This window comes from Gobio gobio (genome assembly GCF_949357685.1).
Source record: "Gobio gobio genome assembly, chromosome: 10".
In the NCBI taxonomy this organism is placed as follows: Eukaryota; Metazoa; Chordata; class Actinopteri; order Cypriniformes; family Gobionidae; genus Gobio; species Gobio gobio.
In genome coordinates this window covers 36,342,476-36,630,833 of record NC_137116.1, presented here as the reverse complement: position 1 = coordinate 36,630,833, position 288,358 = coordinate 36,342,476, and the positions used below count along the sequence as shown (strand labels likewise).

General features: G+C 39.6%; 11 protein-coding genes across 15 annotated transcripts in view; 9 read left to right on the top strand and 2 right to left on the bottom strand.

The window, feature by feature from the left end:
* cbwd (COBW domain containing) overlaps positions 1-2,682 on the top strand; it is a 17,197-nt gene extending 14,515 nt beyond the window's left edge. The window contains exons 13-16 of the mRNA XM_079827005.1: positions 828-896; positions 988-1,053; positions 1,237-1,366; positions 2,069-2,682. Coding sequence (XP_079683131.1) covers positions 828-896; positions 988-1,053; positions 1,237-1,366; positions 2,069-2,142 — 339 coding nt within the window. The 3' untranslated portion in view covers positions 2,143-2,682. The remainder of the gene's footprint in view (positions 1-827; positions 897-987; positions 1,054-1,236; positions 1,367-2,068) is intronic.
* A 1,804-nt stretch (positions 2,683-4,486) lies between these two features.
* On the top strand, positions 4,487-5,455 carry foxd5 (forkhead box D5; the record flags this gene model as incomplete). Its single annotated transcript, XM_079827004.1, has 1 exon — positions 4,487-5,455. The coding sequence occupies one exon, from the start codon at positions 4,487-4,489 to the stop codon at positions 5,453-5,455; it is 969 nt and encodes a 322-aa protein (XP_079683130.1).
* Positions 5,456-6,523: 1,068 nt separating this feature from the next.
* On the top strand, positions 6,524-44,494 carry pgm5 (phosphoglucomutase 5). Of its 2 annotated transcripts, none has more exons than XM_079826530.1 (11): positions 6,524-7,852; positions 10,886-11,048; positions 11,826-11,972; positions 12,065-12,190; positions 12,274-12,464; positions 13,134-13,288; positions 25,935-26,050; positions 32,421-32,556; positions 32,940-33,123; positions 37,744-37,881; positions 43,052-44,494. In XM_079826530.1, exons 1-11 carry the CDS (start codon positions 7,595-7,597, stop codon positions 43,139-43,141), a joined length of 1,704 nt encoding a protein of 567 aa, XP_079682656.1. In that variant the 5' UTR covers positions 6,524-7,594; the 3' UTR covers positions 43,142-44,494. The 2 variants fall into 2 exon arrangements, 1 of the variants encoding a protein (XP_079682656.1); XR_013817277.1 differs by lacking the exon at positions 43,052-44,494 and adding an exon at positions 41,295-42,146 and having other exon boundaries at positions 7,264-7,852; positions 37,744-41,052.
* A 2,696-nt stretch (positions 44,495-47,190) lies between these two features.
* On the top strand, positions 47,191-107,111 carry LOC307132781 (breakpoint cluster region protein). 2 transcript variants are annotated; one of them, XM_079827330.1, is made up of 24 exons: positions 47,191-47,357; positions 47,743-49,120; positions 75,174-75,352; positions 77,227-77,331; positions 77,504-77,689; positions 85,490-85,597; positions 85,696-85,756; positions 85,854-85,906; positions 86,613-86,753; positions 89,915-90,036; positions 90,170-90,335; positions 90,438-90,557; positions 90,843-90,918; positions 91,062-91,166; positions 91,262-91,336; positions 92,785-92,882; positions 93,502-93,621; positions 98,583-98,642; positions 100,767-100,876; positions 102,092-102,231; positions 102,327-102,461; positions 102,554-102,659; positions 104,785-104,947; positions 105,085-107,111. In XM_079827330.1, exons 2-24 carry the CDS (start codon positions 47,755-47,757, stop codon positions 105,172-105,174), a joined length of 3,885 nt encoding a protein of 1,294 aa, XP_079683456.1. In that variant the 5' UTR covers positions 47,191-47,357; positions 47,743-47,754; the 3' UTR covers positions 105,175-107,111. The 2 variants fall into 2 exon arrangements, with proteins under 2 accessions (XP_079683456.1, XP_079683457.1); XM_079827331.1 differs by having other exon boundaries at positions 47,241-47,582.
* Positions 107,112-108,344: 1,233 nt separating this feature from the next.
* specc1la (sperm antigen with calponin homology and coiled-coil domains 1-like a) lies at positions 108,345-167,996 on the top strand. Of its 2 annotated transcripts, XM_079826963.1 has the most exons (17): positions 108,345-108,531; positions 138,613-138,775; positions 138,889-139,042; positions 140,400-140,731; positions 141,617-142,915; positions 143,004-143,211; positions 144,323-144,396; positions 144,823-144,998; positions 146,513-146,676; positions 146,776-146,933; positions 149,037-149,127; positions 150,759-150,848; positions 151,649-151,811; positions 152,020-152,122; positions 162,850-162,966; positions 163,200-163,259; positions 166,639-167,996. In XM_079826963.1, the coding sequence occupies exons 2-17, from the start codon at positions 138,650-138,652 to the stop codon at positions 166,726-166,728; spliced, it is 3,405 nt and encodes a 1,134-aa protein (XP_079683089.1). In that variant the 5' UTR covers positions 108,345-108,531; positions 138,613-138,649; the 3' UTR covers positions 166,729-167,996. The 2 variants fall into 2 exon arrangements, with proteins under 2 accessions (XP_079683089.1, XP_079683090.1); XM_079826964.1 differs by lacking the exons at positions 108,345-108,531; positions 138,613-138,775; positions 138,889-139,042; ... (1 more) ...; positions 141,617-142,915; positions 143,004-143,211 and adding an exon at positions 145,845-145,860.
* Positions 167,997-169,427: 1,431 nt separating this feature from the next.
* On the top strand, positions 169,428-183,108 carry adora2aa (adenosine A2a receptor a). Of its 2 annotated transcripts, none has more exons than XM_079826961.1 (4): positions 169,428-169,657; positions 176,193-176,305; positions 176,412-176,884; positions 181,495-183,108. In XM_079826961.1, exons 3-4 carry the CDS (start codon positions 176,550-176,552, stop codon positions 182,486-182,488), a joined length of 1,329 nt encoding a protein of 442 aa, XP_079683087.1. In that variant the 5' UTR covers positions 169,428-169,657; positions 176,193-176,305; positions 176,412-176,549; the 3' UTR covers positions 182,489-183,108. The 2 variants fall into 2 exon arrangements, with proteins under 2 accessions (XP_079683087.1, XP_079683088.1); XM_079826962.1 differs by having other exon boundaries at positions 176,540-176,884; positions 181,495-182,691.
* Positions 183,109-190,139: 7,031 nt separating this feature from the next.
* Positions 190,140-194,795, top strand: c8h22orf15 (chromosome 8 C22orf15 homolog). Its single transcript, XM_079826944.1, has 5 exons — positions 190,140-190,520; positions 190,948-191,034; positions 193,737-193,859; positions 193,950-194,021; positions 194,313-194,795. Exons 1-5 carry the CDS (start codon positions 190,496-190,498, stop codon positions 194,447-194,449), a joined length of 444 nt encoding a protein of 147 aa, XP_079683070.1. The 5' UTR covers positions 190,140-190,495; the 3' UTR covers positions 194,450-194,795.
* Positions 194,796-196,905: 2,110 nt separating this feature from the next.
* upb1 (ureidopropionase, beta) lies at positions 196,906-211,901 on the top strand. Its single transcript, XM_079826280.1, has 10 exons — positions 196,906-197,139; positions 197,945-198,116; positions 198,243-198,330; positions 200,381-200,475; positions 201,840-202,001; positions 206,757-206,926; positions 207,009-207,090; positions 207,660-207,702; positions 211,096-211,250; positions 211,416-211,901. The coding sequence occupies exons 1-10, from the start codon at positions 197,036-197,038 to the stop codon at positions 211,497-211,499; spliced, it is 1,155 nt and encodes a 384-aa protein (XP_079682406.1). The 5' UTR covers positions 196,906-197,035; the 3' UTR covers positions 211,500-211,901.
* On the bottom strand, positions 211,691-217,942 carry gucd1 (guanylyl cyclase domain containing 1). Its single transcript, XM_079826281.1, has 6 exons — positions 217,597-217,942; positions 217,177-217,258; positions 216,922-217,087; positions 216,593-216,684; positions 215,619-215,860; positions 211,691-213,018 (listed from the first exon to the last, which is right to left on the bottom strand). Exons 1-6 carry the CDS (start codon positions 217,601-217,603, stop codon positions 212,927-212,929), a joined length of 681 nt encoding a protein of 226 aa, XP_079682407.1. The 5' UTR covers positions 217,604-217,942; the 3' UTR covers positions 211,691-212,926.
* Positions 217,943-218,423: 481 nt separating this feature from the next.
* Positions 218,424-220,823, top strand: LOC307132546 (small nuclear ribonucleoprotein Sm D3-like). The gene is made up of 4 exons (XM_079826939.1): positions 218,424-218,478; positions 218,755-218,900; positions 219,144-219,336; positions 219,459-220,823. The coding sequence occupies exons 2-4, from the start codon at positions 218,775-218,777 to the stop codon at positions 219,521-219,523; spliced, it is 384 nt and encodes a 127-aa protein (XP_079683065.1). The 5' UTR covers positions 218,424-218,478; positions 218,755-218,774; the 3' UTR covers positions 219,524-220,823.
* Positions 220,824-228,022: 7,199 nt separating this feature from the next.
* Positions 228,023-250,537, bottom strand: LOC307132348 (P2X purinoceptor 4-like). The gene is made up of 13 exons (XM_079826596.1): positions 250,414-250,537; positions 245,665-245,812; positions 245,460-245,531; positions 245,250-245,322; positions 244,950-245,043; positions 244,639-244,719; positions 244,309-244,450; positions 234,327-234,463; positions 234,159-234,249; positions 234,010-234,075; positions 233,828-233,932; positions 233,634-233,741; positions 228,023-231,469 (listed from the first exon to the last, which is right to left on the bottom strand). Exons 1-13 carry the CDS (start codon positions 250,530-250,532, stop codon positions 230,918-230,920), a joined length of 1,788 nt encoding a protein of 595 aa, XP_079682722.1. The 5' UTR covers positions 250,533-250,537; the 3' UTR covers positions 228,023-230,917.
* Between the last annotated feature and the right edge of the window lie 37,821 nt (positions 250,538-288,358).

The following is a 288,358-nucleotide window of genomic DNA, read 5'->3' as shown; positions in this document are numbered from 1 at the left end:
CTGTTTTCTCTTGTTATTCCAAAGGAAAAAAGGAAGTGTGTAACTTTTAGCACAGACAAACAATGGTTTAAGTATCTGCAAAGGGCCCATGTAACGCCTCGGAGAACTACAGCAGAATGGGTGCAAAAGCAGTGCAAGTGTTTAACACAAGGGGAAATTCATTCAAGTGTTGTACTGACACTTTATTAGAAATGTTTAGGTGTACAAACAGAAATGATTAAAATCCCTTATAAATTTCTGCTGCGGATTTTGCTGCCTTTCGTGGCATAAAATCCACATGCTAGCACAACAAATGCAGCATTCTTTCTTACACTACCGTTCAAACTTTAAAAAAAAAAAGAAATTAATACTTTTATTTATTAAGGATGCATTAAATTAATCAAAAGTTACTGTAAAGACATGTATAATGTTACAAAAGATTTCAATTTCTAATAATTGCTGTTCTTTTAAACTTTCTATTCATTAAAAAATCCTTTAAAAAAAAGGCATCACGCCACAACTGTTTTTAGCATTGATGATAATAATTAGCAGATCAGCATATTAGAATGATTTCTGAAGGATCGTGTGACTGAAGACTGGAGTAATGATGCTAAAAATGTAGCTTTGCATCACAGAAATAAATTACATTTTTAAAATGCATTCAAATAGAAAACAGTTGTTTTAAATTGTAATAATCTCTTACCAACTCCACATTTTTGAATGAAAGTGTACAGTGCATTTGTCATTTCACTTGACTTGTTTGAAAATGTTTCTGATGCTCCCTTCATATTTGGTCATGAAATTGCAGACAAATTTGTATTGTTTGGGATACATTTGCTTTATTTCAGAGTATGCTGACTATAACATTTGAAGTGCCTGGCAGTGTGTCAGAAGACCTGTTAAATATATTCATTCAGGTACAAATACAGCATATGGAAGCATATAAATTAAATATATTTTTTAATTAAATATTTACACCTTTACAAAATGTCAAATTTTTCTCTGTAGAATCTCTTATGGGAGAAAATATTTAAGAACAAAGCAGGATTGGCCATGACAGTTATCCGGTTAAAGGTGAGGATACAGTCATCTGTATATTCTTTCATTATTTCACCCACTAAAATGCCAAATAATCACTAATAATAGACAAATAATAGACTTCTAAGAAGCATTGCCTTTGTATATAAACAACACAATACAAGCACTATTAATATTAATCAAATCTATTCTCAGTGTAAATGATGTGTGTTGTGGCAGGGGATCTTCTCCATCCAGCAAAAACAGAAGAAGGTCATGTTGCAGGGGGTCCATGAGCTTTATGAGCTGGAAGAGACTCCAGAGTTCTGGGCAGATGACGAGCCGAGACTCAACCGACTCGTCTTCATAGGTGAGATCAGACCGTCTGCATGTGCTTCCAGATATTAAAGGGATAGTTCACCCAAAAATTAAAATTATCCCATGATTTACTCACCCTCAAGTCATCCTAGGTGTATATGACATTCTTTTTTCAGACGAACATAGAGTTATATAAAAAAGTCCTGTCTCTTCCAAGCTTTATAATGGCAGTGAATGGCTATTTCTGTTTTGAAGTCTATAAAAGTGCATGTATCCATCATAAAAGTGATCCACGCGGCTTTGGGGGGTTAATAAAGTCCTTCTGAAGCGAAGTGATGCGTTTGTGTAAGAAAAATATCCATATTTAAAAATGTACAAACTGTAATTTTTAACTTCCGCTAACTATCGTACGCACGTTCACGAGTGTGGATAGCTTTTATGATGGATAGATGCACTTTTATGGACTTCAAAACAGAAACTGCCATTATAAAGCTTGGAAGAGCCAGGACATTTTTTAATATAACTGTTCATCTGAAAGAAGAAAGTCATATACACCTAGGATAACTTGAGGGTGAGTAAATCATGGGCTAATTTTTATTTTTGAGTGAAGTATCCCTTTAAGATACAATACCTTTGTAGAAATCTTTGTAAAATGCCAAATGATTAATCTGCTTGGTTTTTTTTTCATTGTTTATTACGTTTTTTTTTTTTAAATCATTAAAAAAAAGTAACATTTACTCTCTTCTTACTTCAGGTCGAAACCTTGATGGCGAGATTCTTAAGGAAGAGTTCATTTCAGCCGTGTCAAGTAAAGACAGCGTGGAGTAGATGATGCCTGACTGAAATTGTACACAATCGACCAGGCCACGTATACAAACCATACAACACCAACAACCTCTATCTCATAAGACATCTGTGAAATCACTGAAAATGGAGCTATTTCTGTTTGCAACCCACAGGGACTTTGCAAATCCTGCAACAGCTTAATAGGTGCTTATCATGCTCCATAATGTTTTAAATGAGAAAAGTGTTCAAATCTGACACTTATTTCTCTGAAACGTGAAGAACGTGTACTAAAAATCCTTTAAGCATCTCTATGCCGCATTTCAAACCAGTAAAAATCACTGACATGTCTTAAACACATTGTAATTGATTTCACATTTACATGATCATTTTGTCTGAAAATGCGTTATATTTTGGAGCTAGAGAAAAACCCATAGTCTTTTAATTGAAGACTGTCGTTATTTAAACAATTCAGTTGGGTGATCAATTACTAATCATTTTACCTAGGCTTTTTCACAGTGTAAAGTGTAAAATAACAGTAACCAGTAAAATAAATGTAGTCTTGAGTTACTTGGCTTACGTGTTAAATTTGTGTCCTTTTTTTTTAAACGTGAGAACCATCTCTATAAGCACCCACTTAACACTTTCTGTGACGAGGCGAAAAATGGCTATTTAAAAAACATTGGGAAATTGGTTGGCAGGGTTTACTTTTTGCCGAGTGTCTCCAGTGGAACATACATTATGATAACTAAGCAAAAGAAAGCTTATAAATGAACTTTTAATGTATACATTGAATGTAGTGTTAGATGAAACATGTTCACAAAACATGCCATAAATACATTGCTTCACTAATGTATGTTGCTCTAATATGTTATATATCATAACATAGCAACTGCGGTAAGAATATTTGAATTTATCACACTATTTTTCACGCTTTGTGTTATTAGAAACCTTAACGTTCAATACAAACACTATAAGATCAGTCTATTATTAATGAGTGCTGTAAATAGTTAGTTTACACAACTTTCAAGTGCTCTTACATTTACATGCATCCACTTCCACACCATCCACAGCTGAGGAAGTGGACGGTGGGCTCCAGCCCTTTCATTTGCAATTGAGATGACTGTGAACAGTTTTAACACATATCCGCGCACAAGAAGGTTTGCTTTGAGGATTGCTGCGTTCATTCATGCCCTCCAATAAAACTCGCTCCTGGCCTGTAGCCTAAAGCTGCGCCGTTTCCTTTTTGATTCTGATGTTGATAGGCTCGTTTACCGGCATTCTTCTTGCAATGCGGGGAGCCGGGCCACGGCCATTTTCATGGTCACACCACCTGCGGGTATCTTGAGGTGACAAACCAAACGAAACCCAGGGGGTATCGGGAAAAAATCAGTCTTTTAAACCGGTAGTTAGGCGTGGTGTGAAAATTCACCATCACACATCCCAGCTCCCACTGCGCAAACCTGCTTCTGAATTAAAGAGGAACCCTAAAAGACCGAATTACGTGTAGTTGCCGTAATAAAAGGTTCAATGACGTGACGCTTTTTAGGGGGAATAAAAAACCACGTTGAAAACACTATCTGTAGCCTATTAAAAAAAAAAAAAACAGTTAATTTTGCTTGTATTTATTTTTGATATTTGAAATGGGCTTAAAGAGTCAGTGTGGTTCTCTCTGTATATTAACATTAGGCCTATGTAGCCTATTAAAATAAAAACGGAATTATTTTAAACATTATCAAAGTTTAAACACAAAGCCAGCGTGCCATAACTAAAAAAATAATTGTTGTTGTCATGTAAAATTGACCCAGAACGTAACAAATAACGTCCCAAAAATAGGCCTATTAGCTATTGCGTTATTTTCTATTTTCATAGTTTATTTTTTACACGTGACATTTTAGAAAATAATAGGCTTTTGTTTGTTTGTTTGTTTGTTTCTTTGTATGCGTTTTAAACATCCATTATTTTTAAGTGCATTTATCGATTTAATATTGCATACTGAAGGATAAACGGGTTTTAATATTATATGGATAAAAATGTCTCATTAAAAACTCATAAAAGTTGAACCTATCAAAGTTATTAATATGATCAAATATGGCTAATGCACTTTTGCTGTATAGGCTACAGCGCCCATACAGATGCTCTAATGGGACGTTTAGGCTCCACATCTCGTATGCGAATTGTTTAAGCAGGTCAAAGCCCCCCACACCTGCCTGCCTGTCCTGAATCCCTGTGGTGACACTCCACTCCTATTGGTCTGACCATCGGCGGACCAAAGACCGAATCCATGTGGCCTCTCATAAATAGCCCTCATTTCCATGACTCCTGCAAACCGACCACAACCTTCACTAACCACAAGTCGCGTCCGGCACATGATTTGGGGTCTCCAACCATGACCCTTACACAGGATTACGAAGAAGTGCAGCGTGCCCCTGTCTCGTTTGAAGACGATGAAATAAACATCGTTGGAGGGGACCACAGTGACAGCGACCGAGAGTATTTCATCATGCCTTGCAGGGACCCCGCGGAGGTGGATCACTCCGGGTCCGAGTCTTCAGGAGAGAGCGAGAGCAGCTTCTCCACCGCGTCCGCTCCAAAGCAAACCTCCGCCGTCAAGCCTCCGTATTCATACATCGCCCTCATAACCATGGCCATCCTCCAGAGCCCGATGAAGAAGCTCACCCTCAGCGGCATCTGCGACTTCATCAGCAACAAGTTTCCCTACTACAAGGAGAAGTTCCCTGCGTGGCAGAACTCCATTAGACACAACTTGTCCCTCAACGACTGCTTCATCAAGATCCCGCGAGAACCTGGAAACCCAGGGAAAGGGAACTACTGGTCCTTGGACCCTGCGTCTGAGGACATGTTTGACAACGGCAGCTTTCTGCGCAGAAGAAAGCGATTCAAGAGGAACCAGCCCGAGTTCGCCAAAGACAACCTGGTGCTCTACCACCCGACGTTAAGTTATCGAGCATATGGGCGACCTTACTGCGTTTCTGGGCCGGTGCCAGCCCAGGCTAATCCTATTGGATATTTGCCAGTGCCGGATGGCATCATGGTGCCCCCTCCATATTTCCAGTACCAGACTCTCAACATTAAAGTCCACGAAGCTCCAGAAATCCAGCAAAGGCCCGAGCCCAAGACCCAGAAGTGTTCGTTCAGCATCGACAGCATCATGGCTAAATCAACAGCGTCTCCTCACAAAAACTCTCCTCCTCATCTCGCACCTGACTACAGTTATGTATTTCCCAGGCCAACTTCATGCGTGACTCCAAGTTTGCTACCGGTGCCAACAAGGACTCCTCTGCTCAAGACTGTTCCTTTCACAGAAACTCTGCGGATGGTGTATCCTCACTGTTGAACTGTCTTGGGGGGATCTGTCTTGTCATTTTAAATAAGCTTGTAACATAAGATATTGCTGTCATTGCTCTTATATGATAGTTTTAATGTAAATAAATAAATGGTAATATATTTGCTAGTCCTTGAAAGTGGATGTATTAAAATGCCTGTTTAAATAAACCATTATTGTCAAATTTCGATTATGTGCTCTCGTTATTCGTTCGTCTTCGATTGCAATTATCTTGTATCAAAGTTTTCAGTAATGAAATGAAATGGCAAGTACGTTTTGCTCATTCAATTATAGGCTACTTGTCCGATCCAATATATTTTTGGGTCGCGTTTGGGAAAAGGTTCGAACTTTGAGTAGCTGCAATTCTTATATTATTGCGTTAATAGAATTCATAATAGCCTACAGATTTCCCTCTGTCTATAATTTGATGTCCACTAGATGGAGACTGAAGCTCGTGAAATCAGTCGCACTCAAATGTATTGATTTCAAGAGCATTCCAGTTTAGACGCACGTCTATTTGATCGATTATTTCGATTAATTTTCTTTACTTGATATAGTTATCACTTTGTCAATTAATGCATTTTAACAGCCAATTATGCATCATAAGCAAATAGTTGTCACACTTTTCACTTTCACTTTTCACACTCTAAAAAAAAAGGTTCTAGGTTATATGGCACCATAAATGGTTCTTGGCTCGTAATCATAGGGGAACCTTTTTTAGTGCTATATAGCACCAATGTTGGTGCTTCAGTGGTTCTTCAGCGGTTCTTCAGAGGTGCTATTAGTAAAAGAACCGGTGAAGAACATCTGAAGAACCACTGAAGCACCAAAATTGGTGCTATATAGCACTAATAAGGTTCCCCTATGATTACGAGCCAATAATTATTTTTGGTGCCATATAGAACCTTTTCTTTTAGAGTGTAGCCTATCCTATTTATCACGGTTTATTTTTATTATTATCATTACATTGTTACAATATTACAAAATAGTTCAACGATAATGCAAAAGGTAGAACACAAAAATATCAAACCATTGTTTTGGCCAACAACAAAAAAAAATTAATTAAAAAGGCAACATGAAACACATGTGACAACTTGCCCCAACCTGACGTTTCTGAAAAATATCATTGTTCCCAGGCCAGAACACAGTTCAACCTTTCAGTTACATTTCTAGTTGACTGTTGTTTGAATAGCCCATATCTCAGTGGGGTAGAATTTTGATTTGTCTCATACAAGTGTTTTTGTATGACTCTGTAGGCTATTCCCAACTTGTTATTTAATAGGCCCATATCTCAGTGGGGAGCTATTACTAAAATATGATACAGAATTTTAGTCTGAAGGACAGATTTCACTAAATTATTGTAATTTAAGAGGGCTTTGAATTAGATGTTTGAAACAAACCCACAAACCCTATAAACACAGAACGTTCCCCTAACGTTCCCATATGGTTCCCGTTGGTTATTTTTGTGGGGAGCCAAATAAGAACGTTCTGGGAACCAAAAAATTGTTATCTGGGTATAGAAAACACACAACACTGGACTTTTGACTCAAACCCTATAGAACTGAGAAACAGCCCTTGTGCCTTATCTGTTTTTGGCATTGGAAACGTTGGTCAGTTTATTATTTCTCTAATGTTATTACATTTTATGCATTTTGGGGACACATTTCTGTGTGTGATCCAGGTGAGAGCTGCTGGTGCAGCACGGACAGTAGAGGCGTCCGATTACACAGTAACACACTGTCACTATTGCTCCCCCACATCATGGGCTATTTTTGGCCAGTGCGTTAGCTCATTATATTGAGTTTTCTTCTACCCTCCCTGCCTTTTGGCAAGCAAACGTGCGCGTGACAGTTCGAGAGAAGAGTCTCGGTGAGCGCAATACCTTGTCTTGCAATCTTTCTTTGCCCTTTCACCCATTTATTCTGTATTTTGCGCCACTACACCACGGTTTGTCCCGGTGCGATGAGAAGACAGCTGTCGTACACTAGTTTTCCAAAGAAGCGTCACGGGACGCGTCTCAAATAATCCACTCCGACTGAAGCGCACCGCTCGCTGCCTCCGTGAACTTCTTCTGTTGCTTTTGACGAGATTTAGAACATTTGATCACACCTCATACATTTTTTTACTATCCCCAAAGCTTTGCAGAAGATCATGGAGACTAATCCTATACCCATTTTGACTATCCAAACGACCCCCTTTGACGACCAGAGGCCAGGGACAAATGGACTGCGAAAGAAGACCGCTGTTTTCGAAAGTAAAAAGAACTATCTTCAAAATTACATCCAAAGTGTGCTGTCCTCCATCGACTTGAGGGACCGTCAGGGATGCACTATGGTGGTGGGCAGCGATGGAAGATACTTCAGCCGGACTGCAACTGAAGTCATCGTTCAGATGGCCGCTGCCAACGGGGTAAGGTGGTGTTTATATTTTATTTATTTTATGTAGGCCTATATATCATGGAGTTTATAAAGTCAAATAAAACTCTCATGTATGCTATGTGTTTTTAGTTCACTATTATGATTATGATCAGCCCATTTATTTATTTATCTGATAAATATTATAGTTGTTCTTTTTTGTTTATTTATTTGTTTCCTAATAAACTTTATAGATTTTGTAGTCTTATCTAATTAAAAAATATATATATTTATTCATATAGGTTTTCTGATCTATATCATCAAAAACATCAGCTAAATTAATTAAAGCCCCTTTATTGATTTATTGATAAATATAGATTTTCTAGTCTAGAAAATAAATGCATTTGTTTATTTATTTCCTAATAAACAACATTATTTTGTCTAATGAAAATTTAGTTATTTATTTATTTAATAGATTTTCTGATCTATACAATCAAAAGGGCAACATAGGCCTATTAGTTAAATGAATGAAAACCCATTTATTTATTTATAGATTATCTGATTTTTATAGCGGCAATCAAAATGTATTTACTTATTTATTTACCAATTAGAATATTCATTATTATTAATGTTGTTATAATATTTGATTGTTATAATTTCAAGTGTCTATGAAAAATGCTCAAGTTTTATATCATGATTTGTTGTATGTCTGGTGAACATGTTTAGTTTCATGATTCAGTATAACATGGATTTATACTTCACATGGTTACATTATATCATGTTTAAGAGTTAAACTCAACAAACTGAGCATATCATGGTGAAAGTTTTAAAGCTAAATCTCTTTCGCTGGCCTGGTCAAATCCTGTCTTATCTGTTGTGCCATCCCTCCCCTGCACACTCTTCCCGGAGAGCCGCTGTTTCCCTTGTTTTGACCTCTCATTTTCATGTCCGAACTACAGGGAAACCCAGAACATATGGCCATGAGCCAAGATGCTTCATCAACTCTGTTCATCTACCTTTATAGCATATTTTATTGTATTGCTTCTAAGATACAATGTTTTTCAGTCGGTGCATAAAGCCTGAAGTCATTGTTTTGATGCTCTAAATACTGTTATTCCCTTTATATTATACAATACAGCCACATTATTCCTCCCTCCTTAATTCTCTTTCTCTGAATCAGTGACATTCTTCATACAAACTCGGTAGCTCTCAGAGACATGATATACAGACGTTGTGTATCCAAAAGCATGCAGCACCTTATATGGATAAGCTGTTCAAAGAGTGCTGGGAATACAGTTCACACTCACAGAGCTTCAACTAAGAGATGCATGTAAAAGCGACAGGATAAGCAAAGCATCAGTGAGGTATTTAATTAGCATATTGCACACAAAAAAGACTAGGGTCAGTGCACTTACTCATCATTATAAATGCTTGAGTGAGAGATGCCAAATAACTCACTATTAATAGAAAGTGGCTGCTCTTGTAAAGCTTAATGAGTCACAAAGTTGCTGAGATGTCTGAGCTGCTGTCTTGTGAGCTAGATAGACGGAAACAAGCAGTATCTGTCAATATTCAGAGCGCTTGACAAATGAGGTTGCAATTTATGGAAACAGGATTGTATGTCAGGTCTGCTTTGAGGCATTGTATTGCAAGTAAAGAGCCCTGCACACGTCTGTTTAGTTTTGTCCCTGTTTCAGCTCATCAATCCCACAGGAATGAGCTACCAGACAGATGTAGTTGTTGATCTGGTATTTAGCAGTAGCCGTGACTGGCGCCTCTGAAGGGGGCAGGTTTAAAGCCCACCGCATAATGTTATGATGACCCCTGCTGAAGGTCTGGACGTAAAGAGGCCGTTCAGGATCTAAAGTACACTTTTACACTTTTCATTTAAAAAATGTATGACTTTCGTTATTCTGTGGGACATATTTGTACCTTATTTACCCCTAGAAGATTCATTTATACACAGACCAGGCATAACATTATGACCACCTTTCTAATATTGTGTTGGTCATCCTTTTGCTGCCAAAACAGCCCTGACACGTCGAGGCATGGACTCCCCTGAAGGTGTGCTGTGTTATCTGGCACCAAGATGTTAGCAGCAGATCCTTTAAGTCCTGTTAGTTGTGAGGTGGATTGGACTTGTTTGTTGAGCACATCAAACAGATGCTCGATTGGATAGAGATCTGGGGAATTTGGAGGCCAAATCAACACCTCAAACTCGTGCTCCTCAAAAACCATTCCTGAACCGTTTTGGCTTTGTGGCAGGGTGCATTATCCTGCTGAAGGAGGCCACTGTTTCTATGAAAGGGTGTACATGGTCTGTAACAATGCTTATAGGTAGGTGGTACATGTCAAAGTAACATCCACATGGATGGCAGGACCCAAGGTTTCCCAGCAGAACATTGCCCAAAGCATCACACTACCTCCGCCGGCTTGCCTTCTTCCCATAGTGCATCCTGGTGCCATGTGTTCCCCAGGTAAGCGACGCACACGCACCCGGCCATCCACGTGATGTAAAAGAAAATATGATTCAGCAGACCAGGTCACCTTCTTCCATTGCTCTGTGGTCCAGTTCTGATGCTCACCTGCCCACTGTTGGCGCTTTTGGAAATGCTCTGACCCAGTCGTATAGCAATCACAATTTGGCCCTTGTCAAACTCGCTCAAATCCTTACGCTTGCCCATTTTTCCTGCTTGTAACACATCAACTTTGAGGACAAAATGTTCACTTGCTGCCTAATATATCCCACCCACTAACGGGTGCCATGATGAAGAGATAATCAGTGTTATTCACTTCAGTGTTATTCATAATGTTTTGCCTGATCGGTGTATATTACTACTCAAAGTAATATGCACATTTTAGAGCTTGTATCTAAAGTATAAATTTGCACTTTAACATTTTTACACTTTCCATTTCAAACCCGTATGACCTTATTTCTTCTCTAAACCCAAAAGTGTTGAAAAATATATATTTTTTCTTTTTCTACAGTGAGAGTCAATGAAGTCCAAAACATCATTGGATTCCATTGACTTTCAATGTATGGGAAAAATCAAACTTCACACCAATGAAATTAAAACTTCGTTTTCAGATAGGACGTCTCGTCATTGGACACAATGGGATCCTGTCCACCCCAGCAGTCTCCTGCATCATCAGGAAGATAAAAGCCAGTGGTGGGATCATTCTCACCGCAAGCCACAGTCCAGGAGGCCCAGGAGGAGACTTTGGAATCAAATTCAGTGTCGCTAATGGAGGTGAGAACATTACAGAGACACCCTGCATGAAAGCACCTTCAGAATGATAACGGTGACTGTACTTTCAATATGTAATATTATAATATCAGCCTTTAAGGGAATCGCTATGCCAATGATGTCATGACCTCAGCTTAACATGACCTTTTTGTAAGCTGTCATGAACAACTATTTACAGAAAACAGAGTGAAACCCAAGAGGAAATATCTTCTCTGGACATATTGTCATATCTATGGACCTAAATAAATATGTGGGTCTGTAAGATTTTGTTTAATGTTTTTGGAAGAAGTCTCTTTTGCTCACGTCAGTCTTCAGTGTCACATGATCCTCCAGAAATCATTCTTATATGCTGATTTGGTCCTCAAGAAACATTTCTTATTATTAGCAATGTTGTGGTGCTTAATATTTTTGTGGAAAATTATAGTTTTAAAGGATTATTTGATAAAAAGAAAGTTCAAAAGAACACTATTTATTTGAAATACATTTTCTATAATGATGTAAAGGTCATTCTGTCACTTTTGATCGATTGAATACATTCTTGCTGAATAAAAGTATAAATAAAAAATTACTGACCCCAAACCTTTGAATGGTAGTGTCTGTTATCATCATATTCAAGATGTCGTATCCAGCTATCACAAATATGTGAATATGCATCATGATGCAGCCTATTTTAGATATATCCATCCATCCATCCATCCATCTTATTGTCATCCAACATGTTGTTGTTGTTTTAATATTTTAGGTGTTTTGTTGAAATCTGCCACTGTTTCTTGTTCCCAGGGCCTTCTCCAGACACAGTAATGGAGAGGATCCATCAGGTCAGTCGCACACTAGAGGAATACGCCATCTGCCCTGACCTCCACATAGACCTGTCCCGCCTTGGCCGTCATGACTTTGACTTGGAGAACAAGTTCAAGCCTTTCAGAGGTGAGCGGTATAAACACACTCCAATGCTTGCATTTACTGTTATCACAAACTTTATGTACTGAACATAAACATGTTCTTCCTCTGCTTTCCAGTTGAGATTGTGGATTCAGTCGAGATCTATCTAAACATGCTGAGGGGAATTTTTGACTTCGGTGCCATCAAGAACTCGCTGACAGGTCCAAAACAGCTGAAGATCCGAATAGATGCCATGAATGGAGGTAAACTCTTGTGGACAGTTGCTAATACCTATATGCAGATTTATATATGTATGTAGCGTCAATCTTCATGTCATCTGTTTCAGTTATGGGACCATATGTCAGAAGAATCCTATGTGATGAGCTCGGGGCTCCAGCTAATTCTGCTGTTAACTGTGTCCCTCTGGAGGACTTTGGAGGCCAACACCCCAACCCTAACCCTGCTTTCGCTGCAACTCTGGTGGACTCCATGAAGGGGGGAGAGTTTGGCTTCGGGGCTGCTTTTGATGCAGATGGGGTGCTTATCTCTTACCATCTGACAATCCTTTGCAAATCACTTACAAATTACACAAACAGAAACTTTATCAGAATTATAATCAAGAAAAAAGAATCAAGGCTGTTGAACAAAATTATTGCTGGATTATTTCCAGCATCTTTGTCAGGGTCTTGTTTTGATTGCTGTTCTTTATTAATATTTATCTGTTTTCATTCTGTTTTATTTTTTGCTATCACTATTTCTTCATATTGCAAAGAAGTGAGAAACTGGAAATGCTGTTCATAATTTTTTTATTTTTTTTGAAAGAAGTCTCTTATGCTCACCAAGGCTACATTTATTTATTTGGTGCTTGTTCAAGAAACATTTTTTATTATTATCAATGTTGAAAAAAGTTTTTTTTTTTTCCCTCAAAACCATGATATTATTTTCTCACGATTCTTTGATAAATTGAAAGTTCAAATTTACAGCCTTAAGTCTCTACTGTGAAACAAATCTTACTGTCCCAAACTTATGTATTCTTCATCCGTTTTAAATGATACAGCAGCTGGTTATTTAATACAACAGATCAGTGAACAATAAATGAATATCAAGTAACCTACTTTTTAGATAAAAATAGCATGTTGCTTGTTCAGTCAAATTAGGACAGAACTAACTGTTGTATAATGTTGGCTATGTTTGTCTTATGTACAGGATCGTTACATGATTATGGGTCAGGACGGGTTCTTTGTGAGCCCGTCAGATTCACTGGCAGTGATGGCTGCAAACCTCTCCTGCATCCCTTACTTCAGTCAGAGAGGAATCAGAGGATTTGCCCGCAGTATGCCAACCAGCACGGCCATTGACAGGTAAGAAAACCGTGCTAATTTACAGACTGTGAAAAATTAACCTATTTTTATCTAAAGAACATTCACAGAAATGTAGATGTTAAATGTTTTTGATAGGACTCTTTTAACATGCTCTCATATGATACTGCTGAAATGCCATTATTCACAGACATGCTGCAGACTTCTGAAATGTAACAAGTCATCAGCAAAAGTTGCTCAAACCACTCTTGTCTGATAAGAACGTACTATTAAACCTCTCACAGAATTACCACATGTTGAGCTTTAATTTTTACTTTTAAATTCAACATGACTGTTGTGCAGAATCTTGAATATTAATTATTAGGGGTGTAACAATATATTGTGTCACAATAAATCGCAATACAAAAATGCAACAATATGCATCATGGATATTGACAATCTGTATTGTATATATTTCACCCAAAATGAAAATTACTGTGTGAGAAAAAAATGCAAGTTTACAGAGTTTTAGTGTCAGTACTACATTAAACTATACACCGATCAGACATAACATTATGACCACTGAAAGGTGAAGTGAATAACACTGATTATCCCTTCATCACAGCACCTGTTAGTGGGTGGGATATATCAAGCAGCAAGTGAATATTTTGTCCTCAAAGTTGATGGAAAAATGGCCAAGCGTAAGGATTTGAGCGAGTTTGACAAGGGCCAAATTGTGATGGCTGGACGATTGGGTTAGAGCATCTCCAAAACTGCAGTTCTTGTGGGGTGTTCCCGGTCTGCAGTGGTCAGTATCTATCAAAAGTGGCTCAAGGAAGGAACAGTGGTGAACTGGCGAAAGGGTCATGGCCAGCCAAGTTTCATTGATGCATGTGGGGAGCGAAGGCTGGCCCGTGTGGTCCAATTAAACAGACGAGCTACTGTAGCTCAAATTGCTCAAGAAGTTAAGGCTGGTTCTGATAGAAAGGTGTCAGAATACACAGCATTGCAGTTTGTTGCTATGGGGCTGCATTGTCGCTGACCAGTCAGGGTGCCCATGCTGACCCCTGTCCACTGCCGAAAGCGCCAACAGTGGGCATGTGAGCATCAGAACTGGACCACGGAGCCCCACCACACAACTTACAGGACTTAAAGGATCTGCTGCTAACATCCTGGTGCCAGATACCACAGCACACCTTCAGGGGTCTAGTGGAGTCCATGCCTCAACGGGGCAGCAAAAGGGGGACCAACACAATATTAGATCATAATGTTATGCCTGATCAGTGTATAATGTTGAATATAATGTATAATAATGTAATGGGGGAATATGTGTGGTTCCTGATAATGCCAAATGTCTTATTTTACCAATAAAAAGGGGCCTACATTATTTTAAATATATCTAGTCAGTGACTGAGTGCAAGCATATTCATCTAAAATAATAGTTTTTTCAGCTTTGGAATCATTTTATTTATTTATTCTGGTGTCACCATTAGGACAATGCATTGGGTTACCAGCACTAAGTCCAAGCCTATTCATTTCCAGCCCCATTGTAATACCAAATGTAGCATTTTTATCAACAGTATATTTTTTGTTAGCCTTTTACCATATGTCTTGGAGTATCATAATAATATTGTATCGTAAATTCAGTATCGAATCGTGACATGAGGGTATAGTTATACCCCTATTAATCATGTGCCTACAACCTATTTGCTTGCACATGTAGTTCACTGCCAAAGAAACTGGTTGGTTCTACTTAGTTTTAAAATCATTTCACACTGCTTTCAACCATTACTTTTCTTGACTTTCACATTTGTTTGTCATATTAAGAGACAGTGACATTATCCCTTAATATGCTGCGCGAGATCGGAGCTGTTTAAAGAATAGCCAGTCAACTCTCAAAATAATTTATAAGCTGATGATCAGGGAGGAAATCATCCATCACTATTTTGGTTCATTTTCTTGTGCAAGACACTGAACGGTAAAAGCATTAGTGATGGGGCCAGAGGTTACAGTGTGGAGACTCACTCCCTAAGAATAACAGTGTTAGCTCAACCCTGCTCTCCTGTGGACACCATTCACCCCACTAAAAATAACTTTCAGGGGGCATCATGCTAAAGACTCGCCTGTTTTGAGACAGGATCTTGTGCTTTGAGAAATTAATAGCGATTTCATACAATTAGATGACATTGGTTAAATGTAAAGTATAATTTTGCGGGTATTACAATACTTTTTCTTATCCTATGTAGTTTGTAGCTTATTTTGTGGCTCTGTGGTGCTAACAAAACATTACCCAGTCAGATACAGCAAAAGCTCAACCAATGGTGTCAGTTGGGGGCGGGGTTACCTGTTTTGCTGATCGATGTGGAACAGAGAGGTTTTTTTTTCTGTTTGAGTTCTTTTTGACATTTAGCCTACACACTTCAGCTTTCAAATGTTTAAAAAAATAACAAAAACCATCTTTACTGGTCCACTTCTCTTCTATACATTAAGTTTGCAACTTTCAGCAATAACGTGAACCTGATTGATATGAAATGGCCTTATTGAAGGGATAGTTCACTTAAAAAGGAAAATTCTGTCATCATTAACTCACCTTCATGTCGTTCCAAACCTGTATGACTTCCTTCTTTGAAACTCAAAAGAAGATATTTCGAGAATTTTATTTTATTTTTTTCTTTCTTGTCCATATAATGGAAGTCAATGGTAACCTTAACGGTTTGGTTACCAACATTCTTCAAAATATATTATTTTGTGTGTTTCACAGAAGAGAGAAAGACATACCAGTTTGTAATGACATAAGTATGAATAAATTATGATGGATTTTCATTTTTGAGTGAACTATCCCTGTAATGCTGGCAGTCAAATAGAAAGTGAGGTTATTTAGCGCTACCCAATCGGTCATTAAAAACAGCCATAAAGTGCTTATTATTTCATAACACCAGAATTAAGTCTGATTTCCTTCCATCAATATTGTTTTTGTTCTGTGACTCATTATTCACTTCCTGGAGGCTTTGCAAGGTTGATTCAATGTCATTAACAGACTGTCAATGAGACTTTAACTACCGGTGTGGCTAAGATAAAGAAAGCGAGGTTGAGTCTACATTTGGCCTGAGTTTGTACCTTATGAAGTATAGTTACAGCTAAGCAGAGTGTCATATTTTCCATTCTGTAAATGATAGTTAAGTAAGAATGGGTGCTCCCAGCCTAGAAACAGTTCTAGATTGTTTCCTTTTTCATTCTCTCTTACGTTGAAGTCACCCTCCAAATTTAAACTGCTGCCTTCCAGGCTAAAGGTGCGGTCACTTCATGTTACATTCACTTCCTTTTGATCGCATGTGAACGTGGCATCATGGAGACGGCAGGATATGTGCAGTAATTTTGGTTTTTGCAGCATACTGAAGTTCAGGTTTGGTGCACCTGGGTCCCAGATAAGTGGTGGATAATGGATGGATGATAGATGGATGGGTGGATGATGGATGGATGGGTGGATGGATGGAGGACCTACAAGGACTTCTAACCAATAATGGAGTAGTCACCGACTTTTTGGCTCAATAAAATACAGAATTTTGTCTTTATACTGACATCTAATTTTATGCAAATGTTTTCAGTTGCAATGCCATTGAAGAAATGTGATTTGTACTTGAAAATTACAAACCAATCAGTAATTTTTTGCCATGTATGCCATCACCATATCATTCTACATGTGTTTATTGCTTGTAAAAGTTTTTTTTAATAAATTATACATATTTTTTAAATATTAAAAAAATAAAAAGTAAAGTATATATATATTTAATTAAAATTCATGTGTTTTAATTATTTTATTTTTATGTTGGAGCCAGTCAAAAATTAGCAGGACAACTAAAAAATGAAATGGAAATGGCCAAAAATATGCAATGTTGAGCCCTGTTATATTAGGCTACACTGTAAAAACAAACAAACAGTTGAGCTAACTTAAAATAATAAGGCAACTTATCGCATTCGACTATTTGAGTTAACTCAACTAATCCACTACACACTGTAAATTTAAATAAAAAAAGTAAGTTACCTGGTTGCCTTAAAATTTTGAATTCATTGAAATAAGAGTTAATACAATGAACATTTGAGAATCGACATCACCCTTTATTCAAATATTATTAAAAGATTTTGTAAGCATATTGCATAATTGTGTGTTTTATTTGTAATAAAGGAGTGAAACAGGCCACATTGTGATATTTTCATGATTTATCACAAAATTATTATTTTTATTTATGTGGTTCAGATACAATAATATTTTGAGTTTCTATTTATTAAACCAATTTCCTTCATTGTATTAACTCAATTTTTTTATTTCAATGAACTTAAGAGAGTTTTAAGGCAACCAGGTTACTTACTTTTTCAAGTTAAACCAACAATATTTTTTTACAGTTTTTTACAATATGACTGTCTTCATCTCATGTACATGAACATATATTTGCACAATATATACTTTTTAAATGTCCACACACCATACATTTTAATTCACAACACCATTAGGAAAGAGAATCGAGTCAGAAAAGGAACTGACCTTATTTAATTAGCCATTGAAATGAACCATAAAGTAAACATTTTTATATTGTAGTCCTTAAAAGTCAGATTTTATAGTGCTGGATCTGGTGATAGAGAATAACATGAATCTTTATCATTCTGTCCAACTAATCTGAACTGTTTTTCTAAGCCATGAATGTCTCCTGGGGTGTGAGTTGTTGAAGCGAGGCATCTCTGCTGCTGTAAACCTTTTTAGGCGACGAGCGAGCTCTAGGCTGTGGCTGTGTTTATACTGTGGACCTCTCAGGAGTGTGTGTTTGTTAAGTGGCAGTGGAGATAATCTACTGGAGCATGTGTGTGCTGTAGGTCTGGTGTGTGTTTGCAGCTCTCTGTCTTTATATGTGCGTGTATGACTGTGTTTAAGGATGTACGGATGGAAAGGAAACATCTGCCGTGCTCCCTACACGTGGGAAAGGGAAGAGAGAATGTGTGCTATCAATGTGACCATGCACTGAGGATGAACTGCTGAAATATGGGGAAATTACACACAAGAAAATCCAGTCAAACTGTAACTGCAGTCCAGTGTGTTTGCTGTAACCATATTCTAAACCCATTTAATGATATAAATACATCTTTATATTACATCCTGGGACTTTTTACTGTTTGTATAACTCTGCTACCCTGTGTTTGCACATTCAGACAAGCTGTCAGTCTGTGCGTTAAGGGTGGGGATTTTAAGTGACTCTTTGGGCAGGTAATCGTTACATCAGTAGGTGGCAAAAAGGGACGGTTTTTAAGAGTGAGTCATTGAGTAATTCACTGAACTAATTTGTTCAAAGGCATTGATGCATCCAGGAACAAAATAAGCAACTGTCTTTATGAACAAATCATTGAATCATTCACTTATGCCGAGTTCTCATTGCTCGATTTTCTCTGTCAGGTGCGCAAACTCCGTTTCACAACCAAATGCATGCGAGAAGTGATAAGGAAAAAACAGAAGATCACGCATGTGTGAGACTGGAATTGTTATTAAAAATGATAGCCCGCAAGAAGCTTGAGGTCCAAATCGTCTGTGCGCTGATTTGCAGCGAAAAGGAAAAAAAGATTATGGAGGAGGAAATGGTTGGGGAGACGCAGGCAGTTCTGCATTGTGTGTTCTGCGAAGAGAGTTGGAGGTAAATAAATAATTTTCCAATGTGCTGCTGTTGTGGCTGGTCAAGCAAACGTTTGTGCTCTGTTTCTGCTTGATATAATTCTAAATATATCTATTAAAATACTGATATTCTGGTTCCTTGATATTCCCGCTGCCCTGTATCTTGCTCTCTCATTGGCTGTAAGTCATCACTGTTGACGTCATTTTCAGTCAGAACACATTTCGCACAGCAGGACTTTGAATCGCTGACAGGTCCAGATATTTAGCATGCCAAATATCTCATAATATTATTGCAGATTCTCTCAGATCGCAGCTTTGATAATTCACACTGAGTGATTGTCATTCGCGTGAATGAGCACCGATCTGCCTCCGATTTGTGGCATTTGTCTGCGATTTCGCCTGTCGGCGAATGAAAATCGGGGCTATAATCGTGCAGTGTGAACTCAGCATTAACCGATTTGTTCAGCAACACTGATTTATTCAGGAATTCCAATATAAGCGACGGTCTTTTATAAGTCACTTAGTCATTCAACAACGCTGAGGCATTCAGGAACAAAACTCTTTATGAAAGAGTTATTAAATATGCACTGAACTGATTCTGTAACAAAATAAGTCATTCGGTGCGTCCGAAAATCACGTACTGTCTGAGTAGGTATTATATTTGAATTTGAACTCACTTCATTTATGACCATTAAAAAATTGGTTATATATATTTTGAATGCGTGTAGTATGAATGTAATCCGGATTTACTACATCTGCCATTATCATGTGGCCTACCAGCACCTCCATTTCATAAATCCTCTCAGGAAAGTAAGGCCCTGTCCCAAATGGCAACCTAAACCCTCACTCTCTTTCTCTGAGTCCGCACTTTCACTACGTAATGCCGCTTTGACTGCCGGGAAGAAGTCCGCTGCATAACCCACACCAGTGCGGGCTCGGCAGAAGTGCGCATCGAGGGCGCATATCGACCTCAAAGGGGCGCTCGCGAGCACCCTTCTGAGACCTAAAATGACAAATGGGACACCCTGCGGTCTCGTGGACTTAACGGACACGCGCACGCAGCGGCCAGTGTAAGTCCACAAGACCGAAAGTGCACATGAAGTGTGCCATTTGGGACAGGGCCTAAAGTACTATTAATGCACACTTCAGAATCTCGCCGGAAGTAGTAGGTCATCCAGGGACTTTTCGCCTACTTTTTTGCGAGTACTATGGCCCTGTACCAAATGGCACCCTAAACCCTCACGGTCTTCTTCTGAGTCCGCACTTTTACGACGTAATGCCGCTTTGACTGCTGGGAAGAAGTCCGCTGCGTAACCCACAGCAGTGCGGGCTCGGCTGAAGTGCGCATCGAGGGCACATATCGACCTCAAAGGGGGGAGCTCGCGAGCACCCTTCTGAGACCTAAAATGACAAATGGGACACCCTGCGGTCTCGTGGACTTAACGGACACGCGCATGCAGCGGCCAGTGTAAGTCCACAAGACCGAAAGTGCACATAACGTGTGCCATTTGGGACAGGGCCTATGAATTCAGACATTCTACTCTGTTGACGTACTGTTTTTCGTACTGTTTGAATTATTCACTGAACCAATTCGTTCAACGCCACTGATTAATTCAGGAACAAAACAGTGACTTGTGACTCGTTTTTGGCCTTGCCAATTTTGCAATTCCATTGGGTGATGCTAGTGAAGCAAAAATGACACACTTGATATGAAATTATATGAATTTTTGAACTGAAATATACATAAACAGCGCATTATTTGTATAAGCTTAATATCAAAGCATTCTTTCAGTATTTGTTGTTTAACTCTTTTGGTTATTATCTGTGTGTAATGCTACTCACAAGATTAGACTTTATAAGGTGGACAAGTCCTTAAACTATTTGTTTATATTGTAATAAAGCAATTTCAAGCTCTATTGGTGTTCGAAGGTTCACTTTCAAAAATGTTTTAATAATGAATGTAAGGAATGTAAATGGAAATCATTTTAATACAACTGGGGTAGTTTACCATCTTAATTAGACTGCCTGTCAACTCATGCTAACATTATGCCTGTTGATAATTGGGTTTTATTGCCAGATTGTGGTTAGGAACAGCTGCTAACTTTAAAACTCAGCTGAGCATGTTATTTTTCCGTTTTCCGTTCTTTAATAGACAGAATTGTTAAAATCCAGTCACACCCTCATGAACACATATGCATGCAAAATATTTCCGATGCAAGGATAGAGATAGCGCTGCTTGTGTTGGCCACAAATATGAGAATAAATCATCGAAAACAAGTCAACAGGTCAAAGATTTCAGTTTGCTGTCCGTGTGCCAGGCTTTCCATTCTACTCCGTGTCCCTTGAGTCAATAACACTTGTTTTCCCATATTTAGTAATTCCACCCATGAGTAAACAGCTGCATCCTAACTCTCCTCATTTACATCGGTTCCCTGTCATCTGTCCCTTCATCTGATGGGATCTCAGCAACTCATTACCCATAATGCCAGATTGCAGTGTCTGAAAATAGTTATGAATCTAGATCAACTAAGATCAACAAACAGAGAAGGAGACTTGTAATTGCGTTCCTCCTCTTGTTTTCTCGATCTCTTTCATTTTCATAGTCATGAATGATTACAGTTCCCAAATAGAAAACTTGCCGTCTTAACAATAATTCAGAATTACAATATTTGTTCAGAAGTAGGTCTATATTTTTCGGTTTCTGTGACAGCTTGCAGGAGTTTGACAGAATAAGCAAGTTAAACAGGTGTAGACTACACACCGATGATTAAAGTTATGTTTGCTCCTTCAGGCACATGGCTAAATCTCAAAATAAATGTCTGCCAAAATGTCAGCATGGCTTCGTTCTGCTTTTTGCCTTATAAAGACACTGGATTGAGAAGACGAAATATGATACTAAATGTACTACCAATGAATGTGTAGAAAGCTGAATGGCAATTACATAGTTTATCAAAGGATCATTACCTCGACATCCATCTTCTTTCACATCATTTATATATATTAATTAAAAATATATAATACTGTATTATTAGGATTCCTAAAATATGTTCCATGTGGTAACATAACAAAATCCGGCCCCAAAAAATGGCCCTCAAATGACTTAAAGCCACAATATGTAATATTTTCGCTAAGCTTTTATTATGCCGCAGACTAACGCACGTTTCGCACATATTCCGTCTGCGGTGCGTGTTGCGGTGCGGAAAATGGGATGCAGGATATTGTGCTTTCACATATGCTGTGTTTGCAGTGCGCAACTTATCCGGCGGTTGTATACCACAAACACAGCCTTTATTCATTATTTTTACTTCAAACCCAAATGTTGTTACTGAAAATGGCTAGTCATCATTGCAATTTTCTTTGTATAGCCATACACTCTTTCATAGATGTCACGTTTATAAACGCACTACATTTAAACAGCGTTTTATTCAATTCATTACTTGTTAGGAGTGTTTATATAGCCTAATGTACATTTAGCTTGCTCACGCCAGTGGCAAAACATTTAGGTTATAGCCTAAAATCACAAACATTTTAAATTAAAACGTACAACAGGCTAGACAAAAACAGCCGACTCTCGTCTTTTTTTTTTTTTTTTTATCTTTTTTTAAAAGAAATCCTGCAGGTCATAACGAAATTAGTTTTTCCACTTCCAAGAAAGGACGAGTGCTCTCCATTATGTCACCTTTTTTACCTAAATGACAGGTAAAGGGGTCGTTTTCCTTGCTTTACCCGAGGAAAAAAGCCATGCGTTGACTTTGAAACAGAGTAGACTTTAAATTATATCCATCTGTGGTGGAATTACAAAATTTTTGCGTCAATGTTTATTTTAATGCGAACAATATGCGATCGCCGCACTGCTGCAGATGCACCACTCCTGGAACGGATTGACGGACAGCATCCGCATGCAGTGTGAAAGCTGTAATCTGTTAACATGGGTACGGGAAAAGATACGCACTGCATACGCACTGCAAACAGAGTATGTGTGAAACGTCCGTAATGCTTCCGCTTCTTCCGGTCATGCGTATGTGGGGCAACACAGCGCTGTTTTATCATATTACATACATTTGAGTGTGTTGAAAGTTATGTTATAATGCTACTCTGTGCGTTTGCTCTGTGGCTACTATGAGACACTTGCTGCACACTGCAGTAAGATAGATCGATATTAGGCATGGTAAATCATGGTACTCGTGGTAAATCAAGAAAACGAGATTTAAACAATAAGACTAAGGGCCCTATCTTGCACCCAGCGCAATTGACTTTGTACACCGACGCATGTGTCATTCCTATTTTGCACCCGCGCAAATCGCGCTTTTCCCTCCACAGAAGCACGTCGCTAAACTAGTGAATGAACTTGCGCTACCTGGGCGGTTCAGCGCAAAAAAGGAGGCGTGTTCCGGCGCAAACAATCCCTGGTGCTATTTTGCTGTTCCATTAAACAATTGCGCCACTGACCAGAAAAAACCTTGTCTAAAGTAAGTGGCGCGTTGCGCGTTGTTCATTATGCTATTTTAAGGGCGCATGCTTGACCATAATGTATAGCGTGCACAACGCGCATACACTTTGCTCATGTAATCTACACAGATGCAACAGTTATTTTTGCAAATCATAAATTGTTACACTAAAAAATATTAACACATGAGATGACGGAAATCATTGTGGTGTGCCACGAAGATGTGAAAAAATAGGCATAAATCTAGCTTACAAATTATTCAGGCTAATTGTAGTCTAATAATTAAGGAGACCTGTTTGTCCAATAGTGGCAACTTCTGGCAAGACATATATGTATATAAGGACATCTAACAAATTGGTTTGTCCGTCAAGAACCAGAAAAAAAAATCGGTGAGGGTGGACGCAGCGATGTCCTCTGCTGGCGTCAGGTCCTGAGTAGAGGCAGATCCACCTCCCGTTACACGGCGTGCCCGATTGATGCTGGCAAGCTTGGACTTTCCCCGTCTTCTGATGTCATTGTAGCGCTTGCGGCACTGGTGCGACGTCCTGGGGATGCCAGCTGATGAAACAATTGTGGCTATTTCCTCCCACGCCTGTTTAACCGACGCTATTTTGGGTGGGTTTCTCCCATCCCCATACAACACAACTTCTCTGTCTTTCACTGCTCTTACAAGAACATCAGTCTCCTCGGCTGTTCAAGATTCAAGATTCAAGATTCAAGAGTTTTATTTGTCACATACACAGTTATATACACAATATACAACTGGCAGTGAAATGTAAACAGGTCCGCTCCATGGACAGTGCAAATAACAGTTACAAGAAATTAAAATAGAAATAGAATAAAATTAGAATAAAAAGTATTAACATAAGTAGAATTATAAATAAATCAAGTAAAAGATAAAAATAGGAAATAAGATAAAAATAAAAATATAAAGATTAAAATATAAAAATATAAAAAAATAAGTGGATATGATAAGTGAGATAAACTGTAGACTTAGAAATAAGTGGTTAACATAAATATATATATATGTATATATAAAGAAGTATAATGTGCAAGGTTTATTACAGGTTGTTACATAGTAACAATAGGAACGTAAAGTGCAGTGCAATGGCAGTATGTGGATGTTAATGTTTAAACTGGATGTTTATGCGTGTGCGGGGTGAAGTGAAGTCACGTGACTGAGTTCAGGAGTCTGATGGCCTGGGGGAAGAAACTCCTCCTGAGTCTTTCAGTCTTTGCCATCAGGCTACGGAAGCGCTTACCAGATGGCAGCAGGGTGAAGTGAGAGTTTGCAGGGTGATTAATGTCTCTGATGATTTTGGTAGCTCTACCTCTGCAGCGTTTGGTGTAGATGTCCTGCAGAGACGGGAGAGCTGAGCCTGAGATGCGCTCGGATAAGCGCACCACTCTTTGCAGGGCTTTGCAATCGTGACTGGTGCTGTTCCCGTACCACGCTGTGAACCGCTCCTGGCGTGCGCCTGGTAAATACGCCATAATAATAGCAATCCATAATGGAACTTGCGCACCTGCTTTTACTGGGAATGTTGGATGACGCTCTGATTGGTTTATTCACGTTACGCCCAAACCACACCTATGAATAATGAAGCTACTTCAGACCAACCCATTTTAGATTTGCGCCGGGCGCAAGAGCCATTTATCCCGCCGGGAAAATAGCAACAGCGCCGAGACCCGCCCACAAAGTTACTTGCGCTTCGCGCTTTGACACTTGCGTTTCAGATCGTTAAAATAGGGCCCTAACTGTGTTGAGCTATATAACAATGGTTAGTTTTCTGTAGATTAATGTATGCAAACAGTTGCTCACCTGTCTAATAAAACACATAATATATTAAAGCGTCTTTGGTTTTTCCATGGTTTCTACAAAATAAAACCGGAAATCGAGGGTAACGTGGGTATGATGTCATTGATAGGCGACGCACGGACACGATCCGTGTCCTGGTTAAAATAGCTTATTTCTCTGGATTTAAACATTCTTGGCAACATTTGGGATAATGTAAGTACACAAGTCAACAAAACTGTTCTAGTGGTTTTTGGATATTTTAATATAAAAAAAATCGATTTTGTGCCTTTAATGATTGACAATCTTATTACATTAAATCACAACAACAAAAGAATGATCAAAAATCAGGTCAAATATAAACTGTTCCCGAACAATGGCACATTTTCACTTTTTATAGTGTAAAGGCCTGTTTACACCAGCTGCAATAACTTTAAAGATATAGTTTAAAAAATCATTCTAAATTATCGATAACGATAATGACACAGAGGAATAATATGATTGGAATCACTTTCAGAATTATTTTTTTCTTAGATGATGAATGATAAAATCAATGACAGTAAATCAGAATCCATACTGTTTTAAAGAGCCTGAGAATTTAAAGTGGAAGTTGACATAACTGAAGTGTGCACTGTGGACGGCACTATCGTTATAGTTATCTTTATAGTTGACGTTCTTGGTGTGTACAGGTCTTAACATTGCAGTGCCATGTAGATGGCCAGTGAGATACAATCTTACTTTCAAATTGGATCTTGTCCAAATAAACTCGGAGTAGGATTGCAATGGAGTTCTCATGCTTCCTGTTTGTTTGCAGGGTTGCTAAGGCTATGAAGGTGGCGCTTTATGAAACTCCCACAGGCTGGAGATTCTTTGGAAACCTGATGGATTCTGGGCGGTGTTCGTTCTGTGGAGAGGAGAGCTTTGGAACAGGTGGGTGCAGTCAGAGTCTGTGTACTTCTCTAAGAGCATATAAAAGCCCTTCTCAAGCTCTTAGATTTGAAAAGTCATTATGAATGTTTTGTCATTATTTACTTCTCCTTATGTTGTTCCAAACATCAAACTAGGATGTTATTTTTCTGTCAATCACAAAAGAAAGCATTTTTTTAAAGGATCGTTTTATGTTATTGACATTTTTGGAGGTCGCTTTTTGTTGGTACATGCCTTCTGGCATTTTGACCACGTCCAAACTGGAGATCTTTATCAGTGTTCTGCTATAAAAGGAAGACAGGCTGGTGAATCATCTGAGATGGTGAGAAAGTGAGAGTGGTCTCTGCTGGCAAAAGCACACTACTCCTCCTCTGCTTTTCTCATAAAAGCACACAGGGTGGGGCACAGAAGAAGAAGGTAAAAGAGTGAAAGGAAAAGAGATTTATTGGATTGTAGTGGTTTTAGTTCTCTAGACACACATAAGAGCTGTTGAGTGATAAACAAAATCAAAACCTTCATCTGGTCAATTGCATTTAGTTTTTGCAACAAAGCACTGCATGTCAAATAACATATTCACCGATCAGGCATAATATTATGACACATCCAAATATTGTGGTGGTCCCCCTTTTGCTGCCAAAACAGCCCTGACCGGTCGAGGCATGGACTCCACTAGACCCCTGAAGGTGTGCTGTGTTATCTGGCACCAAGATGTTAGCAGCAGATCCTTTAAGTCCTGTAAGTTGTGAGGTGGGGCCTCCATGGATCGGACTTGTTTGTTCAGCACATCCCAAAGATGCTCAATTGGATTTGGAGGTCAAGTCAACACCTCAAACTCGTTGTGCTCCTCAAACCATTTGCTTTGTGGCAGGACGCATTATCCTGCTGAAAGAGGCCACAGCCGCCAGGGAATACTGTTTCTATGGAATTGGTGTACATGGTCTGCAACAATGCTTAGGTAGGTGGTACGTGTCAAAGTAACATCCACGTGGATGGCAGGTCCCAAGGATTCCCAGCAGAACATTGCCCAAAGCATCTCACTGCTTCCACCAGCTTGCCTTCTTCCCATAGTGCATCCTGGTGCCATGTGTTCCCCAGGTAAGTGACGCCCACGCACTCGGCCATCCACATGATGTAAAAGAAAACGTGATTCATCAGACCAGGCAACCTTCTTCCATTGCTCCGTGGTCCAGTTCTGATGCTCACTTGCCCACTGTTGGCGCTTTCGGCGGTGGACAGGGGTCAGCATGGGCACCCTGACTGGTCTGTGGCTAGGCAGCCCTATACGCAGCAAACTGCGATGCACTGTGTATTCTGACACCTTTCTATCAGAACCAGCATTCAATTCTTGAGCAATTTGAGCTACAGTAGCTCGTCTGTTTGATCGGTCCACACAGGCCAGCCTTCTTTTACTTAGCCTTACTTTTAATAAAATCAAACTTCATTGAAATCAAGGCTCATTGATGCATGTGGGGAGCACATGCATCAATGAGCCTTGATTTCAATGAAGTTTGATTTTATTAAAAGTAACAGAAACTAACAGTTAACTAACAGCCTTTTCTATAAAGGTGACATTGAAACTGTTTTGGAAATGTTTTAATGTGCATTCATAATTTTATATTTCCTTTTTTTTTTCTTACAAAGCATGTACATGGTTTTCAAATGAGTGTATATATATATATATATATATATATATATACACTCATTTGAAAACCATGTACATGCTTTGTAAGAAAAAAAAAAGGAAATATAAAATTCTATATATAGATAGATATATATATAGATAATTTTATTTTTATTTTTTTAACTGTCATCTCAGAACAATGCATTCAATCTTAAAATATGAAAATCTGCCATAGAAATATTATTTTAAAACTATAATAATCCAACCATATTTGCTGCTTTTCAAATTGTACTTTTATTTATAATTTTTAGTTTTTACTCTAGTCTCTGAACCATACTTTCAGTATTAAAATGAAACTTTGTCATAAAAATTGTTATAACACTATGCTAATCCAAACAGACAGAAAATCTAAAATTTTATTTTCATTTTAATTTCATTAAATATGAGACATGATGTATCAAGAAAAATCAAGGTAAATAAATTGTTGTTGGCCATTTAGAAAAAAATCACCACAGAATGTTATCAGAAAAAAAAAAGAAATCAGAAAATGAAAAAACATTTCAGTGACATATACACTGTATATTCCCAAATTAAATGAACTAGTAAGAATGTGAAAAGGTTTTTTAAACAATTTTATTTTCTTAAAGAGATAGTTCACCTAAAAATGTGGTCATTTACTCACCCTCATGTTATTTCAAACCCCTTCTTTTATGTTTCAACATTTTTTCCCTATGTTTTTTGGTTATTATTTAATTTAAGTAATCTTTAACTCCACTAGGCCAAAAGCCTATAGTTGTAGAAACTCCCATATGTGAAGGTGAGCCCCTGTCTGGTATTGAATGGTTGTGTTTTGGTTGGCAGCTGAATGTGGAATAAGCAACTGGCACTGAATGATGTTGTGAATGATGTTGCTGGGCAGACAGACGCTTGGCCCTGTAGGCGGCAGGGTCGATCTGTAAAGCCTTTGGGGTTTTACACCGTCACGAAGACCTTGAGTGAGACACGAGGCATTGTCTGGAGGTGTCAAAAGAGCAGCCCGCTCATTATTCACCATGTTTCTGACTACGGGATTGTAGTGCTGTCATGGGTCACTTGTCTGTAGCGTTTTCTTTTTTCCTTCCTGTCAGTTGAATTTTCACGAAACACTCTCTACTATGTTAGACATGCATCATTTTATCTGTTGGGGCAGGTATCTGGTTCAAATTGAGTGTGTTTATGGAATATTGGCATTAAGCAAGTTTCCCTTTTGGCTGTGAACCAGGTCATTTCTGCGTCACACTTATTGTTTTGTGAGCTGAGGGAAAGTTAACAGATAATAGTCGGACAAGCTGATAGATGTTGAAATCTGCTTTTTGAACTTTATTGTATTTTGTTGATTTGAGGGGTCAACTAATTGTACAACAATGTTACATTGGCTTACAAGCATCTTTGGCTGCTGGTGGGATATGCGGTAGGCCTGAGCATTTTTTAGTACTACAGCATTAGTCACACACAGAGAACAGCTGTCGGATACACTTCTTCTGACATATGATTACATGAAATAAACCAGATCAAAGACCAAAAGTCATAGAGAAGATGTCAACCATAAATCAAGCAGATGAAGAGTTGACCAGGGGAGTGAGAGCTTTCATTATCATCTCCTGAATTAAAGCAATCTCAGTATATCCCTTCTGGCAGTGTTTCCGTAGTGGGAGGAGGGTGCACTGACAAGAACCACAGCTTCTAGTGCACCTCTTGAGGCCAGGGGAATGAGGTTTACCTGCACAGATCTTTACTAGCTGGCCTCCATTACACTCACCCCCATCCGGGTCACGACACCAATGTAGCCTCTCCAGTTCCACTCACACCACTCTGATCGGGACTCGAACCACCGTGCATGAGAGGCAAGTGCGCAAACAAGGACGCTAAAGACCACAGCCACTAGCGTCAGTCTCTGTGCACCTCTTGAAGGCAGGGGATTGAGGTTTACCTGCACAGCTCCTTAGTTGGCCTCTGTTACACTCACCCCCCTAAACCTCACTCCCATCTGTGTCATAGCACCAATGTAACCCCTCCAGATCTACTCACATCGCTCGGAGCAGGATTAGAACTGGCGTTTCTAGCATGGGAGGCGGGTAAGCTAACAAGGACAGTAAAGACCGCAGCCACTACCATCAGTCACTAGTGCACCTCTTGAAGCCAGGGGAGTGAGGTTCACCTTCACAGCTCTTTACTAGCTGGTCTCCTTAACACTCACCCCCCTTAAACATAACTCCCATCTTGGTCATGGCACCAATGTAGCCCCTCCAGTTCTCACACTGCTCCAATCAGGATTCAAACCGCCGTTTCCAGCATGGCATGCGCAAGGCATGCGCGGCAACAAGGACGCTAAAGACCACAGCCACTAGCGTCAGTCTCTGGTGCACTTCTTGAAGCCAGTGGAGTGAGATATACCTGCACAGCTCTTAGTTGGTCTCTGTTAGACTCACCCCCCTAAACCTCACTCCCATCCGTGTCATGGCACCAATGTAGCCCCTCCAGTTCTACTCACACCACTCGAACCATCGTGCATGAGAAGCAGGTGCGCAAACAAGGACGCTAAAGACCGCAGCCACTAGCATCAGTCACTAGTGCACCTCTTGAAGTCAGGGGAGTGAGGTTTACCTTCAGAGCTCTTTACTAACTGGCCTCCGTAACACTCACCCCCCTTAAACCTCACTCCCATCTGGGTCATGGCACCAATGTAGCCCCTCCAGTTCTACTCTGTTCTACACTGCTACGATCAGGATTCAAACTGCCGTTTCCTGCATGGGAGGCATGCGCGCCAACAAGGACGCTAAAGACCACAACCACTGGCGTAAGTCTCTGGTGCACCTCTTGAAGCCAGTGGAGTGAGTTTTACCTGCACAGCTCTTAGTTGGCCTCTGTTACACTCACTCCCTAAACCTCACTCCCATCCGTGTCATGGCACCAATGTAACCCCTCCAGATTTACTCACATCGCTTGGAGCAGGATTAGAACCGGCGTTTCTAGCATGGGAGATGGGTACGCTAACAAGGACAGTAAAGACCGAAGCCACTAGCATCAGTCGCTAGTGCACCTCTTGAAGCCAAGGGAGTAAGGTTTACCTTCACAGCTCTTTATTAGCTGGCCTCCGTAACCGTAGCACTCACCCCCTAAACCTCACTTCCATCCGTGTCATGGCACCAATGTAACCCCTCCAGATTTACTCACATCGCTTGGAGCAGGATTAGAACCGGCGTTTCTAGCATGGGAGGTTGGTACGCTAACAAGGACAGTAAAGACCGCAGCCACTAGCATCAGTCGCTAGTGCACCTCTTGAAGCCAGGGGAGTGAAGTTTACTTTGACTACTCTTTACTAGCTGGCCTCTGTTACACTCACCCCCTAAACTTCACTCCCATCTGGTTCATAGCGCCAATGTAACCCCTCCAGCTCTACTCACATCGCTCCGAATGGGATTTGAACCAGCATGGGAGGTGGGTGCGCTAACAAGGACGCTAAAGACCAGAGCTATTAGCGTCAATCACTAGTGCACCTCTTGAGGCTAGATGAAGCCAGGGGAGTGAGGTTTACCTGCACAACTCTTAGTTGGACTCTGTAAAGCTTGGTACATACTCTGCAAGAACAAAGACATTTGTTCGTTTTCTCGAGGTGGCAAGAACAAGAACAAAATTCGTTCTGGCCAGTACATTCCATAATTCACGAGAAAAGCAGGTGCCGAACATCTCCGTTTCTCCGCACGCCCACTTAAAAATTCTGACCAATCACACAATAGTTCTTGAACACCCACAAGAAAAAAGTTCTGCTCAGACAATGTGTCGAGAACGAGCTGCGAGAACTCCCAAACCAGGGCTCTGAGAACAAAATTACCTCAGCCCTGGGAGCGAGAACTTTTTTCTCTGTTCCTGCGGAGTATGTAGCGGCCTTAACACTCACCCCCCTTAAACCTCACTCCCATCTGTCTCATGGCACCAATGTAACCCCTCCAGCTCTACTCACATCACTCGGATTGGGATTCGAACCGGCGTTTCCAGCATGGGAGGCGGGTGTGCTAACAAGGACAGTAAAGACCACAGCCACTAGCATCAGTTGCTAGTGCGCCTCTTCAAGCCAGGGGAGTGAGGTTTACCTTCACAACTCTTTTTACCCTCACAGCTCAATTTAAAATGATTTTCAGGCTGATGCAACAGAGGCCAGTAAAGCTGGCCTCTGTTGCATCAGCCGGAAAATCATAGAAAAAATAAAATACTTTTATTCAGCAAGGACACATTAAATTGTTCAAAAGAGACAGTAAATACATGTTACAAAATATTTCTATTTCAAATAAATGCTGTTCTTTTGAAATATCTGTTCAAGAATAAAAAAAATTGTGGTTTCCACAAAAAATATTAAGCAGCACAACTGTTTTCAACATGTTTCTTGAGCACCAAATCAGTTATGATTTCTGAAGGATCATTTGACATTAGTGATGTGATGGCTACTGAAAATTCAGCTTTGCCATCACAGAAATAAATTACGTATTCAAATATTTTCAAAAATGTATCAAATATAAAAGTTATTTTAAATTGTAATATTTCACAAGATTACTGTTTTACTGTATTTTTATTAAGTAAATGCAGCCTTGGTGAGCAAGATTCTTCTTTCAAAAGCAGACCCCAAGATACTTCTTTCTGTTCTTACAGACCCCAAACTTTTGAACAGTAGTGTAGATGGAATATCAAAATATGAACCTCTTTATCTGTCTCTTTCAGGTTCAGACCACATCCGAGATAAAGACGGCCTGTGGTCAGTTCTGGTATGGTTGTCCATAATGGCAGTGCGTAATCAGGGCGTGGAGGAAATAATGAGAGATCACTGGGCCAAAATGGGACGCAACTACTTTTGCAGGTGAGCAGAACCCGAATAAGAATGTTCCCAAGCAGCAGTTCCCTCCCAAGCTTCATTTCTAACATCAATCTCCAGGTCTCTCGGGACTTTTCAGGATATTTCTTTGTGTACACATACAGTAACCACCCTCTCAATGGCTTTTCCTTTGAGAATGAGTAGGCAGCATCTCTTTAATGTGTGCCTGAATTGTTTTTCCCTTTCCCATACATGTTTCCCACATTCACCATATTTAGCTCTACTTGTAGATGTCATGTGAAAATCCTGGGAGCTCTCCAAATAGTCATGAAACAATTATTCATTACTGTAGGTATTATTAGGTTACATTTGTAGTCTTTCTTTAACATTGATAGTGTTTGTTGGATTTATTTCTTTATATCTGCCAGGTTTGACTATGAAGGGGTGGATGGCAGGGCAGCATATTGCCTCATGAGAGATTTGGAGGCTGTTATCACTGATAAAGCTTTTACCACTCAGAAGTTTTCTGTGGGCAATAACGTCTACAGTGTGGAGAAGGCTGATAATTTTGAGTACATCGACCCGGTGGACGGCAGTGTGTCAAGGAAACAGGTCAGTTCAACACCTTGAGATAACATGAGAGATGTCCTGTCGAGTTACAGTCACACTAAACTTTGCGTTTTATTTACTTCCAGTTATACACATGCAAACACAGGAGATTGGAATCACGTTTTTATTTATGTTGAGGTGAAAAAAAGGTTTTTTTTGGCAAAATACTGTGCTGCTAAATAGGTTTACAGTGCATTTTCAACATTCAGCATGCATCGTTTTTTGAAAGAAGTATCTTATGCTCACCAAGGCTGTATTTATTTGAAACAAATACAGTAAAAACAGTAATGTTGTGAAATATTATTAGAATTTAAAATAACTGTTTTCTATTTCAATATATTGTAATTTATTCCTGTTATGACAAATTTTCACTATCATTACTCCAGTCTTCAGTGTCACATGATCCATTCTAATATGCTGATTTGGAGCTCAAGAAAAACTTATTATTATAAATGTTAAAAAACAGTTGTGCTTCTGAATATTTCGGCTTTTTTTCAGGATTCTTTGATGGATAGAAAGTTAGAAACACTATAAATGTCTTTACTGTCAATTTTGATTCATTTCATGCATTATTGCTAAATAAAAGTATTAATGTCTTAAAAAAATTCCCCAAACTTTTGAACGGTAATGTAAATGTTAAACACACACACAAAAACTAAAATCAATGGTTTTAAATGTTGCAAGTGAATTTGCGCATCACAATTTTATAATGTACAGCATGAGAAATTGATGTTTTACATTTAACAATGTTATTAAATTATTAATATAAAAAAGGCAAGTTTAATTATATAGCACATTTCATACATTCAAAGTGCTTAACATTGAAGGAATTAAAATAATCAAAATAAATAAAAAATAACAATAAAAAGTGAGTTTAGAATAAAAAAAGGACGTGTTTCATGATGGCAAAGGTAATCTAAATGAGAAAAAAGAAAAGAAAATGTATTACAGTGAAGAGATCCAAACTAAACAAAAGTAAATTAATCTTTACAACATGTGTGTTTAATTAATTTGAATTCAAGCATTATAAATACTTGTGATTTGGAGATAAAAACAAATGTGCGCATCGGTCCCATAGTGCACCTTATTCTTCTGAGATAATGGGGAAATGTCCGAGATTTTGCAGTTTAGTCGCTCGTATAAAGAGCTGCCAGGGGTTTGTTGAGCATTAAGGTTTTATGTTCAGCAATTATATGCTATTTAGTGCGGCACGCGCCCTGTTACGCACACCGACCACCCAATGAACACAGGCTCGAGTGGGATTCCTTGTTTGGGCATCTATATTCACACTTAGCTGCTTATGTGTGTACGGTGTACATGGCCTGGTTGAAAAGAACAATACACACGTGCCGAGAAATTTTCATTCAGCTGCTCTCTCCCTCACTCCTTTTTTGGAGGATGTGCTAAAGCACACGGAGGCGCACATGTGCTTGATAGTAACAGGAGAAGGATGTTTCAGTAGATGCTTTATCTTTATCTGGCCTGGATTTGCTGTACCAAGATGCATAGCCCTTTAGTGGTCTGTGTCACACACACGTGTAAACACTTGTGTAGCCTTGTGTTTGAAGTTTACTCAGCTGACTCACACTGTTCTGACCAGGAATGTGTGGAAACCACCTTCTCCCTCTCCAAAACAACCTCTTCAAACACAAAAAGGATGTAGTTACGGCATCTACCAGCAGGGGCTAACTGCATGCCAAACCTTGACCTCTTGACATTAGCATTCCACCTTTGCCTTTCGACACCTCATCGAGTTAACATCTCATGTATATCATTGGTATACTTTACTACTACAAAAGTTTGCGGTCAGTAAGATTTTTTACTTTTATTAAATTGCATTAAATTGCTTAAAAGTGACTGTAAAGACATGTATAATTATAAAAAATATATATTTCTATTTCAAATAAATGCTGTTCTCTTGAACTTTCTATTCATCAATGAAATTTTTTTTTAGCAGCAAATCAGCATATTAGAAGGATCATGTGACATTGAAAACTGAAAGTTCAGCTTTGTCATCACAGGAATAAATTACATTTTAAAATATATTCAAATAGAAATTTGAATAATGCTTCACAATATTACAGAATTTTTGAGAAAATCAGAATTTAACACTTCTGATCTAACCGTATGATTTGGTGGGATTTCACACCGGTGACATCGGGTCACGGCCTGTCGTTCATTCAGTGGTCTCCCGTTGACCGCGGCGGGCACAGTCACTTCAGTCATCCGGCCGGCGTCTCCACAGCTGAGTGTGTATTATTACAACAGACATTCCTCACAGCACCGGATTGTGTCAGCTGTCCAGGTCCTCTTCTCTGCTGCTCTGTGGGGGGCCACCGAAGAGAAACTCAGCTGTCGGAGGCCATGACATACACAGATACACACATCAACATAGATATTACATCTATAATAGTGGTTCTGTTTTTGATTCGGGAACCCGATTTTTAAATGGGCATCAACATTGGATGCCCTTTAATTAAGTAAGTAAGTAAGTAAGTAAGTAAGTCAGTCAGTAAGTCAGTCAGTCAGTCAGTCAGTCTGTCTGTCTGTCTGTACACAGAGAAAAAAGGTGTCAAAATTTTACCTTTAAGGGTACAACAAATTGTCACTGGGGCAGTACCCTTAAAAGGACATATTTGTCCCTTTTTACAACAAAAAGGTTCATGTTAGTACCTTAAAGCTACACTGTGTGATATTTTATCCCATCTAGCGGTGAAAAGGTATATGACCATCCAGTGAATATTAGTTTCTGTTCCTCTCAATTCTGATTTCGTTTTAACTCCTACGGTGGCCGATTTAGTCCAAGATTAACATGGCTTCCAGTTCGACCTCGTCCACATTCGGCACGGTGCCATCGAGTGTTAAAATTTGCTTGAATTTACGGGTATGTCCCTCTTTAGCTAATGTACTTTCAAGATGGAGGGGCAACATGGCGACCCGTTTTCGAACCCCTCACCCGTATGTATTTTCAATGGCATATTATAAACTTACGAGAATACTTTATTACTTGAAAGAAGTAAATATACATTAATGAGCACATATATTTTTGAAAGAACTAAGTGTTTTTAGCTAAGAATAAACTAAAAAAGTTACACAGTGTAGTTTTAAAGGGATTGTTCACCCAAAAATTTTAAGTCCTTCATAATTTACTCACCCTCAAGTTGTTCCAAACCTGTATGAATTTCTTTGTTTTGCTGAACACAAAGGAAGATATTTGGAAGAATATTTGTAACCAAGCAGATCTTGGTAGCCATTGACTACCATAGTATTTTCCCCCCTCTAGTATGTTTGTCAATGGCTGCCGAGATCTGCTTGGTTACAAATATTCTTCCAAATATCTTCTTTTGTGTTCAGCAGAACAAAGAAATTCATACAGGTTTGGGGCAACTTGACCTTGATTAAATAATGACAGAATTTTCATTTTTGGAACATAATATGCACCTTTTAGGAGTAAAAAAGCTACAAAAATGTAATCTTAAAGGGTTAGTTCACCCAAAAATGAAAATTCTGTCATTAATTACTTACCCTCATGTCGTTCGACACCCGTAAGACCTCCGTTCATCTTCGGAACAGAAATGAAGATATTTTAGTTTAAATCTGATGGCTCTGTACACTCTCAAGACCCTTAAAAGGTACTAAAGACGTCGTTACAAAGTCCATCTCACTACAGTGGTTCTAAAATAACTTTATAAATCGGCGAGAATAGTTTTTGTGCGCAAAAAAAACCCTAAATAACGACTTGCATAGTGATGACGATTTCAAAACAAGGCATCATGAAGCTTCGAAGCGTTATGAATCAGCGAGTCGAATCAGCGGTTTGAATCACCAAATTTCAGCAGTTTGGCGGTTTGACACGCGATCCGAATCATGATTCGGCTCATTGATTCATAACGCTTCGAAGCTTCATGATGCCTTGTTTTGAAATCGTCATCACTATGTAAGTCGTTATTTAGGGTTTTTTTGCGCACAAAAACTATCTATCTATCTCTGTCTGTCTGTCTGTCTGTCTGTCTGTCTGTCTGTCTGTCTGTCTGTCTGTCTGTCTGTCTGTCTGTCTGTCTATCTATCTATCTATCTATCTATCTATCTATCTATCTATCTATCTATCTATCTATCTTCAGTCAGTCAGTCAGTAATTTTTCCCCATCTAATATGAACTAAACTTCTCATTTAATCTTCATCTAGTCTCACATAGCCAGATCTTCAGACTGACTCTTCATCTCATTTGCTGTCTATGTAGTTATTGTCACATGTCACTCCTCAATTTTCCAATTGGATCTGGCTCGGAAAAGAGTTTTTCCTGCCATCTAGTGGACATTATTATGACCTACAAGTGTTTATGTTTGGGAAATCCAAGTAGTTGAGCTTATACTTTCATAAAATGTAATTTTACATTTTAGAGCTGACAAGGAATGTGAATGCGCCATGTTGAAAATTTGAAGTTTTCACAAACAGTTTTATTTGTGCTTCACAATGCTTTTTGAAATGGCATTGTGGTGTCGCGTACTTGACTAGTTAATGGTTCTGGCTGGTAAATCTAGGTTGTAGGTTCAGACTTTATGTTTAATCAGAACTGTTAGCACTAAAATGATCTGCATTTCTTTTTCTGCACTTGTCCTGCAGGGCCTAAGGATCATCTTCACAGACTCGTCCCGAATCATCTTCCGGCTCAGTGGTTCTGGGGCTGGAACGGGGGCCACCATCCGCATCTACGCTGAGAGCTACGAGAGAGACCCGGAGAGACACAACAGAGAGACTCAGGTGAAACTTCACTCTAGTTTACCTGCTCTTTCAACACAGCATCACTGGTGTAAATGATCAGCAGTAGTGATTTGTGCTTATGAACCAGTGCACTGCCAAAGTGCAATGGAAGAAATAAAAAAGCTTAATTAAGAGACACCTTCCGTGTGTGTCAATATTTATTCATCTTAATGTGCATTATTGCTGCCATAACATCATACAAATCTGTTATTGGCCAATTTTGCACATATCAGTTATTGATAAGTTACTGGGTTTTTGTTTTGCTTGTATACAAGTGATATGTCATCTACTGTATGTGGAAAAGGTCATTTATTATCACCATTTGACCAATCAGAGCAGAATAGGCTGTTGGAAAGGAGGGGTTAGAGAGATTGATTCATTTACCAAACTGTTTCAGACACTGTGAGAAAAGATGTGATGCTGCAATGTATATTATGAGAATATTAAAGTGTTTTTTGACCCTGGATGCATGTAAACCTATTGTAGGTTACATCCCAAACAAAATTAAGAAACATAATAGGGACACTTTAAAGGAACATTCCAAGTTCAGTACAAGTTCAGTTCAGTCGACAGCATTTTTGGCAAAAAAAAAACGTTTTCTTAAAGCAGAAATCAAGGTTACAACGAGGCACTTACAATGGAAGTGAATGAGGCCAAATTTAGTTGTTTTTTTTAAAAGCATAAATGTGAAGCTTATACATTTATAAAAGCAGTTACATGTATTCTTCTGTTAAAACCTGTGTATTGTTTGAGCTGTAACACTGTATAAATAATTTTAACAGTAGTTTTAGTGTTTTAGGTGTTATGTTGTCAGTAGAAATTTAATGTAACTTTACAGAGAAGTTATTAAAGGGATAGTTCACCCAAAAAATGTAACTCTGTCATCATTTACAAAAGAAGATATTTTGTAGAATGTTGGTAACCAGACATTGACTTTAGTTGTATTTTTTTATAGTCAATGCAGTCCTAAGCACATCAACTGTCTGGTTACCGACATTCTTCAAAATATCTTCTTTTGTGATGAACAGAGGAAAGAAACTTATACAGACTTTGAAACAACTTGAGGGTTGTTAAATGATGACAAAATTTAAATTTTGGGGTGAACTAGTCCTTTAAAGGTGCACTATGTAACATGTTTTCAGTAAAATATCCAAAAACCACTAGGCCAGTGTTATATATTTTGTTCAGTTGAGTACTTACAATATACGAAATGTTCCCAACTATTTGTAAATCGTGAGAAAATTGCTATTTTACCCAAGGAACCGGGACGTGTGAGGGAGTCGCCTGTCTTGTGTTCCCTTGGTTTCCGGTTTTATTCTGCAGAAACGCTTTACTCTCACTGCAGTGTGAACAAGTGTCATAGCAGCCGCCGAGCGAATGCACAGAGTAACGTCATAACTTCATTTTCAACACACTCAGATGTATCTAATATGATAATCAGAGCTGCTTTACCTCATCCTCCTGACCGGAAAAGCGGAAGTGGCGCCGGCGACTGTGTCATAATAATAGTCCCGCTGCTCGCGAGGCGTGTGTTGCCTTCATCTTATTTACAATCGCTTCTGCTTCATACTACAGTAACGTTAAAGGGTTACTTCAGTGATTTAGCATTACGCTTTGTATTTAAACTGGGTCATTTATGCAGTAGAAATGTGAAATTATTTTTGAAATTGGTGCCTTCTAGACTGAGAAAATACAGAAAATGTATTTTTGTCTCATGTGGATGAAAGACAACAACTCCCAGAATGCAGTTGCTTCGTTGCCCTACAAAGCCACTCCGTACACCGTCGTTTTGATCTTCATAGTAATACAATCATTTCGTTCAGTTAGAGAATAAACACTACAATTAAAAACTGAACGTGTCTTTTCAATAAAGTGTGAGTGAGCCGAATGAAAGTCAAGGCCCATGCGCAGCAGTGTCAGATTTCATTCGAGCTGAGCAGAGCTGAGGTAACGTTAAGCGCCAGTCTGGCACATTTTCAGATCGCATATGAAAGCTAAACTATCACAGGAATTCATTGAAAAGTTGAAACACTCACTTTACTCTGCACCGCGCTCCGTTATTATTGTCCGTGCGGCCGTCTGTGTCTTACATTCTGAGCGCGAGATCTCTCCCCTATGGGCGGGTTGATAACATGTGGAACAGCTCCGTCTACTGGCTGTAGTCTTTAGCCTCTGGCCAAAAAATCCTCAGATGACGCAAAATGGCGATATTTGCGTCAGCGGAGGATTTTTTCCAGAAATAAAATGCATAATTCTCTTGTCTCAGGGGAATATGAGGGGGGAAAGTACCATAATTTGAATATACTACCGGTTTCTACTGATACAAAGCCTATTAAGCCGCGTTTCCACCGCAGGAACTTTACCCCGGAACCAGGAACTTTGGGGGGGGAACTCGGTGTGTTTCGACCGCAGGAACCAGGGTCTAAATTAAGTTCCGGGTAAATATTTCCCCCTCCAAACGGCCCTGCTTGCGAGGTGGGACTTTTGAAAAGTTCCCGAACTTTCGGGGGTGGGACTTGGGCGCTGAACATGCTGATTGGTTGAGCTCTCGCTGCTATTTTTTTTTCCACCGCCATATTTACAAGTCTTTTGCGAGGTGAGTTCTGTGGGTTTTGCGTTCAGTAAATATTTTTTTTGCAACAATGGAGTTCAACAATAAATTCGACCGATGGACCGACGACGAGGTTCAGGCTTTATTGAGCATATATGCGGCAGAGGACATCCAGCGGGAACTGGAAACGGCGACCCGCAATGAAAAGGTATAACGTTACCTGAAGATATCGACTCGGTTCCAGTCACACTGGAAAACAGTGCAGAGAGAAGTTGAAGAAATTAAGACAAGATTACAAGAAATTAAAGGATCATAACAACCGGAGCGGTTCCGACCGGCGTATCAACAAGTGGTATGACCGCCTGGACGCGTTGCTGGGACACAGACCGTCCTTTTCTGGCGCAGCGGTAACGAAAGACTCGGCTAGTGCGTTGTTGGAAACCATCCAGGAATCCGAGTGGGTTGAAGGTAAATATATCATCTTGGTATCATCTATTAAACTCGTTGCAGTGTTTAAACACGTTGCAGTAACTTTTTTCAACGTGCTTTTCCAGACATAACGAGTGGCCCTGATGAATCGCAGGCAACGGAGACCAGCGTGTTTTCCCCCGCGGTCACCAGTACGTTATAAAGCTGACAAAAATGTGTATATATTTAAAAACTGATGTGTAATCCTTAATGGTTTTGTTGTTTTTAATTGTAAACTTAAATTGCCCATGATAAAATTTGCACACTGGGCATTGTTCAAGCTGGCCAAACAATTGTTCATTATTTGTAGTGAAAACACTTTAAATAATTAATTGATGGTTTCTATTGTTTCATGGTTGCCTTGTGTATTAATTTCCATGTGTTTCTGTGCAAGTTTTCTACTTAGGGAAAAGGAAAAAGGACTGTGACTTTTTTGATGCACTGAGGGACATGGGCCGGGCCGTCCTGCAGCATGGACAAGAACAGCCTGAATATTCAGCTGTTACTGGATAGCCAGGCCGAGGAGAGATGAGGAGGCAAGAGCTGGCATTCCACCAGTCAGAAGCGGAAGAAAGCAGAGGGACTTTCAGACCGGGTTTCTGTCTGTTCTTGGACAGTTTGTCCAGTCGTTCAAGAAGTAGCCACAATGACCAGCCGCTTGAATGAAGCATTTGCACTACCACACTTGTACTTTATATATTGTACATGTTGGCACAGCTCTTGGAAAGGTTACTGAAAAATACACTTTTTTTTTTATATTGTTGTTTTCACATTTTATATTTTCATTTTATTGTTCTAGTAATTTATTTGTCTTTGCACACTTTTATTTTAATTTTGTAAGAACTAATCTGTCTAAAATAAAGTAAAATGTGTAAAATGTCACTGTGTCTTTAATTTCCACTTTCTAACTATATAACCACATTCTAATTGTATTCATATAGTGTAGGAAGCAAATAAAAGGGCTGCTGCTCGCAAGTCTTTCTGAATATGCACATAAACATATCTAGAAAACCCAAATATTATATTTTTAAATGTATAACTATGTGAATGTAGTATAATAACTTATAACCACAACTTAAGTGAAGCCATAAGTGTGGTCCTGCTTCATTTCAAATTTGAGGAAGAAGTCTCTAAAATTATGCATTTAATGAAGCATATTGTAATACTAGTCATGTGAAATTTTTTTTTTGTGAATGTTAAGAGATGTTATTGTGATAAAAAATAAAATACTTGCAGTCTAGTACCTAATCTTTCAACTGCTTAATTCAGTCTATTGTTTTCATTCAATTAACTTTTCACACATCTGTCATGACTGAAACCTCTTATAGAAAATGTTTTGTTTTGGAATTGAGCTATTACAACACATTCAGATTTTGGATTGCCCATCATCCCATTTTGCATTAAAATGGTCAAACCAGGTGAAAGTGCACGTTTAAATAAACAGTGTTGGTAATGTGTGTACATAATCAGCAAAAGCAGCGCTGCTTGCATCTCCTCCACTTGTTATTGTTGCAGACAGTATCGCGCAAAAGTGATTACTGTCCGTCGGTGACTGGGAGAAGCAGTCGCGCGCATTCCCACGTCACCGGACTAATTTGCCTAATCTCCCCGGTACTTAAGACCGCGGTGGAAACGCAGATTGTAGCAGGTCTGGGGGAGAAAAAGTTCCTGGGAAAAAAGTTCCTGGTACAAATAGTTCCGGGTAATTTCGGTGGAAACGCGGCTTTACTAAATCACTGAAGTTACCCTTTAATAATCACATCCATGAACATGATTTCTGTGCCTTTGTTTCGAATAGGCGACCTCTAGTGGACGGAAAAGTTACATATTGCAGCTTTAAGTATCTCTTTCACACCAAAATCATGTTCACATGCATAATGTTTATGTCTTCTGACTATATTATTGAAACAGTGAATATGGATTGGTCCTTTCACTTTCATTGTAAGTGACTCACTGTAATGTTTTTTTTTGTTTTTTTTTAAATAAGTACAAGTATAAATTCATTGTTGTGGTAATCAGCGTGGATGCCACTATTGCTATCGATTCAGCTTAACCCAGAATGTTTTTCTTTTAATGCAGTTTGACATTGCATTAAATTTGTCTCATGAGACTGGCAGCCTGTTTAACATGCCATTCCTTTGACTATTCTAGGTTGTGCTGGGTCCTCTCATTGCCATTGCTCTAAAAATCTCCAACATCCACGAACGAACTGGAAGCAGAGGCCCCACTGTGATCACCTGAGACCAATCCAGCAGCACACACCAGGGGCCAAATTCACTTTCCTCACTCACCGTCTGATCCGTTTTCATTTGTGCCTTTTACCCTTAACACCACAAAGAATGTGCCAACTATTCGTTTCGCTGCTCTTTTATCATTGCTCTCCTTTTCCATTTGTCTTTACAAGGGCCCCTGTTTGTTTTCTTTTGCACATTTATAAACTCACGTAAACCACTAAAAAACCCAAAGGAAGCAAAGCTTTTTCTTCATGCTCATGCTCCTTTACTGTGTTTAATTCAACAAGAATGAAGTTAGAAACAGAACATATGTTGACCACTTTGTGTTTTGAATCAGCTGCATGGGGTCTAAAACTTAAAACCTGTTTGCCTGTATGCCTTTGTTTACAATGTAGCTGTTACAAAGAAATGTAGGCCTATTCAATGCAAACAATGAAACGAGGGAGCAATGCTGTTCATTATTTACTTATTTCTGTGGAATTCACATTAGAAACGCATCATAATCTGAGCTAGAGGCTGAGGCCTCATTTATAAAATGTTGCATACATTTGATCAAATTAATTTCTGAAATGTGGGTACGTGTGATTCAGAGAATGAACATATGCACAAAAAAAAAAAAAAAATCTTCCAGATGTGAAATCTATAAATCGTACTCTGACTCCACCACATTTTTATAAATCTGAACGTTGATGTGAATTTTAGCAGATTAAATGGGCATATGCAAGTTTTATAAATGAGGCCCCTGATGTCCAACAATGAACCACTAAAATAATAATCATAAAGCTTGTCTTGAGAATGGTTGTGCTATACAGTAATTCTACGTCCAATCTTGTAATCTGCTCACACTGGTTTTTATTTGCAATTTTCTGACCACTTTCTGAAATGTCCGAATGAACTTTGTGGCGTAAATCAAAGTATGAAATGTTTTTGGAACGTTTGGCTATGAATTGGTCAGCTTAAATTATGCTTAGTAGTTACTGTTATTTTATTGATCTTTCATTTTTAAAATCCTGCATGAACCAGTTGTTTGTGTCTAGTGTCAGATGGATTATGTGCATTCCATTGTGATGAGAAACATGCCTCTAAGTTTATTATTATTTGTATTATTATTATTATATAACACTTATGGCATTTAAAATACATTTTTTTGAGCCATGACATTTATCAGAGAATTTTAAATAACTATTTAATGAGTCCCTTAAAAACCCACAATATCACAATGACTCCAAGGTGAAAACAAACGCTCCCTTTTAAATGCTATTTTGATGGAAGATAGGACAAAATAAATAAATGCAATGGCCTTAGCTGTAATTAATTTTGTATCCTAAAACATGCATAAATAAATGTTGTCTTTTGTGTGTCCTGGCTTCTTGTTATTGTCATACAATCAGTGAGGTCATAACCAAAATGTTATTGCTGTCCATCTTCTGTATTGTTAGTTTCATTTCAGAGTATTCAAAGATAAATGAATCCTGGATTAATAATTAGATTTAACAATATAATTTAAACTGGCTAAAACATCATTTAAAACTGATGCGTCTCTAGGCGTAGATGTGTTGTACTTTTCTTGTTCTTATTTAGGTTTAAACATAAAAATACTATATACATTGCCATACAGAAGATGTTTTTTTAAGAAGTCTCTTTTTGTAAGAATGCTCAGCATTTATTTGATTAAAACAGTAATATTGTGAAATATTACATTTTAATGGAAGGGTTCGAAGGAAGTTAAAGGTTCCTCATGGGTATGCCAATAAAGAACCTTTATTTTTGAGTGTAGGACAAGCTATTTTAAGAAGAGATGGATGGATTTTTTTTTTTTTTTTTATTATTTTCAATCAAGTGAGGTTTAGGCTTAAGACAAGAAATTTACCAACAAACGAGATAAATAAAATAACTGTAAAAAGTGTAAAGAGAGCGACTTACCAGTTGTTGTTTTATTACAAAAAAGAACAATATTCAACAACAAAAATCAGCTATTCATTTCTTATTCATTGTTAACATTTTTATATTAACATATATTTACGTATTACATTTATATAAAATAAACTGCAGCAAAAAAACTTTTTCAGTCAATTTCTTAACGCATAAATATTTGTATGAACATAACAAGATTCAACAAACAAGACACAAATGGAACACATTTCATAGACATTTGATGAACAGAAATGGAATAATGAGTCCCTGAAAGGATCAATGTCAAAAGTAACAGTCAGTATCTTGTTTGGCCACCAGCTGCTTTAAGTACAGTGAATTTCATCCTCATGGACCGAATCAGATTGGCCAGTTCTCACTGTGAGATGTTATTCCACTCTTCCTCCAAGGCACTTGCAAGTTCTCAAACACCCCTGGAACGGCCCTATGGTTACATGTGGTTTGGCAGTGGAATTACATATCAGCTCTCCTTTCTGTCTCCCATATAGCCCTATCTTAGGTGTCTTACATTACGGACATTAATGTTTATTGCTTACTCTGGCCACATCTCCAGTCCTCATGTCTCCCTATGGCATGTTCACACAGGTCAGCAGGGACCATCTTTCTTCTGGTGTTTTTTGGTCTTTAGTGTCATTCTTTTAGTGTTATTGTCTGAGACCATAACTGTCTACTGTCTGTGTTTTTCCGCTTTTAAATAATGGCATAATAAAAATAGCTACATATGATATTAGTGATATTAGCCTTTGGTTTATGTGTGGAAAAAAGCATTTTCTATGCTTTTGTCAATGTTTGAATTAATTCGTCAGCCTTAAAATGTGAAACCTGTAAGACTTTTGTTCATCTTTGAAACACAAATGAAGATTTTTTGATTTTATCTTTTTGATAAAATTTTAAAGCTTTCTGTCCCTCCGTTGGTAGCATATGCAACTACTTGATGCTTTAACAATTAATTGAGCGGTTTAGTCCAAATTTTCTGAAGAGACACGATCGCTTTATGAACAAATAATTTAGGCTTACACATATAAACATTAGCATTTGCGGAAGCTCAAACGTGATGCGTAACACTGAACCTCATGGTTCTCATATGTCAAGCGAACATGCCTGAGCTTCCGTTTACCACAACTGACGTGTGGTGGGAGTTGATGAATGTTTATGTGAATAAAAAACAAAAGGCGAAATTCAATCTGTTCATCATATAAAGTGATCTTGTCTCTTCAGAAAATGTGGACTAATCTGCTCAATTCATATTAGTTTTACGATCTCTTTATGAATCTTTTGAAGCGTCAAAGTGGGAGGCCTATAGTTGTGCTGTCAATGGGGACAGAAATCTCTCAGATTTCATTAAAAATATATTTATTTGTGTTCCGAAGAAGAACGAAAGTCTTACAGTTTTGGAACGACATGAGTGAGTAATAATGACAGCATTTTACTATCCCTTTACTAGGATAAATAGACAAAATATTTATAGGGAGAACAAAATATAGCCTAATACAATAGCCTATATTTCACCTCCAAAGTCAAACAAGTTTCAGTTATGAAATATAATCCATCTAATAAAACACTGACAGACAGTTCATTATCTTTTTTGAAAGGTGAGATGGGGAATATAGGGACCAAGGCGAAGAAAATTTGTGGATACAATCAAAACGATCAACTGCTGTTCCATACAGAAACGCTAGATGGTGACAAGTTCCCATGAATCCAACATAAGTTTACTGTCAGGTGTATTAGAATAAGTTTAAACATTTTTCAGAAATGTTTTATATATATTGACCGTGTCTTGATAATGTGAGGTATCAAATATCTGGTTTACAATTAAAAGGATAACACAATCATTTGCGATAAATCCTACACGATGACGAATTTTCGTTTGGCGGTTGCAGTAACGAGTAAGTAAGTGGAAAATAGACCGCTAGTTAAGCGTCGCAAACAGTTTTTTGCACGTTTTCTTTTTCTTTGTTGAGCTGAATAGCCGAGTCTGTGTCTTTAAACTGAGACTGTCTGTGGCTGTGCAGTCACTATTAATCATGTACTCGTCTAGTCCCACCTCTTCCTGCAGCAGCACTGAGTGCGAGCGAGAGAGAGAGAGAGAGAGAGAGAGAGAGAGAGAGAGAGAGAGAGAGAGAGAGAGAGAGAGAGAGAGAGAGAGAGAGAGAGAGAGAGAGAGAGAGAGCGCAGATACAGTCTGATCATATGGAGTGACGGACAGCGATGCCAGCGGTAACCCTGCAAGAGCACAGCGCATCTCTGAGAAAAATCGACGTTTGAGAGAATAACAACACAATTTCCCGGTAACTTCTTTGGATACATCATTGAAATGAAATTTCAGCTACTAACATCATGACAGAGAAGTGAATTTTGCACGCGAAACTGTGTTTATAAAGGATTTTCAGTCATCGTTTACCATTTAAATGGCATGAAACGCGGATGTCAATAGATGTTTGAAGTGCACATGGATGTTACGTCTCTGCTTGTTGTTTATGGAGAAAAGTGTGCGTCTGTCCAAGATCAGCTGAGTAAGTGTTTATCAGATGTTGAGATGATGCTATGCATGTACGCAGGACAAGTTATAATTCAGCTCTAGGATATAAAGTTATAAATCACCATGGGTGTATTCTTACAAACAAGAGGATTGTAATGTGTAATTTTTTCCCCCACTAAAAAAAAATAAACCAGCAGTAAGCAATCATGGTAGAACCTGTTGGCTTTGTGGAAGCGTGGAAAGCTCAGTTTCCTGACTCAGATCCTCCTGAGATGTCTTTGAACTCTGTTGGAGACATTGAGCAGGAGCTGGAGAAATGCCGAAACTCAATTAGGCGACTGGAGATGGAAGTGAACAAGGAGCGCTTTCGAATGATCTACCTGCAAACACTTCTGGCCAAAGAGCGGAGAAGCCATGACTCTCAGCGTTGGGGCTTCAGTAGGGTCTCGCAAGGTGAGCGTAAGCCAGCATCCACAGATGTCCATCATCAGAAAGCCGATGGAAGCAGGTGTCTCCCGGCCAAACTGAAGCACACCACCGCAGCAGAGGAGTGTGAGTCTCAGTCGTGTGTTGAGGTGGTAGGATGTGATATCTCAGACCTGGACAGGCAGAAAAACAGAGATGGAGAGACTGACTGGATGTCTTTATACAAAAAAAGGAGTGTTGAAGCTCCACTCAAACCCATTGCTGGACGTGGACCTGCACACCATGAGGCAGATGGTGTTCCAGAGTCTCCACCGAAGGAAAAAGTCAACACGGGGTTGGGAGTCGCTGCACTTCGGTCAAACTTTGAACGCATCAGACGAGCCAATTCGCAAACATCTAGCGAGGGGAAAAGCGAGAGGCCTTACTACGTCAATATGGAGTACCACCAAGAAAAGGGTCTTGTTAGGGTCAATGATAGAGAAGTCTCTGAGAAGATAAGTAGTTTGGGCACTCAAGCTATGCAGATGGAGCGCAAGAGGTCTTTGCCTTCTGTCCCGGGTAATCTGTCCACTGCTTTTGGGGACATCCATAAACCAGAGCGATCACATGAAAGAGCAACGGAGAGCGGCTACAACTGTGAGTACGAGGAGGTTGACCTGAACCCTGGGTTCCTCAAGGACAATTTAATAAGACTTAATGGAAGAAGAGCAACTCAGCAGAGCTGGCACCAGTCGGACTGTCAGCCCTATACGACCGTTTATGTAGGGGGCATTATGGGAGATGGAGAGGACCTGCACTTGACGTGGCCCAGGCGGTCTTACTCACCTGGGAGTTTTGAGGATGGATACACGCCAGATTGCAGCTCCAATGAAAACCTGACATCTAGCGAAGAAGACTTCTCCTCTGGGCAGTCCAGCCATGTGTCCCCGAGCCCCACCGCCTACCGAATGTACAGAGAGAAGAGCCGCTCTCCATCCCAGCACTCCCAGCAGTCGTTTGAGAGCGGCAGCCCGCCTACCCCACAGTCCCAAAAGCGTCTCAAGCAACAGCTAGCGCTCTCCGAGGCCAATGTTGTTGGTGTCCGCAAGAACTGGCCCACTGACGGAAGCTCCAACCACTTCAGCAACAGTTTCCATGGAGATTTGGGTAAGGCAACATTCTTGCAGTGTTTACTTTTGTATGTCCTGTCTGTTTGTCAGGCCTTTCATAGGATTTCACTTTCCCACAGTGGGAACGTATGAAGAAGAAAAGGCAAAGTTCCATTTTAATGAGATTTTATGCTTGATATTTGTCTTTTAAGAGGTCTTTACTCTGTGTTGTGCAACCCTTCTAACATGTATCGGATTTTGTTGTCATGTGTTGAGCATCACAAGGGTTTCAAACTTTTTGATGCCAATTATGATGACCCCCTTGTGAGTATTCCCTTCCTAACATATACATATATATACGTTTTCATTCATAAAGACCCATTGTATTGTGTTTTGATTTTGGCCAGCCTGTAGAAAGCAGAATGAGAACGTAATATCAGATTTAGTAAATGTGTCAAACTTTAGATACAACATTTATTACATTTAAAAATATATAATTAATATCTTCAGATATTCAGAGAAGAAAATGTTGACCTAAAAAATTACATTTTAATTTCTCTCTCAAATTTCCCCACTGTCCTCTGGCACCCCTTAAGTTTCAAACCCCCTGGACCATCAGGCAGATAATGAGGCTAATCCTTTTTTGTTTCTAGTTTTCTAACAACAGTACCAACCCTCTACTATATTTCTTCTTTGTGTAAGCTCTCCATGTGGTTTCTCCCTTTCCTTATCTTGCTGTCATGATACGACTGGCCTGATCTGAAGTGTTTGAGGCCAAGAATGGCCCGAGGCATTGCAGTCGCTCGCTCTCTGTCCACCCAGAGTGTTTATGCATCAGTTCACATTAGTGTTGTTGTCCTGCCGAGGGCTAATTAACCTAAAGGGGTCATCTAGCATGGTGAATTTAGCATGGCTTTTTTTTGTTGGGGGAAGGGTGAAAGACTAATGACAAGAAACAAATTAAGAGAAGGACTGAAGATACAGAATGTCATTTGGACAAAACGAGCAGACATCTGTGGTTTTATTGGTTTGAATGGAAACATTCAATGAATGGTTTTTCATTGTGAACGTGAGCTGTAATGCATTTGAATGGGCACCATTAGCTAATAGTCTTGTTTTCCTCATGAATTGAGGGTCACTGCAATGCAAAGAAGGTTATTTGAAAACTGTCAGTGTGAAGCAATCCTGCGTTTAGAAATAGTTTTGCTTTTAATAGTTTAATTTTCACATTCATTTGCACTCTTTTGTTGTACATGCAACAACTGGTCTGGTGTAACGCTCATGTTGTGTTCAGATTGCATGTATGTTTGTGATGTACACTAATGTTCAAAATTTTGGGGTCAGCAGGGATGTATTAAATTGATCAAAAGTTACAGTAAATGACATTGCATTGTTGCAAAAGATTTCTGTTCCTTTTTTTATTTTATTCATCAAAGAATCCTTAAATTGTAACAGTTTGCACAAAATATTAAGCAGTTCAACTGTTTTTAACATTGATTATAATAAACACCAAATCAGCATATTAGAATGATGTCAAGGACCATGTGACATTAAAGACTGGAGTAATGGCTACTGAAAAGCCATTGTCATCACATATATTTAAATAGAAAAGAGTTATTTTAAATTGTATTAATATGTGACCCTGGACCACAAAACCAGTCATAAGTTGCACGGGTATATTTGTGGGTCAAAATTTGTGATTTTTCTTTTATGCCAAAAATCATTAGGATATTAAGTAAATCTCATGTTCCATGACGATTTTTTTGTAAATTTCCTACTGTACATATATTTAAAAAAATAATTATAGGTAGTATGCCTTGCTAAGGAATTCACTTGGACAACTTTAAAGGCAATTTTCTCAATATTTAGATTTATTTTGCAGATGCCAGATTTTCAAATAGTTGTATCTTAGCCACATATTGTCCTATCCTAACAAACCATACACCAATGGAAAGCGTATTTATTCAGCTTTCATATGATGTATACATCTCAATTTCCAGAAATTGACCCTTATGACTGGTTTTGTGGTCCAGGGTCACATACGTGTTTCTTTTTGTTGTTGCTGCTGTATTTCAAATAAATGGAGCCTTGGTGAGCTTTCAAAAACTTCAAATCTTGCCACCCCACAGTTTTGAACGCAAGTGTATGTAACACTTTCTCAGAGAGAACATTTGAAGCATGTTTTTCAAATTGAAATGTTTTTTAAATTATCAAAAATCGTATAGATGTGTCATAGCAAGACACATGAACTGAGCCTTAGACTCTCAAACCTTAAACAGAACATAATTGTTAAATGATTAAGCAAGAGCACAATCTAGATCAAGCATAATATATAATTGTTTCATTGTTCATGCTAGTTCACCCCACTTTGCCTACAATTGTAGACTTATTGTCTAATAATATGTGATGATATATAATATAGATTAGGCAGTAACTCTTTAAAGTTACATTTTATAACCATGACAAATTTGACTGAAATGACAGAAACCGATAGAAGACTTCATAGCCATGAGCAGATTTCTCTCCTTTCAAGCAGAAAAGAGCTCTGATCAGCTCAGTCCAAGCTAGTTATGTAAGCAGGCAGAGAGAGCGCAGAGCTGCAAACTCAGCATGCCACAAACAAATAGCAAATGATCAGTGTTAAGTTGTTTTAATGGCAGGATCGTGATTTACACCAGTGGGAAGTGTAGGCACTCTTCTGTGTGTCTTCTAAACCTTCTCCAAATTCTTTTCTGCAATCTTATCTTAATCTAATTCCCTCAAGCTGTTCATAAACTGCACTGTCGAGTCTTGCAAGGTAGCTTAAACTGCTTCTGTTAGATCCGTTACTCTGAGAGCGAGATCAGAGAGCATAATGCTCAGATTTTAGTCCTCGAAAATCTCAGTCACGCTCACCTAGTGCCCCTCCCTCGTGTAAACATCAGCGGACAGTGCAGCCACGTGCGTTTGTCAAACAAGCACACGCTGTGCCACAGTATGTGGTGACTGCCCTGACATGTTTGAAAATCCTCAAGGATTTAATACGAACGAATTTACTATGAAATTAAAGGTACTTATATAAGAGGCATGCATTGTATATAGTCAATAAAGCAGCAGTTGCATGCCAGAGGTTATTTCGCAACAAGGAAAATATATTTTCATGGAAACCCCTTGACGTAAAACCAATTAAAATGTTTCCTCAGACCTCTTCTGTGGTAAAATAGTTGCTTTTCAGTCATGTTTCATAATCCACCTCGTTTTACACAGTATTGAAAAGGCGATGGCTGATCGTGATTCCAGAGCTGGACTGTAACTAAGTACATTTACTTGAGTACTGTACTTAAGTACACTTTTTGAGTATCTGTACTTTCCTTGAGTAGTACTTTTTCTGGAAACTTATGACTTTTACTTCACTATATTTGAAAGACAAATATCGTACTTTTTACTCCACTACATTTCTATCAAGGCCCTCGAAGTAGAAAGTCGTAGCCGCTTTGAAAGTCAGTGGATGATTCGTTTTTTTGTTTTTTTTTGCAGACAGCCTATCCGTAATCACTCTTGTAGGATCACATGAAGTTCAATGATTTCCAAGTATTTTTCGAACACTAATCAATTGATGGCAAAATAGAAGGCAGCAATTCCCAAATGCAGTGCGCGCAACCATAGTCATACTTAAAAGTTAAAATTCAGAAGAGCAGACGTAGATAAGTCTGAAAAAGTGCGACGCCACGAAAGTGCACACAGAAAGCTGCCTCTCAGACACCAGACCACAAGTACTGAATTTTAGTCCTACTAATTCTACAAAAATCTTATTATACACTAAAACTAAAACAATTCAGGGGCCGGTTGTACAAACCGTTAAGACTAGTCTTACAAGTTAGACATCCATTTTTTTCTTTAAAACTGTTCATAATTTTTTTTTAAATCAGTTACATAAAAACATATACTGGCCTTATTTGATATGAAAAGTAAGACCGAATGCCACTTGCCTACTGCTAGGGACTAGTCCCCAGGGGGCCAGTTGCATAAACTAAGCCATTATGTTAAGACAGTGTCTTAAGATCTAATATGAGCCACTAGCAGTTAGTCTTACTTTTCGTATCAAATAAGGCCAGTCTATATTTTTATGTAACTGATTAAAAAAAATTATGAACAGTCTTAAAGAAAAAAATGTATGTCTAACTTGTAAGACTAGTCTTAACTGTTTATGCAACCGGCCCCAGGGGCCTAAAATGTTATAGTCAAAAGACTATAACTAAATCAAAATTTGCTGTCAAAATTAACACTTGTATGAAATATGGTTGGTCAAATGATTTTTATAGATTTACCCGCCAAGTTGCCATAGCCTTGTGGATACAACGCTAACGCATAGGTAACGTTCGACAATGGTGTTAGTTAGCATGCAATGTAGTTGGGCTAATAATGTTAACTGAAGTCCTTTCAGAAATTTACATAATCCTATCAAATAAACACAATGTAGAAACCTTTCTTTTCTAGTATGATTTTGACTTTGATAAGAGCTTTGTAACTTTTAAACAAGTATTTAAATGAGTTCAAGGTACGCTAGCATGTCGGATGGAGCATGACTGACTGGCTTAAACCACCATGATGGAACAGTGTGCAGTCATACAATAATCAAGTCAATGCAACAATAATAAAATAATGCGTTTACTTTTACTTTTGATACTTAAGTACTTTTAAAAGCAAGTCCTTCTGTACTTTTACTTAAGAAAAAATCTATCTTTACAACTTTCACTTGTAATGGAGTAAAATTTAACCAATAGTACTTTTGCTTTTACTCAAGTAATAGAGTTGTGTACTTTGTCCACCTCTGATCGTGATCAGTCAAAAGTGTTGTGCTTGGTGGGCTCGGAATGGATTGAGTTTGACTTTGCTGACAGAACCAGCCAGTGAAGGAGATCAGGTGGTTCTTACAGTTTTGCTGTGTGCCATTTTTCTTGGGAAGCTGAATCTGGCAGGTTTCCCTTCCGTCAACTGGGTGTTAAAAGTCACCTCTTAGGAACATACCGACCCTGGCAGACAACCTAATCCTGCCTGTATTATTAAAATAAACAGTCCTTTCTTAAAGTACTCCTCACAGATTCATGAGTTCCACCATGTATGCTGGCTGGTGCAAAAAAAAGGTTGGGTAGATAATTTTTTAGCCTAGCTATCTGTCTCTCCGACTGTCTATCTATCTGCCTGTCTGTCTGTCTGTCTGAATGGCGCACAACTCTTCTGCATGGAAAGGGTAGCAGGTGGTGGTAGTGCATTTGTTTCTTTGGTTTAACATTATTTTGTAGATTTTTTTTAAATTATTATTTTGAAAACATTTTAACTTTGCAGAGAGAATCTGTGGTCTGCATTCAGTAAGGCTTTGGGAATGGCGAGAGGTATTTGATGGCTCTTATCCCTCTTGTTGTTTTTCCGTTTTATCATCTGCCAGAGCCCATAAATCCAACGAAAAGCCTCAACATCAGAAATACCGCTCATACAACATCAAACGTGCACCATGTGCGCATAAAGCCTGACAGCAGTAGCGACCGCTGCATGTAATTTGCTTCTTTTCAAACAGTCTACTTATGTGGTCGGTTAAGCTGTAATTTTGCACTACCGATGCCCTAAGACACGCTAACTGGCTCTTTTTGTTTGTGTGACTGCTTGTGTGTCACCTGTTGTCCTGGGGGTTGGACTGTGTAAACGGGGGCAGGGCTGAGGCCAGGCTGGCGTGGGTCCAGCTGGCATGGGTCTCAGAGAGCCCTACACCACCATCACCAGCTGCAGGGGAAAGAGCAGATCATTTTCACTGTTGTTTAATGGGAGGAGCATTTCTCTCACAGAATCACAAACACAATCATGTGTTATTTTATATAGCACATTTATAGGATATGTTTGGGAAGGAAATATTAATTGTTTAATTTATTTTGAGTGTCAACTTTACAACAACAGTTTGTACTGTTAAAGGGATAGTTCACCCAAAAATGAAAATTAGCCCATAATTTACTCACCCTCAAGTCATCCTAGGTGTATATGACATTCTTCTTTCAGACGAATAAAATCTGAGTTATATTACAAAAGTCCAGGCTAATCCAAGCATTAGAATTGGATTTATAGTTGTTCTGTTTTTTAAGTCCATAAAAAGTGCATCTGCCCGTCAAATAACATGCTCCACGTGGCTCTGGGGTGTTAATAAAGGCCTTCTGAAGCGAATTGATGCGTTTGTGTAAGAAAAATAACCATATTTAAAACTTTATAAAGTAAACTTTCGGCCGACCGCCTTCCCTGTTCAATATATGGAAAAATTGCTGAAAGTTCCTCTTCCAATCGAAAGACGGCCAGGTAGGCTTGTCATGACGTCACGTACGCATCTTGAGTTTCACTTTCAACATTCAACACTTTTCCACAGAAGGCGGTCGGCCGAAAGTTTACTTGATAAAGTTTTAAATATGGATGTTTTTCTTACACAAACGCATCGATTCGCTTCAGAAGGCCTTTATTAACACCCCAGAGCCACGTGGAGCATGTTATTTGACGGACAGATGCACTTTTTATGGACTTAAAAAACAGAGCAACTATGAATCCAATTCTAATGCTTGGATTAGCCTGGACTTTTGTAATTAGGGTTGCCACCCGTCCCGTAAAATACGGAATCGTCCCGTATTTACAAGGAAAATGACGCGTTCCGTATTAAACCAATACGGGACGCGATTTGTTCCGTATTTTACATAGGTCCACACATAGTTCAATAAACACACAAGGATTTTGCAGTGTGGAGAATACTGATAGCAAATATAAACAAATCAATTTCACAATAAGTAGTACAGGAGCTCATTTGTGCGTGATTGCGTTGTCATAGCGGCGGAGTCTCGAGAACATATGCGCTGTGCCGTGTGCCTGTAATTGCGCGTTTTTAAAAAAAACATGTCGAGCTCGCGTCGCGTTCACCGTTTGAACGCAAGATCTCCAGATATAGAGCTGAATATCAAAAAGGTATTAATGGGTCTGTCCAGTAACTCATGATGAACCTCAGGCCAGCTGCACACTTTGTGAGAAGCATTTCAGTGTCTCATACTGACTGACTTAAAGCAACAGCGGTGAAAGACACATCTGTGCTTCTAAAGGTATAGCCTAGTTTTTTTTTAATGGATAATATATTAATATAATATTCCATACATTATCAGAGCTTGGCAAACAGAATTATAATTTTTTATACAGGTTAATTAATAGATTATAGCCTAATATATGTAATTATTAATTTATAATTTAGCTAATTATACATAACCAATAATCCTGTCATATAAAGTTTATGACATTTAAAAAAAAATTTAGATAAAAATGGGACAAATAATTACATGATAATATAGTCATAATTTAAGTAAATTAATTTTAAAAAATTACATTTTTGAAATTCAAAAAAGTGATAACTGGTTCAGAATGGCTGCTTAAAGGGACAGTTCACCCAAAAATGAAAATTCTGTCATCATTTTCTCACCCTCAAGTTGTTCCAAACATGTATACATTTCTTTGTTATGTTGAACACACAGGAAGATTACTATGGAAGTCAATGGTGCCCCCAAAGAAGCCTGGTTACAAACATTCTTCAAAATATCTTCTTTTGTGTTCAGCAGAACAAAGAAACTCATACAGGTTTGGAACATCATGAGGGCGAGTAAATTATGACAGAATTTTCATTTTGGGCTGAACTGTCCCTTTAAAGTGCACCAAATATGCTACTAAAGAGTTCTTTAGAAATAAATAAAATAATCAAATGTAAAATAATATAAAATGTGTTCTGTTGCAAGTTCACATACTTGATCTCATGTTTTCTTATGGTTTATTATTGAGATGTCAAGTTGTCAATGTAGAAATAATCATTTCATGACGTGTTTTTTTTTTTTTTTGGGGGGGGGGGGGGGGGGTCGTGAATGGGTGTCCCTTATTTTGCCACACCAAAGGTGGCAACCCTATTTGTAATATAACTCAGATTTTATTCGTCTGAAAGAAGAATGTCATATGCACCTGGGATGACTTGAGGGTGAGTAAATCATGGGCTAATTTTCTTTTTTGGGTGAACTATCCCTTTAAGAGGAATACCTGAGAAAAGGATCTCAAATCTCAACGATTCTCAACAAACAGATGTGACAGATACCCATCTGAAAATTGCAGTTGGTGTGCCACCAAAAATGCTTCTTCCTTTTCACCCAATGTTTGTTTATGTCACAAAGGCAGAATAGTCTCTTGATTACAGAGTACGATGTCAATGACGGAAATAGTTGCAATGGGGCCCTGTTGGCAAGAGTAAACAGCATCATCATGAAACTATTCCAGTGGTGTTGTTACTTCAAATGGACACTGAAGAACTGGCTTTTCTGGGGTTTGCAGTCAGTGTTTTTCTGGCTTCCTGTGGATTCTGTTGACGTTTTAATGGGTTTTAAAGTTGTTCTCTACCCTTTCCAATTTCATAATGTCAGATATTTCATATGAACAAACTACTGTTCAAGAATTTGGGGTCAGTATTTAAAAACAAAGAAATTAATACTTTTATTCAGCAAGGACCCATTGGGCCCTATTTTAACGATCTGAGTGCATGGTCTGAAGCGCAGGTGCATTTAGGGCATGTCCGAATCCACTTTTGCTAGTTTAATGACAGAAAAAATGGTCACCGCGCCAGGCGCATGATCCTAAAGGATTGTACATAGTCTCTTAATGAGTCATGGGTGTGTTTCGGGCGTAACATGCAATAAACCAATCAAAGTCTCATCTCCCATTCCCTTTAAAAGCCAGTTGCGCTTGCACCATGGCGGATTTGCTATTTACATGGCGGACTGAGTTTGCAAGCGGAAAGACTGAATGCTTCTCCAGAGCTGCTGCACATCCCTGTGTGTGTAATAAGCAGAGTGTACACGCGTGGTGCACCCGCCTATGCGCACATTACTAACGCGCCCTTTAAATAACACAAAAAATACTGCGCTTTTGACTTTAGACCAGGTTTTTGTTGGTCAATGGCACAGTCGTTTTCAGTTGCCTCAAAATAACAAGACCCATGGGCGAGCAGATGGGCGTGAGTGCATTTGCTATTTAAACAACGTGGCGCCATGCTGGACGTGAAAACGATAACTGCGTCGGGCCGAAACAAGCAAAAAACACTCGTCGCGCCTGGCATCGCATTGCGCCGGGTGTATTTTAGGGCCCATTAAATTGATCAAAAGTGATAAAGACATTTACCTATTAAAATACAAAAGACTTCTGTTTTAAATAAATGCTGTTCTTTTGAACTTTTTGTTCATAAAAGAATCCTGAAAAACTGTATCACTGTTTCCACAAAAATATTAGGCAGCTATTCTCAACATTAGCTATGTTTCCATCCACCTATTTTTATGTGTATTTTGGGATATTCCTTAAAAAACGCTGGATGGAAACACCAAGATGTGCATAAATTAAAAAAAAAAGTGCATAAAAAGCATATGCGCTCAATTGAGGTGGATACATTTTTTTCCGATAAGAAAAACTACAGTGGAAACGCATTTACTGAATAAATCCCTCGATGCTCAACAAAAAGCTCACTTTGACTTTGCCTCAACAGAGGATGTGATTGGGTGAACTGGACTACAGCGGACCAGTTTCATTGTACAGCATCTCAAATGTTGGTTTGGTCATTCTGAAATGCCATGAAAATGATTTGGTTTTATTCCCTCCCAGAACCGATTGCGTTCCCAAACACCAGCATCTGAACGCAAGAAAACATGACAGTTTATTGCATTTCATCTACATGCTCTGAGACGCAAGAACTCCAGATCAGTTTTCTGAACTATGAAGTTTTCCATTCCTGCGTTTCTTTATTCATGACATTTAGCACAATCACTGAATCGTGACAGTGTTGTGCGTTTCCCCTGAGATCTTCGGTACAGTGCAGGCTTGTTATTTTAACACAACTGTATATTGTGTTGTTCTCCTCTTGCTCAGCCATGTCACCTCCCGCCCTAATTTTGCACCAGTCCCTCTCGTTTGCTACAGGACCACCCCCTCCCCTACATTTCCCCCAGCAGCGTAACCTATCCGACCTCATTTTTCTGTTCTGTCGGATCCCCTGTGATTCACAGTAACATCATAACCCTCGACTGCCTCCCTGAACTACCACAAAGGGTTTGTCCTTTTGCCTATATAAAGCCTGCTGTATCATATTTGATACGCACATTTCTAAGGCCTCTAAATTATCAACATGATCAAAACTTTGCTGAAAAACCTGTTGTACACAATCTACAGGACATGCTTTCTGTCCTATGATTGATAGTTTATACTTTTTTAGTAACTAAAATACCTTTTTGTATAACTCTAAAAATCATTACTGGCTTTTATAAAGTAAATGTCAGAACAACTTTCATTGTTAGTAATATTTTAAGATGAACACTTAGTGGACTGAAGCTACTTGATTTTACTAAAAACGATGGATAATCAAGCAAACCTATGTTAAAATGTGTGTATCAAATATGGTACAACAGACTTTGAGGAATCATTGTATTTTGTTGCATTATGTTTTGCCCCCTATATATAGTCTGCTATACTGTTATAAAGATCTGATTGATTTGTATTACAAACTCAGAATTTAATTTTCCTTTTTTGGCCATATAAATATTAGCAACTGGTGTTTTTTTTTCTTCCTCCTTGAGTATTAACTCAATATTCTCCTATATAAAACTATATGAGCCATAAAAGCCTGATGTATTGAATGTGATGCATCAACAAAAAACACATGCAAACTTAAAAAAAAATATATATATATTTATATTAATATTTTGTGTTAACATACAGAATAAGCTTTAGTTTAGTAGTAGTAGTAGTAGGCTACAGTTTTTGTTGAGCATGCAAGGGTACGAATATTAGACTTTATATTTATTAGGCTATAAGTTTAATGGTAGCACTTTATTTTAATGTGTCCTTGTTGCACGTTACATGTAATAACTATAAATTAGGCATAATTACATGCAACTAACCCTAAACCAAACCCTAATCCTACACTAACCCTATAGTAAGTACATGTACTCAATTAATATTACTCAGTACTTAAATGTAAAATTACACTGTAACAGGAACACATTCAAATAACATGTAACCAGTTTAATAAAACAAGCAAACTCAAAGTGTCATTTTTTTATTATTATTTAAAAAACAACAACAAATGAACTTTACAGCCAGTGCTAATATCGAGTAGACAAGACTGTAAAAATACAAAGTTTAACTTATTTTTCAACTGCTTTGTTCCCTGAACCCCCTCTGGGGCTTACCCAGCTTCCCTGGTGGGACTGAAAGGGCCTTCTGTGCTCGTTCCCTAAAGTGTTTATGGAATGTCTCAGCTGCTTTAGAAGTGTGGTAAATACATGGCTAATGAAAAGTAAAGTGGCCCACGAGCACAAGCACTGACCCATGGGGGCTGTTGCGCAGTCATGTGTGTGGAAAGTGGTTGGTGTAAAGTGCAGCCTGGAGGTCAGACACATCACCTATATAAAATTTAGGATATTCTTCTGCAGTGTTATGGTAAAAGTTTCACATGTTAAATCTCAGTATGTGATTTACCACCTTTTAGAGGTTACTGTTGATACCCTCTGTGTATGTACTATATGGATGTGCAGGGCTCCAGACAAAAAAAGAAAATCATATCATGAAACTTTTAGGAGCCAGAATACTTTTTAGATGACAAATTACCATATCACTTGATACCGTATCAGCTGGTTGTTCAGCAGCACTTCAGTTCATTGAGTGCATAGCTTCTTAAGTTCTTAAGCTTTTAAATGCTGTGTGTAGATATGAAGGTATTCCTCTGTTGCACACACAAATGAAGATCTGCTGCAAGGAGACGTGGTTCCGTCTCCCAACTGTAATGGGCAACGTATAGCTCCTAGAAAAACCAGGTACGCTTGAGCATGTGCTTTTTAGGGTTGCATCTTGTGACATCACATTCTGTTTTTGGTTCATTTAGATGTCTTTGGTCCGTTTTACGTTCACATAAAGTGCTGCAGGTATGACGTCAAAACCCAGAAGACTAATTTGCCCCCTGCTTTCCTGTGGGGTTTTATAATGGGTTTGTTCAATTTATGATAAAAAATAAGGTCTATGGTAAATGTAACTTGACAATTCTTGAACGTTTTGTTCTACACATCATCTGCACATAAACTGCACATCATCCCTGCAGCACTCCATTTCAGTCGAGCCACACCATAGTCAATTGTTTGGTGTGCACCAAGATTCGGATGGCAGCGTCACACTAATGAACCAAATCGCAGTTTCGATTGAGTTAATTTTAATCTAACCAAACCTGCCAAGTGTGAACACCCTAAAGTTCAGTCAGGTCCATTTAAGTCAAAAACACCATAGACAAACTTTTAGTCAACTTTTTATTGGCATATTTTGCAAAAAAAATTTGTGATATGGTTCTGTTCTAAATTCCCCATCCTTTTCATGAGCTCCTTGAAGAGCCAAGACAGGGAACAGCAGCAGATTCTGGGGACAACCTTCCATTTTTTAAACTGGGAGGGCAGTGAAATCCCCCATTTAGAACAGAGTATGCATCAATGACAACAGAAGGACCTTGATTAAGTTAAACACAGTTAAATGAGGAGCTGGGGTGGAGGTGGGTTGCAAAGCAGCGTGCAGCAGAAGCAGCCAAGCAGGCAGATTTAACTGAATCTACGCTTAAGTAAGGCGTCCTGTTTGAGAGTTGCCAATTGAGTGCATAGGAATCGGATCAGCTGATATGGACGGGGTTGGGATTTTTTCCAATCAGCTGATAGCGGTGCTTGACTACGTGTCCTGCCTGAACTAACGCAGAATGCTTGATTTTTGAAAGAACATTTCTGCTTCTTTGGGAATAAAAGTAAAATGTGTTGATTAGGGTTGGGCATCAAGAACCGGTTCCAACTTGGAACCGTTTAAAAAATAACGATGCCATTGGAATCGTTTTGAAAATTTGTTTTCGATTCCAAACGCGCAAGTTTTGGTTTCATAGTGGCCACCGGATTTACGGAAGTGCTTGCCGCGCCCGTTTGAGCCCTTGACCAAATTGCTAATTGTGGTAAGTAACAACGTTACTGAAATTTTTTTCCCCTCGTAGATAAATGTAGCTTTACACAAATTGCCCACGCTAGTAGCAGTCCTAATATGACTGCTGCTAATGCTAATGCTATTGCTAAACCGGTGGAGACTCGGTGTGAAACTCCATTCACCATTGCAGCAAAGCAGGGGAAAAGGCCAGTGGAGAAGGTACCAAAACTAAAACTCATTATTGAATCAAAATAAAAAATTTTCTCTGTGAAATGAGCCTGACATGTTTTGACTCCACCCCTCAAAGAATCGGAATCGAGAATCGAAAAGAACCAAAATCGAATCAGAGAATCAGAATCGTTAGTGTTGATTATGGCTCCAAAATGTCATGGAAACAAAGGTACCTTTACAGTCGGTTGAAACCTTTCAGATTTAAATAACCAATAATATTTTTTGTAAAATATTTAAATGCATTTAAAATATTTTGACATATTTAGAATACCATTCACAATAAATTTATTTAAACAAAACTGTGCTTGAAACATGTTTCTTGTCAGTAAATGGACAGATGTATCTCACTAACCCATAAAGAACATCATCACAATAACAGCTTCATTGCTGTGTTAAGGAAAAACTGTCATGCACTCTGCACTAGGTTTTAAATGGTCGCATATATTATCTTGACCGTTTTTGGAGCCTTGACCTGTGTCTGTGTTACTCAAGCATTTATTAAGCTTTGATATACCCTGTTCCCACTCAGATCTATTTAAGCACCTTTAATGAGCATGTTTGGTAGTCCCACCCTGATTCTCATTAGCTCTTCTCAACCTATCTGATAAATAAAGAGGATTTAATGACTGTGGTGTGGTCACTTTGATTCATCCTCCTTCATAATTAAAGCAGACGATGGACGATGGAAGTGTTTTGATGAAGCATGAGGGAACTGGCCATCAGCCAAACCAGCAGGCGGTGTGTGGTTTAACACATGGACTCCTTCGGTCCAGCAGTAGTGCCACCCTTTCCCAGGCCCTGAGTTTTTATTTTGATTCAGTATGTGGATGGGATTTGCTTATAAAGTCTGTTTGGGAACTCCAAAACAATCGAGTAAATTTGGCCTGTACACTATCCCTTTCCACAGTGCGAAATAAGCAGAAACGTTTCACTGCTGATTTATTGAAGGCTTAAGCTTGAATACCGCAGAGTCTTTAGTTGCCATGCCAACCCCTGGTTTTATGGTCTTACCAATGCTTAATTGCTTAGATGGTCGGTTTAGATATTAAAATGTTGGTCAGACTAATTGTTTTCTTCTATTGTGATGACGTCATTGCACTGAAAAACGTTTTGAAGTAACTATAAGATGTGATGTAGAGTTAAACGTTGCCAACAGGCTACGTTTGTTAGGACTACAAATATTGGAATACTATTTCAGTCTTTCTACTTAAAAGATTCACATTTCATTCAATGTGTACTTGCTGTTTCTTCCTAACCGTGCTTCTGAGGGATAGAGAGATAGAGCGTATTAATAGTGTTGCAGAAAGCCATTGCTATTTTAATTCCTTTTTATGAATATTAGGCCCAGCTATGCTTTTCCACTCTCTAAATTGTCTCAAGCCAGACATTAGGGTGACACAGAATTACTAATAGCTTTTTATGCTAGGAAAAAGCAAACAGGATTGGCCATTGTCCTATGTTGGTACTATATTCAGTAAATAAGGCATCCCATTTATCGACCAGCTGCTATTTTTCCTCCAGAATAAATCTAAACAAATCTCGTATTGACTCCTCAACTGGCTGTCCTAAGTGAATTGCCTTTGACGGAGGCTATTTTTTAGTTGCCTCTTGTAGCCATGCAAATGTGTCTGCGTGACTTTCTGGTGAAATCCATTTCCACTCTCACCCGCATGACCGCCCGCCTCCCCAGTGACCGTGCTGTCGAGAGCTCCATTGATTTACTGAAGAAGCAAATCCTTTTAACACCACGCCACTTTTCTCCTTACTCTCAGAGGCATCTCCTGAAATCGATGTGTGTGTGGAGCGAAGGCCAGTAGCCCCATCATTAACCCGTCCCGATCAGGTGCTGTATGTCTGAATATAGATGACGCACTCGTTTTATATGCCTCAAGTGTTTGTGCCATTAGGATATTTTGAAATCCCAGAAAAGTTTCAAGTGGCAGTAAAAGTGAAGATGAGGTCTTTTGGATTTAAAGGGGTCATATTAGGCTTTTTCACTTTTTCAGCTTTAGTTAGTGTGTAATGTTGCTGTTTGAGCATAAAAAAAGATCTGCAAGGTTACAAAGCTCAAGTCCACTCCAAAGGGAGATATTTTATTTAACAGAATCCACGTTTTTTCTAGACTTTATGAAGTCAAAATGTTAACCATTTAAAGCTGCAGTCCGTAACTTTTTGCGCTCTAGCGGTTAATAAACAGAACTGCATGCGTCTTGCGGAAGAACATTGCAGCCGGAGCTACTTCTCTCTGTTTATGTCTATGGCGAGTCACGCAGGGACTGTACTTCTCTGCAGCAGTTCCTACCAGACCGGTCTGAAATAGTCCCAATATAAACACTTATTATAAGTGTACCATAATGATTCAGGGTAAGACAAAAACACGGTTTGGAAAATGGATTCATGTTGTACATTCTCATTGAATAATTTGTGTAAATCTTGAACACAAAAAAAGTTACGGATAGCAGCTTTAAATAATCCTCGCCCATGGAATACACAAAAAAAGGGGACGAGTCCTGGATGAGCTTCTATCAAAGAGACGCTGTTTTTTCCACCCGTTTTGTTTGACCTTCCTAAGGCTGACGAACTTAGCGTGGTCCTGAACATTGTAACCCCAATGTTTATCTGTGCTGCCCATTTTACGGAGAACAGCTTCCAGAAACCTCGAGAGTACAATGCAGGCTACGCACAAAAGCTTCTCCTGAAATGGAGCAGTTCCCATTTTGTCTTGCTGTTTGTGGAAGTATGTACTTCCAACTTGGAAGTATGTCTTATTATTTGTAGTTGCATTTTTCTATTCCAATTCCAATTATAGGTTTTATGTTGGTGTTACGATGTAAACAAAGGGCAAAGCTTTTCCTCTGCTCGCCTGCTAGCCAACATTAGTGTTGATCTAGTGTTTGCTGTAGCTTTTGTAAGCTCTCACTTTTGTAACGCTGTTCACCGCCCCTTAGGAAAATTAACTATAGTTTTGTGATCGATTCACAGTTTGTATTACCATAGTTTTCTGACAAACATCACGATTAAATGGTGTATAACATTGTATCTAAAATATATAAGAAAATTACAATGGACTTGTTTGTTAACCCTTTAAGACCAAAGGGTATTTTTACAATTAATTTTCCGCCTGGTGTTATTTACTAAAAAAGCTTGTAAAACATCAACCCTGTTGTGCACAGACAATTGACACACCTCTTTTTTTTCAAGACAAGTTGCTCTGTCAGTATATTTGTGTTGCATTGATGTCACCTGAATGTAAAATAAGTTATGGGACCATAAAGACAAATTAAAACATAAAACGGAAATTGAATCACTCAAATATTTATTGAAAACACACACAAATAAATAAAAGATAAGCATATTTCCTCTGGAAAACAGTTTGTTCAAGTCTTTGGAGTCCTGGAACTCAGGAATAAACATGATAACTTATACAGAACCAAAACTATTTACATTTTTCCAAAAAAAGTCCAGGCGCTTTTGGCCTCTTTGGATTTTGGATATAAGTTTACTGGTGCCAAGCCTCAAAACAGTTCCTATCAGGAACTTCTCCTCAAACTTTCTCCTCAAACTTTTTCCTCAAACTTTCTCCACAAAACTACTAAAAACTGCAGCGCGTCTCTCTCTCTCTATCCTCAACACTAGCCGTGCGTCTCTCTCTCTTCACAATAAAAGAGCTGTGGTTCATGCGTAATGACGCACACCAACGTGGATGACGGATCAGCCTGTCATTGGTCAAACCCTCATCCAAAATGGCAGCTAGCATCGCGCTAGCGGCAAAAATGACGGAAAATTTATAAATTATGGACATCAAGTGGATATATCTTGGATGTAAGCGTTTTGATTTATTGCTGAACAACTCCAAAAAGATGCACATGTTCCAGGCTGGATAGAAAACCTTCTGTAAAGGCTACAAAGACACCAAAGACACCCCCGTGATGGCTAGCTCGTTAGCTTTCTGCTGGAAAAACGGTAAGAAAATCGATAAAAGTTTCATGAAATAATATAGATATTTATCGGAGGTGCCGTGTGACGTCGTGGGCGATGCCGTCGGGCTCTGAGGGTTAACATTCTTAATTCTGAATTGGTTTGAAATTGACACCATCCTTAATATTTACACCTGAGAACTCGTGGTTATGGTAAGGGGTGTGACATTTCACCAACATGCGCTAAGTGGTGCCAATCACAACACACTGGTCCAGCTAACCAATCACGGCACATTTCGTATTTCAGAAGGAGGGGCTTCATCGAGTCAGACTGGGGAGAGAGTTAATGTAATAATGTTAAATATGTGAAAAAATAATGTGTTTTTGAACAATCAAGCATGAAAGCATATTCTAGTACACCCCAAAAACAAAATCAAGACTTCGTAAAAGGGCATAATAGGACCCCTTTAATGGATTCACAGATGAGTTAAGGGCATTCAACATGAAAATTGAGAGTACTAGATTGGTTCATAGTTTGATTTGGTAATAAATAACTTTAAAATATCCATCACTCAGGTCTTTAGTAGGGCCAATACGGATCGATAGATGAATTTTTTAAAACAAGTTCTTCAAAAGAAGACCTCTGCTTGGATCTTGCACTCCAATTAAAAGTACATTAAACATAAAAGCGAGTGTTCACATATACAATATTATGCTGATTATGCCTAATAACCTGACAAAGGGCATGCAAATGCCTTAAACTGTGTTCTTTTATTGGGTACAAGTCATAAGCAGTTAAAGCAAAACCTGAGCGGCACACCTTCACTAATCATTACCATGATTACACTTTGCATGTAAACACCTTTGCTTCATTTTAAGCGGCTTATGCAAACTTTTTTTTTTTTCTAGAACATTTCCCATCATCCATCTGAGAAATATACTTATTGTTTCATTCCAGCACTGCTACCATATGCTACCTACCTTCCACCATTGTCATTCAATTCTTACACCAGTTATGAAAACAACTACATGGAGCAAGTCCAGACTTTTCTGAGTCAGTGTGTGACGTGTGGAGATGTTTACAATTCCAGCTTACAAAGAAAGACATGAAGGGGGGCCGTTCCCAGTGGCCTGTCATCATGGAATCTGACTGAGGGGTTAAAGCGATCCGAATAAAGGCATTCTGTCCTCCCACATTTACCTGGTACTGCCTTTTATATCGTAATGTGAAAAATGAAGATTGAGAGTGTCCAGGAATGTAAAGGTCATATTAAAATGAACGAGCTGTCTTCATTCCTTCATGCCTTTTTAATAGACCTTGTGAAATATATTAAGAAATACCGATTTGTCATTGATGCCTTCACTTCCCATTGTGCCAGTTCTGTGTTTGTTGAGGGGAGGCTGGACACGTTAAAATGAAAGGATAGTAAGCTGAACTGGATATACTGTAGTGCCAGTAAATGTAATGAAATACTGTTAGTTAAAATAGGTAATAACTAAACAAACATCTCCCTGAGCTTAGAGAAGTTTGTTTTCTACTGACTGTGGATACTGTCACTAACTTGAATAGGGGATTATTTTTTCATTTAGGGGAACTTATTTTATAGGTTCCCACTGACATTATTGATTTGGGTCCACACTTCAGACTAGGGAGGAAGAAGAGTAACATATATATGACATTATTTGACCTGCTTCCACTGTGTATACATCTTGTTCCTTTTCTATTGTTACTTTTGCAGGATGTTAAAGTGTTTTATCGACTTCAGGAACCCTAGAAATAATAAAATAGTAAAACCTAAATTTAGACTTGAAAAAGTACTTGATTTTATCTAGTGGTATAATATTTGTAATGTTGCTTTGGTGTTGATGTGACGTTGTAGACGGTGTGTTATAAACAGGAAGTTGTTTTATCCAAAATAGTAACAGTTGAATGGCTGTCAGTGCACTGAAGAGCTTTTTCCTGCCAGGCTATATTTACATCGTCTCCCTTCTGAGGGGAAAACAGTCCACCGGTTTGTCTTTGAGGTGTTACGGAAATTTGAGATACAATAACCACGTTCCAGATAAAACAACTATCAACATGCTTTTAATACACATACATAGGCCACATCCTTTGTTTCATGTGGTGAATTTACATCTAAACCTGCCAAAAATGATATTTTCACATAACAAAAATGTCCTGTTGACCTTCTGCTTCCTCTAAGGGGCCCATATGCACACATATAGAGGTTCAACACGTCATATTTTTATCTGTGTCCATCTGCATGTTCGTCACACTGCTGACATCATAATTGTGAAATCTTTGTCTGTGATATTAGGGGATTTTTAAAAAAAGAACAAAGAAAACATTACCAAGACGTTTAATACTTATAAATGCTTAATTGTTTGGAGCACAGTTGATTTAATTCCATCGCATGATGAATATAAAACAAGTTATTTATAGTTGTATTTTTTTAGTGTGTATACAATATATACATAAAATAAATTGAGTAATCATTTGAAACAATTCTAAATGTGAAAAATGTATATAAATATTATTAGCAATAAATAAAATATAATAAAACAACTACATATATACAGTGTACTGTATGTGTATATATATATATATATATTGCTGGGCAATCAATTAATCGCGATTAATCGCATCCAAAATAACAGTTTGTGTTTACATAATATATGCGTTTGTACTGTGTATAATTATTATGTATGATATATAAATACACACTCCTTCATGTATATATTTAAGAAATATTTGCTTGTATATACTGTGTATATATATTTATATAATTTATCTTGTATATAAATATACATATTTTATATATAAATATAAAATTTTTCTTAAATATACTGTATACATAATTTCTGTATATGTGTATATTTACATAATAATTATACACAGTACACACATATATTATGTAAACACAAACTTTTATTTTGGATGTGATTAATTGCAATGAATTGATTGCCCAGCATTAATATATATATAATACACGCATACACACACAAAATCTAATGCGATCTTGGATAAACTTTGATCCTCGATTTAAAAAAAATAGTTATGAGCAGCTGGTTATGTTAGAGTAGATCAGTGAATCTGATCCTGAGATGGATAGTTCCTGGCCTTACACATCTGGTGCTTTCCACCCCCTTTGGGATCATTTTCAAACACACGGATTATGATGATCTGTGTGTGGTTTTGTGAGAGTGTGTGTATGCATATATTGGTGCAAGAAAAAAAAGACTAAGAGTGAGGCGATTTTTTTTTTTTTTTTTTTGGTATTATCGCAGAATAGAAATGCTGATCTTGCGTCATGAGAGTTTAATCTGCCTCATGTTGAACCGTGTGACGCGTTTGTATTCTCTGCCAGCAGACCGAACCAGCTGTGCTCAGTTGCCCTGTTCATTGCTAACCAAAGGGTTGTGATTTTTAAGTTCAGGAGCAAATCTTTGCCCTCTCATATGTGGATATAAATAGAATTATATAATAGCTTTCAGTCTTTGTCGTTTCAGAGACAAATTGTCAGTTAGTACAGTTTCCTTCCAAGGAAATGTAGGTCGTTTTTTTATCACTTTGTTCTACAGAAGACCTTTTTAAGACTTCCTGATTGAATCTGTGAAGCTGTTCGACAGTGCGACATGAGAACTGTTGTAGATGGACAAGTGCAGACATGAAATGGCTCCAAGGAATTCTTCACTTTCTAAGCTTTTGACTGATGAACTGTGCCTTTGTGTTGACAGTTTATTTAGGTTAATTAATTAATGGCATTTTGCATAATCACATATTTGCGAATAGACACCGTTAGCACTGAATAGACATCCAAGTATTGTTTTTTTTATTTCCATATTATTACATTAGTCTGTCATTGACCTACAATGCACAGCCATCCATTTTGCAATCAAGTTTTTCAATATTTCACACATTTCCTTTATTCCATCTTGATTTTTTTTTCTATTTTTTTATCTAAAAACACAAATATTACACAGTTCTTGTCATTTATTATAATCATTTGACTTTTCCTTTGGATGTTGTTGTGAATGTGTGTTTTTGTTGGAAAGATGACCTTGCTTCAAACGTGTGTTTCCTGTGGAAAGTCGAGTGTCATGGTCAAACATCCCTGCACACTTCCTTAATGGCTGATTCACAGACACAGTGACCAGTGGGTCTGTTCCACACACACTAATTCCATCGGAAGATTGCTGTTTTTGGACGCCCAATTTTAAGACAATGTGTTTTTGAGGCGATTGTTTAAACAAGAGATTCTCAACTTTGGCCTCGAGGTCCACTTTCCAACTGAGTTTTGCTTCCACTTCAACATCAAACGCAGCTAAACTAGCTAATCGAGAGCTCTTTCTCAATATGCGTTCTTGTCTGTACTTGTGGACTTGTGAAACAACATCATCAGTCGCTGCCTAAGTATTGTTCCAATTCAAAGTTCACATATAGCCAAGTACAATTCAAATCCCTAGATATGATGCATCAGGACATTTATGGATTGCCCCGTATGAAACATTTTCATAGTCCATGTGGCCTTGGTGTTAGCCACAGGAATTGTTTTGCTCATAAGCTCAATGCTAGTTGCTAATCACACAGTAACACACACTGCCCTTTGGCATGGCTCTTCCTCTTCTAGGTTCAGACAGCAAAGACATCTCTCTCGCTATCTCTCTCAGTAATCCTCTACCTCTTTTCTTCTGCTCTCTATTTGCTCAGGCTCTGTCTATTATTCTCTCCTTTTAAGCCGGCTACATGCCAGGCCACTCAGCAGGGCTGCCTGCGTGTTTCCGGAGTCCTCTCTTTCCTGTTTCTCTCACAGTGAGGTGATTTAACTCCCAGTTGCTCCCATTTTTGCCCACTCTTAATGTCGTTATGCTCCAAGTAAGCCTGTAGACTGAATGAATCGAGATACGGGACACTTGTTGTTATACTGTGGCGCTCTGACTTAAACGGCAATGCTGCTGATGTTTCATTTTTCCATCTAAAACCCCTTTCCCTGCTGTTTATTACAAAGCCAACACCCATCTTCCACAGTCTTTTTGGCTTTTTATGTAAATCGCACTGTTTGTGTATATTGTAGATGTTGTGCTTGATGGCTATGAGTGAACAGGCTTGTCCTGTAGGTGTCAGGGATTGGAAACTAGGGTCCAGATTTACTAAACAGGGTAAATTAGCGTGAGAGCGCAATTCCAAAAAAGCGCAGATGGGAGTTCAGCGTGTGATCTACTGATGACACACAAATTAAATAATAATAATTTCCATAATGACCAACACAATCCACCAAGAGCAGCGTAAATGGGCAGCGGTTATGGGGGGATTGGTTGTCTCCCTCGGTTGCAACGCCGTAGTTTTGGTTTGAACATTGGGGGGGTTTAAGTGTGAACCGCTTAACAGGGTCCTGGGGCATATGCTCCCTTGTGAGGTGTAGGCCTATTTATCTGTTTTTGCAAAATGGTCCAAAAATGCAAATTGGTTGATAACATAACCAATTGTTTAGTCAATAATTCAAGAAGGTCCATATTTTAAAGCTCTTTCTAACTTGTAATCGGTTCAAGTAATTGTTTAACTATAGCATTTGTTACCATAAGCCATAAGGATTTAATTACAAGTAAGACCATTGATGGCTCTTCATTACCATGCTTAGGCCAATGTTAACATTTTTTCTTTCTTTTTTATGCATAGCATTTGTTATGAAAAATAGCAACACAGTTAGACTATAGCTACAACATACCACAGTTGTAATATACATCTTTAGTCTATCCCTTAACAGATTATCTATTATAAATTCTACTGATCAAAATTTACTACAATAAATATAATACATCATGATAAATTCTAGTAAATGTGGTCATCATGAATTTAAAAAGCTTGCAGGATGATGTCATTTTAGTGGCTGTTTTAGATCATGTTCTCCGTAGCGTTTTACTATCTCAATAGAATTCAAATGGGTTGTACATTTTATCATCAGCGTCGCATAGGAACCACTCGTGCAAGTCTTAACAGTTTTGGAGCGCGCTGATGAATGCGCCTACTGTGATTCGCGCACCACAGTCACTGTCATTTTGTGCAGACAATTGATCCGTTCAGTTCGTACAGCTCCGAACAAAGCTGCAAACGTGCAATGTATAAAACGTATTATTAATCTGCCTCTATGTTTTGGTGTGGGCGCTCAGAGTACCGGCAACATGTGAGAACTCCCGGTGCGCAAGAAAAAGTGAGGGTACGCTACTGATTAAAATAGTGCTGATGCATACTGGCCCATTTCAAGCACTGACTTGCGCAAACCTTAGTAAAGCACCTTGCATGATTCATTTAAATACTCTCCTGCCATAAATGTTGCGTCTGAAAGGGAAACTCCTACAAATGCATGCATTAAGGTCAGCCAAAAATAACCCTGTCCACGCCTTTTCATCACTAATTTTTCACTGCATGTCTTTAGTAAATCATGACAGTAGATTTTTAAAGCCAAAAGAAGGTTTGCGCTGGCGCAAGCTGTTAGTAAATCTGGCCCTATAGGTTGTGTAAAATTCAAGGCCTCATCTTTTCTCCCTCTTTACAACTGTATTCAGCATTGAGTGTGACTGTTACATTGAGCCTGTGCTTTATTTAAACCTTATCTGAAAAATATAATGAGAATAATAACAGTGTGAGTGATAAAGATCTAAAGAAAAATAAATTTTTAACTTTATTATTAATTATAATAATATTGTATGTTACATTTATGTTATTAATAATACTAATAAATAACTTGGTAACACTTTACAAAAAGGTTTGATTCATTAATACTTTTACAGCATTTTATTTATCTGTTAATGTTAATTTCGAAAAATGCTAATAAATGATATTGTTTATTTAATATTATATATAATTTACATTAAAATATTATAAATTAACTTAAGCTAACAATAAACAACAGTGTATGTATAAATTAACATGAACCAAATTATAAAATATTAAAAAATATTGTTCATCGTTTGTTCCTGATACCTAATGCAGTAACTAATGTTAACTTATTGAGCCTTACTTAAAGATGTTGCCAAGATAATTAATAATATAATATATTAAAATTTTAAATAACATTTTTAAAGGCTAACATATGAAATGATTGTGTTCAATAACAGTTGTTTTGCTGTGGTATCGAAATTGTTGTAGTTGGTATTGCTTCTGGCTACTGAAGTTTTAGCATCGTGACAACTCTAGATTAAACACACTATGTACAGAGCGAAAGCTGTGAGCGATCAATAAGAGTGGATTCCACTATTGATATCCTGACTGTGTGTGTGTGTGCGCGTGTGTGTGTTTTGTGTACATTAACAGAGCTCTTGACTGTATTGTCAGACTTTGTCTTATTTGAGCTGATCAGGACACCAGATAAGATGGACACATAGTCGATATGCTTACGTCTGGATGTCTCACAGGTGCTGAGCTGTTCACAGACTGCAGGAAATGAATGACTGCTTTTAGACAACTTGCTCTACAAATACAGACAGAGGGATAACTCACAATTGTCAGGACAGTCTATGAGGAGGATTCATCATGTCTCAAGTCATCGCAGTCTATGAATCACAGCTGATGTGAATGATAGCTGCCGTATATATATTACACATTATATATACATGATATTGTAAAATGTCCTGGTTAATTTTGCTATGTGCGTTTCTTGTATGGAAAAGCTTGTAGGGAAATGTTCCTTTAAGCACAGTTGTGCTGTATATTTAGGCAGTATGAAGTGCATTTGTTTGGTTTCCTCATTTTTAAATCTAAACATGCTCAGTATATTAAAAATGGCATCACTAATGCAGCTATTCATCCATGTAGCCCTTAATCCTCATCAATGGTAATTAAAACAAGAACAATGGTGTTGAATTATTCATTGCTATTTGAGTGATTAAGAGGTTTTAGTTCCCGCTCAATGGGGTTTTGTCAGTCTTCTCCTAAATGGACTGCATTGACTTCAGTTTCACATTTCCGACAGTGAGTTGGCGTGTTTCTAGCTTGCATTTCTTCCTTTCAGTGGTAGTAAAAGGGTCTCCGTCAGGACAGAGGCATGCATGAAGTCCTCTAGTCTTTCATTGTTCATTAGTTGTGTCAGGCTTGAGGAATAACAAAGAACTGACTCGACTTGTCGCTCTTTCTCTTGGTTAGTATCAGTGGTATTCCCTGAAGGTGTGGAACAAATACTCAGTCTGTCACGGCAGCAACCAGATCTTATGAAGAACATTTTTGCTCAAACTTACTGAAGAGTCCTCTTAAACAAAGGCAATTAATTCTGTTTTATTACATTAAACAGTGCATTATGGTGGACTTTTAGTAGAATAATATCAATAAGAATGAAAAAAAAAAAGATAAGTAAATATGCTTTTTGTAAGTAAAACATCCAATTCATCTTCATATTGTCAGAGGAAAGAATTACAATTCAATCGCCGCATTTTACTACACACATTTTTAATTATTCAGTTGCAGCGTCATGCATTATTGATGAACAGGAGGCTTAATTGAAGCTGTGATTTAGTGAGATGGTGGATAATGTTTCCAAGAATAAATGTGAAATGGGTGATGAATTCCTAACGGCTTTTGGTTGTCTTCGCTTGGCAGACTTTATCTGTTGCTTTCAATTATATGTGAAGGTCTTTATTGCAAAGAGGAAAAAGCTCAGGCGGTAAGTCTTTTTGGCTAAGGTTTCAGTCCTCTGTGTGGATTACATTAAGAGATAAGAGATGTATGAGACACTCTCCGCCTGGTGAAGGATGTATCGATTATTTCTGGCACTCAAAAATGAAGATGGAAAGCCTACCTTGAGAACCCATTTTTGGGTGCTTGCCACTTATTGGCAATGGATATTAAATTATGTACTAACATTATATTGTTGTTGTGATTTTAAAAGTGAATAAAATCAGATGTTACACTTTGTAGTCAAGTATGACACCCTGACCTGACCTCTCCTCTATTTGCAGACATCCCATTTAGCGGGACTCCGCCTCCAGCATACGTTTATGATGGCGATCGAGGGGAGGACCAGCGTATGCAGCCTGATGTTGCATCTTACACGGATGACTCCCTCCCCTCTCCGCGCCTTCACCTGAAGGGTCGAAGCATTAGAGAGACCTCAGGGTCTCTGGAGTCAACTAAATCAGTAAGGGACATTGATATACAGTGAAACTAGCCTTTGCCTTAAAGGGTTAGTTCACCCAAAAATGAAAATTCTGTCATTAATTACTTCCCTCATGTCGTTCGACACCCGTAAGACCTCAGTTCGTCTTCGGAACACAAATGAAGATATTTTAGTTGAAATCTGATGGCTCTGAAAGGCCTCCATTGGCACAATGCACGGTTCACTCTCAAGACCATTAAAAGGTTCTAAAGACGTCGTTACAAAGTCCATCTCACTACAGTGGTTCTACAATAACTTTATGAATCGGCGAGAATAGTTTTTGTGCGCAAAAAAACCCTAAATAACGACTTATATAGTGATGACGATTTCAAAACACGGCCTCATGAAGCTTCGAAGCGTTATGAATCAGTGAGTCGAATCATGATTCGGATCGCGTGTCAAACCGCCAAACTGCTGATATTTGGCGATCCAAACTGCTCATTCGACTCACTGATTCATAACGCTTCGAAGCTTCATGAGGCCGTGTTTGAAATCGTCATCACTATATAAGTCATTATTTAGGGTTTTTTTGCGCACAAAAACTATTCTCGCCGATTCATAAAGTTATTTTAGAACCACTGTAGTGAGATGGACTTTGTAACGATGTCTTTAGTACCTTTTAATGGTCTTGAGAGTGAACCGTGCATTGTGCCAATGGAGGCCTTTCAGAGCCATCAGATTTCAACTAAAGTATCTTCATTTGTGTTCCGAAGACGAACGGAGGTCTTACGGGTGTCGAACGACATGAGGGTAAGTAATTAATGACAGAATTTTCATTTTTGGGTGAACTAACCCTTTAATGATATCATGGTGTTTAAACACCTCTCCCAAGTGATATATTGTTACATTATAGGTTATTGGCCAATATTAGCCACTTTTTTTTAAACGTATCAATATCGGGCGATATTGTATATGTAACACATGTATACACGTAGATTACATTTGCTGTCATCTAATGCTCACTTAAAGTTAAAATGTAATAACACAAAAAAATGTGTAACACTGTTGAATGTAATCTTTATTAAATCTCAAAATGAATATCCATTTTTCATACTGTATTATAAAGCCTAAATTCACCAATAGCATTTAACACCACAATATGTAATTTTTCACAGTTAGAGGTCGCTTATTCAAAACAAAGGCGAAGCTTGATGGCGCCTTGATTTCGCGGAGCTTTTATAATGCCGCAGACGAACGCTTTTTCTGGTCTTGCGCATGTGTGGTAACGCAGCGCTGTTTTACCATATTAGATACGTTTCTACAAAATAAAATGGAAATCGAGGGTAACGCGGGAATGATGTCATTGATAGGCGACGCACGGACACGGTCTGTGTCCTGGTTAAAGTTGCTTATTTCTCTGGATTTAAACATTCTTGTAAACATTTGGAATAATGTAAGTACACAAGTCAACAAAATATATATAATATGTTTTTGAGGTATTTGGATATTTTACTCCAAAAATCTTACATATCGTGCCTTTAAAACAATTGATGTTAGTTTTTAAGACAAAATACTGAAAGTTTACATTTTAATATCATCCATTTATCAACTGTTAGCAAAAACATGAAAATAATTATCAGCCTAAATTTTAATCTTTTAAACATCTGTGGTTATGCAAATGTGTGTATGTGCTGAACTTTTGACCTCTGCGTTCTTTATCTTTATTCTTTGGGATGTTTCATATCAGTATATGGGATTTTGTGACTGTTGATCGCTGTAAATCTGTATGGGATAGGATTTAGGTTTTTTATCCCTAGGGCCTTTAGACTGGAATGTGTGTTTTTTTGCTGAACCCAAAATGGTTTTGTAATGGGCACTTTCTTCATTCTTTCCACTCTCACCCTGGACATTCTCAGTCGGAGCTGGATGTCGAAAAAGGGCTGGAGATGAGGAAATGGGTTTTATCAGGGATTCTGGCCAGTGAGGAGGCCTATCTCAACCACTTGGAGGCGCTCTTACTGGTGAGTAATACAATCTTGTTAGGACTGATTTACTGCATGCTTACTCACTAAAGAGGGTCAAAGATCACCGTTATAGTGGTGCTGAGCTTTGCACATTGCATTGCACCCAGATGGTTACAAATGGGAGTTCATGAACCCCCTTTTGACCCCCTTTTTTTTTTTTAAATCACAGCCTATGAAGCCCCTGAAGGCTGCTGCCACCACTTCGCAGCCCATGTTAACCCTCCAACAGATAGAAACCATTTTCTTCAAAGTGCCTGAGCTCCATGAGATCCATAAAGACTTTTATGATGGCCTGTTACCCAGAGTGCAACAGTGGAGCCATCATCAATGTGTAGGTGACCTCTTCCAGAAACTGGTGAGCAGTGCTTCATTATATTGTTTAATATAAAACATACGGCATCTTTTGGTTTGCATTCACTAAGTTTCAAACATGTACACGCATATATATATATATATATATATATATATATATATATATATATATATATATATATATATATATATATATATATATATATATATATATATATATATATATAATGTATTTTATATGTATGTGTATTAGGGATATTCAAATTCTGACTGATAGTGATAAACCAGTAATTATTTAATGTAATAACGTATAATTATATTACAATTCTGTACTATTTTGTCTAAATAAATAAAAAGAAATGTTACAAGTGTAACTTAGGCATCACAACATTGTACAGTATGAAAACTTGCCGTATGAGTTATAGTCTATAGTACAGTTGCTAAAGATTATATTTAACAATGTACCTAATTTTGTTGTGTTATTTAAGATGAACATGGTGAACGTTAGAACAGCCGATAACACATTTGATACTAATAAACTGTGAATAATTTTTTTGAATTTGAAAATTAATTTAGCATTCATTTGACTTTCCACTAAAACAAGTATGTAATGATAAAAACTGTTATATTATATAAAATTGTATCCTAATATAAGATTTTGGTCATACTGCCCTCTATTATTGAAATCACTGGTTCATAATGCACTATCATCTAATAATATGCCAGTGTTATTGTTACTCATTATAACAACTGAATTGTGGCGTAACTTGATGCCACATGCACGCGTCTAAATTATGTAATCCATACATTATGTTTCTGTCAGACCACCCGAGAGAGATCTTTTGAGACGTTTTATAAAACGCAGTCATCATCAAAGCATGTCTCTCCGGTCCTCCCTAAGGAAAATTTCCTTTGATAACTGGTTTAGCGAGCTTCACGAGCAACAGCCACATCATTCCACTCGGCACAATTAGCTGTGGAAACTGAAACTTTACCCCCATCTTTATAGACGCCTGCAGGACTTAACGTTTGTGCAGATGAAAGCTTTTCTGAGCCACATGACTGCGTGTAAAGCAGCTAGGGGGTCTTGCTCTTAGATCGGTGGAGCTGCGGTCAAAAATGCTGGGGTTGAAAGGTATTAGGGTGTTGTAGCCGGGGGTGCAGATCTCACAACAAACTAGAACGTTTCTTTGCAGAATTAAAGGGGTTGTGACATGTTCTATGAGGTTCACTTGTAAAGTGTTTTGAACAAAAACAAAAACAAATCAGACACTGAACATGCGTCTGTATACTGTATCCAGTGTAGACAGTGTCAGTGATTGATTGTAATGGGTTCTCACTTTTGAAATGACACTCACATCCAGTATAGGCAAATGTCAGCCATTAAGTGATGATGTATAACTATTCATGATGTCTTGCTCTGAAGGCAGTCATATGCAAATATATTTGCCTGTGTGACATCACAGATCCCGCAATATCAAAACGATCCGTTTTTGGAGCTTGAATAAATAAATGCTTTGTTTATAATGATGAGGAGGACCTTTTAAGCTATGAACGGTTGTTTCATGGGTTGGATGTTTTGATGGTACAAAGATCTCTTATATGTCAAAAGATCAGGGCAAATTTAATTTCTCATGTCATGACCCCTTTAATTGTTATGTGAGTTACATGTTTTTGCCTGGAACAAGGAGCTTTTAAAAAAAAAGTGTGTCACCCTCTTTTTGCTTTTCACATTATATCTCTGAATTGTGACTTTGTTTCTTGTATTTTACGACTTTATACACTGCCGTTCAAAAGTTTAGAGTCAGTTAGATAAAAAAAATAATAATAATAAGTAAATAATACTTTTATTAGCAAAGTATGAATTTCTGTTTGAAATAAATATTTTTATTTTGAATTTAATGAATTTCGAACAAAATCACTGTTTCCACAATGTATTAAGCAGCAAAACTATTTTCAACATTAATAATAAGAAATATTTCTTGAGCACCAAATCAGCATATTAGAATGATTTCTGAAGGATCATGTGACACTGGAGTAATGATATTGAAAATTCACAGGAATACATTACATTTTAAAATATATAAAAATTTTAAGTTATTTTAAATTGTAATAATATTTTACTGTATTTTAACAAATAAATGCAGTATTGGTGAGCATAAGAGACTTCTTTCAAAAACATTTAAAAAAATATTTTCAACCCCAAAGTTAGTGCGTGTAACCATATGACTTTTATGCTGCAATATGGATTTATGTCTCATAATTGTGAATTTATTCCCTTTTTTAATTGTTTTATCTTTCATGCGAAATGTGCTTCCATATATCACCTTTGCAACTATATGAAAAAGTTTAAATAAAGTGATGTAGTGAAACTAAATCTTGTGCCCAAACATTCATGATATTACAACAAAACATACAGCATTGAAAGCCATAAATGAATGCTATTAAGTGAACTGTTGCAGGGTGTTGATTGGCTCCGCTCATAAATTCTGACGTTTCTACAGTTGGGGTTTGGGTTAGAAACTTTTCACCATCCCCTCTGGCATCCATGGCCAGGGTTGTAGCTGTGAATTTAGCTGTTTTTTGACATAAATCTCTTCTTTGAAATCTAAAGGCATTGGGGTTGAGGAAGTGTGGCCGAAGGCTGAATTCATTCAGTTTTTATTTTGATTGTTAATCCCACAGGGATTATATTGTTAGCTGCAAATACCTGTGGTTATTATTTGGGGCATTAGTGACGTGTAGAGCTGAGCATTTTTGTAGCGTGTTCCTTTATCTTTGTGCATTTAGATACGTTTGCATAGAGGTGTATTTCTAAAGCACTTGGGGTAATATGCCATGTTCCATACCTTGGGTGTGTGTGTTTGTCTGTGTTTAAAATGACATAGTTCTCTTCCAGGGTGTGTGTGTTTTACACAGAGAGGGGTAAATAAACAGGAAATTCCACAGGGAGACATGGTCAGAGTTTTCAGTGGACAGCGAGTCCAGTGTCTGCTCCGTTTCCCAGAAAGCATGATGTCATAGTGCAGGAGTGCATGTGTCTGCCCTGGAAATTCACTCACTGCTAGGCATCCCCTTGCCCTCTCTCTCTGTCCCTGTGGACCGCCAACTCTCACGGCATGGGATTTACTTACCTCTGACTCCTTAGACAAGTTAAGTCCAAAAATGGGCTCATATGTTGTTTTCATACAGTAATGGATAAGTTCAGGACAGTGTTTCCTATAGAATTCAGTCCACCCTTCACTACATTTATGTACTTATACTAACAACTTGCAGTAAGTGAGTCAGATGTTGATACATTAACTGCTCTGTTCAGTTAAGGATTTGTCAGACTGCTTCAAACATGTCTTTTTAAAGAATTCGTAAATAAAAACAGCTTGTAGGAGACTTCTTATTTTGTGAATCGGAATGTAAGGCCCGCACAATCGTCCCAACAACGGTTTCCGATAAGCGGGTGAAGGTTTCTGCGCGTTCGGTCTTTTCAGCGTGGCAAAGTTATTTAATTCCAATTTACTTTTATCAGAGTTCATTTTATCATGATCTCGAATTTTGTATAATAGTTTAACTACACATTTGATTATTCTGTTTAACTCTTTATTGAAATGACACCTGTTCATCCAGATCCCAATAACACTTTGAGTCTCGCACCAGCCGGGTTACGATCTCTTTATCACAAACTCATCAGTCTTGGTCATTAGACAGATGCGATTGACTGATATTCTAGACGCCCGTACTCCACTTTGCTCATTCTAGAATATTTTATTTAGTCCCCATAGATCTGAACTTACTTAATTAAGACAAGACTATATCTAACCAGAGGCCATGACTATTACCATAGAACCAAGCTGACCAACTTAACTTCCTCTAATTGTAATTTTGCATAATCATGCAGTGGTTTCCCATGTATACGTAGTTAGAATAATATTACAATAATCAGATGTTGAGGCTACCCTTTTTAGATTGGTCTAACTACACTCTGTTGCTCTAAACGGAAAAACCCATTAGGCCTATTAGCCTCTCCAGTCAAAGTATACATAAATTGAGCGTCAGCGTCAGTTCTGGCAGACCAAGTAGTCAAGACGCCGCTAACGTGATTGACAACACCACGGTCTCATCAGCTGATTTGCATCACCTGTTTCCACTCCCCTAGCTGCTAATGGCTACGCTAAAAACAGGGCACCTATTTAAAGCAGATCAGTTCGCTCTTACTACTTGCTGCTCGCTGCTTTGCAACCCACCACCTCCCCACCTCCTCCTGTCGTGTATAACGTGGCATTTATGTCATTGTTGCTGCTCTGTTCATAGGGGGAATAGTTAACCTCTCCCAGTCCTAAACTGTGTGAGCGTTCCCTAATGCTGCTGCTGTCCTCTGACTCTCTGCTATTTCATGGTGCTCATGAAAGGTCAGAGGACTCCCTGAACAGAGCCATACCCCCAAAAACAAAATTTAATTCAGAATTCATCAACCGATTGCAATTCAATAAAAATTTCTAAATAATTTTTATTGTCATTTGTGTTCTTGACTTAATGGATCTGACAGAACTAATGCCAATGTGTTAGTCGGAGCTCTAAAACATCAGTCTGGTGCGCCCCTCTGCTTCACCTAAACTGTGCTTTAGTCCGTTACTAACCTGAGCGTAGATTAACTTAGAGTGTTATTGACTTAATGTAATCTACTAGAGTGAATAATTCCAGAGTAAATCAGAACAAATCAAATATAACAATTTATTATTAGTCAGGTAAATGTATCATGCCAATTACATAATCAATTCAAACATAATCAATACATAACATCAAATGCTCTGAAGTAAAGAGTAAAAGATGCATTCCTGACAGTCTGCTATGTATTTTCTACTGCACATTTTCTACTAGTCCTTCAACCAATCAGACCACAAGAGGCGTGATAAATGAGCATAAATCAAATGACTCTGTATGCAATTGGATAGTCCTTCAACCAATCAGACCACAAGAGGCGTGATCAACGGGCAACGACCCATCGCTTCTCTATCCGTCATTGTGTTAAACCCACCAATGGCGCGCCAGGTGAATAAGCCAGTCTGTGATTGGTTCCCGCAAAAGTGTAACAGAAGCAGTAGAAATGAATGTAAAGGTTTACAGACTGAGCTGCAGGGCGAAATAAAATCGCCGGCAGATCAGGCTGGGTTTACCCAGTCTACAGGTGAGGGAGATGAAATGTAAATTAAGGTGATTGACTTGTGTCTTGGGTGGGGATGCTACTTTCCCAAGAGAGAGTTCAGATGTTAATTTCCTTTGTTTTCTCAGAGAGTCACCCTCTTTTCCAGTTTCGCTAGTCTTACAGGAATACACAGGTCAAGTTTTTTTTGCCTCACTAAAATGAACTGGCTCATAAGAGTCATTTTTTGGGTACATTGGTCATGCTCATAGACTGTAAAAAATGTGGACGTTGTGTCCGTGACGTCACCCGTAGGTTTCTGAAGAGCAATTTTGAAGCCTAAAGTCGGCCGTTGCCATCTTGGCAGCTTGTCACCGTGTGTCACTCCCGGATGAAATGAAAATGAAAATGGGCAAAGAGGCGGGACATGGATGGAGCTGAGGTGCCTGGTTGCTGAAACCACGCCCGCCTAGCTCGACCATAGTGGCAATCCACCTGTCACTCAAATGACCACGCCCTTAATTATGCAAAACGATATAAGGCTTGATATAATTTAAACAGATGAGTTCTAAAAAAAATTCCACCCCCCTCACAGTTGTCATGAAGGGCAAAATTAGCTATATAGACCAAAACCACTTTTTGTGCCAGACTGTAAACATATTTTTTTTCTGCTGTAAATTTGGCCAATTTAACATGAGGGAAATAAAGATTTGACTCCCTTTTGGAGCCTGTCTCTAGTGGCCAATCGATGAATTGCAGTTTAAGTCACTTCCGTGTTGGCTTCTTTTGTAAGTTTAAAAAGAATCGGCTCATAAGAGTCATTTGATAATGAATTCGGGATGCACTGGTCAAGTTGTAAGTTTCAGACTCACTAAAAAGAACCGGCTCATGATAATGAATCAGGATGCACTGGTCAAACTGTACGTTTTTGACTCACTAAAAAGAACCGGCTCATAAGAGTCATTTGATAATGAATCGGGATGCACTGGTCAAGATGTAAGTTTTGGACTCAGTAAAATGAACCGGCTCATAAGAGTCATTTGTTCATGAATCAGGATACACTAGTCAGGGTGTACGTTTTTGACTCACTAAAATTAACTGGCTCATAAAAGTCATTTGTTTGTAAATCAGGATACACTGGACGTCAAGTAAGTTTCAGACTCACTAAAATGAACCGGCTCATGAGACTCATTTGTTCGTGAATGAGGAGACACTGGTCATGCAGTATGTTTTTGACTCACTAAAATGAACCGGCTCATAAGAGTCATTTATTTCCTGAATCAGGAGATACTGGTCATGCAGTATGTTTTTGACTTATTAAAATGAACCGGCTCATGAGAATCATTTGTTCGTGAATAGGGATACACTGGTCAAACTGTAAGCTTCTGACTCACTAAAAAGAACCAGCTCATAAGAGTCATTTGATAATGAATCGGGATGCACTGGTCAAGATGTATGTTTCAGACTCATTAAAATGAACCGGCTCATAAGAGTCATTTGTTCGTGAAAAAGGATACACTGGTCAAACTGTACGTTTTTGACTCACTAAAAAGAACCTGCTCATAAGAGTTATTTGATAATGAATCGGGATGCACTGGTCAAGATGTACATTTCGGATTCACTTAAATGAACTGGCTCATAAGAGTCATTTGTTCGTGAATAGGGATACTCTGATAATGCTGTATGTTTTTAACTCGCTAAAATGAACCGGCTCATATTTGTTTGTGAACTGGTAAACACTGGTAGTGTTGTATGTTTGTTTTTGCATGCACCCCACAATGACAACTCAATCAAAAAGACATTATTCTGACATTATTTCTTGGTATTACATTATTTAAATTGTTTATCACATTCAACAACGAACTGAGATCTCGCATTCACAGCTCAAACAAAACATAACACTTTTTGCCATGGTGCTGAAGATGTGTCCTCAGAACACTTCACTCGAGGAGAGTCTTTAGAAAGTGCTTCTTTTCATTTTATTGGTTCTTTTCACTCTTTTAATGAGTATTCATCTTTTATCAGTGAGCGGAGTTAACAGCACGATGTAATCCGTCTTTTTTCTGATCTCTGGGTAATGATGCTCATATTCTGGATCGCTCACAAGTTTCCCCAGTTGCAGTATAATGGCTGTGTTGAAGGAAGTGCTTAACCTCTCTGTCTCATGACAAGCCCCATCACAAGTCCTTCTCTTATTTACCCCAGTGTTGGCAGCACTCGAGACGTTGCCATGGAAAATCTGTCCATTTCACAGTTGTTGTCTTTTGAATGGTGTTTTTTCTTCATGACACAAATGCTCATTCACCACAACATTTTGGCTTCGTTTACCCCAAGTCACTTCTTCTTTGTTTCAGTATGCCTTCACTCTGTTAATATGGTCTTTTTAGACACTCTCTGGAAAAAGTTAGCTTTTTACATAATAATACTTTTCAACTTGTAATAATTCTTTTCTTTTTATAGTTCAACCAATTACGTCATAATGTGTCTGTTATGTTGAATGCTGGGTCAGTATTTGCTTGTCTTTAAATATCAGAAGCATGTCAACCATGCCAAAATACCAGGCCACGTAAAACTGCCTGCTCTACCTTAGTAAGCAGAATTAAGCCGATGTAACATGCATGAGTAATCTGCCTCTAGCACTGACTTTTATCTTTAAACCACCTTCTTTTTCACTCTCACTCTCTCCTGTCATTTTATCTTCCCACACAGGCCAGCCAGCTCGGCGTGTACAGGGCTTTTGTGGACAACTATAAGGTTGCCGTGGAAACTGCCGAAAAGTGTTGCCAAGCCAATTCTCAGTTTGCCGAGATTTCAGAGGTCAGTTTTAAGGGCGCTAACATTACACTGTCAAAACAAGAGCTGATATCGTTGCCTCTTCGTATGTTTTATGTATTTGTTTCCCTTTTTACCTTCAGAATCTGAAAGTCAAGAGTGCTAAAGAGGGTAAAGATCAGAATGCCAAGAACTCTTTGGAAAGTAAGAGATCATGATTCATTCACTAATTCCTCCACATTTACTCTCTTTTTTTCACTACTTAGAATTCTGATCACTTTTTTGCCGCTCTCTTTCTCAGCCCTGCTGTATAAACCGGTGGATCGCGTCACTCGGAGCACCCTAGTCCTCCACGTGAGTGAAACTGAAAGGGCATACACCTTATCATGAGGTTTTTTGTGAAAACATTTAGGGCTTAGTGGCGCAACATGTTTTACTTGGAAGTGCATGGGCTGTATTGATTTCAAACAGAGTGTTTTGCACTATTAGGCTCTGTTTACACCTGGTATTAAGATGTGTTTTGGTCAATCGGATCACAAGTAGACAAGGGAGACACATTCCCGTTTACGCCTGGTGGCGGTCAAATGCGTTTTCGACTACCTCTGGAAGTGGTGAACAAGCTCAAAAGGTTTTAGACCCTGTTTACACCTGTATTTCACCTTTATTTAATCAAGTCACCTTTATTTATATAGTGCGTTTTACAATACAGATTGCTTCAAGACAGCTTTACAGTGATAACAGGTTTTGATAACAAAGTTTTGGCTGTACAGCAGCTCTAGAAGAAAATAGTGTCATTGTCCAGCTTAAGTCAGTTGAGTGTTGATTCATTTCTGTTGTAAAAGTCATTAGTTATTAATTTAGTTCATTTATCTATACAGCAGTTATGTCATCATCCAGCTCAGTTCAGTTCTCATACAATGGTGTCAATGCAGGCAGATCAGTAATATAGTTGAATATAAAGTGTATTTAATGTCATCCACTTGTGATCCGATCTACCAAAATACATCTTAATACCATGAGTAAATGGGCCTTAGATTACTCTGTGTTTCTTTAAATTTAGGACCTGTTGAAGCACACCCCATCCAGTCATCCAGATCGCCCTCTCCTGCAGGACGCCCTCCGCATTTCCCAGAACTTCCTGTCCAGCATTAATGAGGAGATCACACCCCGTCGTCAGTCTATGACAGTGAAGAAAGGAGAGGTCAGTGCTGCCCAACTGTAATATGGCCAGTTTGTATTAAGGGTCAATAACGTGACTTTTTTGTGTCTGCATCTAGCAATTTATAAAAAAAATGGATAAATGCAATGAATACACGTTTATTACATGAACACACTTCTTCGTGTCATAAATATGGGGGGTGATAATATCATCAGTATAATTAATTAAATTATATTTTAATCGAAAATGCTTTACTAATATTTGAAAAGCTTTTGTCCATCTAAGTGTGACCAACATGCTTAAAAAAAAAAAACATAAAACAAAAAATGATATCATATGAGGACCCTAATGACTGTGTCAAGGTCCTTAAGTCTGATAAAATATCAGATAAATATAAGATAAACCGATAAAATCAGGCCTGTAAGGCCTTTTTTTTTTGACAATGCAAGGTTTGAGAAATCATGTAGTGCAACTCCTCAAAAACTTGTTAAATGATAATATCATCAGTATGATATTTGTAAAAAATACTTTTTACCTTAAAGATGTGTACACTCACATGTGTTCAAAGTGACCAGGCAAGAAGGAAAAATCGTACTGTTATTCTCTTGTACTGTAATTCTTTGGAATACTATCACAAGTGTACAAATATTCATTAGTAAGCTCGGGTTGCGTAACGCTGCTAGGGTCCCGTCAACAATATAATCATCTCCCGCCTTCCTGTTCCCCTTCCTCATTTATCAAAGGTCATTTTTGCGAAACGAGAAGTGTCTCAACACCCTTCCCAGCTTCAGAATGAACACAAACACACACTCTTGCATGCAGTCCTGTCCCGCCTGAACTGTGAGTCAGTTGACTTTGTACTAGACTTCCTCGCAGATTACTGGAAAACTGTGTGGGAAGTCACTTTCTGATTGTAGGCTTGTGGACATGCCAGGCATTTTTATTACAGACAATACAGAGATTCAATTCAAAGATGGATATCATTATTATTTTTTGAATGATTAAAAGAATGTCTGACAGATAAGCTGGAGAACAATACAACTCAATTAATCATTCTTCCAGTAAAGATTTGTATTAAAATCTGCAAGAAAATTATAATAAAAACATCATTAAACAATCCTACAAGAAAGTATTCATCATAAAATATTCTTTCTCAACATTAATCATTACTGTGACTCAGCGCCAGAGAACTAAAATATCTTGTTGCAACTCCACTGGGATCGAACTAACATTTTTGTATAAAGGAATATAACTTTCACGTTTCAACAATGTGAAATGCACAAAAGTGCCATAAAAGTAGCTTATATCTTTTGTGCACTATATACCAAGTCTAATTTAATTGATTTTGTGGTAAAACATCAACAAAAACATATGATCCATTTAATTTCATGTTTACATTTTCATTCAGAGCTCTGATAATGCCTGCTCAGAAAGAAAATATTGCATTTTCCAGCATTATCGTTTCTTTATGACTGGACATCTTGGTCCATGTCCTGTGTAATTATTGTCTGCGAGATGATGGATTTCCAGTTCATGGCCATGTGTTGCTTCTCATCTTAGGCTGTTTTAGCAGATGTCTCCTGAATACGTCCAACGTCAATACTGTACTCGTAGATCATGTGGGCCAAATTCTGTTGTAAAAAAATGCAGGTTTAAACATAAGAGATAAACACACACTCGATGAAGCTAGGGCCACAGATCAGAGCCAATGTTTTGAATGCATCTACACACACACACACACACACACACACACACACACACACACACACACGTCTGGTTCGCTATATTTGTTGGGACTCTCCATGGACATAATGGTTTTTATACTGTACAAACTGTATATTCTAACCCCTTACACTAATCCTAACCCTAAACCTACCCATCGCACAATACTTATGCATTTTTACATTTTCAAAAAAACTCATTCTGTATGATTTATAAGCTTGTTTCCTCATGGGGACCTCAATTTAGGTTCCCACGGTGACACGAGTCCCCTTGAGTCAGTGTGTCAGTGTCAGTGTTGAAGTCCCCACCAGAATAGAAAAAAAAATATGAACACACATACATACACACACACACACACACACACACACACACACACACACACACACACACACACACACACACACACACACACACACACACACACACACACACACACACACACACACACACACACACACACACACACACACACACACACACACACACACACACACACACACACACACACACACACACACACACACACACACACACACAGACATTTAGGCCATGAAAAGAGCAGATGTCTTTCACATATGTCACACACCCTTCAATTAGGGAGGTTTCGGTCACTCAAGAGTGCAAATGCACACCCATTTATAAAGAATGACCTGAGATGGGCATCTTTGGGAATATCTCGTAAGGCACTTTTTCAATTTGGTATCATTGTTATTTTAAGGAAAAAATGAGCTACTTATGATTTGTTTGTTTTTTTCCCTCTCTAATGTGGTTTACAGTAGGTATTTACCATCATATCTGCCTTTTGTGAATCATCTCATCCTGCACACTTTTTTTTTAATCCCATCTAGACATGCTTGTCCAAGGTTGAAACCCCCTCAGGCTGCCATCATTATCATGAAAATAGCTCCCGTGACTCACCCACAATAGCGCAATTTCTTAAGTGTGTCATGCCTCCATTTGAGTGAATGAGTATGAGCCTCTCATTGGCTGCTTTTCCTCCTCACCTACTTTAAATGACCTCCTGCCTAAGGAAAAATAGTGACTGCCACTGATTCATGGGGCAGTAAACAATACACGAGCGCCCCCTATTGGTGAACAGTTAAAACTAAGTGTGTCAAGGTTGTTTGGTTAGCAAAGAACACAAAGACACTTTTCACATTTCCAGAGTTCTCAAAAGCAGTCATAGTTGGGTAAACTTTTATAGTACAGAATCTCAAATTTGAAGAGTTCCACAATAGCATTTCTGAGACTTTACAAAAGAGGGGAAAAAATAGAGAGATTGATTACATTGGTCAGAAGAGAAACATCTCACAAAACTGGAAAACAATTTATTTACAATGTGGAAACACGTCAACACAGTCTATGAAAAAGTACTTGTGATGATTATATCTGCAATTTCCTAGAGATATAACAGAAAAAGGCATAGTTTTTGTTTTAAATGTATTGTCCTGCATATTAAAGTCTTCCTAATGTCTTTAAAGAATCGACAGCTTCTCAGAGACCAGTTTATGGTGGAGTTAGTAGAAGGGGCACGAAAACTTCGGCATGTCTTCCTCTTTACCGACCTGCTGCTTTGCGCCAAATTGAAGAAACAAACCGGAGGGCAAGTCAATCTTTATTAAACTTTTTTTCTTCTGTGAAAACATTCCACATTTCAAAGTTGTCGTGTTTTTTTTTAAATCTCATCTTCTTTGTCACATATGTGACCCCTGGTTTCTGTGTCTCCCCATGTTTAGGAAGGGGCAGCAGTATGACTGTAAGTGGTATATCCCGCTAGCTGATGTCACCTTTCAGACCATTGATGAATCAGAGTCCTCACCGTTCCCTCAGATACCAGAGGAAGAGATAGATTGTATGAAGTTTAAGATCTCCCAGATCAAGAACGAGATCCAGAAAGAAAAGGTAGATGAAGGCATTCATCAGAAATGCTTTTCTACAGCAAACAATCAGCTTTGTGTTAATTGTGTCCCATCTGTTCTTGCATTCATTCTCCCATGTGTTCAGAGAGTGTGTAAAGGAAGTAAAGTCCTCGATCGCCTCAGGAAGAAACTGTGCGAACAGGAATCGCTGCTGCTGCTCATGTCTCCATGCATGGCCTTCCGAGTCAGTAATAGGAATGGCAAGGTGAATCAATACCAAAAATCTGCTGTCTGTGTTTGTTTTTGCTTTGAAGTTCTTTAAGACTTTTGAAAACTTAAATGGGATAGTTTTCCCCCAAAAGTAAAAAATTCAGACATCAGTTACTACTCACGCTAATATAATTTCTATTTTCATGTTATGGCAGATAGCTGAAAAATAACAAAGATTGGAATTCTATAATATTCTATAATATTCTATTATAGTTTAAAACTGAAAATTTAAACAAGCCTTTCGCAACAGTTCTTAATTCATTTTATTTCTTTATTTTAGGGCTATACATTCCTTATTTCGTCTGATTACGAGCGAGAAGAATGGAGGGAGATCATTCGGGAGCAGCAGAAAAAGTGTAAGCTCTGCTGTTCCTCACAGAAACGTTCCTTTCTTCCAAGAAAATCACAACAGGACTCCGTAAACTGCTCTTTTCCTTCAGAAAGATGAAAGTAGCTCCACTGACCAAGTCTCTCTTGATTTTTGAATGATCTCTCTCAGGTTTCAAGAGTTTTTCTTTGACTTCGCTGGAGTTGCAGATGCTCACCAACTCCTGCGTGAAGCTACAGACGGTTCACAATGTTCCTCTGACAATCAATAAAGAAGGTGAGTGCCTATTTTTCTTTCATTAAGAATTGTTTTGCTTTTCTTTCTTTCTATCTGAAACTTGTCATAACTTAAGTTGATTTCCCCCCTAATAGATGATGAATCCACTGGGCTGTATGGCTTTCTGAATGTGATTGTCCATTCTGCAACAGGGCTGAAACAGAGCTCGAGTAAGTTGTCTGGCACACAATGTCTCACCTAGTTTATGAGACTGCAGCAGTGTGTTTTTTGGCTGGTTGAAATTAGATGGAGTGAAATCCGGCTCACAGTAATCATTAAATTATTGAATGCTTCTCTAATATGTGCGCACATGCATGAAAACACCTGACATGCTCCCTGCTGTTGTTGGGCAGAGTTCTCTCTGTGAACAGCTGTGGAACGGGTGGATTAACAGGGAACACTGCGTTCTTTCTTAAATCGAACTCTCCGTCGTTAATTTCCATCTCTCTTTGTTCTCGCTCATTCATTGTTTCTGCTTTCTTATAGCCTTTGTCCCCAATAGAATCTTCCTTAATGCAGAGTAGGGTTGAGCGGCATGACTGTATAAAGCATCGCGACAATATAAACATGTTATAAGATCCTCAAGAGCATGAACACTGTTCTTAGGCACTATTTGAAACCAATGTTTATTAAATAATATTGTGTATTAATGATTATAATGAAAAGTACATTGATCAAAAGGGACAAAACAAAGTACATATATAAGTGACAAATTAAAGACATTTATGTTATTTCTATGAAAGATTTGTACTATTCTTTTAAGGTGTCTATTCCTCAATGAAAACAGATAATAATAAGATTTTCTTTTTTCCTTGAGCACCAAATCAGCATATTAGATTGATTTCTGAAGGATCATGTGACACTGAAGAAAATTCAGCTTTGCCATCACAGGAATTGCATTACATTAAAAAAATATATTTTTTATTTTTAATTATATTTCACTATTACTGTTTTTACTGCATTTTTGATCAAACAAATGCAGTCTTGGTGAGGTATAAGGGACTTCCAGAGGTCACATAAAAAATCTTACCAAACTTTGGAAAAGTAGAGTAAATGTATATAAAATATTTTATGTTTTATAGTGTTCATTTCAGTGTTTCACTGTTGTTTTTACTGTTTCTTTTGTAACTAAAGTGTTATACAAGACAGCTGCTTTTGATGTAGCTTTTTGATGACTTATTCATTTCCGTGGTCTTATTTTTTTGGTATTATATTTTTCTGATTTTATTTATTTTTGTATAAAGCGTTTTATTCCATAAATTATACTATATACATTATATATTATTAAAAAAAAAAAATAATAATAAATTATATATATATATATATATATATATATTTATTTATTTATTTTATTATTTTATTATTATTATTATTATTATTATTATTAATTTTTTTTTTTTTTTTTTTTTTTTTTATAACTATCATGGAATATACTTGACGTCTTAGTTATAGATATTGTGATTTTAGTCATACTGCCCTCTCCTAATACTTTTACCTTTAACAATAATTGGAAAAGATACTGTGTGGAAAATAACTCTCAGTTTCAGGTTGTTTTTTTTATATTTGAAAATGGTTTTATATGTAACTAGCTTGTTGTCTGTTCTCTCCCTCACCCCAGATCTGTACTGTACGTTAGAGGTGGACTCTTTCGGCTACTTTGTGAACAAAGCAAAGACTCGTGTGTACAGAGACACCACAGAGCCAAACTGGAATGAGGTCAGAACTGCAGCCCATCGTCAGTCACCTTCACAAACATTAAATGATAAAGAAACCTATATAGTGTTAGAAAGACTGATATATTTTTTGTAATTATGTTGCAGTTACTTTTAGTTGAGAATAAATTGCACCCTGCATCTTTAAAGGCCCCCTGAAATCAAATTGGAAGTTTTTTTTGCTTTAGTGTGTTCCAAAACAATGACAAAATTCGCATTTAGGAGATATAAGCATTCAAAACTTGCAGTCTCTCACTTCCGTTAAAACGAATCAGAGATTTTGATGTCATCATCACAGACTTCATCTTCTCATCACATCTTCTGTCCAATCAAATGCTCTCTAGAATCTGAAGCGTCCCACCCCCTACATTATAAATAGACGCTGAAGCTGTGTCTGAAATTGGTCAGTTGTTCACACATTTACTCATTTCTACGTGAAACGCTATTGGCTGTTTCAAAAAAGGGGAGGAGCTACTAACAGCTGGAGCCATTTCAGGGGAAATTACGTCAACACATTGAATAATGCTGCGCGTTTCAAAGCACTTCAGTTGGCCTTTACATATTTAAAGACATTATAATGCAAGTTGAATGGTTTAAGTGAAGGTTGGACTCTCTTTTCACAGGAGTTTGAGATTGAGCTGGAGGGCTCTCAGACCCTCAGACTGCTGTGTTACAGTAAGGTCAAACAGTGCAGGGAAGATGGGGAGAACACGGATCGCATCATGGCCAAGGGACAGATTCAGGTATGCTTGCTCAGTATGTCCACTCATCACATGCAGGGATACCTTTTATATGATACTTGAATATTTTAGGGAGCTTTGAGATTATGAACTGCTCATATAATTTCAGCAGCGGTTCCTCACAGTGATTACAGAGCCCAGGGATGATCTCACCAACAAACACCAGACCGTTAACGGCATATTGTTTTGAACAATGCACTTACAGTATATTTTAAGTCGTTGTTTAAATTTTGGAATTTCTCTGATTTTCTTTCATAGTACTTTTTTTGTAAAAGTAGTACCGGTACATTTTAGTAGGTCTGCAACTTTTATTAATCGATTAATCTGTTGGCAGTATCTTTTGATTCATTATTTAATCAGATAAAAGTTTTGTCATTGTATTTAATGTCCAGTTTACACTCACCTAAATGATTATTAGGAACACCTGTTCAATTTCTCATTAATGCAATTATCTAATCAACCAATCACATGGCGGTTGCTTCAATGCATTTAGGGGTGTGGTCCTGGTCAAGACAATCTCCTGAACTCCAAACTGAATGTCAGAATGGGAAAGAAAGCTGATTGAAGCAATTTTGAGCGTGGCTTGGTTGTTGGTGCCAGACGGGCCGGTCTGATTATTTCACAATCTGCTCAGTTACTGGGATTTTCACGCACAACCATTTCTAGGGTTTACAAAGAATGGTGTGAAAAGGGAAAAACATCCAGTATGCGGCAGTCCTGTGGGCGAAAATGCCTTGTTGATGCTAGAGGTCAGAGGAGAATGGGCCGACTGATTCAAGCTGATAGAAGAGCAACTTTGACTGAAATAACCACTCGTTACAACCGAGGTATGCAGCAAAGCATTTGTGAAGCCACAACATGCACAACCTTGAGGCGGATGGGCTACAACAGCAGAAGACCCCACCGGGTACCACTCATCTCCACTACAAATAGGAAAAAGAGGCTACAATTTGCACGAGCTCACCAAAATTGGACAGTTGAAGACTGGAAAAATGTTGCCTGGTCTGATGAGTCTCGATTTCTGTTGAGACATTCAGATGGTAGAGTCAGAATTTGGCGTAAACAGAATGAGAACATGGATCCATCATGCCTTGTTACCACTGTGCAGGCTGGTGGTGGTGGTGTAATGGTGTGGGGAATGTTTTCTTGGCACACTTTAGGCCCCTTAGTGCCAATTGGGCATCGTTTAAATGCCACGGCCTACCTGAGCATTTTTTCTGACCATGTCCATCCCTTTATGACCACCATGTACCCATCCTCTGATGGCTACTTCCAGCAGGATAATGCACCATGTTACAAAGCTCGAGTCATTTCAAATTGGTTTCTTGAACATGACAATGAGTTCACTGTACTAAAATGGCCCCCACAGTCACCAGATCTCAACCCAATAGAGCATCTTGGGGATGTGGTGGAACGGGAGCTTCGTGCCCTGGATGTGCATCCCACAAATCTCCATCAACTGCAAGATGCTATCCTATCAATATGGGCCAACATTTCTAAAGAATGCTTTCAGCACCTTGTTGAATCAATGCCATGTAGAATTAAGGCAGTTCTGAAGGCGAAAGGGGGTCAAACACAGTTTTAGTATGGTGTTCCTAATAATCCTTTAGGTGAGTGTATATCCAGTTTAAATAAGAAGTTAAATTAAATTAAATTAAACCAACATGAAACTAAGCTTTGGGGCCTCAAATGCCTTTCCCCCCCCATATAACTGTTTTCTCTTCTGTAAAGTGTTGTAACTGATGTAATTTTTTCTCTGTGCACAAATCCAAGTAATCAGCAATGAAATTGTGTCGATTATTTTCATTGGCGATTTTATCGATTAGTCATACATCCCAGGATAAAACAAGGCAGTGTATAATCTGCTTACACATAGTGACTAAGCATTTACATTTTTATTGCCTAATGCAATGAACAGAACAAAGCCGGTAAGTTGTTCAGGTAGATAATCCTGCCATATGCGGTGGTGTGGTCGTGTCACCAGGGAAAACAGCAGAGGGGCGGCCTTGGGGAAATGCTTAGGTGTTATGAAGGATTAGAGGGACTGTGCTATGGATTGTCGTCAAAGTTCTTTGGAAGCACTCCAGAGAGAAAGTGGGACATGACACGCTGACAGAGTCCCGAAGGGGAAGGTGCGACATTACGGATGGGAGGAGTGAGAGTCTGCATCAGCAAATGAAAGCTTTTGTCTTAATCACATGATCCTTTGTTGCCACAGCAACCATATGCATTTCCTTTGTGGCAACAGACTGTATAGTCCTCAGTTGTTTACTTCAAACACTCCCAGCAAGATCCTTTATGCCTGTTTGTATAGAGATAAAAGCTTCAGTTTCTTCTCAAATGATTGTTACAACTGGATACATAATATTGTCCTAAACTTTGGAAATGCCACATTTCAGTGCTGTAACCAAAAAAACACCAAGCAGAACACTTGAAATTGTCTTGAAAACATTGTCGGTTGGTCAGCTGTTACACTGGGCCATAATCATCAGGGTGGGTGGAGATTCAGTAGTTAATCCCAGCGCTCCATCTGTGGAACAGCTCTGTCAGGGGAGCTCTGTGTGTGTGTGCGCGTGTGTGCTCAAGAATATATCAGACAAGACATTCACAACAACAGGTTCATCCAGACCAGCATGAGAACAGTTATACCAAAGCACGCACTGCTTCAGGATGACATGGAAGATCTGAATTTGACTGAGCTTCTGTGAGCGGGGAGGGATTCGTTATCCTATATCCTGCTGCTTCTTGTCAATAACAGCAGCTTCCTCTGAGGAACCTGAGCAAGATGGGCAATAAGGACCAGATGGAGAATGGTGAAGAGCATTATGGTAGAATGAAGGCTGTGAGCAGTAAACTGATGAAGGAAGAGTTGATTAGCAGCTCTGCAGAGGAGGAAGAGGAGAAACAGGAGGAGGACGACGAGGTGGATACTGGCCTCAGGAGAGGTCCCAGCACCGGGGCTCGACTCTGGGGTAGAGTTCGCAGCACGCTCCTCAGGCAGAAGGTAACGAGAGCCTCACCTCCTTGTGTGAGGAATTCTGGAAATGAGAGACTCTGTTCATTAACTTGCTTTGCGATGGATATTATTAAGAATGCTGGTTAGGAATTGAGATGGTGAAGTGTTTGATGTGGATTTTACCATCAGTCTGTATTTCGTGGTATCCGTAAAACAGACGACCATGCATTGTTTTGGTTAAACTATGCAACAGAAATTGTGATTTGAAAAAATTAAGGCTTGAGAATGAGTACATAATACACCCTGGTGTACTGCGGGACTTTCATACCTCCAGGGGGCAGCAAGAGGCTGCTGGGGGTCAAAATGTATTTTTTGGACTGTCATAGTTAACATAAGATAACATATTAAATCTGCATTTAGTTATCGGGGTATTCAATGAAAGTTCCAAGAGATCCAGTCTCTATATTTCCTTCCTAGCGGAGGTCCGGACAATACTTTTTTTTTTAACAGTTATACATTTTAATGGGGGCAGCTGTTGTACTTTGTAAAAGAAAAAAGAAAAAGCAGTGATGTATAAGACATTTTACCAATATTTATCCCACCCCCCACCACCAAAAGAAAACAAACAAACAAACAAACAAAAAACATTTTCTCCCAACTGGATAGGAATATAAAAAAGTTAGATCCGATGTTTTATCAAGCTATTTTTATTTACATTTTTTTTATATTTAGACACTTATGTGTGTGGCACATTGAAGGCCTTGGAACTGAGAAAACCTACTCGGGGTGCAGGGTTTACCTCTTAAGAAAAGAATGGACCATTTTTATATTTTGCACAAAGTAATAAACTACTAAAAATAAACAACGTACATAATCATGAGGACAAAACAAAGTTAACTAGTAATTCCATGATCTTCCCTTGACATCTCTAAATAATGTTCCAAATAATATAATTGTTTATTATGAAATACTTATACTTAAATATACTTAAGTATGGACAAAAAAACGAAAGGCGCCATGCATTAACTTGTCACAAACCTGGTTTAGTTAAACGGTCAGAGTCAGTAGCAAATAATTGTTATTGCTGCATTCTTATTTTTGGCAAAAAGTATATATTTTGCTGCTCATCGTGTTTCTGCTACTGTTGTTAAAATAACAGCGTCTTCTGCAGCTCAAGTCACGGCTGAAGGCATGGAGCATGATGGTTCATTTTTTCAGAAGACTCTAGTCTTCAGTGTCACATGATCCTTCAGAAATCGTTCTAATATGCTGATATGCTGCTCACGAAACATTTCTTCTTATTATTAATAATGGAATCTGTATGGACTCATGTACGATGTATGACTCAGTGTGTACTCCTGTATGATGATAAAAAAAAAAAAAGAGTCCTGTCTGAACACACTGGATGGATGTTCCCTGAACATCTGTGTACAGAATATGACATTGATTGTTGCTGTCATTTCACCATGTTCTAATGCATCAGTCGCCTTTCATATTAGATAAATCAGATTTGTTGGCATGAGTAAAACCAACCAATCAATACAGGCCTTTTCTTTGGCTGCAAGCTGGTAAATTATGCTGTCACATCAGCTATAGCAGACCACAATAAATACAAACTGACATCCTGGTATTAGAGACACTGGATTGACAACTGACTATGTGAACATTATGGAATACTGGGTATAAGACCTAGGGAAGATGGACATATCATAAAGAAGGGAAACCGCTTGGATTATAATATTCTTTTGGTTGTGCATTTCTGTTTAAGTGACTTTGCCTGTAAGTTGAAAGAGTATTGTGCATTGACATGTATGATTTGCATACATTGTGTCTCAGCAGCTATCTTCTTTGTCCTGGCTCAGCTGACTTGTTTATTTATTTGTGCAAAATGTAGTTGCTTTCCAGTATCGTCTTCACTGAGCTGCCATTTTTAGCAGGTGACTCTGCGTGTGGGTCACACTCAGATAAGGATTATCCTCTTGATTGACATTTGTCCCTATTTTCACAGCTGGATCCTCAATCACTGCAGGGTAAAGACTGGCAGAGGACAGTAATCAGCATGAATGGGGTCAGTGTGGCTCATCCTGCACAATAATAACACCTTTACTAATAATAGGAGCAATCACTTTATTAAATGTTCAATAGTCCATTTACATTTAAATAGGCCAGCACACTTTAAGATCATCTATATATATCTGGGATATATATAGATGATATATAATTGATGTTGCTGTGCCATTGCAGAAAACTGAAATATATGATGATATAACCATATGCATATGGTGTGTATTACTTGTCTCTTTTGCAGATTTTGTAAGATATTTAAATTAGATTGTGTATAAATTGTTTTTGTATTTATTATTCCCTAAAGCTGTATAACAGATACATTTCGGTAGATTTAATTTGCCAAAATAAACTCTATTGAAATACACTACTGTTCAAAAGTTGGTTCTGAAAGATATGTGTTTTTTAAATTAATCTCACATGCTTGCATTTTTTTTTATACAAATACAGAAAAAAGTAATATTGTGAAATATTATTGCAATTAAAAATTAAAAAGCTGAATTTTCAGCATCATTACTCCAGTCTTCAGTGTCACATGATCCTTCAGAAATCAGTCAAATATGCTGATTTGCTGCTCAAATATTTCATATTATTATTAATCTTGAACAGTTGTGCTGCTTAATATTTTTGTGGAAACTGTGATACATTTGGTCAAGTTTCTTTGATGAATAGAAAGTTTAAATGCACAGCATTTATTTGATATAGAAATCACTTTCACTTTTGATCAACTTAATGCATCCTTGCTGAATAAAAGTATTAATATCTTAAGCTTTTGAACAGTTGTGTGTGTGAGTGTGTGAGTGTGTGAGTGTGTGAGTGTGTGAGTGTGTGAGTGTGTGAGTGTGTGAGTGTGTGAGTGTGTGAGTGTGTGAGTGTGCGAGTGTGCGACTGTGCGACTGTGTGACTGTGTGAGTGAGTGTGTGTGTGTGTGTGTGAGTGTGTGTGTGAGTGTGTGTGTGAGTGTGTGTGTGAGTGTGTGTGTGAGTGTGTGTGTGTGTGTGAGTGTGTGAGTGTGTGAGTGTGCGAGTGTGCGAGTGTGCGACTGTGTGACTGTGTGAGTGAGTGTGTGTGTGTGTGTGTGTGAGTGTGTGTGTGAGTGTGTGTGTGAGTGTGTGTGTGAGTGTGTGTGTGTGTGTGTGTGTGTGTGTGTGTGTGTGTGTGTGTGTGTGTGTGTGTGAGTGTGTGTGTGAGTGTGTGACTGAGTGTGTGACTGACTGAGTGTGTGACTGAGTGTGTGACTGAGTGTGTGACTGTGAGTGTGAGTGTGAGTGTGGTGAGTGTGAGTGTGAGAGTGTGTGTGAGAGTGTGTGTGAGAGTGTGTGTGTGAGTGGTGTGTATATATATATATATGGACACATACTCAGTATATATATTATATATATACCGTGTATGTGTCCATATATACAGTCAAACCAAAAATAAATCAGACACCAGATATAATTTTTTGCTAGTGGGTGCAGTACACTATAGTTCACTTAAGTAAGTGAGGAAATCAAAATAAATTATTCTGTGACATATTATACCCAAAAACTCTTCATACAGCAGACTACCAGTAAAATATATAAACATTTGTGATCAAAATTATTCAGAATCTTTGACCTGACCATGTTTTGCTTAACTGTTTTTTATTTAATTGCTAATGCGACCTTTTACACCACAGGCCAAACTAAATTAAGCTTGCTTGGTAATTGGTTGACCTAAATTGGTATTATCTAATTGTGTACTTAAATTTAACAGCTGATTGGTTGATTGTAATCAATTACATACTTTTCTATCAAAGTTATCTGACATTATCAAGATGAATTTGTTCTGACACCGTTTAACTCGGGGTTCTTGTCATATTTTATTACCATTTTCTAAACTATAGCGAATAAACTGTGATAATGTGAGAAAAGGTGTCAGAATACATTTTGGTTTGACTGTATATCTTCAGTCCATATATATTTTTAGCAGTATAAAGCAATGATGGATTATCTTGGCCACGTGGCTTGATATTAAGCGGATGGCTACAGCTTACAGTGATTTAATTCTTGATTATTTGATAGGTGAGATTGAGCACAGAGCTCTTTTGTTCTCATCAGTGAGATGTTTTTGTAAAAAAGTTGTGCACATTCATCACTCTTTCCAGATTGAGGTCAAGCTGTCTATGCGGTTTACCAGCAGAGAGTTCAGTCTGAAGAGGATGCCCTCCAGGAAACAGTCCGGAGTGTTTGGGGTCAAAATCGGGGCTGTCACTAAGTGAGTCAACCTACAGATCAATCTATGACTGATATAAATACATTATAGAATACACAGGATTAATATAATGGATATAACATTGTTTTCCCCTCATTAAAAAAAGTTATTTTCAATCGTTTTTTAAATTGTCCACTCACATTAGACTATTCCAGTCATATCAGTAGCCTAAAAAAGGGTTTTCTTTACATGGAATGGGTCTCCTCATAGGGCCTGCCATGTTGTGATCACATGACCAGAAAAATAATACTACTTACCCCCCTCTTTTTGTGTAATTCCATAACTGTTTTTGAGTAATGCTGCATCCACACCACAATATGTCAGTTTAAGACCAAGCTGACTGCCAAAAAGGCTAGCGAGTGCACCTTTAAGGATTAATAAATTTATATTGTATTGTAAAAGTCAATCATGATTCAATAATAAAAGCAGTCACGTTTCACTCACACATCTCTCACTCCAGGAGCAACACCAGTCAGATGTCAGCCATGTTTCCCATAATTTAGAGGACACAGGGTCTCTTCTCAGAGTGTTTTCATAGACCCACCTGACTCAAATGAGGGCTCATAAAAAATAAGGAGGGGGAACACTTCCTTTTAATAAAGCTGAGGAAAGGTGGTCTTCGTCAGAAGGATTTTTAAAAGCAGCAAGGAAAACAGAAAGCAACCCCATTATGGACTTCCTGAGAAACAGGAAGAAATTATTATTAAAGGCAAGGGTTTGCCAAGGGCTTCCCTCAGAGGACTGCAATAAAAACAGGACTGTGGATTTAGGAATTAGACTCTCAGATATGCATTTTTCATAGTTTAACACTAATACATAAGGGTGAAATATTGCCCTTTAATAATAGTTGTTTTAAAAATAAAAAAAAAATGACAGTTTTGGGAGGGATTTATGCCGGACAAAATGTTCATTTTCCCAGGTGGTCTCATTATGATGTTGATTTTGGGATATTGGAATGCTTTGTCAGGATAATGCAGATGTAGGTTTAAATATAGGCTGTGAGAACGTTGATACCACAAAGTAACTTTTCCTTTCACAGTGAACAAATAAACAAGCTCTGTTTTTTTTACATCCCATGAATGTGCCAAAAGATTTCCCATAATTTCCTGTGGTCATAGAATTTACAGCTTTAATACTGAAAAAAAAAAAAAGTGCAGATCAACTGAAATATATTTTCCAGACGCTCATTGTTGACTTGTGTGTGTTTGTTCCTCTCAGACGGGAGCACTCCAAAGTGCCTCTCATTGTGAGACAGTGTTTAGAGGAGATTGAGCGCAGAGGGATGGAGGAAGTGGGCATCTATCGTGTCTCTGGTGTGGCCACAGACATCCAGGCCCTGAAAGCTGCGTTTGATGCCAGTGAGTACAGTAGTACTTCTTGCAGGAATGAACCTACAAATTAAAATATATTATATATTTAATATTATATACATTTGTATGTTTTGTGACAACAGACAATAAAGACGTTTCAGTTATGATGAGTGAGATGGACGTGAATGCCATTGCTGGAACTCTGAAGCTTTACTTCAGAGAGCTTCCTGAGCCCCTCTTCACCGATGAACTCTATGCAAATTTCACTGAAGGAATTGGTAAGTTGAGAGTTTTTTTTAAGTTATAATGATTCATAACTTGTATAAAACAGTTCACAAAAATGTATTCTTGCTTTTTGAATTTCCTTCAGCGTTGTCAGACAGTGTGGCAAAGGAAAGCTGTATGCTGAACTTGTTACTCTCACTACCCGAACCTAACCTGCTGACCTTCCTGTTTCTGCTGGACCATCTCAAGAGGTGAAGATTGTCTCATCAGTCATATTTCAATAATATGATTCCTAAGTGAAAATATACAGATTTGTACTGGTGCTTGTGAAATCCTGATCTCAATCTAGGAACGAAAATATCATAGAAACCACCTAAAACACCCTTTTTAGGGCTGTCAAATCGATTATTGCGATTAATCACATCTAACAAATGTTTTGTTGTGTGTGTGTGTGTATATACATATATATTTATTAGGGCTGTCAAAAGATTAATCGCGATTAATCGCACCCAAAATAAAAGTTTGTGTTTACATAATATATGTGTGTGTACTCTGTTAATTATTATTTATATATAAATACACACACAAGCATGTATATGTTTAAGAAAAAAATATTTTTTTATATATAAAACATTTATATTTATATATATTATAGATTATATAAATGTATTTACAGTATATACATGCCAATATTTCTTAAATATATACATGAATGTGTGTGTATTTATATATAAATAATAATTAACAGAGTACACACACATATATTATGTAAACACAAATTTTTATTTTGGATGCGATTAATCGCGATTAATCTTTTGACAGCCCTAATATTTATATGTCTGTATGTGTTTGTACACACAAACACACACACACACACACACACACACACACACACACACACACACACACACACACACACACACACACACACACACACACACACACACACACACACAGGAAACACACTTATATTATTTAAACACAAACTTTTGTTTTGGATGCAATTAATTGTGATTAATAGTTTGACAGCCCTAAATGTGTATACACACACACACACACACACACACACACACACACACACACACACACACACACACACACACACACACACACACACACACACACACACACACACACACACACACACACACACACACACACACACACATATATATATATACACAGAATATGTAAACAAAAACTTTGATGTTAGATGCAATGAATCACGATTAATCGATTTTACAACACTACCTTTTTTTAAACAAAACCATGCAAATTAGGGCTGTCAACAGCATAGAATAATCACAATTGATCTCATAATTTATACGAGTCTTTAATAAGCAGAAGGACATATTAAGCTGTGTGAATAAATTAAATACATTTATTTTTGTCTTAAAGTCCTTTACAACTGTTGCCTGTCAGACTTTACAAATATGCACCGCCATGTCACACTGTAGGATCTCAGTTGTCATTAATATCAGACTGTACAGCAGTTAAAAATGGAAGCACGCAAGAAAACTCGTCTGGGGTTTTACATCATCAATCCGTGACACGTTGATTGACAGGCTGATTAACTCATTTGGTAGCGATCAAATTGTCATCTATACAGTGCAGCTGATTGGTTGCTGTTGCACCAGCGGCCAATTAACTGCGGCTCAACATTCAAACAAATACCAGTAGTGTTGCTTTTAGCAGTCTGCAGCGTGCTTCAGAAACCCCCCACCTTCCCCAGCTCCACCTGTATAGATCTACTACGGGGGGTTAATTCATATTTAATTCATATATGTTACATGTGCAGCAGCATGTCTTACATGCTTACAGCAATGCCTGTGAATGTATTGGCAGTTGCAAGTCTGTGTACTTGCTCTGCAGCAGCAGCAGTGTAGTAGATCTATTCCGCCAACAACAAAATACACAACAACACGAAAAAAATGACAATGTGTATGTGTGGAGCATGTGGTAGTTTGCTGTGGTCTCACTAATTGTGTCATCGGGTTCTGCGCTCCTATTGGTTTTTGATTTGATGGTTGTCGTAGGTAGGAGAATGCCATAATTTCATTTTAGGTAAAATGTGATCACAATGGTGATTAATCGGCTGTCAGCGAACATGTCAAACTAGCAATCAAAGACTTCAGATTTTGGCCTAGTATCAGAGGAATCTTTGTGGATTCACAAAATTTGTCTCAGACGGCCAAATCGTTGCCAAAATCGTACAGTGTGAACCCGGCTTAAGTTGATTTGCCAACTTTTTTGTGGGCAGGCAAGCACCCTTCACATTTTCTTCAGATCTAGTATTAGATCTGTGAATAATTTCCAAGAGTCATATTTGTTTTAGACCTACATGTTGACTTCAAGGTTCTTCCTTGTTTCCCTCAGGGTGGCTGAGAATGAGATCTTCAACAAGATGTCCTTCCACAATCTCGCCACAGTTTTCGGCCCAACCCTCCTTCGCCCTTCTGAGAAGGACAGTAAAATTCCAGCCAATCCCACACAGCCCATCTCTATGAGTGACAGCTGGTCTCTTGAGGTTATGTCTCAGGTAACACATGTACACTGAACTCTGGTTTGAACTGTCCTGAGGTCTGAAAGCACATAAATGAGTCGTGTATAAAATAATAGTTCTGTTGATGTATTGGTTGGATCTGTTGGTCAGGTTGTTCCTCTTCATCTCTATAGGTCCAGGTATTACTGTACTTCCTGCAGTTGGAGACGATCCCTACTCCAGATAGTAAACGTCAGAGTATGCTCTTCTCCACAGAGGTTTGAAGAGAAGCTCAGGTGCGTTATGCTGTGAAATGCCCTGGGAATGAAGTGATTCAGCATATGACCAATGGAGGGCACCAACAACCTACTGAAATCTTTCAAGCGGCGTGAACTCCCAACTGCATAAATAGCATTCTCTTGATATTTCTGGAGAATTTACAGTGAAGAATGACAAGCCAGTCTGATATCTTCTCACAGACTCACTGTTACAAGCACTTAAAGTTACATTCAACATGCAGGTGATGTTGTTTATTTTCACTGTCATCCATTGTAACTTTTCTGACTGAATGGTGAGTGCCAAGCTTCTCGTAGTCATTGGATGTTATTCTTGCGTTTTGTCTCGTTCCTTTCAGCACTGTGGGTTTATAAAGAATGACAAATTCCAGTTTTCCATGACCGTTTTATTTGATCTGACATTTTGCTCACCTATAATTTATGTCTTCCCGTGGCGAGGGCTACGGAACATCTGAACACGCAAATCACGAGCAGGAACACATTTAAATGGCCCTTTTCTGATGGATAAAACACAACGCAGAGAATTCCAATGTGAGATTCTTTAACCAATGTATGACTTTGGTCAACATAGCAGCGGTCTTAATGGTTCATGACCAAACAGAAACTATACAGTATGGCACAATTCTACCATTCCCTAGATTCCCAAGAAAATACATTACATTTGTTTTATGAAAACATTTTTCTGTTTTATGTCACATAAATCCACTTAATATGTGATTACTGAGCCTATATTAAAACAATGCAGTACACATGGGTAATATCACATGATATTATAGGACTAGAACACTGAATTTTTCAGTGCTTTTCTAAATGGAAACCTCACATAACTTACAAAACAAAACAAAACAGTAAAACTAGTTTTAAACCTTTATATCATATAAGGCGTTGCATGTTATGCATACATTCTTAACCGTGACTGATGGACTTAATACTGTATATTAAAATGGATATAGGAGTTCTCCATTAGAACAATATCACTTATTGAGCAAAAATGAACTTAATTCAAACACTGTAAATCTTTCTTGTTTAATGGTTTAGGATCTTTTTTTTTCTTCTATTTTTTCTTTTTTTTTTGCTGTTCACAAAACTTGCAAGCACTTTGCGATCCTGAACAGTGCCAATACCTTGCCATGTTATGTGTGTATGTAAATTGTTTAGTTTATCTTGGCTAATATGCATATATCTGTATTGTTGTTCAGAACAAAATGTCATGTAACATGCAGGCATGTTGATTTGTTTATGACTTATTTTTCCTTTATAGATTACCTTTTAGTTATTGTACGACACAGAGTCTTTACGCTTGTGTATTTCCTTTAGAGTAAGGAAAACCGAGACATTCCTGTAATTGTGTTGAAGATCATTGCCTTTCTTTGTTCTTATTCCATTGTATGTTCTGGAATCTGCACTTCCTTTATCAAAGTCCTACTGGAATTACAACTATAGCCATTCCTCGTTTTTCTCTCTTTTATTTGGTCCATTACACACTGTACTGATGAAGATATTCCTGGCTGCCATTTTACAACCCAGCCTCCATGATGAGGAAATGTTCTGTATATGGATAAGTATTGCACAGTGTGTGGATTAAGGAGATGGATCACAATAAACTCCTTCATCCTCTTGTTTCCACAGAGCCGTTGACTGCTCTGTGTGTTTATCTGACCGATGGCCAAGTACATTAAACGTTCCTCAAAAAGAGATAGCATTACTCCCCAGAAGACGTTAGGACACAGTGGTTTGCGTTCAGCATTCCTTCCTCTTCTGGAGCACTATTGTGAAACGATAGTCTTCGTTTATTATTTTTACTGGACAATACTCAAACTGCACAATGCTACACTTGTATGGCAGACCTGTTCAAGTGTGGTCATAATGTGATTCTGTACAAAGTAGATGAATAATAAACATGAAGTTGGTTGAAATGATAATTGCAAATCGCATGTTTTTGTTTATTTTTAAGTTTTATTTTTGTACATTTAGTGCTAGCAAATGGCTAAATCATACAAATCAGGGTTTAAAATTGTATTTAGACAATATAAATGCATATATATGTTATTTGAACAAATTATAACAAATAATTTAAGTCATTCTTGTGATGGCAAAGCGTCATTACTCCAGTCTTGAGTGTCACATGATCAGAAATCATTCCAGTATGGTGATTTTGAAACATTATTGTTGTGCTGCTCAATATTTTTTTATCAAAAATACCATGATATTTTTTTCAGGATTCTTTGATGAATAGAAAATTCAAAAGAACAGCATTTATTTGAAATATTAATAAATTAATTAAAATATAAATTATATAAATGTCTTTACGGACACTTTTGATCAATTTCTGCATCCTTGCTGAATAAAACTATTCATTTATTTTAAGAAATTACGTTTATTTAATAATATTCATTTATTGTAAAAAAAAAAAAAAAAAATCCTGACTCCAAACTTTTGAACCTCCTTTTAGTGGCTATTGTTGAAACAGAAAAAGAAAATTCAATATTTTGAAGAGTTGTATGTTTTATACTTAATTTTCTATCTTATTTTTTATTAATTAACCTTAACTTAACCTTATTAATTGAAAGACTCGATTATCATATCAATTTCACTTTCAGACTGAGCCTATAACCCAGAAAGACTTTGTCTGACTTTTTTGGTCTGACTTAAACACCGTTTTGTGTGCTTTGGACTGCACAAAAAGGATAAAACAAGTGTATGCTTTCTTTCAATTATGTCAAAGTGTATTATGGCTAATGCTGCTGTATCTTGTAGGAATGATTGATGCTTGACTGCAAATACAAAGTAAATGATTGGCAAATTAAGAAGCATTAAGTCTTATTAGTACAGATGAAAGATTCAAGATAGAAGGGATTGGAACAGCACATATCTAACATATCTGTGTACATAACTCATACTTTTAGGCTACTACTGTAGATTTATAGATGTATGAATTAGTATGACACGTCAATACAGGTAGTTTTAAAAGATTATTTAATTATATCAGTACAAATTTGTTGTAAACACATTTTATTTAAAATTTTAAAACAAAACTTAGTTGTTTTATGCTAACAAAATGAATATTTCATGCTGCACAGCTGTGATATTGAAACACATGTGGTAGGCGGGCGCAGAGTGAGTGTGTGGTGATCTGATGATCTAGTGTGTGTTTGTCTACTGTCTGTCAGTCGCGCTGTGCTTGCAGTGGGCAGCCGTCAGTGTAGCATGAAACGGCTATCTACCTCTCAGAAACGATGTCACTACTAAAACTCCGGAATACCCTTTGTTATCTACCCTCGAACACTACCAAGAAGATCATCTACCCTGACGGGCGCTTATACAGACCTAAAGTAGGGAGCAAAGGTAATAAATGAGACATTTATTTCACCTCGCATCCTGTTCAAGTAGCACATCCTGTTAGCATTAGCGGTTAGCCTGTAAACTCACACCCATGCCGTGACAAACGCGGGACTGCAGTGATAAAAGTGGATGTCAAATTGGTCATATTTTTGTGTTTATCCGGATTTTGTTGCTCCGGCTGATGTGAAACATGTCACGTTTGTAGGGGCGGTTATTTCGCGAAGTGTACAGTCAAACCCTGTTGGGTCATGGCAATCGATAAATGTATTTGTCAGATTTAATTTATCTGAGAAAAAAAAATGACGTTACTGTTTCTAGCTAACGGTTCACTGAAATGTTTGTACTGTACAATAGTAGATTGATTCCTTCTGAATTTAATCTAAATTATAACATTCATTAAATGTAATGAGTAAGTTAAACATACAGGCACTGTATCAAAACCTAGTAAGAGAAGCCTATCTAGTAGGGGTGTAACGATGCCCTCATGCCACGATTCGATACATATCACGATACGATATTATTGCGATATTCAAGGACATGGTAAAAGTTTAACAAACTGTGCTGTTGATTAAAATGCTAAATTTGGTATTACATTGGGGATGGAAATGAATAGGCTTGGGCTTCATTGGTAACCAAATGCACAGGACAATAATAACACCAGAATAAAAATCTTCATGACTCTGAAGCTGAAAATACAGAATTATTTTAGACGAATATGCTTGCACTCGGTCACTAACTAGATATATTTCAAATAATGTAGGCCACTTTTTACTGGAAACATAAGACATTTAGCATTATCAAGACCAACAAACATTCCCAATTACATTATTCGCTATATTCAACATATATATATATTAGGGGTGTAACGGTTCGCGTATTCGTACCGAACGGTTCACGGGGTGAGTTCCAAATGGAATCAGTATTCCCTATTTGATCATCCCTATGTGAGCAGGACACGGGAATCAGTATTCCCTATTTGATCATCCCTATGTGAACAGGACACACGTGTACCGTATGTAGCAGTTTGGAATGCACTTGGCAAAGGGAGCGGCGTAATTTCCTCATTATCTTCAGCTGGGATGTTCCCGTGACAATGCAGCGCCAGCATAAATAAATATACAATTCATATTTTTAAGAGTTATATTACTTTTTATATACAGTATTACAAAGCATATTTTTATAAACATTTTAAAATAAAAAATGTTTATTTTTATTTGCAACAGTTAGGCTAAAAAAAAGAAAATGATGCTGATAAAACTGCGACATCTGCTGCAGTGTTGCCAAGTTCATACATGTCCGCAGGTTGAAGCGACCCCAATTGTGTGATATTTAGCACCGGGAATGCGTATTTCAGCAGGAAACCCTGCCAAAAAGACATATATTTTACCCCCCCATAAGAGATTTTTACCAAAAAACCCTACTGAAATGAGACTGGGCTTGTTTTGGGCTAGTTTTGAGTAGCGATTGGGCGGGTTTTGTTGTGAATATCTGGCAACCCTGATCTGCTGACGGACACTGTGCTGCGTTGTCACCGGAACATCCCAGCTGAAGATAATGAGGAATTTACGCCGCTCCCTTTGCCAAGTGCATTCCAAACTGCTACATACGGTACACGTGTGTCCTGCTCACATAGGGATGATCAAATAGGGAATACTGATTCCATTTGGAACTCACCCCGTGAACCGTTCGGTACGAATACACGAACCGTTACACCCCTAATATATATATATATATATATATATATATATATATATATATATATATATATATATATATGTTGAATATAGCGAATAATAATAGTAGTATAGTACATGTACTACTACATAACTACTAGTATAGTAGTTATGTAGTACTGACACAAAATTTACACTGTAAACTTGAATTTTTTTCTCACAGTAATTTTCATTTTGTGTGAACAATACACAATATACACTCACCTAAAGGATTATTAGGAACACCTGTTCAATTTCTCATTAATGCAATTATCTAATCAACCAATGACATGGCAGTTGCTTCAATGCATTTAGGGGTGTGGTCCTGGTCAAGACAATCTCCTGAACTCCAAACTGAATGTCAGAATGAGAAAGAAATGTGATTTATGCAATTTTGAGCGTGGCATGGTTGTTGGTGCCAGACGGGCCGGTCTGGGTATTTCACAATTCCTGTCAGTTACTGGGATTTTCACGCACAACCATTTCTAGGGTTTACAAAGAATGGTGTGAAAAGGGAAAAGCATCCAGTATGCGGCTGTGGGCGAAAATGCCTTTTTGATGCTAGAGGTCAGAGGAGAATGGGCCGACTGATTCAAGCTGATAGAAGAGCAACTTTGACTGAAATAACCACTCGTTACAACCGAGGTATGCAGCAAAGCATTTGTGAAGTAGAGCTGCAACTAACGATTATTTTTTCTGTCGACTAATCTAACGATTATTTTTTCGATTAGTCGACTAATCTAACGATTATTTTTCCAGATTAGTCTTATTCTTTTTTTACTGATTATTGTATTTCAATAGGGTAGTGAATTTGTATATTATTTTAACATGAAATCAATGAATGATGACAATATTAATTGTATTTCAGGAAGGGTAGTGTACATAGTATGCCATTTTATAATGAAATATATGAACACAAGAAGCTTTTTAAACATAATATATAATGATACTATTCATCATAAAATGTATACAGAGTAGGCCTAATTAGGAAAAGTTGTTTACTATAGTAGTTGAGTATGATTTACTTATTGATTTGTGTCAATAGTAAACGAAAATGCACTTGTATTTATCTGCAAAAGGTTCACATACAGGAGCTTTCAGCATAGTGTTAATGTATAACTAGTCGTCTATTTTGAAGATACATGTGCATAAACAACGACTAAAGCTGCCAGAAGTTTTTGCCCAAACTTCAAAGACATATTTAAATGATTAAAGCTAGAGGCATATCTTAACTTTAATGTTACTTTAATCATGCAAACTACCTATACACAGCATGTTATTATGCATATGTGTTTGGGACAGAGCGGAACCAGGTCGCATTAACAGCAGATATATACAGCCCATAATAAATAAAAGCACGAGACGTCCTGGGGTCGGAGAAGAACCCCGGAAAATGTGACCGTCTGTTGCAATACACGCGCCACGGTTCAGCTGCGCGAGAGAACTCTGGCAGCAGGGTTGCCAGGTTTACACAACAAAACCCACCCATTCGTTACTCAAAACTAGCCCAAAACAAGCCCAATCGCGTTTCGGGGAGGTTCTCTGGTAAACATCGCGTTCGGGGGGTTAAATATGTGTGTTTTTTTGCTTCAACCCGCGGACATGAGACACAGCCCGCGGCAACAGTGTAGAAGTAGCCCAATTCCGTGGGAAAAAAAGCGGACTTGGCAACACTGACTGGCAGTGTGAAAGCTCCCGCTCTCCACGCGCACAGCTTCTGCTCTGCCACCGCGTGCAGTGTGAAACCGACGTTACAGAGCGAACAAAGCACAGTTTTACTCGGCTTCTGTTTAAAGTACTCCCACACTTTTGAATGTCGCGGTCCGGCTTTATATGATAAATGATCATTTTCACTATGCCCGGGAACAGAAGCTGCCATTATTCTAGATCTTCTGTTCCATTCTAGAATGTAAATAATGTGCCGCCGACGCGTCGACGCATTTCACGCACGACGTATTTTCGTAGTCGACGTCATCGACGACGTCGACGCGTCGTTGCAGCCCTATTGTGAAGCCACAACACGCACAACCTTGAGGCGGATGGGCTACAACAGCAGAAGACCCCACCGGGTACCACTCATCTCCACTACAATAGGAAAAAGAGTTTGCACGAGCTCACCAAAATTGGGACAGTTGAAGACAGGAAAAATGTTGCCTGGTCTGATGAGTCTCGATTTCTGTTGAGACATTCCATCATGCCTTGTTACCACTGTGCAGGCTGGTGGTGGTGGTGTAATGGTGTGGGGGATGTTTTCTTGGCACACTTTAGGCTCCTTAGTGCCAATTGAGCTTCATTTAAATGCCACGGCCTACCTGAGCATTGTTTCTGACCATGTCCATCCCTTTATGACCACCATGTACCCATCCTCTGATGGCTACTTCCAGCAGGATAATGCACCATGTCACAAAGCTCGAATCATTTCAAATTGGTTTCTTGAACATGATAATGAGTTCACTGTACTAAAATGGCCCCCACAGTCACCAGATCTCAACCCAATAGAGCATCTTTGGGATGTGGTGGAACGGGAGCTTCGTGCCCTGGATGTGCATCCCACAAATCTCCATCAACTGCAAGATGCTATTCTATCAATATGGGCCAACATTTCTAAAGAATGCTTTCAGCACCTTGTTGAATCAATTACACGTAGAATTAAGGCAGTTCTGAAGGCGAAACGGGGTCAAACGCAGTATTAGTATGGTGTTCCTAATAATCCTTTAGGTGAGTGTATGTTAGGGCTGTACGATTAATCGAAAAATAACCGAAACCGACATTCAGAACCTCTAACCGACGTATTTTTCCCATGTCGATTATTCCGGTTTTTACGTGACTCCGCTCCCTCAGTCACATCAAGTGCAGTTTTCAGGCACACAGAGAGAAGCAGGAGCAGTTATCTGTGTTTATAGATGCCCAGAATCACTATAGTAACTGCATGTTTTACACAGTTTATATACAGGTCAGTTAATCACCGTTCTTATAGCCTATACGCGCTGCCGCCGACACACACACGGCGCGCACAAGCCCCGAAGCCAGATCGCTTTCACTTTCGTGCTCATAAAGTTTGTCAAGTAAATGCGTTTAAAGGCGTGTCAGTTTCAACATTTAAACGCGTGCGCGTCCTCAACTGTGTCCTCACAAAGCTTTGTCATTTGTATGTTTTAAGCCCTGCCAGTTTGAAAATTAAAGCGAGTTTAGAACATCAGATGTGTATTATGTTGAACTAATGCCTGATATATTGTGACAAACGAACACTCAGACAGAAGCTCGCACATCACGTGAAGATCGCGCGCAAAGCAGCGCAGAAACGCAGTGTAAACACTGTCCTGTGACTAAAGTAAAGTCCCTAAAGTAGCTTAGAAACTCAACCGTTATAGCATATATTTTAATACCTTTGAAGTAGGCTAAGTACAAACCGCAGCTTCATAATGAATAGAGACGGTAATGAGTAATTCACACACAATCACTCTCTCATTAATGCATTCAAATAAATGTAATGTAGGCCTACTGTGTTAATGTATCTGTATCTGATGTACAAGCAGAAATCTGCTCCATAGACAATAACTGCTGAAAGTGAACCGTTTCCTTCAAGTGTTTTAAAATCACAAAGAAATGCACTTTTTCATTAGAAAAAAAAAATCCACCTTTAATAGTAGAAAATATTTACAGTAAAAACCTTATCAGGAAATTACTGAACCTTACGAGGCAAAAAAAGAAAAGAAAAGCAAAATAATCGTTCATTAATCGTAATCGAGGTAAAATGTTCAATTAATCAAGGTTTTTATTTTTGGTCAAATCGTTACAGCCCTAGTGTATGTTGTCACTATCCACGATACATATCATTGTATTTTTTATAGCGATATATTGTGACACAATAGGGGTGTAATGGTGCACAAAACTGACGGTTCGGTATGTACCTCGGTTTTGAAGTAACCGTTTGGTATGGGTTCGGTATAGCAGTTTGACAAAATTACTTTTTATTTATTTTTTTTAAAATGGTTTACTGAAGAAAAAAAAAGTGTCTGTCCTTAAATGAATTAAATTATAACTAAAAGTTTGTGTTCTGCACCATTGGCTTCAGTTGGATGCTGTCTGGGTTTTTGTGGCCGATTTAACATGTAGAATCGTTGTTGAGCCGTCGGGAGGGGGGGCGGGGGGGGGGTACACACATGCACACACACACACACACACACACACACACACACACACACACACACACACACATATATATAATTAAAACATTTTAAATTACATTTTGAAAATAAAAAAATATAAATGAGGCTCAACCATTTAAGCATGTGTTTATTTTAGTACTTCCGTCACAACACTACAGCCTGTAAAACATAAATATCAGTAAATAATTGTAATATAAATAATATAAGAAAGTTAGTTACAACAAAAAATATTTGTTTTATATTTCCCCACAGAGGTATGCCGCTTTGCGCTGAAAGGGATGTGGGACACGAGCAGGAAAGAGAGCATTGCTTTTCTAATATCTTCATGTTTTCTCCTGATGTTCCAAAACTGATAACTTACTTGTAGTAAAAGGTGTGAAGAATGAATTTATCTTCCGCAAGGTCAAGACCTTTAGGCTTTGTTTGATTATGCGCTGCGAGAGAAAGCAAAACTAAAAATCTCCGGCGTGTATGAAATGCGCTATACACATAAACTAATGCACCTTAACTCTAATAACAAGCACAAACTGTGTTAAATAGAATTTGAAGTAAAATGTATCTGTCCTACACCGTTTTCTACTTTACCACAGTAAATGATGCCAATATACTCCTAATTAAAAGCATACAAAAGGAAGAAACATTTATAATCCCCTGTGAGAGACGTAAATGAAGATTTGGGAAAATAAATAAGAGATGTCCAGTAGAATAAAATGGAGTAAGCCTATTGTTCAATTTGTGGAAAATCGGGTTACCAGATCGCGAAATGCAGGCAAAGCTTAAATTTGTCTCACCTCACAAACAAAGCTCTCTCGTTCGGCATGAATCCATATGTTTCCATGGTTGCGATGTAACGTTTAATTGCGAACCTATAATTTATTTTGTAAATAAAGCTTTGTGCTTCACTCGTGTCATAATATTCATGTAAAACAGCATTCACACACCAAAAAAAAAAGTGTTCCGGCCGACCACCGCCAGTGCTACTCAGCCACCACGGTGGCGCTCTTCTATAAAAACTAGAGACAGTTGACACACTTGTGTTCTTAGCTAAAAACGTGTAAAAAATACTTATCCCAGTTTAATTTCCCCCAGTTGCACAATGTAAATTGTGAATTGCATGCACTAAAAAAGTTGACAGAATGCATTTTCTGTACTTGTTTAGCTCTACTTCAGTTACATTTACATGTGTTCATTTAATAAAAAGCAGTAAGTGATCACTTGTTCTAGATTTTTTTTTTAACTGCTTAAATTTGCTCTAAACGTAATTTTTTTAAAATTTAATTTAGTTCTATCTAAATTGTTTTTGTTGTTTTTAATGGGGGCAAAAGAAAATATATATTTTTGTGTTATTTAAAAGCAATTGCAAACTCATCGAGATCAGGGTGGGAAATTAGCACCCACCACCAGCCAATGGCGGGTACTTTTTCAAAGTGGCGGGTGGTTTGAATTTAAAAACATATTTTTATTGGTTACTACTTAAAACTAGCCTGGATGCCAGGCGAACTTAGCCCCGCCCACAACATTTTTACCCGGGCAGTTCGGTCTGGACTTGATCGGTAGAGAAGTAACTATGCCCGAACAGAAACTGTTCGGACCAATGAAATCATCAGGGCGGGCTTTAGACGATGATGGACAGATGATAAACAGTAACGTAATCATCCACGTCAAAGGCGCTTGGGTTGAGTTTGTTCTAATCCTAAACGGAGAACTTGTTCGTATATGCATTCACCTTTACTATTTCTCTCAGAAATGATGATCGTGTTGGTAAGTACTCTGTGTATCCTTAAATTATTTTATTACAACACCGGCAAATCTTGTTTACGCTTATCTTTTTCTTCTAACGTTAGGCTACTTATTCCAGCGTGCGTGCAGACAGGGTTGCCAAGTTTTTACAACGAAACCCGCACAATTGCTAACGTTCCTCAAAACTAGCCAAAAACAAGCCCAATAGCTTTCCAGAGGGGGTTCTCCGGGAAAAAAAGGCATTTGGAGGGTAAAATATGTGTTATTTTGGCAGGGCTGGCAGCTAAAAATCGCATTCCTGGGTCTATATATCACATAATTGGGGTCGCTTCAACCCGCGGACATGGCAACACAGTGCAGTTGAGTTCTGTTGACATTTGACAACTAACGTTATGCGTCGCTCTGTTGCTCTGATTGGTTGTAGGTCTATCCAATTGAGGTCTTTCCTGGTTCGGTTGAAACACGCCCCATAATCACAGCCCAACGGAGCAGTTTCAGACTCATATTCTGACTAGAATTGAGTATGACGACGTCAGGCTAACTTAAAACATTCCTTGTAACGGATTGGACCGCTTTTGTCAAAGAATGCTGTTGCTAGTAACAATAATGGACTTTTGTCGAGTAACTCATCATTTGATTGGTTTTCAGTGCTGAGCTGATACAGATGAAAGGAAAATGATCGGTTAAAAAAATGTGCCGACATATCCCCGGTATTAAGAGGCCCGCCGCGGAGTCAGCATCTTACTCTTGCTGCTCACTTTTCATAGGCCTAATCAACATATGAAATTAAAATAATAATATTATAGGCTAAAATTTAAACAGCCTAACTATGAAACTAAATAGGCTATGGTTTATTTAACCCTCTGTCTGACGGAGGTGCCAGCGCGTTCTGATGGATTTTTTCCTTTATGACAGCGGAATATTACAGATAAGTGTCCCCATCAACCTGAATTCACCCCATACTATGCTAGTGCACTTTCTTTTATAAATTTGGGTTCTGGAAAAGTGTCTGGTAAAATTGGGCATCCACCAGCCACTGTGGCTCATTTCCCACCCTGATCGAGATATATATTGAATATCGTAAAAAGTTTGAGATATAAAATTGTTTTAGATATCGGCCAGCCCTACCTCACGGTGATTTTGATTCATAGCAAGACATTTTCCTTCACTTTCTCTCCTTTCCGTTTGTGGAAAAATGTCGTCTTCTCAAACTATTTATCACAACTGCAAAGGTCCAGGGAAAGAGACTTATGCAATAAGAATTACAGCCTGTTTGGGCCGCTCTCGATCCTTGGCTTCCGCAGGACAGTCATCCCAAGTGAAAAAGTTGGAGTTCTTGGAGGCCATCCTCTTAAGATCTAATAAACCTCCAAAAAGGCCTCCAAACAAAACACATTCCTGGAGCTGAAGCAGTGGGAGGGTTTATGTTGCAATGCGTGTATAGGTTTGCATATAGGAAAACTGAAGGCCTGCTGAGATGTTTCAAAGTGTGTGTGGGAAAAAGATACCCCTCATGTTTCCTCTATCAGTACGTTCTCGCTGAGCATCATAAACCTTTCTGTATTTGTCAAGTTCAGTGGCGGTTTATGTTTGTAGGCAAATATGTTTCTTAAATATCTGTGAATATGAATTTAAAATGATTGGTGTTTTGGGAGATGTGTGTTGGATGCTTCCACAGCTAAAGGAAGGGCTCACTAATTTTATTGCGTTTGAAGATTGTCAACAGATGTGTTTTGATGGAGCAAGATGTTGTTCAGACATTTCACAGCGTTTGAAGTTCTTGTGCAATGGGTAGCTTTTCAGATAAAAGATGAAGTGGAATATAGGGATTTCAGGAGCTTTTTTTACCTACTCCGAAGGTTTTTGGGCTGGTTTTTTGTAATTCAGCAAGAACATATTCAATTGAAATAAAAAGTTACTGTTAACATTTATAATGTTACAAAATATTTCTGTTTTAAATAAATGCTTTTCTTTTGAACTTTCTATTCTTAAAAAAAATGTTTCTCTGTTTCCACAGAAATATAAAGCAGCACAACTGTGTTTTCCAAGCCATAATGAGAAACGATTTTAATTAAAACATAGGCCTAGGGCTGTGCAATTAATTGAATTTCGATTTCGATTTTGGCTCCCAACGATCACCAAAATAGTACAATCGAGAAAAAACTATTATTTTGCCATGTTCAGTTTTGCAAGAACACTTATTTTGTCTTGCGTTCTGAATGAAAGCGCACGCGCACATCCGCCCCTCCCGAAGCCACAAACTTTCTTAGGTCGTGACTCGTGTGCATATCATCCGCTGGAATTTAAAAACTCAGCACGAGTAAAGATGGCAGAAGGAGGGCAGTTACAGCAGCGTTTGGTGAGCAAAAAAGGCAAAACCAACTCCGTTGTCTGGGAACAGTTTGGCTTCGAGGAATCAGACGACGAGCAGAAACATGCTACGTGCAAGATTTGCTACATGGTAGTGGCTGCAACGCAAGGGAACACCACGAATTTGTTCAACCACTTGAAAATTAAACACAGAGTGGCCTATAACCATCTAATAAAGAAACAAAAACTGACGAGAGCAGGGGTGCCGTGTAAAAGGCCTTTAAATAAATTTTTTTCCTTAAAATTTTTCAAAAATTTCTCTCTTTGTAAACGTTGTTTAATGCATGCGAGTGCTGCCGTATGTCCGAATATGACCAGTCATGTTCGCCGTCATCACCTGGGTGTAGAGCCAGAAGACTCGAATGAGAAGTCGCGCGCGCTGTGAGAAAATGTGTCTCTGTGCACTCATCCGAAAGCGCGCACACGTCTCACAGCGCGCAAATATTGAGTTCTCTTTCAAGTCTTGCTCTTGAACGGACAAACTCACACAAAACGTATGTCAACATGTCCATCTTGATGAGTATCCTAGCAGACATAGTCTGAATATGCCTTAAGTAAACTTTATACAGTCGAGAAAGACGACGCATATCCGAGCATTAGGTCTTAAAGGGGCAGTAGCCTTTACTGCTGTCTGTTTCATGTCAAACAACAAAAGACAAGGACATCACTCACTGCTCTTGATTGACTAGCTTTTGTAAGTTTAATAGGATTAATCTTTAATTTATGCACTCAAATATGCAATGTTATTTTACATTTGATACATTTCTGTACCTGAAAACTAATGTTAGACGTACCTGAAAAACCTGAAAAGCATATCTAGCCGAACCATATTGTTGATCTTATTTATTTGTGGTTATCATTTTTACTTGAATACTTTTATACTTTGATTTGAATATATGTTATATTATTTATTTTAATAGTTCAAAAAGTACAACAAATGTTACAATTTCAATTGAATTGTTGAAAGGTGTCTTTTTAATAAATGCAACACATTCCCAAAGTCATGTGAAATAATCGTGTTACATAATCGTGATTTCAATATTGACCAAAATAATCGTGATTATGATTTTTTCCATAATCGAGCAGCCCTACATAGGCCTATTGTTGAAAAAAATATGCAGAGAATTTATTATTAATAATCAATAATGTTAGGCATTGCCGTTTGAGCTGATGCTGAACTGAAGCACTTTGCTAGTGGGTTAAACCAAACGTTTATATTCAGTTTATACAGTTATATTCAGGGTTTTCCTGGGTCAAAAATTGTCTTTGGTGGTGGCTGACAGACACACAGTAAAAAGTACCCTACCCACATGATCAAGGTGATGATCAAGGTGATTCCAAGCATCTCTATGAGATGGCAGAGATAGAGACATGCGGCCGTCATGCGCGATTAATTGTGCATGTGAGAGAGGTAAATTAAACCGTGCGTCTGCGCCATTCATTCACACCGAGACACGCAGGATTCATATTTAAATAGTGTTTTTTTGCAGTTTAATATTCACAGACACTAGTCTATATCACCAGATGCAATTGATTTAATGTGAATCGGTACTCTGTAGTACCGACGTAATTCGGTCGGTGCCCTTAAAAGTACAAGTACGGTACCCAACCCTAGCCCTTAAGCCCCTGGGTATACTTCAGTCTCACAGCTTTCAAAGTATACTCAAGCGCGGATGGCAGAGTTCGACACTTGTTGTGACTTCTGACTTTCAGGCGCATGTGCTGTTGCGCGCGGATGTGCGGACGCCCGCGAACCCTCCTGATGACGAAAATTACGTCACATGGATGGTGCAGGGACACTGATGGCCAAAGTATATTTTGGCCTTAACACTAATCGATCAGACCTCAGGCACCCAAAGTACCAGTAAGGTGCCCAAAATGCCACATTAACCAATCGGAAAAAAATGTAATGTATTTTTTAAAGTTACAACTATCGTGATCATCGTTTTCAAGTCACTGTTACATCCGGGTACTCGAGTACTCATGCACAACCCTACTACAAAACGTAACAAAGTTGCAGCTAGGGCTGAAACGATTCATTGAGTTAATCGATTAACTCGATTACAAAAATTCCTCGAGGCAAAAACTCTGCCTCATTAAATTCCTATGACGCGCACTATATCATTACATTTGGGATCATTACATTCTTAAAAAAGAAGAGAACAAGGTGCAATGTGTCTACTGCAAAGTAGACCTGGCATTCCACAGCAGTACGACTTCAATGGTAACGTAGCCTAAGCCTATACATTGATGTTCGCTGATTTTAATCCCATACTGTATTTGTAGCGATGTCGTGATGCGGTTTGATATGATGTTTAGCTTTGATGTTTTTAAGTAGTAAACGTATTCACGTTCAATTGCAAGAGAGCTGGGCGATTTGGAGCAAAAAATATATCTCGATATATTTTGCTATATCTCGATATACAATATATATCTCGATATCTTTACAGGAAAAATAACCCCCCAAAAACTACTGCAAAAACAAATATGCCAAATACCACAAAGTCAATTTTTTTATTGAAGTGCAAAGAGGTAGGCAGTTCATGTAGGAACAAAGTAGGGATGCAACAATACAGTAAGTCCACAGTTCAATACATACCTCGGTTTTTTTTACCACGGTTTTCGGTTCGGTTCTGATGGCTAGTCGCATCAGATTTTTGCTATTCTATTCTTAGCCGAACAGCAAGAGCTTGAGGAGGAAAAAATACTTTTTTTTATTGCAATACTCTTTCTTTATTTTACTTTAAAAGACTTGAAAAACCTTACTTAAACTTAAAACTTTACTTTTAAAAAACCTTGTACACATTCCTAGTGTACTGTATAATATAAAATAAATATATATTTATGAAGATTTACACTGGCAGCTCAGAGCTGTACAGCAGCATTTAAGTATGAAATTGAATTAATAAATAGACTTGCCTATAAAATATACATTGATTCTTATTAAAGCTACTGTATTAGTTTTTCAGTCAAGAGCCGTGAATGATTTTGTCTTTGTCTTTTGTTATTTTATTAACCACTAAAGGAATAGTTCACTCAAAAACGAAAATGCTGTCATTGATTCCTCGAGCTCAAGTTGTTTTAAACCTGAATAAAGTTCTTTCTTCTGTTGGACATAACATATATTTTTAAGAATATTGGAAACCAAACAGTTGCTGGTCCCCATTGTAGGAAATAATAATATGAATGTCAATCGCTACCATCAGCTGTCTGTGTTCAACAGAAGAAATTAATACAGGTTTGGAACAACATTAGAGTGAGTAAATAATGACATCATTTTAGAGTGAACTGTCCCTTTAAGGACAAGCGGCAGCGTGTTCACTAGGCTGCCCTGCTGTCAATTTAAGACTTTCACGCATCTAATATACAGACACACGCTGATTTTACTTTCACTTTAGACATAACCGACTGTGTTTATGTTAACCTTGTGTGTATTTGACAGTATTAGCGAAGTAAGATTTAGTCCAGTAATCACTTGTTTGACAGGCTTTTAGTGCGCGCACTCGGGAAAGCGCATGGTGCCCTACGCGCAGGGCTTTAAAACGCATGCAAATAATGAATTTTCATTCAAAAATAAAGCTACTCAAATCAAGGGCATAGTAAGTAACCTTCTCCAGCAAGCAAGCCGCTCTCTCTCCGTAGTGTACAGTCGCGGGAGTTCTTGTCTCGCAAAGTAATGCTGCCTAGGTAAACTGTATCTTGGATCAAGTGTTTGAGAACCAACTGTCGGCATTCATGGCAGTAGACATCTGTCTGCTGTTCGTCCGACGCCTTAAAACCGAAGTATCTCAATATAATGGAGCCAGTTGTTTTTAAGACGAGTTCTGTAGCCTCCGAGCTGGTTGCGGACGCCGCCATGACAACACGCGAGGGGAGGGGGAACAAAAGCAAGGAGGCGGGGGGCGAGTGAGCGGGGGCGAGCACAGCACAGAGAAGACAAACAAGCTAAGTGGCGGAATTAGAATTAAATATAAACAATATATCGATATATACGATATGTCAAAATCCATATCGTGTTTAAAAAATATCTCGATATATTTTAAATATCGAGATATCGCCCACCCCTACAAGAGAGTATAGCCTAAAAAGAACCCCTTCACACACACACACGCATGCACCCTCGTCTCTCTCATGCGCCAGTCAGACCAATCGCGTCAATGCATCTCACATATGCTTAAACTTTTATGTAGCCACGCAACTATAATTTCAGCATGCATTCACGAGATACACCGGGACGTGATGTTGTGACGCGATATTTCGAACGGATGTTTCACCTAAAATGCACCGCAATGCAAGTGATGCAAGCCAAATGCGGCATTCTATTGAAAATGAATGTATGTATTTCTGCCGTACCAAACTGCAATGAAGCAACTGGTCTGACTGGGGCTCACTCTTCCTCACGCACGGCACGCGTGCGCATATACACACACACACACACACACACACACACACACACACACACACACAGGTTGCTAGGTTACCATAGCAAATAGGCTCACCCCAGAAATTATATATTATTTGTTAGTAGCCTAATGGTATATGCTGCAGGTGTAGAAATCTACATAAAACAGATATTTACTTTGATGTCAGGGCTAGATTACAGCATGAAACCTGTTGTGCATATTAATAAATTAAACTGCTTTTCCTCTTCATTTTCGTTATGCATTATTTGTTTTGGTTGTTTAAAAACACGCAAAAAAGTTTTTATCCGATTAATCGATCGATTAAGTGCTAGATTAATCGATTACAAAAAGAATTGATAGCTGCAGCCTTAGTCGCAGCCAATCAGAACAGTGGAGACAATACTTGTTGTTGTACTGTACAGTCATGTTTTGGACCAATCCGTTTTCACAGCTTCATAGGCTGAATAGAAACCAATTGATTTGCAAAATGCACTGGTATATCGATGAGAGAGCTATCATTCACCGCTTTATCACCTCACAAAGTAAAAGTAAAGTAAAAGTGCTGCAGAATTACAGCTAATCAGAAAAATAAAGACAAGTTCTCCCTGAAAACTAAAACTAAGAACAAATAGTTTGTAATTTCTGTATTTTTCCAGACAGTTGCGAAACTTAAGGGATTTTTCATATAATGCCCAATGAACCTCTCCTCATCCATGTTTGGTATTTAATATTCATGAGGAGCATGATTTTGATCCAGTACGTTTTCGGGGGGCTTTTTACGCACCGGAAGTGACTGTGCTGTGTTGTTCTTTTGAAATACTAGCTTCACTGACTCAAAATAATAAACAATATATTTATTCTGTAAGTTTATTACAGTAAACACCACAGCGTATTCCCACTCTGTTTCCACAAGGCTACCCAAACACAAACGGCCTGACCGCACTGGGCAGCACTCCAAGACACCCATCACGCTCTGATGAAGAGGACTACACAAATAGTGCCATCCCAGTGCTCCCATAACTAACTCCACTGAGACACATTTCCAAAGAGAGAAACAAATATAGACACAGGAGTCAATTCTCAGCACATTGACACCTTTTTGTGGCCATTTTGGCTGTGATTGCCTAGTTACTGAAAGGCCGAAACCATTATTATTGTGAATCGGAGCAAATGCCGTTATCCAAGTTAGGAATCAAGAACCAGTTATTATTCAGAAGAGCGAGGAGCCTCAGTTCATGTCACGTGTGTCTTTTTAATAGGCAGGGTCCACAGTGTTATGATGACCTCATTGTAGTAATAAATCATGTGTGAGCGTTACACATGCTGCGCACACCTCATAATGTGACCTCATCCTGCACGGTCCTGACAGCAAACAATGTCACGGTCAAGAGGTAAAGAGAGCATATAAAAAAAAAACTCCATATGCTTTCCACATATAGCCCAACATATGCTTCCTTTTACTTCGTTCAGGCCTTGAAACCTTGGCCTACTAGGTAATGGATGTATTTAGCTATCAGTATGCGATACACTCTGCAGAGGAGTTTTAAACCATTCATCTGTTTCTCTGTATGTGCGCAAACGTCTCTGCTATGACTCATATTTGAGGGATTGGCGGGTTGTGTTAGTGTTGAGTCTCTGTCAGCACCTCTTAATGCTCACTCTATAGCAGGGGTCAGCTTGAAGTCAAATCTGGGAGCCGCACTGTACTTATTCATAGCGCTGATTTCTGCCATTGTTTTTTGCTTTACGTTTATGCTTACAGTAAATCATTTAGCTGACCGTATTATCTTGGGATGGGGTTCAAGTATGAAATGTAACATTTTTGCCCACCAGTAACGGTGGCTGGCGTATGACCAATTTTACCAGTCACTTAAGGTGCATTCACACTACTAGCACCACGACCCCATTCATTTCGTTGGAGAGCGTGTGATTTTTGGCGACATGAGCGACAGTGACCTTTGGTGAATGGCTGGGGTGTGTCCAACGATTCGACAAAGTTGAGATCTTTTCAAATGAAGAGCGACTTTCGGGAGCGACAACCAATAGGACTGAAGTCAGTGGAGCTCGCATTATTCGTCACTCTTCAGTGCCAAGGCAAGATGAAGGAGAAGCTCATTTTAGCAGTCAGCAACTGTCCTACACAATACAGTTAGTCCACGGTTCAATACATACCTCGGTTTTTAACCACGGTTTTCGGTTCGGTTCGGTTTTTTGCTATTCTATTCTTAGGCGACAGGAACAGCAAGAGGTTAAGGAGAAAAAAGACTATTTTTTTTATTGCAATACTTTCTTTTTTTACTTAAAATAATTGAAAAACCTTACTTAAACTTTACTTTAAAAAAAAAAAAACCTTGTACACATTCCTAGTGTATTGTATAATATAAAACAAATATATATAAAGATTTACACTGGCAGCTCAGAGCTGTACAGCAGCATTTAAGTATGAAATTGAATGAATAAATGTAAAAATAAAACACTACATAGACTTCACTATAAAATATACATTGATTCTTATTAAAACTACTGTTTTAGTTTTTCAGTCAAGAGCAGTGAGTGATTTTCTCTTTGTCTTTTGTTGTTGTATTAACATTAAAGGGATAGTTCATTCAAAAATGAAAATTCTGTCATCGAGAAATGAATACAGGTTTGGAACAATATTAGAGTGAGTAAATAATGACATAATTTTAGAGGTGAACGGTCCCTTTAAGGACAGCATGTTCACTAGGCTGCTGCTGTCAATGTAAGACCTCCGTGCATCTAATAGACACGCGATTTTACTTTCACTTTAGACAAAACCGACTGTGTTTTATGTTAACCTTGTGTGTATTTGACAGTATTAGTGCAGTTAGACGACTACTTAGTTCAGTAATCACATGTTTGACAGGCGTTTAGTGCACGCGCTCGGAAAAGCGCATGTTAAAATATAATTAATTCAATGCAAATTCATTAATTCATTAATTCAATGAATAATTAATTCAATGCAAAACCGCAATTCACAAGCGCGTATTGAACGGTGAATGCCGTACCGAACGGTTCAATATTATATTGAGAATTGTGGCATCCTATATATATATATATATATATATATATATATATATATATATATTACAATGGTTGTTTTTATGAATAAAATTAATTAGGTAGCTAGTAGCCTACCATTTACTGGTAAACAATAAACAAACATCACAGTAGGGATGCACGATATTGGGTTTTTGCCGATATCCGATATGCCGATATTTTTCAACTAATTTTGGCCGATGCCGATTTCGATACCGATATATGTTTATTTTTTCCATTTGTTTGGAAACCACCATTTTGAGAAAAAAAAAGGTTTTTTTTCATTCTGGTTTCAGATATCCGAGGTCTCCTTACTAAAAGGATACTTGTTAAAAATAAATTAATGTTAATAAAGTTCTTTTTTAAAATAACAGTATATTAAAAGCGCTGAAAATAACAATAATAAAGTCAGTAATTTTTCACCCCAGACAGATGCAGTTGTAACCTAAATGCTTTGGCCATCCGTGTCCCTGCACCATCCATGTGACATAATTTTCGTCATCAGGAGGGTTCGCGGGCATCCGCACTCCCTATCCGTGTGCGGTTTGAGACCGCGCGGACATTCCGCGCGCAACAGCACATGCGCCTGAAAGTATACTTTGAAACAGTTATTTTAGAGCTCCTTGAATTATTTTTCAACATTCATTTCATAAAATTTAATTACAGATTAATAAACTGTATGTAAAAGTATTTAATTTACAAGTGCCATGCTTGTGCTTTGACATCATTACTGCTTTATTTATTCAGAAAAAGAAGTAACTTCTATTCATTTGTGTATTCTACTTTTCATTTTATTACTGTAACAACAGCGCCTCCACTAAATAAGCTATATATAACATTCTACCGGTCGGGCACTAGGACCTGGAGGAGCTTCAGCTGCTGTAGAGGCTGCTGCGTGCGCTATAGAGTGGTGAGACGCGATTGTGCTTGTTTTGGGCTAGTTTTGTTGTGAAAACCTGGCAATCCTGCGTTGATTCACAAATTCAAGGCAGCATTTAAAAACTGTAAATATAAATCCCCATACATGCAATGCATTTGCTTGTTTTCACTAGAAGAATGAGCACACGGCTGACGTGATCTTATCGCTATAGCAGTCCTTGCACACGTGAGTTATTGCAGGCGCATATCAACACATTATCATATCGGCAAGGCATATCGGCATAATTTTTTCATATTCCGATGTCGTGCCGATAATATCGTGCATCCCCACATCACAGACAATGGCAGACAGGGACCAAGGCAGCTCTGGCATAATTAACAGTTAAGGCCTTTGCACACTGAGTCCGAAATTTTCGCATGCGTTTTTTTCGTATTCGTGAACCGAAAAATTCGTCACGCACAGAGACCTTGCACACTGAGTCCGATGCGTATTAATAAATGCGTTACGGAAAAAAAACGCAAAACAACACAAAATGCCGTCTTCCACCCCCTTATCAAGGAGCTGCGGATTATCCAGACCGATTGAAAGTTGAATGTCAGTGGCTCCGTTTGATGCTTTGCTAGCGATACTGGAGCCACATATTAAAAAGAAGACCACCAATTTCCAATCCTGAACAGAGACTGGCAGTATGTCTAGGATCCGCGCACACACACACACACACACGGTTTACAGGGAGTTGGTGTGCTATAATTATAGCTGTGATATTGTAGTATTTTTGATACAATAATATTTGTATATAATTGTAGATATCTGAGGAGCACTGGCGATTCATTCACCAGCATTGCCAGCAGTTTTAGGTTGGGCATCAGCACTGTAGATGGGAAAAACGGATGCGAAAAACGCAGAAAACCGAACCCGTTACGTTTATTTTTTTTTGACGGACGAAAATTTCGGAGGCAGTGTGCAAGCGTGATTGACATAACGTGAGGTCGAATTTATTTTTTGACGTGTGAAAATTTCGCATGCGAATTTCGGACTCAGTGTGCAAAGGCCTTTATTGTAAAGTACCGAAAAATGGTACCGTTGGGTACTGGCACCGGATTTCAGGCACCGGTACCGGTACCAGTTAAAATGTGAACGGTAGGGCTGTAACGATTTGACCAAAAATAAAAACCTTGATTAATTGAACATTTTTTTTTTTTTAACTTTTTTTTTGTTTTTGTTTTTTGCTTTACATTTTTTGCCCTCATAAGTTTTTTTTAGTAAGTTCCTGATAAGGTTTTTACTGTAAATATTTTCTACTATTAAAGGTGGAATTTTTTTTTCTAATGAAAAAGTGTATTTCTTTGTGATTGTAAAATACTTGAAGGAAACGGTTCACTTTCAGCAGCTATTGCCTATGGGGCAGATTTCTGCTTGTTGTACATCAGATAGGCCTACACATAAATTAACACAGTAGGCCTACATTTAATTTATTTGAATGCATTAATTTGAGAGTGATTGTGTGTGTGAATTACTCATACCGTCTCTATTCATTATGAAGCTGTGGTTTTGTACTTACTTCAAAGGTATTAAAATACATGCATATAACGGTTGAGTTTCTAAGCTACTTTAGTGACTTTACTTTAGTCACAGGACAGCGTTGACACTGCGTTTCTGCGCTTCTCTCTGCACGCGATCTAAGAACGGCAATTAACTTACCTGTATAAACTGTGTAAAACATGCAGTTACTATAGTGATTCTGGGCATCTATAAACACAGATAACTGCTCCTGCATCTCTCTGTGTGCCTGCAAACTGCACTTGATGTGACTGACGGGGCGGAGTCACGTGACTAAAACGAAATAACCAACATGGGAAAAAACGTCGGTTAGAGGTTCTGAATTTCGGTTTCGATTATTTTTTGATTAATCGTACAGCCCTAGTGAACGGTACCCAACCCTATCGATAAGAGGAATCAAAATGTACATTTTATGACAAGTTTCCGATTCCAGAATTGGAATTGATTTTCGTTTCCCAAACCTGCCCGTAAGAGCTGTATTTGTAATGTTTGAGTTGGGAGAGGCACAACACGTGAAAGGGGCGTGTAGTTTTATTTTACATGTGAGACAGCCATCATGGTCAACAGATGGCAAGCATGAAATTCAGGAAGTTATCTGCCTGGGAAAAGAAGGACAAGCTAATACAAATAAACAAGCCAACACAACTTTTTCCTTAGTCATGATTAATCCAGGTTAAAAGAAGTGAGTCTTGAGTCAGTGCCTGAATATTGGGTGGGATTCTGCTGTTCTGTAGTGGAAGATGGGTGTGAGAACAGTTGAGTGCTTAGTCTTGTTGTCATGTTATGGGTGTGACTGGCCACATGTGTTATGGTTCGTCTAAGGGGTGAGTCATTATTCTTGAAGTCACCAGATGTAGATGATGATTGTCTGTTAATTGGTTTGTATGCCAGGACAAGTGTTTTAACTTGATCCCAGCAGGGATGTACAATGTCATGACTAAATTTCATATATTAAAATCCTGTTAACATTAGTTAATGCACTGTGGACTAACATGAACAAACCATGAACATAACGTTAGTTAACTAACGTTAACAAAGATTAACTAATGCTGAACAGAGGTGTTGTTCATGGTTAATTCATGTTAACTAATGCATTAACTAGGGATGAAACGGTATGGAAATTTAACATCACGATTATAGTGACCCAAATTATCACGGTTATCAATATTATCACGGTTTTGTTCAAATGAGATGAAAGTGTTCAAAAAGAACAGATGCACACACTTAAAACATTTAAACAAGTTTTATATTTGAAATCAACAAACAACAAATAAATCAAGCAGCTCTATGCACTTATTTAAGATAGATTATATTCTGTGGGATTTCCTTCCTTATAATGGCCGTCGTCAATAGCAACACATAACGCATAAATAATAATCATTTTTCGTAAATATAATCTCTAATATTATCTCTGTAAATATATTCAAGCAATATTCTCATCAGTGTTCAGCAATGATGCATTTTAATCTAGTATATTTTTGTGTAAGAGCCCAAACAGTATCCTAGTGAAATGATGCATATCCATATTTCCATATGATTTGACAGTTTATTTTATTAAATATCAAAAGGTGTGTATCATACCTGTCACCTAGATGAACACTGTACAGTCAGTTTTATGACTGTCATTCCCTTCAAATGCTGTTGAAGTCAGAAACGTGTATAACGTTACCAATGTTGTTTGTAACTTTAGAGACGGTCCCTAAATTCGCCAGCATTAAGCCAGTCATATCAGATGCGCTGTGGTTCTGCTGTGTTTGTTTGAAACCATTTTCGCTGCTGAAATAGAACCAAAACAGTCAACCACGGTATGATGAGTGAATCTCCTGCATACATCGCATGTTTATCTCCGCTTTGAGAGATTTCAGCGAGTGAGAGCGGCGCGCGCTCTGAAAAAATATATGTTATAACTCTGGCTAATCTGAACGCCTCTGATTATGAGACGACGTCGCTTTCATAAACTCAATAGAAACACGTGTAAGTGGTTATAATGCGCAACGCGATTATAACATTATAGTCTTCTCAAAAGCCATCTAAGTTAAACCGCCAGAGTGGCTAGTGTGCAGCCGAAATAACGTTACACCCGGTTGTTAATGTCAAGGTTGTTAATCATTATCAATGGATAAGGACTTTTGTAAAAGCCAAAATATGACCACACCTCAGATTTGGTCCTTTTAGAAGTCTGAAAAATCTCCAGGCGCTGTCACTGCCATCTGCCATCTGCCATTTATTCTCATTCAAAAAACAGCCGTGCGCTGCGCCAGACTGACACTGACTGGACAAGATTTACCGCGAGTTTTCACAATCGTGATAATCACACGCGGTTTTAATGATAATTAAATTTTATACGATATTACTAACCGTCACTAAATTTTATCGTGGTTTATCGTGAAACCGGTAATCGTTTCATCCCTAGCATTAACTAATGTTAACTAATACAACCTTATTGTAAAGTGTTACCATTTTTTTTATCGAATGTACTGTAATCGATTTCTATCTAAAATAACATATATATATATATATAAATATATTATACTGTTAATTAGTGTTACATTTTGTCAGCTATTTTTTTTATTTAGTCAGTCCTGTGTCAAATGTACTTTTTAGATTTTATCACATTTATTATCCTGATTATATTATAAGTTTTAGTTTATTTAAATGTCAATGCATAATGGTTAAATTGATCATCACAATTATTTAGCTAAAAATTATAATCACAACGATTGTTGTCATTTGAGAAATTTATTTTTTACATTTTCATCAGAATTATTGCACTTTTCACTTATAAGCACAAATCACAAGAATGCCAGAACATGGTTTATTTTACCTGATCTAGTTACCTGGTTTATTATAGGCTATTATATAAATGAACACTTTCTGTATGTATTATAAAAACTGATAAAATAATAAACTTGAAATTCCTAATAGTAAGTCCAATAATTCCAAATAACTTTAATGTATTTATTTACAATAAGTGCAAATAGCGTGCCTTTCTATTCACACTAGCTCTGCCCAACAATGCCTGGTTGGGCCACACAAGATTAAAATAAAATGAGCATATATCAACGTCTTCAGTGGCGTAGTCGGTAGAGACAGATAATTTACAGCATTCTATTTCCATCGTGTTCTCATTATAATGCTATGTAGGCTATGACAGATTGGCGCTGCACATCTTGCAATAACCATTTAATGACCAGTGATTCCAGACATCACTGCAGTGCACGCCTCAGTTTCACTTTATTTCGCCGCGGTCTGGAGGTGTGCTGTATAACGCTAACCAATCAGACCTCCGGTACCGCGCAAAGCAACGCAATAACCAATAAAAAAGAGACAAATATTTTTTTTTCAGGGCGATCATCGTTCTCATGATCGATGATCGCTGTCACGTTCGAGTACTCGATTACTCGACCACTGTTGCCCATCCCTAATCGGAGCACCCTTACAAAAAGCACAACCAGTTTTATTAATAATGTTACCCTGAGTTAAAAGTGTTACCAGAATTTGTTGTAATTAAGGTGAAAAATAAAAGGTTTTGTGTTTAATGTATTTTTGTTGATGTTGAAATGGATTTTAAAACATATTGTATCAAAAAAAGTATCGTTAGGAACCGGTATCGAAACTGAGGGATCGAAATTGGCACCGGATCGAAAGATTTTGAACAATACCCAGCCCTAAGTATTTATTGGGTAGGGGTAGGCGTAGGGAGGGCTTTTAGTGTCGTATTAAGGCAGCATCCATAGAGTTAGTTCACACAAAAATGAAAATTAGCCCATGATTTACTCACCCTCAAGTCATCCGAAGTGTATATGACATTCTTCTTTCAGACAAATAAAATCAGAGTATATATATGTGTCCTGGCTCTTCCAAGCTTTATAATGGCAGTGAATTGTTGGCTCATTTTTTAAGTCAATAAAAGTTGATCAATCCATCCTATAACTGCTCCACATGGCTCCGGGGGGTTAATAAAGGCCTTCTGAAGCAAAGTGATGCGTTTGTGTAAGAAACATATCCATATTTAAAACTTTATAGACTAAAATAACTAGCTTCCGGCGGTCAGCGGTACACAAGTGAAAGAGTAAAAAATGTTACGGTGAAAGAGTAACCCGGCCTTGACCCTTGAACTCTTGACGCATGCGTATTGACGAACGCAGAAGCACAGAGGATAGAGCAAAACATAACACTGGTCATGAATTAGACTCTAAAACCAGAATTTTTAAAGAGAAATGGCGGAGGATTTCGATATAAGAGAAGAGGGGCTTGAGTTTGTTGCCCAGCACTATCCACGAGAGGTGTCAAAGCTTGCGATGCTCCTGAACACCGCGTGAAGCGTTACTCTTTTAATGCAAGTCTATTGGCGTACCGCTGACTGCTGGAAGCTAGTTATTTTAGTCTATAAAGTTTTAAATATGGATCTTTTTCTCAGAGCTCTCGTACTGTGTAATGACAGTGCACCCTTCTCAGCCGCTTCAGCAATGGACACAACCCGGAAAAACTATCGTATTGATTTTTGCAGATAACCGATTATTCCAGCAATCAGTGCCGATCATTAGCAAAACTCTAATGAAAAAAGCTAGAAAAAAGCCCCCCAAGAATTGGCGAAGTCACAGTCAGTGAGGAACCAGGGTCCTTGTGGTAATAACAGTATGTTGGGTAGGAAATCCAAACGTTCATCCATCGATCTTAAATATGGCTTATCATTTTGAAAAAGTAGTAGCAAGCAACTTTACTTAGCTGCTTGCTCTAACGTTAGGTAAATGTGCTCATTCCAAGTGTTCATTCAGAGTGTGAAAGGGAGTTAAAGTATAGTGCACTTAACTGCATTGCTTTACAGCAAAATGTTGTGCTGTGTAAAATAAAGAAAACAAACAGGATGTGCTTTCTGCCGTCTCGGTCTCCCTGGACTGCTGCGTGTCACATGAACCAAAACTCAGATTATAGGCTACTTGCCTCACAGACATGAGAAATATATCTATAGAATGCTTGAAATGTCTACTTTCAAACTAACTAATTTGAATTGAAAACAAATACGATTACATTATTATATAATCCGGACCGTGTGAAAGGTGCATTTCTCTCTAAAGGCACGTTCACTATACTGCGTGTGGAGATGACGAGTCGGCATCGACAGAAAAAACGAGTTCTTTAATAAACAATTAAAATGTCTCCTTGCTATTTTTTCTGAGTCCGACACATTAATAATCACTACTTTTTCCAGTACCTTGCAGCAAGCTTTATGTGTGCGCTTGAACATGGAATATGCATATATTCCGCCCCCAGTATATTTAAGTAATTAAATTAATATAAATGTGCGAGTTGTCGACTGATGGCTTAAATGAACGAATACTAGTCAACTAGAAAAATCCGGAGCAGCCCTATTTACCAGTAACAATTTACACCTAGTTTTTTTATCATTGTATAGTCTACATAGTTTATAAATTGATGAATAAATATTTGAGAGTTCAGTTTTCATTTCTGGAAGACTGACGCAGCATTTCTTTCAGGGTAGTTCTGACTAAATCTCGCCAGAAGTTGTGCTCCAAACCTCTCCCTTTAAGGGAATGTGTGCTCAAGCCTTTTTCCATTGGGGGGTCTGTAAATTGGAAATGAGCAAACGTTCTCCCACATCCCCCCACCCCCTGCCTCGCAACAGCTGTAAGATATTAGGCCTTATTTTCTCTTCCATTGAGAGACAGGAGGAACAGGCTCTTTGCCTTGCTATGATCAGGCTCGAGAGGACAGTAGGGATCCATTAAATGAACGATCTGGAAAGATCTGCACCGTCCAAAAACAAGTGCAGAGGACTGGGTTGGAAAATCAAAGTTGTGATTTATCTTTCCAAAACATTTCCGAAACTACTGGCTAAGTTGCTGAACAAAACCAATTTTCACTTTTTAGTGGTCTCTCATAATGACAAAAATGTTGGGTAATTTTTGCATTTATTATTATATTCTGAAGACTTTTTAATGCAATAAATAACAGTAAATGAGGACTGGATCTTTCAAGCATCATAAAGGATGAAAAAGCATCATAAAAGTGCACTATTATATTCCAAATCATATGACGTCAATGTGTGATAAACAGACAACTATTCACTGATTTACTGAATTTCTGTTTCATGTTTCATTGTTTTAGGCTACTTTTTTTTTTTATTGTTGTAGCCTTTCTAAAATCTCAAATATCACACTATTATTAAACATTTTGATTGATGATATCACAGTATCCACTATTTAATGGAAAGCACCCATGCACATTGCAACACCTTAAAGGTGCCCTAGAATGAGTTGAAACAATATTTTATAAAGGGTATGTGACTTATTTAAGGGCAAAAATTGTCCAGATACAGTTTTACAGGTCAATTTACTACCTGTATTTGTTGTAATTGTCCCTAGAATGAATTGGTCTGTTTTTGCCTTATTTGGAGTTCTGCCCTGTTTGGCTGTTTTACTGCGCGGCTAATTTCAGTAGCTTTAGAGACAGAAACACATCTATAATGTCCGTCATGACAATGGAGATATTATGAATCCAACCTTATATGTTTGATCCGGTTTCTGACGAAGATGCAGATTTTGAGGAACAACCAATTGTTTTGAGATTGGAAATGGACGCTTCTGAGTGGTAAGTTTAGTCTTTATTTTTAGTAAGAACCTGCAAAACATAATGTCAGTACTATAACTTCAGCCTTCATGTGAACTAGCAAATTTGTTGTTTGTACAGTACAGTAAAGTTTTTTTTTTTAACAAATTGACTAGATGCCTTGTCAAATGACTATCGTTTCAACTTAAGTGGTGGAGAAGGTGACGTTAGCTAGAAGGATCGAGTGAGCTATAAGCATCTAAACTAACGTAGTTCCTGAGTTATGTGTTGTTGATGAAATGTAGGCTAAATTATAATTCTATCCGACAAAAGGGATTGCCATATGCATCTACCGTTGTATTTTGTAGATTTATATGACAACACTGGCAGGAAATAATATTAACCTTTGTCATTTGACATTTGTCATACTGTTATGTATGCTACTTGGGGTTTCCTATTGTTACTGTACTAGCATCTTGCGTTGGATCTAGACAACACGGGGGACATTATCATTAATGTTGTCTCACTAAGAAACTTTCAATTCTATCAGAAATTGTTTAGACAGTCAATAAGTGGATAAAATCACTACTTACTGCTTGAGGGAATATAGTTTGAATTGCCGCTTCTCCAGTATCAGACGCTGAGCGAAGCCTGTTTGATATTGTCCCAGCCAGGTTAGAAAAACTGTCCGTGCTGAAATGGGCAGAGCAAACGAACAACTTTGAAATAAATTGTTGCGGTATCCGGTTATAGATAAACATCAACCATGCCTGTTGACAGTTTTGTTCTGTGGGAAGGGTATGAAAAGTCCTCACGTCCCCTGCACAGCCTGGAACATAACATTTATTTCCATGATCTGCCATTTTCGCTATCCTCGCTTGACGCTTGTTTCTTCACAATACCTGCAGAACTTCCGTTGATTGGGCTGTGCAGTTCCGCCTGGCCTTGAACATGTGCTGGCATATGCAAATTTTGGGAGCGTACATATTAATGATCCCGACTGTTGCGTAACAGTCTGTGTTATGTTGAGATTCGCCTATTTTTCCGTGGTGTTTTTCACGCACAAGATGTTCATATGAAGGAGGAAGCAATGGTGTTTGAGACTCACTGTATGTGATGTCCATGTTCTGAACTCTTGTTATTCAACTATGACAAGGTTAATTCAATGTTTCATTCTAGGGCACCTTTAATTGAAAAATAATAAAAAAATATATATGATGTATTTTTTATGCTTTGTTCTGAAGCAAGCACACTCGCCCAATTATGAATAAACATAGCATTTGCACTCAATGAATTCACTGAATTTCCACCTACAGTAAAATTTTAAATGCTTCGACTGAACCATTGATCAGTGATTTGAACTCGACAATCAAATCAACTGGTTCATTGAAAATGTCTGACTCATACGAATGATTAATTCATAGTTATCTTATGGCTTTAGACGAATATAGCTATATTATAGTTATATGGACCACTTTTATGGTACTGTTGTCTGTGTGTGGTTTTTAAAACTCAATGATAATTGATTGGAAAAGAGCCATGAGTACAGTCTTCAGAGTTTCTCATTTTTGTGCTCATAGTTTTGGATCTACATTAGGGTTATTAAATAACAGAATTTATGGTTGGACTTTTACTTTTTATTATTTTGTTGTGATGTGACTAGGCATGTGCCGGTATCAAATTTTCATGTTGCGATTAATTGCTGAAGCTTTTATCACGGTATACGGTATTATCACGATATTTTAAAAAAAGTTGCAAAAAAAGTGTTGTCATACTATAACAGGTTTAAAAACTTTATTATAACAAAAGAACCAAACATTTAAATACAATAAAGCAATACACAAAAATGTATAAAGTAAACAAATATTTGAAACAGATTAAAGTGCTAAAGAATTATAAAGAACAATAGGTAACACTTTACAATAATGTCTCGCCAGTTAATGCATTAACATTAACAAAGAGCGAATAGCTACATTTTTACAGAAGTTATTCTTCTTTGATAATGTTAGTTTAAAAAAGCAACTGTTAGTGTAAGCTCAGGTCCATTAAATAATAGTTACAACTTTTGATTTTAATAATGTGTTATTAAATGCTGAAATGTACATTTAACTAAGATTAATACATGCTTTAGAAGTATTTTTCATTGTCAGTTTGTTAATGAATGAACTAATGTTAAATAATGGAGCCATATTGTAAAGTGTGTGATTGAACAACAGTCAGAACATATTCAAACAATATCTAGGGCATGTAATTTAAAACTTAAAAAAAAAAAAAAAATTTGAAAATGACTTTAAGTCTTTAAGTATTAGGTTATGTGATGACGAGCACCGGATTGTGATTACTGGGGAAACGGCTGTATTTCTGCTGTTCCATCAGCGCCCTCTGCTGTCTGAAAGTGAATGTGCACTTCAGTGCGTCTTCACGCCTTCCGCCATGTGCTCGGCTCATGAACGGTCTGTTTACATCAGTGCTCGTTCCTCTTTGACGCGTTGTTCATATTAAACGGTTGACGGGTAAAGTATTCTTAAAATACATTCTAAAAATCTGAATAATTCGTAATAAATAATTATTCACGGTATTTTGAAGTGCCCACGATAACAATATTGTGCATGTTCATTATTGCGGTATATCGTATTACCGTTTACCGGCACATGTCTAGATGTGACCTATATGAGCGGTTTGTTTGTGGTATGGTTAGCTTTGAAGCTAAATAGTGATCTAATGAGGCTCCATTAATGCTCTTCAGATGTTCTTTCCGCGATAGAATCTAACAGCTCTGATCTCCAGGCACTGTTAGTGTGGGATGCCCAGAATAATTACCTAGCTTGTTGCCCTCTCATTATTTGAAATCTGTTTCTTTGAACTGCATTGGTCTGAGATCATGCTTTCACTCTTCAGTTGGAATTTGTCTATAAAAATAAAGTGATTGTGTTGAAGGTTTTCCCGTTGTGCAGATGGGCAGCTCTGGTATTATGTTGATCTGAGCACTTCCAGGATTTTGCTGCCTTTTAAGGCACTGTTTTTCAGCAGCATATACAGTAGAGAGCAACACCCCAGCAGAGAGACAGCAGTCTCTTCTATGAACTCATGGTGAAGCCTCAAGCACAGCTGATGACAAGCTGTGCTTATACGCCTAGTTTGCCTTGGTGCTTTACCACACAAGGAACACATGTGAGCCCGACCATGTCATCAGAACTTCAGGAACAGTCAGCTTCATGCTAAATTTGCCAAAAGGCTGTTTCTGATAAACTTGCTTTTGGAAAGATGTGATCTATGCCTTTAGCTTTCAACCCAGTGGTGCAAGTGCTCTTCAGCTGATATTTTAGTCCCTTCTGCCCCCTGGTGGAAGTAAACAAGTATCGACTGTTTCCTTCTGAAAACTTTCAGACTATCCAACAAAGACAAGTCTTTTAAAACTGAACTGTTTCTTATTCATTCACTTTCAATAATATTATTTCTAGTTCTTTTTTTGTTATGATTTCAGAATGGTGACCCAACCAGTTTTTGACATTTTTGTATGTCATTACTCTTTTACCAGGCCCGAGGAAGAGTATAGCCATTCAGTAAGCTTGGTCACAATAAATCTATAAATTCTAACTTATATATTCTCTCCTTTTGCATAGACTGAGGGGTAGATGCATCTCCAGGAGCGAGCACAGTATGAAGAAAGCAGGCAGGCCAGTGGGGAATAAGGCAGCAAGCGGAGGAGGTAAAGGTGACGCAGTGACCGGAACCTCTGCTGGCAAAAACGCTGTTAAGAGCCCTACCACAGCTCCGCTCTCCAAGGTAACATCACTCTCTTGTTCAAATCAACATGTTGTATTTCAGACCTAAACTTAATATTTGAGTCACTCTGTTATTGTTACTTTTTTGGTGATTCATTAATCTTTGATCAACAGGTCAAAAGCGACGATGATCTTCTAGCTGCTATGGCTGGGAGCAGTGCAGGGACAAACAGCAGTGTTGCCAAGGGCAAGAAATCAAACACTACTCACTCAACATCCTGTGGAACAAATACTAATAACCCTGACACCAAGACCAAGACCAACTCAGGTATTTTACCCTCTAGGATTTAACCCTCCTTCATCACACAATTCCCCCAATTTCACATTTCACAAACAAGTCTTTGCGTACAGCATATATTTTGCCGTATGTATTAGGGGTGTAACGGTTCAATTTACTCACGATTCGGTTTGAATCACCGTTTTAGGGTCACTGTACAGTTTGGTATGTGCTGTGTTCAGGGAAATTAATTATTAGTTATATTCAACTGTCAAATAAAAATAAAGAAAATAAGAACATATAATCAAACTACAAGCAACAACACAAATACATACAATAGATAATAGATGCATATAAACTAAACAGTGCTTTTCAGGTTTTTCAGGAATCTAACAGTAGTTTTCAGATACAGAAACTGAATAAAGTAATAAAATATAAATTAACATTGCATATTATAATCTTCACTGTATAAGTTAAATAAAGATTAATCATTATTGAAGTTACAAAAGCTATTAAGTCAAAAGCAGTGAGTGAATTCTTCGTCATTTGTTGTTTGATTAACATTAAAAAACACAGACAGCAGGAAAGGCTTCTTTCCCTTTAAGACATGTTACATATGAGCACGTATTTCTCGACTCTTTACGTTTTACTTAAGACATAACCTACTATGTTTGCTAGGACACTCACCAAGACTGGCATGTTGACATAATTTTTGTGTGAATTTGTCCGTTCAAGTGCAAGACTTGAAAGAGAACTGTTTGCTCTTAAATGTTTGCAAGGTTTAAATGAGTTAAGTTAAACACAAATAACAACGTGTGGTGTTCTGGTCTCACCTGCGCTCGCACGCTATAAACACCCGGTTGATGATGTATGACTGAGTCACATTTGAGCATACGGCACTCGCATACAAGAGAGACCATTTTGTCCATGCTTTTGTAATATTTTGGGAAGCCAGAATGTGTATCCATCGACAAAAGCATACATTAGCCTAACTGTCTGTTTTACACGTTATTTTTATTTACATTTATGCATTTTGGCAGCCGCTTTTATCCAAAGCGACTTACATTGCATTCAAGGTACACATTTTACATCTTGTCAGTTCTTGCTTTCCCTGGGAATCGAACCCATGACCGTGGCATTGCTAGTGCCATGCTCTACTGTTTGAGCTACAGGAAAGCCTGTAGCCTGTATTTTTAACAAACCATATTATAGATGCGTCGTCAGATTTGAGATGAACCGCAGTGCAAGTGCATGCCAAGAACGGTATGGTTTTTAAAGTTTTTTTTTTTAATACAGAGAACTGTTACACCCCTAGTATGTATGTTAATATGGTTCAAATTTTTGAGTGCTGTTCAAAGTTTCAGCATTGTGAGGTGGGGTTTTATTAATTTGTCATTGTCTTCACAAGGCCCCTCTGGAAAACGGGCATCATCCACAGCCTCCAAGGAGTCAAACTCCTCACGAGACCGTTTACGAAACCCCAGAAACTCCAGCAGTAAGAAGCAGTCATTCACTAGTGCTTCCGATCGAGTCCAGCCTAGACATTCCCGTGGACTGGCCCAAACCTCGGACTCAGAGACCCGCATGAGCAAATCAAAGTCTGACGGTCAGCTAAGCGATAAAGTGGCCCTGGAGGCCAAAGTGAAAAATCTGTTAGGTCTGGCCAAGAGCAAAGACGTGGAAATCCTACAGCTACGGGGTGAGCTAAAGGACATGAGGGTTCAGCTGGGACTGCCTGAGGTTAGATCAACTTATTATTATAAAATTGCTGCATGATCATTTAGATTTTTGGTCCTAACTATATACTAAACAAATCAAGACTGTTTATAACATTAGTTTAATTTTCCATTTGAATGCAACAAAACTCTTTTGTGAATGTAAAGATCCAGCGAGTCAGATGCATGTAGCTGGCAAAGACAGCTCAGTAAACTAGTATATGTATTGTCTATGAATTATTTTGTGGTACCCAATCTTTTTATTTTATCACATTAAATTCAGACTGCAGTCTCACAACCCAGGTAAAATATCATTTATTTTCATAATGTTCTGTGGCACTGTAGATTCATCAGCAGCATAGCAATAAATGAAAAACTGCTCCATCCTAAATGCAGTACTACTGTAGTAATACTGTAATAATCAGAGAAAAATATGCTGTTTTGGACAAGCCGAAGCACGTTGCATTCCACTTTCTACCCGTTTCCGCCTCAGAGAAAGAATTAAAAATGTAATTGCGAGTTAAAGTCTAAAATAAGACGCAATTATGAGATATAAAGCCATGCTATGAGAGAAACTGTTGCAATTACAAGACATCATTGCGTATTAAGTCTCGCATTGCAAGACATATGAGATTGTGAGATATAAAGTCAGCTACCTTTTTATATTTGTTTGTTACTCAGAGGTGGAAAGATGCTTCCATATTGACTTGATTAAAAGATATCTCTGATTTTAACAAATATGGCTAATGTTTGGTCAGCTGTATAATCGTAATAGGATATAGATAGTGAGTTTAAGTATTTATGTGGTGATGCAAGTACCAGTGAGTAGTGTTGGTGCGTCTGTAATGTGACAGAACTGATTAAGACTTTAGACAAAAAAGCCCTCACTATGGTGTTTTTATACTCCTAGGAAGATGAGGAGGACGAAAGGCCACCCGAGAGGGAGGTAGCTGCAGTGATCACAGCTGCAGATGTGGAATCAACATTGCTGCTCTTGCAGGAACAGAACCAGGCCATTCGTGGAGAGCTCAACCTGCTTAAGAATGAGAATCGTATGCTGAAGGACCGCCTCAATGCTTTGGGATTTTCCCTGGAGCAGAGACTGGATGGGGCTGAGAAGACTTTTGGCTTTCCCTCCACCAGTCCTGAACTTTCCTCCTCTGGAGGTGGTGGAGGTCAAGGAGACTGTGCCACTGTGGCCTCCTCTGTGGAGGGATCAGCACCAGGCTCCATGGAGGACCTCCTTACTGGAGGCCAGCGAAGTGGCTCAACAGACAACCTAGACAGCGAGTCCAGTGAGGTGTATCAAGCAGTGACCTCCAGCGATGATGCCTTGGATGCTCCCTCAGGCTGCGGTTCCTCGTCGTCCTCCGAGTCTGAAGGTGGTGCCCCAGCATGTCGCAATTCCTCTCGTAAGGGGAGCAGTGGCAACACCAGCGATGTGTCCGTGGCGTGCCTGACGGAGCGCATTCACCAGATGGAGGAGAACCAACACAGCACGGCAGAGGAGCTCCAAGCCACTCTACAGGAACTGGCTGACCTGCAACAGATCACGCAGGAGCTAAACGGCGAAAATGAACGCCTGGGAGAGGAAAAGGTTCTACTTATGGATTCACTCTGCCAACAGAGCGACAAACTGGAGCACTGTGGCCGTCAGATCGAGTACTTCCGCTCACTCCTGGACGATCATGGTGTGGCCTACTCGGTAGACGAAGACATCAAGAGTGGGCGATACCTGGAGCTGGAGCAGCGTTATGTGGAGCTTGCGGAAAATGCTCGGTTTGAGCGCGAGCAGCTCTTGGGGGTTCAGCAACATCTGAGCAATACTCTAAAAATGGCTGAGCAGGATAACGCCGATGCTCAGAGTGTGATTGCAGCACTGAAGGAACGCAACCATCACATGGAGCGACTTCTAGAGGTGGAAAGGCAGGAGCGGTCCGGCATGGCGGTGGTGCTAGAGGATTGTAAAGCTGCAGTCAACAACGACCAGGCTGAGCTGAGCCGCTGTCGGGCATTACTGGAGCAGGAGAGGGAAAAGGTCGCTGAGCTCTACTCCATCCACAATGCCGGAGATAAGAGCGACATCCACCAGCTCCTGGAGGGGGTTCGGCTGGACAAGGAGGAAGCTGAAGCCAAAGCCGCCAAACTACAGGACGATTTGGGCCATGCTCGCACTGAGGTGGCATGTCTGCAGGACACTCTCAACAAGGTGAGCACAAGCACTGGTACAGTTGATTTAAGAACTCTTAGGAGCCTGTTTGAGTACTTAGTCCATCTCTTCTCTTGTGGTGGTCCAGCTGGACGCTGAGTACAGGGACTTCCAGAGCGAGGTGCAGAAAGAGTTGGCTGAGCAAAAAAGGGTTTTAGAGAAGCAACGTGAGGACATGCAGGAGAAAGAGACGGAGATTGGAGACATGAAGGAGACAATCTTTGAGCTGGAGGATGAAGTGGAGCAGCACAGAGCCGTCAAACTTCATGACAACCTCATCATCAGTGACCTGGAGAGTAAGTTTAACAGATTTTGGTTTACACATGCTGATTTTGATCTTTCCCTGACCTAAACAAATGCATTGCATGCTGAACTGTTCAGCATAGTCGTGTAGTATAAGGTCTGGTCCGTTTGGCAGCTTATTCTAACCGAGAGCCAGCCACTTTCACAAGAAGAGACTTGTCTAAATCAGTGTTTCCCAACCCTGTTCCTGGAGGCACCCCAACAGTACACTCCCTTATCTGACCCATCCATTTTAGGTCTTGAAGTCTCAACTAATGAGCTGTTGAGTTGATTCAAGTGTGTTTGATTAAGAAGAGTTAGGGTGCCTCCAGGAACAGGGTTTGGAATCTCATTACATGAAAAGCAAGCAACCAGTTTGGTTTTTTACATGCTATGTAGGGGCAAGTAAATCTTAAATGGATGATATCAGACTTGCAGCACCAGAAAAAAATGAAATAAAGTGTTCGTGTCCATGAGCAGAAAACAGAAGAAATTGATCAGAATTTGAATCTATTCAAGAGTAAGACGTACCTGATTATTTCACTGAGATAAAACAAATTTTGCTTGTGAATATCTAGTTTCCTGCTAAAACACTGGTACCTTTTAAACATGAGTTTGTTTCCCTGCGGACTGATTAAAAACCTGCGCATTCTGACTAAAAGAAGCTTCTTTGCTGTCAGGTAGTCTTTTCGCATGTGCTTTTTAGTTTTGTGTGCAAGATGCATCAGATAATATGATTATGATTGTGGAAAGTTCCGGTGCATGCTGTCTATAGACTAGGAGAGGCTGTAATTGGTGTATCTTCCTCATATCACCACATGGTGGTGCCAGACATTTAAGAACATGGTTCACTTATTGTGTTAGTAGTATGAAACAACAGTAAATGAATAATGTTTTTCTAACATCACTTGACTGCTACAATTCACAAATATCAGTGGAAATTACAAGGAGAGATTTATATATTTAATTTAATTGACCTTTTATCTTTTGTGGTGACATTTAGAATGCATAATGCTTTTATTACATAATCACTGTTGCTACAATGCAGAAATTGTTCCCCCCCATATGAACCCTGTAAACCCTTAGTTCACATGCTCACTCGCTCTCCTTCCGGTTTCCTGGCAGATTCGATGAAAAAGCTCCAGGATCAGAAGCATGACATGGAGAGAGAGATAAAGATACTGCACCGCAGACTCAGGGTGAGTGTGGGCAGGGGCGGCAGTTCATGCGGTCATCTGAGGACCTGGCTTTCGAGGACAGGCATCATTTGAAAGGGTGTCCTCAGCTCCTGAGTGTTATGTTAGGATAAAACCACAGCAACATCTTAATTCCTTACTAGTGAAAATTCATCATACATTCTTGGTGGACACTCATGAGCCCACTTTTATTTGTTTGGTAATTAATGTTTGACTTAACCCATTTATGTCCAGATATTTCATATGAATGTACTGTGCAGTTATTTAGCTTTTTTTCTTTCCTTTATTTTACGTTTACATAAATTAACTTTTGTTTTTTTGTTACAAAAAACATGAATTAAATGTCTGTGCATGTCTATGTCTCACTTAAGTCTAAAATTATTCTTACTAATCTTATGCCTCTATGCTTGTGCATTTATGTATGTTCAGGAAGAGTCGGCAGAGTGGCGTCAGTTCCAAGCGGATCTGCAGACTGCTGTGGTCATTGCTAACGACATCAAGTCAGAAGCTCAGGAGGAGATTGGTGACTTACGGCGCCGGCTGCAAGAAGCCCAAGAGAAGAACGAGAAGTTGGGCAAAGAACTAGATGAAGTTAAAAACCGCAAGTAAGTGTTAAAAGCTAAGGCATAGTGTTATGCTGGTTATGCAATATTCTAGAATTTTAGCATTCTAGGATTACCTTCTGGGGTTATATTAGAAGGCAGCATATTTTTACATCCTGCTGTGGTGTTGTCACGATAAAAAATTATGACTTTGATACGATACCTGACTGAAATATTCCAATACTACTAATTAACTGAGACCACGACAAAAACCTAAAACAACAGGAAAAGGAATTCAATAATAATGACCCACATGGAACTTAGAATTCATTATTTTATTTATTAAATAACCCCAAGAAATCTCTTACTTGACCAGTGTGTGCCTGCCGTGCTATTTGAGCATTTCCTCCCCTTTAAAACAAAACATTGCATGCCGGTGCCACCACACAGGCCTATGGTGAGCAACTAACAACCTATGATACAGCTGAGACTACAGGGTCACCATGATTTTTCCAAGTAAGACATGTTCCTGGATCAACATATTACATTGATCCTGGAAAGACATTCCTGTCTGAAAATTTTGTCCTAACCCTACCCTACTTTTTATTATTTTACCTACTTATTTTGTTTTATCTGTTTTTAATGAGACAAAGATGCAAGTAACAAACAATAGGACAAATACAATACAATAGACACAAATTAACAGTGCTTTGAAGATTTTCAGGTAAAGCAGGTCTATTTAACAGCATTTAACAGAAGCATTCAAGTAAAAAATGAAAAATGTAAAAATAAAACCTTCATTGTATGAATGTAATATACATTGGTTCTTATTAAAGCTACTAAAGTTATTCAGTGAAGAGCAGTGAGTGATTTTTTGTTTTTTTTTGTTTTGTTTGATTAACATTATAGATACAGACAGCAGCAGGTAAGTACAGTATATTAGGCTGCTGTCACTTTAAGACCTAATGCACTGATCCTATTGGCACACATCCGATTTTCTCCCAACTGTTTACATTCACTTAAGTCATAACCAGTGAGTGCTCGCCCAGATGGGCATTTTGACATAATTGTGTGTATTTCAAGGACAATAAGTCGTGAAAGAGAACTGAATTTGAGATTGCATGCTGAGCGACGGCTTTCTGAGTGAGTTCTTTTTTTTTTTTTGAGGCTTATTGCACGTAATTCTTTTTAACATGAAGCGCATCCTGCGCCTTTTCTTATCCATGCATGTTTCTTTATCGCTATAACTTGTCAGTAACTTTAGGTAGTACTGCGCTGCGCTGATATATAACGATTTGCTTGGCCAGTGTGCCTGCAGGGAGTGGAAGCCGAGCGTTCTTATTAAAATGTCGTTCTTAAAGTAATGTTTCTAGCAAATGGTATCGCGATGCCTTTTTAGTACCGGTATATAGTGCTGTTTAGAACAGCCTTGGTTTAATTATCTGTGAGCACATGTGTCTGGGTTAATTATATATGGCCTACATGTAGCGGATGAGGGTCAAATTTAATAAAGAGTTTCCTGTCTGCGAGGAGACAGATTATCCATGTTAAAAATGTGACTATGTGCTGTGTCAAAGGCAAGACGAGGAACGTGGACGTGTGTATAACTACATGAATGCCGTTGAGAGGGACCTGGCTGCACTCCGGCAGGGCATGGGACTGAGTCGACGCCCTTCCACGTCTTCCGAGCCATCTCCCACCGTCAAAACTCTCATCAAAAGCTTTGACAGTGCCTCACAAGGTATCACACCATTGTTAATTATTGCTACGAGTTTCATGTCGATGTGGCATCTTTACTTTCCTCAGAAGGTTTATTTAGTCTGTTCTGGTATGGCCACAGGTCCTGGAGCTAATGCTACTGCAGTTGCTGCCGCTGCCGCAGCCGCAGCCGTAGCTGTCACTGCCACAAGCACAACCACGACTGCCCCCTTACCCCGCACACCTCTCAGTCCCAGCCCTATGAAGACCCCGCCTGCTGCTGCTGTCTCACCGATACAGGTAGCTTAGACTTGCCACACAATGCCACATAATATATAATGCAGCAGAGAGAGAGTTATTTTCAGTGTAAAGGTCAAACAGTAGCAGTCTGACTCTTTTCCTGCTTGTTGAACCTCGGAAACCTCTGAGATAGCAGCACTTCCTCCTCCTCTGGGCCTCTTGACAGTTCTCACAGCATCGACTCATTCATGAGAACTATGGAATTTCCATTGTGGGATAGTTTGTTTTCCTTTATGTTTTATTTCTAGTGCAGCCGTCACTTCTGATGCTGTCTGGATGTCAAACATCCAACGTTTTTGGGTTCCAGTAATGCAAGACCCTTTGAAGAGTCTTCCGTTCGTCAATGCTTGATACATTTTTGTTTGCACTTTTCTTATGCAGTTAGTGTTATGCCAAGCTAGTAAGCTATGCAGTTAACTTACTAACTAAAGATTAACTGAAAACCCATATAAAGTGAAATACTCTCCCAATTTAGCACTATATGAAGTTGTTAACTGAAAAGTGCGAAGAACAGGAAATGTTTAATTTTGTTTTGACACATTTTTTTCTAGCTTGTCAAAAGAGCTTTCATAATAGTTTAGCGCTATGCTAAGTCGGTAAGTTAAGTTGTTAGCATGTTAACTGACAGCTAAATGAAAACAAAAAGGACATGATTAATTTGTCATGATATTTTGTTCTTGCTAATCAAAGGGGCTTTTATTAAGCAGTTATCACTATGCCAAGTTAGTAAGCTGAACTATGAAAACACAATGGAAGGTTCGTTTAATTTGTCATAATGTCTTGTTCTGGTTAATCATCGAACGTTGCGTTACTATTGATGCACATGGCTTTACGATCCCACATCGGCCTCATAACACAGCGAATCCAACACATTCGTGCAGCTCACCCCTAAATTGTATAGACGGAGATTACAATCGAGCAGCTATTTGTTCGATTAGCTGCTATTTAAAAAATGGCGGTCACAAGTTTGTTTGTGTTCGTCTTGTTGTTCACGATAACCCCGCCCCCAGACCCTGACGAAAGCGGTTCTGACTTCTAGACCAGCAATGTTTTGGTGCTACTTAAGATCCACTTTTCCTGGTTCAGAGCTGGTGCTTTGGGTGTGGAAAGACAAAGAACCGATTTGAAACTAGGCTCTGGCTCCGAACCAGCACCAACACTGCCTTGGTGGAAAAGGGGTATTTGTTTTTAGCTTGCTTACCAAAGGCTAACAGAAAACAAAGGGAAATATTTTTGTTGTATCTTATACTAGCTAGTATCTTATACTGAAAGGTAAATAAAAGCTCAAAGCAGTAAAAAGAAGGTAAATTGACCATTTTAGCTTTAGTTATATAATGTGATATGTAATTTAAAAGTAGGATTCCGTGGGGGGACATGATCTTTGCTTGACAAAGGTTCTACTATTATCAAAACAACCAAAGTTCGCATTGCAAACCATGCAGTGTATGCAACCAATCCCAACCTAATTTTTCACTTCAGTGTAACGCTTGGTGAACGTAAGTGGTTTTTGATATTGACCGCGTATATCAAAGTGACACTCTTAAAAGTGTTCAGCACTGAAGTTATATAAGGATGATTGTCAGGGCATTATTGAGGTAGTGAGAGGTGAGGTAAGGGCAGCAGACAAAGAGGAAATAGATCTAAAGTCATATCCTCCTGAGATGCTAGCTACAGTCTGCAGCCACTTTTGATTGATGTAGAAATTGAGTAGCGTTCTAGGGGAAAACGGATTTAACTGGAGCTGGCCACAATCCAGCTGTGAATGTGTAACCTGTCTAGCAGAAGTCATGAAGGGAAAGAGACCTTTTATGAGGATCAGATGCTAAGGCTTATAGCAGCTACCATTATTTTTTCAAGTGCAGAAAAGCGCATGTGGAGCTCTTAAATGAAATGGAGACATGAATCTATCTCAGTAGTGGTGTAGATTATTTGAGATATTTTATCTTTTTATGACTTCCTTTCATAATCCTGCCTTACTTGAAGTGACTCTGCTGTCATTCAGTCACACTGTTATCTTTGTTTCAGATCAGACCAGTTGATGAAAAATATGTTCGCTGAATATATTGAAGATGATTTAATACTGTTTATGTTAATCACTTACAGAGACACTCCATCACTGGCTCTATGTCCACTGCTAAGCCCCTCTCCTCGCTTGCAGACAAAAGACCCAGCTACACAGACATCAGTATGCCAGGTAACAAACACTATTAAAGTTTTTCTTTCTGTCGTTTCAAGTGGTCAGTTATAGTTTCAGTTTCTTTCAGTACACTGATTTATTACCTTTTTGATTTATTGATTCAAGTCATGGCAGGTTTTTCTTTCAGTAGCCAATGTCGGTCAGCTCTAATGTTCTAACATCTAATTTATTGAATAAGAGTACAACATTTTTGTCATGGAAGTGATGAAATGGTAATAAGAATATTCATTGTGGTGCTAATGTGCTGTATAAAATTATGACAGTGCAAAAAAATCAGTCACAAATGATCAAAGTCAAAGTATATTATGTTGGCCCTAAGAGGAAATTTTGTGTATACGTCATGTTGCTACATAAACAAAATAATACAAACATTTTCACCAAGTATGTGCTTTACAACAAAAAATGTATGCAAATTAAGAAATAACTTATTTATAGATTACCTTTTATTTGAATGAATCTTTTGTAAGGTTATATGGTAAATAAAATATAATAATTATACCATTAATAATGAATTGTCTCTCACAAATGTCTCCATGGTTACAAGGCTCTCTGTGCAAGCAGGTTGTGACGCTTGACGGAAGTTAGCCTTTTTCAGGCGCTCGGTAATATCATTGCGCCGCTGCACCCATGGTACGGCACAAAGTTCCGTGATTATTACGCAGAAATGAGAGAATCTAGAAAATCGCAACTTTTCATTTTCTGTCGGTCTTAGTACACAATGTTTTAAATAGGAAACATATTGAAAGTCTTTGCTCATTTTTGAGCGCGATGCTAATGGTCTAATCCGATTCAATGATCTATGCTAAGCTATGCTAAAAGTGCTACCGCCAGATACAGAGATTAGCTGAATGAATTCAAAAACGGTAAAACTCAACTGTTTAACTCTAAGGGACTTGGAAAATGAGCCTATTTTCAAAAAAAGTGGAGTGTTCCTTTAATGGGGTGGATGTCCTGGGATTTAGATCTGGGAGGTAGTTTCTGTCGCTTTCCCAACACCAGAAGTTTATGACCCCGCAAAAGCAGCACTGAACTCATAATGACCTCAGATGTGATAACTCGTGCGAAAATACATGAAGTATGAACAAATACTCAGGTTTCAATGCCCCCTCCCCACTCATTTTCACCATTATTATGCTGGAAAAAGCGGCAGTGTGTGTTTGTGAACGTGCAGGAGAGGGCATAGAGCCCTTTTTGTCATGCTTGTTTTTGAGACGTTCCGCTGCTTTCCAGGAACACTTATCATCCTCTGGGGAAATTACAGGGGTGGGATGACTTTCATGTGGGGGTGATCGGTTGCCTCTCTGACCCTTTACAGCTATTGAGATTTGTTGGCTGTCAACTTTAGTTTTTTTTTTTTTCGCTGTAATGTTCTTTCAATTTTATAGATTGATTTTTTTGGATTATACTTGTAATAGCATTTGATTGTCATTGATTCAATGTGCAATAACATTTTATTGTGAATATGTCAAGTTAGCATTGTGTGTTTGAAGACTGCACCATTTATTATTTTCTTTCATTGTGTTTTTCCCCCTAGAATTTCCAGAGTTCCACTTAACTCCCTGATGAACTGATAATAGATATTACAATCATGATTATTACATAATATATCTGTCTTTGTCTGTCTGCAGCTGAGCATCTACTCAGAGCAGCCAATGGCAGTCGTCCCACTTCAGCTCTTCAGAGAGTCTCAAACATGGACTCATCAAAGACCATCACAGGTGAAGCTCAGAGCCATTTAAAATCAAACACAAACATTTAATAAAAACACAATGCATTCATGTGCTGCAATGTCTTATTCATAAATTCAGAATTGTTTGAGGTCAGTAGTTTTGAAACATTAATCAGCAAGGATGCATTCAATGGATCAAACAATACAAAAGCTTTCCATTTCAAATAAATACTGTTCTTTTTAACTTTCTATTCATTAAAGAATCCTGGAAACAATTATGATTATACGAAATGTTTATTAAGCACACAATCAGCATATTAGAATCATTTCTGAAGGGTCATGTAACTGAAGTCTGGAGTAATGATCATTAAATGTAATTTATTGCCATCACGGGAATAAATTACATTTGAAAAAAATAGTAGAGTTATTTTAAATTGTAAGAATATATGACACTATTTTTGTTTTTACTGTATTTCTAACCGAATAAGTGCAGCCTTGGTGAACATAAGAGAGTTCTTTCAAAAACATTTTTAAAAAATCATGAAAAATCACTATTCATAATTATTTTCATATTCTGAAGACACTGATGTAAAATGAAGGACAATTAAATGAATGCATCCAAACAGGGAGTGGATGGGATTTTTAATTAAAAAGAGCAGATAAACACATACATTGTTATAGTACATATAATCTATTATTTTTATATATGTTATTAAATTCCATAATTATTGTATATGACTTTCAACGTCAGATTAATACAGCAATGAATTATATACTGGTATAAACCCAAAGAGTAGGGACTACTATTACCTAATTGATGATCAAACTTTCCCCCTCTCTACTGTTTAGTGTCTCGGAGAAGCAGTGAAGAGGTGAAGAGGGATATCAGTACTCCTGATGGAGGCCCAGCTTCCTCTCTGATAGCCATGGGCTCTGCTGCACCTCCTCTCTCCCTGTCATCTTCCTCCTCCCCCACGGCCTCCGTCAATCCCACAGCACGCAGCCGCATTCGGTACGCACCTGCCGAGAACTTACACACATGCTGTTTCGTACTCTCTTTTGTTTCGCTTCTCATTTAAATGTAACGGCCGTCAATGGCCATGCATTTTGACCTGTTCTTTGAATCTGTGCTATGAATCTAAAGTGCTGGAATGTTTCTTCTGAGTTGAATAATATCAAGGTTACTAAAACAGTCATTGTTGCTTTGTTTATCCACGTAGAGAGGAGCGAAAAGACCCTCTGTCTGCTTTGGCTCGTGAATATGGTGGTTCTAAAAGAAATGCACTGCTGAGATGGTGTCAGAAGAAAACCGAGGGCTATCAGGTTGGTTCCCTGACATGTAAAATAGAAGCCTCTTACTATATTGTAGATACTGTCAGTTGCATGTCACTGTAGATTTTTGGATAGCTTCATTGTCTTGGAAGTAGGGATGCTCATTTTGGGGGTTTTACTGAGTGACAACCAACGCTTGTTAACCAATCATTTACCGTTAAATGACAAGATTATGTAAAATTAGAATTAAATTAAATTAGAACGTGACCCATTAAATGTACCAAAAATTTATTTCCAGAGGTTTAGTTTTACATGCACAAATAGCAGCATAAACAAAAGAACATGAGGGTTCAAACATCAATCCACCACGCACCTGCAGAGCTTCTGTGAACAGAGAAAAACAATAATATTATATATATAAATAGGCCTGTATGCGAAATATATTACACTTAAATAATTAACAGATTAACAAAACGAAAGAAAAAACTGCACATGCTGAGTTTCGGTTTATTTTTGTCATTTTGTGACGTGTTCCACAAACAAGTGTACGGAAAGGACACAGAGATGGCAGAAAGTGCATTCTGTTTTTTTTTTTTTGTATACAAATATTTGTACAATATTTGTTTAATTAATAACACGTGACTTATACGCAACATGTTTTTTATCTCGCAAAAACGCAATTTTATATTTTTATATGCGTTTTAACTATGCAGCAAACGGTTTAAAAAGTCATTTTTTAAAATATTTTGAACGTTTAAATGTGGGTGTACACTGTGAAAGTTCGGACACTCGAGAGGTTGTGAGATATTGCACATGTTACGAGTCAATTAACCTGATAATCGCATCAAAGCAGCTGGTACAGCTGTACTGCACGGCGAGCTGGCGGCAATCACATGAGCTTTCGTGCTAGTAAACACACACTACGTTTACATGGACAGCAGTAATCTAATTATTGACCTTATTCTGAATGACTACGTTTACATGCTCCCTTATAATGCGATTATAATAGGATTTTGACAATATTGCGATTAAACTTTACCTCATGCAAACGCAATACTTCAATCAAACTAATGCGATTTAGCTCATAATTGTAGTAACCCTAGTCGCATTAAACTAGGTGGCGTACGCCGATTTTAATCGCAATAAACAGGCATGTAAACACCTTAATCGCATTATACCATTCTGACCAAAGTGCGCGGACGTACACGGATACCGCGTGTTGTTCACACAACTTCATAAATGCACTTTGTGACATTATTCTGAAGTTTTCTCTTCTCCAAATCACTAAACTCTGTCAACACAACTCGCTGTGCAGTCTATGCTCCGTATCTTCATCTAGACGGCACAAAGAACACGATGGCAGCAGGCAAACACGGCATAATATCCAGTAAGCTACGTCCATAAAAATGTATTATGAATTTGAAGTGAGTAGATTAAAACAATGGCCGGTAACATGCATAATGTGTGCCTATCTGAGTGTTGTACAACCATACTTCTTATAATCAGAATAATGAAAATTGCATATAAACTGGAGTGAAGAGTTCTGCTCATGTCATGTAAACATCTTAATGCGATTAAGACCTTACTCGTGTATAAATAGTCGCATTATTGGTGCACATATAAACGTAGTCAATGTTACTGCTATAGCTTCGGATAGAAAAAAGAAAGAAAGAAAAATTATTTGTGTGCAAATGATTTGTTGAAAAGCAGAGAACAGCAGCCATTCCTTTCAACAAAAATTACTAGAGAGAGAGAGAGAGAGAGAGAGAGAGAGAGAGAGAGAGCGAGTGTGTTTGTGTGAGTGACCGTGTATGCACACGCTGTAGGGTTGCTGCCACTGAGCTATAGCCTAATAATACTCATCGATCTATCCTATGTGACGTGGTTGTGTATGATTTGGCAGTAGGGGACAGCCTATGAAAAATTATCATGTTTAAAAACTATTGGAAGGTGCTCATAACGTACTCGGCTAGGCTTGAAATTTCTCTCACACACTGCGAGCCGCAATCATACAACCATCAACGATTTCCACAAGATCCTGCGAGCTTGTGCGACACCGACAACAATAATTGCACCGTGTACGCCCAGCTTTACTGATAGTAATAATCGATCCAAATTCTTACTCTGTTAATGGTTAACCAATTAATTATGAGCATCCTTAGTTGGAAGTTTAAATCTTGCCAAATCTCAGATGTCATCTTTGTCCACAGAATAATGGACCTAAAGCCGGTCCATGCCATACCTGTTATATACATTATTTTTATTTTATTTTATAGTCAGATTTCTGTGAAATGCTGTTTCCTACTTAAACAAGGTCTTTCTCTTCCACAAAAGCTTGTGCGGTTGTCGTAGTCAGTGTTTATCAAGATCCTCACCAGGAAGTCCGCTAGATTTCTCTGCCATTTTAAATGTTACTTGACTCAAAACAGGGCCGTCAGCAGCACTTTTGAAAACAAACTCGTCGAATGTTTATCATCTGGACATGCTGCAGAAGGAAAATGTACTCATTTAAAAACCAAAAAAGTCTTCAATAAATATTTTATTGGTTTGTGAACAGATTTTTTTTTTTCTTCTGTATATCCTACGACACATTACTAAGTGTGAAAAGTCACAAACATCACAAACAAATGAAGTTCACTGTCACCTCGCTTGTTTGCACATATTTTAGAGAAGTAGAGTAAACATAAGCTTTTTTTTTTCTTTCTGGTTTTGATAGTCAGTGTTCACCACCAAGACTTTAACCACATGTGAAACTACAGGACATGATCACAACTGATGATTATCAAAGTGGAACGGAAGAGGGATGGCATGAAGATTTTGTATTAGATATAAGCATAAAGTTCTGTAGAAACCTCCCGAAACTACTAGTGTCGCAGAGCGGGAGTGTTACGGATACGTGGTGTTGCCATAGACAATAAACTAATTAATTTGGTAAATAAATATAAACAATATATATATTTCAGGGCTCAATGCTAAGGATTTTTTTCAGGGGTTCAAATTTTTACTTGCCCTGTCAGAATTTTCACTGACCCCACCACAAAAAAAAGAGACAAATAAAATAAAATAGGCCTAGTATTGTTTTTGAGCCATATAAGCTTAATAAATAAGGTTATGACTCTAAAAACTAATATCCTAACTCATATATTTTTTTTATATTGTTAAAGACTGTCAGTAATAAAATAAGAACAAATAATCAAATTATGAGCAAAAGCACAAATAAATAAAGCAGAACAAACATATACAAATGAAATAAACAGTTATTTTCATGTAGGTCTAAACTAGATTGTCAGGTACAAAAATAGTAATCAAATGTAAAATATAACTGCATAGTCTGCATAAAATGATATGCCACTGCATATAAATACAGATTAACCCTTATTAAAAGTTATTCAGTCAAGAGCAGTGAGTGATTTTTTTTTTTTTTTTTTGTCTTTTGTCTTTTGTTATCTCAATATTTATATAGCCAATGACGATATTTTCCGGCTTTCCATGTTTTCACTGTTATACGGTAGGGGGTGCTGTAGCGCATCTCCTGCACGAGGACAGAATCTCCTGATCAAAACACAGCCGAAGAAGCAACGTGCGATATCATGTGTAAGCAGATGCATATGTAAAATAACGCGATCATCACCATTAAACAGCATATAAATCAAAACTGCCTAATGTTATTGAATGAAATGTCAACCCAGGACGAGTTATAGGACTGTCAAGCTTTGGGGTGTTGATGGACTCCATCTACAACATCTGTGTTTTGGTCATCGTTCGGACGTAACGTAGTCTTTTACAAAAACGTGATTTTTTTTTTCAGCTTTATGCTCAAAATGTTGCTTTTTCATGAAACTTGCAACATTCAAGTGTTGATTAAAAAAATAATATATGAAGCTGGAATAAAACAGTGGGTCTGTTCTTTCTTTTGATATATTGCATGTTTAGATATTCTGTGGACCATTAAAACTTGTGAAAATGACCATAAATGCTGGCGGTGACTGGCAAATTTCATGTTTACGTTCATTTAAAAGACCTAACCAACTATGTTTACGATGATACTCAACAAGACAGTCATTTTGATATAATTTTGTGTGAATATTCGCGCGCTGTGAGACGCGTGGTCGTGCGTGTGTGTGTGGTGTGTTGCTGCCCTTCGCAACGAGCAAACACACTTTGTCGTCTATGAGCGCTTGAATATTTAAATTGGCAAGGCTTAAAAATGCGCAAATGATCAGTTTCCGTGAAGATGCAGCATTGGCCCGAGTGTCTTTCACGCTGGCACTGAACCATCAGGCAATTCTTATTGTCGACCGTAATGACAAATATTTTTTGTCATTCATTCAGGGGGGGCGGGGGGGCGTTTTGGGAGGGCGGGGCGCCCCCCCAAAACAATGGTAGGGGAAACACTGCTGTCGTAACCCCGGTTCTCTGAAACATCGAGTGGAGAGATCCACCTATGGGAAGGGCATCCGTACCTGACCTCTGCAGAAGCATCCAATTGCACCAAGTCTGGCAAGACAGACAGGAGCGTGCAGCCAATGCCCGGTAAGGCCCCGCCCCTTACCTGCGGGCATATATAGCCTGCACGCGCTACTGTACTCCAGTAAGAATATTCGCTTCTCGTGCAGCAAGCGGGGCAAGGCTGGTGGATCTCTCCACTCAATGTTTCAGAGAACCGGGGTTACAACAGTAACCTATTGTTCTCTTTCATCATCTCGTGTTCGAGATCCACCTATGGGAGAGACATGGACAGCTCCCCGATTGCCCAATATACTCACAGTGAGGTTCTGTTAGCCAGAAAAAGATACACGTCTCATACTCATGAACCTGCCACACCGATGCACACACGTAACTGCGGTGTACAAGCAGGGCATGAACCATGTGTGTGGCACACACAAGAGAAGGCGGGGTTAGGAAGACCCCACCTCCAAAACCGAATGTGCTACCGGAGTTTTGGTAACATCCAGCCATAGTAACATAGTAACGCACAAACGTATGGGGAGAAGCCCAACTGGCAGCAGAGCAGATATCCTGCAGTGATACTCCCCTGAATAGAGCCCAAGAGGCGGCTAAGCCCCTCGTGGAATGAGCTCTGATGTCCCCTGGAGGTTGCACTCCCTTTGATTCGTAAGCCAAAATGATAGCGTCCACAAGCCAATGCGAAAGGCGTTGTTTAGACAGGGGACCCCCTTTGTGGGGAGGAGCCCATGAAACAAAGAGTTGATCACTCTTCCGGAATGCACTGGTCCTAGCCAAATACATCTGTAACGCACGGACCGGAAAAGGGCGGAGGGTGAAAAGCAGACAGCTCCAATACCCCCGATGTGAACGCAGGAAAACATTTCGGCATGAAGGCTGGATTAAGTTTAAGGAAAACCTTATTTCCGCCCAGAGAGAATTTAGTGCACGAGGGGTGAACCGAGAGTGCATGTAACTCACTGACACGTTTGGCTGACGCCAAGGCCAAGAGCAAAGCTGTCTTAAAAGACAGCAACTTTAGGGAAATATCCCCCAGTGGCTCAAAAGGGAATTGAGACAGAGCTTCCAGCACCAAAGAGAGGTCCCATTCAGGGATCGTTCCCTTAATGACTGGCAACAAGCGGCGGGCACCCTTCATAAATCTGCGGATTAGAGGATGCTGCCCAACCGTTGAGCCCTCAAAGCCCACATGACAAGCAGAGATAGCTGCCAGATAGACCTTAATAGTGGAAAAGGACCTGCCTTTATCCATAAGGTCTTGGAGGAAACACAAAACATCAGAGACTGAGCACTGATATGAAGTGAGACCCCACCCATCACACCACTCATCGAACACTTGCCACTTACAGCCATATAAGGACGGCATAGAAACGGCCCTGGCATTCTGTATAGTAGCCACCACGCGCGGGGGAAGCCCTAACGCGCTCAGGTTCGTCCTTTCACGGGCCAGGCCCAGAGAGCTACCCTGTCCGGGTGTGGGTGATAAATCTCCCCGTTCACTTGAGACAATAGGTCCGTGCGGAGGGGGAGGCGCCACGGCTGAGCATATAACAGAGGAATTATCTCCGCTTTGGGCCACCTGGGTGCTATCAGGATGAGAGACAGGCCCCCCTCTCTCACCCTGGCCATTGTAGGAATTATCAAGCACAGGGGAGGAAAGGCATACAGCAGCACTTTGGGCCACGGGTGGGCCAGTGCATCCACCCCGAGGGGCGCGTCCAAGTCCTTTAGCGAGAAGAACATAGGACAATGGCTGTTTTCGCGCGAGGCGAATAGATCCGCCTGTCCGAATCTCATCCATATCATGCTCACTATCTGAGGGTGAATGCGGCAATCTCCGAAGAGCGGGTTCCCCCTCGATAGAAGATCCGTGCCTCTGTTCAGGATTCCTGGAACATGAGTCACGCGTAGCGACAGGAAAAAACGTCTGCCCCATACCAGCAGCTTGTAAGCTAGGGCATGAAGTTTCGACGAGCGCACGCCGCCTTGACGATTGATATAAGCCACTGCCGTGGTATTGTCGCAGCGTACAAGCACATAATGTCCCTGCAGACGAGGCAGAAAATGATTCAGAGCCTTCCAAATGGTCAGAAGCTCTAAATAATTGATGTGCTCTGAACGTAGTTTGTTCGGCCACAAATGTAGTTCACAGTTCTGCCCTCTTGGGTGGCACCCCAGCCTGTTAAGGACGCATCCGTCGTCACAACTTTCTGCAACATTACCATCCCCAGGACGGTGCCTTGTGCGTAAAAATCTGCGCTCCTCCAGTGGCACAGAGCTGTGGCGCAGGTGCTGTTACCGAGCGGCAGAGATCGTGTAACGGACTGAAATGTAGTGACGAAACCCATTTCATGAACGCCCTCATCCTCAGGAGTCCTAGTGGCAAAACCTGGATAGATGAAGCCATAAGACCCTGTAGTCTGAGGCATGTGCGATATTGCTCCTTCGCCCCCTCCCTGAACTGCGATAGACAGTTCATCAGAGAGAGAACGCGCTCCTGAGAGAGACGCGCTCGCATGGAGACTGAGTTCAGCTCCAGGCCCAAGAAGATCACATTCTGGCTGGGTGCAAAATTGCTTTTGTTCACATTCACCCTGAAGCCCAGGGATGTGATGTGCGCGAGCACACGGCAGGTGTCCTGCAACACCTTTTCCTTCGAGTCGGCTATGATGAGCCAATCGTCTATGTATGTCAAAATCCGTAGACCAGACATTCTCAGGGGAGTCAACCCTGCTTCCGCGCACAGACAGAAGGACCGAGGGCTTAGACTCAAACCAAATGGCAGGACCGTGAATTCGTAACAAACGCCTTGATAGGCGAAACGAAGAAACTTCCTGTGTGGTGGATAAATGCTTATGTGGAAAAAAGCATCTTTCAGGTCGACCGATGTGAACCAGTCGTTCTGTTTTATGGCGCGGGCGAGCGAACCATGAGTTAACATTGTGAAATTGTATTTCCTTTAATGTTTGTTCAACACTCTGAGGTCCAGAATGGGACGGAGAGAACTGTCCTTCTTTGGGACCAGGAAACAACGAGAATAAAAACCCTGGTTTATCAGATTGGGGGGTACCACCTGAATCGCACCTTTGCTCAGAAGGGAGGAGATTTCCTCCTTCAGAACGTGGGCAGTGCTCTCTTCTGTGTGTGAAAAGAGACCGCTGCTGAACCGCGGGGGTTTCATAGCAAACTGCAGACGATAGCCCTGCACTATTGTGCGCATCACCCATTCGGGTGCCGCTGCAGTTCGCCAAACTGACGCACGGCTCGCGAGCGTACCCACCCAAGCGATGCCGGCTTCGTGTGTGCCCAGCTGGCTTATTTGTGATGCAATGGAAACTAGGAACTGCATGCGTGGGTTCAGAGAGCTGTCCGCCCTTTGCAGAGAAAAGTGATTTCCCTGCAGAGGGAGGACATCCCTCTGTAACGAATTCATTTGATTCGTTTGATTTAATGTTTTTGTGTTTTTTGTGTGTTTTGTTTTCGGGGAAACAATGGGGCCGAAGCCTTTATTAGCTGAGTGAGGGGAACACAACATGTGCGGTGTGGTGATACTGCTTTTGAACACGTCCTCACAACAGACCCCTTGAACGGGGGAGAACACACAACGTCCACTGAACACATGGGCTGGGCAGCCATGGGAGGGGGGCACCCTCCAGAAGTGACCCTCGGTCTTTTGGACCGGGGCTCTAGGGCGGGAAGCGAGTCCAGAGAGCTTGTCGCTCGAGAACATGGACCCCAAACGCTCATCGGCCAAACATCAGGCAGGCCGCTTGCGTTTAGAGTTGCTGGGGGTAGAGCTTGGGGGTTTTCCCGCGGCGGCAGCAGTAGGTTTCCCCCAGGGCTTGGCCAAGGGTGGGTTGCTCTGCTGTTGCGGGCCGGGCTTGTTGCGGGGCCTTTCCTTGCCCTGATGAAAGTGACGCGCCGGGGGGTTAGGCAAACGCGCAGGGGGCGCCTGGCGTGGAGCCGCCTTCCTAGGAAGACATAACTTAAAAAGCCTCGTCCTCCTTCTTTTTGCCGTCGCACCGCTGTTGCATTAGTGCGACGGCGGGTCCAAAGAGAGCACGGCTGGGCTCTACCGGGGCGCCTGCAATGCGTCTCTTCTCGCTGTCTGGGAGGCCTGACAGATTGAGCCAGAGCGCGCGCTCCCCTACAACAGAAAGCGCCATGGAGCGCCCGCAGGCTTGGGCGGCCTGACAAGCGTTGCGGAGGACGAGATCGTTCACCGTGATGATCTCCTTCCATAGTGAAGGGGAGGGAGATCCCTTGTCGAGCTGTTAGCCCAGGTCTTCCAGGATTTCCGCCTGGTAAGCAGAAAAGAGCGAAGAGACGTTAAGGGCTCTAACAGCCAAAGCCGACGATTTGTAGGCGGCCTGGTGCACCAAGGCAGAAAAACGGTCCATCTTATTAGGAAGAACCGGTTTAGGGGGGGGCAAGAAGCCCTCCCTGGGCTGGAATGAGGTGCCTGGCGATAGAGGGCTCTATAGCGGGTGGCTCACCCATGCCAAAAGCTGCCATGTCCTTAACCTCCAGGTCCACGAGACCGTGTTTGAAGTCGAGCGGATCCTTCCAGTAATGTTTCATGTGCTTAGCACACGCTGGAACGACGGGAAAGAGTTGTTTCCTTGGGCCGGGAGGCGCTCCCAACACTTTCCCATCATAAATGTGTCTCTCCTGGTCGGTGGTGCTCTGTGGAGCCGGCCACTCAATATTGAGACGAGTGGCCGCTCGCTCACAAACATCCAGGAGAATAGACTGGGAGGCCGCGGGGACGCTGGCCTGGGGAATACCAGAGGGCGGGATGGCTTCCTCGTCCTCGGAGACCCCGAGAAGGCCTGCGTCGTTGTCGAGCGGGAGGTTGCCCACGAAGATGTCCTCTTCGGGGAACTCAGAGTTAGGCTGGTCAGCCCAAACAAGAGAAGTCGCGTCCCGGGAGGCCCCCGGTGGCGCGCTGTCGTCATCGTGTCCCACGTCCGAATCCGAAAAGTCGAGCTCGCTGCACTGGGTAGCAGCAACTTTAAGGCGGCGTCGCAGGAGTTTCCTAGGCAGCACGAGGCAGTAGCTGCAGTTCTCCGGATTCTCCAAGGCCTCTTCCGCGTGCTTGAGGCCCAAGCAAACCACGCAGAACGGGTGAAGGTCCTTAGTGGCGATAAGCGCACCACACGCGGCCGGGCAGGCCCATGACAAGCTGGTGGCAGAGGAAGCAGGGATAAAGAGCGACATACCGGCGAAAAACGTAGAGAAATCCGTGGCGGGCAGCCGTGGGACAGGAAAACGCGAGAGAGCGTGGGCGGCTCCGAGAGCAGACACAGAAAACCTGGCGGAATAGAAACTGTCACACCTGGCGGAGGCTGATCGAAAAGATATTTCCTCCTGCAGACAATAAGCGAGCCGCGTCAATTCAACCGAGCTGTGTATACGCAGAGATCGCGAGAAGCGAATGTCAACTGGAGTACAGTAGCGCGTGCAGGCTATAGATGCCCGCAGGTAAGGGGCGGGGCCTTACCGGGCATTGGCTGTGCGCTCCTGTCTGTCTTGCCAGACTTGGTGCAATTGGATGCTTCTGCAGAGGTCAGGTACGGATGCCCTTCCCATAGGTGGATCTCGAACACGAGATGATGAAAGAGAACTGTTGCCGTTATTTTGTCACTTATTGAGCAGAAGGCTAGCTTGTCTTTGTGCTAAGCTAGGCTAGCTGTGGGTGCGTCAGACAGAGTTATGGAACGCACGGAGATGAGAATGGTATGTATGGACTTATCTAACTCTGGGGGATACGGTGAATAAGCTAAAGTCCTAAAAAGTCAGCGTGTTTCTTTAAGTAATTCTGCATTAATTGTCTGTTTGACTATGAAGGCACAAGAACTGATGTTCCTGATGCTTCCGCAGTAGTTCTTACAGTACATGTGTGAATAGATGAGCTGGAGAGGATGAAGGCTCTCTGCTCTTATGCCCCACATTACAGGTAAAAAATGTGGACATCAAGACAGTGTAGAAGACGTTTATAGAAACGGATCTGAAGTGTTATTTTGCTCTTTCGAGCACAAATGAGGTTGTGGGAGAAGCTATGAACAGGAAATCTGCTTTACACCACAGGAAGATGAGATTTTTGCAATGTGGTGGGGAAATGTTCCATTAAATGTGTTCCACTGAATTTCTTGCATTTTATGACTTAAACCTGGCGTATCATATTTAACTCTCTTTAATCTGGTTTTAAATGAACTGCATTTTAAATTGTATAATCCCACATTTTTAGTTCATGCTAATGCAAAGTCCAGGGGCTTTTATGAAGTCCGTCATGTCTGTTTGTTCCACAGAACATCGACATTACCAACTTCAGCAGCAGCTGGAACGATGGACTGGCCTTCTGCGCCGTCCTTCACACATACCTGCCTGCTCATATTCCCTATCAAGAGCTCAACAGTCAGGACAAGGTAAGTACACTACTGAGTTCTGCATCATGTCTTTGCCTTATAACACTAATGGGAGTATAATTCATATTCGGTGTCCCCAGTATTTGGACAGTTAAAACGCACTTTAAAGTAACAAATATCAAACCAAGTGCCATTTATTTGAAAGATTTTTCAAGCCTATGAGAACAGATCTTTGTTATTTTTTAGGTTAATCTTGGTTTATTATTTGTCGCTAATCTCACAACTTATTTCAGAGACGAAATTTCACCCTGGCCTTCCAAGCAGCAGAAAGTGTGGGCATCAAGTCCACTCTGGTAAGTAGGTATTTTCCATTAGCTCTATTACAACAGAGAACAATTTGCTGTATTTTCATTCAGGCCAGCTGATGAAGCAAGTCTGTAGTTTGCACACAAATGGGCATGTTCAATAGTCAGAGAGTTTGTGCTGGAGCAACGTGCAGAAATACATAATGCAGATCTAAGGCGCACTATTAATTATCATTTCTGTCACCCACTCCCATCCTGTAAGCTGACAGCAGGTGAAAAGCTGGAAACACTTAATTATCATCCAGAGCTGTTTACTTATAGCACACAATATAGAATTGTTTCCTTATTGTGAACTATTGTAACAATATGTTCAGCATGTCCATACTGAAAACAGCACTGAAGCTCTTAAAGCAAGTCCTACAGAGAAGTCATACACATGTATATACTAACATAGACTACTATTCAGAAGTTTTTTTTTAAGAAATACTTTTATTCAGCAAGGACACACAATTGATCAAAAATGACAGCAAATACATTTATAATGTTTACAAATATGTCCTAATAAATGTTGTTCTTTTAAATGTTCAAAGAGTCCTGAAAAAAAGTGCACAAGTTTTCACAAAAATATTAAGCAGCACTTTACTAGATGATGTAATTTGTTAACATTAGTTAACTACATTTAGTTAACATACACTATAAATGAAAAATACTTCTAAATCATTTAGTAATCTTAATGTTACTTTCAACATTTGCTAATTTACATTTATGCATTTGGCAGACGCTTTTATCCAAAGCGACTTGCATTGCATTCAAGGTACAAATTTTTTACATTTTTGTCAGTTATTGCTTTCCCTGGGAATCAAACCCATGACCTTGGCGTTGCTAGCACCACGCTCTATTGTTTGAGCTACAGGAAATGCGTTAAAACCATAAAAGCAAATACATTATTAAAATCAAAAGTTGTACAGTATATGTTAATATACTGCTGCATATAAACATAAAACTAGTGCTGTCAAAAGCGCTTAAACGCATGCGATTTCATTTTTTCTATTTAATGCGTAAAAAATATTGAACGCATCAATTTATTTTTTCTGTCAGTTTTTGGATGGCGTTACGTTATATGATCACGCTCTTATTCGTATAAATGCTTTTAAACCATTCAAGCACAACGAGACGAAAGAGAATGCGCTGTCTATGAATGTCCTGTCTATGTGACACACACAAAATGCACAGAAAGATGCGAGCCAGTATCGCACTCACAGTTCTCTTTAGCGCCAGAATCGAGTTCTTTCACGTGCCAGAATAGAGTTCTCTTTCGCGCGCCGGAATCTAGTTCTCTTTCGCACACCAGAATAGAGTTCTTTCGCGCGCCAGAATCAAGTTCTCTTTCATGCACCAGAATCAAGTTCTCTCACGCACCAGAATCGAGTTCTCTTTCGCACGCCAGAATCAAGTTCTCTTTCACGCACCAGAATCGAGTTATTTCGCGTGCCACAATCGAGTTCTCTTTCGCGCACCGGAATCGAGTTCTTTCACGCACTAGAATCGAGTTCTCTTTTGCGCACCAGAATCGAGTTGTCTTTCGCGCACCGGAATCGAGTTCTTTCACGCACTAGAATCGAGTTCTCTTTCGCGCACCAGAATTGAGTTCTCGTTCGTGCACCAGAATCGAGTTCTTTCGCGTGCCACAATCGAGTTCTCTTTCGCGCACCAGAATCGAGTTCTCTTTCACACACCAGAATCGAATTCTCTTTCGCACACCAGAGTCGAGTTCTCTTTCACGCACCAGAATCGAGTTCTCTTTCGCGCGCCAGAATCGAGTTCTCTTTCACGCACCAGAATCGAGTTCTCTTTCACGCACCAGAATAGAGTTCTCTTTCGCACGGCAGAATAGAGTTCTCTTTCGCGCGCCGGAATCGAGTTCTCTTTCGCACACCAGAATCGAGTTCTTTCGCGCGCCAGAATAAAGTTCTCTTTCACGCACCAGAATCAAGTTCTCTCACGCACCAGAATCGAGTTCTCTTTCGCATGCCAGAATCAAATTCTTTCACGCATCAGAATCGAGTTCTTTCGCATGCCACAATCGAGTTCTCTTTCCCGCACCAGAATCGAGTTCTCTTACACGCACCAGAATTGAGTTCTCTTTCACGCACCAGAATTGAGTTCTCTTTCACGCACCAGAATCGAGTTCTCTTACACGCACCAGAATTGAGTTCTCTTTCACGCACCAGAATTGAGTTCTCTTTCGCACGCCACAATCGAGTTCTCTTTCGCGCGCCAGAATCGAGCTTGAACAAATAATAAGTTAATTTAATGCGTTATTTAACTAATTTAAGACTGCTCTTTTGTGTTAGAGTTGTGAGAAAATTAGATGCGTGTCAGATCCGCATCATGTTCGGCAGTGGCATCTTAAAGTGACAGCAGCCTAATAAACCAGTTGCTGTGATGTCTGCCATTAATGTTAATCAAAGAAAAAGGCAACAGAGAAAAATGTTGCTTTAATAAGGATTAATCTATATTTAATTTATAATTTATGCAGTTAAGACTGTTAAATGTTTGATAACTTTATTCAATTTCTGTATAAAGAATATATGAAGGCCAGACAGGTAAATATGACATTTATTATAATGGGTTTTTGTGAAGATTGTTTTAAGTTCACTTAAATTCAATGTAATTTTTTAAAAGCCTATAAAATGTTTAAATTGATATAGCTTTGAATGTCTATCATTTATTGTTTAATAAAAAAAATCTATTTCATAGAGACATCATTAGCAGTATTAGAATCAGATACTTTTCATTCATAAAAAGATGTCATTAAAACAAATATTTAAAATATACTGTCTTTAAGTTTTTTTCTTCATTAATTTGGAGAGTAACTGTGAAATTATTACATATAAAAAATGTGAAAAACTCTGATGTCTTTAATCGCGATTAATTACTGAAAAATTTGTGATTTTTTAATTAAAAAATGTAATCGCTTGACAGCAACTTAAGTAGTCCAGGCCTGGTCCTCTCTCGTCTTGCACTGTCTCATCACTCCTCCTTTTATCCTACCGGAGCTCTTCCGTGAGACTCAAGAACAGGCAGGTGTCATGCAGGTGATGCTCGCTAGCACTCGCTCCGTTCCCACGGCTCTCAGTCCCGCCCTGCCCTGCTTTCCACAACTACATTGTTTTTTTAATTTTATTATTAGAGACATTTGGCCACTAGTAATACGTGTAATAGTTTAAAAAGATAGTTTTTTTTAAATCATAAAAGTCATAGAAACTTCATGGGGTCTCACTGATTTCTTCCTGCTGAAATGAGGAAATAAGTGATATAATGTGGCTTTTCTCAAATACACTTTAATTTTCACTCACATTCTCTCTCTCTCTCTCTCTCTCTCTCTCTCTCTCTCTCTCTCTCTCTCTCTCTCTCTTTCTTTTAGGACATCAATGACATGGTCCATACAGAAAGACCGGACTGGCAGAGTGTTATGACTTACGTCACCGCTATCTACAAGTATTTTGAGACCTGAGTACAATGTCCTTTTTTAAAATTGTCACACCAATGCAACACATTTTCAGCAAATAACCTACGTGCAACACCCCGCTGTATCATCTTGGCCTAACCCTAGCACAAAGTCATATCACACCGATCACAAGGACAAATGTATTGGCATATGCTGATATGGTGTGACGCATTGATTAATATCAAGGATTTCCTCTACAGTGGAACTCAGCTCCTAAAGCAGAATCAGTTTGCCTTGGCAATAGTGCTTCAACTCGCTGTCGGGAGACCCTGACACACTACAGGCTTCACATCTAGTTACTAATTCTTGGTGTGGACAATCTGAGCCTGTGGATTTGAAATGAGGAACATCGAGGACCCGCTTGCGACCCCGTGCCTTTTTGCCACCCCGAGTTCTTGTATCCAGACAGGCATTTGGAGCAAGTTCTTCACCTTAATTCACAACGTGCAACAATTACCTTGTTTTAAAAGAGCGAGACTTGCGGATTGCTCAAAGCCGTGCCTAATTGAAACTCTTCATTGGAGAAGCACTTCAGTAGAGGAGAATTGAACACTAATAGGAGTTATTCACTAGTGCACACAGTCAGTGGTTTAACTTTTTACAGGATTCTTTTGAACTCTCATCGTGGGCGCCTTTATGTTACAACTGTGACCGAACTTGGCTTGAAATACTACATTGTAAATAGGGAGGTCAGCAATAAGCTTATGTAACCGTTTGAGCCATTTCATATGACATTAGTGCTGCTCACCAACAGTAAGATACTGTAGGAAATGCTATAAGAGATTTGCAGCACACGTGCATGTACTGTCCAGTGTATTAGTCTGAAATAGTATACCAAAAATGAAATCTGTCACAATGTCTTTTTGTTTGTGATGCAGTTAAGCTAACAGTACTAATCAAATGGTATGTTCTTTCTCAGGATAAGAAAGTCTTATCGATATTTATCACGACGAATAATCAATAGGTGATTCATATGTTATGCGCACCAATACCCGCACATTTTATAGTTTGCAAAGCACAAAAATCATCTTACATGCACTAATTGAAGATGTAAATGAAGCTACATTCCAGTGCATTAATATGGATGAATAGAATTGATATACGAGCGAGTGAGAAAAATCATAATGGTCACATATATCCTGTTTTCCAGCTGTGCTGAATTCAGGCATCACTCTCTTTTCACGAGTATGAAAGACTTTGACATTTCCCACCTGTCTGCAAATTACACTTTATAGGTAATACAAGACATTAAAATAAAAACAATAATGATACCAGGAATTTTTCACGAGTGCGTTCAAAAATGTGAGCTATGTCTTTTATTTTCTAAATGCTTTGATTCTTTTAATAAGTATTTAATTTTTCCATTCCTGCGGAGCATTTCAAATTGTTTGAAATAATGCCTATTGAAATTCCAGTGTGTGTGTGTGTGTGTGTGTGTGTAACGAAGCAGTTTATTTTTAGCTCTCAAACATGTGAGAGAAAGACAAATCTGCAGTTAATCTGGTAAGCGTTTAAGATTAATTCCAAACTACGTTACAGTTTAGGCATTTTTAAGTTTCTGTACTTCACCTTTGGACCATCATCACGTATTCATTAGGGAACAAAATGACTGATTGATCTTTGTTTGAACCTGACCAAATGTTTTGTTCAGGAGCCTCATATCACCTTGATTTACTAAAAAAAGAGGCATGTTGAGATGGACCTGCATTCAGTGTGTCGTCCAGCCTCCATCACATTAATATGAATGTAATACAGAAGAAGGCTTCTTCAGCTCGGTTGCCTTTTAGATTGTTACTTTATGCCAGTTTATTTTCTGTTCTTGAATGCTGAACTCTTTTGCTGCCATTTGTTTAGGTTTTTTTTTATCATTATGAGAGCATTGTCTTAATTAAAAAAAAAAGGGTGAATGTTTTCCTTTTTATAAATAAATGTGAAGAGCAATCAATATGCTGTTTCCCCTGAATGAATTCATTGTGGTGTGTAAATGTTTATGATTTAGTTCATTTAGTTTAGCTAGATATTTAATTCTCATGAGTACTTACAATCCCTTTTTGGCTTTCGTTTTCAGAGATAGATTAATTGGTCTTTATAAAGAATCGGTGAACAACAAAAATTAGCTTTCATTTCCTTTCCGGACTGGCCATTCAAGTAACATTGTAATGCACTGTGGGCTTTTCTAATCTCTAAACACATTTAACAGGTCATTTTACAAAGCGACAAAAGGTCTGAGGAAAGGAGATGATGGGTGTTTATGAGCTTATTTTTTGTTCTTTATTGTTGTAAAGGATGGGTGTTGTGCAGCATGATTAGTGCATTTCTAATATTAGACATGACGTCAGTCATTACATGGGGGAAAATGTTGCATTTTGTCCTGAATGAGACCCATTAATTGGCCTGCTTTGACCTAAATATGTTGCTCTCAAGTTGTCATGGAGAGGAAAGTAAATTTTACCGATTTTCATTTAAATTATTGGTAAATCTAAAAAAAAAAAAACCTATTAAATGGTCAATACAAAAGAGTTACCAATTTGAATACTGCCTTTTAAGTTTCCTTTCTGTCACTCGCAGTTCAGTTGTTTCACTGATACTTTATCACCGGAAGGAGCGGTATCAGTATCCAAACACTCGTCCAGTGTGTGGAAATGCCTCTGGCTCCGGATTGGTCAAGCACATGCTCTCGTAGGGTTCCTAGTCTGTCATCTCTCAGTGCTGGTGTGGTGAGGGCGCGCGACTCCCGAGTCCCGACTGTACCGGATCACACAGCTGACGCCGGAACGCGCAGACAGATTCGTAACGAATCATGAACCACTGAGGACTCCAAGCTTTTATATCTGTTTTTCGGAGAGTTGCCTTTTTATATTTTGTTTATGGTTTGTCCGGCTTGTTTTTTGTTGTTGTTCTTATTCAGTCCTTCCAGGAGTTATCAACTCTGATGGTAAGTTGAAACCAAGAACGCGGAGTTTCAAATGATTTCGTTTACAAATTTGAATTCAATAATTCGTGCACAGCTTGATTGCATTTTTAATATTGAGGTGAATGATTCTAGTGAAATTGTTTCTAATAGTTAAAAAATCATGTTGTGTCCTGTTCTGCAGGCTTCAAAATATTTTAGTCTCAACCCAAATATAGCTAATACAGGAACAACCCTAGTTACAGCTCTGCCGTTTACAAAAAAATGCTACTAACGTTAATTCAAAACTAATTAAGTGAGAAGAAAACGATTAATATACAACTGAATTGTGTTTCAGGTGAAACCGTATGGCAAAACGTTTATCATTTTCCCCTTAAATTTATAACCATTATGTATTTTGTTGGTAGTACGTAGGCTACTGTTAACTTTTGTTAGTATGTATTCCAGTAGGAATTAGCATCTTTTTCAGTTTGACCACTAAATATTCTTTAAATGCTTGTGACTAATATTATACAATCACTACTACTGGTTACTCGTATATCTATTTCAAATTTACTAGTAGGTACCTTCTTTAGACACAAATACCTGGTTTACTCCCCTACTGAACAAAATTTTCACTCAGAATTTGCTAGTAAATTAACAATTACACGGAAACGGCAAGTAACATTTAATTAAACGTGAAATTTGGAAGCAGAAAAAAATGAAATTTAATTTTCTTGTACAATGTACTGAATGTAGGCCTACTCCAGATACATCTTTGTTTTATTTTTATTATTTATTTTTTTACAGTGTATACACACTTCTATTTATTCCAGTTGTTACTAGTAGACTTATCTATTGTAATTGAACTGTAAAGTACACAGCAAAACCGTCCAAAAATTAACACCCATAGTGCCCAACGCCAAAATGTTCTGTTGATTCAGCACTCTGTTATTATGTTATTGTTATTTTATACATTTACTGTTTCTTGTGTTACCAATATCAACTGGTATAGATACTGAATACTGGTGTCTCATAGTAGGCTATTAGTATCTAATAAATATATACTAGTAAACCTGGAATAGATGCTAGTAGCTTTTGTATAGTTTCTAATTGCTACAAAATAAGCAATTAATGAAATTGCCTAATGGATTTTTGTTAGTAATACTGAAATGCATACCATCGCCATCATTTGTATAAAGGTTTTTCTGTATAGTGTAGATCTGAGGATTTTTAGTACACACAGACACACGCACATACACATGTAGATATAGAGATATATATGAAATACATGAGAAAACAGCTGCTGTATTACATTTATTGCTGTTTTCAAATATAAACACACACATAGACACGTAGATGTTTTAGGAACGAGTGGTTCAGCCAAATGGATTCAGATTCATGATTTTCTTAAAATGTACTTTTTATTTCTACTGAATACTAATATTCCTTAGGTGGCTTGTTAATACTGGAGAACTGGAAGGGAAATAGCAGCTTTTCTTTATGGGTTAGTGTCGTGATTTTAGCATGTTTTCGATGTATTGAAACAAATTGAATTGAAATCTTACTTGACCCACATTTTTCCTTTCACTTCATAACAGCAAATAAATCATTGGATGTAAGTATCAAAACAGATTTTCAACTGAGAAATGGAGCATTTTATGATCATTTTTCCTTTTATGATCCTATCAATCAGCTGAGGTAAAAGAAGAGTAAAACGGCTATAAAACCCACATTTACACTCAGCTGAAAGTACATCTGGTTGTTCTGAGACGGTCTTGCGGGTTTCATCTGAAATGTTTGAATTGGATTGAAATCAAACCCTGATATTTTGGATTTGGATTCATGATATATGATACAATACTTTATTGGTATGTAGACTAAGATCTTTCCCGTCATCCATCCACAAGGGTCCACTGTTGAGTCTGGTGTTGGCACAGGTTGTGGCCCACAATCTGTCTAGTATAGCTTAAACATTGTCTTCTTGTTAACACAAAGCACTGAATCCAAAAGACTTCTTAGGGAAGCTGATCAAAGGGTTCATTTCGATGTTGTGGAGACCCGTTTCTCTGTTGTCCCATTGTCAGCCTCTCACAGATGCACATCAATGGCTCTGAGGCTGGGCGTCAGGATCTTCTTGTTTATTATCTTTTCTCACCTGTTACATTTTCACCTCCCCCACTTTCAGTTGCCTATTCACATTCTTTTCATTCTTGCTCTTCTTTTCCAGACAGAATCTTGTTTTACGAAATTAAGCTGTGATCGAAACACTCTCAGGATGTTATGAGACATTGTGTTGCAAATATTAGTCCATGTATATCAGCTTTAAGGTCGTCTATAGTGTAGTCCTAAAAATTCACAAAATTGACTTGTTGAATTGAATACATCCAAAAATAAACGAGATTTGTCATATTTGTAAATGCTATTTAAAAAAGTATTAAAATATTATTAAGTTTGAGTTTTAAATGTTTGTAGTGTATATTTGAAAACAGCAGTAAATGTAGCAGAGCAGCTGTTTTCTCATGTATTTCAGAGGTGAGTAACCTCAGGGAGCGTTTCTGCGGCAGTGTGGGAAAGACTTTGGGGTAAATAGCTCAGACTCTGTTAAGGACTTCTCATAAACACTAAAACAAAAGGAAAGCTTCTGGCTATCAGTGCTGGAGTGTCTTGTAAATGTTAAGTCTGAGATAAAGAAAAAGAAAATCAAGATTATTTTGTGTTCAAATGATTCTTAAAGGGGTCATGAACTGCGTTTTTTTTTTATTGTTTTATGATGTTTCCTGGGGTGCACTTATAATGTTATAATGCTTTTTACATCAAAAATTGTCATAATTTATAAATAAAAGGCATTTTTCCTACCCTGATTTTAGCCTTCTGCTCTGAACGCTCCGTTTTAATGGGCGTGTCCGCTGGGAGCAGGGGCGTAAATCGCGGGGGGGACGGGGGGGACAGGACCCCCCCAATCTGAGGGCTGTCCCCCCCTGAAAACCATGCTGAGTATTGTAAATAATATAATGAAATATACTTAAAATAAATGTGTAAGTAGTAAAACAATACAAACGCAAACAGGACAAAAAAAATGCGTTTTAAGTTTAGAAACATTTTGAGTCCCCCCTCCCCCCTTGCCCCACAGTGGTTTGATCCACCGCGCACCTCAACTAACGTTACCCATAGACCGTAGATAAAGTACCACACAAGTTTGGGGAGATAACAAAGCTCTTCAGACAGCAGTTGTGAAACTCCAGTAAGCTGTTTTATTCACTTTAAACATCAGATGAAGTGATTATTTTCTCTTTAATACAGATTAGGCAAAACACTGTTAACATCACTTGCCCACTGCGGAACTGCCCCGGGCCACCATCGTTTTAATTTTTATAGTAATAAAATCATTTGACACAACTATTACAAACTGAACGTTTCTGCTCAATACAGCACGAGCCGAACGGGCAAACAGCTGACAGACAAGATGATTGCGGAAGATTTGGTTTCAAAGCGAAATGTAAAAGCGCCTATTTAAGGGAGTGTGTCATTGTACTGTTTTGTAGTTGTGTTTTTCATTACGAATAATTGGCTAATGAACCCAAAATACAAGCAACCCGCCCCCGAATTGGCGCTCATTCTAAACCTAAAGGTTTTGCTCAATATGAAGTGGCAGATCAGAGGGCTTGCTGCAGTTGAATATCTAAAGATCTGAATATCATAGTATCAAATACTTTGTGGAGGACGCAAGATAATTTAATATTTATAATATGACTGCGTGGTGAACCTTAATCGTATTTAAACAACTATCACTTTGTGTTGTTGGTCAGATAAAATGAAAGAGAAAAGAAAAATGGACATTACATCATTTTTCAGTGCACCAAAACGCCAAGTAGCCTAAGTACGAAATGTTTTTTGTTTTTTGTGGTACACATATCCTTATAAGAAACGATTTTGGCTGTATTATTTGTGTCCCCTTCAAAATTTGCTCTTGAGAAATTTCATGTTTATTGTCCCCCCCAACTGTTAGATGAAATTTACGCCCCTGGCTGGGAGACTTCAGTGTAAACACCCACTGCTGTGATTGGCTATAGTATTACTCTCTCTTTTAGTGTGTTTTACAATTAAAGCTCTCATGGTTAACTAATCGTGAAAAGTGTTACATTACATTTAGATCTATGGCATTATATTAAGATCGTGGCATGATCTTAAGTGATGATCATTGTAGCCGATCACACACATGCTGAGCGCATGAATGCAGTGATCTCATCATTGCAACTCAGTTTCTGTACACTAACGAATGCTTTCATCTTAACTAACAGTGCAAACGTGATATAGTTAAGACAACTTTTAAGTTCAGGTTGGAGTGAGATTTTGATTGGCACAAATATCGATTTCGATCTTGATTCAGTATCAATTCATATGTATATAGCCTACTGTACATATAAGGAAAAACAAGTTTGCCTTAGCACTATTTTAAACGTTTCTTGGGTTAAATTATATGTGCTCGCATTCATTAATATTCACTTGTGTATGCTTCTATAAGTATCATAAAAAATATTAGGATGTAAGTTATTAACGTTTTAAAATGTCACATTTAAAGAAATCTAGTGTTTGATCATATCTAAATATTTATTAAAATGCAAAACCTAAAAAGAAATATCTCCAATACTTTTTTGAGCAACTAGATTAGATACATGTATATTTATTAAAGAGCCATACAGGCACCTGGAGGATAATGGCATTACAAATAACAAAATAACTCTAATTTGCCTCTTTGAATTGGAATTCTCTATTTTAACCTTAATTACTACACTAATTGTAATATAATAATACAAATATTAGAAGAAACATATTTTAAGTGGTCATTAATTGACAATAATTATTGCACAAATAGTATTTAGTACCAAAAGATCATCTCAAAATATTCAATAAATATTATTGAACTAAAATATAGAACATTTATTTAATTGAAAAATAGTTAAGGTGTATGGTCACATTCGACCATCAATGAGTATGAGTGTGACCAATTAGTAAGGAAAACCGGAGGGCTAAAGAAAAACATTAACATTAATTTTAATGATGTTGTATCTCCATAATAAAAAAATCCTGTAAATATGGTTGACGTAATAATCAATGCACACTATGCTGTTCTGTTTGCCAAAACTTGCTGGAAATACCTGTATAGTGAAGCTGTTGTGTATCTGCTTAAGCCATTCAAATGCATTGACACAGCGCTAGAAGTATTGAGAGCTCCATGAACCATGTGACCGTGTGCGGCGCCGCGAGATGAAAGCATGTTTCAACTCTGTTTTTCAACGCCTCTGGCTTTAACTGTATGCTTCATTAAGTGCGCCAAAACAATATTTATTGTTTGAATTTTGCATTAAAACTTAAAAAATTTTTTTTTAAAGCTTAGACTTTGTTTAATATCAAAAGCAGGTTTGGCAATTTGGCGTGAGATTAAGTTGGGCAGAGTGAGACAGTGAGACAGAGCCTGAGAGCGTGTGTATCACGCCAAATGCGTGAGAGTTGGCAACCCTGGTTAAGAGATTTGTTGAATAAAACGGGAGTCACTGATAAACTGATAAACGCGCGCTGCTCAAACGATTGCAAAGGGAGCTTTCTTTGATCATTTTCTTTATAGAATCTAATCACTGTTAAATAACAGATTATTTTCATCCTACTAAGAGAAACAACTCAAGTTGATGTTTAGTCACTGGTCTGATTTACTGACACACAGACAAAGAACATCTGACTACATGAATCATCATATTTCAGATCAGGCATTAGTATGAACACAGTTACTTACATGTTGCAGTACTGTTGAACCCAATCACTGCACAATATTTTGTAATCCTCGATGGCACGTTTATTGCTTTGTAGCTTGATGGTTTAACACTAGGCCTATGTTACATGCGAGAATTGGTGGGAGGGGCTAAACAGGCAGAGATGAAGTAGGCGTTGATCTTCTTCTGCAGAGGCGGTGCTTCACCACACGATGACGTCACAGCCGGGCACATTCTGAGATCGATCTTTTGCTGGGCCTGGTGTCTATAAAAGCTTTTCTTTGACTAGCAAGGAAGTTTTTAGCTCTGAAACTTATTCTTATATTACCATGACCTTTTATATATCAAAAGCTTAAGGGAAAGTTGATTTCTCAATTCATGACCGCTTTAATCTTGCAAGGTGTTCGCTTGCCATTTCTTGACTCTGGAAAAGCTCAATAGTCTGCTGTTATTAGTTAATCCTGATAAATTGTCCATAATTAATCAGTAATCCATAATTCCTTTGTTAGTCTTTAAGAAATGGATGATATTATCTGAATATATATCACACAATGTGCTGCTGCTCTACACTCAACAACAATTTACTGTTAAAATGATTAACTAATCTCTTTTTTTTTGGTCAGATTATATATGGCCGTATTTATATATTCACCGTATGATGAAATGCATCACAATTAGCAATATTTCATAGAGCATGAGGCATTTCTCAATTACAAGTCTAAAATTCTTACTTTTATCTGTTTTTGTCCAATTCTTCTCTTCAGAGCCTTGTTTACCTGTTGATGACATCATTTCATTTCTTCTTTCTCCAGGGAATGCAGTGGAATAATAAATGTTATAGAAAGAAGGGCAAGCAACACATGGAACGGACCATCACGTCCAACATCATGACATTGGATCATAATGGATTTTAAACTATTTTTTTGTAAGTTTTATTTATTTAATACCAAATCTTTTTGGAAGATCTGAGGTGAAATTAAAGAAATATAAATACTTGATAGTAATAGTTTTTATTGCTCATTTTGAATTAGCGATTCAACAGTCTGCAAAAAGACGCAACATTCGATTATTCTTCTAAAGACATCTCAGTCTTCTGGTTGGCTGTTGCCTTGAGCTGCAGATATGGACATTGAGGCGAGGCATCGTCCTTTCTCCCCAGCGACCTCATCATGCTGAACGATGACTTTGACGTGTTGTACATGATTCTGGAGCTGGTGATTGCCCTGCTCTCGATCCTGGGCAACGTGTTGGTCTGCTGGGCAGTGGGCCTCAACAGCAACCTCCAGAGCATCACCAACTTCTTTGTTGTTTCACTGGCCGTGGCGGACATCGCAGTGGGTGTGCTGGCCATCCCCTTCTCCATCTTGATCAGCACTGGTTTCTGTTCCAATTTCTACGGTTGTCTGTTCATCGCCTGCTTCGTCCTAGTGCTGACCCAGAGCTCCATATTTAGTCTTCTGGCCATCGCCATTGACCGCTACATAGCCATCAAGATCCCGCTAAGGTGAGTCTTTCAAGAACGTTCATGTTTGTACATTTATCATACTTCAAGGGGGTTGTTGTTTTTTTTATTCCCATTGTCAGCTAGATCTGTTAAAGGGATAGTTCACCCAAAAATGAAAATTTGCCCATGATTTACTCACCCTCAAGTCATCTTAGGTGTATATGACATTCTTCTTTCAGACGAATAAAATCTGAGTTATATCGGCTCTGGGGTGTTAATAAAGGCCTTCTGAAGCGAACCGATGCGTTTGTGTAAGAAAAATATCCACGCGCCGCGTGGAGCACGTTATTTGACCGACAGATGCATTTTTTATGGACTTCAAAAATAGAGCAACTATTACTGCCATTATAATACTTGGATTAGCCAGGACTTTTTAAATATAACTCAGATTTTATTCATCTGAAAGAAGAATGTCATATACACCTAGGATGACTTGAGGGTGAGTAAATCATGGGCTAATTTTCATTTTGGGTGAACTATCCCTTTAATTACATTTTGCAAACCATATGTTTCATGCCACCAATGTTAAATCATTTTGTCCTTCAAGAGAAACAGTTTTCTACCAGTTATCTACCAACCAGCAAATGGTTTAAATGTCCCTCACCCAAAAATGAAAATCATGTCGTTCCCAACCCATAAGACCTTCGTTCATCTTCAGAACACAAATTAAGATATTTTTGATGAAATCCGAGAGCTCTCTGAACCCTCCATAGACAGCAATGTAATGAACACTTTCAAGGTCCAGAAAGATAGGAAAGACATTGTTAAAATCGTCCATGTGACGCCAGTGGTTCAACCTTAATTTTACGAAGTGACGCAAATACTTTTTTTGCGCAAAAAAAATAAAAAATAACGACTTTATTCAACAATTTCTTCACGTCTGTGTCAGTCTCCTACACAGTTTACGTTGGTCAGCTCCTGCATCAGAATCACACGCATGCGTCATGGTGCTCACGTGAACAGCATCGGCTAATGGGAAGCCGCCGTGCTGGCGTAGCTCTGACGTAACTCGGAAGCGCTGTACTGTATTTACTACGTCAACAACGTATGACACAGACGTGAAGAAATTGTTGAATAAAGAAGTTATTTTTGTTTGTTTTTTGCACACAAAAAGTATTCTCGTCACTTCATAAAAATAAGGTTGAAACACTGTAATCACATGGACGAAATTTTCTGGGCCTTGAAAGTGTTAATTAGGTTGCTGTCTATGGAGGGGTCAGAGATTTCTCTCCGATTCCATTAAAAATATATTTATTTGTGTTCCGAAGATGAACAAAGGTCTTACATGAGGGTGAGTAATTAATGACAGAATTTTAATTTTTGGGAGAACTTACCCTTTAACCCATATCTCACACGTATCTACCCATTCACTACCCTCCCCGTCATTCACTTTTTAAAGGACATCAACCTTTATTCATTATCAACATTATAGCAAGAAAAAAAGACTATGTTTTCTAATGATTTTTTAGAAAAAACCTTGCATCCCGAGGTATGTATAATGTTAGTTTATATTTTTCTCCTCAACAATAATTGAATCTCTGATGACTCAATAAGTGCAATTCACCTTTATTCCTTAAAGGGGCACTTCAGCGCTGGGAAGATGAATGTGTATTTAAACTGTGTCATTTATGTAGTAGAAATGTGAATTTTTTTTTTTTTTTGGTGCCTTCTAGACTGAGAAAAGACAGAACATTTATTTTTGTCTCATGTGGATGAAAGACAACTCCCAGAATGCACTTGCTTCGCTGCCCTACGAGGCCACTCCCTACACCGCCCCCAACGTCGTTTTGATCTTCATAATAATACAATAATTCAGTTGCAGAATAAACACTACAATTAAAAACTGAACGTTTATTTTCAATAAAGTGTGAGTGAGCCGAACGAAAGTCACGGCACAAACGCCGCAGAAGTTATTATAAAGATATTTATATATAATAAAGATATTTATTCAGCACGAGAGTGAAGTAAGATCTGAGGAGAGCGATATCCAATGACAATATTTGCGTCATCGGAGGATTTTTTCCAGAAATAAAGTGCATAATTCTCTCGTCTCAGGGGGATATTAGGGGGGAAAGTACCATAATTCAAATATACTACGGGGTTTCTACTGATACAAACCTTAATGCTAAATCACTGAAGTGACCCTTTAATGTCTGATACACAATGATGACGCGATGTTCACTCATAATGTGCACATGCATAAAAAAAAAGTGTCATCAGCAAAACTCGAAATGGCTCAGCAATTTACTGCAGAGCAAGTACTGTATGCAATCAAATATTAGTGTCTCTTGATGGTGGATCTGGTGAAAATATTGGTTTTGAAGATGTTGAAAATGATAGCTAAAACTGAACCCTTCCAAGTTCCAAAAGGTAACAAAATATGCTTTATTTTATTCTTTTGTAATTGTTAAAAAATATCAGTTTTATTCTATTGCGACAGCTAGAGATCCATCCTTGTTAGATATAGATCCGGGTCGCTAAAGACCCAAATATGTAATAGTGATTTGCGAAGCATTCATACATTTTAGGGTTAACTAGCTTAACCAGCAATCTACTTTCTAGTTGACCAACATTTTTTGGAACATCAAAGCAACTAGACCAGCATAACCCTAATAACCTGCTGGCTTGCGTTGTCTTTGCTGGTTTAAGATGGTCTAGCTGAAAAGTGACCAAAACCTCTCTAAAAACAGCTTGACCAGGCAGGGAGACCACCTAATACCAGCAGACCAACTTGGACTGGCCTGCTAAGATGCTTTTTCAGCAGGGAAACCAGCCTGGACCAGTATGGAGATTCATGCTGGTTTAAGATAGCCTGGTTCTACCAGACTCTCGTACATTTCATTTGTACAGAGAGTCAGGCCACTCTCCATTGACAAGCCTTAACTTCCTTGAAGGCGGGTACTCTGTTGAAGTTTAAAGCTATTGGATCTGCCCAGAGCCACTCTGGATCTGCCATAACCAATTGCTAATGTTTGGTCGTGACGTATGTCATCTCAAACTAGCGCACGACATCTATGTCATCGTTCTCAGCCACTCCCCGTTCGCTGATTGGACCGGTTAAAACCAGAGGATGTACCGCAATCCCAGACGGAGTACTGAAGGAAAATGAAAATTGAACGGAAGTACGTAGGAGGGCGGAGCCAGGCTAGGTTTAAGATGGTCTTCAGTAAATGAACGCACTGTTCCCGTTTGTCGGGGAAAGCCATGCCTTGGGGGCCAAATAACTAATATAAAAAAACTTGGGGTTCCATGATAGGACACATTGTGTCTTTCCAGCAAACATAAGATTCTTGGCTATTTTTGGGTGAATATGATTTAAGAACATGGCATGGTCTAAATTCTTGATTTTCGACTCATAACCTCCCGTAAATCTGATTTAAACTGGAATGTTTTTGCTAATAGTTTGTGCAGATTTACTCAGCAAGTATCCACTTCTATTTTTTTTGCCAGTCAGTCTTTTATCAGATGCCAGTTTTTTCCCCTTAAATTCTTTATACCACATAATGAGCCGATTAGCACTATTCTGAAATGAACATGCTAAATGAGATTAAGGAAATGTTAGGATAATAGTGTCTTATTCTTTTATGGAATGGTTTTAATGAGATGTGTGATAGACCACGTGCGTGTCCACGTCCTGTCAGCAGGTTTTGGGTGGGGGACGGGGATGTTTTCTCTATGTGGCTCACTGAACTTTCACATCTGGAGAATGAGACAAATAGAGCCCAAGGAACTCAGCTGTTCTCCCACACTGCCACAAAAGACTCTGAAAATAGATTTCTGTTCCAAACACTGACATTTCTGAGTACATTCTTTCCTCTTAATTGATCCAATGGGAGAGTTTGCTGGATATTCTGTGAATGGATGCTAGGATCATTAGCACTGTGGTTGCTTCAAGGTTGTTCTAATTCTCTGTTCACGTTGTGTCGGAATTACCATAATTACGAGATTCTACTTTGAACTATATTAATATTAGTTTCTAAGATAAAAATATATCTTTATGTGATATTGCTGTTGATGACAGACAAAAAATCTTCAGCTCTACATTCACAGATGTATCCCATTGCAAAATATATAAAAGAAAGAAAGTAGCATTTAAAATGCAATTACCATTTAGATAAAGTTTAAAATAAGTAATAGAGTTACATTGTGAGATATGAAGTGACAATTGAGATGCAAGTCGCAGTTTTGCATTATAAAGTCGCAATTATGAGAGCTAGGCATTATGAGAAATGAATATCGAAATTGTGAGTTCACAGTTGAGATATAAAGTCATGATTGTGAGGCACGTCTCAATTACGAGGAGAGAAAAAAATCAATGGTGAGATATAATCATAATAATGAGAATAAATCACAAATTATGAATAAAATTAAATTGGAATTATGAAATATAAAGTTCCGGAAAGCTGCGAAAGGCTTTTTCTCTTGGGAAACTCAATTACATAATTCCAGCATGATGTAAACAGTTTTTAAGAGGTGTCTAGGTTTACAGCCATGCTGTCATTGCTTACTTTTGTTAGTACTTTGGACCTTTTAGATGTGCAGTCTAGACAATCTGGAACAAACATTTATGGCTTGGGAATTTGAAAAACATGATTTTCTCTCTCTTTCAGATACAACAGCCTAGTAACCGGCCAGCGTGCCAAAGGCATCATAGCGATCTGCTGGGTTCTCTCGGTTATCATCGGTCTAACGCCCATGCTAGGCTGGCACAAAGTCCGCTCAGAGAAGGCCGTCAACAACTCCTGCCTGCCCGGCTTGATGGAGTGTTTGTTCGAGGAGGTGGTGGTCATGGACTACATGGTTTACTTCAACTTCTTCGCCTGCGTGCTGCTGCCTTTGCTTCTCATGCTGGCCATTTACCTGCGGATCTTCATGGCTGCGCGCCACCAACTCAAATGCATCGAGTCCAAGGCCATGCCGTGCGAGCTCAAGTCCCGCTCCACCCTGCAGAAAGAGGTCCATGCCGCCAAGTCTCTGGCCATCATCGTTGGCCTGTTTGCTGTGTGCTGGCTGCCGCTGCACATCATCAACTGTTTCACTCTGTTTTGTCCGATGTGTGACCGGCCACCTGTTCTTATCATGTACCTGGCTATAATCCTTTCGCATGCAAATTCGGTCGTGAACCCTTTCATCTACGCCTACCGCATACGCGAGTTCAGATACACCTTCCGGAAGATAGTGCGCTATCACATCTTGGGCAGACGGGAGCCTCTTTCTTGCAATGGGAGCACCCGAACCTCAGCCCGAACGAGCATGGCAGGCTCGCTTCGGATTAAAGTCAACGGCCTGGTGCGAGACCTCTACACCGAGCAGAGCAGCACCACCAGCAGCTGTGATAGTGCCGAACCCAGCTCCACGAACAGACCTTCTACCACGGAAAACTCCGTATTAGACAACCGGCCTATGGAACTTACTAATTTCCACAGACATTCAGCACTGAGGCATCCCGAGTCGCCACTCACTGGGAATAATGAGGCCGTTTCGTGCAGGAAGCATCCTGTATTAGACATTACGGATGGGAAGGATCTGTCTTCACCACTTCACATTAAATCAGCCTTGTGCCTACAAACAGCCAACTGCGTTGAACTCACAGAGGTTTCCTGATAAATAATGTTGTCTGAATGATGGATTCAAATTATTTATTTGCTGCTCTGAAACAACGATGGCCTAAAATATGAAAGACAAAATATATTTTTGCTTCTTTAAGGACATTGACGTGGACCCAGTTGCAGCTCAGAACTGAGTGTGTGCAGATTGACATTGTAATGATTTTAATGAAAAATTAAAGAGCAAGGCATGGCTGACTGAAATGGGCATCAATTATTAATATCAGTTCTTTATATCAGATATCATTTTCAAAAAAGGTGCACTATGTAACTTTTTCGTCCACTAGAGGTCGCCTGTTCAAAGGTGTAGTTTGATGACGCCAAGTTCAAGCGCAGAATCTTTGGACATGTGGTCTTCACCTTACAGCCGGTGGAAAAGAATCAGGATAGGACGCAGAATTGGGTGTTTAGATTCTCTGCCCGAGCCCGAACTTGACCCGACCTGACCCGCAGGCTGGGCCGATATTTCCCGGCACTATCCTCGGGCCGGGCCCTTGATCAAGCATTTGTTTGTTTTTTTATCTTTACTTTATTAGCCTAACTGGGTGGGCAGAAAGCTATGCCATAATCAGAAATAATATATATATTTTTGGCAAAGTAAGAACTAATACTACAACTAAGAAACTGAAGAAAATGTGTACAAAGTTGCACAAGTCAGTCTAAAAATGTGTGTTAAACTCACAGCACATGCAGCGATGGAGCGTGCAGGACCACTCTGAGACGCCAGTCATGAGCTGCTCGCTTGAACAGTGCGCATTGCTTAACTAGCCTATTTCTTTTCATTTCGAATTGTTTCGTTTAAAAGACATTTCAAGCTTTCTAAACACATATTTCTCATGTCTGTGAGGCAAGTAGCATGCTGAGATTCATGTTCATGGATGCAATTATTAACGTTACTGTAGCATGAAGCAGAGCAGGACCGAGTGTTGTGGAGCTGAGCAAGGCTGCGGGAGCGATTGTTAATAAGATTAACAAGAACAAGCAGCGGGACTTTTATTATGACACAGTTGCCGGCACCACTTCCGCTTTTCCTGTCATGAGTATGAGGTAACGCAGCTCTGATTATCATAGTCAGTGTGTTGAAAATGAAGTTATGACATTACTCTGTGTTCGCTCTGCGGCTGCTATGACACTTGAGCGTTTCTGCAAAATAAAACGGAAAACCGAGGGATTGACACAATACCGGTTCCTTAGTTAAAATAGGAACAATTTCTCACAATTTACAAATAGTTGTAAATATTTGGGATATTGTAAGTAGTAAGTACTCAACTGAACAAAATATATACCACTGGCCTAGTGGTTTTTGGATATTTTACTGAAAATTTTTTACATAGTGCACCTTTTAGAAAGTTAAAATTTCTGAATGTAAAAGTTGGCTAATTTTCAGTTCATGAGTTGGAATTTGAATCAGTCACAGGATGTTGAATTGGAATTTCTTTAGTACAGCATGAATAAATAATTCAAAAAATTTTATTTTGCCATAAAATGTCCACCATATTGTTTGCATATAGTGTTACAAAATAAACATTTCAATCTGTTGATAGTATATTGATGCTTGGCATTTTGAAAAGTTTGGGTAAATGTTCTTCTATCATATATATTATTTATTTGCTGCTCCGAAAGAACCATGAACAATCTAAAATATGAAAGACTTAAGTATTTTTGCTTGTTTAAAGACGTTGATGTGGACCCAGCTCAGAACTAATAGTGTACAGTTTGACATTGTAATGATTTTAATATATATAGCTGCCCTAGACTAGCCTGGTCCTACCAGACTCTCGTACATTTCATTTGTACAGAGAGTCAGGCCAATCTCCATTGACAAGCGTTTACTTCCTTGAAGGCGGGTACTCTGTCGAAGTTTAAAACTATTGGATCTGCCCAGAGCCACATAAATCGCTAATGTTTGGTCGTGACGTATATATCATTTCAAACTAGCGCACAACATCAACGTCATCGTCCTCAGCCCCTCCCTCTGTTCGCTGACTGGACCGGTTAAAATTTGACCAGCGAAAACCAGAGAATATACTGCAATCCCAGACAGAGTTCTGAAGGAAAATGAAAATTGAGCGGAAGTACGTAGGAGGGCGGAGCCAGGCTAGCCCTAGACCATGGTGGAAGAACATTTAACCCAAACTTTTCAATCATCAAAATTATTGTATTCAATTTAGATGGATATACTTTTATGGAGGATATGTTTCAAAAACTGCAGTTCGATTCTAATCACTCCATAAATCCACATTTGAATTACAATTCGCCATCCTGTTTGCTTCCTTAAATCAAATTTAAATGGTTTAAATTGCATTCTCAATTAGTTCTCAATGGTTCACACCCCGAGACAGGGAGCACATGCCGATCGTCTTCTTGTGACGGCCCACAGCTGAATCCAGCAGACATGAACACAACTTCTGCATCTGCACTGCAACACAAACACGAACCCAACATTCTACATGCACAAATGCCCACAGACCACTGATTTTGCAGATTTGTAACTCGGATAGCATGTTAGTGAAAGTTAGTCAGCATGACAGTATTCCATAAGGCTAGAACATGTATTTATGCAGCATTGCAGCTCATGCTGTGTTGTTTGGCTAAGCGTTTTGCAGGCTTTGTGGAAGGTTTTAAGTATTGCTCTTTGACTGTGGTTTTCTATGAGGCACTTTCTACATAGGATACATTTTTGGAGTCCCGTTATTTTTGTTTTTAAATCACTAGAGGCACAAATTGTTGTGAGAATTATTAGATGTATTAGATATCTAACATGCTTCTTTCAACTGTTTAATGTTCATACTGGTATCTGTTTTGATGCTGTCGAGCCAGCAAATTCTTTGCCGTCCCCTTCTTCTGATTCCACTGACCATTCCCGACATTACTGACTTCTCTAGCGAGTTTGCTCGCATAACATGGCCAAAATATTTCAGCTTCTAGTGACATCTCTGACTTTATGCAATCCAGTCCTATTCGTTTTACTGGGTATTCGTAACAGTTTCCACCAGCACCACATTTCGAATGCATCGATTTTTCCTTCTGTCTGCCTTTTTAATGTCCAACTCTTGCACCCATACACATTGTGGGAAAGATGATGGTTCAGACTAATCTGGTTTTGGTAGTTTGAGTGATATCTTTGCTCTTTCAGATCTTATTCATGCCAACTATTGCAGTATGGCCCAGTGCGACCCAGCGCTTGATTTCAGGGGTGGATTTTCCATCTTGGTCAATTTTTGATCTAAGGAAGATGAAATCCTGAACTGATTCAATTTCTTCATCACTGATCTTCTCCACTAGCTGCTGTCGCCATGAACTTCGAATTTTTATGTTAAGGTACAGCCGCATTTTTTCACTTTCTTACTTCAATTTTCAAAATGAAATGTATCCGGTCCTTTTCCCTTTCAGCAAGATTGAATTGTCCACATATCTCAAATTGTTGATGGTTCCCCTGATCCTCGCTCCAATATTGGACGAGTCCAGGTCTAAATTTCTCACGATCTCCTCAGCGTAGAGGTTGAAAAGAAATGGGGACAAAATACAGCCCTGTCTCATGCCCTTGCTGATCCTCAACCAATCTGTATCACCATTGAGTGCTCGCACCGTTGCGAATAAGCTCAAAGGGCACACAGAACCACCCAGAGCTTATGTTCAACGATTTCAGTCGGAATCTTTGCTGTAGTCGTTGTAGCACATACATAAAAATAGATAAACACATTAATTGCCTGTTCTACTTTAAATATTTTGGCCTTCTCAATTGCAACTTTTCATAATAACGTTGCCTGACATGTCCTGAAGTTGGTAAAAGGGTTACCAAAAATTCAGACCTTATAAAAAATGAACAGAAAATTGCATTAAGCTGACAATCAATAATATTTTATTTAAAAAATAAAAAGAAACTCTTCACTGACCATAAAAAAGAAACTAAAATGACTTGTGCAGCCTTATTTTGTTCCTGTTTGTTCCATGAAAGTTTTTTTTTATTTTTTATCTGACTTGAACATCATTCTGTTGCAACAAAAAGATATTGTAATGTCCTGGCAATGTTCATGAAACATGTGATTTCACACCAACCCATTGCTTATGATTTTGTGCTTATTCTTGCTGCCTCGTCATAGTGTTCATCTAGAAGAGATCAGGTCATGCAGTATTGGGTCACTGGCAATGTGGACACATTTTCCTCTACCATATGAATAAATGACAATTACTCAGTTTCAAATGGAGGGCTGTTGTCAAATAACCCGTTGGAGATTATACAGTTTCCTGATTATGTGATTATGTAGAGATGAAGATGCTGCTATAATATCCGATTACAGCCTAATCATAATTTGTCACACCAAAAAAATTTGTGTCATGAGGGAATAGCAGCAACCACACCATGTCTGAGCAGGAATAAAACTCAGTATATAACTTTTATTTTATTTTATTAACTATTATTTTATTTTATATTTGTCAGTTCTCTATTTTTTCCGACGGTTACATCGATACGGCAGTTGGGGGAAACAAGTGAGTCAATGAATTGTTCACTCAACCGATTCATTCACAAACACTGATTCATTGCTGTGTGTTGCGCAGAGATGTGCGACATTGTGGCTTTTTTTTAACCATTTTGTTGGCGAGCAAAAACAGACGAAAAAACTCAATATTAACTACATGTATATTTAACGGTTGTATATTCAGCACTCTTGCTCGTCTGATATTGCTTAAATATGTAAACGGTACATTACATTACATTTAAATAGATAACGTAATCAGTAAACGATTTGGCCAAGTGTGATTTAGCTTAAAGAGCTATACATTTGCTTCCCTTTCAAAGACGGAGTCTCCAGACATGAAGTGCTCATCCCGGGAGATTCCTTCTCTTGGGCTGTTGAGCTCGATCACACGCTGAAGCATTTTATGAATCCTAACATTGTATTTTTCCCAGCCTATTTCCCAAGTCCCAATAGATTCCAGGTTAAAAGGCTGCACTAGTTTATCTCAAGAGATTTCTAATCTAGAGTATTTTAGAGTGGCGTTTTTCTGAAATGAGCTCAACATATGATAATAGGCGACATGTAGATATCACATATATACAAATCTAGTAACATAGTGTCAAACCAAACACAGACAAAAAAAATACTGTTATAGATTTTTTTTTAATCAATGGTGTCTTTACTTCAAGCACATATGATTCAAACTGAACCGTTTGCAGGCCGTCTTACTCATTCAATTTGAACTGAATCAGGCAATCGTTCAAAAACTGCTGTCACTCCTGACAGATTTTACACAAAAACATTTACAGTAATCCATCTCTAGTTATTGCAAACAAAGGCTCATTGTGAGCTGACACAAATGGATGTTAAATGAACCCGTGTTCCTCGTCTGAAAATGCAGTATTCACACCCATCCTCCTATTGAACTCGAATTATGACTCCTGGGCTCCACTCCATGTCTGCCAGCAGAGCTTTTGGATCTTCTTATCAACAATAGCAATTTGTTCCTCAGACATACAGTATTCGTGCTGCAGTAACTATTTATATATGTCCTATATGCCTCAATTGGCATGCTGTGGGAAAGATGTGAGTGAATAGGATATGAGTAGATGTATATATAAAAACATGATAACCTTTGGCATACATTTAGCTTTTACTGAGCTAAGCAAACAGGCTAATCTTTGACTTAAAGCTTCATATCACATCTAAAGTTGTGGAAAATACCTGGTGATGAAGCTAATCATGTTTACACACCGATAACAATTTTTTTCTGAAAAGCGGTGTTAGGTATAACTGGAATCTGAGCTTATGACTGCTTAAGCTTGTGTTGTCATGGGGAAGTTGCTGTTTGTTTCTCAATGGCTGTTATTCTGGCCAGAGTTGTGTATCGGCCATCATGTTGTAAAATAGTGGTTCTCAACCTAGGGGCCCGGGGCCCACAAGGGGGCCTCAGCAAACTTCCAAGGGGCAAAAAAAGATTTTAATTGTAAATTTAAGTCATGTAAACTAATACAATTTTAAAATGCCATTGGGAATTTTTATAATGAATATACTATCGTTCAAAAGTTTAAGGTCAGTAAGATTTTTAAAAGAAGTCACATGGCTGCATTTATTTGAACAATAACACAGCAAAAACAGTAATATTGTGTAATATTACAATTTAATATATCTGTTTTCTTTTGTAATATACACTATATTGCTGAAAGTATTGGGACACCCCTCAAAATCATTGAATTCAGGTGTTCCAATCACTTCCATGGCCGCAGGTGTATAAAATCAAGCACCTAAGCATGCAGACTGCTTCAACAAACATTTTTGACAGAATGGGTTGCTCTCAAGGGTCGCAGAAGCAATTGGGAACAACAGAAACTCAGCCACAAAGTTGAGGGCCATGTAAAACCACAGAGTGGGGTCAGCGCATGCTGAGGCGCACAGTGAGCAGAAGTCGCCAACTTTCTGCAGAGTCAATAGCTACAGACCTCCAAACTTAATGTGGCCTTCAGATTAGCTCAAGAACAGTGCGTAGAGAGCTTCATGGAATGGGTTTCCATGGCCGAGCAGCTGCATCCAAACCTTTCATTCCCAAGTGCAATGCAAAGCATCAGATGCAGTGGTGTAAAGCACGCCGGCACTGGACTCTAGAGCAGTGGAGACGTGTTCTCTGGAGTGACGAATCACGCTTCTCTGTCTGGCATGAGTCTGGGTTTGGCGGTTGCTCTGAGAACGGTCATTTATTCCTGTGATGCAAAGCTGAATTTTCGCCATCATTACTCCAGATCCTTTAGAAATCATTCTACTGATTTGCTGCTCAAGAAACTTTCTTGAAAATGTCCTATTATTAACAGTGTTGAAGTTTAATATTTTTATGGAAACCCATGATAGTCATTTTTCAGGATTCATTGATGAATAGAATGTTCAAAAGAACAGCATTTAATTGAAACAGAAATCTTCTGTATCATCATGAATGTCTTTTTTGTAAAGGCATATACACCCTTAAGGGTGGTACCCTTAAGGGTACATTTTTGTACCTCTAAGTAGAGGAAAATAATGGTATAATTGTACCCTATGGAACAATTGTGTACCTTTTAAATGTACAGTTATAAACTTACCATGAGAAATTAGAGCTTCGACTCACAATTACTAATTTCTTCTCATTTAATAATGTATTGCGTCAGTTCTTTTGTTTAGACTTCAAGTAACTTTATCATGAAGAGAGGACTAATCCTGTCTTTGTATGTGAATCATGACCACTCATAAAAACAGAACTGGACTTTTTTTTAGCAGAAATAATTGAGAGCATGAGTAAAACAATCAGATTGTTTTTATGGATCATCTCACATCCGGCAGTATAGAAGTTGCACTCAATGTTAATGCAGCTAGAGTACAGGGTCAAAATTGCAACAGACATTTAAATTAATGAAGTTGGCTAACCTATTGGTCCTTCAAGACTCATTTCTTATGGCATAACATTTCCCAAGTTAATACTGAAATAGCTATAACTGTGCTGTTAGTGTTATGTTTAAAGTCATGGGAAAAGGACTATAGATCTGCTCCACACTCAGCTAGACATGTCCTGGAGAAGTACTTCAAAGTATCAAAGAACCTGTCTGTCTGTGTACTAACTCCATGGAGACAAATCAGACTGGTCTGCTTCATAAAAAGAACCCTTTCTCTCTTCTCCTTTCAAGAGAGAGAGAGAGAGAGAGAGAGAGAGAGAGAGAGAGAGAGAGAGAGACAGAAAAATAGAGAGTGAAAAATGTAGCCCGGGTAATATGGTGCTGTTTATGTAATGCAGATTCTAGGCCAGGAGGGGAGTTCATCTATAGTTCAGTGGTGGCACAGCGGGATAAAATTCTGGTTACATTGAGTCTAGTCTGCCAATTATATTCAGAACTTTTCAGCATTCGTCATAAACCAGGGCATTGTCTCTTGGAATGGCTGTAGTCAACAACATTCAACGGTCTTTTATTGTACAGACACGTTCATTACAGCAGGCTGCTGAGAGAATAGTGAGCAGTTAAGCAACTGAAAACTTCACTTCCGAGATGTTCATTACCGTGATATTTGGTGGTAAGTGCAGGATTTATAAATGTGCAGCATTTATATTACATTAAGATATTGTTAGGGGTCTGTTTTTATGTTTTTGGAAGATGTTCACCCATCCATAGAAAGTTTAATCCATAGAAAGTTCAAACAAACAGCATTTTTTTTAAATAGAAATCCTTTGTAACATTACAAATGTCTTTACTGCCACTTTTGACATTATAATCATATACTCAGTATAATGCAGAATGAAGGAAACTTTTGAAAAGTAGTATGTGTGCGTGTATATAATATATAGTATATATATAGTATATTATATAGTATATTGAATATATATTGAATTTGGTCAATTTAATGCTGAATTAATTCATTTATTTCAGTATAGTGTGTATATTATTATACAAGTTTCTTTGTTGTTATGGTATGAATGTATTCAAATATATATTTCTTACAGAGGGAAGAGAAGAGATGTTGAACCTAAATTGCAAGATTATAAACTTCATCCACTGTATAAAAGAAAAATGCAATCTGGATCCCCAAGGTAAATCAAAGTATGCTTCAGCTCAGGTCAAGCAAGAATTCAGATGAATTCAGTTACTTTGGTGTAAGAATAATTTTCAAGCTAAAATTAGATTCTTACATCTTTTAAAGTACATACATGTTGTGTGCCTACCTGTGTAAAAACCAAGCGGCAACCTCCTGCAGTTTCTCTTGAAGCCAATACGGAAGTGACTTAAACTGCAATTCATCGACTGGCCACTAGGGACAGGCTCCAGAAGGGAGCAGAATCTCATTGAGCTCCATGTTAAAATGCCCAACTTTACAGTAGAAAAGCACATGTTTACAGCCTGGTACAAATTGTGGTTTTGGTCTATACGGCTAATTTTGCCCTTCATGACAACTGTGAGGGGGGTGAATTTTTTTAAAACTCATTCGTTTACATTATATAAGCTTTAAAGTCCGACAGTGACAGAGTGACAGGTGGATAGCCATTTATCTGCTGTCTGTTAGTCATCGCTCCACCTCAGCTCCACCCACGTCCCGCCTCTTTGCCCTTTTCTATTATCCGGAAGTGACATGCGATGACGCTCTGACAAGATGGCAACGGCCAGCTTGTCCCTACTTTGTGCTTCAAAACGGCTCTTCAGAATCCTATGGCTGACGTCACAGACACTACGTCCATATTTATTTACAGTCTATGGTAAAAACCCACTATGATGCTAGGGGGGTGCTAAGGTCATAAGCTCATCAGGCGTATAGTGTCAGTTCTGGCAGGTCACGTTAGTCAAACTCGCATCAGCTGATCGCGTCTACCTATAGGAATACGACGTCTATCACCGCATATACACTCACCTAAAGGATTATTAGGAACACCATACTAATACTGTTTGACCCCCTTTTGCTTCAGAACTGCCTTAATTCTACGTGGCATTGGTTCAACAAGGTGCTGAAAGCATTCTTTAGAAATGTTGGCCCATATTGATAGAATAGCATCTTGCAGTTGATGGAGATTTGTGGGATGCACATCCAGGGCACGAAGCTCCCGTTCCACCACATCCCAAATATGCTCTATTGGGTTGAGATCTGGTGACTGTGGGGGTCATTTTAGTACAGTGAACTCATTGTCATGTTCAGGAAACCAATTTGAAATGACTCGAGCTTTGTAACATGGTGCATTATCCTGCTGGAAGTAGCCATCAGAGGATGGGTACATGGTGGTCATAAAGGGATGGACATGGTCAGAAACAATGCTCAGGTAGGCCGTGGCATTTAAATGATGCCCAATTGGCACTAAGGGGCCTAAAGTGTGCCAAGAAAACATCCCCCACACCATTACACCACCACCACCAGCCTGCACAGTGGTAACAAGGCATGATGGATCCATGTTCTCATTCTGTTTACGCCAAATTCTGACTCTACCATCTGAATGTCTCAACAGAAATCGAGACTCATCAGACCAGGCAACATTTTTCAAGTCTTCAACTGTCCAATTTTGGTGAGCTTGTGCAAGTTGTAGCCTCTTTTTCCTATTTGTAGTGGAGATGAGTGGTACCCGGTGGGGTCTTCTGCTGTTGCAGCCCATCCACCTCAAGGTTGTGCGTGTTGTGGCTTCACAAATGCTTTGCTGCATACCTCGGTTGTAACGAGTGGTTATTTCAGTCAAAGTTGCTCTTCTATCAGCTTGAATCAGTCGGCCCATTCTCCTCTGACCTCTAGCATCAACAAGGCATTTTCGCCCACACGACTGCCGCATACTGGATGTTTTTCCCTTTTCACACCATTCTTTGTAAACCCTAGAAATCCCAGTAACTGAGCAGATTGTGAAATACTCAGACCGGCCCGTCTGGCACCAACAACCATGCCACGCTCAAAATTGCTTAAATCACTTTCTTTCCCATTCTGACATTCAGTTTGGAGTTCAGGAGATTGTCTTGACCAGGACCACACCCCTAAATGCATTGAAGCAACTGCCATGCGATTGGTTGATTAGATAATTGCATTAATGAGAAATTGAACAGCTGTTCCTAATAATCCTTTAGGTGAGTGTATATAGCTCCTCAGTACTATCAGCAGCTATCGCGTTTCTCCAGAGCTCATTTACCCTCCTCCACCCCCAGCTCCTCCTCTTGTTAGTCAGGATTTGATATTCTGATTGAATCAGAATAATTCCTGAATCTGAATTTTGTATATTAATGATATCTGCAATACATTATGTTGGTTCTGTTTACCCTAAGGGGGCTTATTGCTGCTCCCCCTGCTCTTATCCATGCTAGGCTGCATGAATGCGCAAGGAGTTCTTGCCCAGAACAGAACCATACCGACAATCTAAACTATATGCTAATAGTCAATCAGTCATCTTTGACAATAGTGGTCCTGACAGAACTAGTGGTGGTTGTTAAGGCTAATTCACACTGCACCGACAGACGCCATCCAACGGTAACAGACACTTTGTTGGATTTTGTCGGGTCAGTGTGTTACCCCTGCTGCCGTTCGTCGGGTCATGGAATGGCTGAGAAGTGACTTGCTGTAATCTGGTGACTGTCAGTGCTAGTCTGCACCTGTTAGTGCAGCGGTAATTAGCCTTTAGATATGCAGTTTCCAAGGTGTTCTGTGTGGTTGCTCTTTATTCTTAGGGTTTGGGGTTGTTCAACACCAAGCAACACTAAAAATCTCACACTGTTAATTTGAAGCGAAACAGACTCACCAGTGTAGGAGATCTAAAAAAAGAACTGTTCTCTGTAGAGACTGTGGACTTGATGGACAGAACGGGAGAGCTGGTGAACTTGGCAGAGAGAGCGCAGAGCACAGACCTCGCCAGCAGTTTGCTGAAGGAGAGAGAGAGCTATATTCCATTACGTGTGTCACGTGAGTTTCCCCTTGCCCACTTCAGGTACATCAGATACCACAGCAGCTGTGAGAAAAATCATTAAAAACAGTGTATGTTCTCTTGTACAGGAGGTGAGGGCAGTGAAGGTCCTAAGTATTCTGCAGTGTATGACTTTGGCACAAGTTACCCTGAGCTAGCAGGCAATTCTTCAATTTTTTCTTTCATTCATCTAATTTATTATAACAGTGTATGGAGAATGCAGTATCAAGAAAAACACTCTTTGCTTCTTCTTTCCTGTGTTTTGTTCTTTAAACAGATTTTCCAACTAAATTGATATGTTTACTAATCACAGCAGTTTTCACAATGAGTAGAAATATTTATTTTGGTTCTGTTAACATGTTACAATTTTGTTAGGGATATTAGACTAAATGTCTTTATTTTGTAGTTGTTGGCTCTCTCTGTAATGTAATCCTTTATTCTGCTAAATTTAGAGATTCTGAGGAAACTGTCAAATCCTTCAAAGGTGAGGGACAGAAGGGGTGGAGCATCTAAAAGGGGAGGAGTCAGTCAAAACCGCATCAAAGCTGCTATCAACTTTAAGAAAGCCATCACAACACCTCGGAGCTGAAAACACTCTGGATATTGCCATGTGTTTAACACTGTTGAGTTACTCCTCTGTTATATCATTTATTTCAATATGAAGAACATTGTTTGAGAGCATTCAAAACTGTTCAAAGGTTTGGAGTCAGTACGTTATTTTCAAAGAAATTACTTTTATTTGGCAAGGATGCAATAATTGATGAAAAGTGACAGTAGAGACATTTATAATGTTAGAAAAGTTTTCTATTTCAAATAAATGCTGCTCTTTTGAACTTTATTTTCAGGATTCTTTGACGAATAGAATGTCTGTTTCCAAAAAAAAAAAAAAAAAAGTAAACTTTTATAATAATAATAAAAAATGTTTCTTAAGCACCAAATCAGCATATTAGAATGATTTCTGGAGGATCATGTGACACTGAAGACTGGAGTAAAGTCCAAGGCTAAATCCGAAATCGCCCCCTAAACTCTCAATCACTATTCCGTTAGTCCACTAAAACAGTTCACTTGAAGGCGTGAATGAAAATGTGAATTTGGACAGCCGTTGAGTGTACATCAGCTGTACACTCGTTATTGCGGTGCAATGTGGCATAGGGGATTATTGAGGTGAAATGTGATTGATGTGAAATGGATGTGCCCTCATAGTCCCCTATTTGAGGGTATAGGGGGTTGATTTCGTATTCAGCCCAAATAGTGGGTATCTGCATGTAATTGCCAGCAGTGTCAGGGTAGTGTTAGGGGTTAGTTTCTGTTGTAGCATTGTGTACCATTCAGCATGCCCATTACGACCTGCAGCTATTCTGGGGTGTGTCTCAATCAGCTCAATCAGGCCACATTCATGTACACAATATATTGATTCACAACCTAGTAAAGAAGTGAGCTGATTGAGACTCACTCAGGGTCTCGAAAATTCCAAGTGATACTCACTGCAGAGTCAAATGGCATCCAGCTCCACCTCTCTGGACGTTTAATGGGATGGAGGCATGGAGTTGTGGGTAGGGTTAGGGTAGTCTCGCGTAGACCTTCAGACTGATGGTAGAAGGTCTGGACTCTCGCAGCTTTCCTTGATCAAGGACCGCCCAAGAGGACGTTTGACTGACAAGTAACACAACCAATCACAGTTCGATTTGTTCCGCGTCATGTTTATAGGCGTGAAAATGTCCCTGCAATAACAGACCTGCGTGCATCTATAAATGATTCATTCAAGAAAGTTGTGCAAGTTTACTGCAACAATGGAGCTGCAAACTTCACATGCTTTTGAAAATCCAGCGTTTAGTTGATCCTGGTAAGCGCTCATTTTCACAGTTTGCCGTTCTTTTTCCAAAAGGGAGTTTGCCGTCACAGCATTTGTTTCCAGGCGGACCATTAAAGAACGCAATACACACGTCTCACGGACATCCTGTAGAATTCAACCAATCAGATGACGACTTCGAAACTCCTGAAGTGTTTCCAGATAAGTGTGCCATATGCATCAGACGTTCAGCTAATGGTCCGTGGGCGTGACGTCTGAGGCTGAGAATATTCTAGCTTCACCAGTTAGGCCCAAATTTCATTCCCTCCTCCTTGCTGGACATCGAGCAAGGAGGAGTTGGACTTAAGCTCCACCCATTTGCTCAGCAGTGAGCAGCCTCTTGAAAATTCAGCTTTGCCATCACAGGAATAAACTACAATATTTAAAGGAACACTCCACTTTTTTTGAAAATAGGCTCATTTTACAAGGCTGCAGCCATGGTACGGCCGCGAAGATCCGTGACTATTACGCAGGAATGAGAAAGTAGTTCTTAGCCATATAGGTGTAGAAAATCGCAACTTTTAATTTTCAGTTGGTCTTAGCACACGATGTAACTGTAGAAGAGTCACGTTTTAAATAGGAAAAATATTGAAAGTGTCTTTGGTCATTTTTTGAATGAGATACTAATGGACTGTTTAGAATCAATGATGTATGCTAAGCTATGCTAAAAGTGCTACACTCTAAAAAAAAAAAAGGTTCTATATTGCACCAAAAATGGTTCTTGGCTCGTAATCATAGGGGAACCTTTTTTAGTGCTATATAGCACCAATTTTGGTGCTTCAGTGGTTCTTCAGAGGTTCTTCAGAGGTTCTTCACCGGTTCTTTGACTAAGGTGCTATATAGCACCTCTGAAGAACCGCTGAAGAACCACTGAAGCACCAAAATTGGTGCTATATAGCACTAAAAAAGGTTCCCCTATGATTACGAGCCTTTTTTTTTAGAGTGTACCGCCAGATACAAAGATCGGCTGAATGGATTCAAAAACGGTAAAACTCAACTATTTAACTCTAGGGGACTTGTAAAATGAGCCTATTTTCAAAAAAAGTGGAGTGTTCCTTTAAAATATATAAAAGTATTTTCAATTTATACATCAAATGTATTTGTAGTTTTATAACTTAATGGAATAAACCTTAAAGAATTGCCATACTTTTTGGCCTGAAAACAGTTCTGTCTTGACTTGGTAAAACATGAAGGGTAACAAGGGACCACATGGAACCTCTGTCGTGAACCGATTGCATAAGAGCTGGACATGGGCTAGTTAAATAGTGATGTAAGCAAGGTGAATTCACTCTCTCTGCAAGCTGAGCACGAGGACGACAGCTCAACATGTCTGGAAATGACTTTGAATCGCTGGAGAAGATTCTGGAGGCACATGTACCCGAGGCAGAACTCAGAGACGTCAGAAGACTGCTGCTCGGAAAAGAGCTGAAGTGAGTCACAAATGCATGTTCACTTCTAAACGCAGACTACACATCCCAGAATTCATTGACGAATGGAGGGACGCGCGATGACGGCTGACTTTAATTTAAATGGATATGCCTACATCTGAAACATTAGGAAATCAACCGGTTGTCCAAATGTAAGATGCTTTTAGGCCAAAGAGCGAAAGCTACACATATGTTTTGTTAGTGTCAATTGGTTCGTACCTACATATTCAGTAAAGGTTGAAACTGAGTAAATGATTTATGGTGGACTTTGGCCACAAAAAAAAATTGTCTCTGGACTTGACGATGATGTCATCGAGTTGAATTTGATGTAAACTCATGCTCTGATTTTATTTTTATATATCGCTCTCATAGATGTACCATGAAGTTGAAACTACTTTTAACTTTTTTATTGGAATTTATTTTCGCATTATTTACACACACAAAAAAAGATTGTTATGCACACTTGCAAAACATGACATATGCTACACATACAACAACAACCAAATTTTGCTTGTTCATTTAGATGATGTTTTTCCAAAAACACGAAAATTTGATAGGCTACTTGACAAATCCGTAGTACACCTTTAAATAGATAACATAAGAGAAATACAGTTGGTACAGTTTGGTGGTTTTCTGTACATTCTTCACGTTTCCTCATTTTCATACTGAAAAGCATCTTTTCAAGGAGAGTACAGTTCAAAATGTATGATGCATTTAATGACCATTACAATAATATCTGCTCTTCCATATTTGCTGGACTTTTCATAATGTTTAGCAGTTAATCAGCTTTGTAATACATCGATTTCAGGAAGCTCAGCCTTCCCCAGAGTGCAATAGAAGCAGCAGCGGAGCAAGATTTTGATCTGAAGGGTTATGTGTTTGAGGCTTCTCCAGAACAGCTCAGACCACCCAGAACCGTCCGCGTGGGACTCATTCAGAACAAAATAGTCCTACCCACTGATGCTCCTGTGCTTGAACAGGTGAGAGAAAGAAGTACACGCTACATATTATAATGGCAAAGTGGCACAATTTGGCCCTTCCAAAATCAATTACATGCTAAAACAAATTTCATCCCAAGCTTTTTTTTTCTCATTTTGCTTTCACAGATCACAGCTCTGCACAAGCGTGTGGGAGAGATGGTAGAGGTGGCTGCCATGTGTGGGGTCAATATCGTATGTTTTCAGGAAGCCTGGAGTGAGTACACACACACACACACACACACACACACACACACACACACACACACACACACACACACACACACACACACACACACACACACACACACACACACACACACACACACACACACACACACACACACACACACACACACACACACACGAACAACTAGCTCCCTTTCCCCTAAATCCACTACCGTCTCGAAGATGCAGCTGGAATATATACACTCTTTTGTGTCATATGAAATGTATGGCTTATTTTTTGTTAAATACATTTATTTATATATTTATTTGTTTTTAATGGCGAAACTTGCTATTGCGGATTGTTGTTTTAATTAACCAGACTGCACTTTGTGCAATATTAATAAACAAGGCATATTTAACAATATATGTTTATATTTTATCCTTTTTGGAATGTATTTTACTTCTTTTACTTCACTACTTCTTTATAAAAAAATCAGCTCTACAGTAATTTTGCCACATGCTGAAACACTCGTAGTTGACAAAAAAAATTATCAATATGAAAAGATGATCAAATCTGCATGTATGTATAATTATTCATTTAAAACTATTTTGCAAATAATTTTAGATGAAATATAGCATGTTACACTGCAGGACACTGTTCAACACATGGACCAAATAACCATCAGAAATTAAAAAAAATTTATTCTATGGGCTGGCTATCTATAAGCCATTTCCTGTTGTCCTCGAGGCAATTACTGGGCTTATTTATGAACAGAGTGTATAGGATCGGAAGGCTTCTTGACCTTCAGTGACGTAACATGTCTGTGTGAAGACATCAGCAGAATCTGGTTTACATCAGCAGAATCTGGCAGGGCCTTAGTGACGTAGTTTAAGCTACGCTCACAGTTTGTCTGTTTGTGTTGGCCGTGACGTGCTGTAGAAAGGGAGTCTCATGTGACTCATGAGTCATTCAGTCCCTTTGGGTCCCAATAGGTCCCGTTGCCCACGCCCAGGTTTGAACCCTCTTAACCACCACCCCATGTAAACCTTTGATCCCTGCTCTGATTTCCTGTGTTTCCTGTGTGTTTGCTTTCTTTGTAGTCATTTAAAATGCCATGAAAACAAAAATCATTTCGTCCTGCTCTAAACAAAACAACAACTGCTAATGAAAAACAACCATAAACTCATCCACTGTGCTTCTCATCCTCCCTCTTAGCAACAAAAACAACATTTTATTGGACACCAAGGAGAATCAATTTCGACAGATTAAACTCCCATAATTAAAAATCAGTTCTAATGAAATATTTTAGGCGGAAAAAATGAAAGGGTCAGTTCACCCAAAAATGAAAATAATGTCATTTATTTCTTACCCATGCCGTTCCACACCTGTAAGACCTCCGTTCACCTTCGGAACAAAAATTAAGATATTGTTGTTGAAATCATTTACTCTCTCAAGATCCATTAATGTACTAAAAACCTATTTAAATCTGTTCATGTGAGTACAGTGGTTCAATATTAATATTATAAAGCGACGATTTTTGGTGCGGCATAAATAAATAAATAACGACTTATCTATATAACCGATTACCTGATAACCGATTTCAAAACACTGCTTCATGAAGCTTCGGAGCGTTATGATTCAGCATATCGATTCAGCGGTTCGGAGCGCCAAAGCGATTTGACACGCGATCCGAATCATGATTCGACTCACTGATTCATAACGCTCCGACGCTTCATGAAGCAGTGTTTTGAAATCGGTTGTCACTTTATTAGTCGTTATTTCGTATTTTTTTGTTGCACCAAAAATATTCTTGTCGCTTTATAATATTAATTTTGAACCACTGTACTCACATGAACTATGTTTAATATGTTTTTAGTACATTAATGGATATTGAGAGAGGAAATGTCATTGCTGGCTATGCAGGCCTCTCTGAGCCTTCGGATTTCAACAAAAATATCTTAATTTGTGTTCCGAAGATGAACGGGTCTTACGGGTGTGGAACGGCATGAGGGTGAGTAATAAATGACATAATTTTCATTTTTGGGTGAACTAACACTTTAAGCATAATTTTCTCTCCTGTCTCCTTTCATGTCCTTAGCAATGCCTTTTGCGTTTTGCACACGAGAGAGGGAGCCCTGGACAGAGTTTGCCGAATCGGCCGAGGACGGGCTCACCACACGCTTTTGTATTCAGGTAAGAATTGAATAAAATGGATGTCTTCATGTAAAAGTTACACTCATTCTTTGCTATGAAGCATCATCTTAATCTTTAGTTGTACTGTCAAATATTTAACCTCCGTCCCCAAATTGATTATTTGTTCACTCCTCAAACTCGAGACGAGGCTGTATTTCAGTCAGCATGGATTGAATCGTTTTATTCTCTTGTGCCTATTGCTAAGGGAGTCACTTTTGATATAGGGCATGTTTGTTTTAACTGGTGTGGTGCTGTGCAGCTGCTTTGAGGCTAGTGATTTGTTAATGAAAGTAGCAGGAGGTTAAGCCCACAGAGGGGACGAGGACGTACTGACCACAGCGAGAGCCGCAGACGATGAGCACTGCAGCACGTAACTGTGGAATCTTCTGACACTGAACTCTGAGGAATTATGTGACCTTTGACTGTTTACAGAGGAACTGCATCTATCCTTTTGCAAATATGTCCTAACATGACAGTTCTAGCACCAATCAGTGCTGTGTTTTTGTTCTTTTTGTACACTTTCCTGTTAATATTGTTCAATTGCATTTTTTTTCCCATCATGCAGGTTCTTTAAGATCACATATGGAAAAAAAATCAGAATATTTTTGTCCAGGTTTATTAATTTATTCAAAAATGCATAAAAAATGCATTAAAAAATGCATTAAAAAATGCATTAAAAATATTGTTCAATTGCATTTTTTCCCATCATGCAGGTTCTTCAAGATCACTTATGGAAAAAAATTAAGAATATTTTTGTCCAGTTTTATTAATTTATTCAAAAATGCATTAAAAATACAGTTTGCTCATAAAATGACTTGAATATACAATACCTCTTCTACAGTGAGAATTATTATAATTTCTGAATTAAAATAAATACATTTAATTAATATTAAATGAACAATACTAAAATAAAACTCTTCTACAGTATGGGGAGTATGTTTTTAATTGATGTATTAAAATTCATTAAAAGTTTTTTTCAGCATAAAAAAATTCAGGGTAATACAACTGTCCTAATATAATAATGAAGAAAAATCCTCATTATTATATTATATTAGATAAAATATATATACACTATTAAGTAATATTATATTTTTATACTTAAATATGAATTATTAAAATATTTTTCAAAACAACTCACTGCTTATTAAAAAACTATTGTCACCCAAATAAAAGTCATGTGTTGTGACCGTCTATGGTTGTGACCAGCAAGTAAATACATAAAACATGAAATTCTATCACAGAGATGACAACTCTCTTAAAATGTCAGATAATTTTGGCATTTTCATTTTTATGACGGGAAAATGTCATGTAGTGTGACCACCCTGATAATACTGAAAGCATTTGTCCTTAATTTCTTTTTGCAGCTGGCCAAAAAATACAACTTGGTGGTGGTGTCTCCCATTTTGGAGAGAGATGAGATCCACGGTGGAACATTGTGGAACACAGCAGTGGTGGTGTCCAATAATGGCAATGTTCTGGGCAAATCACGGAAGAATCACATTCCCCGTGTGGGAGACTTCAACGAGGTCGGTGTCACCCTCTGCATAACAGCCAAAAACAACTGTCAGTGTGACACAACACAGCTACAGTCACACTCTGTATTTAGATCAGTAGAGTGTCATCACCTATTTACATGAAGCTAACATGATTTAATTAAGCTGTAAATTAAATATTAATACAGTGCAGTCCAAAAGTCTGCGAAAATGCTTATATTTAGCATTTTTATAATGCATTTTAATTTTTATAAAATTGACAAATTGTTATTATTGTAAAAGGAAAATATCTGAAGATATATTTGTTTTAATGACCGCTGCACTCCAGCTGCATGAATTCCACAAGTTTGTGTAAAACCTGAAGATCACGTTCTCCAACATTCTTGAGAACGATCCAAAGAGCATCTTGAGATTCAATAGAAAGAACATCTGAAAAAAGATGTCACAAAATGACTTATTTGAATAGTGAAAGAAATAGTACAGAATCGCTTTTTCATTTTATTAATATTATTTTTTTTTAAATTTCATGCTTTCTTTTAATTTCCAGTTTCAAGTGATTAAAAAATCCCAGATTTGCAGACCTTAACTGTACATATAGTTATCAGTATTTTGTGCTGCTGCATGGGTACTGTCTAAATCGTATTGGATAACTGAAAAGTTCAGTACAGCCACTACAGAAATTCTTCTTTTCAGAGATTTGTTCCAGCATGTTGGGTGTCATTTTTCACCTCCAGGTTAAAGGAGTTTGTGTGTGTGTGTGTGTGTGTGTGTGTGTGTGTGTGTGTGTGTATGTGTGTATGTGTGTGTGTGTGTGTGTGTGTGTGTGTGTGTGTGTGTGTGTATCTGCACTACATGATCCGTGGCACTTTAAGTGGTTGATTTCTCCCTTGCTGTGCTGTTTATCAGTTGTTCCTTTGATCCATTCCACATTGTGATAATGCTTAATACAGGAAATGTGCCCACTTTCTTTTCCTGGAATAAAGGTGTACCTGCAGGAACCAGATGGCAGAGGCAGCTCTATTAAAGAATAAACAAATATCGGCACACTGCCACTGCTGCTCCTAAAATTCAATGTATTAAAATATGCAACGTTTTGACCCAAAGCTCTATTCTGTTGTTTTCAGTAAAATAAAGGAATTTCAATTGCATGCTGATCAGCATCAGATACGTTCATAAAGGTTTACACACAAAACAAGCCTGCATGAATTTTCATGCTGAATCACCTGCATGAATCCGGTGGCCACAATTCAAAATACACCATACAGTAGCTATATTTTGGTGAGCTATGGTCTTTTCAGGAATGGGTGCACAGTATCACATGCACTGTCATTTACTGTTAACACATAACATTATCTTTCATTCTATCTATACATAGTTGCTGAATCTTACACGTCATAACACATGCTGTGCCATCAATGGCAAAAAAATGTCTATTATTAATTTTGTGTTGGTCTAGACCAGTGGTTCTCAAAGTGTGGTACGAGTACCACTAGTGGTACTCAGGCTGCCTCTAGTGGTACTCAGAGGAATCACTAAGCACAGTGTATTTACAATGTTAAAGTGGCTGACAATAAATATTCTTATTAGGAATAAACTGCCTCGTTTTTTAACTGTGCAGAGCTGTAGCTGTATAGTTAGGCCTACTGCGCTACTGTATTTTAATGTTGGTCATTATGGTGGTACTTGGAGAGCAAAATATTTTCTGAGGTGGTACTTGGTATAAAAAGTTTGAGAACTACTGGTCTAGACTCTATAGCCGGCTTTCCACTATTAACAGTGGCATTCGATTGCTGCATTCGCCCCCTAATGGCAGTCGCACAGAACTTTCACATTTGTCGCGAAGCAGCCGTTATCCTCCATCATGGTAAAATGAATGATTATTGAATTTGTGAATATATACCAGCCATGTTTGAAAGAAAACTGTATTTTCTAGGGCTAATTAATAATATTTAGTCATAACCACATAGGCCTACTTATTTTACAGAAATACCCTATTGTTTAAAAATTAACGTTTAGTAGAAAAATATTGATAATTCTCCCTTGCACTAGTTTTTATTAGAATACATCACATCTGGTCGGACTCGTTTGAAAAAAGGTAGAAATTGTAGCCTAAACCTAGATCAGAATGGCTGTGCATTAGCAATTTTATTACAAAAGATCATTTTTAACTGCAGGTCAAGACTGAGTGCTGTAGATATTTTTGCTGATAATGCTTTTATACAGTTCAATAAACTTGACATAATAATTGAGTGATTTACTTTTCAGACACATTATTTAAAGTTAATTTATGTATTTTTCTCTGCCATCAAAAATAGTGCAAACAAATACACAAGAGAATCACCCGTCACCTCCAAGAAATACACAGTAGTGATATTTTTTTTTTCCTGAATGAATCAGTGTTTTTGAAAATTGGTACTTTACTCATAAAGGCAGTGGCTGCGTCTGAATATGCATACTTTCCTACTCTATAGCAGCCAAAAAACAGTATATGAAAACAGTAGTAGGCCAATGTCTGAACAGTATTCCTAAAACAGTTGGCAAATAGTACCCAAATTACTTACTACTGCCAGTGAGATTCTGAAGTGTACTTATATCCAATGGACACTTTACTGTCCCATGTGGCCATGGAAGAGGATTTGTGAATGTCAGTGAAGTGTAGGGTTGCCAACTTCAGAAAAGGAAAAATATGGGACAATCGTGTTTCTTTATAGGAAAATAATGGACATTCAAAATATTTGTGTATGCTGCACAGTTTATGTCATTGCAGTGTCTGCAGTTAAGTGTGTGCATAAAAGGTTCATAAAAATGTTGCTTAACCTATTAATGCACAATTTAACCCGAAAAAGAATTTTAACGTCATAGAAATAAATGTAAATTGTTACACACAAACCATCAAAAGCTTTTAAAGCATTATACTCCTACCATTCAAAAGTTTGGGGTCAGTAAGATTTTGTATTAAAGAAATTAATAGTTTTATTCAGCAAGAATGCATTAAATTTGTCAAAAGTGACAGTAAAGACATTTTAATGTTACAAAAGCTTTCTATTTTAGATTAATGCTGTTATGTTTAACCTTATTTATCAAAGAATCCTGAAAAAAATGTACACTCATTACAATCATTTGTTTTCAATATAATCTACAAATGCATACACAAACAGATGTTCCTGCCATGTTTAAAGGCATTTTACTTGCATACACCTAGTTTGCAGAACAAACTACACGCTCCCGTGGTGACTGCCATTGCTAAGAAATCATGAGCCGCGTTCTCCATAATGATGAAGAAGTTTCAGCAAAGGATAAATGGATTTCCTGCCCTTGCATTAACTCTACTGCTAGATATATTTATGGAGATGAGCAATAAAAAAGCCGCCCTGCACAGCTATGATCAGCTGTTCGTCCATCTTGGCTGAACCCTAGTGAAGTGAACCGTTTTTTTTTTTTTTTTTAAGCGACCATTATTTTAGAGCGTTTCCCCTTATTGTTTCCATGGCGACGCATCATGCTTGTCACGTGACTGACTACAGCCAAATATGACGGATGTATCGCTTTTATTACGGTTTTCCTTTTTTATTCAAAATAGTGACACACTTTCTTACCATGTCATCAACTATCTGATATTCTGATTTTTAACCGTCGCAAAGTAATTACTTGTTCAAAACAACTACCTACTCAGACAGTATGCGATTTCGGGCGCAGCCAATCACTCCTTTCATTACTGAAAAAAATCAGTGTCTGAAAGGATCAGCTCAGTAAATGATTCAATGACTCACTCATAAAACTGTCACTTTATTGCCACCTACTGGCTTAGAAATCACTGAAAAACCTACATTCATGACATGACATACTCACTCTGCCTAATACATGTATTATACACAAAGACTATCCAGTTTGGATCTGTTCACATGGCAAATACGGGTGACTTTTTAGGACATTAACCTTTTGATACATGATGTCCACTGCAGTGGAAAGGTCTTTAATAGTAGGCTAATTTTAAACAACAACAACAACATCTATTTATAACGCATATTTAAATGATATAAAATGATCCAAAGTGCTATATAGTATGTAAAAACTGCAAAAGCAATATTTACACATTTCAAAAGGCTAAGAATAAAACTATGATTTAAGAGTAGATTTAAAATTGTCGAACGAAGAAGCGGACCTCAAATTAAACAAATATAGGATGCAATGTTACATCTTAACTACTGTGGGTGGCCTGCTCGTAATTTTTGACTGTGTTCTTGTTTGTGTTGTTCATTTTATGACAACATAAATTCAAAATGCCAGTAGTGATATAGTGTTGTATCCCATATTTGGGGTATCTACTACTATCTTTAATTGCAGTGTACTTTGTATTTGTTTATGTATAAAAAGATAAAATAGATTGAAAATGGTTTCCTTTATTCTTTGATATATGAAATAAAAATCACCTTTTTAATGAATGTGTGCCCTCAAAATAATCAAAATAACTTCCCCTTTCTCTTACAATGGCATGTCTTCTCTTTTCTAATGACATGTTTGTGAGGACGGGACAACCTGTCAATCACATGAGATCACAGAAATAGCAAAACACAAACATCCAATGGACAAAATGAAGTCCAGCCCTATGTTTTTTTTGTTCAAGAAGCCGTTTCACTCATATGCATGTCACACGGAAGAAAAGACTAACTTCAGTTTCATGCCTATTTTAATGCATCATAGGGTTAAAGAAATACAAACAAGTGTATTATACTCATTACATTTCCATAAAACATCTGTTAAACTGACTCTTTTTCATTCTTCCTCTAGTCGACATATTACATGGAAGGCAACACCGGCCACTGTGTATTCCAGACACAGTTTGGAAAGATCGCTGTCAACATCTGTTACGGCCGACACCACCCTCTCAACTGGTTAATGTACAGCATACATGGGGCTGAGATCATCTTTAACCCCTCGGCCACAGTTGGATTGCTCAGGTATCGTGTTGTACCGCTGTCTTCTTATGGGAATGACGACGAGCCCGTATTCCCTCATGCTGATGCAGGTTTTGTGTTGCAGTGAACCAATGTGGCCGATCGAGGCAAGAAATGCAGCCATCGCAAACCATTGCTTCACCTGTGCCATCAACCGCGTGGGAACGGTATGTGCCACCTGTTGTCCAATAACTGTGCCAAAAATTGTTTATACAATTACATTAACGGCCCAATAGACGCTCATGAGTCTAAAATATACACAGATTGCCAGGAAATGTCCTGTTTGCCCTGACTATGCACTGTTTGTACTGTGATAGTATCACAACCACAACTGAAGTAAACTATATCTAGTTTAATATGATTAGATAAGCACATGCTAATAATTCAAACAGGATTATAAGCCAAACTGCAAATAATGTTACACAGATGAAAAAAACAAATTGAGCGGTGCCTTTTTTTTCTGTGGGTCTGTGGAGTCTGGTCTCTGTTAGTGGTTATAATGTCTTAGAGGGATGACTTTTATTCTCAGAGTCAGATACAGTAAACCAATTATCTTTAAATTAGTTTAAATGGGAGTTATTTGGACAGTCTGTTATGCAGTGCCGCCGGTCTCACATATATGAAAGCGTTGGAGGTTCAGATCGGTTCAGATATGTGTTTTCTGCTGCCCTCTACTGACGATTTCTGCAGACATGACCTGAGCCTTTGAGTCTTGATATAGATCTCTCTTTTCCAGGAGTATTTCAAGAATGAGTTCACATCTGGAGATGGAAAGAAAGGTATCCATTTAGTTTCAGCATGTGCATGTATCTGCGTACGTAGGCTTGTTTCTTTTACTTTGTGTATTTATGTGTATTTTTTGCTTAAACCCTTACCTGTGACTTGCACAAAGGATGGTTTCCACAAAAATATTTAGTAGCATAGCTAGTTTTCAACATTGATAAAAACACCAAATCAGCATATTAGAATGATTTCTGAAGGATCATGTGGCACTGAAGACTGAAGTAATGATGCTGAAAATTCAGCTTTGCATCACAGGAATAAATTACCATTTAAATTATATTAAAAGTTATTTTAAATTGTAATAATTTTTCACAATATTACAGTTTTTACTGTATTTTGGTCAGATAAATGAAGCCATGGTGAGCATAAGAGACATATTTCAAAAGCATTACCGACCCCAAACATTTGAACGGTAGTGTAAACATGACAAGGTTCCTTGTCTTCCATCGGTCAAACAAACAGTAAGTCCACCACAAACTCCCACTATTGTTTGAGCCAGTATTTAATTTACAAAAAGAATATGATATAGTACAAACAGATAGCATGCAGTGCATCCGGTAAGTATTCACAGCACTTCACTTTTTCCACATTTTGTTGTTACAGCCTTACTCTAAAATGGATTAAATTCATTATTTTTCTTCCAAAATTTAAAAAAAAATTTATTAAAAATAAAAAACGAAAAAAATCACATGTACATAAGTATACACAGCCTTTGCCATGACACTCAAAATTGAGCTCAAGTGCATCCTGATTCCACTGATCATCTTTGAGATGATTCTACAACTTGACTGGAGTCCACCTGTGGTAAATTCAGTTGATTGGACATGATTTGGAAAGGCACACACCTGTCTATATAAGGTCCCACAGTTAACAGTGCATGTCAGAGCACAAACCAAGCCGTGAAGCCAGAGGAATTGTCTGTAGACCTACGAGACAGGATTGTATAGAGGCACAGACCTGGGGAAGGGTACAGAAAAAATTCTGCAGCATTGAGCACAGTGGCCTCCATCATCCATAAATAGAAGAAGTTTGGAACCACCAGGACTCTTCCTAGAGCTGGCCGCCCAGCCAAACTGATCGATTGGGGGAGAAGGGCCTTAGTCAGGGAGGTGACCAAGAACCCGATGGTCACTCTGACAGAGTTCCAGCGTTACTCTGTGGAGAGAGGAGAACCATCCAGAAGAACAACCATCTCTGCAGCCCTCCACCAATCAGGCCTGTATGGTAGAGTGGCCAGACAGAAGCCACTCCTCAGGAAAAGGCACATGACAGCCTACCTGGGGTTTGCTAAAAGGACTCTCAGACCATGATAAACAAAATTCTCTGGTCTGATGAAACAAAGATTGAACTCTTTGTCCTGAATAGCAAGCGTCATGTCTGGAGGAAACCAGGCACAGCTCATCACCTGGCCAATACCACCCCTACAGTGAAGCATGGTGGTGGTGGCAGCATCATGCTCTGGGGATGTTTTTCAGCGGCAGGAACTGGGACACTAGTCAGGATCGAGGGAAAGATGAATGCAGCAAAGTACAGAGACATCCTTGATGAAAACCTGCCCCAGAGCGCTCTGGACCTCAGACTGGGGTGAAGGTTCATCTTTCAACAGGACAACGACCCTAAGCACACAGCCAAGATAATAAAGGAGTGGCTACGGGACAACTCTGTGAATGTCCTTGAGTGGCCTGTCCTTGAACCCCGATTGAACATCTCTGGAGAGATCGGAAAATGGCTGTGCACAGAAGCTCCCCATTAAACCTGATGGAGCTTGAGAGGTCCTGCAAAGATTAATGGGAGAAAATGCCTAAAAATAGGTGTGCTAAGCTTGCATCATACTCAAAAAGACTTGAGGCTGGAATTTGTGCCAAAGATGCTTCAACAAAGTATTGCCCAAAGGCTGTGAATACTTATGTACATGTTATATTTTTCTTTTCTTTTTTTTTCTTTTTAAGATTTCAAACAAACTTCTTTTACGTTGTCATTATGGGGTATTGTTTGTAGAAATTTGAGGGAAATAATACATTTAATCCATTTTTGAATAAGGCTGTAACATAAAGTGTGGAAAAAGTGAAGCGCTGTAAATACTTATCTTACAGAAAATTATGTTTCACATAAAATTCTGAGTCCGAGTGTAATTTCTCATAAGTGCAAGTGCATTTCTCATAAATCACCCATAGATGGCACTCTTAGCCTAGTTATTCAATTTGGGTCAAAACCTAAAGATCATTCCTGTCATCAGTATACAAATGTGAGTACAGCTGGCTTTTTCCCATAGCTTAGTGTTGCTGTGTGTCAGCATATAAAGGATCTGCGTATCTGTCTGTCAATCTAGAATCCGTGTCGGTGACGGGCTAAGGACAAGAGACCTTGTTCAAAGGTGTCATGTTCCTAAAGTTCTGGTCTGTCAGGTTCTGTTCTCGCTTTCAGCCCTCATTACTGTTGCATTAGCCTTCAACCTGGACACAAAATCCTCCTCTGCTGTTTTACATGCATGTATAGCTTCTAAGTAACATGACCAGGGTTACACAGACATAGGTTAAACATAGACATAGAGGGGCAGTTTTCCATGAATAGGGTACAAAATACAGCCTAAAACTATTTAATAAGCTAGTTTTTCTTTCAAAACTTGATCAGTGAAACGAGATGCTTAACCTTCAGAAAATGTTGAACACCAGCCTCAGGAGATGAAACTAGATATTTCGATATTTTATAAGTTGTTTTATTTTCCATTTTTTATGAGGCTCGCATGTTTTGCAGCCCTGTTAGCAAAATTTGGGACATGAGTAAATACAGTTTAAACGGATGAGCAGATGAGTTAATAAACATAAAAATTGATAGACAAAAACAGTTCATTTGAAATCAAATATTGATTTGTAGTTAAAAAACGTACACTTCCATTCATAAGTTTTGGGTCAATATTATGAAATGAATACTTTTATTAATCAAGGACACATTAAAAATGATCAAAAGTGACAAATACATTTATAATATTGCAAGCTTTCTATTTCAATTCAATTATGTTCTTTTGAACTTCCTATTCATCAAAGAATGCAACACAAAAATCAGTTTCCTTAAAAAATATTAAGAAGCTCAACTGTTTTCAACATTGATAATAAAAAGAAATGTTTGCAGCAAATCAGCATATTAGAATGATTTCTGAAGGATCATGTGATGCTGAAGACTGGAGTAATGGTGCATCACAGGAATAAATTACATTTAAAAAGATATAATAGAAAACATTGTAATATTTCACCATTTTCCTGTTTTTTTTATCAAATAAATGTAGCCTTGGCGAGTATAAGTGACTTCTTTTAAAATGACAAAAAAATCTTACTGAATACAAACTTTTGAATGGTGGTGTGCATATGATTTCCAATTTTCCTCATCCATAGCACACCATGATTTTGGCCAATTTTATGGCTCCAGCTATGTAGCCGCACCAGACGGCAGCAGATCCCCAGGATTATCCAGAACCCGTGATGGCCTCCTGGTGACAGAGCTGGACTTGAACCTAAATCGCCAAGTTGCAGACAAATGGAACTTCAAGGTGGGATGAAAATCAATACAGTACATTTCTTTCAGAAAGATATCTCATCATGATCATCATCAGCGAGAGGTTTATTCCCTTTCAGGACTGTTCACATTCTATAAATAAACAGGACCGTCTCTAGTAGTGTCTGTGTGCTATTCACACATGTGCATCTCTCCACAGATGACTGGGAGGTATGAAATGTACGCAGAGGAGCTGAAAAAAGCCGTCCAGCATGACTTCAAACCCAACATTGTTAAGGAGTGAGCTTATCAGGAAAACACGAGTGCCAAGAGCCCCTGAGAGGAACTGTGCTCTCTGCTGAAAGCCAAACTCTGCAGATGCAGGAGAAGAACCACATTATGTATTAGGGATATGTATTTGTCTCTCTACTTGAATTGAACAACATCATTTATCAGTTCATTTTTAAGGTCAGCAATGGAATGATGCATTTGATTAAAATACAAATCCAACTTTTATTCATTTCCTAAATGCAACTATACATTTCATAAAAATAAAGTTTGCCATATCATATCAACATTCCTTATGTTCTTTAAAAGAAAAAGCACAAGCTGATGTAATCTGATACCTGATGCAATGTCTTAAAAATCACAAAAATAACATTTGAACATGAATGATCAAAGATTAAATAACAGAATTATGGCTGGTGGAACACCATAGTGCAAGCATTTCATTCGTTGAACCATCTGAACCACTGAGCAGGCGTAGTGTGTTCACAAGCAAAGCATTCACAACACTGTGTTCAGACCATTTCAAACGGTGCACGACTCTATTCCACAAAACAACTGACGTAAACCTCAAAACGTAGTGTTCCTGTTCTCTCTCTGAGGAATCAACATAGTGGAATTACACCAACACATTATAATAATGAGAATTTAACAACAAATTATTGTCATTTACACTGAAATGGGTCTAATACTGTACTAGTGCTATGGGTGAGTTTACAATGTACTTTATGGTTCACAGTTTAGAGTTGCCAACAAAGCGGCCAAACTCTCTCTTGCTACTCTACATGAGGTTATGACAGACGTCCAGGTGATTTTGTTCTCGAGGAAATCCCTGGAGTGAGTGATTCCACACGTATTGCACCTATGAAATGTTTCCTTCCCGACAGTGGGATATAATTTAGCATACTGGATTTATCATATCTTACCTGAGTTTTTTTTTTTTTTTTTAAACAGCTTCCCTCTTTTACCATAATTAAAATCTTTCACTGTATGCTCAATTAAGTGGCTTCCAATAGGAAAAATAAAATAAAAAAGCATCACAACCCCATGATTTTGCAAGGTTACCCTGAACAATCACAAAATCTCCATCTTTACATGAATGAAAAACATTATGCACATTCTTCCTCTACCTCTTACAGTGGCAGAGACTATATAAATCAAATGAGCTAGATAAAAATATAAGTCCACATCAAAACAATGAGGAGTTAAATATACATAGCATCTCCCTTTCCTTTCTGTGTGAATATTTCATTCTGTGGCCGATGTAGCACCATAGTAATGTTTTGTGCGACACTATAGCTCTCATGAGGACCATAGCCAGAGGTGACACATACTACCTGCTATTGGCCAGCGGCGCTGGTACCTGTTGGCGAAAATGCTACCCAGCCAACCACAGTGGATGCTAAAGGTGTGTTAAATGCGCATTCGATCGAAAGCCGTCAAGACTCAATCATCTTTGTAGATGAACAGAATGTCTTCGTCAGTTCCGTAGCTCCTTCTGGCCTCCTCAAAATTGCTAAAGCTAGTGCAGCACACACCTGTCAATCAAAGAGATGGGAATATATGAGACACAATTTTAATGTTTGAATAGCTATAATAAACGAGGTGGATGATTCTAAGGTGTAAGTGGCCTCAAAATAGAAAACTTAAAAATGTGTAAATTGCATTAGATAATGAAGTATCAAACATATTAAAAAGGCATATACACACACACCGATCAGGTATAATATTATGACCACCTTCCTAATAATGCGTTGGTCCCCCTTTTGCTGCAAACAGCCCTGACACGTCAAGGCATGGACTCCAATAGACCCCTGAAGGTGTGCTGTGGTATCTGGCACCAAGATGTTAGCAGCAGATCCTTTAAGCTCTGTAAGTTGCGAGGTGGGGCCTCCATGGATCGGACTTGTTTGTTCACCCACAGATCCTCAATTGGATTGAGATCTGGAGAATTTGGAGGCCAGGTCAACACCTCAAACTCATTGCTGTGCTCCTCAAACCATTCCTGAACCATTTTTGCTTTGTGGCAGGGCGCATTATCCTGCTGAAGGAGGCCACGGCCACCAGGGAATACCGTTTCAATGAAAGGGTGCACATGTTCAGCAAAAATGCTTCGGTAGGTGGTACGTGTCAAAGTTACACCCACATGAATGGCAGGACCCAAAGTTTCCCAGCAGAACATTGCCCAAAGCGTCACACTGCCTCTGCCGGCTTGCCTTCTTCCCATAGTGCATCCTGGTGCCATGTGTTCCCCAGGTAAGCGACGCACACGCACCCGGCCATCCACGTGATGTAAAAGAAAATGTGATTCATCAGACCAGGTCACCTTCTTCCATTGCTCCTTGGTCCAGTTCTGATGCTCACTGTTGGCGCTTTCGGCGGTGGACAGGGGTCAGCATGGGCACCCTGACTGCAACAAACTGCGATGCACTGTTTTTTCTGACACCTTTCTATCAGAACCAGCATTAACTTCTTGAGCAATTTGAGCTACAGTAGCTCGTCTGTTTGATCGGACCACACGGGCCAGCCTTCGCTCCCGAGGTGCAACATTGATGCAGACCAGGTACACCCCTTCATGACAATGGTGTTCCCTGGTAGCCTCTTTCAGCCGGATAATGCACCCTGGCTGCCACACTGCAGTGCACACATTGTTCAGGAATGGTTTGAGGAACACGATGAAGGATTCAAGGTGTTGTCACCAACCAGTTCTATCCAATGGTGGCTCCACCTCGCAACCTACAGGACATGAAGGATCTGCTGATAGCATCGTGGTCAAAATGTTTGGCTCATTGTGTGTGTATATATACAGTGAGGAAAATAAGTATTTGAACACCCTGCTATTTTGCAAGTTCTCCCACTTAGAAATCATGGAGGGGTCTGAAATTGTCATCGTAGGTGCATGTCCACTGTGAGAGACATAATCTAAAAAAAAAAAATCCAGAAATCACAATGTATGATTTTTTCAAGATCTCACCTCGTGGGGTCTCAATGATCCGAAGAAAGGTGAGAAATCAGCCCAGAACTACACGGGAGGAGCTGGTCAATGACCTGAAAAGAGCTGGGACCACCGTTTCCAAGGTTACTGTTGGTAATACACTAAGACGTCATGGTTTGAAATCATGCATGGCACGGAAGGTTCCCCTGCTTAAACCAGCACATGTCCAGGTCCATCTTAAGTTTGCCAATGACCATTTGGATGAGTCATGGGAGAAAGTCATGTGGTCAGATGAGACCAAAATAGAACTTTTTGGTCATAATTGCACTAAACGTGTTTGGAGGAAGAAGAATGATGAGTACCATCCCAAGAACACCATCCCTACTGTAAAGCATGGGGGTGGTAGCATCATGCTTTGGGGGTGTTTTTCTGCACATGGGACAGGGCGACTGCACTGTATTAAGGAGAGGATGACCGGGGCCATGTATTGCGAGATTTTGGGGAACAACATCCTTCCCTCAGTTAGAGCATTGAAGATGGGTCGAGGCTGGGTTTTCCAACATGACAATGACCTGAAGCACACAGCCAGGATAACCAAGGAGTGGCTCAGTAAGAAGCATATCAAGGTTCTGCCGTGGCCTAGCCAGTCTCCAGACCTAAACCCAATAGAGAATCTTTTGAGGGAGCTCAAACTCCGTGTTTATCAGCGACAGGCCAGAAACCTGACTGATCTAGAGAAGATCTGTGTGGAGGAGAGGGCCAAAATCCCTCCTGCAGTGTGTGCAAACCTGGTGAAAAACTACAGGAAACGTTTGACCTCTGTAATTGCAAAGAAAGGCTACTGTACCAAATATTAACATTGATTTTCTCAGGTGTTCAAATACTTATTTGCAGCTGTATCATACAAATAAATAGTAAAAAAATCATACATTGTGATTTCTGGATTTTTTTTTTTAGATTATGTCTCTCACAGTGGACATGCACCTACGATGACAATTTCAGACCCCTCCATGATTTCTAAGTGGGAGAACTGGCAAAATAGCAGGGTGTTCAAATACTTATTTTCCTCACTGTACATGCTGCCTTTAAAAATAATGCCACTGGGTTTGATATTTTGTTATCAAATTCAATTGGTTTTAAAGCGCTCATCAGTTACAAAAGCAAAACTGTTGTTTAGACTTATCCAAACTTCTTAATACATACGGTCCGAGTAGGCGGGATTGTTGTAGAAGATGCTGCCGGTATTGCGGTTAAATCCACACACCACCACAAAGTGGCCCTGGTAATCTGGCTTCCTGCAGAAGCACTTCTGACCCACAGGGAGGAAACAGCAGTATTTGACAGGCGTGGAGCACAGCTCACACACCAACAGCACTGCGTTGACCAGCACGATGGCCACATGACCCTGCTCCAGGTGGCTCTGGATTTCCTGAACTGTAACAGAGCTACAAGAGACAGATGTGATCAGATTTCTTCATGCATTGCACAAAAGTTTCAGCTGACATATATTTTGATAAAATCTTGTGAGTTTCAGATATGATGGAATGATATTCACAAGGATAGATGACTGAAATGTGATACTATTTTGTCTAAATGGATTTAAAAAAACTAAAGAAAATCTAATGTTTTTGATTGATTTTAAGTATTCCTGTAGAACATGACAAACAATGCCATGGGGAATAAGTTTGATTCACAGGGAATGCATGAATGGAGAAAGAAAAAGCCTTCAATGCAATGCAAAAATAAAAGAATATGGACATGATTAAATGCATAATTAAATATATAATATCACTGATAGCAATAAATGAAAAAAGGCTTCGATACGGGCCAATAACTGATGTATTGTGCATGGCTACCAATGGAACCGCCAAGACTTTTCCAGTCATGTTTGAGTATAGCATAAAACAAAATTATATTCATATTATAGATTGCATCAGCTGAATTAAATATTTCAAAACTAGGCATAACTAGGCATAATGTAAATTAAAAGGGTAAATACATTAAGTTTTATTAATTTTTTACAACTACATTAATTTCCGCAACTTTTTCAAGCCTAGAAAAAAATCCCTGATATTTTTAGGTTTTCCATGATGGTGGTAACCTTATAAATCACGCACAAAGTGTCAGCATGCTCCACAGAACAAAAAAAAAAAGTGACAAATGTGGAAAAACCTCACCATTTCTTCACCAGGACTCCTTTGCTCTCCGCCTTCATAAAGAGTTCATTCACCCTGTCCTCCTCTGTCTCAAAATGCTTTTTGTAGAAAGACTGAAGCAGGAGAACACAGGAAATGGAAAAAAGATTCAGATGCCAAGGTGATCAGTTATAACATCTGTGTCAGGATTGATCCTTTGACAAAAATTACAGCTCCTCAACCATAAAAACTAAAGCTTTAACATTGTCCTTTTCTTGGAAAAATGAACTGAAACATACAAATCTTGTACTCTATCTATCCTCAGTGATTATGACAGGAACACTTGACAATGACAGCAGCTCATCATGTACCTGGTTCCTGAAGCCCTTGTCCACGCCGAGAGTCTGTGTGCAAAAGCAGTGTCTGACCCCAAGCTTACACATGAGATAAGCCAGGTCAATAGTCCACACACTCTCTGTCAACTCCAAGTCCAAACACGCTCTCTGAAATTCCTCCTCACTTACTGGATGTAAATACCTGCACAAGCAAACAAGAGTTATAAATATTAAATATAACTATTAGGGTAATTGTTGCATGATAATACATCACTTAGGATTCATACTTACTCCAGTACCATTCTTGAACAGGCCAAGCCACAATCCCAGTGGTACAGCTGCCGGATGACCGGTACATTTAGCATCACATCATCTGGCAGAACAAGGTCAGAAAGGAAGCTATTGTCATTATGCCACAATGAGCAATTGACCTATTCACATCATGTTCGGTTGAATTGAGGAATTAGTTTTGGTTGTGAACTGAATTATATCAAGGTAAATGAGAGTGAATAACAACAAAGTTAAACACAAGCAGCTTCAGGATAATACATGAACTGTTAATTCCTGCATTTGTATTCAATATATCCGGGTTGTGTATTTCGTCCAGTATAGTATGTTAGAGAAGGATCATGATTGATTATAATGCTAGTTGGGTTAAACAGTTACCAGCCGTCAGATGTTGCATTTGAATGTCATTTAACACAAACTCACCGTTCATGATGCAGTCTCTGTGTGTGTGTGTCTCTCTCTCTCTCTCTCTCTCTCTCTCTCTGTTGTTGTGTTGAAGTGATGTTTAATATCAGGGCTTGATTCATGAAGACTGTCTGCTAGCGGGGTTAGCCGGACAGCCCTCCTGTCCTCTACATCAGACACGCTAAAATATGTCCATCTTCAGCTCGTTGAAAATTTTTAAGAGACTGCTTGTTAAAAAGCAGTGAAACGGATACAAACTCGACTTGTTTAGCCCACGCCTTGTGGTCATTCCCAGGGATGAATGTTTCACTTCCTGTCAATCCAAATACAAGCGTGTGTCGGCGCATTGAGAACAGGCAGAACTGCGTCCTCTGCTGGAGAGACGAGAAATGACAAGACCCCACCTCCAAACTAAAATGTATTTAAATTATATTCTATGCTTAAATGGCTTATATTTATACAATGGTGGAAATGGCCAATATTCACAGGGGGCACTCAAGTTGAGGACGCATTTTATATTTTAAAACATATATGAAGTTACCTGCATAAAAGATGGAAATCCTCTATATTTTTAACCGGAACTCCGTACATCTAATCACTTCCCCCCCTCAAACTGATTTATTTTTATATAAATTCAACATAAATAAAAAGGTGAACCAGGATATTTACAGAATGGCCAAACTAAACGGATTTAAATTATTTGATTATATTTATAATTATTTAAATCTTTGGATAACACCCACAGCAAACTAAATTGTTTGGTTATAAATGGCACTTCTGCTTTATGCAACGTTTGTTCCGTCCTTCAGTCCAGTAGGTGGCAGTGCAATAAAATCCCCGGAAATTCTAAAGAACACTGAAGAAAAAAAAACAGTTTGTAGACGTTCTGTGCACGTTTGGGTGAGTTTTAAATAATTTCATTAAAAAAAAGGAAAACTGGAACGTATCGGTTGATAATTATTTGTACACTTGTGTTCAAATAATTCACTCTAGTTGTGTGAGTTGTTTTTTTTCTTGCTCGTTAACGAGAAACATCAAGATCTTGAGTCTGACCCATTCATTTCACGATAGTCTATTCATCTTCCATTAGCTTTCACCTCCACGTAATACAAAGATTGAGTAGCTAATTTTCGTACGCCAAATATTCTGCAGTGTCTTACATTCTCTCTTTTCCAGTTCACAGACAACTTGTCAAGATGTCCATTGGAGTGCCCATTAAAGTTCTTCATGAAGCAGAGGGACACATAGTCACCTGTGAAACCAACACTGGCGAGGTTTACAGGGGCAAACTCATCGAGGCTGAGGACAACATGAACTGCCAGGTACTACCGTAAGATTTTGCATATGTATAGCAAACAAATGTTAAGGCATGAGAATAAATGCTTATCACCTGAAAGCTGCGTTATTTTCTCTTTAGAGATTTTATGCTACAAGTTGAGTTTAGTTGTTTCATCAGTCTTCGTGTTGGATATTATTCATTCATGATCAGGTTTGCACAAAATGAAAGCACTCCTCTGTCTGAAAGGTTGTCTTATCCATAACTATCCATCTTCAATTTCCTCCAGATGGCAAACATCACAGTCACATACAGGGATGGCCGTGTATCTCAGCTGGAACAGGTGTATATTCGTGGCAGTAAGATCAGGTTCCTCATCCTGCCTGACATGCTGAAAAACGCTCCTATGTTAAAGAGTATGAAGAACAAAAATCAGGCGGCTGGTGCAGGTCGAGGAAAAGCAGCTATTCTCAAAGCCCAAGGTATATGCAGCCTCTTGAACCCAGTCCACATATCTTGCATTAGAAACGTATGTTTTTGTGACAATATTTTTATTTGTGTTATAAAGATGATATTCGAGCTATGTTTGCATTTGTTTTTGCAGTGGCAGCCAGAGGACGTGGACGTGGTGGACCAGGACGAGGGAACGTATTCCAGAAGAGACGCTAACTTTATATCGATACCTTTTTTTTTTTTTCAAATAATTTTACCAGCATTTTGGTTTGATCTGTTTTATAATGTTCATTTTATGCTTGCAGAAATAAATGGGGGATTTTTCTATTTTTCAATTGATTCTGATCTCTTTTGTTAATATGTTTCTAATTTTGTATACTGTATTTATCGGTCATACTTGGTGAGCTGTCAAGTACTACAGTGAGGACCCATTTTAGAGCATTTTTTGTTATAATAATAGCAAGGTGTATATTCTAAGGTGTTCAGGAGCTGTTGATCATTGCTGAGAGGGTTCAACCACTTGATTTTCATGTGTTTTACGCTGTTATAGACACTGGCTTGCAAATGTGCCGAGTCCAAATGCTACTGGTACTATCTAACTGACAATTAACCAAATATGTGCAGATGGCTAGCAGTGCATGTCTTAAAACATTCATTATTCCTGCATAAGAAATTACATTCAAAGCATGTGTAAATTCTGAGAAGTGTAATGGATATGAGGCTGCAGGAATACGCATAGTGTTCTGACCTTACATCAAGTACTGTTGTTTCATAGTGGACATTTCTTCAGCAATGAGCTCTAAGGATGTCTGCGGTGCTTGCTTCCACTGCATTTTTGATTATCAAACACCAGTAAAGCTGGTTATTAGTAAAAAAAAAAGAGTAGGATCACTTTTCAGACTGATACAGTTATTGATCATCACCTATGTTGTCATGTGAGTATTTTTTTTTGAAAATTCATAGCCATATTGCTCTTTAAAAGAAATATTGATTGCATCTACTTGCATTTTTTAATTTTGAAGTTACTTTGAATAAAAGTGTAATTTTATTTAATTAAAGCGGTGTATTCAATCATGCTCCTGGAGGGCAGAGTTTAGCTCAAACCAGCTCTAACTTACTTACCTGGAAGTTCAGCTAGAGTTGGAGTTAAACTCTGCAGGACAGTGGCCCCAGGTCTAGGCTAAATAAGTAAACTCTTTTTTTGTATTCCCATGCATGGAAGTGTAGGAGTTGCTTGTTTATTAGGGACTGAATTTAACGTTAAGATTCCAGGGCCCGTATTCATAAAGATTCGAAGAGTCCTCTCAGCAAACTCCTAATTTAGCTTAAAAACTTTTACGTAGGAGTCTTAGCTTAAGAGCTATTCGGGACCGATCTGAGAGCAACTCTGAGCAAGGAAAATTCAAAAACTTTTAGTTTCTGTTTAATAATGGCTTGTGCTGGATGTGTGCACGTGCTATCAGCGAGGGGCGAAGTGGCGACATGTCAAAACGACCTCATAAATTATCTGGTGCGCAAGGAAGAAAAAAACGAAAAAGCCAGAGGACTGTGTGAAGAAAACACTGAAGGATTTAATTGTGCGCGTGCACTATAAAGCTAACACGTTACAGTTTAACGGTTAAACATAACTTTACAGACCCCAACATGTGGGTTGCCCTTAGAATCTCAGCCACTCTCCCGGTAGCTTCAGCTGAGAGAAGGTTTTCTAATCTCAAACTTATTAAAACACTTGAGAACCACAATGATGCAAGAACATCTCAGTGGACTTGGCATTATCAGCATCAACCATGTGGTTTCAAATCAGTTGTCATATGATGATGTCATAGATGACTTTGCTGGCAAAAAGGCCAGGAGAGGAAACCTGTGAGAACCCTGAAGAAGTGATGCTGTAGTTGGCTCTTTTGGTAGGCTAAATGTTGTTTTATAAAGCACCACTAGAGAGCACTTTAAAGTTATTTATTTATTTTTTGTTAGTTACTATGCAAACTGCAATTATTTACAGATTTTCTCCATTGGTTTGGCTCATTTCTTGAAACAGAAATTACATTCTCAAAACAACATGGACAAATCTCCAAACCACTTGGCAAATGTTCACAACAGAATAGCATTTCTCATTAATTTAATCAAATTGCAAATGTCTAAGTACATGTCTCAATGTCTCAGTACATATTTGCAAATGATTAAGTTCAGGTAGCCTACATTTAGCACAATTTCAAAGTGAATAGATCTTGTTGATCTAAACTGATTGTTAGATTCTCAGTCTAATGGTCGTTCGCTCCAAAACGTATCAGAATCATTTAATTGTATAAGTCCTCACATGCACAATAGTCTGTTCAATTGTCAAAATTAGTCAAGAACATAATACCATGAATACCATATATGAATCCCTTGGAACTGGTTTATTGCCTTTATTTTATTTTTCTTTTGTTTAAAGAGCACCTATAATGGAATTTTGAAATTTACCTTTCATGTAGTGTGTAACATAGATCTAAGTGAACAAAAACATCCTGCATAGTTTGAAATATGACAGTGCACCGTATACATAGTTATTTTCTTTCAAAAGTAAGAGTCGACTCGGAGTCATTTTTAAGAATCGTTAGAAGACCGAAGCTTTTTCTCTGACTAGATGACGTCAACTTGTCAAGTTATTTGAATACGATAAGGCCCACTTATTGCGCTCCAAGACGCCAGTGAAAAAACATCATGGCGACGAGACGCTGAAGTGCGACTCAAAAGCAAACTTTTTTCATCTGCCCAAGGATGAGCATTTGAAGACTAGGTGGCTTGAAGACAAACCATACATCGTCGCGATTGAGTGTTTATTAGTCGTCAAATGTATGTTTCGCGATCTCAGGAAGCTTTTATTATGGACTTCTATTATGGCACATGGTTCTTCTTCGTCTATCTGTACCATACATGGACTACATGTGCACAGAGCGCCCTCCGGCTGCCAGTATGAATTGAAAACAACACATAAGAGACTCAATCGCTCATGATTAGGCTATATCTGCGCATTTTGAGGAAGTATTGAATAAAAAATACTCCTCTGTTTAGACATTTGACACAGACATATGAGAATCTATCAATATGTCTCCTCATCTGCACACTTTTGAACTAAAAGCCCTGAGGGATGTTGATTTGTCGCGAGTCTTCGTGAGGAGAATAGAGGAGTTTTTTTTATGAATGAGATCAGCTGAGGCTCATATTACAATCAAACGGTACCGACGCGGTTTTCATATTCATAACTCCTGACACATATTAACAAATTACTGTCACTATAAGACTTTGATGGGCGTTCCGTTTCCGAAAATATCTGCACAGACAAATATCTGGGTCAAATATCACAAATATCACAAATATCTGGGTCATCGGACCAATCACCGCAGATTAGCGTCACGTAAAGGCGGGGTTTTGAAAAGTGAATCACTAAAGGAATCATTTGAGAATCGCTGTCAAAACAGGTAAAAATAAATGCATATTATAAGAAAACTAAAGTCTTTTTTTGTCATTGCATGCATGCAAAACTGTTGTTGGGGACTTCTAAAACAATATTTGGAACATTTTAAATGCCATGATAGGTGCTCTTTAAGGTAAATTATAATTGTTATTTTGTGATTTAGATTTGCATTTGGTTCAGTGTTTGAATTTTTAACAAAAAAAAATAAAAAATACATTTTGAATATTTAAACAAATTTTTTTGATCTCTTGTTTTACAAAACAAGTAAATTATTATTACCTGATGGCACAAACCACCACTAGGGGGCACTTTAAATAAATCTTTTTTGTAGCTAAGACAAAGTTACTGGGCGCACTAAACTTTGCTAACTGCAGCTATTTAAGTTTAATTTGTGATTTGTTTTGTTAGTTTGCTTATTTAGATATTGAAGAATTTTATATTAGTCTTGTTATTTTTAGTGCTGTATCATACTTTTACTGTATTATTTCAATCATTGTTGTTTGATTTGTTTTTATATTTGAGTAAATTATGGATATTTGGATGTATTTATCAAATATCCATATCCATAAATCAAATATGTGGATTTATTTTAAAGTGGCTTTTGATTATTTTATTGTGTTGTTGCTTTTTTTTTTTTTTTTTTTACCAAAAGTGTTGCACTTTTATTTACACTATTTAAGTACACAATGTGAGTTTGAAACCCTTTTTTACAAAATAAATGAAAACGTAAATGGCAAAATAATTTAGGCTCACGTTTTCTCATAAAGCGACTTTGGGTATCTAGAAAAGTGCTATACAAGTGTTATTTATTTTAAATTATTATTTTGGCTAAATACTTGGTGATATAAATCGCAATATAAGGGGGCGCCAAAAAAAATCTTGCCCATAGGGCGCCAAAGAGGCTAGGGCCGGCACTGTCACGTAATATATTGAGAAATATATTTTTGTTGTGTAAGGGTCTGAGTCTACAGCTTGTGAGGCAGCAACAGATACGACCACGTTCTGAGCCTCCAGCCTGTGAGGAAAGAGACATTAACAACCACTACGTTCAGAGTTTTAGTCCAGCGAGACGACTACAGCACGTCCCGATTCTCCATGCCAGAGAGACCAAAGCGGATTGACCAAGTCCTGAGTGTCTGACCCACAGAGTCAGAAGACACACAGAGACATTTGCAACAAGGTTAAGCTCAGGAGAGCAAAACCTTCACTTCAAGGTTCCTTCGTCTGTGTGTTCCAGATTAAGGACCTTCTGCACTTACTTCAGGGCCTCATCTGCGTGTTCCAGATTTTTGGACCCTTTGGTGCTCCAGGAGATCAGCGTCCCACAGATCTTCGTGTTCAAGGCTGTTGAAACGGATTCCAGTTCCTTTCCCCCTGCATTGTCACCCAGCACAACCAGTGGAAGAAGTCACCGCCATCGGACTGCTTACTCGACCAAGTGGAACGTAAATATCACTTAACCAAACCTCTTTCCAGAAACCTTGGCATTGTTGTATATTATCAGTATATGATTTTCTAATATACATTAGAGGTAATATAACTGATGTTAGTTAATAACAAATAATCATTTGTTTATTTGTTTGATGCATACTAAGGTTCTTCACCTTAGTTTCAGAGAAACAACAGTTTATCTTTATATAAGATAACGTAACTCTTCCCTAGCCACACTCAGCTTAATCACATGTATTTTATGCATCTTATGCACTTTATTCCTTTTTCATTCATTGTATTCATTTAGTAGTTGTGTTAGTTATTCTTGTTTATCTTTTGTTAATAAAATCTATTTTATTACAATTGTGTCTTACTTGTCCTGATAATACAGAAAAGGCTCTACAAGTTAGAAATCTCACCAATCTTTCAGATAAATCAGCTGACCATCTCTCCCCACTTTACGTTCAATCTAAAATGATTGAGCAGCCTCCTGTTTGGAGCGTTCTCATGCAGCCAAGGTAAAAGACCTTGACTAGTGTCCCAAACTAAGAGAGGGGGAAGGTGGTCATCTGATTCATAACCACACCTTAATTGATGTGTGATCCAAAATTCACAACGTCAGCGGTGACGTGAGGACCAATCACTACCTTACTTAGAGTCCTTGGATGGACAAAAGTAAAATCACTACATAATTGGTGGGCCCTAGTGAAATTATTACAGCTTGGTAAGCACTAGTTAGGTGTTTTTTAATCACCTTAGTAAAATGGCTTTGTATTTAAGTATTTTCATATTCAGGGTTGTAGCAGGTTTCAGTAAGTCAAATTTAAAGACATTTTTAGACCATAAAGACTGAAATAAGACCTGCTGTTATGTCCCTTGTTAATTAGATGTTAAATTGTCTAGCATATTATCAGACATAACACAGGATGATGAGCGTGTGTGTGTTTCAGATAGTAGGGGAGCTGCAAAAGGATGACCCAAGACCAACGACTTCAAATGAAAAAGATTTAATTTAGTGATTTTAACAATAAAGTGAAGTAATAATGTGAAAAGTACTAAAGTAGAGAAAATAAAGAATATTTACAAAATATACAACTAAACAGGATCAAGCAAAAAAAAAAAAATTTTCAACAAACAAACTGGGAGAGAGGAAGGAGCAAACGAGTGGTGCTTAAATCAAAAACAAAACAAAACTCATCTAACTGAAGATTGAGGAAATAAACTAACTAACAACAAAATATGTAGACATCTTCAGCGTCAGAAAACGCCATAACTAAACTACCGAACTAACCAAACAAAACGTACATTCTTAGCACCACTACTAAACCTGGTGTGTCTAATACATGAGTGAACTACGTGTTGTAAATGTAGGTCGCGACCTGCTAACCTGTCTCACAACCTCTCTTACCCGTTTATACAGCGCTAGATGATAACTTGAGGTGAAGTGTCAGAGAACAGCGGTCACACATCAAACATGGTAATACCTCAAGCATAGCACACAGGAACAAACAAGCACGAACACAAACAGAGAACTGATCCAACTGCTAAGATGTAACAGCAGTGAGCCCTGAATATAGATCAGCCTCTCAGACCGGACTCTCGAGCGACAGACCGTCGTCACTGAACGTGTCCACATGAAAAAAATACTATAGTATATTATAGTAAAATTACAGTAAAATTACTCTAGTAAATACTATAGTGTTTTAGAACCATACTATAGGAAAGATACTACAGTAAATTGTAGTATATTATAGTATTTACTACACTTTGTTAATTTACTGTAGTATATTTACTATAGTACGGTTCAAAAACACTATAGTATTTACTACAGTATTTTTACTATAGGCTAATATACTATAGTATTTTTTCATGTGCACTCTCCCCAGAGTCAGAGTGTGTCTCCAATTGAAGTTTGTGCCATTCATAAACAGCCTCAGGACCGGTGATTGGTTGCGCAATCCTGACGTCAGCATCTGACTTCCGTTGACTGACATGCGGTTCCTCCACTCACGTTCCATATCTGAAACAGACAGCTTATCGCCTCGGTTAAAATGGCTGCTTCCAAGACTTCGAAACCTCGTGGTGTAGGTCTTGGAAAAAGGGGAGAGGCCCACGAGGCTGGGTTGGTGCGTGACTCGTGAGAAATCGATCATCCATCTTAGATTGGGCCTGATCTAGCGCGGCCTCGCTGTCCCATTCCAACCCGAGCTTATCTACAGCGCAGGAAACTACTTCTAATAGCTCGCTGTATGACGGGGAAGCGCGTTTCTCCTGTCCGCTCGGGGGGAGGGAACTACACAAATCGCCCACAAGCTCTTCAGAATCAGAAACCGCGGTAGATAAAACATCATCATCTAGAAAGCCACTGCCAAAATAAATCGTGTCACAAGCTTCTGGGGTAGGCCGCATTTCGTGATGAACGAAAAGAACATGGTCGTCGTCGTGGCTTTCGAAGGCGCCGACGCGACCGGGGGAGAGAGAGAGAAAGGCATCATAATCCGTCTGCTCACTCTCCATGCGCTCCGACTCGCCAGCGTCATCCAAAGCGTCCGTCTCATGCGGTGCCTCAGCGGCCACAGAAACGGAGAGGTGGTGATTAGATGTGCGGCCTTTAGTAAAGGCGGCGAACCTTGAGCGCAGCACTTTCAAACGCCGGCTATCGCAGTGTTGACAGACCGACAGGCCGCTAAGCGCTTACAGCCTAGACATAGCACGCACCTGTCGTGAGTGTCTCCTCCTGCGATGAACCTGCCACACTGCTCGATGCATCTCTTGTCACTCATCGTGTCCGCTTAGAGGAGTGAAAAAAACTGCTCTTAAAAGGGTAGCTAAGAACACGAGAAAGCTTTCCAATGGGCTTACAAAAAGATCTGTTTCCTGGAGTCAAATCTGATGATATGATGCCTAGTGCGCATATAAGCATACATGACGTATTTCTAAAGGTGGCGCTAAGCGTCACTAGCCAATCAATTGGCGTGATGGTATAAGGGCTTCAGACATTCGTCACACCGAAGGCGTTCCCATGGCGATGGTTCGTAGTGTTGAGTGAACCTATGAAAGGGAACCAAATGCACACACAGGCTGCGTCAGAAAACCTATGTGCTGGCTACGTTCGAAACCGCATTTTCAATAAGTACTTACTTAATGAGCGCTAAAAGAGTAAGTACTATATAGCCTGATCTTGTTAAGTATGAATGCGATCCGCACTTTATGCGCCATGTTGACGTTATCATGTAACCTACGACGCTATCTCAACTTGAAAGATGAGTGACAGGTTTAATTCATCTATCTATAAATATCTTAATTTTGATTAAACGTGCTAATTTTGTGGTCTTGTTGAAGAAACGCTGCCCATTTATTTTGTGATTGTAGTATAAGCAATACATTTTAACCCTATTCTGAACCACAGTTTTATCCTTTTTTATCTTTGCGAAACCCACAATCGTGATCTCTTAACCCTTGTACGTCCTTCAAGTAGGTTTACGTTTAAGTCCCTTGGGGTCAGATAGACCCCAAACTTTTACAGACTGATTGCATAAGGAAATATAATGTTTTTACATGGCAAACTATATATAATTTTTTTAATTTACGTCTGAACTATACATTTATGCTGTTTGTGTTGATATATATATATATATATATATATATATATATATATATATATATATATATATATATATATATATATATATATATATATATATATATATATATTTTTTTTTTTTTTTTTTTTACCTATTTACTGCACAATTACTTAACTATGCCATAAATTGGCTCATGAAAAATTCATTTTTTATGAAAAAATCACTTAAATGATGATCTTAATTAAATCTAAATTGTTTTTGGACGTTGCATGTGTTAGGGATAGAATACTGCCATCTGCAGGTTTGTGGAAAAACTTTAGGAATTACAGTTAAAGAAAGAGAGTGCAATGACCACATATATCCAATAGAGATCCATAGGGACTCATTTCATTTTCACTTAACTTCTTCTCACAACTTTATGTATATATTGTGAATATATGTTTAAACATTCTAAAATACATTCAAAATCTATATTTTTATATTTATTTTTTGCTGTTGTCTGAAATATTTTGAATTGTTTGCTTTTGCAAATTATTATACATACATTTGCAGAAATGTTACAAGTCACCACTAAAAGACATGACTGTAATTACATACTATTTATTTATTACTTTTTATCACAAATTATTTCTTTTTTTAGAACAAGAGATTAATTTTTAAAAAGTAGGCTAAATAAGACCAACAAAATACAAATCAAAACAACAGCACCAATAAACAGTAGTGAAGAGTTCACAGAACAATAAAACATTCATCTTTCTCTTATCTGCCATTTCCCTCTCTTTCTGTGTATGTACGAGTGTGTACGTCTGTGTGCGTGTGTGTGTCTGTGGTTTGTTCACACTGTTGTGCATTTATGTCAAAATAAAAAAATAAAATGCCCCAAACACCTGTGTGTGTGTGTGTGTGTGTGTGCGTGTGTGTTTGTGTGTGTGTGTGTGTGTGTGTCTGTGCGCGCGCGTTGTTCCATGTTGCATTTGTGCTCTAGTATTAGTCCTTCATTTATGTATGGAAATTTTTCAGATTTATGCAAGTTTTGTTGATTTTATTTGCCAATTTCAATAAAAATGCTCTCTGTTGCAGTCACACACGTGTGTGTGTGTGTGTGTGAGATAGAAAGTTTGGTCCACTTTGTGTTTATGCTCTAGGACCAGACAAATTTTCAGATTTATACTGGATTTTTATTTTTTTTTTACAAACAAATGAAAAAGAATAATTTTTTCATTTTCAAAGTGGGGTCAATCTGACCCCAAGGGACTTAAACGGTAAATATTTTTTTACACACGTTTAGAACAACCAAATCAAGCCCAGGTTTTTGTGCGTGTTAAGATGTGTTAAAGATGTGACGTGAGCAACCTGTCTGACAGTTGGAAATCTTCTAGTAGTTGTGCAAAGTGAAATCTGAATCACGTTGTTGAAATATTTTGTCCCGTTGCTTTTGGCTCTCTATGGGCTTCTCCCCATGTTTCTCCCTTGACTTTATCGGACTTTATGCCTCCACGTCCCCCCGATTGCCTCATAGGCAATAAAAGATTGCCTCCGAGCTTCTCCTCCTGTCTATACGGTAATTTCTTTACTGTGCGACAGAGAGTCGTATTTACATTTATGCGTTTGACAGACGCTTTTATACAAAGCGACTTACATTGCATTCAAGGTACACATTTTACATTTTGTCAGTTCTTGCATTCCCTTGGAATCGAACCCATGACCGTGGCGTTGCTAGCACGACGCTCTTTTGTTTGAGCTACAGGTTATGACGCAATTGTTAGCCTATTTTTTACAAAAACGGCTTCTACGGGGCGATAGTGTAAGATACAAGGTAATGGACTCTTTTATACATTGTTGTGTTTCTTTGGAAATAAACAATGGACAAATGGAGTCTTTAAACGCCTAAGATGTAAAGTTATTCTCTGTCAAAGTGATGCCAAAATGAATGGGAGTCAATGCTAATGCTAACAGGTGATGGCTTGGTTAGCAATGGCTGCCCCTAAGGAAGGTACGCTTTCCGGGTGCTGGATTACCCCATTGGTTAGCCCTAATGTGAAGCTAGATTGTTTGTTGTTTTTTTACAAAATTTACAAAAAAAGCATACAATGACATCAAACAAAACACAAACAGAAATTGAAATTGGGGGATACGCATACCAGATCTTACATTGTACAAGGTAAAACATTACCTTTTGCAAATTACTTTTTCCAATATGAGGGATGTTTTAATGCATTTCTTATTTCTAGTAATTGAGTTCAATGAGTCATAAAATATTTTACAGCGATCTTTACAGAAAAAATGCAAATTTTATAGACATTACTTTAGCTTTATGAATATGAAGAATAATTAACTTCATTGTGTAATGCGAAGCTAGTGCTGCAGGCTGAATAAACAGAAGATTGAAACGCTTTGACTGATGAAACGAAGACAATAAACACGACAACATCAAGATATGATGTATTTGATTTCTTCAAATCTTCACTATTTTCATAATAGTAAGGTATGCAGTGCTGATTGAGTGCAGACTTTATCACTGTATAGAATAATATAAAACAATACATTGTCTGCCTCATTCTGTCCAAAAAAATACAACATTATTAAAAGTAGACGTATAGACAAACATAAATTGATTCACCTGGGCCAAAAAAATTGCGGCATGCCACTGGTGAGTTAAATTCACTTTCTATGATTTCTTTATTGTTTTATTATTATAATAATAATTATTATTATATATTTTATACTATTATAGAGCTCCACGGAGAGCACTTCATATGGGACTCCATGATGGAATGGACTGGACCATATTTTTTTCATACACTACAGTTCAAATGTTTGAGGTTGGTAAGGTTTTTTGATATTTTTGAAAGAAGTTTTATGCTCACCAAGGCTGCATCAATTTGATCAAAAATACAGAAAAACTGTATTATTCTGAAATATTATTACAATTTTAAAATAAGCGTTTTCTATTTTAACGTGTTCAATTGTAATTTATTCCTGTGATGGCAAAGCTGAATTTATCATCATTACTCCAGTCTTCATTGTCACATGATCCTTCAGAAATGATTCTAATTTGCTGATTTGCTGCTCAGTGCTCAAGAATAATTTCTTATTAGTATCAATGTTGAAAACAGTTGTGCTGCAAACAGAAGTCTGTTATCTATTGAATTCTGGCTGAGACGGTACGGCCTGATTGAGTCTAAGGCCACTGTATTGCCCATCAGGGCTTGGGTATTCTGCTCTTATCCTCCATATACAACAACTGGGTATTACTGGAATAGCGTCTCTGGGTGTGCTGTCACCAAACCGCCATCTAATGAACTGAGCATAGGCCCCATGGCGCAGCTGAGCCCCCTCTTGTAGCTCTGCTAGGGGATCCACATACAACAAAGTGGTCTCTAGGACGGAGCGACTGACAACCAGTGTTGAAAAGAGCGTGGAGGAAGTTATGCAGCGCCCTTTTTCTGATCGACAGCACAGTTGCTCCTGCAGGATGTCTGAAGGCCGGCAGCAGCCACACTGACACCAGGCCGGACACCCGGACTGTGACGTCTCCAGTAATGGTGTATCTGTGCTCTGTCCACTGCGCCGCCTTCTGGGAAGGTCTTCGTCTATAAGCCCACCACTCTGGCCATTCTGTAACGGCTTCTTTCTGCTTTGGCCACACTGCAGGACACTCATCAGAGTCTTCATGCCCGCCAAATCATTCTGAAAGAGAACAGACCAGGGCTATTAGTTAATAAGGGTATGTTTACACAACAACAATGTACTAAAAAAGTTTTTTCTTTGTACAGACGACAATGTTTTCAAAACGATCCCTGTTCACATGGATCCGTGAAAACGATTAAAAACACTGTATTGTTTAAACAATTTTAACTTAAAAAAATGTACGCTAACTGAAATAACATTAAATAAATTATTTAAAAATTTTTTTTATTTCAACTAGTTGGTGAGGCAACATTTCCCATTTTCATTTAGTTTAACTTCATAAAATGAACTAAAATAAAATGAACTATACAGACATTAAAAAAACTAATTTGAATAATACTGAAAAAAAAACTTTTTAATTAAAATAAGAATGAAGAAAAAAAATAAAATAATAACATTAAATCAATAGACCGACCAAAAAAATTACAACTCATTTAAAATTAAAGTTATTATTTACTTACCCTAACCAAATTTAAAAAAAAAAAAATGTAAACACAAAAAACCTAGATAAATGAATGAATTCAACAGCACATGCAATACACTGTGTTGACTCTGACTTAAAGGGATAGTTCTCCCAAAAATGAAAATTATGTCATCCTTTACTCACCTTAAAGTATAGGGGAAAATACTATGGTAGTCAATGGTTGCAATCTGCTTTGTTACAAACATTCTTCAAAATATCTTATTTTGTGTTCAGCAGAACAAAGAAACTCTTACAGGTTTGGAACAACTTGAGGGTGAATAAAGGATGAAAATTTTCATTTTCGGGAGAACTATCCCTTTAAGAAATCACTAAAGCATGTCAGTGCTGCTTGCTGATAAATTTCACAGTATTTTAAAATCATTTTCACAATTTTAAGCAGTAAAATAATGATGGCAAACCAGCGCAAAAGATTCCTTGATGGTGTACAGGATTTTAACATTTACAATTTTACAAGATTATTGCTTAAATAACAGGTTATTTTTCACCAAAAACAATTCTTGGGAACAGCACCTGGGAAATAATGGAGTGCTTGCTGACACTTCTTCACTTCCCAATATCAAATATGTTAAATGAATGAATTGGACACTAAATAGAATAAATTATTATTATAAAACATTGTACATTAATGTACACTATTGTAATGTTGCTGTGGGACAATGTGAGAGACACCTATCAAATTCAATACATTATTGTAAATATTATCAGTAGGCCTACTATAGTGTAATATTGTGTAAATATTATCAGTACTGTACTACTCCTTTGGTAGTGGAGCATTATCACCTGGGTTTTTAGCCACTAATTTTGTGGCAGCATGTGATGATGTGAGGTGCTTTATTAGATTAGAATTACTTACCACCGACGTGGAGAGACTCTTTCTTCCTGGGCTTAAGTTGCACTTTACATAAACATTCTTACCTTTCACCTCAACGAGGGAAAAGTAGAGTTTATACTTTCAGTTTGCGAAAGCTACCTTTGAAGTCGTTGGACTTGGTGTGTGTGTGACTGTGCATATGCATGTGCGTGTGTGTCATAGATGTGTGTGTGTGTGTGTGTGTGTGTGTGTGTGTGTGTGTGTGTGTGAACTCAACCTGTCAACCTCAACCTTGTCTCCCACCCACCAATCATCATCAGTTATGTGTACCACAACAACACCCACTGCATGCACGCCCGCGGACACACACACACACACACACACACACACACACACACACACACACACACACACACACACACACACACACACACACACACACACACACACACACACACACACACACACACACACACACACACACACACACACACACACACACACACACACACACACACACACACACACACCAATCAACCAACCAGAGAAAGAAAAACGTTGCAGGTCCGACTGACAGAGAGCCTGTTCGGATGAAAACCGCTTCAGTGAGCTCAATTATAGTAATGCTGAGTTTTTTTCTCAGTAACGCTAACGGCATTGTAACGGGAGAAACATTAATTCGTTTGATTAGCTACGTAACTGAAAAAAAGAATTCCGTTACTAACGCTGTTTATCTATAACGCCGTTATTCCCATCACTGGTCTTTTAGTATAGTGTTAATACTAAAACAATGATTTATTAAAGGTTTAACAACAAGCATTCATGTCCTGGCAAGTGTGTGACAATAGCCTATAACATGGGGATCTTACTTTGCGCTGGTGAAAGGAAAGGGGTTTCGTCTCCTGTAGTCTTTTCTTTCTGGATTTTTTCACCACCCTTAACTTGTCCTCATCCACAAATGACACACAAAGGAAGCACTGCAACAGACACATTCGTACAAAATAGATTCATACAGAATCCCAGTTAAAGCTTGCTGGAGTCAGTGTTTTTAATGTGTGTTCACCTCTTCTCTGTCCTGAATGACCTCAAACTTCCTCTCAGTGTAGGTCTGCTTTGCCTCTTTGGAGTAACAGCCGGTCCCAATAAGCCAGTCCAGGAATACTGTTGTCTAAAGAAAACTCAATGGTAAATATTTAATTACTTCAAACTCCTTTTGCTCCAACTGAGGGCTTGAGGGTTACTCACGAGAGCATAATACGAGAGCGTGGATCCAATGTAGATGATTAGCTTAAAGATGTTGAACTTTCCAGCCTGTGAAGAATATAGAGAACTCTTTATGTGTCTTAAAATATAAAGCAAACATGCAAAGTTATGACAGGATAATATGACCTCACCTTCCCAAACACCATCACATCAAACCTAATGCCATACATTTTAAAGAGCGTTCTCTGCTCCACACCGTTCACTGTAGAGTATTTTGCAGTCCTACAAAAAAATTATATCTTTAGGAAAGGACTGTGTAAGAGTTCATACTTTTCAGTATGATTTTCAGTTGTTCACACCTGAAGTTGAACCCAGGGAACAGGGTTTGGTTGCTTTCTTTTTTGTCCATGCGACGGAATGAGTATTTGGGCAGACAGCTGTAAGAGAAGTGGTTCAGGTCACAGTCCCAGTTGATCTGGATCCCAATCACACCACCCTGTGAAGCAGATACTACCAGCAATGAAAAATGGAAAAGGCTATACTGGCATGCTCTATAACTAAATCACACAAATACACTACTGTTCATAAGTTTGGGGTTAGCAAGTATGTTTGCCAACACTTTCTAATGAATTATAACTCAATTTATACTTATTTATAATTAAGTATTACTATTTTATAAACATATTTATAAAGGCTCATTACGACCTGCACTACACTATAAATAACAGTTACAATTACATTTATATTAATTTTATAATTACTTTTAGGTCATGCATTTGCTTTTTCAATGTGCATGCTCATAATCCATTATACACTGATTTATAAGTATTAATTAGTGTAGTGGAAATTAGCTTTATGCAGATTGTATTTACTTTATATTATGTATGTGTTTGCAACTTTGCATAACAACTGACAACTGATCTTAGTGGAAAATGACGTGTGCTACGTGTGTGCTAGCTCATGTGTAACAAACAAAAATTGTGTTTGCAACAAAAGGTGCTACATGTCCACATCCTGCTGTTTCTTAGAAGAGGCTCCTCTAGATGAGAGATGGCCGTTGCCTCCTTTTGCGGTATTCCACTTAAGCATAACAGGAAAACAGGTGTGATGTATATATATATATAACAATGTACAGTGTTTCCCACAGATTAGAACACTGTAAAAAATGTATAATCTTCCCAACTCAAAATTTTCTAGTGACTGGTCACATCTACATTTTTCAATAGGCCAAATTGAATTTCTGTGAATTGAATTTTATCAATTGTGGCAACAGCCTGTTAACATGGGCTCAATTAGAAATATGTTGAGCCAATGGAAAAATTTAATTTACCAACACTGAAAAAAATGTCAGGCCTCTCCAATTTAAAATTTTCTAGTGACCGATCACATCTAAATTTTTCAATTTGGCCAACTAAAAAATGTACATGTGATCGCTCACTAGAAAATTTTGAATTGGAGAAATGTTTTACAGTGAAACTGTGAGGTTGGTCCAATTAAATATTTTAAATTGTAGTAACAATTGTTTATTTCTCATTGTCCCAAAAGACAAAAATGACTAAAAACATAAATATATTAAGCAAAATACAGAACACAGACAACAGGGTTGACATTTTATCACATTACTTTATTAACAAGTAAATTCCAACACAGGATATTTGGTGAAAATACCTTATTTTAAATAAGGAAAACTCTGAATATTCAAGAAGTCTTCTGCATAACGTCTCAGGTTACTTGCGTAACCTATGTTCTCTGAGTAGGGAACGAGACGCTGCGTCACTTTAATGACGTAATGGGACGCCCTCTGGGTGTGCCGATTGTCTGAAGCCCTTATAGAATCACGCCAATTGATTGGCTGATGGCGCGCACGTCGCCCCACTTGACGCAGTCACCTATATCAGCGCGCGCGCACGCCATCTGCTCCTCAGATTTCTCTGCCGAAAAGGAAGGCCTGTCGGCAGCGCAAGGAGCTTGGCAGCGTACGCAGCGTCTCGTTCCCTACTCAGAGAACATAGGTTACGCAAGTAACCTGAGACGTTCTCTTTCATAGGTTCACTCGACGCTGCGTCACTTTAATGACGTAATGGGAACGATATACCAAACACGCCAAGCTAAAGCGCTGCCGTATCTGGCTCAAAGAACACCAGATAACCTGCATGACTAGGTTAAGCAGACAGGACATGCGAACCCGGAGCCATGTCGAGATCCAAACTATAGAATCTCACAAAAGTGTGCGGAGAGGACCAACCTGCCGCCACACAAATATCTTCCAAAAGAGCCCCTCTAAAAAGTGCTTGAGAGGAAGCCACACCTCTGGTAGAATGCGCTCTAATATCAAGAGGTGAAGGTAAACCACGCACCTCATAAGCTAAGGAAATAGCCTCTGCCACCCAATGGGAAACCCTTTGCTTCGAAGCGGCAAGCCCGCGGCGGCCTGCACCGAAGCACACCAACAGCTGGTTAGATTTCCTCCAGCCGTCTGAACGGTCAACATAACACTTCAACGCTCGAACTGGGCAGAGCAAATGAAGTTTCTCGTTTTCCTCCGAGTCAAACGGAGGGGGGTGAAAGGAGTGAAGAGTAATAACCTGAGAGCGAAATGACGTGGACAAAACTTTGGGCACATAACCCGGCCTAGGTCTTAAGGTAACCTTGACTAGGCCAGGGGCAAAATCCATACTGGTCCCATTAACAGAGAGAGCCTGTAGATCGCCCACTCGTTTCAAAGGAGACAGAGCTAACAAAAGAGCAACTTTGAGAGTCAGAATTCGCTCAGGAGCTGACTCCAAAGGCTCAAATGGAGCCAACGTTAGCCCTTCAAGGACCACGGAGAGGTCCCAAGAGGGAATACCAGGGGAGCGTGCTGGTCTCAGGCGCCTAACCCCTCGCATGAAAGATGAAACCAATCTATGCTTGCCTAGAGGGATTTCGTCCGACTCCCTACCGGCAGCGATAGCTGCGACATAGACCCGAAGGGTGGTGGCCGCTGCTCCAGCAGCAAACTTCTCCTGCAGGAACTCCAGAACTGAACCAACCGGGCAGTTAACTGGATCTACTGCATGAGTCGAGCACCACGACTCAAAGACCCTCCACTTGGAGGAATAGAGCTTCCTTGTGGAGGGGGCTCTCGCATTAGCAATGATCTCCTGAACGTCCGCAGAAAGACCAGTGTTTAGCGTCGTTGGCCCTTGATGGGCCATACCCACAACTTCCAAATCTCCGGGTGAGGATGCCAAATCCTGCCCTGAAGTTGTGTCAAAAGGTCCTTCCTGACCGGTATCTCCCATGGGGGGGGAGTCCAGGAGGAGAACCATCTCCGAGAACCAAGTCTGGGATGGCCAGTGTGGGGCTACCAGCAGGAGGCTGGCCCCACTCTCCCTTACTCTGTACAGAACCGCCTGAATCAGCTTGATGGGCGGGAACGCATAGAGTTTCAGATTGGGCCATGGATGCGCGAACGCATCTATCCCCAACGGGGCCGGAGAGCTCAGAGAAAACCAGAGCCGACACTGGGACGACTCCTTCGAGGCAAAGAGGTCCACTTCCGCTTTCCCGAACATCTCCCAAATCTGTGACACAGTTTGAGGGTTCAGCATCCATTCCCCCGACCGGAGCTTCTGTCTCGACAGATAATCTGCAGCGAGGTTTAAGACTCCGGGTACATGGACTGCTCTCAGGGACAAAAACTTGTCCTGAGACCACAGGAGGAGTCGGCGCGCATGCCTGTCCAGGGTGCGCGACCGTGATCCTCCCTGGCGATTTACGTGAGACACCACCGCCATGTTGTCGGTCCTGACAATGACATGATGCCCCCTGAGTGAGGGGAGAAAATGTTGAAGGGCCAGGGATACCGCTCTCAACTCCAGGCAATTTATGTGCCAGGAGAGAACTTCCCCCTCCCAGATCCCCATAGCTGGTCTGTCCTCGAATACCGCACCCCAGCCGGTAAGAGAGGCGTCCGTCGTAACCATTTGGCGACTGAAAACAGCCCCCATCTTGACCCCTTTCTGAAGAAAGAGAGGGTCTCGCCACATTGATAGGGCACGAAAGCAGCCGCGTGACACCTTCAATAGGCGAAGGGCCAATCCTGTTGACCGAGCCCCTGAACGTTTCATCCACCAGAGGAAGGGCCTCATATGGAGCAGTCCCAGGGGAAGCACCGGGGAAGCTGCGGCCATGAGACCCAGGAGCCTGCGACACGTACCCACAGAAACATGATGGCCTAGCCTGAAGCGGACCAAGCATGTTGTGATACTGGAAATCCGAGCAGGGGCCAAACGGGCCTGCATCGGAACGGAATCCAGACGAACACCTAAGAAGGTGGTCTGCTGAGCCGGAGTAAGAACGCTCTTGTCAGTGTTCACTCTCAAGCCAAGAGATTGAACGTGTCGAAGAACGACATCTCTGTGATGATAGGCTAACTCCCTGGAGTGGGCCAGAATGAGCCAGTCGTCCAGGTAATTGAGAATACGGATGCCCTGGAGCCTCAGCGGGGCCAGAGCAGCATCCATACACTTCGTGAACATCCTTGGTGCCAGGGCAAGGCCGAAGGGAAGGACTTTGTATTGATAAGCCTTCCCTTTGAAGGCGAACCTGAGAAACTTCCTGTGTCGTCTGACAACCTGAATATGGAAGTAAGCATCTCTCAGGTCTATAGTGACAAACCAGTCCTCCGCACGTATCTGAGACAAGATAGTCTTTAGCGTTAGCATCTTGAACTTCCCTTTGTAGAGGGCGAAGTTCAGGCGGCGGAGGTCCAAGATGGGACGCAGATCGCCGTCTTTCTTCGGAACAAGGAAATAACGGCTGAAGAAGCCACATTTCTCCTCTGTTGCCAGAACTTCCTCTATTGCCCCCTTTAGAAGGAGAGAAGAGAGCTCTTGTTGTAGCACAGAAGCCTGAGAGGCACGGTTTACTACCGTTTGAGCGACCCCGTCGAAGCGAGGAGGGTTGCGACAGAACTGAAGCGTGTAGCCTGACTGAATCGTGCGGAGGACCCAGGATGATATCCCTGGCAAAAGCTTCCACTCGTGGAAGAAATTTGACAAAGTGGGAGGTATGATGAGGTGCGGTGGACATACCTGAGTTAGGGTGTCGAGCTGGACCTCTGAGGGCGGTGTGGCCATCCGCAGAGGAGAGCACGTGGCGTCCTGGCGCGGAGTAGGCAGTGGAAGGCTGGGCCGCTCTGGTTCCCAGAGAAGACCGGATGTGTCTCCGTCTGGACGAGCGGCAGATGGTGAGCCAATCAGGCGTGAGGGGAGAAAGCAGACAGCGTCTCCTTCCTTCAGTGCCGGAAAAGGCGAGGATAGAGTCGGTACTGTATTCCGAAGCACGCTGGGCGGCGGAAATGACAGAGCTGGATAGGGAGAGCTGGTGGGGGGCGGGCAGAAACGCTTGTGCGGTCTGACCCAGCCCCGGTCGTGAACTGCAGCTCCCCTTTTTCTGACCGGAGGGTCAGGAGCGACTCGAAGTGGCCGAAGCAGAAGGTTTGCTGGGCCGCTTTGGGTCGATGCGTCTGTGAGGACGTTGACGGGGAAATGGACGACCGCAAGCTCCCCAGACCGCGGTGGGTGGAGGATAACTCTGGTCGCTCCTCCGGGCGGTAAACTCTCTTTTGAAAGAGGGGCGATCTCTGGACTGAGAGGGGGAGGGGGAAGGAGCGTCCCTCGCTCTCCTCGGCATGAACTGCTTAAGAGCGGCAGACTGGGATTTTTCAGATCTGAACTTCTCAACCACAGTATTAACCGCCTCCCCAAACAATCCGGACTGGGAAATCGGAGCGTCCATAAGGAAAACTTTTTCCTTATCGCGAATCTCAGTGAGATTGAGCCATAGGTGGCGCTCCGCCGCCACCGCGCCTGCCATAGAGCGCCCTACAGCGCGAGCTGTGTGTTTAGTAGCCCGTAACGCCAAATCCGTGGCTTTACGAAGCTCCTTTACAGCTTCTGGTGTCAAACCGGTGCCCTCGTCCATTTCCTTCAATACATCCGCCTGATAGGCCTGGAGAATGGCCATAGTATGAAGGGCCATGCCAGCCTGACCAGCCGCCATGTAGGATTTGCCAATCAGGGCAGAAGTGGTCCTGCACGGCTTAGTGGGAAGAAGGGGGCGGGACTTCCACGAAGGAGCTGAAGATGGCGCGAGGTGAGTGGCCAGCGTGTCCTCAACCGCGGGAATAGCGGAATAGCCCTGTTCCTCAAAACCCACGCGTTTGGTGAAATCAGCGGCTGCCGCATTAGTTAGGCGGGGTGAGAACGGCTGCTTCCAGGATCTGGAAATCTCACTGTGTAGATCACTGAAGAATGGTAGCTTCCTCCGCGGAGGCCTAGAATTAGGGCCGCTGAGGAATCTCTCATCCAACCGAGAAGATTGAGCTTCGCGGGGTTCATCCGGCCACTCGATCGCGAGCTTCTGTGTAGCGTGCGCGAGTACATCCACGAGCTCGTCATATGCCGCTGATGGCCGCGCTTCCTGGCCGCTTGGCGGGAGAGCGTCGTCCGTATATGCCGCACCGAAATCCTCGGAGTCGGATGCTGCAGTGAAAATGACATCCTCCAGCCCGAAGGAAACTGCATTGCGTGCCTCCGGGCTGGGACAGAGATAATCATGCGAGTATTCCACAGGCGGAGTCCCGCGCACGTGCTCGGGGGAGAGAGGGAGAGAAAGGGCGAGTCCCGTCTGCTCGCACTCCACATCCTCGAGCTCTACATCCGAACCCCAGGTCGCGGATGCAAGAGAGGCCTGCGCGGCCTCGGGAACGCGACGGGGGAAAACGGATGACTACCTCTCAAAAACCGCGAGCCTCGAGCGGAGGGTTTTGAGAAGGAGGTTATCGCAGTATTTACAATTAGAGAACCCCTGAACCGCGTTGCGTGCGTGAGGAAATCCCAGACATTTAATGCACTTACTGTGGGGATCCTCGATCGCGATGAAGCGAGTGCACGGCGGTGGGCAACGTCTGAATTCCATAGCACTTCACCAAGAGGAGAACAAAGTTCCACAATCCGCGGTCGCTGAAGTGCTGAGGTAGATATCGACTGAAATCCTAGAATTTTGGGCCAGAAAAATCGAAAACCGAAGGGCATGAAATGGCCGCTTCGTGAAGGCAGAGAAATCTGAGGAGCAGATGGCGCGCGCGCTGATATAGGTGACTGCGTCAAGTGGGGCGACGTGCGCGCCATCAGCCAATCAATTGCCGTGATTCTATAAGGGCTTCAGACAATCGGCACACCCAGAGGGCGTCCCATTACGTCATTAAAGTGACGCAGCGTCGAGTGAACCTATGAAAGAGAACAGGATGTCTTAAAGTGGTGAAGAAAACACGGCACTGCAAGCTAAAAACCTGCAAATAAAAATAAAAACTAACATTAATGGCAAAGTTTCCCTGCATCACATCTGGCAAATGACAGAACAGAAGTTACTTCATTATATAATGAGGATGAGACGAATGAATGGATGAATAAGAAAATCGAGCTTGACGTGTTTGATATTAAAAGGCAATAACTCAAGCCCTGAAAAAGGTCGACGCCAAATGCAATCTCCGGCACCGTGTTCAACGGTCGCATGCCGCATATATCACACAAAGGACTTAATTTACTTATTACCTATCATTTTAGACATATAAGACATGAGGAAAATAAAACTATTGGCTACCCTTAGAGAAAACGAGAACACGAGAACACACGCATGAAACCAATGAATGCATGAACTCATGATTCTACAAAATGTCTTTTAAACTTCATACCGGGTCATAAAGCAAAACTCTGTAGAATAATTTCAGTGCTAAATACTCACCAACGTCTTTGTGAGATGAATATCTCTCTTTTCTCTTGGGAATGTCTGTTTCGGTCTTCAGCACCTGCTGGTTCGGCTCCGCTCGCGCTGCCGCTCCCGCGCTCCGCATTTGAAATCTCCACACAAATGGTTTTTTTCAAGCGCATTTTGCGCATGCGTATACCGTTTTTCGGACGTAGGACTTGTTCAGCCAACATGGATTTTTCACTTCGACTTCATAGATTGACTGAGCACAATTAAATATGTTCGGTGAATATACAATTTTAATTTTGAGTTAAGACCTTAAGCTATGATTAGTACAATGCATCTTTTTGCATGGGGATAATTATTTGGAAGTCATTTATTGGGCCAATATTTAATGATCAATTTTTTTTACAGTGAAAACAATGTGTGGTGGCAGGCGGGTGTGCGGAGGTTATTGGCTGGGGGAGGAGTTTGGTGTTAGTGATTGCCAAACAGTGTTAATTTTTACAGCAAATTTTGATTTCGCTTTAGTCATAGTCTTTTGACTAAAATGCCATTTAGTTTTAGTCAAATTTTAGTCACCTGAATTGTTTTTAGTTTTAGTCTAGTTTTAGTCGACTAAATATCATACAATTTTAGTCGACTAAATCTACAGTAGATTTAGTCTCCTAAAATCTAGAGTTTAGTTAAATTATAATAAATTAAGCATTTATGCCTTACATAACCGACTGTCACTTGAACTGATATTTTGACATAATTTTGTTTTTGACATTAAAAATACACGAAAGAGCTCAATTCACTTTTTTGTTTGTTTTTTTAAAAACAGCTATATAGTTTTTTATAACTTTGTGTTTTTGTTTTAGTCAGTAGGCTAAAGCTTTCAAATAAGTTTGTTTATTTTTATTTATATTCAATTTCAAGTAATGAAGAGTTTTTAAATGGTTTTGGTTAACTATTATAACCCTGATACTTTATTGAATATGTGTCAAATACTGGTCTTTCCTCCTGAATATGAATTAAATGGGAATGACATTAAATACAGTTTATTGTGTAACCAAAAACGAATATATAATGCATGACTTGTAATTATAAACAAGCTCGAAATACACCGGGACTCTTATTTTGAAATGTCTACGCCTCTGTTGCAGTTGCAGCTGCTCATTCAAGTTCAGATGAGGAGATAAAATATGCATTGTTACAACCGTCTTAAACATATTACTATATACACATCGTAAAGTAAACATTGTCATTATTCATCAGCATTAGTTCATAAACAATTGCCTGGCATAAATGTGTGTTATTGATTGATTGAGCCGCTCTGGAGTGCTGGGGTGAGCCTGTAGAAGGAGATATATCCAGCTGCAGCCCCGCAGCACACCAGTTTCAGAACACCAGTTTCAGCAAGTACCCGTACCCTCTTCCTCTGCAGCCAGGACTTTGTAATGTGTGCAGAATGTGGTTTTGCATTGTCTTGTTGAAATAAGCATGGACGTCCCTGGAAAAGATGTCTTCTTGAAGGCAGCATATTATGCTCCAAAATCTCTATGTACTTTTCAGCATTAATGGTGCCTTCACAGAAGTGCAAGTTACCTTTGCATAGGGCACTGACACAACCCCATACCATGACAGACCCTGGCTTTTGGACTTGTTGCTGGTAACAGTCTGGATGATCCTTTTCTTCTTTGGTCCGGAGCACACGGCGTCCATTCCTCCCAAAAAATACCTGAAATTCTGATTCATCTGACCACAGTACACGTTTCCACTGTGTGATGGTCCATCCCAGATGCCTCCGAGCCCAGAGAAGTCGATGGCGCTTCTGGACACTGTTAACATAGGGCTTCCTTTTGGCGCAGTATAGTTTTAACTGGCATTTGTGGATGTAACTACGTATTGTGGTACTTGACAAAGGTTTGCCAAAGTAGTCCTGACTATGCATTAAATTGATCAAAATTGACAGTAAAGACTTTTAAGATTTCTATTTAAATAAACGCTGTTCTTTTGTACTTTTTTATTCATCAGAAAATACTGAAAAATTGTATCACAGTTTCCACTAAAAATATTAAGCAGCACAACTATTTTGATAATTGATAATAATATAATATATGAAATGTTTCTTAAACGCCAAATCAGCGTATTAGAATTATTTCTGAAGGTTCATGTGACCAGGGTTATTATCGCTAACTAAAACTAACATTAACTAAAAAAACGTACTTTACCATATCCGTTATTGCTTTATTTCAGCTAGTTGCCAAAGCAACATTTTTATTTTCCTTTACTTTCCTCTACTTACCTCAAAGTACTAAAATAACTCAAACTATAACTCAAACTAAATAAAGTAAAACTAGCAAGAAAATCTATATAGACATTTAATTAAAAAAAAAATTTTTTTTTTACAAAAACTACAATAACACTGCATGTGTCACTGAAGTGGAGTAATGACAGCTTTGCCATTTAATAAATTGTATTTTAAAATACATTAAAATAGCAAATAGTTATTTTAAATTGTACAAATATTTCACAATATTGCTGTTTTACTGTTTTGATCAGATAAATGCAGGCTTTTTTTTTAACAAAAGAGACTTTTACCTCCACTGCCATCTCTGAAAAGTTCTCCTTGGCCTCACTCACAATGTCTCCCAAACGGAAAATGGGGCAGTACGGATTTTTGTACTGGTTATAGATGCAACCTTTAAGCTCAGTGTCCTTCATTTCAGGGAGGATGTTTCTTCTAAGACAAATAGATAAATGGATGCCTATATTATCAGTTTTTGGATAATGAATATTACAGCGGGCTTCCTTCTGGCTAGCATTTACTTCATATACTGCTAACAGTTCACATATGCTTAAATAATGTTAATGCACCAACATTTTGTGCTATAAATGCCATAGTATTTGCTGCCTTACAACTTATACTACCTTATGTAGTCAAAGGCTGGAAATCTGACGTTATTCTTGATCATCACAGTGAAATTTTCTGCAGATGCTAAAAGAACAGGTCTGTGGAAACAGAAATCAAAGCCTGACATAAGAAAACATCCGTATACAGAATCTCAGTTTATGTAAGTTCATGTTCCTCAAACAGGTTCCTCAAAGGTCTCTATGGCAGCACTGGTAAGTCTGAACAACAATGTCAACTGTTTTACTCGTGTAGCAGCATTTCTCTATCGCCAAATAGATTTGCTTCCCAGTAAGTTTTTTCTATAAAGTAGCATTGCACATTACAGCACCTGGGATTCTTCTTGTTCTCAATGGGGCACCAAGTTGTAACTTCACATGTTTTCCTTAGTTTGTCCATCTTCACACAGGCACCTGTTTGAATACCTTAGAGGCAAACAAAGGAACAGACCTCAGATTATGGAAAGGCTTCAGACAATGGTTTAGGCTTTCATTGGAAAAAAAAAATACGGCTTGGGTAGTATTATTCAAATATTCAAACAAATGATTGATTGGTCTGGCATTGAAATGTTTCCTCTAAAGCTGCATAACAAATCTGGAGCCATGCAGGACACAAATTACATCTCCATTACCATGGCTATATTGGTCAGAAAACCCTTTCTCGCAGTCTTTGTCTGTTTGACACAGATTTCCATGTGATGGGACCTGAAGTAGAACATACGAACATCTGTTGAATGGATTGTATTTGGCTTATAAAAGGACAGTGGAGAGTGAATCATCACTAAATATAATGGGCCACAATGGAAATAAATCTTCAAGACTTGAGAAATTACTCCACTTACCTCCGGGCAATTACCCTGTTTTTGGTTCTTTGTGATTATGACATTCGTCACAACAAAAAATGAGTTTTTGCCCTACCAAAATAAAACAAGAACAACATTTTATTTCCTTGTCCTTGAGTATAATTGGAATTCAAGCCAAAATATGCATAAGAACTACCTTATTTTTTGTTGTATGAAAAATTATAATAAATTATGGTAGTGTTACCGGAGATGGTCCACTGTAGTCCACCACATCCCACACAACTTCTCCGGAGTCTGGTATAGATATCTTTGTGACTCCCTTGACCTTTGTAGTGACAGAACTGACTACTAGATCATACTCTTGATATTTTTTTTTCCATAACATCATGAAGCTGCAAAGTAAAGATATAAGATTGACTTTGGACTCCAAATGAAGAATCAAATTTTTGTCAGTACATCATAAGACGTGTAAATGACATACACTACACAAATGACTCTGTCCCAGCTAACAGGGAGGAACGTTTCCATAACTTTCACTATAACGTTATGTAAAAGTTATGTAAATGTTAGAAAAAAAAACATTCCTAAAATAAAGTTTCAGGAACATTCTTATAATGTTTTCATAGTTCAAATACATTCTCGTAACTTTGAGAGGAAACATTCTAAGAACAACATCGTTGGAACGTTCTTATAATGTTATTTGTGCCTGACTGATGTTCTCATAATGTTGAGTGAAAACGTTTTCATAACAACGATCTTGCAACGTCTTTATCATGTTATTTTCGCTTGACTGATGTTCTCATAATGTTGAGCGAAAACATTCTCACAACAACGTTCTTGCAATGTCTTTACGATGTTATTTGTGCTTGACTGATGTTCTCATAATGTTGAGCGAAAACATTCTCACAACAACGATCTTGCAATGTCTTTACGATGTTATTTGTGCTTGACTGATGTTCTCATAATGTTGAGCGAAAACGTTCTCACAACAACGTTCTTGCAACGTCTTTACGATGTTATTTGTGCTTGACTGAGGTTGTCATAATTTTGTGCGAAAACGTTCTCATAACAACGTTCTTGCAACGTCTTTATCATGTTATTTGTGCTTGACTGATGTTCTCATAATGTTGAGTGAAAACGTTCTTATAACAACTTTCTTGCAACGTCTTTATCATGTTATTTGTACTTGACTGATGTTCTCATGTTGAGTGAAAACGTTCTCATAACTTTCTTGCAACGTCTTTATCATGTTATTTGTACTTGACTGATGTTCTCATAATTTTTAGCGAAAACATTCCCACAACAACGTTCTTGCAACGTCTTTATCATGTTATTTGTGCTTGACTGATGTTCTAATAATGTTGCGCGAAAACGTTCTCACTACAACGTTCTTGCAACGTCTTTACGATGTTATTTGTGCTTGACTGATGTTCTCATTATGTTGCGCGAAAACGTTCTCACTACAACATTCTTGCAACATCTTTATCATGTTATTTGTACTTGACTGATGTTCTCATAATGTTGAGCGAAAACGTTCTCACAACAACGTTCTTGCAACGTCTTTACGATGTTATTTGTGCTTGACTGAGGTTGTCATAATTTTGTGCGAAAACGTTCTCATAACAACGTTCTTGCAACGTCTTTATCATGTTATTTGTGCTTGACTGATGTTCTCATAATGTTGAGTGAAAACGTTCTTATAACAACTTTCTTGCAACGTCTTTATCATGTTATTTGTACTTGACTGATGTTCTCATGTTGAGTGAAAACGTTCTCATAACTTTCTTGCAACGTCTTTATCATGTTATTTGTACTTGACTGATGTTCTCATAATTTTTAGCGAAAACATTCCCACAACAACGTTCTTGCAACGTCTTTATCATGTTATTTGTGCTTGACTGATGTTCTAATAATGTTGCGCGAAAACGTTCTCACTACAACGTTCTTGCAACGTCTTTACGATGTTATTTGTGCTTGACTGATGTTCTCATTATGTTGCGCGAAAACGTTCTCACTACAACATTCTTGCAACATCTTTATCATGTTATTTGTACTTGACTGATGTTCTCATAATGTTGAGCGAAAATGTTCTCACAACAACGTTCTTGCAACGTCTTTACAATGTTATTTGTGCTTGACTGATGTTCTCATAATGTTGCGCGAAAACATTTCGCACAACAACGTTATTGCAACATCTTTACGATGTTTTTTGTGCTTGACTAATGTTCTCATAATGTTGCGCGAAAACGTTCTCATAACAACTTTCTTGCAACGTCTTTATCATGTTATTGGTGCTTGACTGATGTTCTCATAATGTTGAGTGAAAACGTTTTCACATCAACTTTCTTGCAACGTCTTTACGATGTTATTTGTGCTTGACTGATGTTCTCATAATGTTGCGCGAAAACGTTCTCATAACAACGTTCTTGCAACGTCTTTATCATGTTATTGGTGCTTGACTGATGTTCTCATAATGTTGAGTGAAAACGTTTTCACATCAACTTTCTTGCAACGTCTTTACGATGTTATTTGTGCTTGACTGATGTTCTCATAATGTTGAGTGAAAATTCTCATAAAAACGTTCTTGCAACGTCTATCATGTTATTTGTAATTGATTGATGTTCTCATAATGTTGAACGAAAACGTTCTCACAACGTTCTTGCAACGTCTTTATCATGTTATTTGTGCTTGACTGATGTTCTCATGTTGAGTGAAAACGGTTCTCATAACGTTCTTGCAACGTCTTCATCATGTTATTTGTACTTGACTGATGTTCTCATAATGTTGAGCGAAAACGCTCTCACATCAACGTTCTTGCAACGTCTTTATCATGTTATTTGTGCCTGACTGATGTTCTCATGTTGAGTGAAAACGGTTCTCATAACGTTCTTGCAACGTCTTTATCATGTTATTTGTACTTGACTGATGTTCTCATAATGTTGAGCGAAAACGTTCTCACATCAACGTTCTTGCAACGTCTTTATCATGTTATTTGTGCTTGACTGATGTTCTCATAATGTTGAGTGTAAACGTTCTCATAACCTTCTTGGAATGCCATCATTTTAGAAGTAATGGGAACAGAAATGATTATATAAAATTAACAATTTTACTGATCTTTCTTTAATTATGGCTGCAGCTTTTATTTTTTCTAACCTCTTTAGTTTAACTCTTGAACACGGGTCGGCAGAATACGCATGTCTGTTCGCTAACCACTAGACTACCATGGCCAAAGTAGCGCAAGTGCATTGATCTCGCAGTCATACATCGATTGGTCTGTGCTGTGCACAGGCTGTGCACTTCAAATCAAACAAGCCGTCTTCCACGTTCTGACGTCACCTCGGTGTATGCGCTCCGTGCAGCGCCATTTTCAAACCAATGGTATCCAAAGTCGGCAGTTCACGTTTATATATGTCGACTTCTGAGACCAGATGGCAGACCTTCTAAAAGGTGAGTCGATTAGACGTTAGGGTTTTTGTAGTTGTTTTGTTATATATGCAAAATTTGACTGGGTAGTAGGCCTACTCCTGCCGTCATTTCTGGGGGAGACATAGGCTACTTGTTGTGAAGTGGGATTTATTTTTAAATGGTTGGCCTGTGTTAAATTGAACTCCTATTTGAGTGCAGATGGGCTTTGTCGCTTTATATTTTATGAATTAGTGACTCTTACATGTTTCGTAACATACATTTTTAACGTAAAATACTTATTAATTACCATAAGCCGTTTTTCCCCTGTTGGGCCAAAAGCAAGTGTGCCAGCCAGGGCACGCTCTCTCTGTTGCTCTGGCAACATTACTATTAACATTATTACCATTAGAAATAATTGTATGTTTAGTCTTAACCTGTGAATTTAATGCCATCAAAGTTCCATTCTGTTTGTAAAAAATTGTCAACATTATTTTTTCCTTGTTTGTTCTTTTGAAATATAAAGGCCATGTCTTACAAACATTTATTTGTCTGTAAATGGCATCACTCATTTTAATAAAATCAGGTTATTTAATTAATTATTTTATAATAATAATCATTAAATAATTATTAAAGTTATTTTAATTTTAATTGCTATACATTTCTTTAACTGTTAGTTGCAAGTTTAATTAGAAAATTAATCAGCTGTATGTCAGTACTTACACACTCTCTCTCTCTCTCTCTCTCTCTCTCTCTCTCTCTCTCTCTCTCTCTCACACACACACACACACACACACGCACACGCACACGCACACGCACACACACACACACACACACACACACACACACACACACACACACACACACACACATGTTTGTTTTTGTGAAATATGAGGACATTCCATAGGCGTAATGGTTTTTATACCGTACAAACCGTATTTTCTAAGACCTTTTCTAAGACCTCTCCAATTCAAAATTTTCTAGTGACTGATCACATCTAAATTTTTCAATTGGCCGAATTGAATTTCTGTGAATTGAATTGTATCCATTGTGGCAACAGTTTGTTAACATGGGCTCAATTAGAAATAATATGTTGAGCCAATGGAAAAATGTAATTTACCAACACTGTAAAAAATGTCAGGCCTCTCCAATTTAAAATTTTCTAGTGACTGGTCACATCTAAATTTTTCAGTTGGCCAAATTTAATTTCTGTGAGTTGAATTTAATGAAAAGAAATTCAATTTGGCCAACTAAAACATTTAAATGTGACCAGTCACTAGAAAATTTTAAATTGGAGAAATGTTTTACAGTGTAATAGGATAAACTTAAAACTATAATTTGTAAATTGATAAAATTGAGTTTCCTTTACTTAAGAGAGTCCAAGTTGAAAACATAAGAAGTCTAATAGGATAAACACAAATAAAATGAGTTTAAAATACTAAAAAAGCTGATGCAAATAGTTGCCTCAATTTTATTGAGTAAAATTGCCACAGTATTTTTTACAATGATCACTGAATGTACATGAATGAGCTCGTTATTAAATGATGCGGAGGCAACAAGCATGAAAAACAGCTGAGAAAGAAACACTTACCAAATGAACATCAAGATCAGTCCGTTTAAGGTCCATTTCAGCGACCCAAGTTTGACACTGTTGATTTTGACAAGTTTTTTTGTGTCATATTCACAGAGGTTCAGCAGTGTGCAAGGCATGGTGGTTAATTGGTAAACACAGGGGAAGAATGACTGCGGAGTGCAGCTGTGTTCGTGCAGAACAAGGTCACATGGTTTTCAGGAAGCCAGTTACACTCTTTCTTGGGACGGAGAAAGACTTTTCACTGAGACAAATGTATTGTTCATATCCATTTTCATTTTTGGAATTTTGCCGCAGTTAAATACATTCTCTAATTTCATTCTCATATTCAAACTGTACATTTTAAATTTAAATAAATGTAAAATGCAAAATGTATTAATTTCATTTATAGCTTATTTTAATATATTAAATTTTCATTTCACACAGTGCCCCCAAAATGAAACAAAACAAAACATTTTTAAGGACCACATAAATACAAGGATTATTCCTGCCAAACAATCTTAAAATAAAATAATAAATAATGCAATAATAGGGGGATTATGGTGTCGGGTTTTTGTTGGCTCCTTAGTTCCAGTGAAAGGAACTCTTAATGCTTCAGCATACAATTTCATGTTCCTAACTTTGTGGGAACAGTTTGGGGATGGCCCCTTCCTGTTCCAACATGACTGCGCACCAGCGCACAAAGCATGGTCCATAAAGACATGGATGAGCGAGTTTGGTGTGGAGGAACTTGACTGGCCTGCACAGAGTCCTGACCTCAACCAGATAGAACACCTTTGGGATGAATTAGAGTGGAGACTACCTTTCCTAAACCCAACGTCGAGCCAAAGCCACCCACCTCGCCGCCATCATCTACAGCCAGACAAAGAACTACCTCAAAAAGAGCCCATCCAAACTCCCCTCTTAAACCTCAAGTTGAGGTACCAACCCCTGAAGTTGAGGATCACGAGCCAGACCTTCTCGTCCAACATCAGTACCCAATCTCACAAATGCGCTTTTTGAAGAATGGTAAAAAAATCCCATAAACACACTCCTAAATCTTGTGGAAAGCCTTCCCAGAAGAGTTGAAGCTGTTATAGCTGCAAATGGTGGGCCAACTCCATATTACTCTTATTAACTCCAATCCTACAGATTAAGAATGGGATGTCATTAAAGTTAATGTGCATGTAAAGGCAGGCGTCCAGTGTGTGTGTGTGTGTGTGTGTGTGTGTGTGTGTGTGTGTATATATATATATATATATATATATATAATACATATATATATATATATATATATATATATATATATATATATATATATATATATATATATATATATATATATATATATATATATGCACTCACCTAAAGGATTATTAGGAACACCATACTAATACTGTGTTTGACCCCCTTTCGCCTTCAGAACTGCCTTAATTCTACGTGGCATTGATTCAACAAGGTGCTGAAAGCATTCTTTAGAAATGTTGGCCCATATTTATTGGATAGCATCTTGCAGTTGATGGAGATTTGTGGGATGCACATCCAGGGCACGAAGCTCCTGTTCCACCACATCCCAAAGATGCTCTATTGGGTTGAGATCTGGTGACTGTGGGGGCCATTTTAGTACAGTGAACTCATTGTCATGTTCAAGAAACCAATTTGAAATGATTCGAGCTTTGTGACATGGTGCATTATCCTGCTGGAAGTAGCCATCAGAGGATAGGTACATGGTGGTCATAAAGGGATGGACATGGTCAGAAACAATGCTCAGGTAGGCTGTGGCATTTAAACGATGCCCAATTGGCACTAAGGGGCCTAAAGTGTGCCAAGAAAACATCCCCCACACCATTACACCACCACCACCAGCCTGCACAGTGGTAACAAGGCATGATGGATCCATGTTCTCATTCTGTTTACGCCAAATTCTGACTCTACCATCTGAATGTCTCAACAGAAATTGAGACTCATCAGACCAGGCAACATTTTTCCAGTCTTCAACTGTCCAATTTTGGTGAGCTCGTGCAAATTGTAGCCTCTTTTTCCTATTTGTAGTGGAGATGAGTGGTACCCGGTGGGGTCTTCTGCTGTTGTAGCCCATCCGCCTCAAGGTTGTGCGTGTTGTGGCTTCACAAATGCTTTGCTGCATACCTCAGTTGTAACGAGTGGTTATTTCAGTCAAAGTTGCTCTTCTATCAGCTTGAATCAGTCAACCCATTCTCCTCTGACCTCTAGCATCAACAAGGCATTTTCGCCCACAGGACTGCCGCATACTGGATGTTTTTCCCTTTTCACACCATTCTTTGTAAACCCTGTAAAGACCAACCTCGCCGCTGCATTCTGGATCAATTGCAAGGGTTTGATAGTGCATGCCGGAAGGCCCGCTATAAGAGCATTACAGTAGTCCAGTCTGGAGAGAACAAGAGCTTGGACCAGTAGTTGTGTGGCATGCTCTGATATATAGGGTCTAATCTTCCTAATGTTGTATAATGCAAATCTACAGGATCGGGTTGTTGCAGTAATGTGGTCAGTGAATTTTAGTTGATCATCAATCACAACTCCAAGGTTCCTGGCTGTCCTGGACGGAGTTATGGTTGATGAACCTACCTGAATGGAGAGATGGTGGTGAAGTGCTGGGTTGTCAGAGACAACAAGAAGTTCTGTCTTTGCAAGGTTAAGTTGAAGGTGATGTTCCTTCATCCAGGCTGAGATGTCTGTTAGGCAGGCAGCGATACGAACACCAACCGATGGATCATCTGGTTGAAATGAGAAGTAGAGTTGAGTGTCGTCGGCATAGCAGTGATAGGAAAAGCCATGTCTCTGAATGACCAATCCCAGTGATGACATGTAGATGGAGAAGAGAAGTGGTCCAAGCACTGAGCCCTGGGGTACTCCAGTGGCTAGATGATGTGACTTAGACACTTCACCTCTCCATGACACCCTGAAGGACCTACCTGAGAGGTAAGACTTGAACCACTGGAGAGCAGTTCCTGAGATGCCCATCTTCATGAGAGTTGACAGGAGGATCTGGTGGTTAACTGTGTCAAAAGCAGCAGACAAATCCAGTAAGATAAGTACTGTGGATTTGGAAGCTGCTCTTGCCTGTCTGAGTGCCTCCGTAACCGAGAGCAGGGCAGTCTCAGTTGAGTGACCGCTTTTGAAGCCGGATTGGTTGATGTCCAGGAGGTTGTTCTGTTCAAGAAACGTAGACAGCTGGTTAAACACCACTCGCTCAAGTGTCTTTGCAATGAAAGGAAGAAGGGATACCGGTCTGTAGTTTTCTGAAAGTGCTGGGTTTAGAGAGGGTTTCTTAAGCAGTGGGGTTACCCGAGCCTGCTTAAATGCTGTGGGGAAGGTCCCGGTGTGAAGAGAGGTGTTGACAATGTGAGTGAGTGCAGGAGTAACAGAAGAAGAAATGGCCTGAAGGAGGTGGGTGGGGATAGGATCAAGCGGACATGTAGTGGGATGATTGGATAGGATGAGTTTGGAGACATCTGCTTCAGAGAGCAGAGAGAAGGAGGGGAGCGTGTGTGTGATGGTTGTTGAGATGTGTGTGTCAGTTTGTGGTGTGGAGAATTCACTTCTGATGGAGGAGGTTTTGTTTGTGAAAAATGATGCAAAGTCATCAGCTGTAAGAGTTGATGAAGGAGGGGGAGGAGGAGGACAAAGGAGCGAAGAGAATGTTTTGTAAAGTGCACGAGAGTCAGAGCAGTTGTTGATTTTGTTGTGGTAGTATGTAGTTTTAGCAGTGGAGACATTAGTAGAGAATGAAGCAAGAAGAGACTGATACAGGGTTAGGTCAGTAGCGTTTTTAGTTTTGCGCCACTTCCTCTCTGCCGCCCGGAGTCCAGAGCGATGTTCACGGAGAACATCAGACAGCCAGGGGGCAGAGGGGGTGGTGCGGGCTGGCCTGGATGTAAGGGGACAGAGGTTGTCTAAGCAAGATGTTAGAGTGGAGCAAAGAGTGTCAGTAGCACTGTTAGTGTCTAGTGCTAAGAACTGAGCAGGTGGAGGGAGTGAGGATGAAACCATAGTGGATAGACGGGAGGGAGAAAGCGAGCGTAGGTTACGCCGAAAGGTGATCTGTGGGGGAGTGTGTGTTGTGTCAGGAGTTAGTATGAGGTTAAGAGTGATGAGAAAGTGATCTGAGGTGTGCAATGGAGTAACTAAAGTGTTGTCTGTGGAGCAGTAGCGCGTGTAGATAAGGTCCAGATGGTTACCTGATTTGTGAGTAGCTGTAGTAGATACTCGCATCAGGTCAAATGAGGTCAGAAGAGTGGTGAAGTCAGCCGCCTGGGGTTTATCAAGGTGGATGTTGAAGTCACCAAGCAGTACCAGAGGAGTGCCATCCTCAGGGAAGTGAGAGAGGAAAGTATCCAATTCCTCTAAGAAGTTACCCAGTTGACCTGGAGGGCGATAAATAACTACAACATGGATTTTAGCAGGATTAGTAATAGTGATTGAGTGTGATTCAAAAGAGCGGTTGCCAGATAGAGATGTAATGGGCTAAAATTTCCAATCATTTGAGATGAGCAAACCAGTACCTCCACCCCTCCCAATCGGGCGAGGGGTGTGTGAAAAAGTGAAATTATTTGAGAGAGCTGCAGGAGTGGCAGTGTCTTCTGGTTTGATCCAGGTTTCAGTTAGAGCCATGAGACTGAGATGTGAATGAGTGGAAAAAAATAAATAAAAAAATAGGAAATATTGCTCTAGAAATATTTCTTATTATTTTAACGTTGAAAACAGTTACTACTGCTTAATATTTTTGTGGAAAGAAGACAGAAATCTTTTATAACATTATATATGTTTTCACTGTCGCATCAATTGAACGTGCCTTTGCTGAATAAACTATTTTCAAATCCTTTAAAGGGGTCATGATTTGAGAAATCAACTTTCCCTTAAGCTTTTGATAAAAGGTCATGGTAATATGAATATCCTCTAAGTTTCAGAGCTGAAAACTTTCTTGTCAAAGAAAAGCTTTTATAGACACCAGGGGCCTCATTTATAAACGTTGCATACGCACAAAAGAAGGCGTACGCCGCTCTCTACGCAATAATTGGTATTTATAAAAAGCAAACTTGACGGGAAAATGTGCGGTCTTTCACGCAAGCTCTGACCCAGGCGTACGCACAAAAACGGGTGAAATGAGAAATGGCGACACCGTCGGCAGATGGAAGAAACACGTGAAAGTGTGTGAAACTGTAGACCGTTGTGTAAAAGAAATGGCTATGCCTCTCATAAATAACAAAGCAAGTCTTACAATGAACAGCCTACACGAACACCCGTTTGATCGATCTGCAGTGTAAAACAAACAAAATCAAACGAAAATTACAACATAAATGCAAATTTACACATATTTGCAAAAAGAAAAGTGAAATATGTTCTGCAATAATATTGGCATGTTATGCATTGCAATTCATCCTCATAAATATGGTAAACAACGAAATAGCTAATGTACAAAACTGATATTCTCGTCAAGTGTCCGTCTGGCGGAGCAGATAGATGCAATTAGACAGATAGATAGATAATTAGGGAGATATATAGATAAATAGATAGATGTATTAATTGTCCACTGGGGAAAGTTGTTTTCATAGTAAAATTTCTTCATCAGCTACGTTCATGGTATTCATGCATATGCCTTTAGTTTTATTTTTGATAAAATGACGTATGTCTCAACCATTCAGAAAGCTGCAAGACATTACATTTGCACGGAACTATTTCCCATTTCCACGTAGATTATAACCGACATCTGTAGCTTGTCAGATTAAATTAAATGGATGGAAATAAAATGCCCATCTCAATGCGTAATGACGCACAATGGCTGATCTTGTGCTCTAGAAGATGTGGCGAATGGAAGGATTCGGAGTGAACGCATCTTCAGACAGCAAGAGGACACACTCTGGCGATGGAGCACTAGACGCTTTTTTGCCTCGACTTTGATGTCCGATCATTTCTTTTTTATTTCGGCGATAGTCCGAGGTTGTGAGGCTACAGCATTTACGGCGTCTGCAACCTTTTGCCACTCAAGTGTCTTTTTGGCATTAGTAATGCCCACACTGTGCCCTCCAAACAACACTTTTCTTCTCTTTTCAACCTCGCCAACGATAACTTCTACCTCACATTGAGTGAAGTTACGTTTTTTTTAAATTTCCTCTCTGTGTTTGCCATGATTTCGCAACCTATGAATATTAACTTGTGGGCGTTTCACGGACTATTTATGGGCAACTATGGGCGTGACATGAAGCCGCAAAAGCTTCGCTACATTTAGAATTGATTGTGATTTATTAAGGGAAAACTGCGTAGGATGTGCGTGCGCACGGTTTTATAAATCCGAATATTTCTGTGCGTACGCACGTCCTATGTTTCATCCGTACGCCAATTCTGACGCAAATCCTACTCAAAGTTTTATAAATGAGGCCCCAGGCCCAGCAAACGATGGATCTCAGAATGTGCCACACCTTGACGTCATCGTGTGGTGAAGCACCGCCTCTGCAGAAGAAGATCAACGCCTACTTCATCACTGCCTGTTTAGCCACGGCCACAGATTCGCGCATGTAACATAGGCCTAGTTTTAAACCATCAAGCTACAAAGCAATAAACGTGCCATTGAGGATTACAAAATATTGTGCAGTGATTGGGTTCAACAGTATTGCAACATGTAAGTAACTGTGTTCATACTAATGCCTGATCTGAAATGTGATGATTCATGTAGTCAGATGTTCTTTGTCTGTGTGTCAGTAAATCAGATCAGTGACTAAACATCAACTTGCGTTGTTTCTCTTAGTAGGAATAATCTGTTATTTAACAGCAATTAAATTCTATAAAGAAAGAGATCAAAGAAAGCTCCCTTTGCAATCGTTCGAGCAGCGAGTGCTGGAGCTGTCAATCAAACAGCGAGAGTTCATCAGTGACGTGTTTACGAGTTGCAATGATGAGATCACTGCTTTCATGCGCTCAACATGTGTGTGATCGGCTACAATGATCAGAGCCGGCCCGTTAGGCAGTATAGGCAAATGGCTGCTAAGGGCGCAATCTCGCTAGGGGGCGCTAAAGAGGCCAAGGGATAAAACAAAAAAAAACATAACCATAACCATAACCAAACTGCTGATATCTTTAGCAAACTAAACTTCGAATTAGTATTAATAATTTGTATTACCTGAAGGATGGCCAGAGTGAGGTGAGACCAAGGCCCCGTGTGCCGATTTTGTTTACTTTCTGTTTACAGTATTTCACAATTGCTAAAACACTAAACCCCATTCTCTGAACCCAATGCTCAGTGGCATTGACCCATTTGTAAAATCAGTCACTTTGTAGGCAAAACCTTAAACAAGTTCAGGTAGTTAAGACACTGTTTGCAAATCTCATCCACTCTTTTTGCAAAACTCTAAACACATTCTTACTCACTAAAACACATTTTGCACTGTGTTGCAAAATGGTACACACATGTGGCAAAAGTTAAACACAACTACAACACAGCTGTCATCGTTTACACACAACAACTCAAAATAGTTCACACTTGTTTCTATTGATGTGATCAAATCAGTTGTCTAGAATATAAGCCAGTTCAGAGTACACAGGTGGCCCAGGTACGTTGAGTGTTGATACCACAATGGATGGAAACAATATGAGAGGCAGAGGAGGAAGAGGAGGAAGAGTTCATGTAAGAGGTGGTGGACGAGGAGGAAGAGTACAAGGACAACGAAGAGCAAGAATAGTAATTTCAGATCAAATTCGGGCAACTGTGATAGACCATGTTCTTGTTCATGGAATGACAAGGAGGGAAGCAGGACCAAGAGTACAACCCAACTTGTCCAGATTATCTGTGGCCACCATAATCAGGACATTCAGAGAAGAGAACGTCTCGGTTACGGATGTAACCCTCGTTCCCTGAGGAGGGAACGGAGACGTAACGTTAGTGACTAACGAATGGGGGTTTCGCTTAGAAGCCTATCAACTTCGAGTTTTGAGAAAACGCCCAATGGCGTGCCAATGCCATGGGGCATGCGGAATTTGCATACGTAGCTCCGCCTCACTGCGTGAGTATATAAGGAAGTACGAGGCAATATCGCATTATGTTACCTGCTTGAGGAGCCAAGACTGAACTCCTGCGTTCCAGGCAACACAGCTCGATGTGGCAAGGGGACGTTACGTCTCCGTTCCCTCCTCAGGGAACGAGGGTTACATCCGTAACCGAGACGTTCCCTTTCGTTCAGTCACTACGACGTAACGTTAGTGACTAACGAATGGGGGTCCCAATATAATCCCGCCACTCAGCTGTCTTCCAGTGCCCTGCGTAAGTGTGAGTACCCTGTCGTAAGACTAGTACGGACGAAGGACTCCCACTTAACACAGGATTACCAAGGTACACTGGGAAGCATATCCCAGTGAGGGAATGCCAAGATGCCTACCCGTGGGGAGGACTTAAGAGACACATATGACCCGGAGAGGGTTGCATATGGAAGATCTCTAGGGTACCAGCCGAAGGTGGATTTTTAACCCTAGGGGTGGCGGGGACACGCCAAGGGAAGAAACCCGCTCACTGCGGAGACTTACGGTGAAATACACATGTGGGGGTCGCCAGAGGGAACCATGCACATGGGGCACCTGGCCGGACATGAGGGTCTGGGCTCGAAAGGGCAGACTGAACTGATGTCGGCGTCGACAGTGCTGGAGGAGCTCAGGGCTCTCGGGGAACTCACCTGAGGAAATATCGCACGTATCCAGTCCGTGGAGTGGAGTGGCGAGCAAGCGAAGACACCTGAACCTGGTCCTTCACCGGCCCCTCGGGGGGGCGAGTACATAGTCGGACACTGGCTCCACTCGGAGATTATAGAATCTGGCGAATGTGTTGGGTGTCGCCCAGCCTGCAGCTCTGCAGATGTCTGCTAGCGAGGCGCCATGCGCTAGAGCCCAAGAGGAGGCCACACTCCGGGTGGAGTGTGCCCTCACACCAAGGGGACATGGTCGGCCTTGCTGCTGGTAAGCCAAAGAAATGGTGTCCACTATCCAGTGAGACAGCCTTTGCTTTGAGAGAGCACTTCCCTTCCGCTCTCCACCATAACAGACAAAGAGCTGGTCTGAGGTCCTGAAACACTGCGTCATGTCTACGTAGGCGCGGAGAGCGCGTACTGGACAGAGCAATGCCAAGGCTGGGTCTGCCTCCTCCAAAGGCAGCGCTTGCAGGTTCACCACCTGGTCCTTGAACGGAGTGGTGGGAACCTTGGGCACATATCCAGGCCGGGGTCTCAGGATCACGTGAGAGTTAGCCGGCCCGAACTCCAGGCACGCTTCGTCAACCGAAAATGCCTGCAGGTCCCCGACCCTCTTGACTGAGGCCAATGCGGTCAGCAGAGCCGTCTTCATAGACAGAAACTTAATATCGACCGACCGCAAAGGCTCAAAGGGAGGTCTCTGCAGAGCAGTTAACACTACTGCGAGGTCCCAAGAGGGTACGAGAGGAGAGCGAGGAGGATTCAGTCTCCTAGCTCCCCTCAGGAACCTGATGACCAGGTCGTGCTGACTTACCTTTTTGTTCTCCAAGAGATCGTGGTGGGCAGATATTGCGGCCACATATACCTTGAGGGTGGAGGGAGACAGCCTTCACTCCAGCCCCTCTTGGAGAAACTCAAGCACGGACCCGATCGGACATTTCCAGGGGTCTTCTTGGCGGGAAGAGCACCAGGTGACGAAGAGGTTCCACTTCAACGCATAGGCATGCCGAGTGGACTCTGCCCTAGCGGAAGTGATGGTGGCGACCACCGTAGGTGGTAGGCCACTCAAACCTGCCGGGTCCCGTCTAGGAGCCACACGTGGAGGCTCCAAAGGTCGGGACGCGGGTGCCAATGGGTGCCCCGTCTCTGAGTAAGAAGGTCCGGTCTCAGAGGAATAGGCCAGGGAGGGGCTGTCACAAGGAGAATGAGTTCGGGGAACCAGGTCCGGCCGTGCCAGTACGGGGCGACCAAAAGGACCTGCTCCTTGTCCTCCCTGATCTTGCACAGAAGCTGTGCGAGTAGGCTCACTGGGGGGAACGCATATTTGCGTAGGCCCCGCGGCCAGCTGTGCGCCAGTGCATCCGTGCCGAGCGTGCCCTCGGTCAGGGAATAATACAGGCTGCAGTGGGAAGAGTCGTGGGAGGCAAACAGGTCTACCTGTGCGTCGCCGAACTGTTCCCAAATCAGCTGAACCGTCCGGGGATGGAGTCTCCATTCTCCCGGGAGAGGCTGAAACCGCGAGAGCTCGTCGGCTGCGTGGTTCAGGACTCCCGGAATATGGACAGCACGAAGGGACCTCAGGCGCTTCTGACTCCATAGGATGAGATGGCGGGCGAGTTGAGACATGCGGCGGGAGCGTAGACCGCCCTGGTGGTTGATGTACGCTACTACGGCCGTGTTGTCTGTCCGGACAAGCACATGTTGACCCTTCAGCAACGCTCGGAAGCGGTGCAGGGCGAACCGTACTGCCAGCAACTCGAGGCAATTGACATGCAGGAGGCGCTGGGGTCCTGTCCAGGAGCCCGCGGCTGCTTGTCCATTGCACATGGCACCCCAGCCCGTGGCAGAGGCATCCGTCGATACGACAACATGCCTGGAAACTCGTTCTAAGGGCACACCGGCCCGTAGAAAGCTGAGGTTCGACCACGGGGTGAGTGTCTGTAAGCAGGCCCGAGTCACTTGGACCCGGAGCGTGCCAGACTGCCATGCCCATCTCGGGACTCGATCGCGAAGCCAGTGCTGAAGCGGTCTCATATGAAGCAATCCGAGCGGCGTTACCGCGGCTGCAGATGCCATATGCCCCAGGAGCCTCTGAAATAGTTTCAGTGGAACCGCATTCTTGCTCTCGATTTGTCGGAGGCAAGTCAGCAGAGACTACGCGCGCTCGCTCGAAAGCTGCGCGTACATGGCGACCGAGTCGATCTCCATACCGAGAAAAGAGATCCTCTGCATTGGGCAGAGTTTGCTCTTCTCCCAGTTGACCCGAAGGCCCAGACGGGTTAAGTGGTGGAGAACCAGATCTCTGTGTCCGCAAACCTGCTCTCGAGAGTGGCCTAGTATGAGCCAGTCGTCGAGGTAGTTCAGGATGCGGACCCCGTGCTGCCAAAGGGGCGCAAGGGCTGCCTCGGCGATCTTCGTGAAGACGCGAGGGGACAGAGATAACCCGAATGGGAGAACTGCGTACTGGTATGCCCGCCCCTCGAAAGCAAACCGTAGGAACGGTCTGTGTCGAGGAAGGATGGAGACATGGAAGTAGGCGTCCTTCAGGTCGATCGCTGCAAACCAATCGTCCGGACGAACGCATTCGAAAAGGCGTTTCGCAGTCAACATCTTGAACGGAAGCCGGTGAAGGGATCGGTTCAAGATGCGAAGGTCCAGGATTGGCCGTAACCCACCGGTTTTCTTGGGTACAATGAAGTAGGGGCTGTAGAACCCCGACCTCATTTCGGCTGGAGGGACAGGCTCGATCGCACCCTTCGCCAGTAGAGTGGCAATCTCCGCACGCATGACGGGGGCATGGGCCCCGGTCATGGTATAGCGGACTCCCCTGTAACGGGGAGGAGCCTGCGCGAACTGAATCGCGTAGCCGAGCCTGATGGTCCGGGCAACCCAGCGGGACAGCCCCGGAAGCTGAAGCCAGGCTTCCAGAGACTGCACCAACGGGGTCATACGGACGACAGACGTACCCTGGGTGGGGCAGCGAGGCAGCGTTACCGGCGCGGACAGGGGAGGCTGTTGGGCGTCCCCGGGTCGGAGCACGGTTAACGGCTGCGCCCTGACAGAGGAGACCAGGGAAGGACTCGCGTTCCACTGGGGTCTGCTCTGCCAGGGGGCTGGCGACAGAGAGGGACGAGAGTGGCGAGACCCGAGGGTGGCGCGCACTGCCGTCACCGATCTCTGGGGGCTCAGGGATGGGGTTGTCAGTTCTTTCTTTAACCACATTAGGGTGCTGCTGACCCGGGGGCCAGCAGCTGAACAAAAGATTCTCCCCCGGCCCTCCACCGGGGGAAGGAGCGGCCCTGCCGCCGTCTCCTGGAAAGAACTGCCCATCCCTGAGCCGTCCGCATCAGGAGCGCCGCTTAGCCTGGCGTTTCTCCGCGGGCTGCGGGGCTGGAGCGGACTGGGACGCCTTCCTGCGGCTGCCTCTGCGCGGCCCGGGTGGAGGCTGCTGCTTGGGTGGCGCGGAGGCGGAGGAAGACGCGGGAGGGCGTCCTCGGCGGCGAGCAGGCTGAGGCACCTGCGCGGGCGGTGGGGTGGAGGCAGCAGCTGACCGCCGGGGCAGGATGTATTTTATAGCCTCAGTCTGCTTCTGAGCGGCCGAGAACTGTTGGGCGAAGCTCTCGACCGCTCCGCCGAATAGCCCATCCTGTGATATGGGGGCGTCGAGGAAACGTGTTCGCTCGGCGTCGCGCATATCAGACAGGGTGAGCCATAAGTGTCTCTCCTGGACCACATTTGTGGACATCACCTGACCCAGGGAGCGTGCGGTCACCTTCGTCGCCCGGAGAGCGAGGTCGGTGGCGGCACGCAACTCATTGCTGAGTCCTGGATCAGCCCCTCTCTCGTGCATATCGCACAGCAACTTGGCTTGGTAAGCCTGAAGAGTTGCCATGGTATGCAAAGAAGCGGCGGCCTGCCCCGCAGCTCTATAGGACTTCGCCACCAGAGATGACGAAAACCTACAGGCCTTGGAGGGGTGCTTTGGGTCACCACGCCAGGACGAAGCGCTCTGTGGACACAGTTGCATCGCAACAGAACGTTCGACTGGGGGGACCCCAGTGTACCCATGAGCCGCGGCTCCATCGAGAGAGGTGAAGGCGGAAGAGGCCGCCAAACGTTCACGGGAAGACAACGGGGCCTTCCAGGAACGCGCGACCTCTTCATGCACCTCGGGGAAGAAAGGTATTGGAGGAGCGGCCGGACGGGTGTCCGAACGCGCCGCCCCCAAAAACCAATCATCCAACCGCGAACGCTCGGGCTGAGGCGGAGGGTTCCACTCCAGTCCAAGCGCCGCGGCGGCCCGAGACAGCATGGCTGTCTACTCTGGGTCCGACTCGGGCAATGCTGGCGCACCCGAAGGTGGCAGCACAGCCGAATCCTCATCCTCAGATGACTCCAGCCCACCTTGTGATGCGGCGATAGACATCACTTCCTCCTCCGCCGCGCCAAACGCCACAGTCGGGACAGCAGGAGCCGGCCCCGATGTAGACGCCTGAGCGCGGACCGGGTCAAGTGCCTGAGAGGGGGGTGTGGGCCGAGGAACTAGCGTCGGAGCTTTGTTCCACACCGTCACCCTCAGATCACCCTGGTCACCAGCCAAAGTGCCGCCTCCAGAGGAGACCGCAGATTGTGGGGTGGCGGAGGGGACTCTCGTTCCGGCATCAGCACGGAATTCACGGAGTCTCGATCGAAGCACTGAGATGGCCAGGTTCCCGCAGAGAGAACATGAGTCATCCACGAGCACTGCCTGAGCGTGCTGAAAGCCCAAACACGTCACACAGCGCTCGTGCCCGTCGAAAGAAAAAAGCGATCTACCGCACCCAGAAGTGCACGGACGAAACATCCTGAAAAGGACGTGTCACGTGCAAGCTCTTTTGTGAGAGGAAACTTCGCAGTCGATGCCGAAGCGCCCAGGGAAACACACACCAGCTGGATGCAGACCACTGCACAGATCAGCAGGCAGGAAGTATGCGATCACTGGAACGCGCCGTCACACCAACACCGACTGGAAAGCTGCTCGTCTCGAAGAAGCTGACAGAGTCTCAGAAGGCTGTAGGAGTGAAGAGGTAGGTACTCTTGGCTCCGAAAGCAGAAACATAATGCGATATTGCCTCGTACTTCCTTATATACTCACGCAGTGAGGCGGAGCTACGTATGCAAATTCCGCATGCCCCATGGCATTGGCACGCCATTGGGCGTTTTCTCAAAACTCGAAGTTGATAGGCTTCTAAGCGAAACCCCCATTCGTTAGTCACTAACGTTACGTCGTAGTGACTGAACGAAAGGGAACAGGTAAATGTATTGTTTTTCTAATTTGTACGACTGAAAGTTTACTTAATACATTTGATATAGTACATCAGTTTGTCAATAGAAAAGGGAGTGGGGGAAAAAAGAAAAAGATTTACAATACATTTTACATATGAATGTGATGTCCATTACTATTATTTCTGTATGTATTTGTAAGAGCATTTTCCCTTTTGTAGAATTGCAAGACTACCAAATGAGGGTGGAAGGACTCTTTTGTTCTCCCAACAGCAAGAGGCTCTCATTGACTTTGATTTTGCAATTGCACAATATTTTGTGTAATACACTTTTCATTTAGAGTTGTCTTTGTTATTTGGCCTTACTTTATTTTTATGCTGAAAATACAGAAATGCAATACTGTATTACTTACAGTATGCAATATATTTGCTGTACTGAGTTGTGAATTATTTACTTTTATTTATGGCAAAATTACTTTCTATATGCAATAAGCATTTTTTCTCTGTAACTACATGCCCTGGACGCTGTGTTCTCAATTTTTTGATGTAGTGTCTAATGAATGCTGATGAGTGTTTATATATTGACTGGCTGTGTTTATGTTTTGAAAGCATTGTTTGATTTTGAGCACCGATCAAATGGTTTTGAGGCAAGTGTTTGATTTTGCCAGAAGAGTCAGGGGTTTTGTGAATGTAGTTTAAAGACTGTGTTTTGTGTTTAAAGTTTTCAGAATATGGGTGAAGGTTTCAAGAAATGTGTTTTAGCAATTGAGAAATACTGTAATAATGGCTTGTGCAGGATGTGTGCGCGTGCTGTCAGCGAGGGGCGAAGTGGCGACATGTCAAAACGACCTCATAAATTATCTGGTGCGCAAGGAAGAAAAAAACGAAAACCGCGAAAAAGCCAGAGGTAAGACTGTGTGAAGAAAACACTGAATGAATGAATTGTGCGCGTGCACTATAAAGCTAACATGTTAAAGTTTAACGGTTAAACAGATAACTTTCCAGACCCCAACATGTGGGTTGCCCTTAGAATCACAGCCACTCTCCCGGTAGCTTCAGCTGAGAGAAGCTTTTCTAATCTCTAACTTATTAAAACATACTTGAAAACCACAATGATGCAAGAACATCTCAGTGGACTTGGCATTATCAGCATCAACCAAGTGGTTTCAAATCAGTTGTCATATGATGATGTCATTGATGACTTTGCTGGCAAAAAGGCCAGGAGAGGAAACCTGTGAGAACCCTGAAGAAGTGATGCTGTAGTTGGCTCTTTTGGTAAATGTTTTTGTTTTATAAAGCACCACTAGAGAGCACTTTAAAGTTATTTATTTATTTTTTGTTAAATAGTTACTATGCAAACTGCTATTTAAGTTTCATTGGAAATTTTTCCTGGTTTATTGCCTTTATTTTATTTTTATTTTGTTTAAAGTAAATAAGGTTATAATTGTTATTTAGTGATTTAGATTTGCATTTGGTTCAGTGTTTGAATTTTTACAAAAAAAAAAAAGATTACATTTTGAATATTTAAACAAATTTTTTGATCTCACAAGTAAATTATTATTACCTGATGGCACAAACCACCACTAGGGGGCACTTTAAATAAATCTTTTTTGTAGCTAAGACAAAGTTACTGGGTGCACTAAACTTTGCAAACTGCAGCTATTTAAGTTTAATTTGTGTTCCCTTTCAGTCGGTCACGTTCGACGTACGTTGGAACTGACCGACGAATTGGGATCTGTTTTCAGAGACCGACCTACTTCGATTAATTAAAAACGAGCCAATAAACATTGGCATGCGATCACGCATTCCACGCACCGCCCCGCGTTGCGGGTATAAATAAGGAAGTGGAAGTGCCGCATACCGCTTTCAACTTCGGAGCCGAGCATTTCAGCATTTCCTGGTGTTCCTACGAAGAGTTTTCTGAACGAGCGAGAAGAAAAGGTCTTACCTGTTCCGGTTCCAGTGTCGGTGTGACGGTGCCTTGCAGCGGTGGTCGCGAGCTCCGGAGAAGACAAACAGCTGTTTTCACAGCTCGCTGGGCGTTTTTTCCTTGAGTGCTCACAGCAGGCTTGCACCTTTGAACTGCTGTGAGCCGCGGCCATTTTCCCTGCGTGCGTCTGCACTGACGGAGCGGTTTTCTTCTCTTCTCTCACTAAAAGAGCAACATGGTTTGACCCTGCGTCTTTTTCAAGATGTCATTCAAACCGTGTGTTTCTGGATGCCGTCGGTTTCTGTCCCCAGTTGACGGACACGATCGCTGTCTCTCGTGTTTGGGCGTTCAGCACGCAGAGGCGGCTTTCGTGGATGAGTCATGTTCGCACTGCGCGAACATGACCATCGCAGTGCTACGGTCTAGGCTCCAATACCTTAAAAGGGGTGGAGTCCCATTGCGCATCCCCCGATCTAGTGGTCCTCCCGCTGCAAAGCAGAGGGCTGCTACTTTGGCTGATGCCTTTGGTGGAGATCTGAGGGTGACGGTCAGGGCACCCCCGCCCAGTCAACAGGCTACTCGGGCCCCTCCCCCCTCCGCTGCGCCGGCGCAGTTCCCGGAAGATCGCGGTGGTCCTTCCCATGGGGGGCCACCCGTTTCTTTCGGGGCTCCTGCTGAGGACATGTTGTCGATAGCTGCATCGGGGGACGAGCTAATGGACTCTGGAGATGAGGATTCGGCTGCGTTGCCCCCTTCGGGTGTGGCACCGTTGCCCGAGTCTGATCCAGAGCTCACGGCTATGCTTTCCCGGGCCGCCGCGAGTGTCGGGCTCGAGTGGAACCCTCCACCGTGTCCCGAACCCTCGCGGTTGGACGATTGGTATCTCGGGACGGCCCGTGCTGGTTCTCAGCGCCCCGCCCCAGTGCCTTTCTTTCCGGAAGTGCATCAGGAGCTCACGAAGTCGTGGACGGCGCCCTACAGCGCTCGTTCACGATCAGCGAGTTCCTCCGTCCTCACTACCCTCGATGGAGGCGCGGCTAAGGGTTACGTGGAGGTCCCTCCAGTGGAACGGTCGGTTGCGATGCAACTGTGTCCTAAGACCGGCTCCGACTGGCGGGGCCATCCGCGTCTCCCCTCCCGGGCGTGTAGGTTCTCGTCCAGCCTAACGGGCAAGACCTACACAGCCTGTGGAGAAGCCGCGTCTTCTCTGCATGCCATGGCGCTCCTGCAGGTCTACCAGGCCAAGGCGCTCAAGGAATTGCACGAGGGTAGTTCCGACCCAGGGGTTATGCAGGAACTGCGTACCGCAACGGACCTCGCCCTCCGGGCGACGAAAGTTGCCGCACGCACCCTGGGTCGGGCGATGTCCACTCTGGTGGTCCAGGAACGCCACCTATGGCTGAACCTGGCAGATATGCGTGAGACCGACAAAGTGCGGTTCCTCAACGCCCCTGTCTGTCAGGCCGGCCTCTTCGGCGACGCCATCGAGAGCTTCGCCCAGCAGTTCTCGGTGGCACAGAAGCAGACGGAGGCCATCAAGAACATCCTGCCCCGGCGACCTGCTGCTGCCTCCACCCAGTCGCCGGCTGCACCTCCGCCTGCTCGTCGCCGAGGGCGTCCCCCTGCGGCCGCCTCCACCCCTGCTAAACCCAAGCAGCAGCCTCCACCATCGGGGAAGCAGGGTGCCGGCCGTCAGGGTGCCGCCCAACCCGTGTCAGGGCCCGCGAAGTCGGCAGGCAAGCGCAAGGGCAAGCGGCCCTGACACGGGGAGCCCAGGGAGAAGAGGAGCTGCTCCAGGGGAGGTGGTGTCCGCACCCCTCCTCCCCCCGGAGGAGGACCTAGCTTTGTTATGTCCCGTCCGCGCTCTTCGCGCTTACGTTGACCGGACTCAGAGCTTCAGATCCTCACAGCAGCTCTTCATCTGTTACGGAGGCCAGCAGAAGGGAAAGCCTGTCTCCAAGCAGAGGTTGGCCCACTGGATAGTGGATGCCATTGTCTTGGCCTACCAGTCCCAAGACGTACCTTGCCCGTTCGGGTTGCGAGCACTCTCAACAAGGAGTGTTGCTTCTTCCTGGGCGTTGGCTCAAGGCGCCTCGCTGACAGATATATGTAGAGCTGCGGGCTGGGCGACACCTAACACGTTCGCTAGATTTTATAGCCTCCGTGTAGAGCCGGTATCTTCCCGCATTCTCGCCCCCAGTGGCCAGCAGCGCTAAGTGCCCGTTCTAAGTGTCGGCTTGCATACGCCACTCCCGCCCTCTGGGCCGGATACGTGCGTCTATTTGCTCCAGTCGTGTTCCCCGAAATTCGGCTAACCCTGTGAGTTCCTCCGTCACCCCTTCGGTGTCAGACGTGGCGGCCGTCTGATGCCAGGCCTGCACCCGTATGCTTGTGGAACGTGTGTGTAGGCTGGGTTCCATATGTTGCGGTCCCCTCTAGGCTACCCCATATGTGTATTTTCCACGGTACCAGCTACCTTACTCGGCTAGCCCTGTGTCTTTCCCTCGACAGAGCTTCCTCTGTCGTCTCTAGTTGTGTTCTCCCCCCCCTGGAACCAGGTTGGGTCCACTCTAGAGACTGCCATTTGTTGCACTACCCTGTTAGGTTAGTCCTTATGTGTATTCCACCTCTCCTTCCATTGAAGGACGTGGTCCGCAGCGTACCATCTTCCGAGACGGGCACGCTTTCCCAGCGTTATCCAATAGTCACGCTGAGTGGGTCTTGCAGGAACAGCAGTGACTGTCCTTCCCTGCCCGGAGCCCTGACTCCCACTCTAACATAGGAGTGGTCCAGCGAGCTCAGGCAGGACGCGTAACCGAGACGATTTGTTTTGTTAGTTTTCTTATTTAGGCTATTGAAGAATTTTATATTAGTCTTGTTATTTTTAGTGCTGTATCATACTTTTACTGTATTATTTCAATCATTATTGTTTGATTTGTTTTTATATTTGAGTAAATTATGGATATTTGGATTTATTTATCAAATATTCATATCCATAAATAAAATAATTGGAGTTAATTTTAAAGTGGCTTTTGTTTATTTTATTGTGTTGTTGCTTTTTTTTTTTTTTACCAAAAGTGTTGCACTTTTATTTACACTATTTAAGTACACAATGTGAGTTTGAAACCCTTTTTTACTAAATAAATCAAAACGTCAATGGCAAAATAATATAGGCTCATGTTTTCTCATAAAGCGACTTTGGGTATCTAGAAAAGTGCTATACAAGTGTTATTTATTTTTTATTTTTTTTATTTTGGCTAAATACTTGGTGATATAAATCACAATATAAGGGGGCGCCAAAAAAAAATCTTGCCTAGGGCGCCAAAGAGGCTAGGGCCGGCACTGACAATGATCATCACTGCAACCCGTCATGCTACAATCTAAATATAATGCCATAGATCTAGATGTAATGCAACACTTTTCACGATTAGTTAAACACGAGAGCTGTAATTGTAAAAATGAGCAGAGCAGAAGGCTAAAATCAGGGTAGGAAAAATGATTTATAAATGAAATGAAATTTTTGATGTAAAAAGCATTCTAACATTATAAGTGCACCCCAGGAAACATCATAAAACAATAAAAAAAAAACACAGTTCATCCCCTTTAAAAAATGAACAGTATAGGCCTAAATTAATGTCACTGAACCTACTATGACATTGTACAGATCAAATAAAATTTTGCGGATTTAACACCATACATAGAAAAATCTATGAGGTAAAATTTTGAGTTTCTTTTATGTTGTTATTTTTCCCTATCAAGTAGGGATGCACCGATGTATCGGCCGATTTTTGAGCAATTTACAACCATCGGCATATCGGCTATAGCATGTAGGCAGATAGCAAAAAAGGCAAAATTTTGCAAAAAGGCAGATATAACCAACTGATGGTTTATTAATGAACTGCGTGAAGGCACTGACCTGTATAATATCTGCTGCATAATCCAAGATTATAATATAATATTCCTGCTGCGCTGTTGTCTGTGTTTTAATGTTTATCAAACAACAAAAGACCAAAATCCTTGATTTTGCAGCATGTTTTCTTAAAAAATGCGATGGAATATGCGGGATATTTATGCAATTTTATGCGATGAAATTGTGTGAACTTGCAAAAACTGCGGTTAGAACAAGAAAAGAAAAAAAAAGTGATTCCCCCAACACCCTGTTGTCCCTAGGCTACAACCTTAATGTAAATAATCATTTCTTATTACTTCCTATGATAAGCAAGCATGCTACATCACAGAAAGTGCTGGGAATATTTAAGTTCTCATCTTGTTTTATTTCAGACCTTAATAAACACGTCTCAAACTTACAAAACATTGATGAGTTAAACTAGTTCTGTAGCTTTACAAAATTAATATGCTACAACTTGTGTAAAAATGAATAAATAAAATATTAACAAAATAAAATGCGTGCTTCCTGTTTTAAAGAGGTGGCTATACAAAACAGACATCTTCTGTTAAAATAAGTGCTTCCAATGCACAAAGTGCAATCTCTTACTGTAACATAAATTTACATACTACTAATATACTTGCAACTGTAAGTTTTTTTGAAACTAGTATTGTTACGACCCTGTCTTCTATTCTGTTCTGAGGGTGTGATTGGCTGCAGACAATCATGCCTAATTGATTAATTTATGGGCGGAGAGTATAAAAGCTGTATTTACCTGCTCATCAGGACTTCCTCTGGGGGAACATCTCCAGAGAAGTCATTTTGCTCCACCTTGTTGCTTTCTAGTTTATTTATCATTTCTCAACATTCCTCACCAATTGGATTATAATTTTTTCCCTTTATTGTTTAAATCCCTAGACTTTGTTATATTTCTGTAATGGATCACTATTTGCATTTAATAAATAATCTTGCAAGTCAAACTATTCGTTTGCATGTGTGATTCTCTTTATGTGACGGTCGAGAACGAGCTGGCCGTGACAGTATGATTTAACCCACTGGTAACAAAAAAGAGCAATCTTACAACTGTAAAGTTGCATCAACTCTTGAATGAAATGATGTTTCAGTAACAAAGTTCGGGAGGAGCACGTTCAAATGATCTATCTAATCATCATGTCATTCCAACCAGTTGTCAGCAATCAGTAATCAACATGTCTACCCAATCAGCACGAGTGGAGGACCCAGTCAACTTACCCATGTTCCTCGACAAGTTTTGCAGCATTTGGTCCTAACCATCCGTTACAATGTCCGAGATAGAACTTTATCCGTCCGATGACGATTCTCTTGTTACCCAGGATTGCATCCCACCGATGCAAGGAGCACCCCGACTCAACAGGACACTGCAACCGAACCTCCAGCAACACAGCGCGGCCGTCGGCCCAGCCGCGCCGCCTCCTGTACCCCGAGACGCCGAGGCTTGCCATCGCCTCCACCATCAAGACATCCATCATCTCCAGCTTCCTCCTACACTTCAGCACAACCGCGCCCCAGATCCCGCCACCGCCACCGCCACCCAGCCCAACTCGTCTCTCTGCTCCGCCGAGCTACAGACCGCAGCTTTTTCTAGCGTTGCACTTCAGCTCACAATGGCAGCTTCCTTTTCTCCAGGCCGCCCTTCCAGCGTGAGTATGCCTCTGCCAGCAGCGCAGGCTCCTCTATCACAGCCTTTTCCTGACACTTTTTCTAACCCTTTCCCTTGTCCTGCAGCCCCACCATCAAACTCTAGAGTGAGGCTGCCTCCGCTAGTGGCACAGGCCCAGTTGCCTTTTTTTCCTCCCCAACTTTGCTCCTTTCCCACTTTTCTCGTTCCTCCTCAGCCGGGGGCCGACCCAAGCGAGAGGTTGCCTCCGCAAGCGGTCTCAGCTCCAGCTTTCTTTCCTCCTAACACTTTTCCCCAAACTCGTTCTCCTTTCACCTTATTTTCTGCGACACCAATGCCCATCCCGCCGAATGCTACAGCCTTGGCGCCCCCTGTTGCCAGCAACATCAGAGCACAGATCCTCACAGGTGCGGACATCGATTTATCTTCCCTTCTGTCTTTACTCCCTCCCTCAGTTTCAAATCGTCAAATCGACTGTGGTGATTTTGCAGTCACTCTCAAAAACCCAGCACATAATTAATCCTGCATTCTTTCATTCTCTGAATTTTCTATTGCTTTCAGTCGTTTCAGCGAAACAGGAGACGAGAATTAAATGCAGACACGCTATCACGCCTTCCTCTTGACATGGAGAAATATGTCACAGAGTGCACGGAGGACCTGTCACCAGAGGTGGTACGAGCGGTCTGGGATGGGCTGCCAGGAAGAACGATGTGGCTTGGATTGCAGCACTCAGAATGTTCAATGCAGACATAGACCAATCCTCCTCTGCCCCCTTGTTGCCACCTTTAAGCAAGGTTGAACTCACTAGAGCTCAAAGGGATGATCCAGTGATCTCTAAGATAATGGAGATGAAAGAGACAGATAGTGCCGGACAGTAGGAGAAGGGTGATTGGTCCAGCCAGGAGACTCCTGCGAGAGTGAATTAAATATCAGAAGACAGAATTAAATATCTTGCGATAATTGCAGAGCTCGCGTTATCGTATGGACCCATTTTTATTCTTACCATAAGCTGTTCTCAGCCAAATGCGCCGTGCGTGTAGCTCAGTGGAACCAGTGTCCTTACTGGGGCGCTTTAGACACAGAATTTCACAACAGGGTGTTCCTAGGCTGCCATAACATCTCCTGCGCGGTTTGCAGATCTGTCTCTCACTCCACCACAGCTTGTCCTTTGATTAACCCTTCAAATCCCCCCAGCACAGATTCACCACAAGTAAAATCTACCAGTTATGTCCCGTGGCCAGCAAACATCAATTTCAACGACTCATCCATTGATTCCAAAAGAAGAAACACCTTCTCATCCAGCAGTCAAGTTTGCAACAATTTCAGCTCGGGATGATGCTCACGACAGCGTTGTCGTTACATGCAAATTTGCAGCTATTGTGGTGGCGCTCATCCCCGCACATTATGCCCAGTAAAAAGATCTGTAAATAAAGATTAAAAAAAATTACCTGTCGACTCCTGTGAATATTTCCCGTTTGTCTACTGAATTGTCTCACCACCCTAACACTAACTTTACTGACTATTTACTGTCTGGTCTCGAGCACTGTTTCAAACCCGGCGTTGAAAGCCTCCCAACTCAAAGTATCATATGTGACAATCTCCAGTCCGCTCTCGCTGAGCCTGACACAGTTGATATTCTAATCAATAAGAAATCGAATCAGGCTTCATGATCCGACCCTTTAAACACTCCCCCTTTTGAGTGTTTCCGCATCAGCCCTATCGGAGTGGCCACCAGGAAGTTTTCAGGCAAAAAACACTTAATAATCGACCTCTCAGCCCCTCACAACTCCCCGTTTCCAAGCATAAACAGCCTAATCTCGCTTGAAGAATTCTCTTTCAATTACCACAACATCGATCAAGCTATAACCTTGATTCAAGATGCGGGTCGCGGCGCTTGGCTCGCCAAAGTCGACATCACTTCCGCATTTAAAGTGATGCCAATCCACCCAGATTCATGGCATTTATTCGGCGTACACTGGCACGGAAAATTTTACTTTTCTGTACGTTTAACTTTTGGCTGCAAAAGTAGCCCCAACATTTTTGACATGCTATCAGAAGCTATCTGTTGGATTCTTTCCAACAACTACTCAATTCCCTACATAATTCACTTGCTAGATGATTTCCTAATCACCTCACCACCTGACTCCATCCCAGCTGCACATCTTCTCATAGTCCAAAAGGTCTTCGCTGAGCTTGGGATTCCAATCGCCCAAGACAAAACCATGGGCCCAGCCAAATCCATTGAATTTTTGGGCATTAACTTGGACACAGTTAACTTCCAGGCCTCACTGCCCAAAGGAAAAAATCGACAGGATAATTCTGGTCGCATCCACCCTCCTAGACAGTCCAAACTGTTCCAAATATGAGCTATATCTCTGCTCGGCCACTTAAACTTTGCGATGCGCATCTTACACTGTAAAAAAAAAACACAGAAAAAAACGAGCAAATGCATGGCAGCACAGGGTGCCAAACGTTTGCCATTAATGAAAATAACGGTAAAACCCCATGAACTGAAGTAACATGTTTACACAGCAACACGAAAAAAGAACATTGACCATACAGTACTATAAAATGTTTAAAACGTAATCTGAAATAACATATTTTGTCTGTATAATTGCAAATATATGCATAGACCATTAAATGTAATGGCATTATTTGACTGTAAGTTCACGTAACATGTTTAAACCCTTATTTAATAAAACATGTTTTAACTGTAAAAGTAAAAACATGGTGTAGCAGTTGTTTAACTAAACATGATTTGAATGTAGATATAAATGACATGTTGATACCATTACTTCATAAAGCATGTTTTGACTGGAAACTGAAATCATGTTTTAATCATTATTTAACAGTTTGACTGTAAATTGAAATAACATGTGTTGACCGTTATTTAAAATAACATGTGTTGACCATTATTTGAAAAAATTAACTGTGATGGACCATAATTTTGAAAGGCATGTACAGCATTTTGATTTTGATTATGGCTTACAGATAATTTTATAATCATGAAATGTATGTTATATGTCACACAAAAAGTTATTAGAGAAAATCATTTGTATTTGTCCCTCTTTATTTTCTTCTGTTACAGTAGTTTCCATTGTAAATAACAATAATATTAAAAACTTTAAAAAGTGCTACAGTACCATCATCTAAACATTGCTTATATGCTTAAAATACAACATTGACAATTCAAACTAATTTCATCATTCATCTTCCACAAACTACACTTCGAACAGAACAATGGTCTCCAATTCAATCTCCATGTTGATGCCTTTAAAAAATAAGAGAGAAAATGGTTATATATCATGCATCACATATCTATATTCATTATCATGTCTGATCATGTTACTCTTTTTAGATGTTCTTGCGTTTCTTACATAAAAAAATTATAGTTTTTTACTAAAAATATTTGTTCATTAAATATGTAATGCACTTACAAATTTTATGATGGTCCACGACACCTTACTTCTTCAGACAGTTTAGTGATGTGACCTCACCCACTGACAAGGCCAAGGGTGCACTGCAACAGCAGAAACAACGTAAATACAATAACACTTGTTGATTAAAATTTTATATTAAATATTACATACCAGCATATTTACCCAGTATGATTACCTCACAATGTCACAGGAAATTTCCCCTTTTGCTTTCTATGGTAGACATTTTTTGGTGTGCGTTTTTGCACTGTTTTGACCTTTCTTGTTAAGTCCCGCCTTCACGCACGCCATTGGTCAAACTGCTTCTCAATCATTGCCCTCGGCCCAACGGCATCAGCCAAGAGACAAAGCAGCAGCCTGTTAACTGCAGGTGGCACATCATGGCTCCAAAACAGTAAACATGCCTCAAGGAAAAAATCCCTGTGTTTTTGTTTTGGTCGGGAAACGTGCTTCTGTTAAGTAGCTTTGTGTGTAAACGTGCTTCTGTTAAGTAGCTTTGTGTGTAAACGTGACCGTTTAGACAACATATTCTTCTGTATGAATGCAATATATAACAGAAAGACACAAAACAATCACGGACCTCGATGTTGAGTGGTGAATGGTAAGTGTTTAAAAAAATCTGTTAACTTGTCATCCAACGTAATTTAAAAGTTAATTGGCAACAGGTGAATACAATTACAATGGCTAATCACATACGTTTTTAAATCTTATTCTTAATGTTTGATGCAAGTTGCATTAAAAAGTACTAGGTTTCAGTATTGTGTTGTTGGTGTTTTAGAAGGTTGCTTGCCTTTCACAATCATTTAAGAACACTCATATGCATGGACAACGGATTTCATCTTATGAGGTGTGTTACCTTTAACCACATGGATGATGATGTATTCGTGCAAATTTTGTGATTGCTCTCTGAAGACAGTTAAGGGATATGTTAATCATCAAATCATACACAGACATGAAGCAAATGCTCAATTTCCATGTTGCTTCCCAGAATGCAAATGTAAATTCTCAAAATACAATACTCTCAAAGCTCATGTTTATCGCCATCACAAAAGACCACATACTCATTTTGATGATTCAACGGGCACGTTTGTTTGCAACAATACAGACTGTCAACAACAATTTACAGACATGAACAATGTCCTTTCTCATCTCAGGTCACATTTATCCAAGGGAGAGGTGGTGTGTTGTCCTTTTGAAAAATGTGACAAAAAATTCAGTTTAAGATCAAGTTTCACTGCCCATGTTTCACGAAAGCACAGGACTTATTTGCACAGTTACGGATTATGGATACTTGCAACCTTCTTCAGCATTTTTTGATGTTACTGAGGATGAGGTTGATGAAAGTGAATTCACAGACTCACTGACGAAATGTAACGCAAAGTCATTGTACATGAAAAATCTCTGCCTGTTTTATATGCAGCTACAAGCCAAATACCTGGTGCCATCGTCAACCATTCAGATGATTGTGGAGGAATCCAGTGGATTAAATTATATCAGTCATCAGTACACACAGAAGATGTTCAGGGAAATACTCAAGTCAAAAATGGCCCTCTCACAATGTGATATTGAATCTGTGGTGCAGACTTTGCAAGGCCAAGATTTACATTCAGCTTGTAATTCATTACTTTCCACAGAATACCAAAGAAGACAGTATTATCAGAAAAAAATTTCGTACGTGCATCCACAAAGTATGTATCTTGGTCGTGATGAGAACCGAAACCAACGTTATGCACAGTATATTCCATTGAAGAACACTTTAAAAACCATGTTAATAGACCCAGTGGTGTGGGAGCAGTGTGCCAAACATCAGCATGTACTGTCTTCTGTGTTCTCTGACATCTGTGATGGCTCTGTATTCAAATCCAATGACTTGTTTAAGCAGCCTGAGATTACAATTCAACTTATTTTGTACCAGGATGCCTTTGAGATTGTGAATCCCCTTGGGTCAGCTAAAAAAAGACACAAAATGATTGGAGTGTATTTTACACTTGGCAACTTTGAGCCATTTTACAGATAATGCATTGATAACATTCAGTTATCACTTTTGTGTCATGAGAGAGACTTTAACTATTTTGGTCAAACCAAGATTTTTGCTAAGTTGTTGGCAGATGTCAAAGAACTTGAAGAGAATGGATTTGTGACATCTTCAGGTGACATAGTACGTGCAACAATAGTGGCTATTATCGGTGATAATTTGGGGTCCCACTGCATCGGTGGTTACTCACAGAACTTCAGTACTGCCAAACATTGCTGTAGATATTGCTTGGTATCTCGCAGTGAACTTCAGAATGTGTGTTTAGACTTTCCCAATCGCACAGTTGAGTCCTATAAGGCAGCAGTGGAAACTCTAAGGACGACCGAAGAAAATGTTGTAAATGGGTTGAAGTTTGACTCCATTTTCAACTCTCTCAAATATTTTCATGTTGCTCAGCCTGGCCTTCCCCCATGCCTTGGCCACGACTTGTTTGAAGGCGTTAGCTATTGATCTTGCCATTTTCTTGGAATACTTTGTAAAAAGGAAGTGGTTTTCATATACACAGCTGAACAGGAGACTTGCACAATTCAAATATCTGGATTCTGATGCTGGTTCTGCCCCCTCTCAGGCAGAAAGTTAGGTGGTCAAGCAGCTGAGAAGTCATAATTGGAGACAGAGTAGAGTCACAAGACCCTGTTTGGCAACTGACTGTTAAATTGAAAGAACTGGTTGAGCTAGTGTGTGCTCCCAAGATTACCACTGCACAGATTGCATATCTCAATGTCTTAATACCAGAATATCTGGAAACAAGAAAGGAGCTGTTTCCTGGTGAAAATTTGAAACCAAAACATCATTACATGCTTCACTATACGTCACTCACACCTTTAATTCGTTTATGGTCATTGAGATTTGAAAGCAAACATTCCTACTTCAAAAGAAGTGTGAGAAGAACACAGAACTTCAAAAATGTATGCAAGACATTGTCACACAACCATCAACTTCTTCAAGCATATCTTCACTCACGGTCATGTTTTTCACCAAAGCTTAAAAGTGTTGACTTGGCCACATACTCTCCTCATTTGTACAGTGATGCTGTGTGCAAAGCTGTTGAGACAAGCTTGCTTAATGAACCAGACTTCGTTTCAACACGAGTAGAATACAAGGGTACCCTGTACAGGAAAGGAAACTTAATTTGCCTTAAATGTGAAGAGGAGTATTCTATTTTACAGTTTGGACAGATTGAGCTAATTTTTGTGAAAGATGATATGACTTTCCTTGTGACTCCCCGCCCCTCAGTGTATTTGCACGATTATGGACTTTATGAGATTTTGCCTGCGACAAAGGAATTAATTTGTGTAAATGCTGAGGAATGTCTGGATTATTATCCCTTAAATGAGTACTGTTTTATGGGACTGAAGGTCATTACTCTGAAGCACAGCGTTGTTCATCTGTAAAAAGGATAAACTGTCCTCTCCCAACAGAAATGGATGCATTGTTGACTTTTATTGAGAGTGTGTTCCCAAACCCTATAACTTCAAAGCTAGCCATAGAGGGTTTGAACAGCCAAGGTGTGGAGACCATAGATGACCTACAGTTTTTGAAAGATGATGATCTAGGTGGCTTTCTGAGACCGATTGAAGCAAGAAAACTAATAGCCCAAATCCCAAGTAAGTTTTCAAATCAATGGTTGTTTTTACATATACACTATTTTATTCACAATAGAATATAGATAACCTATCAAATGTTGAAAGTGAGACATTTTGAAATGTCATGCCAAATATTGTCTCATTTTGGATTTCACGAGAGCTACACATTCCACAAAAGTTGGTAGAGGTAGCAATAAGAGGCCGAAAAAGTTAAATGTACATAATACAAAGTTAAATGTACATACTTTTCCGGCCTCTTATTGCTACCTGTCCCAACTTTTTTGGAATTGGGTTTGTATATGTATAAGTGTATATGTATACATATCTGCAGATTTATTGTACACTAGTCAACATTTGAAGAGTTTTGGGTATTGGTTTTAAGACAACTATTATGAAAATTTTAAGAGGATCAAAACCTTTGACTAGTGTAGTTCGATGGTACAAATCAAACTGTGATGGCACGGGGCCTCAAAACATTGATTTTGGAAATTGCATACATTGTGATCCGTACATGTGCCACTGTGGTGATTACCTGGTGCATGAATGGCCAAACCGTCTCCAGTTGAGTCAGCAGCTTATACCAGCGGAGTGTGAAGACTGTTGTGCATTGTTCAGAGCAACTACAGGGCCACAGTACAGCAAATCACCAGCAACACGTTAAATGTGCCCATTTCATGCTAGTGATTTGTTGCACTGTGGTCCTGCGGTCCCTGTGAAAAATGCACAACAGTCTCCCCTCTGACAATAATGCACTGCGGACATAAAACAAGTCTGTGCACCACTTTAAATGCATACTCTATATAGTGGCACATGAACAACCCACAAAGCCCCATGCCATCTCTGTTTGTCCGTTATTAAACTTCAATAAATCTGCAGCTTGGGAATAGGCAATTTTGCCAAAAAATTACAGCTGCATGAAAAGTGTTCATCCTGTAACCTGTGGACATTGGTTTATCTTCTAGGTGACAGTAGCTGTGAAACTTCGTTTTATGACCATGACTGGCATTATAGTTTTGATGTTCCATGGCAAAAAATGCCTGCAAGTTTTATGGAAAAGTTGCAAAATGGCGAAAGGCCAAGTTGCTCTGAGAGAAGACAGTTGGTCCGCATTGTTGCTTCTGAGATCCTGGAAGTCAGCAAATGTCCAGCAAAAAAACATGTATCAGAAATAGCAAGACAAATGGTGATTGCATACCCAAAGTCTTTCAGAGATGAGATTAATTCCCAGGTTGTAGGAAGTGGATATGATTCTCTCCTCAAACACCTGGTGTGTAGAATTGACAATTTTAAAAGAGCAAAAGCTATTAGTACACCACTTTGTGGTACTCTAGAAGTATCAACAAAGAAACGAAAATTGTTATATGGTTGTATAAATTCTGATCCACAACTGCTAGTTGGAGAAACATCCGAATTGCAGCAGGAAAAGAAAGAGAAGTTGCTAGTAATGTTTCAAAATAATGAAAGTGATGTAAAGACAATCTATGACTTAATGACTTCTACTTACACCTCTCAAAGAAACAACATCCAATCTGGAAAGGAAACCAAAGATTTACTTGATGAGTGGCCATATCTTTTTCAGCCAGCAGGAATGAAAGCACACTTTAGAGCTCACTGGCATTGACATAAACAACAGCTTTGAAGAATCTGCTTCCAGTAAGTTCAGAAGAATATTGGAGTACTTTCAATTTCAGTGCACAGAAAGAGCAAGCAGAGCAGGGAGAATACTCACAAAGTATAGAGCTGGAGGGGATCATGTTTGTGGGGCAGTGATGTTGCTGCTAACCCATTTCAAAAATGACCAAGACCACTTTCTTGTGATGGTAGAAGACACCTCTGTTCCAAGTGATATATGCTCAGAACAGCTTCCAGCAACACCATGTATAGTAGTGTGTGGTGGGTATTATTTACTATGATCTTGCAACACAATAATTCCTGGTTTCGGGTGACCAGAACTCAAATTCTGTTAAATATTATGTCTTACTGATGTTTGTGTTTGTTCAAAGGAGAGAACCCACTGACAGCCAGTGTGTACATGGTAGCAGTAGACCAGATGATTGTAAATGACCATCTCTTGAGTTTTACAGAAGCCCTGTATCTGATGTTCTCTCTTTACTATATATTGAACGTCAGTTACCCTGTAGAACTCAGAGCCACACTAGAATTCTTGCAAAGGTAATTCATAGACTGCATTCCTTTGGTAAAGAAGCATACAACAATTATTTAAGGATATTGTTTGTGTTGTGTTTTAAAGGTGCATCTTTAGGATAAATCCTTATAAAGGTACCAAGGTGGAAAAGAGAGAGAAAAAGAGAGCGTACTCTGTCAACCCCAGAGTATTGAGTCTGACGTCAAAAATTGCTGCATTTGACTGGGGAGAGTAACAGGTATAGAAGCTCTGTTGTCTGTTGTGCACCAAAGGACAATCATTTTTATAATTAACTCCAATAAATGTGATGTAATTGTCTGTGGCCAAAACGGAGAGTATTTGGTTAAGGCTTGTTGCTGTTTCTGCTCTTCTTTTGGTTTGGGTTTTAATTATAACTGTTTGTGTCCCCACAGATATGATCTTTCAGAAGATTGACATTTCGCTGAAGAACAGGACAGACCGACTTTTTGTAAATCAGTGCAGCGCTTTGTTCATTTTTATTACCTTGTGATGTGATAAACTTCAAAATTATCAGAGTCCAGGCCCAGTGTTTTTGTTTATTTTAAATTGAACACATTTGTGTTCTGAAACATGCTTTATCCATTTTCCCCATGTGACATGTTCAGGATTATCAGAATCCAGGTCGACTTTTTTTTTAATTGAACAAATTTGTGTTCTAAAACATGACTTTTGCTGGGAAGTGTTTTTCCATTGTTTGATCTTGAAGGTTTGCTATATAATAAAAAGCTGAAGTTGTTTACAGCAATACTCTGGCTACCATAATTTATTTTACATATAACATTTTACAAAAATTTGTGTTTCAAGAGTATTTTTAATTTGTTTTTTAGCATTACTTCTGTCACACAGTATACAAAGATGTCCCTGTACATTTGGTTTAAATGGGGGTGCACGCCGAGGAAGTTTGAGAACCACTGGCTTATAGATTTGGCTTTTTGTGATTAAAAAAAGCCATTTGTTTGCAATGAAAATTTTGGAAATGTTTGAAAAGTGGAAATAAAGTGCTTTATTAAGAGTATAAAGATACTCTTAAAAATAAAGTATTTATTGCGTAGGCTTAGGGGTCGGTGTAGAAGGGCTTTTATTCTCACAACAATGTAGCATCCATTTAAAAAATTTTAATAAATATAATCATTTTCACTCTGATAATTATTGGATCCTACAAAAATGCTAAGGTGCAACTATTTGCCAATATAGATAGCATATAATTAGTATTTACACTTACTGCAAATTTTATAATTATATTTATTAAATGAAAATTATTTACACCTAATGTAAATAGCATTACGTAAAAATGCTGATATTGTCACTTGGTGTAAATAGCATCTACAGCTGGTTATTTCAGGTTTTGATATGGAAATCATGACAATTAGCTTACCTTAACAATAAATGGTTTTCCAGAAGTTGTGTAACAAGTGGGTTGGACAGGAGTGTGTGTTTGGATGAGGATACCAATAAGTGAAACGCATACTCGAAATATGACCTCTTTAACCCCCGGAGCAGTGTGGGGAGCAATTAGGGAAAGGTGCCTTGCTCAAGGGCAACACAGTCACAACACGTCGGCCGTGAGACTCGAACCGGCAACTCTTGGGTTACAAGCCCGACTCTCTAACCACTAAGCTACAACTGCCCCCATAGTAATAAAATGCTCTAACAGCCATAAGAGAAAATTGATGCCTTTCGCCACTAACCACAGCGGCAAAAAACGAAAAAAATATGATTTTTATAAACAACACAGTCCAGCGCCAGATCGCCTCTTTAACAAACGAAAGGTAGGCCTATGTATGACATGCATAAAAAACAATAGTAGGCTAAACACTGACTATAAATCAAGGAAACAACATAGTACATTGTGTCGGATCACCAATGAAGTTTAGAAAAGATGCGCAACTTAATCTAATGTCTTCAGTGGCACAGGCACTAGTGTTGCAGCCTCGTTTATTTGATGCTTGTTTCAAAGTCCTTGGTTCGAATCTGTATTTTATACCTTTTGGTATCACAAATCACATCGAAAAAGCATTTATTTTCAACAAAAATGAAGTAGAAATAAAGTGTCTAATGAGTGTTTAATAAAACACTTTATACTGTATCCTGTTAATGTACACAATTACCGAGATGCGAACAGAATCTGCCAAAATAGAATATAGCATCTAATTACTATTTACACTTATTGCAAACTATCGCAACATTTACATGATGTAAATAAAATATATATTTGTTTTTAGTGTGAATCACAACTGTTGCTTTTTGCACTTAGTGCATAGTCAATGCCTAATTCAACTGGAAAAATGTAGGCTATATTTGGTGTTAATGTATGCATTTTTAGTGGAATTTCACTGTTCTGATGAAAATGTGATATGACTGAGAAATTCTACTGGTTTTCTCTGTAAAACTAAACATTTTTGAACTCTGACCAAAAAATATACAGGAATGTTTTTTTAAGGACATGTCAGGATAACAATAGACAACAATTACTGTTATTTAAAGGAAAATGTCATTTTTTTTGCAGTAACACATTTAAATAGTTACAAAACAGGGAAAATGTACATTAGATGTCAAAGTTAGCATTTTTATGGAATTTCACAGTTCTGATCAAAATGTCATAATACTGTTAAATTCTACCGTTTTTTTCTGTAAAAATACATTTATTTTTTACAGTGTACCCTAATCAGCTAAAGTTTCCATACACCCAAACCTACAGGATCAAGTCAAGTCAAGTCAACTTTACTTATATAGTGCTTTTAACAATGTAGATTGTTTCAAAGCAGCTTTACAGTGTTAAACAGAAAAATAATGCAGCATAATTTTATTCAGCTGTATAGCCATTCTGGAAAAAACGCTGATGTCATCAGTTCATTTCAATTATCATACAGTGACAGTGTGGGCTTTAGATCAATAATTCAATCAGTAATTTAGTTTAAATGGTTAATTTAGTCTATTAATTAGATTTATTTCGATGTTTAAAATGTGTTTAAAATGTGTGTTATTTGGATGTGCAAAATTTAGGCAAATTTAGGCAAAAATCACCGCATCTGCTTCAATTCAACATCATCAATCCACTAAGGGAAACGATCATACATTCACTGCCCCGGGCAGTATCTCCCTAGTCGCTCCCGCAGGAGCCCGCCTCATTCTTTCACTGCCGCAACAGTGTTATCACTTTCACTCCAACAGAAGCTCAGCTTCTCCATCCCACTGGGTTTTACTGCCAAAGCCGTGTCATCTCCTTCATTCTAACAAAGCCCAGTTTCTCTGCCCCAAAGGCCTCCACTGCCGCAGCAGTTCCGTTATTTCCTGGTTATAACCTGGTTATAACCTGGTTACTTCCTAAACCAGACATACGGGGGGAACTACAACAGTCCACTGTGAAAATGATTTTTGATCACTGTCATGTGACACCGGGAAACTGCTTTGCGCTGTCTTTTGCGCTTATTTTTGTTGGCAAATGAGAATGATTTGCATGCTTCATCATGGTTTCATCGCGGGGTTTGCAGCTTTCCGATGATGTAATTACATCACTTCATAATGTTCCCATGGTAATAGGGGGAAATGGCTGCTCTTGTGTGAAGTAAACGCAACATTTTTCAACTTTCTGCTAAGATATGTGACTTTTTTGCAACTAAAATGCGGGGATTATGAAATCATGCAAGCCCCGCATATTTGGCGGGTGGAAATCTGCAATTTATGCGGCGAAAGTGCGGCGTATTTGAAAAAATGATATATATATATATATATATATATATATATATATTAGAGTTGCAACTAACGATTATTTTTTCTGTCGACTAATCTAACGATTATTTTTTCGATTAGTCGACTAATCTAACGATTATTTTTCCGGATTAATCTTATGATTCTTTTTTACTGATTATTGTATTTCAAAGAGGGTAGTGAATTTGTATATTATTTTAGCATGACATCAATGAATGATGACAATATTAATTGTATTTCAGGAAGGGTAGTGTACATAGTATGCCATTTTATAATGAAATATATGAACACAAGAAGCTTTTTAAACATAATATATAATGATACTATTCATCATAAAATGTATACAGAGTAGTAATTAGGAAAAGTTGTTTACTACAGTAGTTGAGTATGATTTACTTATTGATTTGTGTCAATAGTAAACGAAAATGCACTTGTATTTATCTGCAAAAGGTTCACATACAGGAGCTTTCAGCATAGTTTTAATATAGTATAACTAGTCGTCTATTTTGAAGATACATGTGCATAAACAACGACTAAAGCTGCCTGAAGTTTTTGCCCAAACTTCAAAGACACATTTAAATGATTAAATCTAGAGGCATATCTTAACTTTAATGTTACTTTAATCATGCAAACTACCTATATACAGCATGTTATTATGCATATGTGTTTGGGACAGAGGGGAACCAGGTCGCATTAACAGGAGATATATGCAGCCCATAATAAATAAAAGCACGAGACGTACTGTGGTCGGAGAAGAACCCCGGAAAATGTGACAGTCTGTTGCAATACACGCGCCACGGTTCAGCTGTGCGAGAGAACCATGGAGAGAACACTGGTAGCAGGGTTGCCAGTTTTCACAACAAAACCCAACCATTCGTTACTCAAAACTAGCCCAAAACAAGCCCAATCGCGTTTCTCTGGTAAACATCGCGTTCGGGGGGTTAAATATGTGTGTTTTTTGCAGGGCTGCCTGCTAAAATTCTCATTCCCGGGGCTAAATATCACATAGTTGGGATCGCTTCAACCCGCGGACATGAGACACAGCCCGCGGCAACAGTGTAGAAGTAGCCCAATTCCGCGGAAAAAAACGTGACTTGGCAACACTGATTGGCAGTGTGAAAGCTCCCGCTCTCCACGCGCACAGCTTCTGCTCTGCCACCGCGCACAGTGTGAAACCGGCATTACAGAGCGAACAAAGCACAGTTTTATTAACTTTTATTAACTCCCACACGTTTGAATGTTGCGGTCTGGCTTTATATGATAAATGATCATTTTCACTATGCCCGGGAGCAGAAGCTGCCATTATTCTAGATCTTCTGTTCCATTCTAGAACGTAAATAATGTGCCGCCAACGCGTCGACGCATTTCACGCACGTCGACGTATTTTCGTAGTCGACGTCATCGACAACGTCGACGCGTCGTTGCAGCCGTAATATATATATATATATATATATATATATATATATGGGTTATGAGACTTTTGACCGGACAGAGTCGGGCCTTATAGTATGTAGTGTGCAAAATGTATGCTTGTGTTAAACATAGGTTTTAATACGTTTATTATATGGAAAGAATACCAGCTTGAAAAGTGGAGACCTCCAAATTATAAAATCTGATAAAAGTGGACGGAGAGGCCCATAATAAGCCAGTGAGACTAGGCAGATAGAAAACATCCCCCACACCATTACACCACCACCACCAGCATGCACAGTGGTAACAAGGCATGATGGATCCATGTTCTCATTCTGTTTACGCCAAATTCTGACTCTACCATCTGAATGTCTCAACAGAAATTGAGACTCATCAGACCAGGCAACATTTTTCCAGTCTTCAACTGTCCAATTTTGGTGAGCTCGTGCAAATTGTAGCCTCTTTTTCCTATTTGTAGTGGAGATGAGTGGTACCCTGTGGGGTCTTCTGCTGTCTTTTGCTGTAGTTGGCTCTTTTGGTAGGCTAAATGTTGTTTTATAAAGCACCACTAGAGAGCACTTTAAAGTTATTTATTTATTTTTTGTTAAATAGTTACTATGCAAACTGCAATTATTTACAGATTTTCTCCATTGGTTTGGCTCATTTCTTGAAACAGAAATTACATTCTCAAAACAACATGGACAAATATCCAAACCACTTGGCAATTGTTCACAACAGAATAGCATTTCTCATTCATTTAATCAAATTGCAAATGTCTAAGTACATGTCTCAATGTCTCAGTACATATTTGCAAATGATTAAGTTCAGGTAGCCTACATTTAGCACAATTTCCAAGTGAATAGATCTTGTTGATCTAAACTGATTGTTAGATTCTCAGTCTAATGGTCGTTCGCTCCAAAACGTATCAGCATCATTTCATTGTATAGGTCATCACATGCACAATAGTCTGTTCAAATTGTCAAAATTAGTCAAGAACATAATAGCATGAATACCATATATGAATCCCTTAGAACATTTGATACATTTATTACAGCAATTGACAGTCAGGTGAAACTATAACTTGACTAATGAAGGAGGACTTTCACATCAATCAAACGACCAATCAAACAAACAGTATGTTTACAGGTGCTGTCCATGACTGTGAATGCTGCCAAACATGTATGTAAAGAGCTTGACCATGCAGGACCAGTACAATTTCTGAACATGGAGGCACCTGGCCAAGTAAATGAACAAGGGCAACTGCCTGATCAAGGAAGAGTGAGGATGAAGAGGGGGACCCCGTGGAGGAAGAGGGGTATAGAGGGGAAGGGGGTAGAGAGGGGTATAGAGGGGAAGTGGGTAGAGAGGGGTATAGAGGGGAAGGGGGTAGAGAAGGGAAGAGAGGGGAAGGCGGATGAGAGGAGTATAGAGGGGAAGGGGGTAGAGAGGGGTGGAGAGGGGAAGGGGGATGAGAGGGGTATAGAGGGGAAGAGGGAAGAGAGGGGAAGGCGGATGAGGGGTAGAGAGGGGTAGAGAGGGGAAGGGGGATGAGAGGGGTAGAGAGGGGAAGGGGGATGAGGGGGTAGATAGGGGTAGAGGGGAAGGGGGATGAGAGGGGTAGAGAGGGGAAGGGGGATGAGAGGGGTAGAGAGGGGAAGGGGGTAGAGAGGGGTGGAGAGGGGAAGGGGGTAGAGAGGGGTGGAGAGGGGAAGGGGGTAGAGAGGGGTGGAGAGGGGAAGGGGGATGAGAGGGGAAGAGAGGGGAAGGGGGTAGAGAGGGGTAGAGTGGGGAAGAGGGAAGAGAGGGGAAGGGGGTAGAGAGGGGTATAGAGGGGAAGGGGGGTGAGAGGGGTATAGAGGGGAAGGCGGATGAGAGGGGTAGAGAGGGGAAGGGGGTAGAGAGGGGTAGAGAGGGGAAGAGGGAAGAGAGGGGTGGAGAGGGGAAGGGGGTAGAGAGGGTAAGAGAGGGGAAGGCGGATGAGAGGGGTAGAGAGGGGAAGGGGGATGAGAGGGGTATAGAGGGGAAGGGGGGTGAGAGGGGTATAGAGGGGAAGGGGGGTGAGAGGGGTATAGAGGGGAAGGCGGATGAGGGGGGTAGAGAGGGGTAGAGAGGGGAAGGGGGGTAGAGAGGGGTAGAGAGGGGAAGAGGGAAGAGAGGGGAAGGGGGTAGAGGGGGGTATAG

Bases quoted from the DNA above. Each gene is read 5' to 3' on its own strand.
- pgm5 (XM_079826530.1), top strand. From the start codon at position 7,595: ATGGAGACTAATCCTATACCCATTTTGACTATCCAAACGACCCCCTTT. The intron at 11,049-11,825 runs GTGAGAACATTA...TCTTGTTCCCAG, and splicing joins ATTCAGTGTCGCTAATGGAG to GGCCTTCTCCAGACACAGTA. The intron at 26,051-32,420 runs GTGGGTGCAGTC...TGTCTCTTTCAG, and splicing joins AGAGGAGAGCTTTGGAACAG to GTTCAGACCACATCCGAGAT.
- LOC307132781 (XM_079827330.1), top strand. From the start codon at position 47,755: ATGGTAGAACCTGTTGGCTTTGTGGAAGCGTGGAAAGCTCAGTTTCCT. The intron at 75,353-77,226 runs GTAAGGGACATT...GGACATTCTCAG, and splicing joins CTCTGGAGTCAACTAAATCA to TCGGAGCTGGATGTCGAAAA. The intron at 91,337-92,784 runs GTAAGTTGTCTG...CCCTCACCCCAG, and splicing joins AGGGCTGAAACAGAGCTCGA to ATCTGTACTGTACGTTAGAG.
- specc1la (XM_079826963.1), top strand. From the start codon at position 138,650: ATGAAGAAAGCAGGCAGGCCAGTGGGGAATAAGGCAGCAAGCGGAGGA. The intron at 142,916-143,003 runs GTGAGCACAAGC...GTGGTGGTCCAG, and splicing joins TGCAGGACACTCTCAACAAG to CTGGACGCTGAGTACAGGGA. The intron at 149,128-150,758 runs GTAACAAACACT...GTCTGTCTGCAG, and splicing joins CACAGACATCAGTATGCCAG to CTGAGCATCTACTCAGAGCA.
- adora2aa (XM_079826961.1), top strand. From the start codon at position 176,550: ATGCTGAACGATGACTTTGACGTGTTGTACATGATTCTGGAGCTGGTG. The intron at 176,885-181,494 runs GTGAGTCTTTCA...TCTCTCTTTCAG, and splicing joins GCCATCAAGATCCCGCTAAG to ATACAACAGCCTAGTAACCG.
- c8h22orf15 (XM_079826944.1), top strand. From the start codon at position 190,496: ATGTTCATTACCGTGATATTTGGTG. The intron at 191,035-193,736 runs GTAAATCAAAGT...TGTTCTCTGTAG, and splicing joins ATGCAATCTGGATCCCCAAG to AGACTGTGGACTTGATGGAC. The intron at 193,860-193,949 runs GTGAGTTTCCCC...TCTCTTGTACAG, and splicing joins TATTCCATTACGTGTGTCAC to GAGGTGAGGGCAGTGAAGGT.
- upb1 (XM_079826280.1), top strand. From the start codon at position 197,036: ATGTCTGGAAATGACTTTGAATCGCTGGAGAAGATTCTGGAGGCACAT. The intron at 200,476-201,839 runs GTAAGAATTGAA...TTCTTTTTGCAG, and splicing joins CCACACGCTTTTGTATTCAG to CTGGCCAAAAAATACAACTT. The intron at 206,927-207,008 runs GTATCGTGTTGT...TTTGTGTTGCAG, and splicing joins GCCACAGTTGGATTGCTCAG to TGAACCAATGTGGCCGATCG.
- gucd1 (XM_079826281.1), bottom strand. The intron at 216,685-216,921 runs GTACATGATGAG...CTCCTGCTTCAG, and splicing joins ACAAGGGCTTCAGGAACCAG to TCTTTCTACAAAAAGCATTT. The intron at 213,019-215,618 runs GTATGTATTAAG...TTTGATTGACAG, and splicing joins CAATCCCGCCTACTCGGACC to GTGTGTGCTGCACTAGCTTT.
- LOC307132546 (XM_079826939.1), top strand. From the start codon at position 218,775: ATGTCCATTGGAGTGCCCATTAAAGTTCTTCATGAAGCAGAGGGACAC. The intron at 218,901-219,143 runs GTACTACCGTAA...AATTTCCTCCAG, and splicing joins AGGACAACATGAACTGCCAG to ATGGCAAACATCACAGTCAC. The intron at 219,337-219,458 runs GTATATGCAGCC...TTGTTTTTGCAG, and splicing joins AGCTATTCTCAAAGCCCAAG to TGGCAGCCAGAGGACGTGGA.
- LOC307132348 (XM_079826596.1), bottom strand. From the start codon at position 250,532: ATGCCTTGCACACTGCTGAACCTCTGTGAATATGACACAAAAAAACTT. The intron at 245,044-245,249 runs GTAATGGAGATG...TTTGCCTCTAAG, and splicing joins TTCTGACCAATATAGCCATG to GTATTCAAACAGGTGCCTGT. The intron at 244,720-244,949 runs GTGCTGTAATGT...CTGTTTCCACAG, and splicing joins GAGAACAAGAAGAATCCCAG to ACCTGTTCTTTTAGCATCTG.